The 288,358-nt window shown below is 37.2% G+C and overlaps 2 protein-coding genes across 3 annotated transcripts; both read right to left on the minus strand.

Annotated features, from left to right (window-relative positions):
* Nucleotides 1-14,438: 14,438 nt before the first annotated feature.
* RIT2 (Ras like without CAAX 2) lies at nucleotides 14,439-194,974 on the minus strand. Its single transcript, XM_074812364.1, has 5 exons — nucleotides 194,633-194,974; nucleotides 139,459-139,515; nucleotides 117,892-117,965; nucleotides 101,788-101,979; nucleotides 14,439-15,959 (listed from the first exon to the last, which is right to left on the minus strand). The coding sequence occupies exons 1-5, from the start codon at nucleotides 194,733-194,735 to the stop codon at nucleotides 15,732-15,734; spliced, it is 654 nt and encodes a 217-aa protein (XP_074668465.1). The 5' UTR covers nucleotides 194,736-194,974; the 3' UTR covers nucleotides 14,439-15,731.
* A 64,697-nt stretch (nucleotides 194,975-259,671) lies between these two features.
* On the minus strand, nucleotides 259,672-271,903 carry SYT4 (synaptotagmin 4). 2 transcript variants are annotated; one of them, XM_074813145.1, is made up of 4 exons: nucleotides 271,467-271,903; nucleotides 267,863-268,671; nucleotides 266,173-266,293; nucleotides 259,672-263,137 (listed from the first exon to the last, which is right to left on the minus strand). In XM_074813145.1, exons 1-4 carry the CDS (start codon nucleotides 271,498-271,500, stop codon nucleotides 262,830-262,832), a joined length of 1,272 nt encoding a protein of 423 aa, XP_074669246.1. In that variant the 5' UTR covers nucleotides 271,501-271,903; the 3' UTR covers nucleotides 259,672-262,829. The 2 variants fall into 2 exon arrangements, with proteins under 2 accessions (XP_074669246.1, XP_074669245.1); XM_074813144.1 differs by having other exon boundaries at nucleotides 267,857-268,671.
* Nucleotides 271,904-288,358: the final 16,455 nt, after the last annotated feature.

Genomic DNA, 288,358 nt, shown 5'->3' on the forward strand with positions numbered 1-288,358 from the left:
AAACAACAACAACAACAAAAAAACCACAAAGGGAAAAAAAAAAAAAAAGAAAAAGGTAAAAGAAATTTTTTTTTTTTTCAAAACCCTTGAATTCTGGTGTTTTGGGTTTTTTTTAAAAAAGATTTCCATCAAAGTCACCTTGAAGGGAACAAGAAAACAATTTTTCAGTGTTTACTACATAAAACATTAACTGGAAACAAGGAAAACACGCAAAACATGCCTTTCAATAATCAATATTTTCTGTCAAGAAGTTACAGATTTCTAGCTAATGTATTAATTTTTATATACAAATAACCTGACATGTTTGGAATTTGTATATATGATCTGCAAAAATTATTTATGTTCTTAAATTCATGTATATAAGATGGCTGAAATAATGCACTCTAAGGCTATGTTTAAACAGAGGAAAAGCCTCACTGAACATGGTATTGTCATGGGAAGCCTTCAATAAACCAGTTTACTGCTCTTAAAAAGATTTTTTAAATCCTCTTACTTCACAAAGGGTTTCCTAATTGAAATGGTTCTTAAATAATCAAGAGTTGATTAAATCTGAATATTCCAGCTTAATTCTTATTTTGTCAGAATAAAATCTTGCTGTGTTATGATACTGTTGTGCACTTACATTGTGTACGTTTATGGGATTTTTTGGGGTGTGGGAGCGTAATAGGAGAGACCCTCCTTATCAAAATGACTTGGGAGGTAACCTTGTGAGACTATTGCCTTGACCTCTAAGAAAAGTGATTAGTTCAATGAATTTCCTGATAGCTTTATAACTGACTTTGAAAACCCTAGAAAATATGTTTAGAGAGACTTCAGAAATGTCCCTAAAGCTTAGGTTATACAACCCACACAGGTGGTGTTTAATTTTAAATTTCTGTGCTCAGATGAGGAGAGTGGGACTAAGGTAAACTGAACGTAGTGGGAGAAAAGCATGCAGAGTGACCCAGAATTGATGCAGAACAGGACATCCTTCTTAAAAGTTCAAGATCAGTTCAAGTAAATGAGTAACTGCTTTAAATATTTTTCTCCATTGTGGATGGCCTTTTTTTTTTCAAAAAAAATGAACTTTCTCAATGCATCGCTGCTTCTAGACTCCGTAGCACTTGTTTTCCCTGCAAATTCAAAGGTTACTCATATTTCTTCCTGATGGCCCATAGAAACTGAACTTCTATCACATCTCAGAACAGCTGCCACAATTCTCTCAAACTTGTTTTTACATTTACAAGGCAACAGAACACACATAAAGATCTCTGACATAGTCTAGTGACTTGAAAATATTCCAGTAAAAATTTTGTTGGCTGCACTGGTCCTGTGCTACTTTGTTATCCTTCATTCAAAGAGCTACTGTGAGAAACGTGAAATAGCTTGCTCCCCTTATAGTAGGAAATTACAGGTTCTTCTATAGTGATTACTTTAGAGGTCAAATTTGTAATTTTGTGTTGGAGAAGAGTATGTGGCCCAGAGTCACAGAATGAAGCAGACATATATGGACCTATCTGTAAAATATATGTAACTAACATATCTCAGAGTACTGAGGGTGTTACCTGGCTCTATATTCCTTCAGGGCAAACCCAGCTCCTCAGAAGCAATGTCCTGGCACTGTTTGGACATTGGCATGGGTCAGAAATCAACCCACGAAGTAATTCACAATAAAACACCTTCTTATCATGGGGTTGTGTTTGTCTCTGCCCAAGGAGTGCCCGTGCCACTGGGATGTACCACGGTGTCCTGCAGGGCCTTTAGCTGCTGCTATGGAAAGGTTGGGGTATCCTCTTGGTACCATGTCTGCCAGCTCTGTGTGGGTGCTGCAAATGCATTTGAGTTGCTCAATAGGCAAGAAAACCCCACATTTAGCTAATGAAATCAAGCCCTAGCTGTCCAAACACTGTTTTCTACAGATAATAAACAGAGAAAGTCTGTGAATTTTTGACATTCATAAATTACTCTTTCTACCCCTGGAGAAGAAAAGGAAAATCATTCTTGTTTCTCAAGGTTTCTCAGGAAGGTCTCATGCAACTTAACCTGGATGTTGTGGATTCAAAAGTTTACAGGCCCAAAAAAGTTTTCCAGAACAAATTAATGGAAGAGGTTCAACTGAGGATCACTGAATTCACAGAAATAACTTCAGGCTCAGGAAGTTTCTCATGAATGGTGTCTGAGAGACCATACACAACATATCTAATATGTTTTAATCCTCTTTCCTGGGATTCTGATTTGGCCTCAGCAGGAAGCAGGTATTTGGTTGTCTGCAGTACAAAACATACATTCTTCTGTATTGTAAATGTTAAATTAAGATAAAACAACAGGAAGTACACTGAAAAAGGAATCTACTGACAACATTTCCTCCTATAAGATGATAGATGTTAGTCATGTTACCTAAGTCATTGCAAGTGTTTAAACTCTGAAACCTAACCAAATAATATCCCACAAATATACTATGAATTGATCTGCATGAAGTAGATCCCTATCCCTTTCAACTTAATATTTTCTAAAGATAAATGCATTTTATTTCTAGGTAAATAATGCTCATACTTCTTCCAAATCCAGGCATTGTTTTGTAGTCAGCAGCATAGCAACCCCCTGTAGGAATGTGAAAGCTAGAGAGAGAAATGATCTATTAAGCTGGGACAGTTCTTAGTAGGACAAGACATAGTGCTTTATCTTGTCTAAATATAGGTGACCTAAATGTAAAGGCCTTTAACAGTTCCCTTGGAAGCTTTGCCTACCATCAGATGTATCTCACAAGTTGGAAGTTAGCCAAATATTGAACTTCTATTTACTTCTTTCTATTACTACTGATTAATGTACATACCCAAAGTTGTCCCAGTAGACTCCTCTCTCTCTCTGGCCCACTTTTATTATATAGACTAAAAATCTCTGAGATAAGTCATATGCAAGTACTCCACCAAGTGCCCACTCATCCTCACCATGAATTATTATAAACCAAATATGATGCACTTGCACAAGTATAGTACTTCTTTTAGGTAAATTTAACCACATAAAAGTTATGCACTGAATTTAACTTACTTTTCCTGGCTTTCTCCACAGTGAAAGTAAGAGTATTCTGGTTTGTATGGTTAGGAAAACAGTAACTGAAAGATATCAGATGAGGCACGTAGAAAATACATGCTGTGGGTATTATCAGTAATACTATCAAGAGCACGGTCTATTTTATTTTCCTCTGGTGGCACAAAAATGTGGAGAAAAAAACCTGTGGTTTTTTTTCACCCCAGCTTTACTTCAGATGCAGTTTGCAAGATAGATGGGGACAGATTAAATTCTGGGGTTTGAACACAGTGTGTGTTTGTATGATTATACATGTGTGTGTCTCTGATATTATTGAGGATGTATAGAGTATATATTTTCTAGTGAGAGAGCAGTCATATTGTGTCTGCCCTGCTTTACAAGATGAAAAGAATACATATAGCTCCAAAATGGTAAAAAAGCATTTTATTTAACTCTAAGACTTTGACATTTTTTGCAGGAAAAAAATGTGTCAAGAAGAGCTGTCATTCCCCTGCTGTTTGATCAGCACAGCTGAGGGATGGTGGGGAAAGCACATCTGCCTTCAGATGCCTTCCCACAGGTGACAGTGCTCCTGCTCCTGCTCACACCCACCCCAGGGGAAAGGACCAGCTGCAGCCCAGAGGGTTGTGATGGATGAAACAAGGGGAATTCTTCCTCCAGGTTCCAGCTCTCTTAGTCTCTACCCCCTAAGTGAGCCCACAATTGACCTTAGGCCCAACAGCAGGTTTGTAAGGCAGAGCCAGAGGTTTAGCCCTCAACATCAATGCAACATTACTGGTGCACCATATGGCAATAATAAAATATCTGGGGCTGCAATTTCTATATAGTATCTGGAAGGTGTTGTCCAAGGACAGCAGTCTGCTTCAGTATCAAGGTGAAGATCAGCACAGATGCTTGTGTATGAGTGAAATTATTGTCCCAGATTTACATCCATAGTATACTGAGGGTTTTTAACAGTGGTCTTCAAACCTGATTTAATTTACAAAATCTGACACAAGGTGGGCGGTCTGCAAACCAGTCAGACCTCCTTATCCATTAAAAGTGAAGGTCCTTTTGTGCCACAGTATGTTTTTTCCCCTCCTGTCTGTTTGAATCACCGTGATTCCCTATAAGGATTTTTATCACTCAGTGGCAAGTGGATTGAAAAGTCTCTGTCAGGTGAAAGAACTGATATGGTACTGACTGTTCTCAAATTTCTCGGCAGTCCCTGGAGGTCTATCCTGGCTCAGAAGTTTTATCACAGCAATATTTTACAGCTTCTATAACTTAAGTCTTTCTGAAGTTTATTGTTGGCAGGTATAGCATATTCTCCTAGGCTTTGTGGTTTCATCTATTTTTCTTCACATCTTTCATCCACATCATGGTAATCAACTCTGCACAGGTCGAAGAACTCTTCAAAGTACTCCTTTGAACATCTGCCTCCTTAAAGACATCCCTGCTGTATTCTCTGATAACTTGGATCTCATCCAGTTTTGCTAGATAAAGACTTAGGAGTATTTGGTGTACACCTTATTAACTAAACAGGGGAGCAGAAACAGGTTCCTACATTTTTCACTAACATCTGGTCTGAGAACAGTGGGAGGGAAAAAGCCAGCAGCAAATGATCTGCATGCACTGGTTGCAAACTGGTAGCTGCTCTCCCAGATGAAATCACATATTTGAAGTACCATTTAAAATCTTCAGCAGGGAGCTATCATATCATCTTTTATGTTAGTTATGAGGCATATAAATGAAGGTTTTGCTACTATCATTCCAAAATTACATAGCTGAGTATCCTACTTTTTCCCTAACTGTTCAGTTGAAACCAGCTGCTTTCAATTTCTGAAGCATACACAGTACTGGGAACCAGCAGACACCACAGAGAGATTGGTTCTCATAAGTATCCAAAGAAGCTTCAGTGAATAGGCAACTTATTCCATAGTCACCTGTATTCAGAGTCTCATTAGAAACCTGATGCATACTGCAGGGAAGGAAATCTAAATGTCCCATTCACTTAACTGAGTTTGGTATTGTTTCTTCCTGTTTAATTTTCCATTCTGTGCTGTGTTTTGGGGTTTTTTGGGGTTTTTTTATTAAAATGTGTTCCCAAATTGTCTTGCATATTCACAGCAGTAGTAATTTTTCTGACACCTTCATTTTCTAGGCCAACCAAGTTGCATCATCCACAGGATGAAGCAATTCATCATCAATTTTTATTACTTTTAGTATCACGCATCTCATCTTAGTATCCTCCTCCTATGGTGTGTGCACTTGAATCAAATCTCTAGAGACTGTCTATTTTTGCCATTATATCTGCTCTTATTCCCTTTCTAGAAGGCATGAAGACACATCCAGAGTAGGGAATGGTGTAAGGTATTCCAAGTTCACTTGATTTTCGTATATTTACTCATAATGTATTCTCCACTACACTTCTGCCTGACCTTCCCATTGCTAATAATCTCTTTATTCTGTCTTCCTTAAATTGTCTTTTGCTTTGGGTTATGGCTTTTGTAAGTTTCCAGGGACAGAAACCTCATCTTCCTCTCTGTGATTGAACTGTATTCATCATCATGCAATAATGTGTAATTCTTTTCTAAAGACGAATGTGAATCAACTATAAGATTTTTCCATTGCCTTCAGAAGAGCTGCCCACTTCCACTGACTGAATACCTTAAGTGTTGAAGCTTATTCATTCAGTGTCCTAGATAAAGAGGCATGTGTGATTAGTCAGGAGTGTCTAGCAGTGTAGCTTGCAGGAGATGTCAGCTTCTCATTCAGAAAGCTGAGTGACTTTGCAAAACTTTATCATTAAAAATATTACTTATTCTTTTCGGTATGGACATTGAATTAATAGGAAATTTATGAAGAAGACAGAAGATGCAGTGCCTTTAGTTTGTTAAAAGCACCCAAGACCATCTTTTACATTGCTGGGAGTGATGCAAAAGAACAAGGGAAATAAAAATGAAGAAGAGTGAGTTTATCTGGATGGAGCTCAAGACGGAGAGGCTAGCCTTGATGTTTTGGGGTTGCAGATTGAAAATATAATAAGCTGCATAAGAATCTGTCAGTCTGCAATGTTGGAATGGGCTGAATGAAGTCACAACCATCACTTATGAAACAAATGTTGAATATATTACTTCTATCCTGATTTATTGTTTCCAGGACCAGGAATTCAGAACTAATTCATTTGCAGAATACAGTAAAAGCAGACAAATATAAAAGTTTTGTCCACTGAATTTCATAGATGTGAAATAGACTGCCTTCCTCTTCTATTAATTATGCTTAAACTATAAGGTTAAAATGATATTTTGTTCTTTTATACAAATAAAGGCAATGTAATGTTAATATAAAAGACTTGCTTTACTTTATCCTCCTAACATTGTTCGTCAACTGCAATTCTGTTCCAGCTGCAGCCATGAAAAATAGAGCTTGGTCATGTAGTTGTTGAAACAGTTCTAAGTCTAAAAGCACTGTAAAAAAATGATGCATGACAAAGTGCTAGAATGGGAAAATCTCATTGCCACATTAATTATCTATTGACAGAAGATATACAGTAGGTGATGCAATGGCTTTAGATGTTCTTGTCTTTATTACCTCTTGGGGGAAAAGTTCAGATCACAAAATGAGTTTGGTGCTCTTGAGTGGACATTTGTCCTCATCACAAAACAACCTCATAATTCAGCACGATGTAACAAAATTGGAGAGCTCAAATTGAGGAGGCTTAGAACCAAGAGCATCAGGGAGTGATAAATCAGACTGGAGGTGCAGGGCAATGCCTCTTGGGGTGACTTTCACAGCATCTGTGAGACAATGCCATCCCTATTACAAATCATTTCGCCAGGAGGACAGCCTAAGGAGCTCCACATACTTGAAGGGACAGATCAAGTTAGAAACAGTGTTAAAAAGGAAGCTGATCAGAACTGGTCTAAAACATTATTCTGTTCAACTGCCATTCAATTTTATGAGAACAGACATTTTAATACAGTATTAAAGTCCCATTCTGTCTAGCTTCTGCTACTTTTCAGGGATTTTTTTCAGAGTCATAAACAATGAGCAATGGGCATGATGCACACTTGTATAAATAAGAGTCATAGAATCACAGAATCATAGAATGGTTTGGGGTGGAAGGGGCCTTAAAGATCATCTGATTTCAACCTCCCTGTCACAGGCAGGGACACCTTCCACTAGACAAGGTTGCCCAAAGCCCCGTCCAACCTGGCCTTGAACCCTTCCAGGGAGGGGGCAGCCACGGCTTCTCTGGGCAACCGGTGCCAGAGCCTCACCACCCTCACAGGGAAGAATTTTTTCCTAATGTCTAATCTAAATCTGCCTTCTCTCAATTTAAAACCATTACCCCCCATCCTATCCCTACACCACCTGATAAAGAGTCCCTCCCCACCTTTCTTGTAGGCCTCTTTAAGTACTGGAAGGCTGCTCTAAGGTCTCCCCAGAGCCTTCTTTTCTCCAGGCTGAACATCCCCAAGTCTCTCAGCCTGTCCTAACAGGGAAGGTGCTCCAGCCCCCCGAGCATCTTTATGGCCTCCTCTGCATCCATTTGAGCAGGTCCATGTCCTTCTGATGTTGGTGCCCCCAGAGCTGGACACAGCACTGCAGGGGAAGTTCTTACAAGAGCTGAGTAGAGGGGGAGAATCTCCTCCCTCAACCTGCTGGCCACACTTCTCCTGATGTAGTGCAGGATATGGTTGGCTTTCTGGGCTGTGAGAGCACATTGCTAGGTCATGTTGAAGTTCTTGACAACCAACATCCCCAAGTCCTTCTCCTCAGGGCTGTTCTCAATCCACTCTTCACCCAGCCTGTATTTGTGCTTGGGGTTGCCCCAACCCATGTGCAGGACCTTGCACTTGACCTTGTTGATCTTCATGAGGTTTGCACGGGCCCGCCTCTGAAGCCTATCCAGGTCCCTCTAGATGACACATCCCCTCCCTCCAGCATGTCAACCACAGCACACAGTTTAGTGTCGTTGGCAAACTTACTGAGGGTGCACTCAACCTCATGCACTGTCCATGTCACCAACAAAGGTGTTAAACAATGCCAGTCCCAATACTGACCCCTGAGGAACGTCACCCATCACTGTTCTCCACTTGGACATTGAGCTGTTGACTACACCTCTTTGGCTGTGATCATCCAGCCAATTCCTTATCCCTCGAGTGGTCCATCCATCAAAGCCATGTGTCTCCAATTCAGAGAGAAGGATGTCATGTGGTACAGCGTCAAATGTTTTGTACAAGTCCAGGTAGATTATGTCAGTTGCTCTTTCCTTATTCACCAACACTGTGACCCTGTAGTAGAAGGCTATTAAATTTTCAGGCACAATTTGTTCTTAGTGAAGCTATGCTGGCTGTCACCAATCACCTCCTTATTTTCCATGTGCCCTAGTATAGTTTCCAGGAGGATCTGTCCCATGATCTTCCTGGGCGTAGAGGTGAGACTGACTGGCCTGTAGTTCCCCAGGTCTTCATTTTTTCCCTTTTTAAAAATGGGGCTTATGTTTCTCCTTTTCCAGTCAGTGGGAACTTCACCAGACTGTCACCGATTAGCCGCTTGTGCACCTTCAGGTTCTTTAGGTGTTCTCGAACCTGATCTTCTCCTACAGTGGGAGGTTCTTCATTCTCCCAACTCCTGCCTTTGCCTTCTGTGACTTGGGCGGTGTGGCTGGAGCACTTGCCAACGAAGGGAAACGGAGGGAAAAATGTCATTGAGTAACTCAGTGTCCCAATCCAGTATCGGGGAGGGTTCTTAAACGATCCCAAGAGCAAGATTAAGACACAAATGAGGTCAGATGCCGTACAACCTTGTGAACTTTATTTCCCGCAACAACTGATAATAGCAATAGGACAGAGAAAAGAAGAAAAGGAAAATTCAGAATACCTAAGCAATCAAATGGTAGAGATGCAGCAAGATTAATTACCACCACCACGAATCCAGCAATGTCCTGTTGGCTCAATCTCGGTGCAGGTGATGGTGCTCCAAGCTCCAAGCTCCGCCAAAGTCCCAACTCCAAGTGGATGAAGGATCAAGAAGATCAAGATCATCAAGATTCCCGAGAGAGGGGTACACAGCCCTTTTATTGCCCCAGTCCCTATGATTTCTTCAAAAAGTCCACCCATTTCCATGGAGCTCATTGTCATAAGTGCCACCCCGTGGTCCTCCATGTGCGCATGCCTAGGTGATCATGGTGGTCATGCCGGGGGAGAAGGAGGGTTGACCTGAGGTTTCTTCAGCCTCCACACATCTTCCTCACCCTGATTTCCTCTCCACCCGGCTTGTGCTCAAGTGCAGCTTAGTAGGCACTGCCAAGGATGTTGTTGTTCGAGCTTCAGGCGGATGTCATGGATTCTTCAGGGACAATTTGTCTTCAGAGCGTACTCCTCCATGGCAACAGGATGCTAGGGTCAGGAAGTGGTAGTAGTACAGCAGCAATGTTGAGACAAACACAGTCCAACACAGTCCCTTACACTCAGTCTCCTCCATGTCCCACATAACCAGGTATTCTGTTTCTTTCCAGAGAGGGCCACATTTTCCCTAGTCTTCTTTTTATCACTGACATACTATAGAATGTTTTCTTGTTACCCTTGCCAGATTTATTTCTATCAGGGTTTTAGATTTCTTAACCTGATCACTGGCTGCTCGAACAGTTTCTTTGTATTCCTCCCAGGTTACCTGTCCTTGTTCCACCCTCTGTAGGCTTCCCTTTTATGTGTGATCTTGTCCAGGATCTCCTTGTTCATCCATGCAGGCCTCCTAGTGTTCTTACCTGACTTCCTCTTTGTTGGGATGCATCACTCCTGAGCATGGAGGCCGTGATCCTTGAATATTAATCAACTTTCTTGGGCTCTGCTTCCCTCTAGGGCTTTATGCCATGGTACTCTAGCAAGAAGATACCTGAAGAAGCTGAAGTCTGCTCTCCTGAAGTCCAGGGCACTGCGCTTGCTGCACACCCTTCTTACTGCCTTAAGAATCTTGAACTCCACTAGTTCATGGTCACTGCAGCCAGGGCTGCCCTAGAGCTTCATATTCCCCACCAGCCCTCCTTGTTTGTGAGAACAAGGTCAAGCATTGCACCTCTCGTCTGTGGCTCCTCTATCACTTGGAGAAGGAAGTTTTCATCAATGCATTCCAGGAACCTCCTGGATTGTCTATGCCCTGCTGTGTTGTCCATCCAACAGATATTGGGGTGGTTGAATTCCCCCATGAGGACTGGGACTTGTGAACGTGAGGCTGCTCCTGTCTGTCTATCGAGGGTCTCATCCACTTAATCTTCCTGGTTATGTGGTCCATAGCAGACCCCCACTATAACGTCACCTGTCCCTGCCCTCACTTCAATCCTGACCCATAAGCTCTTTCTCAGCTCCACATGCATCCTCAGGTGGATCTCCATGCACTCCAGCTGGTCACTGACATAGAAGGTGACACCACCCCCCCATCTCCCCTACCTCTCCTTCCTAAAGAGCCTGTGTCCTTCCATTCTAACACTCTATTCATAGGAGCTATCCCACCACATCACTGTGATGTCAATAAGATCATAGCCCTGCAGGCATGTGCACATCTCTAACTCTTCTTGTTTGTTCTCCATGCTACATGTGTTTGCATAAAGGCATTTCAGTTGGGTCCCTGATGAAGCTGACTTACTCCTAGAATTCCTTTGTGCTGCTCTTCAGGTGCTCTCCTGCTGACCTGTGATCCCTCTCCAGGCTCTGGACACCTGTTGCTAACACTGGCATCAAACTGGTAGGAGTGGGATGGATTGAGGTTCCGCTACCCCGGCAGCTTTAGTTTAAAGCCCTCTTTGCCAGCTTGGCAAGCCTGTGACCAAAGATGCTCTTCCCCTCCTCTGACAGATGGACCCCTCAGCCCCCACCAGCCCAGGTTTCTCAAAGCGAGTCCCATGGTCTTAGTAGCCAAACTCCCGGCTGTGACACCAGTCTAGTAACCAATTGTTGATTTGCCAGATTTAACTCTTCTTCTCAAACCCCTTCCCTTTGACCAGGAGGGTTGATGAAAAAACTACCTGCACTCCAGAGTCCCTTACCACCATTCCCAGGGCTCTGTAATCCTTCTTGATACTCTTCGAACTGCTCCTGGCTGTGTCACTAGTGTCCATGTTAAACAACAGCAGCAGCTAATTGTCAGTGGACTGCACAATGTTTTGTGTCTTGGTGACATCCCTGATATGAGCCCCCGGTAAGCAGCACACCTTTCTAGAGAGTGTGTCAGGTCAGCAAATGAATGCCTCTGTACCTCTCAGAAAAGAGTCACCTACTACCTCTCAGAAGATAATTCGTGAGGAGGTTGTCTACATGTGGCTAACTACTGTAAGTATATTTACTTGAATTGTATTAGCACAATAGTCTATGTTAGACATCCATCTTTCAATCGATAGTACGAATTCAGGCAAACACTGGTGTGTTCCTATAACTAACTATAAAATTTTTGTGATTTATATGAAATGAGTTGATGGTCTTCTCTTTAACTTTTAACAGTTGACACCATCACCTCAGTGTCACTTCTGAGGTGCCTGAAGCAGGTAACTTTGTTTACTGTCTCTACAGGAAGGCCCACTGGCACCTATTTTCTTACTGCAGGTACTGCAATCTGGCCTACAGGGAGTAACATTCAACTTGAGAGAAGATGTTGACACAGTTCGAGAGTGTAAATCATCGCTAGAAGACACTAAAATCTGCTGAGGCCCATCTTTTGATTGTTGCATATTTTTTTTTTTCTGTCATGATACAGAGAGGGCTCAAACACCTAAGAAAGGCTAATAATGAGAGACATATACAAACTATATATAATATAGTTTATATATATTATATAGTGGACAAAATGAGGATAATTCCTTGTTTTCTATCTAGCTATGCATTCTTACAAGTCAGTCGCAAAATATACGGTTTTTGGTGTGTAAAGAAATTGTTTTAAATCATTTGTGAAAACATCAGACCATTAACATAGTTCATGAACTTATAATATGAGGGAACACAGAAGGTTTCTGTGCTTAAGTCCTAAGGCCTCTATGCAAAATCCATGAAAAAGGAAAACTTAAATACTGCAATATTCCACCTTGATTTACAGCCTTCCTCAAATTACTTCTCAACTAGATACAACATGTGATCTGCCATAACTGGGAAGAAGGGTAATTAACTGCCATATAGTTTGTATTTGCAAGAGACACCATGGATACATTTGCAAAATGTTATTATTTTACTTTATTTATTAGTTGGCTTTAATTATAATCCTGGAGGAAACTGAATTATGGTCCAACTGCAACACAGTCTGACAGCGGAGTAAGTTATAGCTGCCACCTTCATGGGACTATAGGCAACATAGCAAAATAAAGTGATCGGTTTCCTTCCTCAAATCTTCCAGGCATGATTAGGTGAGAGACTAGTCAGAGATGGAAAAGTCTTTAGACACAGAGCTGCTGGTTTTTAATTCTGTCTGCTAGGTGTGACAGCAAAATACAATCTTCTGTGATGGAATCATAATGATTAATTAGGTAAAGCACCTTCACCCATCTTCTTGTGCAGTTATGACTTATGTTATCCTCACTGACTATAACCTCACTCAGCTCTGCTCAATTAACTGAGGTTAAGCATTATAGATTATTGAGGAATTGGGTGATGGTAAATCAGAATGACTTTCCCAGTTTAAAAATAGAAGATGATCAGGTGTTTCAGAGACAAGATTCAATGCCAAGAATTTACAGCACCACACTCTACCATAGGTAGGTGGAGAAATTGTTAGAGATGGGGTTTATCATATCTGAATTTAGCCATCTAAAGGTTAGACTTGGAGATGAAGCTGCTCTTTATGGAGCAACAGATAGTCACTGGAAAGAGGCAGCCATTTCAGGGGGTCATTCATCCTGTGCTAATTATCCAAGCCAGATGGGACATATCACCAACCAGAGGAACCTGCCTCTCCTTATTAACCTAAGAGAGACTCTGAATGACTAGATATCATGCTGAAGTTTTATAAGATCAAAGTGGAGTGAGATAACACAGGGATTTCTGCCCAATACATATTCAGATGCCTGAAATTGTTAATGGAAGATGTAGCGGAGTATCGTCAGAGGGTATGATGCCTCGTTCTTGTAGAGACTAACCTAGTACCAAATACTTTTCAAAATGTGAAAAGGGGACTGGTTGTGGAGAGACTTGAAACCTGAAGATTTCATGGGCTTGGTACACTTAAAAATATGACTATGTAAGCTGTGTCTGTACTAGTAGTTTGAACACACCCCAGGAGGCACCTGAGCACATCTATACTGTTAAATTGTTAAAATGATCTCTAGCTTGGTTTCAGACCATGCAAGCCAGCACTTTTGTAACCAGTTGCTGAGCATGGTGTAGAACCTAGTATAGTCCAGGGACTGCTTCCAACAGCAGCTTGTGTGTGGTAACCCTGCTCTGAAGACTAAGAGTGCTCATGCCAGATGACCTTCATGTCAGAGAAGGGGCATGTTTATTATATAAATCAATTTAAAATTTAATTTTAGATTATATCTATGTCCTCTTCTGCAAACTTTACTGTATTGCAAACTGGCTTGAACTAAGGTACCCCTAAAGCTACGGAGCCAAGCCAATGTTGCTATACTCTATCCCTCAGTAGGGTGGGTGTAATGACATGATAACCAATACTAAATGGTTTTCAGTTGACTCAAAGCTTAGGCATCTGCCTGAAAAAGACCAATGAGCATCCCTCAAGGTTTCTCAGGATAGCAATTTCTATGGTCTCTTATGCGTGGAATGACTGCTTTGTTCCCCTCTATGCAGTGTGCAGTGTTGGAACAGTCACAGATGTTTCCCCTTGTTATTTATTGTCTCATAGCTGCCATCTGTTCAGTGCAGCCTCCTGTTGTCTCTCCCCCAACACTTAGCTCATAAACTCTTTGGACAAGCACATCTTTTTTTCTCTAGGATGCTTGACCTAAAATCTCTGTGGCAATAAAGGTAAAATAATAATAGTAATTACAATAGTATAAATGCAGACTTCTGCTGTTGGAGGCAGGAAAACAAAAATTCAGCTTAAATACATGTGTGTGTTTGTATTCCTCTGAAACAATATTTCCAAAATAGAAATATATCCATATATTATGTAACTATATAAAGTAATACTTCTGATGGAGAATTATTGACAAGTCAAAAAATATCATTGAATTTTCTTGAAAAGAAAGTGGAGGACAAGACATCAGATTTTAACGAATTAAAATTCTTCATGAAACCATAGCCTTTCCAAGTTTAGCAGAGCAAAACAAATAAACCGTCCCCCAGATCATCCAAAACATAATTATTTGAAACCCTGAAAAACTGTCAAAGATGAAGAATGAAAACATGAACATTTACTAACAAACATACATATTTTTCTAATGATATCAATCACTTCAGGACAGACACAAAGACACTGACTATTAGTATGGTTTCATGGAAATCACAATCTTTATTTTTGACAAAATGTATGCATATTTTAATTGTAAATAAAGTCAATAATAAAAGAAGTTTGGGAAAAAAAGGTCAATGATACTATACTCTAAACTTCATGCCAGCTTTAAAAAGGAGTATTTAAAAGACCTGTCCAACTGATCGATCAAATGATTCACTTGGATGGTCAAGGACTGCAAAAGATGGTGACTGACCTGATTCTCTCTAGTAAGTCAAGGGCTGAATGCTACATCACAGATGTTACGTTCTGGGACAGAGCTGCACTGCTCTAGGGAGGGCTCTGGGAAGCATCACACAGACAGTGTTTTTGTGCACTCCTTGGTGGTATGCAGGAGTGTGGCTAATGGTGAAACATTGGAACAAATTGTCCAGAGATGTGATAGATGCTTCATACCTGGAAACGTTCAAGGTCAGGTTGAACAAGCCTCTGAGCAACCTGATCTAGTTGAAGATGTTCTTGCTTATTGCAGGAAGGTTGGACTAGATGGCCTTTAAAGGTCCTTTCCAACCCAATTCTATGATTTTAATGTACTGCATGTCTGTAGGACACGGCACCTCTGCTAGTCAGTCCTGATGAGCAATAAGCAGAGGAGACAGAGCAGTGACCCTGTAGCCTCCAGACGGCTGGTGTTATGCTTGCTAACCCTTCTGGCTAAATGGAAAGGACACGATGATGTTAGGGCTCTACAAGGTCAAAATCAGGAGCCCCAGCATTCCCTTTGGGCCTGGTTCACACACACATATTCACACACAGACATGTGCGTGTGGGCTGAGCATAGTCTAACCCTAAACCTACATGTGAATACAAAGCTGAAGGTCAAATCCCAAAGTCCTTAAATAGTCAAAATGTTCATTTAAATCAGTGTTATTCATTCCTGGGATGGTGAAATGATCCATGCATGTAGAGAGGAAGCAATAAGTGCATCCCTTGTTCTAGAGCTGGTGGAAATTATTTCTGCCTTGGGTGCTGGCTTAACTCCTGGCATTTGAAGACCAACCAGGGACCACAGGTGAAAAAACCACAGTATTTTCTCCACTCAGATTTGCAGAGAAGAGATGAGAGGGTATGTTAAGTGAATTTATTTATAATACAGCGGAGCCACAGGGCAACCATGAATTGGGCCTTCAAGGAGCTACTTCTGCAGGAGGGCTGAAGGGAAGGAACTCCAGGACATAGTCTGGAAGATGCTGTGTCAATGCTGCCTTTTTGAAATGTTACAGGTTGTTGTGGTCAGCTCCTGCTGGGTGGCTCATGGGGAACTGCCATCAGGTTGTACTTTCCTTTTTTTTCTTCAGGGATCCTTTCAGTTTCCGCCACAGACTATCCTTCCTCTTCATCTTCTTCTCTACCATAGGCAGTGAGGTTTCTTTCCTTCGGATTTCCCTCACTAGTCCATGAAAGACATCATCAATGTAGAAGCGGAGGGCAGCTGAAGTCTCAAAAAAGGAGCAGGAGTATTCTCTGGCTAAGCTCATTCCTTCTTCAGTTGAAACCTACAGGGAAAAAAAAGTCCATAAATATTGTCTAATGCACAGAGCATGAATCAACACAAGAACAATACAGTATATGTAGTCTGACTTTCTGGATACTGCAAATCACTGACCTTTAATTTTACAGGAAAATATTCTAACAGTACCTGACAGAGAAGATTCAAGAATGAAAGGATCAGATTGAATCCATGAGAGATTTGAATAGAGCATACTAACAATATTCATGTGCTCAGGTACATTATTTCCCTGATTCTGATTTTTGTTTTGTTTTGTTTTGTTTTTGTTTTTGTTTTTTTTTCCCCATGTATTTCCTCTTTTAGTGCAGTAATCCTGTAGTTTGATAGTGCTGGTATCTTTATTCAGTAGACTGGAATGGATGTCCAGAAAGACTTACACAGAATTAAGGTGCTAGAAAATCTCTGTTCAGCATTAACCTAACCGTGGAGGCAACTTGACTCTTTAAGCACACCAGTTTTCATACCTTAAGATTTTTCAGTCACATTAATTTCTAAGCATGCCTTTAAGTGTTTTGGTCTTGGCAGGCCTGTAATCCTATCACTTAGCTCATGCCTGAGCCGTATGAAGATCCAAAATCTATTTGTTTTTCAGCTCATCTTCCCTAAGTGGCCTCATGTACTTACTGTTCTCAGAGAATACGGAGGAAGCGCATCTTTGTATTTTGAGGAACTGTAAAAGGAGGAATCACCATGACTCTAGATGTAGCCAAGACAGATTTTTTTTTTAATTTGCCTGAATTTTGAAACAAGGATGTTACTCCTAAAATTTCCATATTGGCTACCTCTTGACATGTGACCTGCCAGTCTGCTAAATGGAGGGGTGCTCAGCATGCTGATTAACGTGTGTTTTAAACAGAGTTTAAATGCTTATCATAAGGAGTACTGCTGCCTACCACTTAAGGTACTTTTTGCACTTGGGAGCTCATCCAGTAACATGTAGCAAGTCTGCAGCAAAACAAGGAGAAAACTCTATGAGCTTCTAAATATTAAGCTAGCTTTCCAGCTGATAAAGTATCTTTTCTTTTCAGTATTTGAACATAAAACTGAATGAATGAACTGTGTGAACGATATGTATGTTCTATATTCAAATTCTAGTTCAGAAATTCCAGCCTTTGTTTTTATTTGTATTTGGATATCATGATTTATTCAAGTAGCTTTCCAGCCATCTGGATAAAAAGGCAAAAAAGTACTTTGAGACAGTCTTGTGAAAGGCTACATAATAGGCTATGAAAAGTCTCAATTGTTACTGTCTACCACAAAACTAATCGTGTGGGATTTTTTAAATTTTATTTCTACCTTCATGCACCCAATGTGTCATTCATATTTATTAGGAAAATAAACCATGTTTCAAGATACAAACAAACTCTCTTATACCTACCACAAGGATGTTTTTGCATCTGTCTGTAAAGATGGGCACAGTGAGAAACAGGATTTGGGATGAAACTGAAAATCAGTTCACTCCAACCTGGAGGTAAATCTGCACTGAGCATGTACCTGAATAACACAGACCACAGAAATCCTTCCCATCACCTTTGCATTGAGTTACATTTCAGTTTGTAACATTAGTAGGATCATTCCTCTATGTTACAGGTATAATCTTAATTTAATTAAGAATATTGTAAGGATAAGCAGGAAGGTTGTATGCCAACCTGAACAATACTCACTGACACAATGAAAGATTGTTACCGCTTTCCAACTGCTATAATTGCCAACCTTTAGCAAAAGGAGATGGGTAGCAATATGGTCCTTGTTTTTCTCTGGGCAGCTGTGTAAGCAAAATGTGTGATTCAATATGTCTATTGGGCACCATTGAGAAATTGATTGTCTGGATAGAAGAGTATTTTGGTCTATTTTGGAGTTTATAATCATTTTTTTCCTTGCTATGCATTGTTTGAGCTGAAAGGGGGTTTTTATTTTATTTTGTTAAAGAGACTGCAGTTCTGAGCAAATGATTACACAGAGCTGCAGTTTCAGTAAAGACATTATACATTCATTACCCAAAAAGAAAAAAAAAATACACATAAATTGAACCTTCCTCATGTTAAAGAATGGTGAGGTCGTAAATATAATTAGGGTGCAAGCACAACAATACTCAAATATAAAGCATTGTCTTCTTTTTGCTCTGTGATTGTCTAGTCTTTGCCCATGTAATTCCTCTTTTGTTCCACTCTTTTTTTTTTTTTTTTTTTTTTGTCTTTTCTAGGATCAAAACTATGTTTTCTCCCACCTGCAAGGAAGAACAACTGCAGGGAAGGCATGCTATGCTCTCTAATGAAACAAGACTGCTAAGAGCTGTGAGAACTGGAGAATACTCAAGGGAAATAAATTGTGCAGAAAAACTTCCTCCCAGTGTCTATGTGGCTGGAGGCTTGTAACTTGGCCAAATTTGGCTGGATTTCTATATAAAGCAGCAAAAGTTTGATTTTGGACTCCAGTTTCCTGTCAAATTACAGAGAAAACATTAAAGTTATTAATGACAATAGCTCATTTCAAAGCCTGCTACTTTTCTTAAATCTTGCCCTCGGGAACAGATTAACTGCTTTGGTGAAGTTTAATGAACTAATTCAGCATGAGAAGGACACCTGGCACAAACAAAGTCAGGACGTTTAGCTGAAGCTTTTCAGCTTCAAGGCTGAAAAGAGGTTTCTCTGAAATCTAATGTTGTCATAATTATCATTACTGCTTCCAGCAACAATGAAAATATAGCTATAGTAATTTAATTAATCTGTTTGCTGAAGAAAACATAAATATAGAGAGATGTCTACAGGAAAAATACACATTTTTCTTTCTGTTCATAATTTGGTCAAGAGGCTAGACATCTATGGAATGAGAAACAAGGGATAAAGCCCTTGATGAGGTCACTGACACCCTCATAATTCCAGGGATTTACCTTGTTCCCATTTTATTGCTAGAAGAGAAACTATCATAGAAATCCATCCCAGGTCTGCACAGCTCAGGGACTTGTTGACAAAGTGCAGCTTCCGCGGGTGTGTAGCAGCGGAAGATATGATCTGTCAGTGTGACATGGACAGACAGGTCAGAGAGCGAGGTCACTCTATTGAATATATATCTGGGAGGCAGAGCTTTATATCTCAACTTTAGAGTAACCCTCCGTGATTGAATCTGCCATTGTTTCCCAGAGTATAATTCTGGTTATATTGATTCCAATTTAGCTCATTCCTTTGCTGGTAAACCTTAAGAAGGGAATGAAATGAAAGAATGATGTAGTTAAGATAATGCAAAATGAAAATTTAAAAGCTGGCAGAAATTTTCTGAGTTTGATCCAAACTTTAAAAATTGTGATTATCTGGGAAGGGTTTGAATCAGGACTTCCAGAAGCAAGGCATGAAGCTTGCAGTATAAACAAAGAGTAAGATCTCTCAGGATAAATCCATAAAATGGGCAATAAAGCCTCATGGACATGATGTGTGACCCCCCAGGAAAACAGTCATTTCACATCTTCCTTGAAAAGTGCGTGGTTCTGAGTGCCCTTTTGGGCATGTGTGTGTTGAGAGGGAAGATATGCCGGTTACAACAGCATGTGGACCGTGGATAACATATGGGACTGTAGACTGAATTTCATAGTTTTCATCTCTGGACAGTTCAGGGCAGCTGGAACACAGCACAACTTCATACTGACAAGAAGTATTCACTGGCTACAAACCACATTTTATAACATTAAAATTCTGTTTGTGGCTTTTGCAAACCTCCCTCAGAAAATTACAAGTGAGATTAAATGCAATGCTGACAGCCTGAGAAAGCCGTGATGGATGAGCTGCCATCTTTAAGACAGTCAGTTCCCCACTAAGGTCAGCTTCTGCACAACCAGAAAGAGAGCACAAAGCCACCTGGGCTGGGCGGTGGGTGGGGAGGCACTGGTAATCATTGGTCCCCACAGGCAGAACATAAAAATATCTGTATCTGAGAAGGGAAGTGCAAAGAAACTAAACAGATCAATAGTCTACATCTGCCCTTGGACTGTCATTATCTGGAAAATCTCCATCAGGATCAGACTATTTTATGTTGAGTTTTGTCTCTCCTTTGGTCAAGGCAGCAACAGAAACATCCCAAAGTAGATTTCATTGACAGAGATTGTATTAGCAGAGTCAACAGTAACACCTTGGCTAAACTAGTGGTGGTCTTCATGCAGGAAAGCAGTGCATTTCCATTTGTGCATCTCATCCCTTCAACAGCATAGTCTACTTGAGACGGTTTTGCAGCTTCCCCCTGTCATTGGGATCTCCAGGTTGCCATGGAGGGGTCTGGAAACTGCAGGTGGAGTGGTAAGGGTTGCAAGGTTTCTCCTAGATTTTTGTTACAGACTTAATTTTGCAGTCTCATTAATTTTGCAATGGGAAATAGGGTGATAATTATAAATCCAAAAGCTTCATTCTGTGATTTTTCTTTGATGAAGACATGTCATTTTAATGATGACTCAGAGACAGAAGGAGACACATGTTTCTCAACAGAGTGCTCACCTAAATCCCACTGAGGTTAATAGGAGGAATTCCAGTGGTTTTTGATCAAGCTCTGTATTTTTGACAGGCAATAACTTATGTGAGCTGTAAACAAAAGATAACTGTTTAAGAACATACAGAGTGAAGCAGCATCTTGAACAGCCTTCTTTGCACCACAGTGAGCAATAAAATCAGTAGGAAGAGTCACAAGTACTCTGAATGATGTCTAGGAAAGATCCATGTCCTTTCCCTTCATCTCTGGAGGATTTTTTCTGTTTCCCAAAATGCCCCATTCCAGAAAGAAAGAACCAGATGTTAGGTTGTTTATTAGCACCTGGATATCAGTTTAGAGACAGGCAGGCAATCCTGAATAATCCATACAAATGTTGAGGTCCCTTCCCATCACAGTCCATTCCCTCAACATATGAGAACAAGCATAATAAACTTTTGGTACAGGTACAAATCTATAATATGCCATAGGAAAAAGCTGAAGAGATCAAAGGTATTGCCCAGGAAGCTGCTGGAGCAGGTCATCCTGAGTACCATCACACAAGACATGTGGGACAACCAGATGATCATGCCCAGTCAGCATGGGTTTATGAAAGGCAGGTCCTGCTTGACAAATCTGATCTTCTTCTACAACAGGGCAACCTGTTTAATGGATGAGGGAAAGGCTGGGGATGTTGTTTACCTTGACTTCAGTAAGGCCTTTGACACCATTTCCCACAGCATTCTCCTGGCAAAACTGGCTGCTCGTGGCTTGGATGGGCACACGCTTCGATGGGTAAAAAACTGGTTGAATGGCCAGGCCCAAAGAGTGGTGGTGAACGGAGTTAAATCTGGTTGGTGGCCGGTCACGAGTGGTGTCCCCCAGGGCTCGGTTTTGGGGCCACTCCTGTTTAACATCTTTATTGATGATTTAGATGAGGGGATCGAGTGCACCCTCAGTAAGTTTGCAGATGACACCAAGTTGGGTGGGAGTGTTGATGTGGTCGAGGGTAGGGAGGCTCTGCAGAGAGACCTGGACAGGCTGGAGCGATGGGCTGAGGCCAACTGGAGGAGTTTCAATAAGGCCAAATGCCGGGTGCTGCACTTGGGACACAACAACCCCCAGCAGCGCTACAGGCTTGGGGAGGAGTGGCTGGAGAGCTGACAGTCAGAGAGGGACCTGGGGGTGTGGATTGACAGCCAGCTGAACAGGAGCCAGCAGTGTGCCCAGGTGGCCAAGAAGGCCAATGGTATCCTGGCTTGCATCAAAAATAGTGTGACCAGCAGGGACAGGGAAGTGATCTTGCCCCTGTACTCGGCACTGGTGAGGCCGCACCTCGATGACTGTGTTCAGTTTTGGGCCCCTCACTACAAAAAGGACATTGAATTACTCGAGCGTGTCCAGAGAAGGGCAACGAAGCTGATGCAGGGTCTGGAGCACATGTCGTACGAGGAGCGGCTGAGGGAACTGGGGTTGTTTAGTCTGGAGAAGAGGAGGCTGAGGGGAGACCTCATCGCCCTCTACAACTACCTGAAAGGAGGTTGCAGAGAGGGGGGATGAGTCTCTTTAACCAAGTAACATGTGACAGGACAAGAGGAAATGGCCTCAAGTTGTGCCAGGGAAGGGTCAGGTTGGCTATTAGGAAGTATTTCTGTCCAGAAGGTGTTGTTGGGTGTTGGAATGGGCTGCCCAGGGCAGTGGTGGAGTCCCCATCCCTGGAGGGGTTTAAGGGTTGAGTTGACACAGCACTGAGGGATCTGGTGGAGCTGAGAACAGTCAGTGTGAGGTTAACAGTTGGACTAGATGATCTTCAAGGTCTTTTCCAACCTAGATGATTCTGTGTTTCTGTGAGGGTATTCACAATTTCCTCAGTCTCTAATAAGAAAATTTGCCAAGAGAAAAAGGAAAGTAATCTCATGGGTCTAGAAGGTGAATACCATCCTGGACAACAAAAAGCAAAAAAAATGGGTATTGCCTATCTGACACGAATGATAATAGTTTTAATCCCAGCCCTAACCACTGAGTTTATGCTGAAGGCACTCCTGCACAGGACCTGTGAGTTTTCTCATTAATGATGAACAAGGACTGACCAATTTTCACTAGTCTTAGTTCATCATTCTATGTCTAAAGTACCAGAAAGAAATTAGGTGGTCCTCGGTCACCCAGCACTGACAAGCATCAGGGACCTACCCAGTAATCTGGATGGCGACAGGTTCTATATTTTGATAGATGGGATTGTATCTGGAGAGGGTTGAGCTGAATGTTTCTACATTGGTACCTGCCTTTACCAGAGCCAAAGGCTTTCATCATAAGCATTTGATTCCTGTTTTGAGAAACACGCAGCCCAATCCACTAACCCAAAAGCAGATCTATTATACCTATGTCATTTTTGACAGTTATTTATTATTTCCTTGGCCAAGTGTCGTATCAACAGGCATGGTGGCAGAGACTTTCTACAGGCTGGTATAAGGAACTTTCCAAGTGTGAAATGCTATTGTTCAGGTCAAAGCTCAAATACTTGGATATTACAACAGTGGCTGAGGTTGAAAACCTGAGCAGAACCAGAGAAAACAGAAAAATCAATCTTTTTGTCTTTTTAAGACAAGCAGCACTGTTGTTATTTGTTCACATAATATTTGTCATGGAATATTTTTTATAAAGAAGAAAAAATTGTTCCAAGCCCTTTTACCCTTCTTCTCTTTCTTCAGATATTTACATTTATAAACTGCCTATCATATTCTTGCCACTGAGCAATAACACCCCTGAAAGGAGTGGAAAAAACAAGATCAAGTGGAAATCAATTCAGGCTGAAAGAAATGTTGAAGACTAGGCTTTTCTGAATAACCATTGTTTCCTCTCTGTGGTGAGACATTCAACATGACTATGTTTCAGGTCTAAACAAATGTACAGCAAATACAAAAGTAAAACAAATATCCTTGGTGTTAAAATCTCCAGTTTCCATCTCTCTCAACATAAACATTCTGTTTTGTTTCAGAATTTTAAATAAACTAAGGTTAATTGCTCTTTAAAAATGTAATGTTGAAACTTTTCTTTCAACAACCGTAAACAGTTTAACCTTTATTTAAGATCACATTTACAAATGTGTACACTGCAGTTACCAATATGATTTGGCCAAGATTCCACTAGAATTCACAACTAGTTTCTGCTGATGCAAACCAGCATTTGTCATTCAACCACACATGTGCACCTTATTTTTTTCCTCAGTCTATGCAGAAGCAGACACCTCTTTTCAGCAGCCTGAGCAGTAAATGAGTAACACTGCAGATACGTGAGAGGAGAATTTCATGTCAACACCATTACTCTTAAATCCATTTGGAAGTCTTCAGAAGTAATTAGCTGAACAAACCTCACTCTAACTTCATGGCAGGCAATTCTGCAGGCTCAGCTTTGCTAGCTTTCTAGATTACAAGGGTAGATGAGATAAAAGCTGCCATACAATTAATCATTATTGTAAGGGAATTGCAATTAGTTCTGTTCCTCTTTCTCCTTCCCCAGACTTACATGAAAGCTCGTGTCTTGTAAGAGTTTTCCATGTTTTCCTTCTTGCCTTGCCACTCTGTGATGCTTTTTACTGGTTTCACACTTAAGAATTACTGGTGATCAGAATGGGGTTTAGTGTGAATGGTTGTGGACAGGATTAACAGACTGGACCAAGGAGAAGATGTGGTCTTGCTGTGTGAACTTTTGCCCTGACAGACTGGATGGTATGGAAATAGCACATGGAACAGCACTACATATCTCACATCCTCAGCTGTTCCAGCCTCTGAAGGCACTTGAATTACAGAGGCTCAGATACTCTTTCCCTTCCCCTCATAACCTGGCTTTTGTATTTGAACAGGAAGGAAAATGAGGTTTTTGCCATGTGGAAAATGATAGGATTCTCTGGAGCTTCTGTGATGAGCTTTGTGTCTTATTTTTAGGGGATGGAGGATGGAGAGTGTGGGACTGTAAAAGTAATTTGCTCATTTTTTAAAGGAAAACTGTATAATAGTTTTGAGAAAAATTAAATTTCTTGACAAAACCAGAGAGATTCATCTATCCCAAATTATGTATTTCTGGCCTGGTTAGTCACGAAGGTGGGACATGAAACACAGCTTAAACTCTGTGTTCTGAGCTAGGAAGAATCATACCCTCATTAGATGCAAGGGAACTGCGAATTGGAGGCTGGGAAAGTAATCAGATGAAACATCACCAAACTCTCCTGCTCTTCACTAGTGACCGCTGTTAGATGAGACTGACATTTCCTCTGAACTGCTATGGTCATTGCTACACTCTTCTATGAAAACTCTAAGTTATTACTACTTATTTCTTTAAATACATCTGTCTTACGCTTTTTCATATGAAAAAAAATCTAGATCCAATGCTAATGCACATTTGAATAATTCCTGGAGTTTTTTAGCATCTTTTGTGATAGAGATTATTGCCCAGCACCCATTTCTGTCTAGTCTTTCTTTCCCTTTTGGATCTATTTTTTCCACACTTTGGATCTACAGTATCCCTGCAACACAGGAGCTATGACTTCAGATAATTTCATTCCTGCTTTGGGCAAATGTTTTCAATAAAGAGAAACATTGTCCATGCAGTTGTCTAATTGCAAAGCAAGCAAAACACATGAGGGTCCTAGGTCTATTGCTTCCAACTTGTGATAATGTTACTTCATTATTTCACAGATGTAATGCTAAATAATTAAATCAACATCTAATTTCATGTAAAAATCACTATGGAATCAGGGTGCTGTCTGCAGGTTAGACTGAAGTTGTTCTCTACTACAGACCATACTCTTTTGACTTCATCTTGTCAAAAGTAAGACTGATGAGTGGGTTAAAGCATCTTTATACCAGGAAATGTTTCTAGAGACATAGCCTCAGGATCTGACTGAATTGGATACTCAAAGCCACACATGATCTTGCATCAGTCAGCAATAGCTCTGGGTCTAATTTGAAGAGAATGTGGAAGTGTTAAATTTTTAGCATCAATCTTCAAGATGAACAAGTACGGGTCAATTGCTCAAAGCATTTTTCAGAGATCTGACAATTTTCTAAATTGTCCATCATCTTTAAAGGTACTTTGATTGCAACACTCAGCTGAAGACATAGATGGCCATAAGATGGTTACAAAAAGCAGACATTTCTACATCAGTTCAGCTTGGAACATCCACAAGAGGGGACCAGGTTTTTGTAGGGAAAAAATTTAGGAATTGTAGTTTTAAGTTTACAAGAAAGGAAAATATTTTCAATTTTTTGTAAGCAACAATAAAATCAATTATCATCTGTTAACAATAGACGTTTATTAAAAATTTACATGTAAAAGAAGTTAAAACTGCACATTTTAGACTTTTTTTAAGCAAATAAAGCATTAATAGTAGTATTTTAACACAGCAAGTGATTTCTATTGCTCTGTAAGCACAAGTTAACTATCAGTCCAGTACAACCAGCCCCCATATCTTTTATCTATCTTTATGCTGGTGTAAGCTATTTTCACTTATTTGTTAGACATTAAAATTCCACTAGTCACATGAATTCAGTTCTTCATTAGGACTCAGGCACTAAGCAGACTGGGTAGTGAGTAAATCTACTTAATACCTCATAACCTATGCAAATCTCTCTGTCATTATATTACTTTGAAGATGGGAGTAACACAGCCTCTAACAGCAATATTTTGTCCTGCAATCACTTCACTGACATGAGAAGATAAGAAAACAGAGCAGGAGTCAGTGAGGAGAGCAGAGCAGGACACTGCTTTCAGTGTATTATTTTCCACCATTGTCTGCTGAAGACTGGGAAACGTGATACAAGAAATTTGAAGGAGATCACAAGGAAATTTTGACAACTAAATAGAAGACAAGGAAGAAGTAGAAAGAGTTTTATATTTATTTGTGTGTGTTTGTATATATAGTCACAAAGAAGAATGGTAAATGAAGTAAAAAGCCCTACACAACTAAACAAAAATATTGGTGATTTGCAAAACTGAAATAATCTTTCCAGCCAAAGTATCCAAAGCTTGTGTTCAGTTAAATGTGTCATTTTTAGACATCTGAACAGACTACTGGAATTAAGCTCTGAAAGTTCCCTTTGTGCTTAAGCTGAATATCAGTTTCCAACACTGGAATAAAAAGGTCATAAAAAATACCAGTTCCAAATATAGTAAATAGTGTTGTGTGTCCTGACACCACATATTGCTTCACTCTACGTGGAGTGCAATACACATATATTCTGGTGTATTGTTTTCACATCTAAACATACTCCCAGATGCAGTTTGCAGGCAGACAGAGAACACCATGATAAGTTCCTGGCAGTGAAAATAAAATTGCAACAGATCTCTCCCTGTCCCTTCATCTCCACGCAATTGTCATCTGCTGAGATTCAGGGATTCTGTCTTGGCTGCTGAACTGGGTATCTGACAGAAGGGAGGCAGAGGAGGAATTTATAATGGATTTATAGAGATTTGGACTGCAATGGAATTTTTTTTTTTTTTTTTTTTCAGAAATTGTCTGTTGAAGCAAGTGTTGATATGTATGAGATTTCAAAGTGCCTTGTGCGCAATTTACAGGACAATGTTTCACCTTTCCACCTATTACTTCAGTTGCTTTTCAAAGAAAAAGTTAATTGATCCAATGTGAGGGGGATGTTATATCAGAAAATGGGAGTGGTGAGCTGTTTTTTTTTTCCTGGAACATGTAATTAATTTTGAGTGTTTAGTAATTTTGAAGTTGATTGGAAAGGTTTGTCAAACAATCTCTTTATGGGAAATACTTGCACAGTATCTTTATTAAACTAATGACATTGATCTTCCCCATGTCAATATTAGTTCAAGCAAAATATTACACTTTTGCAGAATATGAATTGACTGAAAAAATTCATGAGATCTTCACTGAAGACTTCCTTATCAGCTCCTTTCTAATGTGGTGAAAGGAGAGCTCATGGATGAGCAAAGGGTCTCTTCTTGGTCACAGGAACATTGGGAGAGGTTTGTGACATAAGAAGCTTAAAATGCGAATGACAGCTGCATAAGGAACATCCACTTAGCTCCATCATGTGATGTGATCCACCATCACGGACAATGCATAATAAAATATTGAGTCTGAAGAACTGCATATGAAGGGGATAGCAATGAGAAATGAGTGCGCTGAGGGAGAAAAATTAAAAATCTTAAATGGCCAGTGGGTAAGAAGAGCTGTAAGAATGCATTTAGCTAATTAGACATAACAAGCTCTCTTATTGCCTTCTAACCTCACTCAAATTGCCTCACTTTTGCTGCAGGCTAACTTTCACTCAGATAGTTTCCGTGGTAACTTGTTAGTACATCTGTGGTTAGCTTGTCCTGTTGGCAAGCTCCCCATTCAGCAAGACGTTTCTTTGGATAACCCTTCTGTATTTGCTGCCTGTGGGCTTTGATTTTTACTCAGAAGACTGAGCACCTTAAAGCAAGCAAAGTAACAGCTAACAGCTGGCAGAACCTTAACTTTGTTGAATATAGCCCCAAACATTCTTGTATATATGCCCAAGGCATCTTGGATACTTTACCATCAGAAACTTAAGCAATGATGATGCTTGAGGATTAATCAGTAGGGTTTTTTTCTAGAATCTTAATTTTTGACTGAAACCAAACAAGTCGACTGCGATGATAGTTCTTGTTTGTTGTCACAAAGGAAAAGATATAGTGAAGAGAGAAGGAGAGATAAGCAGAAGAGTGAAGGTGGAAGGATGGTGGAGGGAAGGAAGACAAATTATATCTTTATTATGCTAGCTCAGGGGTAGAATGAGAAAACAGAATTTTAACAAACAGAATGTTGGAAACTCCTTGCTAGAAGCATCTGCTTAACCTCCTCTATCCATGATGTATCCATGCAATTATGCAGACAGTATTTTGATGTGTAAAAGATGCTGTATTAACACACCCTGGGAGCCCAAATCATGATTACAGCTGAAAAACTCATATTCTTATCCAGATAATAGACTTTTCAGTCCACCACTGATAGTGCTGTAGCTCAGTTTACCTAGCAGCATGTGCGAATGTGCATCTACACACACCAAATGCTGCTGGGATCAGATCAAGTGTCTCCAATACACCTGACAGAAAAGGTTGACCTTGCAGCAAAACTTGGAGCTGGGTGCTGTCAAAACACTGCTCTAAAGAGTCACTTCAGTACCAGAAGGCTTTCAGCATCAGCTTCTCTGCAGATTAGAGCTGGTTTCTGACATTTATTTACTTCCAGTGTTTCAGCCAGCTAACTAGTTCAAACCTGCAGTCTGGCTGGGCTCTGGAAACAGCACTGAAAAGGAGAAAAGACAGCGTGTGTAGTGTAGATGCCAGAAACCAGGTTGCCCTTCTGTCCTTTCTTAAGTTTTTCCAGAAATTTGTAGACGAAAAATAGTGGGTTGTAACCTGGAATACGAGCAGGCAGGTGAACTGCTGCTTCTGCATCTTCCCAGACAGAAAAGAAAATGAAGGACAGGAAATAGATAACACATAAGTTATGATAAATAAATAAATAATACTATGTGGGAAATAAACAATACCTTAAAACACAGAGTATTAAGGGCTGGTGGGAAGAAAGTTACAGTTTCTCAGGAGTAGCCTAATCTGGCCAATGAAATATTCACAGCATTTTATCACTGGTAATCACTGTGGCTGGTAGGTAAAACTGTAACTGGTGCAGATTGCCGTGCATGCCTGGATGCATCATGGTTCAGACTACAGAGGGGAAATGTAACATCTGTACCCAGCCACACAGGTATAACAATGACAAAGACAGACAATAAGCCATTTGATTTCTCTCAGGAAGCTTGCTCACAATTTCCTAATGGCTGTTTTTTTCTTCTTAAATACATAAATAAGCCTAGGTTTGGAGGAATAAAATTGCTCGTACTAAAAGAAACAGCTGATGAAAACCAGTAAGTGCTTGAAGCCTTAACAGTTACTGTCACTAGCAATTCAGGACATGTTATCACCCCATTATTTTTTTTACCCTTAGAAATAAAATGAGTGTTATTAAATGGTTTAGAAAATGACAACTGCCTGTGGTAAAGTTTTGTTGTACTCGACGGAAGGAATATTAATAAGAGGATAGGCATGATATCTTTGAGAAAAATGTGTGAGAAAAAGAGATGTAGATCCCATTTCAGAGAGAAAAGGCAGTTGCTATGGCTGACACAAATTTTTCAAGCTGGAATTAAATATATTCTGCTAAAGTATGTATAGAAATCAGAGAATCATAATATGGTTTAGGATGGAAGAGTTCTTTGTAGGTTATCTAGTCCAAACTCCTGCTCATAGTGGGTTCACTCAGATCAGATTACTCATGTCATATTCAATCAAGTTTTGATACCTCTAAAGAAGGAAATCTCACAGCCTCTCTGGGCACTTGTTCCACTGTTTAACCACTCTCATGGTGGAAAAAACTCCTCATAATTAATTAGATTTTATTGTGCTGTAAACCTTTTTTCATTTCTTCTCCTTTCACTGTGCACCTCCAAGAATAATCTGGTTTTGTCTTCACTCTGTCAGCTATTAGGTGGCTGAAGTCAGCAAAATTATTCCCTTTGATTCATCAGACAAATCCACAAGCTCAGATCTCTCAACCTCTCCTGTTACTTTTTGTGCTCTATCCCCAAGACCATCTTGGGGATTTCTGCTGAACTCACTCCAGTACATCAAGTTATTTCTTGCACTGTGAAGCCCAAAACAGACAGCATATTCCAGATCCATTCCCACAAGGGTCAAATAAAGGTCTAAGGATCACTTCCTTGGACCTGCTGGCTACATTTTTACTAATACAATCCAGGAGGCACCTGGTCACCTTCACTGTAAGGGCTCATGGTCAGCTCAGCCACCATGACTTTCATGTCCTTTTCAACAAAGCTGTTTTCTTTCCAGTGGTGCCCAGGTCGTACTGCTGCATGATGTTGTCCATCCCAGATGCAGGCTCAGTATGTTTCTGCTGAACTTCATGCAGCTCCTGTCAGAACATTTCTCTAGTCTAGCAATGTCCCCTCTATGTATATACCCTACTTGCCTATCAACCACATCAGTCAGTTAGGTGCCGCTCATGAAGACACCTTCTGTCCCAGCATTCAGCAGTTAGTAAAGATATTCAAAATACTGTCTTGCAATTGACCTCTGAGGAAAGCTACTAGTAATTTGTTCTTAGCTGGACTTTGTACTGCTCGTCATATCCCTTTGAACTTGGCAGTCCAGTTGATTCCCATCCACTTTATAGTCTAACTATCCAAACCATATCTCACTTGTTTGGCTAAAAGGACACTATGAGAGACTGAGTTAAAGATTTTGTTAGATTTAAGGTAAACATAATCCGCTTCTCTCATCCACAGAGTCACTCATCTGATGAACATTCAGTCAGCTTGTCAGGCATGATTTGCTCTTGGTAAACCCATGCTAGCTGTTCCCAGGTACTTTCTTATCCTTCATGTGCCTGGATGTTGTTTTTTGGGAGGATTCGCTTTATAAATGAATCATCCATTTCTTTTAAGGCAACTTAGATTGAAAAAATTTATGGACATAATTGTTTTAGCTTTAGATGACTTAGCTCAGGTATTGATAAAAATACAGACATCAGCACAGGCTGTACAGTCCTATCGAGGAACCTGAGTGTACACTCACCAGCTGACCCCCCTGTCACTTCAGCCTCACTGAAGCTTCTTTCAAGGCTGCTCAAAGAATGTTACAGACAAATGTAACTGCTGAGTTCAGATAAACATAACAAGAAATAACCCTGTCCCATGTAACTAAAGACAGGTGGAAGTTTTTGATAATTAAAGATTTTGGGTCACAACTTGAATTTCTCTACCTGCTAGATGTCTCTTTTTGGTTTTGCCTTTGTTTTTCTAACCCCTTTTCATGTTTTAAAAGCTTAGTTAAATGCTTCTGATCCTTTTTCTTTTTCTTACTAGTAATTTGTTGAAAAAAATTGTAAAGCTAAAGTAGACCACAGATTATCAAGAAGGGCAGAATACAGCCTCACAGCCTGAGACAATGAAAAAAGAGAGTAGAAGTACTCAATTCCCATGCCATATGGGCAAGATCATTGAGCAAATAAAGCAAAATTACTGAAGTAAATGGAAAAATTCCTATTACATCTTGGTACAGGCCCTAAAGAAACAGTCTGGTAACAAGCAGTCATCCATCTCTGAACAGGTGGTATACCTTAGTACACAAAATAAAAAGCAAACCACCCATGAAGAAAGTGGTTTGCTGTTGCTTTCCTATGTAGATTTGACATTTATGGCAATGGATACTTTTCTCTGATGTCTTTAGTGAAAGATGAACTGGTTTGATCTATATCTGCTATTCAATACTGCTTTCATTTTTGAACATGTGCTGAACTTTGCACTCCATAATCTGATGGTGGAGCACATTGCAGACTGCAGAAAAGCCGTATCTATGGGATGAGTAAATAGCTTAAATGAAAATTAAACTACAGCACATCCGCAATAGGATTTAACAGTTTTCAATTTCTTTGGTCTTCTACGGATTAAATGTCTGATGTTGACTCACTTTCTTTTCTGTTACTAGTGTTCTGTGTGGTTGTAAATCATGTAGTCCTGTGAAATCAATAAGGTTACTCACAGAAAATATGTATATTTAACTCTGCCTGTCAGTTGTAATAGTTCTCTTGTCTTGAGCAAGGATCTCTGTCCTTTCAACTTTCTTGGGTACAACTAAAACAAAAGTTTGCTGAGCTAGGTGTCAGCATCCTGAGTGCCCTGCTGACAGGAGACCATGAGATGTATCTTAGTGGTATTTCACTTGCCTAAGTGTACCTGGCTCACATATAAGCAAATGGATGGGCTGGAAAGGTTAGAGTTGGAGCAGCACATAGTCTCAGGTAAAACATTAACACTCCAGAATACATAGTTATTTTTGATGTCAAATTAAAGGATTCAAGTGAAATATGCCAAATATGTCATCTCTTGTTACCTTTTTCTTCCTCTTTGTTAAGTTTGTAACTTAATAGTTCTAGAGCAACATTTTCAGATGTTATAGAAGTTTGTCTGAAAGCCCCCCAAAAATTAGAACACTAAACAAAGAACAAAATAAATAAAGAATAAAGAATAATTATTGAAGGGAAACCTTTCGAAGGTAATCTTGCTAGGACTGGTGGCCATGAGTATATGAATAGCTATATTTAGAATGCTATTTTAACACTCATTGATACAGACCAGAAAGCAATGGAGATGCAGTATTTTATCTGTCAAATCAACTGATATAACTGGAAAAAAAAAAAAAACATAGAAAAACTAAACTATGTAATCTGTTTTTCAGGTCTAAATCAGAAGCTGCAAACTTAAAGTTGATTAGAGACAATTGCTCTGGTTTTAGTTTAATGAAATGCAATTATCCATACACTAGAGAAATAGGTACTGTAGCACCTGTGAAGGATGCTCAGAAGAATGGCATCGTCTTTTAAGAGCTCCTTGTCATTATTTCAGTCTTTCAATGTTTCTGTCAATGACACTATATACTCCATTCAAAAACAGAAGAGAAGACAATAGAAGCTTGTGCCCCATTTCATTACCACTGAACAGCTGTCCTGGAGCCTCTGTACTGTCATGAGATGGTCAGTAACCATCACCCAACTTCTAGGCAGAAGTTGTTCCTTGACACTTAATACCCCTTAGATGTTTTCCCATCATTTTATTTCATTTAAAATGGGTTTTCTTCACAATTCTTTATGTCTTTTCACCTCTTATCAACATATGCACTGTATTTTTATCATCTCTCTACTTTCATTTACCTAGGCTAAAGAAATTAAGCTGTCTTTAATTTCCTGATAGGAACAACCTGACACATATTGTCTGCACCAATTTGAATTTTCCATCATTGTCCACAAGCAAAGCAGCTACAGCTAATCTTAACTGAGATTTCACTTATAGCTTCTATAATACCTTTGATGTTTCCATGCCACTGATAAGCATATCACTCCCAACACCTCATGAAGTGACATTTATTTTATGCACAATTGCATGACGTTTCTGGTTTATAATCATCCTCTAAGTCGCTGATATATCCAAGACTTTCTCTCCTACCTTCCAGCTGATGCGTTATAGCAAACACTCTCGCTATTAGTCCTTAAGGGCATGGCCTTGTACTTTTTGCAATTACATTTAATTCCACTTCTATAACTCCTCTGGGTCACACAGCTTTTCCTCTACAATAATCCTGTCTCTTCTATATAGAAAATCGTCCCACTTCGTGTTATCAGCAAATTGTGTCAGTACACTTATGCATTTTTATGCCTAGGTCATTAATGAAAATGTTAAAGATCAGCAAATTGAAGGGTAATACCTAATATTCTTAGGGGGTTGATCCGGTTTTAACTAGTGAGGTCAGAACCAAACTGTGCCTTTTTAAAATATCACTTAAATTTAAGAATGTGTGCGGTTGTATATGTGTACAATCCAGCTGTCATAAGTTTTTTGCCAGTAAATCACCCATCTCTGTTGGCCCATCTCAACTAACCCATCTGTTATGTTTATACAGAACATAGTGGAGTGAAGGCTGATTTATGAAACGTTGGATGATTCTCCCTATTTTTATTAATGTATGATTATGATTTCCCAGCTACTTTGGACAAAAATAGACTAATGCCATCGTTTTCCATGTGAAAATGCTGAGTTGACAGACACTAAATGCTCCATGGCAAGGAGCCAGAAGCTGTCCTGCTCCAGACACCCCAACCTGTGAATAGCCCTTTGCACGGCCCCTAGCACAACGGTGGCCCTGGTTCGCGACCCACGCTGGTCAGTGGCGCAGTTTTAATTCCAATAATCCAGTGCCTCGAGGCCTCTATATGAATTAACTGCACGAGCTTGCTTCTAAGTGCCATTTTTTGGAGACGGGGATGGAGCAGATGGGGATTTGTACAGGCCAAACTGTTGGAAGCCAGTGATAAGCTGGGGGGGGAGGAGGGGGAAAGAAAAAAGAAAAAAACAACTGTGAAAGACAACCCTTTAGTTCGTGTGCTTTGCATTGCCACCTGCCAACCTCAGGCCTTCTGATCTCCTCTCAGTGAACCATAGAGGCATCAGCTGGAAAGATCAGATATAAGCTCAGGGCAATCTGTCAGAAACTACTTTGTCACATTCCCCAACACTAAAACCCATGGAAATAACATCTATGTATTTAAAACTCTAACTGTCCCATATATGGGAGAACTACACATTTAGCACAGAAAAAAGCACTGAGCACAGCTCCTGTCCTGACATTTTTTTTTTTTTTTTTAACATCACTAAAATATTGGCATTTATGGTTTTTTATCTCCCTTTAGCATCTGTACCTTGTTTGTTTGCCTCTGGCAACACAGTTGTAATGTCATTCTCAAGAGAGTGTACTGAATTCCATTATACAAAAAATGAAATAAAAAAATGGCAGAAGAAACTAACAGATAAATCCAACAATTATTAAGTCATTTAAAGGTATTATTTGTCTATGTTTTGTCACAGTATCAACACTATTTGGGCCTTTATTTGGGTATATTTGGTTTTTCTGAGACATAAGACATATAAATGGTGTGTATTTTCTATTTTTCAATTAAGTGATGAAGTTTTTTTAAAAAAGGTATATTTAAATATGCATAACCTGTCCTTGAAGAGACAAGAATTTGTGAGCAAATTTCTAACTTTCTTCTTCTGTAATACTTTCATATACCACATAGAATATGCTATATAGCATATCTCCTTTCAAGTTCAAAGCACTCTGCAGATAATGACTTAAGTTTTATATCTACCTGTTATATGATATAATTTTATAATATCCATCAAATCCAATGATAAATATCCAAAGCATATTTGGAAAACAAGGAATATATAGAAGAAAATTAAATAATTTTTAATCTATACTATCATCCTTAAAGTAAGGATTTATTTAATAAATTGTATTAAATTGAATATTCTAGCTGCAATTGTAACCACCACGCTAAAGCACAGTTTAATGTCATACCTGTTTACCCGTAGAGTTAACAGATTACTCATTTTTTTTTATTTAGCCTATGGGGTGGATAGTCTATCCACCCTACCACGTACTAAGGGGGCTCTTGGAGTATTTTCTATTCATTTAAACCTTGTTTCACATGGGTCACATACAGGAATAAGCTTGGCATCTTGTCTGAGTCTGTACAATGAAACCATGTGCTGCAGAATTTGGCAGACTGGGTCAGTTTTTGCTGGAATTAAGCTCAGCATTATAATGAGGTCAGGACTGAGTTGTACTGGCAAAGGTCTGTGTTGGGATGTTCGTGCAGTATTTCTCCAAACTGCTCTCCAGTACAGATGTTTCGGTGAGTTTCAGTACTTCCATGATGCCTAAATGTACTCATATCTTTTGAAAGATAAGTTTAAAAATGTTTAAATAATTACCCAGGCAGTATAATCTCTTTGGCACTCCTCACTCTACGATGCTTTTCCACTGTGCTCAGAGACTCATAAATGTACTGACTGACCAGTCTGCCTAATATAGTCTCAGTAATATAACTTCTTTAATTTTGTGCTAGAAAGTAGCAGGTTGTTAAAATAATTATCAAGTCTAGCCATCCTGCAGAATACCATGGTGTCTGAATAATGTAGTTTCATTCAAATTTATGCAAGGTGAATTCAACTCTGTGAGCATATCACTGCAGTTCCTTCTCATTACTGAAGTAAAATTTATCATACATTTTGAGCATGTTACCTTCCTTTTTCTTTCATGTCCATGTCTTGCTGATACTTTCAAAATTGACTAATTTGGGTATCTCCATTGTTTCTCTTATGACTGAGAGCTGCTGACTGGTCTTAATTTTCAAAGGTCAGTTTCTACAGTCTTTTGTAAATAAGAGATGCTTTCTAAATATTCCCTGAAAAAAGATCCAAAAATCTATCATACATGGATATTTTTCTTTCATTTACTCATCAGTGACTTAACTTTACTCTCACTACAATTGTATTACTGGCCTGTAATACTTAGAGAGAGACCAAGAAGAAGCGCTTTTGAAAATCAAGCCACATATCACACATACATCATCATCAGAGTCACTTTAAAATCAATGACAGTCATCGGTCACCCAAAGAAAACCTAATCAACCAAACAAAGGTCGAAAAGACACTCACTCGAATCTGGCCAGTTCCATTTGGTGCCATGCATATTTTTTAAAAAAAGTAATAAAATTATAGAGGCAATTAAGTAGCAATATTAAGTCATTTATCAGAAAAGATTTAATCTTTACTATATTTTCTTTTTATTTTGTGCTGTCTTTGTGATGCATTCTGCAGAAGAGTGTTTTCACTTGCCTATTCCCCCTCCTCTTATCTTTTCAGATATTTAGAGGCATGGAGCACAAAACGAGAAAAAAAAGTAGGCTATTTTAGAGGTAACGTAGATCATCTCTGCATGCGGAGAGTTCTCTTAACTAAGCAACATGTCGCCCTCCATTTCCCATTGTAAATAATTGTGGTTATCAGATAAAGCAGTCATCAAAAGGTGTTTTATGAACTATTGTCCTTATATAAAGCAGGGTGCTGCTTTGTCACTGAAAGAAATACGCAATCACCCATTTTATATTACTAATCAGAATAAGTTCCTTCACAGTCCGTAGATCTGTTTTCTAAGACTTGCACATATCTCCCTCAAAGCAAAAGCTTCTGTCCCACAAAGGAAAATGTCATGAATTTTGGCCTCTAGGACTGTGCTTGTAGCAATACCAATAATGATACCAATAAGGAGCTCTTTTCACTGCTACACTGCACAGTTTTGGACTCATTAAGCCTCAGACTGCACCTATTTATTTATTATGAGTGCCTCTATTCAAAGATTATGAAATAGAGGTGCCAGCAGACCTATAATACTCAGTATTTTTCTCATTACCTCAGTCTCAAATGTACATAATATATAGATGTAATATATAATATTTATAGACTTTAAGGTATAATTAACTAATCAGACCTCCTCCAGAGTAACATAGCTACAGAGCTCATTTGTCTCAGTACCTTGTGTTAAAAATTATCTGCAAAGGAAAAGATCCAACCTTGTCAGGGTAGAAACAAGAGAAGGAAAGCTTCTGTGGTGGCATGCTGCAGTGGTCAAGCACTGCTGATAATGCTGAGCCTCCTTTCAAATGCGAATGGGTTTTAACCGTAATTGAATTTAGCTCACAACCATTGTTGCTTGTTTCAATGCTGGCTACACTAAACATTAGTGTGGATTTTGCCCCCATCTCTATTCCCCCTAGGGTATTTAAACTCTGCAATCAAGTCACCTCTCAACCTTCTATTTCATAAGGCAAACAGATTGAGCTCTTAAAATCTCTCCTAGTAATGTGCTTTCTATAGGCCTCATTCCTGGGATGATATACATTTTATGAAATGAAAAAATAATATTATTTTTATCCATTCTGGTTCAATAACAGTGAGATACAGAAGCTATTCTAACAGTCAGAAAAGTAGGGACATAGTAGTACTGAAGACAACTTGATTCTAAAGTAAAGCACAATGTGAAAATGGGTAGATCTTTTATTACAGCAGTATCTAGAGACTGCAGCCAGTGTTGAGCTAGATTTTTTACTCCATAATAAAATACAACCTAGACATCAGTGGATTTAGTCTACAGAGACCAAAGAAAAGAGGGGTGAGCTAGAAAAAGATACAAAGAGATAAAATGTCTTGCTTAGCTCACAGAAAAGGTCTAAAAGGAGGTTGAGAATGAAAAGTAGCTCTCCTGCGTCATTGTACATTCTCCCTCCTGCTTCCCTTTTGCTTTAAATTAATTTATGAATGTATTCTATAAACTGATGCCTCTGGTCAAGATCTCTTTTGCTCAGTCACTGCACTGTCACAGAGTTCTTTGGGTTTTGCTGGTGGATATGTCTGAGTTGGCTCTGAGAGCTGCATGGTTTGACTGGTCTTGGACATATTCCCTATATGTCTCTGAAGCACAAATAAAAACAGCACAGAAAGAGCAGTGGTGATTGACTCTCCTTCATCACCAAGGCCAGCAACTTCTCTGCAATAGTAGCTATCTGCTATCAGAAAATGACTTGGAACCCCACATTAAATAGGCTGGGTGCATTAAATCACACATTGTTGGGTGGGGGTTTTTGGTCTTTTTTCTATAGAATATGTAATATACAGATTTCTCCTGGTGCCGATACTGGGGCTTTACTACCTTTAGTCTCCTCCCCAAACTGTGCCCTACTATATGGGTATGGATAAACATCTGGAAGATAAGAGACTAATTCATTTTTTCACAACAAATAAAGTAATACTTGTTTTTTTAAACTACTTGTCAACACATTCTCTCTAAGGCTGATTAGCGAGTGGGTGGAGAGGACTTTCTAACAGGTCGAGGGATATGGTTCTCCCCCTCTGCTCAGCTCTTGTGAGATGCCCCCTGCAGTGTTGTGTCCAGCTCTGGGGCCCTCAACATCAGAAGGAGACGGACCTGCTTGAGCGGGTCCAGAGAAGGCCATGAAGATAATCAGGGGGCTGGAGCCCTCCCCTGTGAGGACAGGCTGAGAGAGTTGGGGGTGTTCAGCTGGAGAAGAGAAGGCTCTGGGAAGACCTTAGAGCGGCCTCCCAGGACTGAAAGGGGCTACAGGAAAGATGGGGAGGGACTCTTGATCAGGGGTTGCAGTGATAAAATGAGGGGTAATCATTTTAAACTGAAAGAAGATAGATTTAGACAAGATATAAGGAAGAAATTCTTCCCTGTGAGGGTGGTGAGGCACTGGAACAGGTTGCCAGGAGATGTTTGGATGCTTCCTCCCTGAAGGTTTTCAAGGCCAGGTTGGACAGAGCTTTGAGCAACCTGGTCTAGTGGAAGGTGTCCCTGTCCATGACAGGGGGTCTGGAACCAGATGATCTTTAAGGTCCCTTCCAGCCCAAACCATTCTATAATTCTATCACTTCACGAAATGGCTTGTACTGGAGTGTCTTCCTATTATCAAAAACTTTCAAATTACAAGAATGTCAAACTTTTTATTGTTAATGTATAACCACAAAAGCTACATCCAGAGACTATGTCAGGCAGCCCCTGAATCAGGGAACAAACTCTGTTGACCATTTATTGACTTATGTACACTGTCTTTTTGGTAAGGTTTTTTTTTAGAGACTTTACTTTCCCAGTCTAAGTCTATCCCCATAAATAAAATGGACTGGACACAATTCTCTAATCCTAAATTTATATAGCTAAACTTTCTCTGTACTCCAGAGAAGGACCCCCTTGCCTATACTGCCTAACAGAAATAACCTGCGGCTTTACCTCCCTCCAAATCACCTGTGGACATCATGCTGGGAACTGCTACTTCCCATGCATCAGTACTCCCAGGCAAGCATGCTAACTACTAAACAGCACAAATAGCTATAGGTCAGTGCTTTAGCCCGGTCCTTGGCCATAACCACAGATTTCAGAAGAGATCTTGGACCAATCTCTGTGTCATTATGCTTTTCTGAGATAAGCTGTTTTGTAAAAAAGTGGGATCACACAAATTTGACTCCAGAGATACCTATGGTATAGATCTGCTCACCCTAATATTTTACTATATTTAATAGACAAAATGCTAAACCACCCTCTGAAGAGGCCTTTCCCAGTTGTGAAGAAGCTGAGAGACAGGCTTCCTCCCAGCCTCCATTGTCTTATTACAAATAGGGTGAATTGCTGTCCAAGTGTGATATGTGCCATGGAATGCCTGGAATTGTTATGGCAGATATTTGGATGCGTTTTCTTTAGTCTGTTACTATACTTGCTGCTCAGGACTGTCAGGGGAGAGAGGACAAAGGAGAGCTGAAGACACAGGGATGGTACATGGTGATCTGCAGACTCACTCGTTAGTCCAGGCAGAGGTCTCTGAGCAGTTTCCAAGAGTGTCTTCCACTCAGGAGACCTAGTACTAGTATGATGGTTGCTATTATTGTTACTAATACTGTCATTATTATTGCTCATTTACTCTAGTTAAAAGCAGAGGGACAGTCACGTTTGTGACTTAGCTGTAGATACTACTGTGGACTTTTTTCTGCCAAGGAAGGTTTTGTTCCTGATGTTTGCAATTATAAAACACATCCTTGCGTCAAGTCTACAGCATTTTTCCTCACTCTTCCAGTTATCTGTATCAGTTATTTCCCCTGCTTGATATAGCCTTCTTACAATGTATTTCTGTCTTAACTTTACTTTCTCATATAAAAGCAGGTGCTGAATGCTTAGGGATGTGTGTTTTACAGCTGTAATAGATTTGATGGGTGCTCTAAGAAATCCATTTAACGTATGAGTCTGAGAAACTCTAAAAGCAGCCCATATCCAATAAAGCTGATAGAATTATTATTTGTTGCACTTTTACTACAGGAAAATGTTTCACAATGTGCAACATACTCTGATTCATATCCTGTAATTTATCAAGAGACATCTTCTTATTAGACCTTGTTAACCAGAAAATAAACCTTTTTTCCACTTTATGAGGAGTAAAACATGATAAATAATAATGGGAGAAATAACTGTCAAGCAATTTACAAATGATATGCTGTGAAAATATGGCACCTTGATGGTTTCTCCTAGGAAGACATATGCTGCAGTAATACCATGATTCAGAAGGTGCTTTGATTATTAGGGATAAAACGAATGTGCATGGACATATATCAGCTTATAGCTTAAGTTTGAGTTGAATGAGTCTAATGTCAAACATGGTGTTAATGTCTTGTGCTACATAGCCAAGAAAAGTTACGCAGAGACAAGTCAGGAGACGGCTGATGCCACATTGAGCTGGATGAAGAAGGTACCTTTGTAGCATAAAGATTTCTGAATGCATCAATATGCAGAAGCCACCCCTGACTCCTCCGTGTGTCACCAAACTGCCTCTCTTCTCAGTGCATTTCCACTGGGAAGTGATGCTTGCCCAGCCCCTTGGGGTTTGCATAGTGCTTGGGAAGCAGTATTAAAACTTTTTCTCAGCATCAGAAAAAAAAAGGATTTGCTTCACCCAAGATTACAGGAATTTTAACATGTTTATCTCTACGTTTATCTCTAAGAGATATAGTGAGCCAGAGTGAGAACCCTGCTCTGGACACCTGATCAAATTATACAAGATTTTTATTAGCTGAATAATAAGAAATAGTGAAGAAAATAATTAAAATAAATGAAACATATGAAGAATGTTAAAAAAGATGTACATTTAGGTTTTGTTTCATGTTATCTGAACAATCATTCAGTAATTGGAAGCCTTAAACAGGTAATTCGAGTATAACCTGTGACATTCTCTAAGAATTCTTCAAACCTTTTTAGTACAAAAATAAAATCTTATAGAATTTTTCAAATGTTTACGCGCACATGCGCGCACACACACACACACACACACACACACTTTCATAAGGTTTTCCCTTCTGTTTTGGAGAGAAGGATAGAGAGAAGGAGAGAAAAATTCTGCAAAGCAAGGCAATGAAAAAGAAAATTAGTGAAAAAGTAACCAAACAGAAAGCAACTCGGAGCTTGCTGAAATGTTGCAGGTTGTGCTTTGTATCTGTTGATTGGTTTCATAGTATCCAAGTAGAATATAAAAAATAGCTTTTCTGCTATCTTGTTTAGTGGCAATTTTCAAATCACACTGAAGATAACTCGAGTTCCCCAAAGCACAAGATGATCCTGACAATCTACCTTTACAAGAAAGCTCTATGACCTGAAAGAACAACAACAAAATTAGAATCTTATTACAGACCTGGGACCAGTTTGGGGTTTAATGCTATTATACCAATTCTCTTCTCTGCAGGATAACAGTGAACTAAGAAAATATTATCTATTGTCTTCAAGACTGCAGTTCAGCAGAAAGGAAAAAAAGATCAGCAAAAATGTGACTATAGCTTTGCTAGAAAGAGTTCATGAAGCTTTCATTACCTGTAATTTAATATATTGAGTAAAAAACACTTAGATAATAAAGTAAAAAACAATTTCAATTTCTAAATCCTCAGCTTGATATTTATGTGTTTTAATTTTAATTGGTGACATTACTTTTTTTTTTTTTTTCCCTCTATATTTCTGAAGATTCCATTTTCATTTTACATTACAACTTACATATTTCTGTCTTATATATGAGAGGATTTTTCTGTGCTTTAGAGTTGACCACAAATTGAAACCCAGAGATCTTTTGAGATACAGAATATTTAGATTAAATCTCAGCTAGGAGATCAAAATTGAGAATATCCATGATTCAGAATACATACTGAATACAAAGATCTGTTCTCATCCTATGAACTTTAAGCACTTAACTAAGTTAATGGCATAATCATGTCTTGCTGCCTACAGTTAACAGGTAACAGTCAGTTCACCTAACATCTGAATTGCTTTTTGAAGGACCTAGACTTCTCCTCTAGTGGTGAGGAAGCCACGATGACATAATCCTTAATTACATACAATATTTTAATTATCTAAAAAATAGCCTAATCTAGGCTGTAGCTCATCCTTATTTATACCTTTATGAACATTCATGAAAATATCTACTGTCATGAGGTTATATTATGAAACTTGGACCTACAACTTATTTATCCTTTGAACTGCTATCATAAATCCTGAATATGAAATGGTATACACTGATGGTTTTCTATGGACTTTGGGAAATGAATGATGATGGATTTAAAGAGGTTTAAGTTGAATTTATTTACTTTCATGTGTGTGTAAACATCACCTTCTGAAGTATGCCTCTAATTATTTTATAAAATTGCTGGAAACTTTGTAAGTAGCTATTTACATTTCTTTTGCAAGTGACATATTCAGTAGAGAGAAATAGAAAGTTTGAGTCATAAGCCAAAATCAAATGTCTTCATCTAGATAATAAATAAGTGCCTATATATTTTTCAGATCATTATCTGAAAAGGGGAATTCCACTCTGATTTCTGGACCATATCTAATTAGATTAATGGGAAGGGAAGGGAAGGGAAGGGAAGGGAAGGGAAGGGAAGGGAAGGGAAGGGAAGGGAAGGGAAGGGAAGGGAAGGGAAGGGAAGGGAAGGGAAGGGAAGGGAAGGGAAGGGAAGGGAAGGGAAGGGAAGGGAAGGGAAGGGAAGGGAAGGGAAGGGAAGGGAAGGGAAGGGAAGGGAAGGGAAGGGAAGGGAAGGGAAGGGAAGGGAAGGGAAGGGAAGGGAAGGGAAGGGAAGGGAAGGGAAGGGAAGGGAAGGGAAAAAGAAAATATAGAAACACTTTTTTAAATTATATTTTTGGGGATTCTGTATTTTTAACATCTTTATGTCTGCTCAGTCTAGAAATTCATATTGCAACCTAAGCATATGATTTTCTTTGACTTCACAGTTCCAATTCTCCCTTTTCATTTATTACTATCACTCATTATGCCTCATCTGACATCTAGCCTCTAAGAAAAAGGGAATAGATCTTGTCATATTTGTGTAAAATATCTAATACACTTCTGGGGTTACTTAAATAATGGAAGAAGTTAAAATAATATATGCAACAATCCTGACCTGGCTCAGAATATACTAGACTAGCAGTTTATTACAAACCTTGTTGGCAGTTTTTCTGGAGATTCTTTTTCCAAATGAAACAGGTTTTAAATTTGTTTCCAGCTTCCAGATCTGTTCTAATGATCTTGTGGGATAAACTGTTATGGTGACACTGTTCTACATCCATAAAATAGGACAGATATGCTTTTCTCACTCCTTTGAAGTTAGATTCCTATTGATCTGCTCATGTTTATACTTGTGCCACGCACATTCATAGTTTCCACACGTACCAGAACAGATACTAACTTTCAAGTTCTTTATGACATGGGTTGTCTTATAGCAAAACCAAGAACCTAAACTTGATTGAGTTTCCACTTAGTTGTTACAGTAAGGATTTGGCATGGGGTTTATATCTAGGAGTAATATTTTTTTATCCTATCACCTTTGCAATATCATTCTAAAATAGACTGGAATTACAGCATCATCTAGAGTGATGGAGGAAAGTTACCAAGGATGTTCCCTCAAAAAAAAATCACCAAGCATTGAAAAAGTAGCCTTCTCCCATCTTTATCTGCATCTGAAATTATTTATTTATGTGAATCTACATCAACTCCAGTTAAGGATAGGATGAAACTTCTTTACTGTGAGGGTGGTCAGAGACTGGAACAAGTTGCCCATAGAAGCTGTGGATGCTATCCTTGGAGATATTCAAAACTGGACACAACCCTGAGCAACCTGCTCTAGTTGACTCTGATTTGAACAGTGATATTGTACTTGATGATCTCCAGAGGTCCCTCCAAGCCTCAAGTAGTCTTTGTCTGTGATTCTATGATTTTACAAGTAAATTTTAATTTATTTATAAAATAAAATTAACAAAATAAATTTTCTCTTTATTAAATTAGTTGCCTGTTTGGAAAGGAATATATTTTATAGTAGATCATTGTACTGCTCTGTTTAGAACAATAAATTCCACATACATAAAATAGTAAGTCATTGCAAGGATAATTTGCCAAAGGTCAAAAATCTGCATAATGTTATCTTTACTCCAGCTGAGAACAACTTGCTTCATTTGTATGTGGATACAGAGAAGTCAAATAGGTTTTCTACACTGGCAACAAGATTCAAGCCTCCTGGACTACAGTCACTCCCATGATCTGAGTTTTATTTGTGTGGGGATTTTTTGCACCATGTAAATCTGCTCTGAATCTGAAGACAAAGGATAGGTATATGCAGAACCAGAGACCAGTACATATTTGGATGAAGATAGCTCTTCAAGTCTCAAGATAAACTTGAAAATAAAATCCCAGAGAACATTCCATTGAAGAGCTGCATTGGAAATTTACAGTCTGGTATTATTCATAATCTTTGAAGAATGTAAAATTAGGAACGGGCCACTTGCAAAGTGTAAAATTAATCTAGTGTGAACAAAGAGATGGATTTTTTGGGTTCACAAGGTAAAAAGAAATCTCCCATTAATCTAGTTAATTTACTGCAGTAGTAAGTGTCATGCATCTCAGTTCACTTTACAGACATTGTGGGGATGTATGGCTTTGACATATCCAGTTTAATTCACCTGTATAAAACAAAACAGTGGTTCAGATATAAACTGTGAGTTGAACATGGCAGTCACACAAATACACAAATTACAGAAGGTAGTAAAAGCCAAAGAGCTATATCCTGGTTTTCAACAACCTATGTGGAACATCATAGAGAAAATTCTAAGGACCTCAACTCAAATAATAGGACAGGAATATCTAAAAAATGTATCTGAAATTAAAAGGTTTCTGTTTCAAAGCTTTTGCATGGCTTTGATTATTGACAATGTATAACACAACAGCTAACAGTGATATCCAGATGCACAATTTGCCTGAGTTTTCTACCCTGTGCAGGTCATTGTACACACAAAGTAAATGAATGGTCCCTTCCATGAGAATTTACACAAAGTGGTAGCCCATGGAATGAGAGAAAGTGAAGAAGTGAGATTAAGAAAATGCTGTACTAAGTGTACACAAGACACTGACATTTTCAAAGTTCTACTGCATAAGCTTCCCTGTTCTTTTTATTGTCATCATTGAGTGGAAAAATACTGAGATGAACACAGAAAGTTTATTCAATAAGAATATCCTTGTTATTGCTTTTCTCTTAGATAATCCATTTCCCTGTGTGCATTCTGTGAGTAATGCCACAATTTATCTTGCTTAGGTCAATTCTGAAACCTGTTTTCTCTTATGTATGACTTTTGAGTTCATTCACTAAATCTCTCTTCACCCTTTATTTTACATAAATGAGGGATTTACATTAGCTCAGCACTCTGCAGCACTGTTCACTAGCAGCATCCCTTTTCTTGTCATTTGTTTTTCATGGAGCAAAGCAAAACTGTCAGGGTATTACAAGATCTGTTTCAAGTCTCATTTTATAAAATTACCATTGTTTATTTTTTTTTAAGTACTTATAATGTACCTGCTACTATATAAGCTAGATATAGAAGAACAAGATAACTAAAAGTCTGTCAACTATTTTTAGAACTCTCTGAAAAATATATTGTCAAATAGAATAAATCAAAATAGAATAATGTTCCCCTTTTATAAAAAAAATAGTCAAAATATATTTTGTTCAAGAAAGCATGTATCCAAAGATATAAAGATATAGCTGTTAAAACTATATTTTTTCTTATGATTTCCCTTCTTCTATATTTTTTGTTCACTTGAGTTTTAAATTGCTGATATCACTGGTCAGTCTGGCACTACGGTGGTGTTTGAGTTTGTACATTCATAGGTGGAGATGGTTGGTGATGGAGCGCACTTACATAAGTTATCTAGTTCCAAGAGTGCATTTCAAGTTCAAACATGAGCTTTTGTTGCAAGATTTAATTTGCTGGCACTACATCTTTGCTAATAAGCCCCATTTACTGAACTAAGAGGTTTGGCCTATGCTGTTTCAATGACCACTGCTTTCATGCTGTGAAGATAACTATCCAAGTAAGTTCTCATTAAAATTAATAGTTGTTACCATCCTTCCACCTCTTATGTTGTATCTTTCCTGCTGTTTCTTTATTCTTCTGCAAACACTTCAAACTTTTTTCTCAGCACATACGCTCCCAAACCTTACAGATCTTCTTTCCTTTATATTATGCCATTCTTTTCACTCTGTAAACCACTGCTGCCTTTTTCTGTTTTCTACTTACTATTGACTACAACTGGTCACATTATTCAACGCAATTTAAGTGTTTGATGCATGTAGACCGTCCTCTATTTCTCCACTTGCAAACATATCCCGAGCAGTCATCATTTGTCATTGTACACCAACAATCTCCAGACATCAATTTGCAAAGAAAGATTTGTTCCTGAATTGTATATCTCAGCAATTACATACTTCGAATACAAAGAGTGTAATTTCTAAATCACAGGAAAGAAACTGAGTTCCAGGAAAAAAGTTTTGGAGCCCTTGGGCTAGGACTCTGTTTCCCACGTCTCATTCTGGGATAAAAGGAGGTTTTGCTGTTGCTATTCATATTTCTCCTTAGTCAAAGCAGCTTGACTGAATTAACTATTTTTACCCTGAATCTTGTTTGAGACAAGTTATCGGGGATTTTTATTTGAGCAGTGACAGGAAAAATACCAGTATCTGGTTTTCTACATTTGTACTCATTACCTGTAGGAAAACACAACCAAAAATTCCTGGCTTTTGAACATTATTTTTTTCTTTCTGGCATTAAAAGCATAGCCACCGTTAACAGTCAACACTTTAAAAGCTTTTAAAACCTAAAACTGGAATTTAAATACCCAAACCAGGAATGCACCTGCTTGGAGTTCAGATCATCATTTAATATGAGTGGCTGACATGACTGAAGCAATGTTAAATTCTGATCACGTTGCTATGAAGTAATTTGTTGTAAAGGAAATATTTTTGGGAAACGCATAGATACGATAAAGAAAAGATCTATTTCTAACTAATGGTATCAACTCTATTCTGCTTTCTCCCCCTTTTCTTTTTGCACATTGTGAGAGGAAAAAATATTCCAAAATAAATGAACAAATCATTAAATTAATAAATTACTTGGCAAAAAATAAAACTTTATCAAAATTATTTAAATTGTTTTTAAATTTTTTTCCTGTAAAGCAATTCACAGTATTGTTTTGTTGCCTGACTAAAGGTCAACCTTGAGCAGTTGAAATCATGAGGTTGTTGCATACCCAAAGCATACATTAATTACCCTATAAAAGAAGCTTTTGTCTCATAGCTTAAATTAAGACTTCTGACCATGAAAATTTTTGAGTCACATCATTCATGAGCTACAGTTTGTGGTGGGATTCTTCTGATCAAATGTTAGTCTCTTTAATGGGGACCTCAACATCAGAATTAATCTTACAAGACTCCTGGTCTATTAAGAGAGAGAAATAAGCCTTTCTAGAATGGGTTTCAACCCATCATAAAATAAATGCCTAAAACATTTTAAAAAAAGATGTGTAGTACTCTACTTTTTTGCCAGTATGCTATTTTAAAAATTCACCCTAACCTTTTATCCCTCTAAGTTATTTGGTATGTGATCTGCAACACTTGATTGTACAGAAATCTTGATATGTAGTCCAATGAGTCAGGTTTATTGCTCATACCTATTGCAAGCAGAGGTAAATCACCCTACTTTTCCTTTGTTCATCATATAATGTCATCCTTTATTGCACTGCATTGAACTGAAGTTCATAGGCTTGTTTAGGTCCTCTAATTTTATGTTTTTTCAGAAATACTAAATACCTAAAATTTCAGAAATACTGAATACTGAAAAACTCCCCCCTGTACGCAAGGAGATTCACTTTGACATGAAATCTGTGGTGAAAACAAATATTGACGCACAGATTTGGATCAGACTGTATGCAGAAACAAATTAATTTTTTTGTTCTATACCATTCTAGAATAAAAAAAATGGTAAATAAAAATAATATATATTTCATGTTCACGCACATACACACCTATATATATATCCTTTTTTTAATCTCTCAATTACTTATGTAGAAAGTACTTAGTAGAACAATCAGATGTGTTGTGACAGGAAAAAAGAGCAGATTTTAGTTTTACAATGCTATCAAGCTTCTCTGATGAACTTCTAAAGTAATCTAGGAAAGACATGTTCATTAGAGTCTCATTACTTGGCTGGGTAATTGCTGTTCCTATCAGAAACACAAATCACAAGAAAGGCTTATTAAAACAACCTATTAAAAATCTCAGACAGACAGACTGCTCTGCAGTATCTGCCACTAAGTCATGTAAACAGTATCAAGGAAATTACAAAATTGGGAAGCCTTGTTAAGGTTATTTTGTTGTCTTTCTGCTTGTAAGAACAGGATTTTTTTCCCATACTATTGTCTGTTTATGAATACCTTAACCCATCTAGTGTGCAGTGAGTCAAAATATAGAGTATCTATCATTTCCTACAGCAGAAAGTTTCATATACTAATAGACTTTAGCACTAGGAACTTTATTCTTGCTGTTGAGTCTTTCTTTTTCTTCGTTTCATCCTCTCACTTATTAATTCCATTTATTCTAATTGACCTGCCTGCTTTAAATTGATCATCCATTGCCACAGTTGATCACTGCCCATCACCTGGGCATTGTCCTTCTTTATCTTCCTAATAGGTGTACAGATGCAACTATAGCTCTGATTCAGCAAAGCAGATAAAGGGTGTTTAATATTAAGGATAGTCCTTATATTCCTTAATATTAAGGAGATATTAAGTATTGTGATATTTGAGTTAATATTAAGGAGATATTTTTGTCTGCTTCTTATCGTTAAAGTTCTAAAACAAGTGCCCGTAATCAATGCTAACCCTCTTATCCAGTATTTCCTAGCACCACCCCAGTACTTCAGTGGGTGAAGAAGAAACCTGGCAATTGTGAAATCAAACTTTTAACTCAGCAACCCAGAATACCTGTCCAGAAAATACCAGAGGGACCTTCTCTCCTTTCTTTCCTGCATAGGAATAGTTTAGTGCATGATGGCGACATTTATAGGCAATGTAATGATTTTGCAGTCAAACTTATAAATATACCACTGTTGACAGCTTTTAAATGTTTCATCAGTTACATGCTAAGATGATGTGGAAGGACACATTTGGTAAATATTTAATGAATGTCATCAAGACAAGGACAGAGCTACATTTCTAAGAACTTTAAAATTAATAAAAGAAAGTTGTAGGATTTTTTTTCTGAGCACCAATCTTCTATTTCCTAAAAGGTCCTAAGGGGTAGCCTAGGGGATGTTTACAAAGACACACAGAACTAAATTCATGCTTTTACTTTAGGAATGAAAATGCTGCTATTTTAATCTCATTGAACTCTTTACTGTAATTTAAAATGACTGAGAAAAGATATCCTTTTCATAATGTCAGGATAAAAGGTTTGCATGGCATTATGTTTATCATAAGACTAGAGGCAGAATTTTACTAATACACTGTTACTGTCCTGATGAATATTAGTAAAAGCCAAAAATTTAGAATTTTCTTTTTCCTTTAAAATGAGCATTTTTGCTCTAGAGCAAGCAACGTACTCTCTGATATTTAAGTAATAGACCTTTTCAGTTGCTAAAAATAGTCATTATTTGTAGATAAAAATAATTTTTAAAATATATAACATAATCGCATCAGTAAAACTAAAACATAAGATTGGATGCTGTTAGTGCAGAATAAGGTTAAGGATCTCAACATGAGATCAATGTTAAAATTAAAACTTATAAATTGTTATCCTTAAGTTATAGCTCATATTCAAGTATCCCACTAGGTTTACAGTCCCCTTTCCAACAGTCTCTGACCATCAATTATGTTTAATTTTATGTATATAATACAAGGAATCTTACAAAGAACATTCTTGTGTAAAAAATTACCACTAAAAATATGGTTATTCTCATATGTTCACTTTTATATATAAATATATATATCATATTATCCATGCAGTCTTAATTCTGCCCATCTACCTGTGCAATCTTGTTATAGAAATCAGTAACACTTTGTTAGCTAGATTTTCTAAATTTTTGTTAGGCATACGTGACTCCATTTTAATAATGCCTGTACTGGTGTACAATCAGTCTTCTTGTAGCATTACAACCCTACCACTTGTGGGGTTGCACAGAATGGGGTTTCCAATTAACAGCCAAGAAAGATAATCTGCTCTGTTACCCTTACTTGTCTGATCCACTCTTCCATCACCCATAAAAAACAGAAAGTCTGGCTATGGACAATGATCCTGATTTTGTATGAAGAAAGCAAACCTGCCCAGGAAAATGCCATTTCATTCATTTTGACTTCTCCGTTTGTCCTTCAACAGTGAGCAAGCTAGGAAACGGAATGTGCCCCACAGATTCACCACTGCCATTGACAGACGTATGATTTCTGCTTTTGAGGACAGGCAGGTTGGTCTCCAGGACCAGGTTAGTCCCCAGGACAGGCCCAGGCTCTAGGATGTTAGGTTGTTGGAGGGAAACATATATCTCCTGAAGAATCATCTCCATCACTGAGGAGATACAACGACAGCTCCAAAATTTTCTTCCTTAATCCCAAACTCAGACTAGGATCTAAAGATATTTGCATTGCCTGTTGGGCCCATGACTAATATGGAAAGGCATTTGAAAGTTATCACAGCAAAGAGATACCAAATGTTAAGAAGGGCAAACACTCTATGACACTGCATGGATCTGACTTGTATAGCTTATGAAGAAAGTTCATTCAGATTGTCTGTATCTGGCTGCAGAAAAAAAAAATGTATCTGCAAGTTGTTGTTCAGTAGGTAGACATTAAACTTCACCACAAATGCTATTTTGCAATAATTATTTGACTAACTTGAGCAGTTACTGTATATAGTGCCCATGGTTGAAATTAAAAAGAGACAAATTGAAATGAAAAGCTGACTCTTAGCCAAAGCTGAAGGGATGCTGCTGATACCATCTGCTAGTACAGCCCACAGGAACCAGGAAACCACAGAATTAGCTCTATGTGAGGAATTATGTTTCATCTGCTTTTTAGGAAAGATTAACAGGAGCCTGTTGTCCAACTGCAATATTAGTACCCATTTAATATTTTTTTCTGATTTTGCTAGCAGTGATTTTAAATCTCTGTTGAGAAGTGTAAATGATTTATCTAAATGACACAACTTTTGCTGCACTGAAAAACTAGGCAAAATCATAGTCATAACTCGTTTTCTTGTGCATTTTCCAGATGTGTTACTAATGTTCCAGTCCTAGGTTACCAAGAATAATTTTTCAAAAATTCTTCTTTTGAAGTTCTAAATGTTGCTCTTTCTCTAGTAAGGTGGGAAGAAGTCTGAGTATTTTGAAGACTGTTACATGTGAGAACGAAGGAATGAAAGTTTTGAGATTTTTTTTGTCCTAGTCCAAATTATGCTTCAGATATGAGACTCATTATTACATTACTACATTCAAAAGATTAATTTAAATATTTTTTTGATAGACTGTGGTGAAGTAAGCTAAAAACACAGAATCACAGAATAATCTGGGTTGGAAAACACCTTGAAGATCATCTAGTCCAACCATTAACCTCACACTGACAGTTCTCAGCGTTATGTTAACCAAATTCTTAAACCCCTCCAGGGGTGAGGACTCCACCACTGCCCTGGGCAGCCCATTCCAACACCCAACAACACCTTCTGGACAGAAATACTTCCTAATAGCCAACCTGACCCTTCCCTGGCACAACTTGAGGCCATTCCCTCTTGTCCTGTCACTTGTTACTTGGGTCAAGAGACTCATCCCCCCTCTCTGCAACCTCCTTTCAGGGAGTTGTAGAGGGCGATGAGGTCTCCCCTCAGCCTCCACTTCTCCAGACTAAACCCCCCCAGTTCCCTCGGCCACTCCCCATCAGACCTGTGCTCCAGACCCTGCACCAGCTTCGTTGCCCTTCTCTGGACACGCTCCAGCACCTCGATATCTTTCTTGTAGTGAAGGGCCCAAAACTGAACACACTATTTGAGGTGTGACCTCACCAGTGCCGAGTACAGGGGCAAGTTCCCTTCCCTGTCCCTGCTGGCAACGCTAGTGCTGATACAAACCAGGATACCATTGGCCTTCTTGGCCACCTGGGCACACTGCTGGCTCCTGTTCAGCCAGCTGTCAGTCAACACCCCCAGGTCCCTCTCTGACTGGCAGCTCTCCAGCCACTCCTCCCCAAGCCTGTAGTGCTGCTGGGGGTTGTTGTGGCCCAAGTGCAGCACCCGGCATTTGGCCTTATTGAAGCTCATATAGTTGACCTTGGCCCATCGCTCCAGCCTGTCCAGATCTCTCTGCAGAGCCTCCCTACCCTCGACCACATCAACACTCCCACCCAACTTGGTGTTGTCTGCAAACTGACTAAAGGTGCACTCGATCCCCTCATCTAGATCATCAATAAAGATGTTAAACAGGAGTGGCCCCAAAACCGAGCCCTGGGGGACACCACTCATGACCGGCCACCAACCGGATTTAATTCCATTCACCACAACTCTTTGGAACCAGCCACACAATAATTTTTTTACCCAGCGAAGTGTATGCTCATCCAAGCCACGAGCAGCCAGTTTTGGCAGGACAATGCTGTGGGAAATGGTGTCAAAGGCCTTACTGAAGTCAAGATAGACAACATCCACAACCTTTCCCTCATCCAATAAGCAGGTCACCCTGTCGTAGAAGGAGATCATGTTTGTCAAGCAGGACCTGCTTTTCATAAACCCATGCTGACTGGGCCTGATCATCTGGCTGTCCCGCATTTGTTGTATGATGGTACTCAGGATGAGCTGCTCCATCAGCTTCCTGGGCACTGACGTCAAGCTGACAGTCGTGTAATTTCCCAGATCATCCTTCCAACCCTTCTTATATATGGTCATCACATTGGCCAGTTTCCAATCTGTCAGGACCTCCCCGGTCAGCCAGGACTGCTGGTAAATGATGGAAAGTGGCTTGGCGAGCACCCCAGCCAGCTCCTTCAGCACCCATAGAGTGTATCCCACCCAGTCCCATAGACTTGTGTGTGTCTATGTGATGCAGTAGGTCACTGACTATATTCTCCTGGATTGTGGGGGAGTCGTTCTGCCGGTCTCTGTCTTCTGGCTGAGGAGGCTGGATTCCCTCAGTACAACTAGTCTTGTTATTCAAGACTGAGGCAAAGAAGACATTAAGCACCTCAACCTTTTCCTCATCATTCATTGCCATGTTTTCTCCTGCGTCTAGCAGGAGATGGAGGCTCTCCCTCGTCTTTCTTTTGTTGTTGAAGTAATTATAGAAACATTTCTTGTTATCTTTGACTGCTGAAGCCAGATTAATTTCTAGCTGGGTTTTAGACCTCCTGATTTCGACCCTGCATAACCTCACAGCATCTTTGTAATCATCATGAGTAGCTAGCCCCTTCTTCCAAAAGCCATAAACTCTCTTCTCCCTGAGTTGCAACGAAAGCTCCCTGTTCAGCCAGGGAAAAACCAAAAGAGTTCCAGTATATAAGAAAATCATAGAATCATGGAATCTTATACTGGAAAAGACCTTTAAGATATTCAAGACCAACTGTAAACCTAACACTGACAAGTCCAGCACTAAACTATGGCCCTAAGTACAACATCTACACATCTTTTAAATACTTACAGGGATGGTGACTCAACCTCTCTGTGGGAAGTCTGTTCCAATGCTTGACAACCCTTTCAGTGAAGAAAGTTTTCCTCATATCCAATCTAAACCTCCCCTGGTGCAACTTGATGCCATTTCCTCTTGTTCTGTCACTTGTTACTTGGGAGAAGACACTGACCCCCACCTCACTAAAGTTTCCTTTCAGGTAGTTGTAGAGAGCGATCAGGTATCCCCTGAGTCTCCTTTCCTCCAGGCTAAACAACCCCAGTTCGCTCAGTCACTCCTCACAGGACTTGCTCTCAAGATCCTTCATCAGCTTCAATGACCTTCTTTGGATACACTCTGGCACCTCAATGTCTTTCTTGTAGTGAGAAGCCCTAAACAACACAGTATTTGCGGTGCAACCTCACCAGTGCCGAGTACAATCACTTCCCTAGTCCTGCTAGCCACAGTATTTCTGACACAAGCCAAGATGCCATTGGCCTTCTTGACCACTTGGGCAGACTGCTGGCTCATGTTCAGCTGGCTGTCGACCAAGACCTCCCAGACCATTTTCCGCTGGGCAGCTCTCCAGCCACTCTTCCCCAAGCCTGTAGCATTACATGGGGGTTGTTGTGATCCAAGTGCAGGACCCGACACTGAGCTTTGTTGAATCTCATACAGTTGGCCTCAGCCCATCAATCCAGCCTGTCCAGATCCCCATGTAGAGCCTTCCTACCCTCAAACAGATCAATACTCATGCCCAGCTTGGTGTTATCTGGAACCTGTCTGGGGATGCACTCAATCCCTTCATCCAAACTTTTCATAAAGATATTAAACAGGCATGGCCCCAGTACTGAGTCCTGGGAAACACCACTTGTGACCAGACACCAACTGGATTTTACTCCATTCACCAGCACTTTTCAGGCTTGACCATCCAGCCAGTCTTTTATGAGACAACTCAGACTTAGGAGTTCAGTTGTGGCACCCTATGCTTGCTCCAAACAGACTAACGGTATTCTGGGAGGGAATAGGAAACATCTTCCAGTGATCTTGGAGCCCAGCAGAACATTAATATAAAAAAGATGTGATATAAATAGAACAAAATTAGCTCTAGCCTTACTGGTGAAACAAGTAGGAGAAATGATTGGAAAAGAGTTTGTCACTAGTGTAAACTAGTGTTTACTAGTACTGTAGTAAAGTACAGTAGATGTAAAATGTAAGATGTAAAATGAACTGTGCATGGGCAGAAGGTTTCCAACTAAATACCTGATGTTGAGCATGAACCCCAAACAGGTGGATTCTCTGTTTGTTGGCTCAGTGATCTAAAATGGATCTTGAATTAGAAGCAAAGTCAGCATTGTCCCTGGCATTAACACCTACAGAAAAGCTTCTATGTTGTTTGACTCTAGAGAAGTGCAGGAAGTGAGGGAGGTTTATAACATTCAACACTGAGATTTATGTTTTCCTAATTGTGCTAGTATCATGCGGTTACCAAAAAAAAGCAACTAACACAAGGTAAAGTGAAAGAGATATTTTTTTATATCAGTCATTGACAGATGCCGTCTTCTCAGCTAAATGTGAGTTCCTGCTAGCTACACAGCTGATTTTGCTAACTACAATAACTGTACAGATGCACTTTTCTTCCAGTAATAAGCCCTAGGGTTCATTTTATTATTCCCTGTGTTGTGCTTTTTCTTGAAAATTAAAATCCTTACTTAAAAGTAACTTTATTTCTTTGTGTGTATGTGGGTTGGGATAGATTTTAAAAATCACATTCCAGGGCATTTTCCATCAGGGAATGCCCTGAGTCTTTATGGACTAGGGAATGAAGAAGCGACATACTCTCTGTGTTACTTGTCTTGAACTGGATGCAGAAACTTCAGTGGTGTTGGTATGAGAGAAAATAATTTTCAGCAAAAAACACAGTCTTGGTTTATAGAATCACTTCCTGCTTATCTAATAAATTTTCACATAGAAATCCCACGAGGAATTAATTAATTTTCTACACAAGGGCTGTATTCTCAATGCATTATATTTTAGAGCAAAATAGGACAGGTACTGAATGAGAATATTTTCATTAAAGGAAATGAGGTCTAAAAGAAAGGGTTATGTCAAGAATAGGAGAAATTCAGGACTTCAGCGAAATCAGTTGCCAAATTTTGTAAATTGTGAATTAACCAGCACAGCAGATCTTTTTCTGTTCTTTCTTAGTGTCAAACGATTTCTAGCAATAAGAGGCATGCTCCTGATTTTCATGCTGTATGAAGAGAACTCCATCTACAGTAATTACTAACCTTATGATCCATCATCAATAAAAGAATACACTGCTAGTGATTTTGTTCTCACTGCCCAACATCAGGTCAAGATTTTGTCATTATCCACGAAACATTTTTACTTAATGTACAACCTTTGAGATTAGTATCTGTGTGTTTTTTTATGGACAATAGGTTGTTTTGGTTTATTTATTAACAGAATATGCATCACAATGACTAAGGCTCCAGCTGAAACAAAGTCTTTGTATTGTAAATTATTTTCAATGTACCCTGTTCCTGGATTTCCATTAAACAAGAAATTACTCTTGTAAATGAAACTATTTACCATGCCAATTACTAACACTATGATATCTTATTTCAGATTATGTTAATCAGAGAAAATGTAACCTTGAGTGTTATTCTCTTGTCTGGAAATCTAATTGAAATGGTAGCCAGAAAATTCTTGCTTCTCTTCCTTTTGAACCTATTCTAGAAGCTGCATAAAATTATATAACTATCTAAGCATTAAGCAGGGAGATAATAACTGACTTTTCAGATCTATTAATACATAGTTATAAATCAGATAATTTTATATCTCAGCAGATTTATTAATCTGAAAAAATAATTTGAAGCTGTGGGATTTTAATAATGATATTCATATTAAATTACTTTCTGAGGTTAACCTCTTGCTAACACTATTCTAAGTATTTTTTATTTTTTTAATAAGTGAGAAAGCTACACATGAAAAAATTTAAAAAAAAAAATCTAAGAACATTGCATAACTATAATTTTGCCATTTTTATGAATAAGGTACACCCTTGTTTTGCTAGGCTGTCTGTGCTACTTTAAACCTATGAAATATTTGGAACAGATACTTCCTATCACATTGTGCAAATGCTAGGTGTGAAATATAGGTTCAATTTAAGCCAGTGGGACTCCTTTCACTGACTTCAGTGGGGCTATGATTTCTCCTCATGAATTCAGCTTTCAGTATCTTGTTTTGACTTCATATACAGCCAAAAGCAAGGGTTGATGTACGAGCAGCATTTAGCCAGTAATAGCCCTAGGAAGTACCGTAACACATCTAAATCATAACTTCTTTCCTATTTCTTCTTTCCTTTCAGGAGTTGTAGTTTTCTGGTCATCTACAACAATATTAAACTGTTTTACCCTTCCTACATATGCACTTAGCAACTCAAGTTCTCTAAATTAAATAGCGGAGTCATAGACTAGTTTGAAACTTATTTCCAGCCTACTCCTCATATGAGTCTTTTTTCTATCTAGGAAAGGAACAAGTAAGCTGTACTTGCTTTATGCTATAGAGACATAAAAGAAATTCCTACTGTTTCTCAGTGAATATCATGATGGGAAATGTAGCCCGATCAGTCTCTTCCAACAAGGTTAGAAGTGTGAAGTATCCTTTATCATCAAACAAGTATTTTGTATGACTTAAAGTGAAAATATTTTGCTTTTTATTTTCTGCCAGAACTTTTCAGTGTTTCACCCAAGCTCTTTTCCCCCTCCATTTTTTTTTTTTTTTTTTTTTTTTTCCCCAGATATGTTTTACAGGAATAGGAAAAGAATGGGAGATAATAGTATTTCTAATCATACTTTGGACTTGAGGGATCATACAAAATTTCTTGGTTTGTATTTTCTTTAAATATTCTTGCTGAAAGCAGCCAGACTAACATCTCTAGAACTGAAACTATAGGAGCAGTAAAATAGTCTGACTGGTTTTCAAGCTTTGCTGTGTTCCTCTTTTACATGTTTGTTGGCCAAATATTCAGTCTATAGGTTTTGGTTTTAAATACCTTTCTGACTAAATAACGGTCTTCTGGAACTTCATAAAAAATGCAGTTTTCAAAGCCAAATAAAGTTTTCAAAGCCAAATGAAGAATTGGGACAAAATATTCAAGGAACATTCTCCCTTTCTCATACCCTCAAACAATTTTTGAAATTTAAGAAAACAACGTTTTCCTAACAGTTTAGCTACCTTGATGCCATTTCTGAAAGGAAATCAGACAAGACTAACCTTTCATTGGATTCAGAAAAATTGACCTAGAGAGAAAGAAAAGTACATGGAAATTTTTTACTACTCTTATTTTTGTGGATCTGGTAGTGACTCTTGCTTCTATGGCAAATTACTGAAAATACTTAATATGATATAGAAACTGCTTCAATAAGAGTTTAAAAGACTTCTCATTCCCTGATACACTGTCTAAGATGAAAAATTACCAGTTTCTAATTTAGTGTCTGAATCTAAGTTAGGTAATTAAGATCAATAATGGCTTACAAACACATGATAATGTCTGTCTCAAATAAATCTTTTTGCATCTGAAACCTTTCCAACCTTGAGGAGTCATCATGGCATGTAATACATAATATACATTCATGTTTTCTGTTCAATACTGTAACAGTCAAAGCCACACTGAAGAGAAATATTTTATTTGATTTTGAAGAGAGGTAGCTTATTCTAATGTTATATTTACTGAATACAATGACCTTAAAATAAAAATAGCAAAGGTATAATTTAAAACCATTGTTGAAGTTATCCAATCTTTGTTCAACAGAGAAGTAGCTAGAAGAGCAGATGATTTGGGAGAATGATGTGGTACTTCAGACATCAGGGAAGTCTCAGAGGCATTGCACTACAAACTGACCTAGTGTTCCTCAGGCTGTTTCCATTGGCATGGTTTTATTACATGTTTTTGTACCTAGGACTACAATGACGATAAAGTCCTCCAGTGTTTTATGAAGGCATCGGAGTAGCTAAAAAGGAATGAAGTTCTTCCTTTTTGTCCCCTGTATCTGCTCTCTGGGTGTTGTGGAAATGACCCTTCCATTGTGGATGAGGGGGAGATAGGCATCTCAGTGTGAATTAAACACCTAAAATGATCACATGTTTTTAAAAATATCTTCAAGCTTGCATATGCATTTTTAGATACTTTTAAATACCTATTACCCTTTGAAAAAACTTCTCAGGTGGGAGCCTGAATCTTGTATAATAGTTTTTTACAAATGGTGCTGAAGCATTTAGGTCACTTCGGTGTTCTTGCAAGTACTAACTATGGCTAAAAAACTTGCCATGGTCCAAATAAAATAATTCACAGGAGAGTCGTAACACCTACTAGGATACATCACTGGACTTCATGACAATGATCACAATATTATAAATGTCATATGACAGTTATCTTATAAATTGGCAGTTGTTCTTTCCATAGTACATTACAAATTCTCACTAGGTTTTGACTTCTCCCTAACTGAATGGGACAAAAATTATATGTTATTGTACCATAAAATAAAATTGCAATAAGGGATGCTGACATGCATGAAATTACAGCAAGTTCTCAAGAAACTTCGTACATTGGGTTGCTGCTGTGTCTTTGCTTCTAGTGAATTCTCTTAGTAAGAATGCCTCAAGCCTGATAGGTATGTTTAATACTCTGCTCACTTAGGTATGCAGCTGTGTACTGAACCGCAGCTAGGTGATGCCATAGTGGATGTAGTACATCTGAAAAAACACTCTTGACATGTTTGACATAAATTAGTTATATAAAAGGCATCATTGCTAAACTGTCTGAACATAAAACAAAGTTCACTTAATATTGCTGAATGAGCTGATCAGGTAAGAGTCCTCTAGCTGTCCTTATTCCATCAGTAAACATAACTAGAAGAAGAATTATAGGGAGAGACCAGACAGAATGCGATATGCCTTTCAGCTGAGCAGAACTTAGTGGACCCAATATATGGTCTGATGCATCAATTTTGAAGGTGCTTGAAATCAGTGGCAGATTTGGCTAAATAAGAGTTATCAGACTCTAGCAGTTAACTGTATGAAACTCACAGCTAAGGCTGAATATATATTTACTAAGCAAAATCTAGATTTTTGGAAATGTGATTATGATAGTCTGATGGAAAATCCTAAAAGAAACAAGGCTCCATGTCACACCTGCAATAAGAGACAATGTGAAAGGGTGGCTGAATCAGTTCAGCTGGGAAAAAAAAAAAAAAAAAAAAAGGTGGAAAGAGGGTGAATATTTTAAAAATACATCATGAGTTGAATAATGTCTCTCAAGCCTAGCCACCTGCAAGTTAGGAACCAATTCTCAACTCATTCTCTAGCTTCCTTTTATACTCAAGAGTGCCATGTGAATGACTTACCTTGAATTTCTACTTTTGGAGTGGTTGAATTGCTCTCTGAATGTTTTTATCTCTATTGATTACAGAAAGGGTCTGTAAACAACAAATTTGTTTAGACACTTATTTTTAACCTTAAGTGTAGTGGGATGAATCTCACCTCAAGTGTCTTAGAATTGCTTTCTCGATATGACAGAAGTGTAAGATAATTTAACTCATGAAGGACAATTCAGTGAAACTGTATTTTGCAGATGTGTAAAGCTGGCCACCATCGTAGGCTGTTTTTTTCAAAATCACTTAGAAAGCTAAGCCACATTCCACTTTGTAGCTCAGTCCTAATCCTAAGAGAATAACTAACTGCTGACCTCAGGCACACTGGCTGATTCTCAGTTCCTTTCAAAAATTGTTACAGCCAGGATGTCAGCTGACATTGTATATAAGCACAATAACTGGAAGATATTTTCAGTGTAACAAAATCTGGTTTCTTTTATAGAAGACATTTTCTTCTCTTGAATAGCTGTTAGCATTGCACTTATTCATCTATGCCTTTTTTCTACCTTTTTTACCTAAACTTCCAAAGTTTCTGCTTTTCTTTTTTCTTTTGAGGACTAATATTATCACTTTCATTGGAGCTCATCAAGTCCTGAAACTAAACTTAAGTAGCAGCATCTGATTATTGGGCAAAATGGAAAACCCTGATTCTACCACACCACACTGAACATTCTGTTACCTCTGGCCCATGTATTTAACACCAGAAATATTTTTGTTTTTTGCAAAATATCCCATAGGCATGTTTGGTTTGTTTTCACAGGAGACTGTTACGTAACAGCAGGCAAGGCATATTCAGATAGCTAATGAAAAGAGTCATACACTAATTCTGTGCTTTCTTTCCATAGCAAGGCTAACATCAGTTCTGGGCTGGAAAACATGTAGCTGTGGGCAGAATTTCAAGTTAATGTGCTTTTTCAAAAGGAGTTTAGCTGTTCTTTACCAGCTAAAATCATCTGTCTGTGTCTGGCTCTATAGGAAGGTGACTCCTCATGCATAGCTATTTCATGGTAAAACTATCTTAAGACAGGAAAATCATAGGGTAAATCAAATGGCACAGTTTAATCTTAGGGCTAGAATAACTGAGCTATATGAACCTCTAATGCATCATGATACGTTTTGCTTTGTTTTGTACATAGTAGCAGCGGCAAATACCTGAAGTGATTTTCACAGCTTTTGTAGGAAAATACAACATTTTGGACTTCCTTGAAAAACATATTCTCATATGATTTGTCATGTCCAAAAGATTCACAAAAGGCATGACATGGCCTTAAAGGACAAATTAGAAAGAACAAAGTTGGACTGACAAGAGGAAAGCAGCTTCTGTCTGCCTGACCCATGTCAAGTATGGACAACAAGCCAATGTAAAGGGTCAGCGTGAACAACAGCCATGGGGAATTTCAGACTTCCAAAGATGAAGCAGTATGGCCAGTCCTGAAATGAATGAAACACTGTCTGAAACTCATTTTACACTTAACAAAGACACAAGTATCTAACACATTTCAATATATTTTCTGCAAACTTTTTAACTTTACAACACTAATAGCATTTTAAGTCAAAGTATGCTTACTAACAAAATTATGCTTTGTTTTCCCCTATGTGACAGGCAGATATCTTTTATAATGGATAATTTCAGAAGTGTGTTTCCTAATTTGTAGAGATTGATTTAGTTTTCCAACAAACATGTCCTAACTGCTTAGTCACTCATTAAGCCACCAATATTGCTGCTATAATCAGCCTGGAGAAGGAGACATTTGCTTCAGAAGTTATGTGAACATATTCATAGCACAGAGTTAGACAAAGAAACAATCCATACAAGAAAAAAGTATGTATTTTAAGCCAAAAAAAAAAAAAAAAAAAAAACCAACGGTTTTGCTGGATTCAGTTTTGGGTGATGTTTCAGATATGTATGTGCATACAAATGTCCTTTGTATGTGTGGGCATGAAAATTAACTTAAACTCAGCAGTCTATAAAAAAGCAAAATACTAGCTGATTAGCTTTACTGCCTCCAAAATTGTCTGCTTGAATGTCACCCACATTTGTTGCAATTTGATGACTGAATAAACTCTATTACTGCTTATCATAACTTCTGTGGTTGTGTCATCTCAAAGACAAACTCAGTGAGGATCACATCCCTGGTGTGTTAGATTCTGTGAAAGTGAATCAGAAGATATGACCTCTCCCTGGAACAACTCAAGATTCAATTTCAGACATAGCAGACAAGTGTAACAAAAAATAGCCCCATCTCACAGTTCCATCTCTAATAATTTGCCTTCAGAACACAATAATTCATTGTGGACCCTCACTTCAGTAGTAAATTAATACTCCCACTCCCTGTGCTGGCTCAGCTATTGTGACTATAAGACCAGAATTAAAGTTCTCACCCATGTTTTCAGATGTACTTCCACCCTACCTACTCACACTCCAGTAGCTTCTATGAGAAGGTAAATTCATTACACATTCTGAAAAGGAGATTCAATCTGAGTTGCAGTCTACCAGTGTCCCAAAGGGTAACAAATAAAAACAATCTTTCTGAATATGTTGCATTTTTTACACTAATTATTTCCACTTTAGATTTTACCAGAAAAATATATATTGTTATAGACTATCTTGCCAAAATGATGCAAGTTAGGACAAATTAAATTTCAACTATTTATTTTAGCAAGCGGCAATAAGCAAAACAGCGCTGGGCGGCCGGGGAGTCCCTGCTCCACCAACGGCACGCACCCACTTCCCGAGGGTCCGTCTTTTTTTATATCCTCCGCCTTCCGTTATCGGGTCTCTCTGAGAGGTGTATCCTGCGTCTGCGCACTTTGCAGCTAGGGGATCGCTCCATCCGGGTCTTCCTCACGTCACCAGCTTCTCGTATTTCCTACTTTCCTGAGAGTGGCTCACAAAGTCTTTGTTTATATCTTACAGAATATAGACACTACCCCCTTTTTTTTTTTCTTTTTTTTTTTTTTTTTTTTCTTCTTCTTCCCTTTGTCTTTCTCCCCTTTCTCCCTCTTTTCAGTCTTTTGCCTAGTAGGAGTCCTTGCTTCAGCATTTCAACTTAGATAAGCACTTACAGTCAGTTAGTCGTTACACAGTGTAATAGTTAAGATTAAGCTTAGGCCAACATAGTTTGTGGAATAACATGTCACGAGCTCCCAGTATCTTCAATGGAATTTGATGAACAAACAGTTTACTGTCTATCACATATATCATCTTCTTGAAAACTGTCATATAGTAACTGGAAATAAATCCTCCTCAAACTAATAAAGTGGAAGGTTCTTCACAGCTTGTAAACAACTTAAATATTGCATGGCATGTAAAAAGGTGCAAAAAAAGGAAATCAATTCCAAAACTGAAAATGAGAAAAACAAAATCCCAATAAACTAAATTAACAAAAATCAAGAAGGGCAAGTTTGTACTGGTGACCTTAGATGACCTATATTAGAGGGTAATTACTACCCAATCAATAGCCCTTATGCATAACTACGGACACAAATGGTCAAGGGAAAGTGATAAAAGAATGGTGATCAATAAACATTAGAGTCTGGCATACGATTGTCCAAGAAGTGGGGGAAAATATATTACTTTCTGACTTTGGAAAGAACATAGAAGCCAGGATTCATCAATGTTTGGGATTTGAGCAGTTTTCACAATAAACTACATCACCATTCTTTTTCAAATTCTTCCTATACGACTGAGGTAAATGACCTGGTTACAGTGTGGCTGCTTAATGATCAGCTTCAGTGCAATTTCATACTGTTGGTACACGGACTGCCAACACTCCTGAAGGACGCCTCCAAACCTTGCATGGTGTTTGTGAAAATAAACATGCTCCACTTAGCTGTTTGAGATCAGAATCAAATCAAAATATTGCTTCTTTGCCAGGACAACATAAAAAAGAGAAGGAAGACCCTAAGTTTGAGGGCATTTGTTGAGATGCTAAACCCCTGGTTGATGGCAGATATAAAATTTCGGGGGCCTAAACCAAAGTGCAACGAAATATCTGATGAAGGAGTAGAAGATGTTCTTTTATTGAATCCAAGCAATTTTGAATCTGGCCCTTGATGAAGACCCAACTGCAAAAAATAATTTAGTATTATTCCCTGATCACTGCTAGTAAATCAGTTCTAAGCAGTTCTTCGGAGCTGTACTTTATATTTCAGAAAATGTTCCTGATTTATAATTTTTGCAGTCTAATTTACATTCAATGAGAGACAGCAGTCAGTCAGCTATGTAATATGAAACACATTTACTGCAGCTTCACGCATATACACTCCTCCTCCTGCAGTCAAAGAACATTGATGAAAATTATCCCTGGGACATGGTTTCTACAGACAGCATATGAATTTTTATACAGGCAATGTTTAACTATTCCTGCTGATCCTGGCCAGGATTCACTCCCTAAGTGTGTCATGGGTCAAAATCAAAAATAAAATCCAAAAGCATTCACATAAAAGGACTACAATTTTGGTAATTAAAAATTGGATTATGAAACCCTTCCCTACAAAAAGAAAGACAACAGATTACTATTGTAGAAATATGACAATCTGTCTGACAGATCTTCCTAAAACCAGTTCATGTACACTGTCTTGAAAGGTGCTTAGATGATTACAAAATAGATACATTGCTTTAAGAATGTGTAACTTCTTGATTCCCTCAAAAAATCATCTTTAGAAGAATTTTACCAATTCTAATATTAAACACAAATAGCAACATAAATCAAATTACAATTATATTGCTATTAGTGCTTTTAGATCTCATCACACCAGATGTCTGAGCATGTGACCCTGATTCTTCAGTTATATCAATAACATAACTCACCTCCTTCAAGATGATGAGTGCTGACCCATGAGTGTAATTCCAAGAACTTCATCAAATTTAGCTGCCTGAATAAGTGCTATGGAATAAAAATTGCAACGTTCTAACATCAAACAAAGCAAAAGAAAGTTATTTTGCTCCTCTCATCTTTTTCTACACATTTTTCACTAAGCAGTAGGATTGTTTAAGATTGTTTGGTCAGAATGGATGAGTTTGGATTTCAGAATATGACAACACCTTTCATTGACATCCCCCATCCTTTGGCTTTCCCATGATTAATTGCTATTATGAATAGTCAGTTTACATCTGGACATGAAGCTCAGAGTGACACAAGTCTCTGAATCATTTTACCCTGAGGTAGTGATATCGTCTGTTCCACCATTACCCACATTATCTAAATTGCTTGAACATGTTTATGCACAGCTAATGGATTGTTATGTAAGGAATAATGTTTTGGCTAGACATAAATCTGGTTTTAGACCTCATTCTTTGATAAATATGTTAATAGTGTTTACGCATGATTTGTTTGTACCTCCATGCAGTGCGAAATTGGCAGGCAGTATTGTTGGTGACTGATAGTATCTTTATAACATTAGATTTAGATGATTGTGGCCTTTGATTAAAACACACTAAACTTTCTCCTGTGCTATTCCCTTGTTCGGCATTGATTAAAGAGATTATGATGTGCTTTCTTGGGTAAGGCTGCATGACTAATTACTGGTGGTTCTCCTTGGAACAATCATATTCATGAAACTGATTGACCACACTTTGTGGACCTTAGTTCTGCGACTTTTACTCAGTAAAACAGAGCTTAGTCCTGCAAAGCCAATGGGTCTGTTCCACTGAGAAGCTTCAGATAGCTTATCATTCAATTTACTCTCTCCAGTTAAAAACTGATAAAAGTTTGTGTGAGAGCAAAATGCACATTTGATGTCCTTTAGGTCGCTCATCAAAGGAACTGTAATTCTTTAAGGAAATATTCCTCCTTTTTCTACTCATCCAAAGGTAAAGAGTCCTTAAACAGTCCTAGTGCCTGCAGGATTTCTCCAGCACATTAGCTCAGTTCTGCTGATGGAGAGGACCTGTCAATTTTTCAGATAAAGTCCTACTTGATTAAAAGACCCAGATTTTCATGAGCCATAGCAGTGGTCCTCAGAGCCAGGGAACAGACCACGGGGCCTGTTCTTTCCTGTGTTCTTCATCCCTCATTGTAGTTCATGCTTCCAGCACTGAAGTCCCCTGTTCATTCCCTGGTATTAGATTAGATCAAGGTCTCCACTATATTTATTAATTAAAATTATATTATATGTGCATATATGTATGTATCTATATATCTTTTATATATATATTAGACTATATATTTACTTCAGCCTGTACTTCACGTGTATGTGTTATATTTGAGTAGCAGCTGAAACTGCTTTGCAGTTCCTCAGACAGACAAGGAGGTTATGCATGTCTTTCATGTGGACTTGCAAAGCTGGGTTAAGATAATGCTACCTACCATCTTGCAAGTATTGGTAGATTCTATGTAAGTAACATAGTTCCGGTTGTGGGCTTACTGAGGAATCAACATGGCTTTGATCTCCTCTGTCAGTGCTGACTGGTGTGGTGTGCTTCCATTCCATTTCTGTGACTCTGCAACTTCAGTGTCTTCAGTTATATTGGGACTGCATTCCTCATGGCTGTCCTGTAACTTGATTATTAGCAACATGTAATAGATATTTATGACTTACATGCATATTAAGTTGAGAACATTAACATAATGGCCATTATTGTTATTAGTAGTAGTTTTCTAGAGAAGGGATTATCTGTAATACGGCAATATTTGTAATGTATGACATAAGGAAATGTGTATTCCTTGAACATCTATAAAGTAAAATCAATCCTTCCTTCCCCACTCCCTGTGTATTAAATATAGTAAGACTAGCTGCAGATGAGTGAGAGGGGAAAAACAAAATATACAGCCTGCCAAAACATTTTATCTACTGTCTGCTGTCTCTTTCCTAGTTATTATAATTGGATAATGTTCTGGGAAGTATCCTGGTAATAACAGAAAAGTAGAAGGTGATGGTCCTCTCGACATATGACCTTATCAGAAAAACAGAAAATGACAATGTTTCTTGTGAGGAATAGTGCCCTCTGTGCTTGTTAACATTTTCAACACAGAGACAAAGGACCAAATGTATCTTAAAGAAACACATCCTGGAGGTCAGAACTCAGGCATGGTAAAAGTGAATGCTTTTACAGGCCAATTGTTTTAATTATGCTAAGCAGTTCTGCATCCAGAGGTGGCAACACTAGGTTTTCTTTCCTTTGCAAGATTGATGCACAGGGATAACATTGCCTGACCATGATGTACACTTAAATGTGATCTAACTTTATTTCTTGGTCTGTTGAAAAGAGTCAACTTTGACTTTGTATGCAAAGAAATAATGCACTGAATTCCCATGTACCACCTTCCATGCCCAGGAACAGTCAATCAGTCAAGCCACACAATATTGAAAGAGGTTAAATGTCCTCTGCACACTGTCATAATTCACCAAATATATCAGGCAATAAAATCCCGTGATAACTCACTTTTCATGACAAACCTTGTAATGAGAAGTGAAAATGGGACAAATTCATCTATTCACTTGACATAGATTGTAACTAGAAGAAGAAAAACTAGCCCAGAATTAACCCATTCTTGTAATGATCACACAACTGAAAACAGGTGTTTCTCCTTGGTTATATTCTTGAGTGGTGGTTCTTGATTTTATTTACCTTCTTTTCTCTCAAGTACCTCTCTAGCAGCATGACTAGAGAGCAGTAACAACAAATGCATAAAAAGAAACATTTGAAAGTGTCTACCCAACTCATTCCTATTTCCATGGAACAGAAGAGCAATCAAGATTTCCATTGAATTTAGATGCATAATTGAACCACTACCTAATATCTATTCTTCCTTTAAAGAAACCTGACTTTTTCTTTTAGAACTTTTAATTTATTAAATTCAGATATGCTCAGTTGTCACAAAAAGATAACTTCTTCCCATTTTATGGAAACACTATAGGTGATACATTTAATGATGAACTGCAGAGTAATAAGAAAATGAAGAAAATTAATTAGCCGCATCTTCAAAAAGGCAGTGACATGATCAAAATGCCTATAACCAGATCCTAAGGTTAGTGCAGTTTTAATTCTTGGATAGATGATGGGGCTAAAAAGGCTAGAAATCAACAGATATGAGTAATGCAAATTACTCCGTATATTTGCAAGAAATGATACAAGATACAATGATACAATGATACAAGATACAAGGCCAATTCTGAAAACTCTGCTGTATCCAGTATTTAAAGATTCTCATGAAGAGTCTCAAATGACTAGAGGGACTTTTGCACCTTGAACCTTATAAATGAGAAGTCTAAATATTTTGGACATCTCATAAGAATACAGCAAAATGGTACACAGCATATCACTAAATATGGGGGTGAAGAGGTAGCTGAACTACATAAAATTATATGAAAGCATAAAGCTTAAAAATGTCAAGACTATGACATCGCTGACACATTCTGGAAAACTACATCATGTAGTATCAAAGTGACCTCTGCCCATCTTGTCACACCACATGAGCTCGTCTTTTGTTACTATGTCTGTTGACAGCACATTATGTGATGAAGCATGACATAATAAGGAGGACAATACGAAATGAAAAGATAAGCTTTTGTGACATGTATTGCATTAAAACACCAATAATACAAGTAACTGATAAATTTTCAGTCTCCTCAGAGGATTAGGATGAATGCCTCCCATTGTTATATAGGAACATGTGTTTACAAATTTGAGTTAAAGTGAGTTTTCAAGTAAATGGACTGGTATCCTGTTATTTTGAATGAATGTGAGATCCTCTTACATTGAGGTTCATTTTCTCTCACAATAGATGTTATTCTGTTCTCTTGTGTGGTGTTAGTAGAGGTTTATTGCCCATCTAGACCCTTTTCAGGAGAGAATGGAAGTGATTTGGTATCTACTGTGATATGTGCAAGAAACTTCTGAAGGAAAACTATGGGAAAAAGACTTCCACTCTCCAGAGAGTTGGAGTTCTCAGAGGAGCAGAGCAACCCCTTCTGCCTTTCACATCAAGTTTAGTGGGAGTGTCCTTAGCTGGGAAGAAGTATGGACATAAGAAAATATAAGAAAAGAAGATAGTAGAGGGAGCAATACAGAAGAATTGTCAGGAAAAGACTGATGACAAAGCAGCAGTAATATGTGCTTGGAAGCAGACAGTTCAAAAAAAGGCACATGAGGAATTAGTGAGACTGTAATATTCAGAAGAGAAAAAGGCCTCTAGTGATGTGCAGCCCAGAGGGAAACCCTCTATTAGTATTTCAATTATTACTTACACTTCATCATATCTCTGTAACAACAAGTAATACATTATTTTTAATTCCTGTTTCTTGACTTGAAACAGTGCTTTGGGACAGAGTATTCTGTCATGAAATATATATGTTATTAGAAATTTTTCTGGGTTTTTCCTGACACAGTCTACCACAAACTTTTTTTTTCTTCATATAACATCTCTTGCAGATATGGCTAACTAGTTTTTATTCCTAACCTTACACTACATATATTATTATTTAATGTACCACCTATATTTTTTCATATTATCTGTTTCTGAGAATCTTGGAGCCTACATTTTTTCAAACTTCTTAACTGGCCCTAAAAAGACATTTCTGAAGAGTCTGATACTTTTCTAAAGCAATGATACAACTTCTGGAATCCAAACTATCTTTGTATTTTTTGTTTGCACAGTTAAACCTATTTCATGCCAGTGTTGTGAGTGCTTTGAAACTGTTAGTTGCAGATATTTATAAAAATATGACTGGTAGGAACAAGGAGAATGGAGATCAATTTTTCACCTTCAAAAAACAAACAGAAAACAACAAGATAAATCAAGATATTTATTACGTGGCAGAACTGAACCTCAAATGTTAAAAATTTTACATTACTCTAAAAAGAGACTGATGAAACTCCTAGGAGAAAAATTCACTGAGGACTAGTACATACACAAATTTGTGACTTTTCCTTAGATGAAGGCTCCTTTATTTTGCGTTTCAAAACAAGGTGATGTGGAGTATTATAACTTCTCACTTTGAAGAAAAAAGAGTAGTTCCAGTAGTTCCAAGCAGGAGAAGAGAAAACAATATATTTATTCTGTGTGAGTTGTGCTCCTCTACTGCCATCATTTCTTAAAAGGTATTCTGAGCTCTGTGGTAGATCTCCGTTCCTTCTTTCCCTCAGAAGTTGAACTTTTCTTGCAGCTGTGGTTTTCAAACTAAAGAATTGTTAGCTCTTACTTAGTGTGCACAAATTCACTCTGATGACTGAGAATTATGTTTTTACAAAAAGCATTGAGTTAAAAGCATCCAGAAAGAAATAAACCTACAGTGAATAAAAGAACTGGAGAACAGCCAATCTATCCAACTTTTAATAATGAAATAGTGCTGCAATACCATCTGCTGGCCCCAACCCAAGCCCAGAATTTTTATTACCCTAGGCCCTTTGAGCACATGTAGTATGCCAAGCTCTGTGTGTTATTTCAATCCTTATTAAGTTGTTTACATGTGTAAGGAACTAAAGGAAGTAATGCCTCAAACATTCATTGACACAGAAAACCTCAAGGACAAATTGTGGCCTTTGTGATTAGTCTAAGGAATGAATTATCTGCCTAGGGAAGCACAGGGTGTATCGAAGGGTGCATGGCTCTGCTTCCTTGCAGTTGTATAACCAAATTCCTTAGATAAGCCTTGAAGGGAGGAGATGTAGACTGAGTAAAACCATATGTTCAGGTTAAGGTTTACACTTTAATTTATGACTATAGCCGCAAAGAAGAGCTAAAAGATTGATAAGAAAGATAAGCAACAGACACCAGATGGAGCTAATGACTGGATAATTGCCCAAGAAACAAAAACTGAAGAAAAGGTAAAGGTGGTAGGGGGAGATTGCGACCACTGACTCAGTTGGACAAAAGGGTTAATGTATCCCATTCCTCCCCAATGCATGCGCAGAACCCTTGCTCCACCTTTTGCCCATCTCTCATGGAAATGAGTTCATAGAATACCTGCCTCTCTTTGTCTAGTATGCTAATCAGCTGATAAGATGAATTTGAAAAGCCACAGAAAACTTTCTGTGTGCCCACTACCCAAGATTGCCAGACCTGAGACAACGCTGGATCCTTGGGTGGTGATCTGGATATCCTTGACTCTCTTTATCTCCTTTCTTTTTATTTTATTTTCTTTCTTTTCTTTCTTATAGATTTACAAGAGATCACATTGCTGATTATCCTTAAGTTAAGTTATTTCTACCACAAGTAGAAACTTAAGTTATCCTTAAGTTATTTCTGCCACAAGTAAAACATTTTAACTAGTCATTTGGTGTCATTGCACCTTAATTTAACCCAAGGGGATCACAGAACCGTTTGACTCTCTGGGCTTCCAGTCCGAGTCGTGACGACATGCAATGAAATAAAGAGTTATTATACATTCTTTTGAAGATTTGAGAGAAGGATGGGGAAAGAATAAATTGCTTATGTCTGCTGAGCCGGTGAGGTGGTAGAAATTAAAGTATAATGTTCCTAAACATTTGATCAAAAGATCACAAGTTGTCTGAACAATTTTTTTTTGCATCAATACTTTTCTCTATTGCTTTTCTTCACCAAAGTCCCTCTACAGTGTCTTCCTCTAAATACAGCCTAATAGTTCCCTCTGTTTTTCTCTCTCTTCTTTCCTCCATATTACAATAACAAAGAAACATTATTGCTGTCCTCAAGCTGCAAAAGATGGGACTGGCAAGGTAATCTTATACAGGTCCTGTGAGCACAGTGATTTTTGAAAACACAATTTTGTTCTGAGGCTCCCGCTTTGCATCATTAAGAACTGGTGCTTGGGTGGCGTTATCTAATCAATGATGTCGGTCGCCAAATTGTAATTAGTGTTATAACTGAAAGAAGCAAACTCAAATCATCATAAAACTCAATCATCCAAGCTCTGATTCCTGTAAAGCTACAAAATAGATGGTTGTTTTTCTTCTGTATGAAGGTTTCAGATGAAACTGTGGTAAGAGACTTCAGGCACTTTCATCAGCTCATTTCATTCTTTCTAGAAGAGCCATTTGCTTTTGTACTTTTTAAAAATTAAGTGATGATGAAAGTTTTCAAGTAGTCAAGCCTCAAATCTAGTTTTCCTCTTTCCTTAATTGTCCCCCACCAGCAGTATCTTGCTGAAGTCAGTGGAAGTGTTTCCAAGACTTTCTAAGGGAAGAATTAAGCCCTTAATTTTTTTGTACCAGTATAGCATATCCAGTGAAATTTCCTCCTGCTGCCTTATGTCACTGTGTTTCAATGGTATAATGGCTGCTGTAACTTTGTTGTTTACCAATCTCTTTGTTTACAAGTCTCTGGCCCTTTAGATTCTCTGAAGACAAGTGTATTTGCAAGGATGATTTCTATGCAACAAAGGACTCTCCCTTAAAATTTTAATGGTACCATCATAACATTTCATATTGGTTAATAAAGGATTGTTAAATTCTTTCCAGTAGGATTATAGATTCCAGTGATCTCTAAGTGTCCTATTTTAATTATTTTAATTATTTTTGTTAATCTGGTATATAATTTAGTTTTTTAACCCCTCTTTTTCTTTTGTTACAGTTCCACACAGACACAGGTGTTATACCTATTGCATTATATACATCTATTGTCATAACAAAATGTGTGAGATCACATCTGATATCTACTGTATGCAGAGGAAATATTCCCTGTTACTGTAACAGTTGATGAGCAAAAATGTGTTGATTACAAAAACCTACATATGTGAAAGTCCTTTGGAAGGACATTATAGATTTCAGTCTAAACCTGGGATAGTGGAAAATGTATCTAATCAAAATAGGTTTTATAGATCAGCCAGACATGGAAACAGCAAACATGATCACATGATTAACTGATTGTTGTAACATATTTGAGCTTGACTGTGAAGGTCTTTACTACCAGACACAGGTTATGATGAAAGTCAGTGGAATTCCCATTATTTACTTTGATGAGTTTTCTGTCAAGTTTATAATATTTAGAGTGTTTGAAATTACAAGATTCAGTCATAACTAGGCAGCAAACTATCATGTAATAGGCAGCAAACTATCAAATAAACATTTTGGCAGCACATGGCCCCAAGTGAACTCTTAGCAGCCAAGGGAAGGTTTATTATAGGGTCAGATATTTTTTAAAATGTTCTCTGAGATTTTCATTAATTCCCTGGCTTATACCACAGGAATAGACAATGCTTCTTCCCAACCCAACTGTGTTTTTCTGGCAGTCATTCTTTACAGATGTCCTTTGTCTTAAAACATCTGCAGTTGCAAAGGGATCCAGCCACATGCCTGTGTAGGTGCAGGGCTAGCAGGAACAATTAATGGGATTTTCAATTTGCTTTTCAAGTTTTGCTTATTCCACCTTAGGAATCTAAATAATTTTAAAAGTTTTGTGAATTACAAATCCCATCGAAACCCCTGTATACAATAATCATTTAATTACTCAAGTCTTTCTAATGTTATTGTTGATGCATAATTGGAATTTCTTTTGCACTGTGTATGCTGATTATATTCCTAAGAGAAGGGAAATCTCTTTATTTCACATTTTTTCTGTTCTTTCCCATTATTCGTTTTTCAAATGGAATAGCTGAAGTCTTTCTGAAGATTTCAAAACAGCTAACCCTATCTTTATCCAGAAAACTGAATCTCCAGCCTATTCATCCGAAGAACATTTATTCAGAAGTGTGGCTGTAGGAATGCTGTTTCTGCCTGCTTTCTGAGGATCAGGGAATGCAGCGTCACAGGGTGGGGTTTTTGCACTGATATGTCTTCTTTAGTTGCCAAAGGTTGTCCACATATGGTAAAGAGTGAAAAAGAATGAGATGGTATCCCCTGGGTCAAAGGACAGAAGACTGACAGTAAATGTTGGTGCTTCTTAGGAGGGTGTTCTTTCACATCTTTCCAAAGATGCATTTCCCCTTACACTTGACTCCACAGGAGGTCTGGAAGATGTAAATAACTACAGACAAAAAAGGAACTCAAAAAACATGTTTGCAATGTGCAGTGGGTTATTCTATAAAACACTGGATGCATATCGCACTACTGAGCTCCCTGAATTGGCATCTTAATTAGCTGTTTGCATTTATGCATAGTCATCTTTCACTAATATGGGAGTAATACAGTGATCAGTGAAGCAAAAGTTGATTGTAAAATGAACAAGACATGGAAAAGGGTGTATACAAGAGAGATAGTAATGTGTTAATTTGATTAGTTACACAGTAATACTGTAAATGGTATGGCATGGAAACATCTGCCCCGTGTAATGGACGCAGAATGTATTACCATTTTATTATAAACCCAAGAAACAGTGCAGTTGCATCCTCGTGGTCGCTGCCTGATTTAGTCATCTAATGTATTGTTAACCCAGCAACAGGCCTTGCAAAATCCAGGTGACTATCTTGTCCAAGTGTTGCACTGAGTCCCTGGTTGTGCCAGCTAGACTTCCTGAACTCTTAGAGACCTCTGTCTGATCTTTCAGCATACAGCGGACATAGCCAGTGTGTTCAAGAAGCATCATTCTATAATTAGAGCAGACATTATTCACAGTTATCATGTGAAGCAGATAATCTTATTAAGACTAGCTAATGGAACATGAGGGTTTTTTTTTTTTTTTTAAATTAGTTATTCTGAAAAAAATATTAACTTCATGAGCTGATTGAGGGGGAAAAAAAAGCTTTAAAATGAAATCCTATCTATAGGTTTGATTGATAAAATATGAAATCATACCTGACATTTAAAAATAGAAAAAATATCCACAGGAGGGCTGAATATATTAAAAATTCTTAAAGCATCATAAGATTATATTAATCTGTGAAAATTAAAACCTTAATGAAAGACTAAGGAAATCGCTTTGCCAGAACTATATGACATGGTCTTGATCTCCCAGTGGTCCTGGAGGAAGGCCCTTCTTGTGCAAATTATGGGTACATAAACAAAACCCCCCTAGAGATTTATATCATTAAATGTGGCATGGAAGTAATAAGAATAATAAGATAACATGGCCTAGATACTGACACAGACCCTTTTCCAGTTGAAGATGTAATCATGACTCTACACTGCTTCTGCAGGTTTTCTGAATTTGCAAATCTTATATCTTTGACCACAGTGGATTCAGGTTTATCAGAGTCTCTTAAAATTTGGGAACTGTTCGTAAAAACTTATGAGATTAAAGTGAACCTTAAATACACATTTTCTATTTCCCACATCTGGGTCTTCCCAACAATGTTTTATACAAAAAAGTAATACCAAACTATTCTGTTAAAAATTAAATTTAAAATCCCCAAACAATAACAAAAATTAAAATTAAAAAATAGTTGCTCATTGTGGAATGAAAACAGTTACAGATGTCTGCAAAATTAAGATCCTGAAACAATTGAGGAAAAAAACCCTCTTTTAATTTCTCAGGTGATTTGAGCAGAAATTTCAGCTGTGCTTGGAGCAGGGTCAGTTTTGGAGATGAGTTATTATTTTTCTTTCAGGTTCAAGTGTGAAGAACACGACATGAAAGCAAACATAAAATAAGGCCAGATACTGTACTATAGCATTCTCTGTCTGGGAAAAACTGATGGTAACAAATTATAAATCAACATAACCCCACTCTCATCTCTGAATTATTGAGCACAAAACTAAAACCTTTGAGAGGCTTAAACAATCTATCACTTGCTAAGCTTTCGCTAGAAAATTAGCTCATGATATGTAATGATCTTTCCTATACATTTTAATGCCTTTTAACTGTTTAAACAGAATTTGAGTAATAACTTCTTAATGTTCACCACAGAAGGTAACTAAATCTTTAATAGACTCCTGATGCAACCAGTTTAATGTTGTAAGTTAATTGACGTTTATGCAAAAAAGAAAAAAAGGAAAACTGAAGACACCTTCCTTCTTTAGTATGTAAAATAGTTACTGTATTTTGCTTTACAAAACAGAAAAAAATTAGTGTCAGCTGTGTTTTCTAGATAATCAGTGTAGCTTTATTCAATTCATTTTGAGAATTTCTCTTTCAAAAAATTTTACTTTCTTATATATACCAATTGAAGTCAGACTATTATTCTTCAAGCGTACAGAACCTTTTCTCTTCTTCTTAAGCACAGACACCATGTTTGTTATCCTTTTTAAGACATTTACTAAAACCCTCTTTGAACCAAACCTGCAATTTCATCTTCCATTTAATTTGGAACTCTAGGATGCACATTGTCCAAGTCTTCTTATTTAAGGATATTTTACTTTTAAGATTTAATTTTAACCATGACATGGCAACCTTCACTTCCACTCCATCACCTCCCCCACACATCTTGCCATTGTTCATTTTCAACACAATCTCCTTTAAAACATAAAAAAGGTATTAGTTTAACAATTCAACAGTATATTGTGTCAGCCAGAGGCTCTCTGAATGATTGATCCCACTTTGTTCTTTTACATTCTCTTGTCATTTATCTTGGAGTAGTATTTTTTTATTGTTTACTTTGATTTCCTTTTTTTTTTTTAAGATTTAAGAAAATATGGGGTTTGCAGTTCTCCCTCTATTTATTTGTTTCTTGGCTTCTTCTCACTGATTCCAGAATAGGTTCTCATTTCTGAATTAGTTTTTAAATAAGAATGTCTCCCCTTCCTTCCCAGCCCCACACCTCCATCAGTCCTTTTTGAACCTGAAGAAATCCCAAGCTTTCCCCATGTCTTTTAGACAGGTAGGTTTGTTGTTTAACTCTCTCAGTACTGAGGTACTTCTGAGAAACCTAATAAATCCATATGGCAGATGACAAAGACTTGCAGAGACAGTATAGATGCAACAGCATTATGCTTGTTTAGCTTCTCACTGATGAAGCCATGCATCTCATTTCTTAACACTCACCTAACTAGATTTTCAAGAATAACTCTAGCTATAGCTAAATCCTAAGGGTTTTGTCTATTCAAGACTTAAGTGATGACCCATTGAGTGTACAATCATCTGTAAAAGCTGCCTTTCAAAGGCTTCACGGCCCATCTCATACACTAAATGTAAAAGATCATGCTACTTTTTAAACAAACCTGTATGATTTCTGATGGGCCATGCACAGTGTTCATTGGGGAAATCAGGGACGGGTTTTTATAGCTGAAACTCATGTTTCACTTCATGTCGATGATGCAGCAAACTTTGTCACAAAGTCATCAAACATGCTCTGATAGGTATGCATCTTTCTTGTACAAGGATTACACTAGACCTGGTTCCTAGCACGTGACATCACCTCGTCAGAGATATTCACAGCCTCTGATATTATACCCAAGGTTTTTAATGACCTAGGTTTATAATCTCTGAAACATTATCTGAAGTGCCTGAATAAAGACTACAGTTGATAATTTTACTTCTCAGATGTAAAAAGGATTTCTAAACCACCATTATGCTACTGTCCAGCAACAACAAAGCTTTATCCAAAGCTTTCTTAAAACCAACTCTAGGAATTACTATTTTTAAGGATCTAAACCGGAAATGTCATGTTTCATTCCAAGACCAAGATTACTCTTCTTTAAACTACTTTTCCTAAGATAAATATACAGCAGAATGTATTTAAAAAATCAAAAAACCCAAAACATTGCCAACACAAAACAGTTACGATCATAGATCACTCCTCCTATGCTGAGAATGAGCCACATGTGACAGATGGCGAACATTTTGCTTATTGTATTACAGGAAACAACTCAGACAATACATCAGTGAGAGTCATATAAATATGTACTTGGAAAGGAGTGAAATTAAATAACTTAACAAATTATATAAATAAATAATTATAGAACAGCAATTTTCCTATGATTATTGAAGAGTGTGTATAGCTTCAGATTCCTAAAATAGTTATTCTGAGGGTCATCACATGGCTTAGAATATATCCTGGTAATAGATCAAACACTGTAACCACCATGTCCTTGTGAAAACTGTGAGATTTTGAGGTCTTCTTTTGAATTAAGAAAAAAAAAAACCCTGCGTACAGATCATCCATATTTCATATAGTGATCCTTCGAGGACTACCAGCAAAAAAAGGAATAAGCAGGAGGTTGATACAACACTGACATCCCCATAACTTTAATTTCTTTGGAAGTGCTGTAAAGCAGTTTTCAGTTTGGTCAGAATGTCTCATTTGATATACTCTGTTGATTGGCTATAATCTTTAAAAAATACATTAATTTGAGGTCATTCTAAATAGTTTATTCACCTTCAGTTTGGACACTGAATAAAAAACCGTAATCGTTACTTGTCAAACACCACAAACAATTCCGAGAAGAACAAACTCTGTTCCTTGGAATGGAGGTTTTCACTGGCTAAAACCTTCTAATTAGAAGTCCATGTAAATCTCAGACAGTTCAAGGGTTACTTTAAATTTAACAGAGAAATATAATGTTTTTTCTGCTTGACCCACAAGACTTCTTAGGTCTATCATAAAACTTCTTTACTGTGGTTTTGAAAGTTTTCACTGTATTTATGAAGTGCTTGTGATTCCCAAAAGTTAGACTCAGTATAAGTATGCACTGTTATTATTACTATTATTCATATCTGTGGAACTTTTCCAAAAAACTAATTGTGTCTCCAGATGGTGATTGACTCTGCAAGAAAGTTCTGTAGGAAACAATTAATGAATAGCATTTTCATCACTGTCCCTCTTAAACCATAGGTGCACCTGGTAGGAAATTAGCCACAAAGGATTTCCATTTTATCATTTTATTATTTCTGATCCTATTTCACAGGTTGTTTCTGTATACTATTCAGTCTCCCTAATTTATCTCCATTATGGATGCTCCTAATTAAACACCTATTGTGCTGTGTTCTTACAATTGTTTTCTTTAAACACACCACGCATACCATCCAAAAATAAAAACGCAAAACTCCATGAAGAATAATACAGCAGTTTCTACCCGTAGATTATGACAGATGGGCTGCTGTGAATTTCATTTTCAATGGGATTTTATATGGACATATCCTAGCTTTTAAGAATAGTTAAGATAGATTAGATTTTCAGCTGCCATAAACTGTAATAATCTTACATCTGAGCTAGTCACCTTGACTCCATTTTCTCTTTATCACTGAAAAGAAATCAACATTCTCACATATGGTTCATTCAGAGATCCTCTTTAGGATGTCACTCATCCTGCTGTAGACGTCTACATTTTAGGTTTCCAAAGCTAGGAGAGAATAGTCCCAACCAAAATGATATTAATGGATGTGAATTTAAGATCTGACCCTGTGAGTGAAATATAGGAGATATGTCTACTTGGGCAGACATCAGCTTCCTTCTGTATGCTGCCAGATGCATCTAGTCAGAGAAGAATAAAGATTCGGCTGGAGTCTAAATACAGATGTAACAGAGAAGGATATGATGTCATATAGATGAAACTATACAATTGTCAGACAAGAGCTTTTGTCTGGCTACCTGCAACTGGGCAAAGTTGTCTGTGTTTCTTTGAAATCACAGAGTTAGACATGTTCTGTCAATCTGCTGGCATTCAAAAGAAGAGAGGGAAAATCCTTGTTAATAATATTTTAGTAAATGGTAGAAACTTCATTGCTTAATGCATGTGTACATAAGGTTGATTACAGCCTTACAGATTATCACTACTCTAGAACATATATAAAAGAGAGGCTGGGGGGAGAGAGAAGATGACTATATAGCAGACCCAGACTAAACCTCCCTTGTTGAAAAAGTGAAGGTCTTCTGCATCTGTAATAAAACCAAGTAGCTCTTTATTAACCAGTTTTCTGATGGAAGCTCTATAATATTAATTTCACTAACCTGAACTGAATTTTATGTGACAAACTACTAGTTTTACTGGGGTGAAAAGCCCTTAATCTTCAGTATAGACTGCAGAATGTTCATTATACTTTTCTTCCTTTGTTTTCTTTCTTAAATTATATGAAATATGACTCTTCTTCTTCTGGAGGAAAGTTATATTCCTCTGAGCCTATGTTAAACAGGATGTACCTACCAGTCTAATGGACTCTCTCTTCTAAGGTAATTGCAAAGTAATGGAATTGTGTAGCCAGTGTTATTAGTTATTAATCCAGATCTGTTTCTAAATTCCATTTCTACTGCCTTAAAAAAACCCACAATCCACATATTATTGAGCCAGAGACACATAGATCACAATGGTTGTCTTTAAAATATAAATATTAATGATGTCTATATTATGTTAATTGAAAAAACAGAACTGTGAAGGAAACTTGGAAAGAAAAAGAGGAAGAAATCTCTTCTGAATGTTTTCTCACAGTTCCAGTGAAGATATACTATCACTCTCACAATATATGATACAGAATGAAAATAAAATCATCACTGTATACAATAGAAGCTACAGTTTCTTTGCAAAGATTTTGAATCAGACATAGGTATTAATTGCCATTAAAAAAATAAAACAATAAAAACCGCTACAAAAGTGCAAAGTGTAACCATAGAACAAATGTCTGTCTTCCACAGACCTGTTCACTCTTCAACCCAGTGTCCCAACACACACAATCTAGATGACTGCTTATTATAGTTGTAATGTAACAACATGGATCATTCACATTGTAGTGTATTAAATAAGTTTGAAAACAGAGGACAGAAAGATGATTTGACTTCGGATATCTACAAATGCTTTCCCAGCTTTACTAACCTTTATGAAAACCAACTATAATCCTGCTGGTTACAAAGAGCTCTGAGAAGTTTCCTCACCCACACTATCTGCACTTTGGAAATCTTCATTAGTTGAATGCAGATATGCTAAGGTGTTATGAAGATCTACTATTAATTTTAGACTCTTTAAAGAGCTAGAGAACTTAAAAAACTGATCAGAACTTTGGGGTCTGCATATTCCTATTTGGAATATGGTTTTACATGTAACTTATCCATAACTTTTTGATACAAGATTTGTTAGATAATTTCACATATGAAATGACCTCCTCTCTATGGACTTGCATGATGATCCCTGAACTGAGGCTGGTGTTGCTTGCAGTCACCAGACCTGATCCTGACCCTGACTTTGCAGCTCCTATTCCTGTTTTCTAATCCTTGGAATTGCCTCTTCATTACAGAGTCATCTGAGGATCTGGACCCAGCCAGCCCTGGTTCCCATAGCTGGATATGCTCTGCTCACCTCATTTGAGTGCTGTGGGACTGCCTTGTGTTGGCAAAGCCACTGCCCTGTTACTACGTACGGTTCCTGGCTCCCGGCTCTTGGCTCCTCTGCCCTTACAGAGCAGTCAGCCCATGCTGCTCTCTACAGTTACACCACTAACTAGCCCAGTGCTGGTTTTTATATTGAAGTCGCTGATGTATGTAATGATCTTTCATTTACTTCAATAACAAGAATTTGTTCATGGGTGAATACTTCCCTTGCTCATAGAAAATTTATTACCTGGGTCCACATCAGCTTAGAAAATGAGGGGAATTGGCTGGTAATCTCCACTGTGAAGTTTCTCAAAATGAGACAGGAGCCTAGTAGGACAGTATCTCCCTAGGTCTCAGCAGTGGGGAAATGCATGTCTGCTTCTGCTTCAGCTCCTGCTTATAAGTCTCTTAATGGGGAAATAAACAAGAAGCAGAACCAGAAACTTGTGAGTGATGCGATCCATTAAGCAGCATGAATTGCAAATTATGGTGAGCCAGTATTCTTTGTAATAGTCTTGGAGCAAAATTGATGAACAATCTCTAAAATAAACTGCATTCTTATCTTTATAGAGATTTTGAATAATAAAGAGATTCATGTAAGGAAAAGCATGTTCAGTGATAAATTACAGTGAGAAAGAGGGATAAATTTGCTGAAAATTCCACTGTTGATAAAAACCGAGAATGTTATTAGTTGTGAAAGTTATATATGAAATAAATTCACATACTCAATCAAAGCAACAAGTAAATGACAAAACCAGGCTCTGTTAGTTGCTTCTAGGGATGGGGCAGAGACCTCTGTGGAATGGTCCCTTTAGGAACCATTTTCTTTGGACAAAATTTCCACCTAGTCAGACCATTTTCTTTACTAAACCTGTACAATTTGCAGAACATACAATGCTTTCAAATATCAGACCCCCTCCACAGCTAATATCCCTCAGGATAAACTTGTGATTCATACATATTTTTAATTTTATTTTATTTCCCCTGCATTGAGTATGTTTGTTTTATTCCCAAAATCATAAGCCAGAAAGAGAACCACAGTCCAGTATACTTTGCCGACCTGGTTCTCTATATCTGAATGCCAAGTGTAGGGAAGTTACAGCCTGGTGTAATTCAGATATTCTCTTTTAAAGAGCCATATGAAGGAGACTTCCTACTAATTCCTTTGAATCCTCTAACCCTCGATTTCGGCATATGTCAGTGATGAACCAAGTGGTTGACCTTTCTGTCTCCTCTTAAACATGATATTCCTTACAGGCAGATGTATTATATAATGCGTCTAAAAGTCTCTAATACTGAACCAGTCACAGATGTTTTATAATCATCAGAATGAAACAGTGTCAGATATGTATTTACCACAAGACTCTTAAACAGGATGAATGATTATCTGATTGCACAGAACATTTATTTGTCTTCTTGAACAACAAGGGAATAGGTGACCAGATCAAATTTGAACCAGCAAATTGTAGCTTTCTCAGGTTAAGCAGATGAGGGGAATCCTACTCAATGAGGGTATATTTCTAACAGTACCTTTTATGTTGGTGTTGACGTGCTAATGTAACGAACTCCAACTCTTCCCTTTTTTTTTTTAATGCCTGGAAATTTTCCTAAAGTTTCCATCTGAAAATAAATTGCATTAAAATATCTTGTGCATGAAGTTTGAACTCAGAACTGGTGTCCAATTTGTGTTGAGAACATAACTATATCCATCCACTACTTCCCTCTGCTAATTATTATTTTCATGGGGATCATTTTTTCAGTCATGATCCTGCATTATGAGATATATGGAATAAAAATTTGCTTAACATTACTTACACCATAAAACTTAGAATAAATGCAGGGACTTTGTGTCATTGCTTCTCACAACATAACAACATTTTTAATTTCAATTTAGAAGAAAACCTAACTGCTTCTTTGAGGAATATGGGTTTTTACAGAAAAATAAATGACCATATTGTTTCATGGAAGCACAAAGACAAAGTAACAGCTAATATTCATCTATACTAAAACTACTCCAGCCCAAATAATTTTTGTTTCAGCCAATTGTCTCTGTACTACTAGCCATAGGATAATTAGAATACAACCAATCTTAGTATTACAATTACTTGAAGCTTAATTCTCACATTGACCTGATATTGCACACCACTATGGCTCATTAGACTTGTTTTATTAACGCAGTGTACCAAAAATTATGTTAACATTCTTGCTAGCTACAACATAATCTTCTGGTTCACCCACACACAAAATAGCTTTCATTAAAGGTGAAATAATAATAATAAAAATATCACAGTAAAACTTAAACGCTTAGTTACTCTGCTTTCCAAGAATCACAACAATTTACATAATTGTTCAGACATTTTTCACTGTGTATTCCTAACGATTCTATTTTGCGTAGAAAATTATATTTATATATGCTTCTGCAACATTCAAGGATACTGTATTCTCTGACAGCAGGAATTGAATAAAATGAGTTCATAAAATCAGTGATGCTAGTGTATTAGCAGTATGCCGTCTATATTTTGTTATAATGGTTATCAAAACTACATTAATCTTTCTTATTGAAAACTATTTATATACCTCTAATTATCATTAAAATGTTATTTTGTCTTCAGCACAACAAATTAATCTTCTTTTCTGTTAAAAAGAAATAATCTGATTTTTTTCCAGGCTTTGCCTGTTAATGATGTTTCTGTGAAGCAAACACAAGAAAAAGCTCAAAGAAGAAGAATTAAAAGAAAAAAATGAAGAACTAGAAACTTGTTAACAGAAATTACAAAGAAGGTTTATCAGTTTCCACATCAACGTTCTATTGTTGCCGAAGGCTTTTTTAAGTGTATCTTTTTCAATTAAACATCCACAGTTATTTACTGATTCTTAATAAAATTAATTAAAATGCAGGCCACAAAACGAAAATCTGTGGATCAGTCATGGAAAAAGTCATACTACCCACATGTCTTAGCAAAACAGGACTCAGGCAACACAACCAATCTAAAAGAACATGTTTTAGTTATTACTGACATCTTCAGATAGTTTCCAGTTCACCATTTAGGCAAGAATTAAGAGACCAAAATAAAGGAAACTCTCCAGAAAAGCCTTGCCAAACCTGGAGTGACACCTAATACTTGGGGGAAACACTTCCTTAAAAAATAAGACTTTCTGGAGTTGTATGAATGGCACATCTAATGATTTTTTGTTGAACTAAGTTGTATAGATTCCTGAGTTCATCAAGAATGTATGGGAATTAGAAAATGGGATTATTAGGTGCAATTCTCACATGGGATCCAACATATTAGCACATTTGAAGGAAGTCAGTTCATTCCTTGAGATGTCTAGAGGACAAGGCAACATTATAAACAGTTACATGGCTGCTGTCAGTTCATAGGTACGTCATTTACACTGACCAGAAGACATTCTGCTATAGATACCACAGAAACACTGCATGAAAGACAGACTGATCTCAGAGTACGCAGTCTCAGAAACAGTATTAAATTCATAGGTCATTAAATTCAAGGGTACTAGATTAGACTTATTTTTAGGTCTGAGTCATCAATCTTGTTTCACATTTCCAACCTTTATTTCGAGAGGCTAAAGCAAGGAATAGTGAGATATAGTGCATTATAGTACATGACAGTACACCTTGTGAATACCTATAATTATCTAGTATGACTAGCAACTTCAGAAATTCATATTGGATTTCAATAACAAAAGAGATGCTGTAATATTTATCTGGAGTTTATCTGATAAAAAAGTTTACAGGATGGTAAATATTAGGAAAAGAAACTGCATAAAGAAATAGGTAGTTAGAGTAGAACGAGTATCTCAACTCTCCTGAAATATTAACATTTATTCAGTAGAAGTAGTCTGTGTTTAAAAACGTAGCATTTCACACCGGGATAATCATACAGACTCTTCCTGAACAACTGAATGCAGTGGTGTTGTTTGCAGCTTTGGGAAATGAGAATGAAACAGCAATTGTCAACCATCTCTGATATGTCTCTGTAGTCAAAGTTGCAGCTCAAAGACAAATGAAACATGTTATCTTTTAATTTGGTAACTATATACAACCCACTATGCACTTATGATACTGAAGATTCAGTTATACTGACTTTATTCATTATTCCTCCTGATGGAAGGATCAATAGTTCTGTAGCAAACAACTTGAATCACTTCTGACTTGCTGAAGGTCCATCTTGAAGTATACTGAAGCTAAAGGAAAGCCCTACATGAATTTCATTGTCTTTGGAGAAAGACCTCTAGAAAGTAGCAATATTGAAAATATAGACTATAGATTTTATTGAAGGAAAAGACAAAGCATAGCAGGACATTGTTCGTCATTTATTTCTAGCTGTTCGTGATGATCAATTACTGCAAATTATGGGGAGTGTAAACTTGAACTTTCAACATTTCTGATTCAATAACGTTGACTCTCAAAGTTCAGGTAACTTCATGATATGTAAAAGAAATCAAGGATTTTTCCTCAAAGTAAACACAAATTTAACATTTTAAGAATGCCCCATCACTAAACATCCAGCTTCAAAGGCACTCTTTTCCAGGCTCCTCTTCTTGGGAGAAAAGTGAATGCATTTCTGAGAGGACAGGAAACATGCTTGATTTTTCCTTCCTGGCACATCATATAGTTGGGATAATAGCTCTGTCTATGCACCCATTGTTTTCCCCACATTGCTATAAGCATCTCAGCTCTGTGCTACAGAAAACAAACACTTTTTATGTTTCCCTATATTAGCCCTTAGATTCCAATTTGTCCCTTACTATCTTAGAGAAATGAGGTCACATAGATCCTTTGCCTTCTATTTGACTAGTCTTAATTATTTATTTTCTGTCATTTGGGTTTATGACTATGCAATAAAAGACAGGTTTAATGGGCCAGTAGTCCAGTATGGGAAATCCTCCAGCTAGTGAAGCATTGAGGACATCAAATTAGTGGCAGTACTGATCAGTTTTTTCCCCAGCTTGACATCTGTTTGCCAGCACTCATAGCCAAAATTGTTTTGAAAGGCAATGTCAGCCTTAGGCTTTGGAGCTTGCCTCCTCAGATGCATCTGTGAATCTCTCCACCCCTTACTACTTGTTATTTTCTGCTGTGAAATGACACAAAGCATATAATCATGCACAAGGGAGACAACATTATCTGGTGTTTGATCTGATGAGTAGAAGTTAGGATTCCTGGGCTCTATCTCTGACACCATTCCTAATGCTCTTGTGATTCCTGTCTTATGTGCATATTTAATATGTACATTAAATTAGAGAACACAACCACACACGTAAGAAAAGTTTCTGGAAACCTTTAGTTTGAATTGATTTAGCTGTCACCATGTGATGATTCTTTGTTTTTCCTTTTCATAAACTATTCTAGTAAATGTGACTATTGTTAAGAATCTCCCTGCACTTAAAGAGAAAATAGTAGATTATTAAAAGGTGAACAGACTTTTGAAAAGAAAAGCCTCTTGGGACCATTTTTCTGGACTGCTTTATAGTGCAGACTGAACATCTTTATCCAGTGATTTCTGCTTCAAGTGAACATTTGCTTGGAAAATAGAGTACCTTAGAAAAAGAAACAAAGAAGAAAAAATAAGAGACCCAATGGAAACCAGTACCAACCACAATTAGCAGTAATTATTATATAAAATAAACGATTATTTTTCAGGATGAGGTTGGTGAGGCCCTGGTACAGGTTGCCCAGAGAAGCTGTGGCTGCCCCCTCCCTGGAAGGGTTCAAGGCCAGGTTGGACGGGGCTTTGGGCAACCTGGGCTAGTGGAAGGTGTCCCTGCCCGTGGCAGGGGCGTTGGGACTGGATGGGCTTTAAGGTCTCTTCCAAGTCAAACCATTCTATGATTCTATGATTCTATGATTAAATAATAATCATATGATCATAAAGTAAGTACAGTGATTATATTAACACATGAGTGTATGGAAATAAATATGAGTGTATGTAAATGTAAATATTTATGTAAATTATATTTTTTATGAAACCTCTGTGTATTTGTCTTATCAAAATTAGCTGTCATGGTTCAGTTTTTATACACATTATAGCAGAAGAGCAGTGACACAAAATAAATCAGCCCACAGTTCTGTCTTATCCCTCATGTTACCATCAACAGCAGCAACTTGCTTAGGGACAGGACATGAAAATAGACCAAGAATAGAGAATACTTCTGCTATATCCTTGCAGCTTTTGGGAATTTCTCAGGCATGCATTTCCTGAGTTAGAAACTTTATCCAAGGATGGCTGGTTGAATTACTTTTCTAATCCATTAAAAAAAACTTTCACGTTTACAATTCCTGCAGCAATGAGTTCCATGGCTTAGTTATGCACTGTGTAGGAAAGCATTTTCATTTGTTTATCATGTAATCTGATTAATCTAGTTTAATTTAATTCTTTTCAATCCTTTTATTGTTAGGAAAAATGAATATTCTTTATTTATTCATGTTTTCCACAACTTTTTCTCACCATGTCAAAATTCTCCCAGTTTCCTGACAAAAACATCAACATTTATTTGATGTGGCCACATATGGAAGCTGTTTAGTACCCCCTGGTTATCTCTGTCTACCTATTTTTCATTTTCAAATTGTACTATCACTTCTGAGAAGAGTGGAAGACACTACCACTTCTCATGGTATTTAAGCAATACATAATGATATGTAACATTTGCTTTGTTCTGCTCTATTCTTTATTCCCTTGCTAACATTCAGGTTTACTTTTTTGCTCCTACAGGGCACTGAGCTGACAGAAATCAGTCAACATTAATTCCAAAGTGTCTTTTTTCAGTTGTGGTACCTTGTTTACAGACGTTTGTCCATGTATTTATTGTCATGACTCTTCCTTTACTACTTTCTAATCTTCAGAACTGAATTTCGTTTTATCATACAGGCTTTAAATATATTAAGAATCAATCTTAAACCTCATCATGATCAACTGTCATTTTTAATATCCAAAATAGTTAAACAACATTGAAAATATTTCATCTTATTGTCAGATACTGATGGATGTATTTAAAACAGGAATAGCTATATCTACACAGAATTACAGTGGTAATGTCTGTTCATTGTTGACCATTTATCCCTGCCTTTGTTTCTTCTCCTTTTGATAGCTATTAACATGTGTCACGTCTTCCTTCAATTTTATTTTTGTTATTCATGTAAACCTCTTTGGAAATTTAATTGGAAAATATAACTGTAACCCTTGTCCCTTTATGTTTGTTGACTTAATCAAAGAACTCTAAAACACTTGTTAGGTATGTGTAACCTCTATGAAAACCATGATGACTTTTTCCTGTAAAACATATTTATTCATATACTTGTTATTTCTGATCTTTCTTATAGCAGCTATCAATTTGCTCAGAAAAACTCAGATTTACTGGTCTGTAGCTCCCTGGACTGTTCTGAACTTGCCATCTTCCATTTCCCTGGTGCTGATTCCATTTTAAGCACAGTTAGTAGTTCAGCAATTTTATACTTGAATTCTTTCAGAACTCTTGGGTGAATACCATCTGTTCCTGATCATTTGTTACCATTCATATTATCAGTTAGTTCTAAAACCTCCCATTTCTAGCATTTTTATAAGCTTCCCAAGTACTGAATTTAGACAGCTTCCTAGAGAAACCTTCAGACCTGAAGTCCTACTTCTAAAATTTGGGAAGCTATGATCAGACTGCAGATCTTCTATAACTATCACTCTTATTCTGACATAAATAATGAACTAAACTTAATGTCCTAGTCCCATTTTTCAGTTTTAGGTACTCACATTTCTATCATTCAAAGTCACCTCAGCATTCTCCCTCTTTCCTGTGATTGTTCAGAATACAAATATCACAAAATCCTTTCATTTAGGTACATTATTCATCAAGATAAAGCCACAGATACAGAGGCAGGTAAAGGCAGAACATTACTGACTTTGTTCAGACGTTAAATAGAATTTAAATGAGAATCACAAACAGGGGAAAAAAGATATGATATAGGCACTGTTGATACTCTCATCAATATAGAAAAATTGAGATGTCCTAAATTATCTATTTTCAATCACTACAGAGACAAATAAAATGATACATGTAAGGAGCAGAAGTCTTAATACATTATAATGGATAATGGTATTATGGAGTTTCTGAGTAACAACTTATTACTTAATTTCAGGTATCATAGGATTTTTTTTTATTACTGTGTTGTGTTCATTTTCTCTTTAAATATCACAGCTTTCTTACACAACTATTTTCTGACAGAGACTTCAATACTATGAAGCTTATTACTTCTTCTTTCTGTTTTTACTTTTTGAAGGAAAATAGACATTCCAATCCTATTTTGCTTTAATGAAACACACCTCCAAAAACCAACAGACTTTCTAGTCACAAGGCTAAGGAACTTGCTAATTACAAAAATAAAGATTTCTATGCTACTGTGTAAGTTTGGCATAACAAAAGCTTTTAAGTGCACAAGGGGAATACAAATATTCCTATCAGAACTACTCTATAGTTTTTTATTATTTTTTATTAATTATCTTCTCTTTCCATTATGACCTTTTTACCTGTGCTCCATAAAAACCAATTTCTCTTTTACGGGTGTTCCATATTGAAAATGTCAGGCAATCAGGACAAATATAAAATTATTTTTATGTGCTATAGTTCCAAAATTAGTAAACGCAGTATTTTTTATATTTTATGTTCAATTTAAATGACATAAATGGTGTTAGGTTGACAGCCCTGGAGAATGAAGCACTCTTTCTGTGCACAGAACAGTGGTACAAACAGTGGGAGTTTCTCCAGCATGTTCTAAAATACTAGCTGCACCTCAGATGGACAGAGCATTGGCATAGAGGAAAACTCAGTTCTTATTACCTTTAAATTTTTCACCTCTGTTACTAAGAATGCCAAGAAAGATTTTCAGAAGAGAACACAAGGGCACTTTTGTCATTGTTCCATCGAGCTATGGCTTCATACCCCAGATTCCACAGTTTGGAAAACAAAATGCAACTTTTTTCCCCATATTTTTAATAAGTTATATGGACATTTTTCATCTAGGAATTATCCTTATGCACACTTTTCTGGTACTGGTTCCCTGCCAATAAAATGGAAAGGACTGAATCATATGTTTTCAGTCCTTTGTAATTTTTGAACTGAGACCTATGAGCCCCCCCACATTTCGATTTTCCTCCTCACAGGCTCAAATGTTTATCAAATGAGGTATAAAACCCTAGGAAGAGCAAAGACATCAGATGTATCAGTGAAATACTCTTTGTCTCAAAATTCAGAAGTATGGTAACATTAAATACTTTTAAAGTCTTATATAGCAATTTTTCAGGATCTCAGGAATTATTTTCTTGCAACCACCACTATGTCTGAAGTCCTGCCTGGTGTTTTCCAAAGGACTTTCAGGCTTCAGTCTCACTAATCACAAAGTATTGCTGACCCACCTATGATCTCTATAAGTCTCTCATTCCTCCTTTGTGCTGACAGATCCTAGGGATTCTCACAATTGTAGATCCTTACAATCTAATCAAACCATTCTCAAGTTCTAACCCCCTCCTGGTTTTGAGAGCATTATAATCCTGAAAAGGTTAACTGGCATCACCAATCATTTTGTAGTCACAGGCAATCACAAACGAAACGATCCCATTCACTGCAGATGGGAAAGAAAACGGGATTAAAAGTGAGTACAAATTCTCCATAAGCAACAGTTTTTCAGTGGAGTGCACTGGGAAATAGCTACACAAATCTGTAGCCCAAATCAAGTCAGATGCCACTAGGTCTGATAAATGCTCAATGCACAGGTTCATGGTTGGACTAGATGATCTTCAAGGTCTTTTCCAACCCAGATGATTCTGTGATTCATATTTCACTCCAAGGAACATATGTGTCATCTCTACTCCCTCTTCCAACCTCCTGCTCTTCCACCTTCTCCTCTGATTCTATCAAACAAACAACCACCTGCATTTCCTTCCCAACCTATAGCAAATAACCTATTAAAAAGCTATTTTAAAAAAATCTCTATTTTTAATTAAATGGAGAAAATCCACAAAATTTTCTTCATATGATATGTTAAGAAAGAGAGCAAAAGAGATCAGGAATGCCACCTGAAGCCCACATTCCTGCACCAGTTCAGAATTCATTAAGTGAAAATTCCCAGGTAATTCTGAGAACCTGACATTACCTCCCAGCCTGATAACCTGCAGCCAGCATAAATCTTGTGTTTGACTTCAGTGGAAAATAGACGGGGAATTTTGTGGTAATAGTTTTTATGTGGTTTGAAGCAATTGTTAGGAAGGTTTGACACAATGACAGAAAGCTGACCAGGTTTGGTCTGTAGTTTCAGTGGGCTAAGACTAAGCATGTCTGGGATAATGTCACTCAGATTTCAGAGAGGGAAAAACAACAAAACTTATTATCTCATACATTCTTCAGGTTTAAAAAGCCAAGAAATCCAAGAAATCTAAGCTGTAGAAATGAATGAGTCTCAGAAACAAAGGCAAAGTTTACTTTTTTAATAATAATGAAAGGAGATCCTGTATGAATCACAGCTAGGAAAAATAATGGAAGAATTGTCCCATGGTTTTGCTAATGATAAACATTACCTGTAAAGACACTGTTTTCCCCACTATCTCAGAGGAGAGGTAAAGCGAATTCAAAGTTCCAATGACTAATTATATATGACAGGAATACCCAAAGAGTGGCCTGTGGTGCTGATGAATATCCTGTACTAAGTACAATGTTGGTGTTAGATTACAATGTTAAAACATGTGGACATACACAAGCACACACAAAACCCCACACATTTCTGTCAATGCCTGTACCAGACAATTTAAAAGAATTAACAAGTCATATTATTTTCCTCCTTCTTAATTTTTTGGATTGTAGTAGGTGCTAAAAATGACATAGATGGAAACAGAGGGAAAGAACATTCCCTGAGCAACAGAGAAAATAAATGCAGCAATGACAAAAAGAAAGCTCATCCTTTTTTTCTTTTTGAATTAACACCCATCAAGACAGGGTGGATGAAGATATTAAACTGTAAACAACATACCATACCTTTATTCCCAGACTGGGTCTGGGGTTCCTATTTAAAAAACTATGGGATTAGTACTGTAAATGACTAAAGCTGAAACCTGAATTGTGACATTTAATAGACATTTAACATCTTGAGTTTCAACTGTAGTAATGTGCTTTAATGTCAATTTATCATAGGTACTTTCCTGGAACTTCTTGAATTAACTATGCTATATCAAACAATTTACTCAGAGATTTAGAAGCTGCCATTATACATAGACTTTATATTGTAAAATTTGGACATTATGAATGAGAGATTGGAAGTTTCCAGAATGGGTATAACACAGAGACTTTTTTTCCTTTTATTTTCTTTTTCAGATTGGTTTGTTTGGGTGAGGTTTTTTTGGTTGTTTTTTTGGTTGTGGGGTTTGGTTGTTTTTTTTTTTTTGCTTGTCATGTCTGCAGAGCTTAAACAATATCACACCATGTGAAGTTAACATGCTGCTATTCTTAGCCAAGTTGCTAGATCTGGATAAAAACAAATCTCTCTAACTTTCTAATTCATCTGGGGGGGGGGGGGGGGGGAAGTGATTAAGACAAGAATACAAGCAATCTTCAAAAAACAAAGATGATTAAACTGGTTAATCTTCTTTTCTTTAAATGCCACGTCATGCTCTTATTATTTGTGACACCATGATGAGCTATAATTAAATTCTGGCAAAATTTCTTCTTTCAAGTAATTTGAGATACTGCTGCAAAAACACACAGGAAATTATCCTTGCTACCAAGTATTCACATTTTTGTATAAACAATGAACTCAGTAAATGCTGCCTCCTATATTAATCTGTTACTTTGCCAAGGGACTTACATTTTTACAAAGTTGTTCATTACTGTCTCACTTTCAGGACAGCATCTTCACTCAACTGCAGATTAACATGAAGAACATGCATTAGTTCCACTCTAATTAAGCATATGTTTAAATAGTTTCCTGAACTGGAACTGTAGTAAATAATATATAAGTGTTAGGCTGAAACTTCAACTTTGCTGATGTAAAAATAGCAGCAAGTATATAAAAAGATACCTTCCCATTGCATGCCATTCTCTCTCCACGTCCCTGTGGAGAAAATGAGAGGATAAATCTTGAGAGATGGGAGGTCATATTGCTTCAGGCACAGATGATGGAGAGGCAAAACGGTGCCCCAATTAGTACTGCCTGATGTGGCATGTTCATGTCTCTCCTCTTTCTGCACTAAGAACAGGTTGATACCTGGCTTATACACAGTGTGCAAGAAGAAGATTCACAGGCAAGACAATGAAGATTTCAGCAAACAAACTGAAAATTAATAAAATGGAATTTTACAACCAGACCTGGAGTAGGTCAGGAACCGGAGTGAGTCACACACAGCTCCCTCCTTACGCCTTTCTCTGCTGGCAAAAAAGTGAACTATGGAAGTCCTTCAAGGATAATTAACTTCCTTGCAAATTTTCCCTTCCAGCAGAGGAATTTGCACAGACTCACAACTAAGCCCTAGCCAGCCAGCAAATGATACCACTGTAGATTTCCTTGCAAAGCTGCACCTCTTTGTATGGTCACTGTGTAAGCAATGGGTTTCCCTCTGGGAGGCTCTGAGGGAAGCAGGAGCATCCTGAACTTATTCACAGAGGCCCTACACAAGGCTGTTCTGCAGAGGGCTTGTGTGGGAGTTTTCCAACAGCACTTGCTTTAGTTAAGATAATAGATCCTGCTGTCATGGCTGCCACATGAAAAAAGTATTGAAGTCTTCACAACTGCTAATCTCCCAAATTACAGACCAAGCAGGCAAATTTCATAGCCCAAGATCACCTCGAGGAGCAATCTAGATCAAGAAGACAAAAGGTGAGAGAGCAGCTCTCACACCTCTCCTCCAAGGTGTTCTCTCACTGAAGTCAAATATGGCCTCACCAAGTCAGGACCTGGTGCATGGAGAGGACAAAATCTCTGAGGTGAAGAGGTTGACAGTGAAGGTAAAGCAGGTAGAGGTAAGAAGTACTGGGGGCCTTTTAAAACAATATCAAGTGTGTTGCTGTTTAAAATCCATAGCTGTGAAGTGACCTTGCAGCACCCTCCCCAGTGTATACACATTGCTACATGTCCTCTGTTGTCCTGCTTTGGCTACAAGCAATTAGTTGCCTCTGTATTTATCTCTGAATATCTAGGCATTGTTATAAACGTTTTTTTATCTGAAGTTCAGCTATCGCTTTTCTGTTGTTTCTTCTCTTATAAAGCAGCTTGTTATCTGCATGTTAGGCCCCTTCAAGTGTCTTCTGCTCTGTGTTGAAGGGATTACAAGGTTTACTGGATGGTTCACTAGAGGTTAACAAAATTGTGAATTGAGAAATGAGCCAACAGTTTTATTACAATTGTCTGTGTGTCTGATTGCATTAACTGCAGCCTGGGTAATATGAAACTGTGGTTTGGGGGTTTTGTGGAAATATAAAAGCGTTGTAATGACAAAGAGGTAAACTATGTATAAATGAACATTTACTAGAGACAGTTAAGTTGATAATAATAGAATTTCCTTCCAAGAGACTACAATAATAAAATTGACTTTTACAGTTGAATTGGCATAGGAAAGCACACACTTTTTTTAGGGGGTGGGGCAAACACTAAAAACATTTTTTTTAAACAATATAAGGAAGTCTTCTTAGGAAAGTGAACAGTGTGAAAGAAACGTTGAAAAAACAAAATCAATAAAACTAAATAGAAATTAGATATGTAGAGGAACATGACAGAATCCAGATACATATTTTGGTAATGTAAAAAAGTGATTATCAAAGGTTTGACAGTTTTCTAAGATAAAAAAACATCATGACAATTTCGATGGTTTTAGTGCCAAATATTCAGGCAACTGTCATAGCATTATCAAAACAGAAAAAATGGCTTATATTATTCAGAATTTGAAGACCAAACAAAGACCATGATATGATGTCATGTGGGAAAGGTAATATGTAGGCAAGCTAATGGAAGTGATGAGGGCAGCTCCTCACAAATGTAATTCATTTTCAGCAGGTATTCATGCTAGCAAAATGTAACTGCATTGGCACCATGGAAAATGAACAGCCAACATGACATCAAGATGGATGAATTAATTAATCTAAAAATTTGTTTCAATATTCAAATAAAAAATTTTGAAGAATTTGCTCTTCTGTGCCGTATTCTCCTCTAGCTGTTCTCCACTGAGGATACCACTATGGTTTTTGTAGTTGTTATTCAGGGTAAGCCTGCCTGAATACATCTGAGATATTTTAATATCACAGCTCACAGTGATCTTTAGAAGGGAATAGCACCTAAGAATGACTAGTTGTTAGATTTCATTAATTCAAAAACCAAAGGCATGTGCTGAGCATGTTTCAAAAGTCTAGTCTGTAGTTAGCAGCCACAATAACAACAGAATGAAGCAGTAAGCTTAGATTCTCAACTGAAAGGATGTCATAAACAATTTTGTTAGTCTTCCTCTGACCCAAGTATTGCTGTATAAAAGCTAGGAAGTTGGTTGTCCATGCCTCCCTCTACAGTCAAGAGAAAGACAGACATCTTCATGGGCATATACATCTCATTTTATGATACACTTCTATGATATGTGATAAATCCTGGGTTTTTTTGCATGGACTTTAGAGAATCTGGACAATTCATTTGGTTTAATCACTTTATCATGTCTATAGTTAACTCAAATATATACTATTTTTCGTCAGTAAATAGCAGAAAACGTATTTCCCTTCACTTGCAGTTAGAAGGTTCAGAAGAAGCAATTAAACCTTTCATTCTTTGTGTAGGGTACTGGCCTGATAAATGGGAAACAAGAGCTTTCAGCAGACAGACTCTTCCGCCCAAATATCTTTAAGAGAAAATGGAACTGGTGATAGTAAAGAACATTTAAAAATTTGAGAGCAGTTTTAATCACAAAAGCAAAGGAATTCAGCCTAATGTTAAGGTAAGAAGTTCAGAATACTGCAATTTCATAACTAATATGGATAAGAGAGCATCTAAGAAATTGTAGTTCATAGTCATGTACTGGAAAATGAAAATAAAATATAATATCATATTCTTTAAGTATTTTAGGTGTCTCACTGAGGCACCAGAAGGTATAGACTAGCAATGTTTGAAATATACTGAACAGTTATTCACAGAAAATAAACCAAAACAAAAGAAGTTAAAAAAATAAATTAGCTGTGTCAGACTCTACAGATACTTCAAGGTTTTTGAAGCCAACATGAAAATAGAACAACTGCCAAAATAAAAAATCTAAAAGTTGGTGCTCAGAGTATCTGATAACCAGTCAGCTCCTCTTGAACAAATTCCAGAGTAAAATCTCATCAAAGTGAGAATGTTCTGTGGGCAGCTGATTGAGATCATGTGAATGTATTGAGTCACTGCAATCCTGGTTTGAGAACTATTTTATGATATAATAAAACCTTAGAAAGAAAATCTAATGAAGCCCCTGTAATTAATTTGCATTTCAAGTAAGATATTGTTCCATGCTAAAGACAGATTTCATATTGATTTCATATTTACTACTGAAGGACAGAGACTGTAGAAGGAGAGAGAAAGAAGGAAATGTTTTCAAAAGCACTGCTGCTGCTCAGATTTGTGCTTGAAACCAATAAGAAAACTCATGCATGGAAGGGTAAACAGCTACATAATTCTTTTCAAGACAAAGACTGTACTATCAAAACTAACAGCTTTGATGACAAGCTTCCCAGAGAGGCCAAGAACTGAACGAAGCATGACCTGCCCTCATAACCTTGGACTCAGTGGACATCAACATGTTATCCATGGGCTTGACTGAGTCCACAGCTTATTCCTCTGGGGTCAGACAAAAGCATATAGGAAAAACTGCTTCATGAAGGCTGTGCAATTTCTGCATAGGTAAAATTTCCAGAATGGTTCTCACATATACCATAAAAGTTTGAAAAAGCTTCTAGAAAGTATTTCTTCTTTCCAGCTCAGAGCTACAGCAAGCTGTACATTGTTCAAAGGAGCTTATGTAGTTAGTTCCCCTCTGAATTGCTGAATGTAATATATTGCAATGATCAGTAGACAAAGCCTTATGGATTTTTTTTTTCAAAAAATATTTCAGCAGTACCACATGTCTTTATTATAAAATATTTTAGTTAAAAGCTAAAATTTTGCTTTAGCGTGGCATGAGCTTAAATAGGATCAGTTGCTTATTGTATTTTTAAAGATGCATATGTCTTAATTAGATATTTATCTATTATACAGATTTAAAATTTCAGTAAGAACCGATGTTTATCTGGGGTAAAGCAACAAAGCTTATCTGAAGTTAAAATGTCTATTGTACTTCATATCAGCTGGTCCTAAATATTTCTGAAACTCTAATGACATTAAAAGATGTATAGCTTATCTTTATTAATCTAATTACTTTAATGTTAGAAAACACTGAAATTAAAATGGTATCTAATCAAGCACTTACCACTCTGTTTTTTACATCTAACATCTATGGGATAAAATACGTATAATACTTAAATATTTCTTAGAGCAATGGCTAAAAATCAAGGAATGGACACAGGTCTTAACCTTAATCACTCATGCCCATTCACTTTTCCAGTGAATCTCTGAACACAAAACAGAACAAAGTCAGAAAGGCGCGGATGCAGCTGCAGTACAAATGAATGGAAAGGAATGGAGGGTGGAGGGAGGCTTGACACCAGATATGCACATCAGGGTAATGAGTTATTGTATTTTTCCCTATAGTTTTTACAGACTTGTTCCCCCACATTGTTTCAGAGAGAATGGAAAGTCTTTATTCTTTAGGTTAATGAATGTAATTAAAACTTAAGGACTACAGACAAACCCATTTCTTAAGACATTAAAAATTACAAGCATACTTAAACACAACAATAATTTCACTGAAGCCATCAGAAAAGAAAAACATTTTTTTAAAATAATAAGCTTCTTGGTTTTCTTTTTTAGTAGTGTTTCCCTAACACAAAATTTTACTTGCAGATTAGTTTTATTCTTGTAGTCCTGTTGATAGATTTGAGGCAAGCGACATACATCATTAATTGTATTGTGCAGGGGATCGCATTTCAAACAAGAGCTTTGTCTGACTGAGCTACTACAGCCTGTCTGATTGTTGTGGAATTGCCATTAAATGGAAATGATGCCCAGGAATGTTGAACTTAATGTTATGTTTCCAAATACCATGAATAATATTACAGTAGCTTTAATGAATTTCATAGTAGAAAAATGTCAAACAAAGCAACAACATTAGCCCTGGTGACCTGGCCGAATTCCAATCTGGCTAATTGCATTCTGACACCTACTATTTCTCAGCTGTTTGAATTTGGTATGTTTGTGTACTTCACTGCTTGTTCATTGATATGTTAATGCTATTGTCTGCTCATTGCTGTCTGTCACTCCAGAGTGAGCTGACTACCACTCTTGAACATCCGAGTGTTTTTAATGAAGCTGTAACTTGACCTTGAAAAGATTCCTTTCAATCCACCTTCCCACAGTTCATCAAGTTACTTAGATATTGCTTAACCTAACAAGAAAGCATAGATAACTTATTTCAGTGTTTGTTAAACATACAGCACAACCTACATCCCAGTTCTGAAATAATAAGTTGCTGAAGTCCATTAACATGCACTTAAAGCTGGACACAGAGATGACCTCCCACACAGTGGTGTTTTAATTAAGGTCAGCGAGGCAGTGAGCAGTATCTCTTAATCACTACCACTTAACCATGCTTTGCTTTGAATTGTGGAGTGGTCTCTGAGAACATGACTTGAACTATGGATGAAATTTAAGTGAAGATATGCTCCAGGAGCACAATTTATACACCTCAGCACCAACTAATCATAGAGACAATGGCCTTGGAGTAGAGCTAGTCCAAAGTTAAAATCAAATTCCCAAAATGTGGACTTCAGAATAAACTGTTTTGTTCTACAGCTCTGTTCCTGTTGGTTCATACTACTTGCTTATGTAGACATAGTCATATTCAAGTGCTTTGTTTAAAGGAGCAGATCTTTATTGTATTGTCTTACTCGTCTATGATATAAGGGTGTCCCATGGCTCAAAATCTGGATTGCTGAATATTCAAGAAAACCCTTCTAACATTGTTGTACTTGTTGACAGTTGTGGAGGGCTTATGGAGGAAAAATTCCTGAAGACCTAAATCCTGGCTCACTGAAAGCTTTTAAGAAACATAGGACCATGGTTTGAAATTGCCTTCTTACAAATTCAGGCAGAATCTTCAGTGACAACCTTGTGTAACAGTTTTCTGTGTGTCTGTCACATCTCAAAGACATAATTTCTAATACAATTCCCAAGAGCCTCCCCACACCCTTTAATCTTGAGTGCTGTTTGTGATACTCAATTCATGAGCACTAATATTCCTGTTTGGGAGACCAGAGAAGACCATCAAGGAGTATGTAAAACATCTAAATAAAGCATATATTTTTATATGCATTGACAGTGATTAAAATATGAAAGCCCAACATAACATAGGATCAAAAAGAGGTAGTGCCAAATATCACTGGAAGAGAGTCTTCACATCACTTAGTGACTAGACTATTCCTGGCAACCTTATCTATAGGTAACTGTAGGTAATTGGTCTTATCCTATTTCTGTTGGGATCAGGTGCAATGTCCTGTTTCTCACAGCAGAACTGGGTCCACACCCCTCCCCATCTGGTATATAAGTAGCCCAGAAACTGCATGGATTGTACTGCGTGTTGCACATGGCACTGTTATTTGAAGCGTCAAGCTGCATGTTAAACTGCAGCTGGATTGTCACCATTAAGGTTTTTTCACAGTCTTATATAGGGAGAAAGTCAATGATTTGGAAACAGATGTGAAGCTTTAAGTACATCATCAGATCTTCAGGACTAATTTCAGATTTAACATTGTCTTGGGTTTTCTTCAGGTAGAAGAAAGACAAAGAAATAGGGAGAAGAGTGACAATAAGTGGAAAAATTAGGCAGGATCATGTGAGCACAGATGCTAATGAACTGAAAACCACCATTTTATTTAACTGTTACACACATCTGCACCGAAATCAGTCATTTGGAAGCAATCACAGTGTGTATAAAGAGCCTCTTAAGATTTCTGTATAGGAAAATATTTTTTGTCTTATTTTTGAAGTTTCTGTTAAAGATTAAGGGTATTTACCATTCAGTACCAGGTCACAACCAAGCCATTTCTAAGATGGTCTCTCACTCCCGTGCACACACACGCACACATCAATACAAACAACAAGGAGGAAGCAGAAAGGAAGCAAACCAGTGAACTAAGATTACTAACAACTTTGAGAGAGCCACAGCCAATGCCCTCATAGTCAGAGAAGTCTATTGTTCTGTGGGTGGTGGTGGCTTAAATCTTGTATACAAATCAAAGTGAGTTCAAGTCTTGAATGTTCCCATCCCATCTGAACACTCTAATAACAGCTGCTGGCTTTTCAGGCGAAGATAATCTCATATGTATTTCTCTGGTTTATCTATATGTTTTTTCAGTCTGAGTTTGAGAAACTTTTGACGAAAACTAGTATGTTTATGAAAAAAAAGTTTCTGGATTTAATGGCCTGTAAAATCCAAAGCAAACAGGTTTTTTGCTGTAAAGATCCTGAGTGAATCTTTTTCCATGTTGAACATATATATAACTTCCAACAAAAATAATGGAATTCCTTTTCAAGTAAAAACAAAGAACATTTTAAGATCCATAACATATGAATGAAAAGTACTGTCAAGTCCTTAATTTATTACCAATCCTAGTGTGTTGCTCTTCGATTAAACCTCATCTTGTACTAATAATTGTCAGTAGTACTCTACAACATATGCTACAGAAATCCCTGAGGTAGTCAAGGAAAACCAAGCCAAAACCAACAAAGTTGCTTACCTGTCTGAACTCTTCCAGATCTATTTTGTTTCCTACCAGCACCAAGGGGATGTCATAGGTATGCCGGACGCGATAAATGAGTTCCTTAAACTCAGCAGCTTCTTGAAAGGATTGACGGTCTGTGATGGAATAGCAGATAATGAAACCTTCTCCACCTCGCATGTATTGGTCCCTCATGGCTGTGAATTCTGCCTGTGGAATGGGAAGAACACGCTCAGTAATTTGGCAAACAAAATTATCCATCTGTAAATAACAAAATTCCTGAAAACTTCCCCCATTCCCTATATATTTTTTCATTGCTTGTTTTACTGTTTTGATTACTGCTTGCTGAAACTTGTGCATCCTTCTGGGGTTGTCATCATGAATAATACACCACCAGGATGTCTTTAAGGACCTTTTGTTTTTTTCTCTGCCCATGAAGGGAACTCTGTCCTCTAAGACTGTGAACTTATTATGCCAGCGCTTGTATACAGAAAATACTGTCTCTTGTATTTCTAGAACCATCTGCAGCGTTTTCAGTGTGCATAGATGACTTGCAATTAGATGAATATTAACAGGTGTAAAAGAAGAGCTATATTACTATCTAGGGATTGGAGACAGGTAGAAACTCCTTATTATGCACTCAATTCAAAAGCTCAGTAATATCAAAAAGACATTCACTGACTCCCACCAGCTTTGGAATAGTGCCTAGTAAAACAGGAATAATATCTGCAAAAAGTTCTGCTCTTTCAAATGTTCTCAGAGAAGCTGGGGGTTTCAGTTTAGTGTGGGATAATACCATTAAATGAAAATGAACAATTTCAAATAGTGTGAGAATTGGCCCAATTTTCTCCTCCTGCATTTTTTCCTATTTATGTATGTATTTAGTGTCACAGAAACTCTTCTGGTTATCGGTATGGGTTTTCAGAACTATTTAAGAACTGCCAGATTGTACAAAAATAAAGATTTAGTTTTCAAAAACTAGTCTCAGGCACTGTGGCTTGAGAATATATTTTAAAGCCTGTTCCTTTTTCAAGTTTGTTTGCTCTTCTTGATCACAGCCCAGAATAATCCAATACCATGGCAACAGCCGGTCAGGATCAGAATCCTCCTGACAGAATCAGTTCTCCAGAGATATTAAGATGCAGGAAGGTCTGATAAAGCAAGGAATACACATATCAACATCGGACCATTTCTATGAGCAGCAGGATGCAATATCTAGTCCTGTATTTTTTATTCTGTTGTGAATTTAGGCTAGGATTTTTAAAACAGTTTAAGTTATATATATATCTAGTTCTTGCTAAAAATTGAAGGGAAGTGGATTGCTTATGCTGTTTTAAAAGTCTCAGCCTTAAATCTTTCTCAATAGTCACTCATGTTGATTGATAATACTTCCTGTGAATAGACTTTCATGTTGACCGTTATCATTTATTCATGATGTATCTTTTACCCAAGAGCTTTCATATATATCATTCAAAATATTTCACCTAGTACAGGAAAAAGTTCATAGACTAAGCTCCAAAATAGGAGACTAATAGGCAATTTAAGGGTAGGATTCTGCTTTGAGACTTACTCAGAATTTCAAAATCTCTAAACTATCACCACTGATATCCCAGGAGAGTTTATTAGCTACCAAGCTACAGCACAGAGTAGATCAGGCCATATTCTATCTCATCCTCTTGAATCTGGATGTGTAAGCAGGGCAGCAGTGGGGAGAAACACAGAAGATATCAGACAGAAAGGATTCTACACTCTGCTGGTTCAGGCGAGACAGTGAATGAAGATCTGTCTCTGTTCCCAGGTCTTTGCCTGCTATCTACGTTAGATAGCCACTGGATTAATAAACAGTGCAAGATCAAACTGGAGACCTTACCCAAGGTCTCAGAGTTATGGGCAGGGAGTGTTAATGACTAGACACAGAGACATTCACCCTCTCCCTTACTCACCCACAGATTCCAGGCTTTTGTGCCAGAACAAGGGTCTCTTTTCAGTCCCCCAATTCCCCAGGCCCCAGCTTTTCTTGTCTTTGCATTAATCACTTAGAACTCTTCTGTACCATGATTAGTAGGGTAGTCTCCTTTGTAGGAGAAGCTGAACAAGGCCAGGATCCCCTCAGGCTTAGCAGACAATGGAAAGTTTAGATAGAAATAAATTTGTGGATTAAGGCTCCTGAATTTAGTTGTCTGTGTAGCTGCAGGCCACTCTCTAAGCCCCTCTTATAAATAATGGTAAGCTAGTCAGTGTAATTTATGGAGTACAGATTGCTTCTGCTGACAAAAAATAGTTATCTCTTTAGTTATCTAATTACCTATTTTTTGTTTATCTGTTGTAGAATGAGCTGAACATTTATACAACTGAACAGAGACACTAGCTCCCATGTAGGCACCTAAAAGTAGATGTCTTGGTATGGAACTGAAATCCCAGCCCAGATGACCTGTCTTCCTGGGTTAGAGATTTGATAAATCATCTACTGTAACACCATATGATTATTCTTCACACTTTTACAAAGAATGAGCTCTGCTTAAGTGAGATGGTCCACCTCTGGGAAGTGCTCAGAACTTTGTACACTCACTTATAGCCATTTATGGCAAACTAAGAAGGAATTAGGTCACATATCCCTGTTCAAGTTCCTCACAGTAAGTGACTTTCTGTAGCATGGGGACTCTCAGGATCACTCCCAGGAATGTTTAACAGCTTTCCTTGACTGCCAGGAAACTTTGGGTTCCCCATTTTAAACACTGAATCATTCCAAAGGGACAAAGTCCTCAGCTTTCAGGCACTGCCATTCTTGAGTTGGAGTCATTTACCTACGCCTTCTTGTTCACGACTGGGCATAGTTATAATTTTAAGGATATGAATTAATTTACTTCTGCAATTTTTTGTTATGACATGTTACTGCTGTTTATGTATTAAACAGCCAAAATACTTTAGCATCATGTTTGCAATGATCCATTTTTGGACGTATTAGTTATTCTATGCATACTGGACTGGGGACATCCACTTGGTTTTCTATTGTTAACATAATTAGTCATTTCCATTCCATTTTTTGATGTTGACTTTCACTTCTCAGCTTTTTCCCTTTGGCATGATTGATCATTACAGAGTCAAGGACTCCAAGTTCAAACATAAATAAGGTTTTTTTTGGATTCCCTCTGTTCACCAAGAACCCCAACATAATAATATATACTAAGAAAAAGAATAAATATTATTTCCAATAAACATACTTTGCAATAATGTATGCATATTATATATACAAGAAAAAGGACTAAGCTATAATTAAATCTTTGTTTATTTTTTAGTTCAAGTCTTACTCCAAATTTCCCACTTTAAATGTATCTTTACAGTAAGCAGAACCAAAATCCAAGTTCACCTCAGTTTCATGGATGTTCAGAGGTAGACCCAAAGTTTTACAGATTTTTCAGTGGTTTTATTTTTATATTTTGCCTGGTTGTCTTATAAAATAAACAACAGTGTATCTGTGCAGCTGGCACACTCATATCTTTAATTTTTTCTGGTGTAGAAGTGGCTTTTAAAAAAATTATTCAAGAATAGCACTACATGCCATTTGCTACTCAACAAGGGGAAAATATGAAACATTCCCAAGTCAGTAAATGTGAAAGGGAAGAGGCAGAAGGAAATCACACCTCCTGAAAAGAAAATCAATTCTGAGAATTAAAGTGAAGATTTGTCATGCTTATAGCACTTTGCAGCTTGACATCAGTCTCTAATACTCTCTTGTGTATTATGACTAAGACTTAACTTAAAAGTGTGGTAAGAAATCTTTTGAAACAAAATCACCATTCTTCTTGGGAGAAATATTATACTTAAGAACAAGCATGAAGTCTGAAGAGAAACAAAAATAAAACTTTTCTAAAAGTTGAAAGAAGGCAGCATAACTTTTTCCTTTTCTTTTCCATTATAATTGAATGCAGAAAAAACCTGATACTAATCCTCAAATGATTTTATATGTCTACCTGTTGTTGAAGAAAGTTAACAAGAAAACCTCTCAATGATTATGTTGCTCCTAAATAGCGATCACATTTGTCTCTTATCAGTTATCAGGCATCTCACATGATTTTTGAAAGATGACAGAATGACCTCACAATGACATAGAGCAGCTCCTTCAACATGCCTAGATGTATCCCATTCTGTTGTATCATACTGCATACATCCAGCTTAACTAACTTGTCCCTTGTTGATCCCTCTCTACTGGGGGTAGTGTATCCCTTTCTCAAACATTCCTGAGAGGCATAAAGAGCTGGGAGGGATAAGAACACAGCTTGTCTGTAAAGGCTAGGATAGAGAAAGCCTTAAGAGAGTTAGTTCTTTCCATGTTCCTCATCATTAGGTTACTCACTCATTTCAGCATCAGCTACATATTTTCCCTGGTTTTTATATAGTTGCCCGTGTGCCTGTAGAAAACTATCTCATTGCCTCTTACATCTCTCAAAAGTTCCACTTCTAGCAACATTTTGGCTTTCATAACCCAATCCATTCATGCCCAAGACATACTTCCATACTGACCCTTGGGATACTGTCCCCGTTTCCACATTTCATCCTTCTGTATATGCTTGCTTTTTCTATTCACTTTTAGGAGAACAACTTAGCAAAGAAGAAAATACTTAACCTCTGTTTTCTCTCTGTTGTCTTGGTTTATTCTCTTTTGCCCCACTTTTCAAAATAAACAAGAGAAAGCTTTTCATAAAGAGCAATATTTCCAATTAGTTTTAAAATTCATATTGTTTTCATAGAAATAGAAATAGAATTCGTGTATTTTATTTTTTTCATTAGAGATTAGAATCCTTTTCAAATAAGATCAGTATCTTAATGTCTCCAGAAGAGGAAATAAAGACATTGAACAACAAAGTTAGACAGACTATATTTACATACCTAGATACTTACGAAGGTTTAGTTTATGGTTGTTATGAAATATAACAGTCTGGATCTAACATTCAGCTCAGGACAACCCTACCTTGCTGACTGAAAGAATCTAGGAAAGTGTATCACAATGTTCACTGAAACTAAGCTTGGTTCTTTACTGTCTCTTAAGTATTTTGTCCTGAAAAATATTGGAGAAAAAACACTGGGCTAGAAAAGCTTTTATCCAACTCAGAATAGAAATTGTTAAGAAGCAACCTCCTCCACATTACTAATTTACACCAGCAGAACTCAGAACTGAAGCCAGTTTTCCTGGATCCCTCTGTTACGCATTGCTAACAGATAGCCTTGTCAACCCTGAAAGGATAAGAGAAAAGCAGGGGGAAGAGAAAAACTAACAAAAAAGAGGACACAGGCAATGAGCATAGGGTCAACATATCTCTCCTTTTTCATTTTGTGGTGATGTGTTTGAGAAGTAAACACGGTGCAAGGCTTAGAAGTGCAGTCCTTCTCCCCACCCCTCAGAAGTGTAGTGCTTAGAAATTTAAAGATGCAGCACCTCAGAAACAAAGGTGTCATGTTTTCCGAACTACACACACACTCCACATATTTTGATGTCTGTTCTTTTTTTCTGATCTTGGCTTGTATCTCTGGAAGAGGTCAGAGTCTCCCCAGGGAGGCCAGCCTCACAGTTTGAGAAATGCCACTTTCTATATCTTCTTGTCTTATGTTCTGCTTGACTTTAGAACCGGGAATCTGCTAACAGATGTTCTTAATCAAAGCTGTCTCCCTGATTACCACAGGGGTCATTCTTATTATGAAGGGTTTTTTTACATTTCTAGTGAACACTAAGAGGGGGGGATATATACTTGGAAACAGGCAGGATATTGTTTATCTATGACAATGAACAAACAAGGGTAAAATGAAAAAAAAGGACACGGGAAACTCAGTGGGGAAAAAAAGTCTTTCCAATAGTGAGTGAGAGAATCAGAGGTAAAGACTATACAACATAAAAGAAATATGTGAAAAAAAAATTGTTCACTTAAAAAAAAAAAAAAGTCAGAATTTTTGGTTATAAACAAATTGAGAATTTCTTCTATCTCAGGAAAGGTTTTTGCAAATAGGATCAATGATTTTTTTTAACATCAAATAACTTTTTTAATCCAAAGTGCAACCCTCCCATATCTCTTTGTTAATAAATTCTCTTAGATACATAAACATTACAGTGGACTTCACTTGGATTACATACCATTCACTTGGCACTGCTTCTCATAAAGTGTGCTTTTCTTTTGTTTTACCTCCTGAAATAGATTTACCTAAGGAAAGTTCACTGGTGAATAAGTGCTGTGATAATTATTTGATTTTCACTAATTTCTTTTAGCCTTTTTTTTGAAGGGTGAGGTGTAAAAGCAAATAATCTTTTAAAAGCTTCTTTGTAAAAGCAAGCAGCAAGAAGCCTGCAGCAGTTACATTTCAAATGTGAAAGCATCCAGATAGGAAGTTAGGTGGATATTATATCTTATAATCACTATAATACTGCTACTAATCCAGATGCAAAGGATGGGACTTGTTTCCTCTGGTTTCTGTCACTCAAGAGATAGTCACCTCTTCTACATTAGTCTTCAAGTATCTCTCTAGTCAGGAGAGAGAGATGATTGACTCTAGAGAGTAATTCAACCTATCCTCAAAGAAGTGTTTAAGACATCAGGGGTGACTTTCCTTCGTACCTCTCTCACTACCTCAACAGAGACTAAATACCAGCCCCAGCCTCTGAGGTCCACAATATCAGCCACAGCCCCTGTCCATTCATATCCTTCATGTATTTGGATGATAAGGCTTATCCTACTCTTCATTTTAAACTCTTCATTTAGTTTCTACAAGGCTGGTTTATTTCCAACAGGGTTCAAACGGTCAAGAGGATGTAACATCTAGTGTCTAAAGCCAATAGAGGATTTTTCCCTTCGCAGCACTCAGCAGTGGGAAATACTATCCCTCAGCATGGGTTAAGTTACACTAGCAAATAATAAACAGATACACTTTTTGCATCACAGAAGTCAAAGTTCCAAATCTGCTGCATTTCCTTGCAAGATCCCAGCATGTACTAGTTATAGGTTCCCAGCAACAACATTAAAAAAAAAATACAGGAAAGCACTGAACAGTATCAGTATCACTTAACACTCTCTTCTTGCTTCCCTCCTACTTCTAGTCATCCTTTGCAAACAGCAACAACAAAAGGAATTATATAGCAAAAGATACAGAAGAATTGGCAGCAGGTGGTACTCAGCCACCTGTGCCAGCTTAAACCATCTGCCACATCACTGGGAGGAAGGAAGGGAGCTTAATAACAGCTCAGACACAGACCAAAGAAAATGCAGGGGCTCTGGCTTAAATACTAGAGGACAGGGACTGATCCTTCTCTGTGACAGGTCTCTACACTGTTCTGGTTGTACATCAAACCCCTCTCTCACGACCCTTTTTGCCTGCTCTAGTAATGATCCAGGAGCAGTTCAAAATGGGATTAGTATAAATGAGAATCAGCCCATAAGCCTGCAGTGGAAGTGGATTATTATTATAATCAGTCCCTTGATTAATGATCAGTCAGTGTCTCACGCCTTATAATTACAGGAAGGAATCCTTGCTTCTGTTATAAAACAGCGATATCCCTTTCCTTCTGTGAATTTGTACTGGGGACAAAATGCACATCACTGATGATGGGAACATAGATAGAAAACGTAAAAGATGTAGTCCATGTGCCTAGCAGACTAATGTCTTTTTGAACTTAATCTGACAGCCTTCCAAGGCAGTATTATGAACTCTGCATTGTACAAAATCAGTAGCCTTTTCTTAACTCTGAGAATGTGTAAATAGAAAGCTGAGACAGATACAGAAATTAATCCGTAATTTAGAAGAAACCAGCAGCAACTATATCAACCCTGTTGAAATCAGTGCCTATTTATCTGTCTACTCCTCCCCATGTTTAAGCTAATTTATTTACCTGGAAAGGGAAACAGGCAGGAAGAAGGAGAATACTCATGACAGGTGATCTTTTCTGGAAGACACAGTTATGATTTTAATTCTGTGACAAATAGCAGCATTTCTTCTTAGCTGCTAATTTCCTGAGTTTTCTGGGGGTCAGTGTACGCTCTGGAAATGGACAAGTTAGGCTCATCTAGGGAGAATGAATGACAGGGAGCACCTCAAGACCTTGCCTATGGGCAAGAAGATGTTCTAAACTGAGTGAGTCAACTGAATGTATGGTTGGCAATTTAAGAAACACAATTAGACTAGCACTGCACATGAAATGCAAGTATAGTCTTATATCCCTAATTTTCATAAAATTTTGACAAAAAGCTTTCTAAAATAGTTTCCCTCTCTTACCCTTCCCTCACACCTGTTCTTCAGCATCAACTTGCTCCCTCTAGGTCTTCCATCCCAGACAGGAGCTGGTATTACACTAGACCTCAGTTCAGGATTCTTTCTGAAGACTAATGTATTTGCATGGAAAGAGATGGATTCCTTCACACTGGTTAATACATCTTTAATCTCTGACTACTGGAGAGACTTTATGAACCTCTAAAGTCCTGAAAGTAAAGAATGAAATAATTAAAAGTAAAGACTTTTGTTTCTTAATCTGAGTTACTCTATCAGGTGAATTCATGATGACATTAATCTCATCTTCGTTCAGATGAGTCTGAGACTTTGAACTGGTATGTCTAAATTTTCACCCTTTCTGAAAATCACTAGTTCATGAGTTTGATTACTGACTTCTTTAAACCATTGTGGGACACAATCTATTTTCATCATTTGTGAATTCATGTCATTTCCCATATGTGGGCTTAAAGATTCAAGTTCCTCTTCTCTTTTCAGCTATGATACTTCTTCCCATTATATCTGGTATTGTTCATAGTCACAGACTGCAGAATTAAGTTTCATGAAAGGAAGGTGTAGATATTCCTCCAAACCCTTTACATTGATGGATCACTGTTGCACTGCCCCATTCACTAACTGCAGAACATTTTGTGTGCACTTGTTATTCTGTATTCACGTACTCTTCTGCATCATGGCTAGTTTATGAAGTAGGATTGAACCACGTCAGCCTGGTAGAAAACAATAAGTAAAGAAAAATAAATAAGGAAAAAAAACCCAAACAAACAAATGAGAACAACTTCCAATAAAATAACGCAGGACTTCAAAAAATAGAATTGCACAGTGACCTTTCTTTCTCACTAAGGAACTACTAAATAACCTGCCCTGGCACTCAGACCCTCCCTCCTGTAGCTTCTCTGCACTGATGTTCCCAATGTTCCCACTCTAATTGCCCTCCTATCTTCAGGTGATAATACATTTGCCAGTTTGCTGCAACTGTGCTTTTGTTAACTTTATTAATCCTGCTCTTCCAAATACGGCTTGTCCTATGCGGTAATGAAAATATGCGGTCCATCACCTGGGAGATGATATCTACTTTTCATTCACCCCAAAATATGGATGAAATCACCACATCAATTCTCCACAATGCCAGTAAAAACGTTTTGATGCTACACTCCCTAACTCAGAGAACTGTCTTTTTCTTTCATATTAATGTTAATGGTGTCTCTCTTAGGGATAAACACCTTGGTAATTTTCTCCTAAATGCAGGCACTGAAGCAATCTTCACTGTTAACTACCTCTAAAACCCCCAACTGCATTTGGTTTATCGTGCACCATATAACACTTTTCCCCCCTCCTTATTTGTATGCAAGAAAGAATAAAGCCAAATTTCACCTTTTATCACAAATGCATCATAAATGGTAAAGGGAAAAAATTAAAAGCTCAGTAATTACATTTTAGTAAACAGCACACACACGAAAAAATTGCAATAACCCACTAGTGAACAGGTAATGACTGCAGCTGCAAGCAAGAGCTCACCGGGGATTCAAACAAGCTCTTGTCAGCTTACATGGGCATTGCAGACTTTCCATCTTCCCCGGTGAGACTTGTACAGCCATACAGAAGTGAAGCAGGAAGCTACGAAGTCAGACACCTCATTGCTCTGATAAATGACTGCAAATGATATTTTGGCTTGCATATATAGTCTCTCATGATGACTTCCATAACAAGTGTGCTTACCTTAAAAATTCCACAACATAGGTATTTATCTCCCCTCCCCTGTGCCCTGCTGACCACCAGAGATATAATTTGAACTAAGAATCTGAGGAGGGGGGAAAAAATAAGCTAACAACCTGCAGGGTGGCTTTTTTAGACTTTTGTAGCATTTAATCATTTGTGTGCTCATTTCTGCCACTGAAATTTAGCTTGATGTTTATTTCAGGGATGTGCTCCCTGAAGACTACATAAATCATCACCAATACAAATGCAAAATAGTTATGTTATAGCTGCACTGATTTTGTACTGCTTACAGTATTAAAATACCACAAAGAAAGATCTGGAAAGAAGAAAAAAGGTTTTGTTACTTGTATAAGAATTTGTAATAAAGTGTTTTCTTCTTTTAAATGTTCTTATTTTATTTAAAGAAGTCATAAATCATTCAACAGTATCACTGTATATCTAATTTTGGAATTATTAGTTAAAGAAAGACAAAAAACAGCAAGAGAGAAAATATTTCAGGAGAAAAAAGAAGAATCTTCTGGAAAAGAACAGACAACAGTGGAAAGTATTTTTCCACTTGCAATATGGAACCACTAGCATTGACTCTACTGAAGTGGAATGGTAATGAGGGACAGGAAATCAGTATTGCTAGGCTCAATCAACTCTGATGCTCACCCTAGATGTCTGCACCGTGCAAAGTCTTACTTCACTTGTTTGTCAGAAAGATAAATGCAGACCTAGAAATACAAACTGATTCATCCTTTATTGCACCATGATTCATTCATTGACAGAGAAGGGAAAGGAAGTTGGGAATCTTAGTTGCTAGTTGCCTATTCTTGCTACGCTAATATACTCTTTTTTTGACAGTATATTCCTAGATCTTTTCCCACTGAGGCCAAATAAAATTTTGCCCATAATTTAAAGGAAATTGGAGTCAGGTCTGTAATTTCTTCTATGATTTAATGGAACTGCATTTTCACTCAATATCTGCGCCAAATAAATGTTTTTTCAAAACTCTGTCTATTCCCAAATTAGATGACTTGGTCATGGGAGAGATTTTAGTTGTCCCTAGAAAGTACAGAACAGCTTGTCTTGAGAATCCACCAAATAATCAGTGCTATGGTTAGACTTCCTAAGTATGTTATCATCAGCCTATGAAACAGCAACATATAAAGAAAATAATGTTCTTCACCTAATACACAGTGTTAATGTTTGCTACTTAGTTCACTACCACTATGCTTTAAAAATAAAATGGATTTCATTTACTTACTACAGTACCTAGCAGAAAGTGCACTAAAAATATTTTCCCCTTAAAAGAACATACTGTAAAGGCCCATTAAAATATAATTACTGCCAAAAAGGGAATTTACATTTCCTTGAGATAAACTGCAATATTATACTTTGAAATTCAACTTCCATTGATTCAGGATTAGAGCAGCATGTTTAGATAATAAGCAGAAGTATCTCAGATAACACCCTGAGTGAGTCATCAGACTATAGCGTTTAGTCTGAGAAAGTGTGTTTATCTGAAGGGCTCTTGGGACTAATATGGTTCCTCTTCAAAGCTTGAAGCAGGGGGCAAAAATCATAGTCCTGGAGGTTGGCAGGATAAACATGTCCTGTGATTTGCTAGCAATTTGAGAGATGGATTTCACTACAGAGCGCACTGTTGTTGTCAGGTTGAAAAGTGTCTGCCTGGAAATGAATTCATGTGCACACAGCTCCAGACAAAGGAAAATCTCCCTGAAATGGCATGCCATCACATTTTAAGGCCAATTTTTCAAGTCTCTGACTCACACCTGGGAAATATACTAGTACACTAAGTTTATCATAAAAAGCTCACGTTTTAACAAGCAAAAATTGGTGCAATAATCTTGAAACATAGTGTCTCACTGACAGGTACAGAAATCCATTTTTTTTTCATATTTGACTGCTTCATGTCTGAAAACAAGTGTGCCTTTTCTACATATGGTCATCTCAAATTGGTTTTCGGTGAAGGGAATGCTATCTGATGCTCTTTCAACATTTGATGTGAGGTCTAAACAGGGAGGCTGGGTAATGTGTCATCAGGAGGAAAGCTGTGGCAGGAATAAAAGCTCCTGTGTCAGTCAACAGTTTATAAATACAGCAGGAGAGATAACTGCTGTGTATACTCCACAAGAAGGGTTTCAAACTGGGCTCTAGAAGTAGAAACATATTTTTAAGTTAGGAGAGTGAGAAAGTGTAAATGAGTGAACAGAAGGTTTCTATAACTGTGTGGAGGCTTTTTGTGCACAGTTGGAGCAGTTGGGGGTTGTCACTCTCTGAAAATAATTGTGAAGGGAACTAAACACAGAATAAAGGACTTAAGGTCTGAATGTCCTTTCATTTGCACCCTCAAGTTTCCTGGAAATCAAAGAGTTTACACCAGTTTAAATCAAATGTATGGAAAAGCAGGTGAGGTTTATGATGCATTGGATAAGAAAAGGGAAGTACCAGAACTACATCCCCCCAACACATCTCCCAGCCTTAAGTGATAGAGAGAGACACATGGGTGAATTTCAAGGGAGAGTCACTCAAAAATGTCCTATGAACATAGTTGAACAAGGAAGATCAAGCTATCTTTAAAGATAATAATTTGCACTTACAGATTTCCATTAAGGTTTTATTATTTACTCCACATGCCAAACTGTACCTAAACTAAGGGGGTTAAAAGCAAGCTAAATAAATTTTCTCCTGAAATTCAATCTTACATTTATGCTGTGTTTGCTATTTGTTTTTTGGTTTTGTTTTAATGGAAATATAGATGCAAAAAGAAAACTCTTGGATTAAAAAGAAGACTTCTAGTTAAAGAAGAGCCAAAGGCGTCACTGATAGTTTCTTCTGCCACCAAATACGAGCCTAAGGATACATATCTTCTAGATTCAGCTGTGCCGTTGGAAAAGGAAACCAACATCAATTTTTTGTTCCTTTTCTTCTTCCTGTATGCCATGTTTTCAAGCCTTATGGTAAGAACTGCTCAAGTAGGTGCTGTTTATGACAATTCAGCTACGAGCAGCTGCATCAGCAATACCTGCTCTTGAAACTCTCTGAGGTAAATGTAACCTTATTCTGTCTGAAGTTGACTGCAGTGAGTAAAGACAGGCTACCCTGTTGGCAGATGTAGCAGGGGGTGAAAAGCAGCAGTGAGTTCAGTGAAGCATAACTACTTACACTAGCCCTACATATATTAAGAATGTGCCTTGTGTTGTATCTTCAGTGGAAAAATGATATTGAAGAACACTAGAGCACAACTGATGATGTAGAAAATGCATATCCAGAGTTCATGGAACATCAGTCTGTTTCCTGAGAGGAGAAATCTGTCGTATTTAATGATGTCTGTGTATGTGCATAAAGAGAGGAAGACCAGTGACTAGATGAGCAATACTAATAGTTTATTCATGTTTCTGGTTTTCACTTTGTTTGAATATTTTTTAACTTCAGGTAGTTGAGAACCAGAAATGTATATCTGAAACACCATCTATGTTTTTCGTGTTCCAAACTGTATCTATTAAAATATCAAAGATTTTTATCCAGTTTCAGGAACGGAATCAGATATGGATTTTTAACTCTGGACTTGAAAATAAAGAACTATATTAATTATTAATAAATCACAATATTTAGTCAGTATTGAAGTGTTCAATTAGTGCATAGGTACAGCAGGCAAAAGAGAAACGTATTTGGTGAAACATTCTCTAGAACAACACAAAATATATTAACTTTAGTCACTGTTGATATCTTGTGTTTCCCAAATAGGGAAGAATTATAATTTTAGCTCCTTGATCTTCTGAAGTAATTAAAGTCATTATTCAAAGTTGATGATGAAGTATTTATGGCTGTGAGGACATCAAGAGAGATATGAGATTTCCACTACACAATTCAGAAGCTGCAACACCATCTCTGCTTAACATGAATCCCAGCAAGGTACAGTCAGAGCACACCAACCTCAGCATAACTGGGCACTTCGGGTTTTTACCCTGAGTCACCAAAGTAACAGTAGGATTTCAGTTTGAACTTCAGTGAGAGCAACTTTAAGTCCTCTGTGAGGAACAAGTCTATTTTAGCTGCTGACTTCAATGGGAGATGGATTAGGTCTTGATTTATTCTGGAGCTGTGTAATGCAGATAGAGAGGCAACAAATTCAAACACATCTGCAAAGACAAGCAGCTAAATCTAGGATACTTCGAATGGACAGTCTCTAAAAAATAGAGGTGTAGGAAAGTAGGAAGAGCTTCCTTGCACAGATATACTGAGACATGTTTCAGTGATGACAGTCTGCACTGGAAGAACGGGGAAATTTAAAACAGAGATTTTTTGGTATCAATTTAACTTGTATCTTGAGGTAGAATAACTATGCCCAGGCTGTACAATGTCCTGGATTGATGTATCTTGCAGAGTGTGGTGCTACTGTCACAAGTCTCTGCTTGCTACAAAATCTCTGCACCACATTTAATTACATGGTCACTACATGCCATTGGCCTCTAATATTGTGGGTATTTTTGTCTCTTCTTGAAACAAAACTTAAAATTCTCCAGCCTTTCTCTACTATCGTTCTTACCAGCTTCCACTGTTTGCATTTGATTTATCATATCTCTTCAGCTCTGGGTAAGAAAATATTTTACTTTTTAGCATTTTAACTCTACAAAATAGGATTACATTGAATGTAGGAACAGAATTAAGTAAATGTAGACAGTGAACTATATTGAAGGATAACACAGGAAGTCCCTAACACATAAAGCCTTACAAGACTGAACAGCTGGAGATGTAACTCCCCTGGTGATTGTGTACTAATGACAACATAGGACTGAAGTTACTATAGGCTCTGACTTCCTGAATGAACAAAGATGTTCCTTCCCCTTCTCCAATCGAAGTACAAATGTTTTCAGACATATTGAGTGGCAACTATGATGTTCCTTCTTTCCCTCAGCCTAAGAGTTGCTGAAGCTATTCTAGGACTACTATGCATAAGAAACTTATTGGGCCTGTTATAATAATAAATTCTAGGTCACTTATATTCACAGCTTTGGAGACATTCTTTGAAATTTAGGTTAAATTTTCTGAGGAATAAAACACTTTCACAGGAGACTCAGCAGCAAGTCACCGGTTAACTGCTGAGACTGTATAATTTTGGGTCAGGAAGAATAATTCAGGGCATCTTTTGATTGCTGAAACTGGGTTGAGTTCACTTTGAAATTGACCTATATTTCATTCACATGTAAAATGTCACATTCCACTTGAACTACATTCAATTTATATAACTTTATGCCATTCTAATTCCTAGCAGCAGATTGCATTTCCCACCATTTGCAATGCCCAGCTCAGGTGCATTCAGATGTTTGGTAAGCTGAGATCAAGGTTTCCAGGCTTATACTTCCTAAATCTTTTTTCATTTGTTTGTTTTAAGGATCTACTGTCCTTGTTGACTGACTCATTCCTGTGCAAGGTGCACATAGACTATGGAAGCTCATGAAACTATCAAAACCTTCAAACAGAACCTGACACATACTTCAGGAAAAGATCAACCAGTTGCAACATTTTAGTTAAACAATAAAAATGTTTTGAGATGGAAAGGGGGTGAACTGAGTCAGGCAGAAGAAATTCTTGTATTGAACTCCTTCTTTCGCCTTGCTGTATGTGAAACTTAATTCCCTGACTGATTCTCACACATGCATATACACATTATATGTACATTGTGTGTTACTTTTGACATTAGGATCTTTTCCTTATGGATGAGCATTTGATGTTTAAATATAATGCAGGGAGGAGAAGAATGGTAACAAAATACTTGACCTACAAGTAGACCAGAAGATTCCTCTAATGTATAGAAAAACAGGAGGATAAACACATAGGACAAGCCAACAACAGCATTTATTCATTCCGTGTTTGTGATAGATGTTTTTGCATACAAGAGAAAAAGAAACAAGCTGGTTTTTTTATTTTCTAGTGGATTAAATTTGTCTGTCTCTTGTGGTCAGATTCTGAAGTTTTACTATACCACTGTAACACTCTTCTCTTTTGTTAATTCCTCAGTGTTATTCTGCCAGTGTTCCCTTTATGTTTAAATAACTCTATGACCCATATAGCTGAGGTTAAAATCTTTTGGTTTGTTTCTGATTGAATAATTCACATTGGGAAATTACTTACCTGTCCAGCAGTGTCTAGAATGTCCAAATAGGCTGGCTCATCATCAATTCGGACTTGAGTTTTATAGGCATCCTCTGAAAAACATAGTGCAGTATGGCTAAGCATAAGAGTGACTCAGAGAATGGAAAATGAAATAGTTTTGTTAGTTTGGAGTAGGCTTTTCAAAAGCTCTCCAGTCAGACCTAACTTTTCTTTCTTTCAAATCAAAAAGACACTTTTTGAAATCCTACAATCGCTGAAAAGTATTAGCAAAAGGGAGTGATCTATTACACTCAAAATATTGAAGAAATAAATTTACCTCCCTTTAAATGGGTAGCATAGACCATAGGTGGTGTTTAAGTCACAAAGATTCAGAGGTGGTGTGCTGGTGCTATGCAGCAAAGTATTTTTACCTTACCACAATGACGCTTCCACAGAGCTTTTCCAGCAAATATTTTCAAGCTAAAGATTGTCTAAATTGCTGGGATAGTCTCCCTGTGGTTGAAGGAGGTTTCTGACTCAGATATGTCAGAGCAATTAATTAGACCTCTGTATTTCTCTGGAGAGGATGCAAATGGATTTTTTTTTTTAAAAAATCTGTAATCAGTGTTCTCACAATCATCATGGCTGGGGGTGGAGGAGAAAAAACTGTGCTGGGTGGACTGTTCCCTTAGCTTATGATTTTGTCAACTTAAATTTGGAAAGAGAAAAAAAAAAAGTGAAATAGTATTTGCATAAGTAGTCTTCCTCACATTTCAATTTCTTTCCCCTCTCAACATTTGCACTTTCTTCCTAAGATTATACAGATCTTAGATACCAGGCTATGTTTATAGTCAAAATAGTCTTGGAAATTATCCGTGTTGTTTAATTAAATAATACATAGCAGCCTGAGTGGTTTTGGTGCTGATATTATGCTTTGGTAGCTGGAATTCTCAGGACATTCCAATTTGTGCCATAATATATATAACATCTTACGAAACTATAAAACAATGTAAAACTTTGGCCACAACAACCCCCAGCAGCGCTACAGGCTTGGGGAGGAGTGGCTGGAGAGCTGCCAGTCAGAGAGGGACCTGGGGGTGTTGATTGACAGCCGGCTGAACAGGAGCCAGCAGTGTGCCCAGGTGGCCAAGAAGGCCAATGGCATCCTGGCTTGTATCAGCAATAGCGTGGCCAGCAGGGACAGGGAAGGGATCTTACCCCTGTACTCGGCACTAGCGAGGCCACACCTCGATTCCTGTGTTCAGTTTTGGGCCCCTCACTACAAAAAGGACATTGAATTACTCAAGCATGTCCAAAGAAGAACAACGGAGCTGGTGTAGGGTCTGGAGCACATGTCGTACGAGGAGTGGCTGAGGGAACTGGGGGGGTTTAGTCTGGAGAAGAGGAGGCTGAGGGGAGACCTCATCGCCCTCTATAACTCCCTGAAAGGAGGGTGCAGAGAGCTGGGGATGAGTCTCTTTAACCAAGTAACAAGTGATAGGAGAAGAGGGAATGGCTTCAAGTTGCACCAGGGAAGGTTTAGACGAGATATTAGGAAGTATTTCTTTATGGAACGGGCTGTTAGGTGTTGGAATGGGCTGCCCAGGGAGGTGGTGGAATCCCCATCCCTGGAGGTGTTTAAGAGTCGGGTCGACATAGCGCTGAGGCATATGGTGTAGTTGGGAACTGTCAATGTTAGGTTAATGGTTGGACTGGATGATCTTCAAGGTCTTTTCCAACCTAGACAATTCTGTGATTCTGTGATTTCTACTTACACAAAACAAACAAACAAACAAACAAAAAAAAAAAAAAAAAAAAACCAAAACCAAAACCAAAAACAAAAACAAAAAAACCAAAAACAAAACAAAACAAAAACAACAAACCCTAAAGCATTTGGATATGAACGATTCTGGATGGCCTTAACTCAGCCCACTTCTGCACAGTCAGTGGTAAGCTATCTTTAATGACATAATCACATACAGTAAATTCCATTACTCTCCTTCTTTCATGCCTCAGGTTAATGAATTATTTAGGCACATTCCTTGTTTTAAACAAATATCTAATTTCATTCATATTAGGATAACCCAGAGACTTAATTAATTTTATGATACATTGCCTTGCTGAGAAAGCCAGAACAGTCCAACCAGTCAATAGATCTCTTGTTAGGGATTGTGGAATAAAAAACTCTGTGTCAAAGAGGGACCATATAGAGTGAATTAGGCTCTTTACAGTTTAAGTAATCTATTATGGCACAACAATTATATAAGCAGTAGAATTTTTTTCTTTTTATTTTTTATCTTTTTTTAAACTAAAAATGAAAAACAAAATAGGAAAATGTGTAAAATCAAATCTGGTATTTCCTTCATATGAATTCTACCAATACTATGAAGTATTATTAATATATTTCCATACAGGTGGGTGCCCATTTGCATTACATTCATGCATATATAACTAATGTATGACTTGCATAAATCTAGCTTGCACTTTTGTGTCTGCAGCTGGATACTCTAAATATGCTGTGGTCTTATTTCTCTCTTCACTTAGACCAAAGTGAGTTTTAATGCAGTAGTTTTACAACACTTAATGTAGAGAGACATTTGCATACTTAAATTCAAGTTGGATAAAAATGAAGCTGGGACCTAGATAAGTTCTGCTAAGGAAATCAGTTAGGAATTCAGAGTTAGCTATAACTCGAAGACCCACTAGCCTCTGAATATACGTGAGTCATAGCTTTCAACAAGTAAATGTAAAATTTCTACATCAAATAGCTACTCCAGGTGTACCCCGATATCATGCCGCTGTAATCAGTAAAGCTTCAACTGTTAACAGCTGGAGCAAGGCTGTTTATAATCCTTTTACTTTGCACAGATAACACTGAATGTACAAACTCTTTGTGTTACTGTCATTTATTTTGTTTTCTCAAACTACTGAACTTAAAATATTTCACAAACATGTGCCAGAATCACTGTCCCATTTTAATTCTTAATATATGCTAACGTCTTCTGTTGGTGGTAGTGAAACATATTCTGTTGATCATTGACCAAGCAAATGATTCTAAATGGTTTTCTAGGCAATTTTATTCGGAAGATGTTTTTTACTTATAAAATTTGCCTTTGCTCCAAGGAATATAGAGATGAAACAGGAAGGAGATATGACTTCCCTTTGTAATATTCTCTCTCTGCATATGTGCAAAAACCAGGATACTACAGATAATTTAGAAAAGCTTAAAAATAACCTCAATTGTGGTGTGATAAGCAAGGTTATTCTCAACCCATATTTGAATGGAAAATAAATGGGAGATTTACACCTAATTTTCTTATGGCACTCATTTAAGAGGAAGTCCTAAAACCCACACTTAGCAAGGGAATTGCTGACTTGAGCCAACACCCTCATACCAGAGATCAGATCGTAGCGCCCACTTATCCTATCAACTTCTTAATGTTCAAACACAACCAGCCTTTTGAGAGGCACTATCTTTCCATTTACCCTGTGTATTCAGTGATCGCCTGGGCTACCCAGACAATGAATTTTTCCAGCACAGGAAGTAGAAGGAAGATGAATGAATTGAAAACTATGTTTCCCACCTCATGTCATATGGACCAAGAAAACAAGCTCAGAGTGGAAAACCTATCCCATTTAGTTCTGGCCTGTGATTAATAGTTTTAAAGTGCGATTTCATCTCAGCAAGTAATAGAAATAGAGCTGAGTGAGGGATTACATAGGTAAACATCTTTATTTTACTCAACTGGACTACGGGGCACAGCCGGAAATAAACAACCTCCTAGAGATCAAGAGCTGGATGTGACTGTATGTTAGAAACACTGGTGTCTTCAGATGCTTCCTAAAGGATGTCAGAAGTGACTACTATGTGGCTAGGCGTTTTAGTCCAGGGGACATAGTACACATTACAGTCACAGAAACCCTGAGATCTGAGAGGAACGTGCTGTTTACATGTGGACGGAGAAGAACAGAAGTGAAGATGTTCCACTGAAAAAACATCTGAGTGCATATAAAACAAAGCAAGAAAGTCTTCATCAGGAGCACTAGCAAACTCACTGTCTGATCTCCTCTCTTTAAAAATTATTCACATTATTACAAATGCTGTCTAGTATATTTACACTTTCTACAATATTTGAGTACATTACATTTTCTTTTACCTAATTAATTTATAATACTAATATAATGTTTCTTTTAAAGTTAATTGGGGGTTGTTAAGCCTTTACATCCTACAGCTCTAAAGGGTGATATTTATTAAGAGACCAAACTCCAGCTGCCATTTCAGTAAAAAATTAAGATAACATATGAAAAAAAAGAGACAAGAATAATGATGAGACATCAGACAATTACTATATTTCTTATACTAAGTTCAATATTAGTCTTTTTCTGTAAGGGTCACTGTAAGATCCCACTTTAGGTTTAGATAAAACATATCAGAATGATAAGGTATTATAAGAAAAATCTGTGGATGGAGTTTATCGATATTGTGAGGTATAACCATGACTCAAACACAGTCTGCAAGAATGATCATTTTGTAGGGTAGCAAAGAGAAAAATGAAATAAAAACTCCTACATCCTTACAATCTGTATAATATGTGAATATATGAATATTTAAACTGCATAATTAAAGTATTTGGTAAGACTTATTTTTAAAGATAATTATTCACATTTTTTCCCATATAGAATATAGACTTTAAAAATTTTATTTCCTACGAACATTAAAAATAAAAATGAAAATAGATAGAAATTCCAGCTTTAAAAGTTATACTACTTGAATTATTATTGACCGTTTACTGTTTCCCAGGGTGAGAAAAAAACAAATAGATCTCCAATTGCTTTCTGCAAAGCACCTATTATTTTTTGTTATTAATTCTTTCCCCTACTGAATATCTCATTTAAACCAAGAAAAAAAAAAAATTTAAAAGTCATTTTTTAACTTGTTTTTCTTATTTTTTTGATTGTCCTTTGCTGTACTATAAAAGAAAACAAAACAATTCCTCCTTAAGCCTTTTGTTATATAGCTTCTTTGGTAAAATTAATACATCTTTTTTCAGCTTTCTTTTTTTATAGGACATCATTCTGGAGACGGAAGTACAATAATTAATGCAAGGTTTTGTTGCAATCAGTTACCTTAACACTTGAGAGGCTACATTCATAAAAAATATATCAAAGCACTTTTTCAGCTATGAGCAGGTAACTGCTTCACGAGAAATAGATTTGGATAGTGAACAATTTAAAGGGGAGTTGGAACGGGTTTTTCATCTGTGTTACAGATATATTCCAGTCCCTGAAATATAGGTCACCTGCTTCTTCCTTCCATTTGTTAATTCTGCTTATATTCCTTCTAAATAAATAGTATCTCTTCTCTGTCCTATACACTATCAATTGCACTTAAAACTGGTCAGATTCTCACATATACAGATGGGCCAAAAATACTATATTTGACTGAGGAGGTGCCAAACCAGCAGAAGGAAATCCAAGCTCAGTCAGCCACACCTGGATTTCTGCTTCTTGTTGTTTTTCCTGTGTGCCAGACAGCAGGAGACCTGGCTCTTGGTGTGCTTAGATTATCTGCTTCATATGCATTTTAATTCAGAGGTGTTCCTGAATGTAGGATGATCATGAGTCTTTGGCTGGATGGGTGCTGTTTCTATTTACAAGGAATTTTTAAATAAAAAGAAAGAGGATGAACAGAGACTTAAACCACTGTACCAACTACTACACGTAAACTGCTTCTATTTAAAATATAAAAATGCATGTGGGAGGAATTGCCCATCAAAATACATTGGTCTTATAATTTCCCTTAGCATATAATTATTTTCCTGGAATATGAGTGCTTTATAATTTGGTTGAGCATTGCTATCAGCATTTTACAGACAAGGACACCAGGTCACAGAGGTTGCCTTCCTATGAGCTATGCAGACATGATAAGCAATGAATGGTTTAGAAAAGTAGAACTGACAGATTTGATTGCCTTGTATTCTGCAAATGCGCACGTAGATATCAGTATCCTTTAAAATAAGGCAAGTAGGAAAATTAGTACTAGACTAGTAACTAGGGTACTTAAATATCCCATTTCCAGTTCTGTCTAGTGTTTCATAATTCTACATTATACCAGCAATTAAGAATACTTCAGATTATTCTTTCCAGTGCTGCTGCTTTTCATTTCTCAGCATTGAACTCTGCCATTATGTTGTCATTTGTTTAGCTTTGTCAGGTCTTTGTCAGATCTTTCAGATTTTTCTCAGTTTTACGTTAACAGCACGAGTTGTCTACTCCAGCCTATACAAGAGACAGTAACAGACAATATCATTCCAGGCAGAAGGATCTTGATAATGGTTTGCAGAACAGAGGAAAAATGACCACTCCTTTCCTAACTCATAGATAGAAAGTTTTCCTTCAGTAACCACACACCTTGAATATCTCTACTGTTTCTATGAAAGAGAAGAAGGTAAGTGATGCAGCATCTAATGCAGATAGTACCTCTCTGCTAGCCTTATTCTTATAAAGACTATAGTGTATGTCTTGAGAAAGTTAAAATAGTCTCGGAAAAAACAAAGCATTAGTCATGCTAAGTGTTCATCGTAAAAGGAATTCATACATTTATTCATTATACATTCAGTTGCATGATGAGAAGCACAGCACTTTTTATCTTTCAGTTTTCATTTTAGCATTCAAATTACCATAAACATATTTTCAGATAAAATATTAAACCAAGATCTTGGCCAAATATACCTTCAGAAGCCATTCTGTAATGTCGACTTCAAATCGCCTTGCTAAATTCAAATGCATATTACTGTTGTACATTCCAACTCTCCTTATTAATTTCAATTGAAGATTCAATTCTTTGATTCCTTTATTTAGCCTTTGTTCAGGGTTATGACATGGTCTTAGCTAACTACTGTGTTCTGTTTCAGAGATTCCTGTGTCTTCGGTGGCACATACAAATCCTCGAGTGTTCATAAAATGATTCATGAGTAAAGATGAAAACAGAAATATAACAAGGTACTTCTCTAAGTCTGAAAGCAAAAGAGCAGAACAACTCACAACTTTTAGTTGATTTTGTCCTCCTGAAATAAGCACTGTTAATATCTTCAGTGAAAGCAGAAGCATAACTAGACTACGCCCAGACCCTCGAATAAACCTCTGCACTTAATCTTGCTACCATCAATGAAAATGCCTAAATACCTGGAGGGGGACAGGGCATAAATTACCTGTTGAGCACCCAGAATCATTGCAGCACAACAAAGATTTAAGTTTAGGTCGAGTAAGTCCCATGAAGTCTGACTATTTGTTATTAGTAGTTTTTAACTGAGCCATTTTCATTGTCACACTCCTCTCCTTTAACTTAAGCTCTGGCTGCCATTGACCATGCTCTGTCTGGGTCTGGTTACAGTAATAAAGCTAAAAGCTTCCTCAGCCTAATGGGCATTCTGTTTGGTTCTCACCTCACAGCAGTGTTCTTTTTTTAATGCTATTATACCTAATGTTTCAGATCTGTTCTCTGCAGGGCAAGACTGATAACACACAGCTGCTGAAGGAGTCTGATTGATTTTCAGCTTTGGGTACTTACATGGCAGCTTTCTTGGTGACCTGAAATGCACTGAGTGCCTTCCAAATTGGGAAATGGGTTATCCATTGCACTTTATGCCTTCTTTTTCTTTTTCTTTTTTTTTTTTTTTTTTTTTAGTTGTACCTATAGATAAGTACAAGCACCTCTTCTTCAATGTCAGCTTGCAGTTTCATTACTATGGTACCCTTTCATTCTCTGATGAAAAGCAGAGGAAGCAAAAACAACTTAATCTCACTTAGTCTGTGGTAGGCACACAAAAAAAGAAGCATTATCTGTGCTCTAAAACATTTTATGTGAACAGAAATTTGAGCGAGTTGAACTTTAAGTCAGGTAATGCTGGTTTGTCTTCTCCCTTTGGGTCCTCATTATCATGATGTTTACTAATAAAATGGTTGGAAAATGAAACAATGGCCTGGGTGGCTTTCAAGAAGAACCAAAATTAAGAGTGATTTTGTACAAAATGTTGGATGGGAGAGTTTTTCATTTACATGTATTCATCAAGAAGGAGACAAAGCAGAATATACAACAGAAAATTCAGGGTAAGATATCCACTTTCAGGCAAAGAAGGTCAAAAATGTAAGACCTAAGTGGCCAGCAAGGCAAACTCATTGCTGCATTCTCCAGTCATACAGCACCTTGGACACAGTCAGATCTCTGCAATGACAGCTCAGAGTTTTTATATGGTGAAAATAAATTATAACCATACATGTGAACGTAATACTTTCAGTCTGCATTCATGGTAGCAAATGCTCCACAGAAGTCAACCAAAGTCACCCACTATTTCTAACAATACTGACGACTAGAACCACCTTCTCCACTACTAATTCCCCTCCATACACTGAATGTTTTGATACTGTTGATTTGAATGCATCATAATTCTTTTACTTCAGTACTTCTGACTCGGTATTCTGATGCAACAAGTCAACAGATCCTTCTAAACTGAGTATTGATATTTTTCCATTCCCGTGAGGTGCTTCGTTACAAGGAGATTAGACATATACACATATATATGTTATCTGTGTGTGGCTTTAATGTTTGTGCATTGGTATGTATGTACCTGTGTGTACAAACACAGAGAGGCATTTAAGACTGAGAGTATCTGGATGTGCCAGAAGAGAGTTTAATAAATTAATCCCTATGTGGAGTGCCTCCCATGTGAAAACTATTTACCTAGTCTTGAAAAAATTCAGGACCAGAAGCAGATTGAAATTTAAACACAAAATTCCAATGCAAAGGTCTTCTGCTATAGAAATTTAAGCTATTTTTATATTATTACACTATATGTTGATTTTTTTACTATCTGAAACATTTTCTAGTTGCAGATATACATTTTCCCTCATAAAATGTAATTATTAATAAAAGCAAAATGCATGTTCACAAGAGCTGATGAAAAAATCATTAGAGTTCTGATCAAGTTCTAACTACAATTCATATAACCAAGACGAAGTCTAGAAAGCAATGTACCCCTCTTCCTTCTTTCCCACAGACCTATGGATAGAGAAGCTGATTGTATTCTTACATAACAACATATTGTTAAATGCGGGATTCCCCTGGAGGTAGCGTATAACCTCCTATACCTCCAGGGGTATAGCCTATAACCTCCTATAAATGACAGGCTTCTGCAGAGAAGCTGGGATACAGCGGAGATTTGGATAAACGACTGACACAGTCTATCTGAATAATTTGTCCCAGTGCAGTAACTACCATTCATGGTGCAAATGCTGTTATCAACAAAGCCACCATTTATTATTTTCATCTGCACAAGATGTGACTAAATTTGCATAAATATTTATACAGGGTATGACTAGCTGCCCAGACAACACTCAATTCTTCTTCAGACCTTGTACTGCAGTCCTTCAAACAGGCTAAATCTTCTTTATGAAGTGTTCTACTCACGTGAATAAGACTGAATAACAAACATTTTTGTCAGAACCAGCTCTCAAAGAGAAAATACGATTTCTTACAAATGTTAACATTTTTGAAAATTGAGGCTAAAGATAACTCAGGCAAACCTCTGCTGTAGCACTTGCTTTTCTTTTAGAAACCATTTGCAATATAGATAATGCTGCTAATATTTAATAAAGGCATATCATTACTTTCTCTGCTTCCAGAAAAATGTCGTTTACTTCAAAGATGTACATGAACAAAGTGAACAAAGTACTCCTGTTTAATCAAAACACGATAATTAACAGGAGTCCAAGTACACTTATCCTGGGGAACAAGAATAGCAGGTAGCAATTTCACTACTCTTTCAAGTCCATGATTTTGCTACTGAGTAGGAGGATCTGACAGCTACGAACTCACTTCTTGTCATTTCAGGGGGAGTAATTAACAAGTTGACTACATCTGCGTGGCTATTAGCATGGCTTGGATTTAGTAAGGTGTAGATGACTGCCGGCTTCCATGAAAGAAAGGTTAATGGAGACATTTGTCCTGTGATGAAGAATTTTGAATAGAGCATAATAAATCAGCCACCTCTAGGAAACCATAGCATGAGAGTCTCTTCAAATTTCAAAAATTGTTTAAGTAATATTTTTATGAATCACAATACATAGCAAATAGGTAAGAAAATTTTCCACTGATTACTCTATTTTTGGGTTACAAGTCTCTCTTAGCTCCTTCTCAGTTCATGATCCTAACCATAATTATCATCACTGTATGTGGGTTGTGATACCTATAACAGAACCACTGGACTAAAGCCACAGAATGACTTAGGTGTTCACTCCAACTTCAGTCATTTAATTCCCACGATCTTTGAATCTCCTCAGCTACCATATAACATGACATTCAATCCTGCTTTAGCCCTAAGAACCTAGGCTTTCTTTATAGCATTTTATGTTTGAGATCATTATTCATCTAACTAACTAGAGATGCAGATGCTAGGATGAGATGAATCATGCTCTAGAGCTTTAGTATATTTATGTTATGAATTCAAAACCACAACCCGCATGTGACTTCACTGTGGTTTATAGTTCTGGATAAACATAAAATCTCCTGGCGTAATGGCACCAGCCAGATGGACACTTTGTTCACACTTAAACCCAGTCAGGATCTGTAGACTAGAAGCTGAATTCTGCAGATTATGAGAATGCCTCAATCCAATGAAAGCATGTATATGAAACTCTACTAAAAACCTATAGTAGCAATGAATACAAGAAGAAGATGTCCCAATTTTCTATGATAGGTCAGTGTTTGAAGTATCGCTGTTGGCTGAAGGGACACCTGAAGAGCTCAGCTTTGAGAATAAACTCATCTGTGATGAGAAGAAACACCTTTCAATGCCTTTTATAAAATGGATCTATCAGTTTATAAAATGGATCCATTAGAGACTTGGTGAATCAAAGCATGGGCAAGTGAGGATTGTTGGATTGAGTCAAATCAAAAACACCAGTTGCTGAGATAGAGGTTTTCTGCCTGTATGAACCTGCTATGGAAAAAAAATAGACTATTTTGTGTAGAACAGTCAAAAACAATGTTTTCTATTCTTGGCTGACTCTTTCTAAATTCTTAACTGGTAGATACCATTATGAAAGTATTCTAATAAAATAGTTTAATTATTATCTTTATTACTAATATTACTATAATTAACAAATATACCACAGAAATATTGTCATGGTTATGAGAAAACCTTTTTTTTTTCTTCCTAAATTTTAATCTGGCTAATCAGTGTTTAAGAATAGCAACCACAAGGTCACACTTCTATAGAGTATTTGTTTATTATTCTTCTATGTTTAGGAGATATACAGTTAAACTCAGAGGTTTTCAGGAGGAATAGAAGGGTTATATACTGTACTTTGATCCTTCATTGACACTTTATCCAGTGGAGAAGAGAAGATGGCCAAGGCAGGAATATATCTTACTTCTAACACAGAGTTAATGGAAGATAGAAAATAATAAGTATGAACCATTAACAGTTAAGGAGTATTGGTGTTTTTTTGCATGTAAACATCCAGCATAGGTCTCTCATGGCAACACATGGGAGAAACACTTTTATATCCTGTTCCAGCCATGGTAAGTAGATGTTGGGCAGAGATGTTTGACAAATAGAGTAGTTCATCTGTTTCCTGACGGGGTCACCATTAGGTGGAGTCCTTATTTCTCCGTGCAGGAACAGAAACGACGCAACACCGATGTGATGATCAGGTCGTCCATCTTTTTTATCTTTTTTTTTTTATTCCTTTTCTGGTTAAATTTATATTCTACTAAGTTCCGTACACGCACTCATTTATCTTCTAATAGGCTACAGGTCATCTACACGCGCTGTTCCCGCGCCTCTACAAGCATTTGCATTGGTTAATTGCAATTAGCACGTAAAGCCCAAAACTTGCCAAAACTCCCTTATCTCATACCCTGTTTTGCTCAGACTTGTGCGCTTTTGCTGACCACAGGTGTTTCTCACTTATCTGCTATCTTGTGTGTTTTTGCCAGCTTTATTTTGCTGGCCTTGTCTTCGTCCTTGCATTCTTCTGTCTGCCCTAACTTTCTCCCAGCGCGGCCCAGACTCCTACAGTTTCCTTTCTGAAACGAGGGAGAAAGGGAAGTCACATCACTGGCCAGATTATCAATTAAAGTCATTCAGATTAGGCAAATGCTCCAGATAAGAATATAAAGAGTAGAGCCATAGAAGATCAACAGTCCATCTAATACATTTTCCTCTTTTGGAGAGTAACTAATAACTCAAGGAATCCCACACAACAATTTTTGCTTGGCATATCTTCTCATCTTCCAGTTATTTGCATCTCAAAGGCCCTTCTGAGCCAGAAGCAGAATCTTTGTTTTTAACAGCCCTTGATGGATATTTTTCCCTCCAGTAGCTTACCCAAAAGGTTTTTGAATCTATCTACATTTCTGGCACAGGTAATTATTGTTGTTCTTTTTAATAACAGAGATCAATTTGGAAAGGTATTTTAGCTCACGGGCTGGTGACTGAGAATGACTCTGCATGAGATGGTTGACTCAGTTTTCACATCTTGCCTGTCCCAGAAATAAAAGGATCTCTTTTCTCCTCTTTCATTCCCACTTGTTCTCCCATTTCCCCATATGTGGTTCTACACTATCTTTTTGCTGCTTTTTGCGCTTGCAGAATTGTTTTTGCTGAAGTAATTAAACTCACTAACCTGATAGACAACTATTCTGTGTTGGAATGGCTTAGTTTTGTTCTGGAGTACTGCTGAATCTGCCTGAAAAATTATCCAATGAATGCCAGAGAGACAGTAAAGCTGAGAGAAGGGCAGAGTTGAAGAGTGGGACTTCCTCCTTTTCCACACAAATGAGTTGTTAGATTTGGCTCATCTCACAAAACTACAGTCTGTTGCAGAGCCTCCAAAGTCTGCTCCTAGCAGGTGAGAGTTCATGCATCAGTTCTTGTTCATGATTTAGGGTAAGGAAATTAAATAGTTCTACACCTGGTCTCCCTATACACTATTTCCTTCCCTGACACCTCACAGTGTGCTGCAGAGACTCATAACCGCAGCTACTGTCTGGCACCACTGTGAATGAAGTGAATCTGCTGGCATAGCTGCTGAGTTAAGGTTTTCTGATGACATGAGTGATAGACATAGACAGACAACTGCATTTCCAAGACTAAACTGCAGAATAAATTCTCTTCAAGGTGTTCTGATCAACCTCCAACTTTTGAGCAGGTGTTTGGTGAAATGGTAAGGGAGAAAATAACAACTGTAAAAGCATGTCTCTGGGTCACTTACTCCCTAGAAAGACACAGACTGTATTTGCTTGTCTGCTGTTGTTTATATCAGAAATATAAGCAAAGGAAAATTAGTAGATTAAGCACTGTTTCCAGAGTCTTTGAAAATTGTAACTGACAGTGAGCTGTCACCTGATGTAAACAGCCCTCAAATGATGAGTTACATTTGTAAAAAAACATGAATGGGACAAAGCAGTAGCAGACATTAAGTGTCTGTCCAGGATTGTAGAGGTGATTTATCTTGAGTATGGACAGGGAAAAATAGTTGGTTGATTTGGTTATTTCTTATAAGAAGTCTGCAAAACCTTTAGGACTAATTGGTTTATCAAAGCAAAGTCCCAAGAAAGTTTAACAACAGAGCTAGAGATCATGTATCTGAGTAGCACAGCATATTTAGAATGCGCCCAGACTCGTTCATTAATGAGGAAAATACCAAAGTTCTCAACAGAGGAAGGGGTAAAGGATCAAAGCTCATCTTCAGCTGAGAATGCATCTAAGTTAGAGGATATAGCTAAGATTGAAATGTTGAGAGATGATCCAACTGTCACTAATCTGCTCTTTAGAGGGAAACTATCACCTTTAAAAAAAAAAAAAATTATTTCCCAGAGAAATAGGATTTTTTTTTTTTTAATCAAATTAGTTCCATCACAGAGAGAAAAATCTGCTATGATTTTCTAGTCTCTATTTTACATGGCTTAAAATAATTTCTATTTCCCTTCATGGCAGACAACTAACAACACTAAGCAGAAGGCATTTTGTTGCTTCATTGAAATCTAAGCTAACTGAGCAGTTTAGACACTTTTTTCATTCTTCATTTCTTAATATTACTCCCTCCTTTTCTATTCATGGGGTGTTTTCAGTTTTACAGTGGGAACACCTACGCTGCCAGACACATGCCAATGTTGTCCTTTCCTTTGCCACCTTAACAAGGATTCTGCATGAGAAGTCTTACTCTGCATTTTCCTCCCTTCACCACAGGACATCTATCCAGACACTGAGAAAAAAATACGTGTCTACATGCAAGGTAGGTATCTAAAATCCCCTTACTCTTAAGGAAAACATACATTGCCCATACACAACTCTTGCCATTTGATATGGTCTCAGGAATCTTGTCTGGCTTTCATTTACTCAAGTAGAAAGGCTCTGATGTTCCATAAATTCTATGTCACAGTCACAGGGATCGGATAATGATGACACAAGACCCATGGGAGGTCAGCCTTCTGGATCAGGATGCTAAACCAAAGCAGGGTACTGTAGGACTTCTCAAATGGCTCTTGAAGCCTGTGATAAAGGAAGTGAGAAAAGACCTAAACCTCCACTCTTAAGTTTCCCTGAATCCCACATAACTGGAATCTAGCTTATGTGTAGACATTTAATTTATGTGTCCTCAACATGAAGCTTAGTCCTAACATAGTAGGCATAATCTGTTTGCTCTTCTTTGTGTATGTAAGTCAAAATGTTTTATAGTGAAGGTATTAACCTCTTAATGTGACGTATGATGCAGATAATACCAACAGATAGAAAAATGAAAACAAATAATGAAACACACGTTTAAGAGTATGGTTCTAATGTATGCTCTGGCATTCTTAGATATTCCTCATTTCTCATTTTAAATTATGACAAATATGGAACATAAACATAGGCAGTTTAGCTACATGTACACAATCAGTCTAAATACCCTTGGAGACAATCTTTGGAGACAAATTGTGCTGATTCCAGATTATTTTATACTACTTGTTTATCCAGTCTCAGATAAGTCTGATAAATATATGGAGAATGACAGACAGCTGTGAACTCAGTTGTGAGCTATCGATCATATGAATTTGTTTAAAAAATAATAATTTTGGAGTTCAAATCCAGTTGTGGCTTGTTCAGTCCAAATATTTTATCTTCTATGGAAAAATGAGAATTGGAATTAAATTAGGGATGGAGTATACACATAGATATGTTTTAGATAAGAGTAGAAATTATCTAGAAACTTTTTGTACCCTAAAATGAATTTGAATAGTACTTTTGTGGCAAGATGCCCCTCTCCTAATCTAGTAGATGTGTCCCATCTTTTTCTTCTTTCACACTGTCATTACTAATGAGTTTGTATTTCCCTTGCTTTATCCTTCTCATTATTGTACCCTGAAAACTGATATAACATTCTTTATAACACAGACATTTTTTGGCATTCATTATATAACCTTAGAATATTTTCAGTTGCATTTTATCTTTTTCCTCAAATTCAGCCACACATTTCCACCACCTTATTAAAGATGAGTTTCAGTGTGTTTTATTTGATGCATTGGTGAATGCATTGCTTCGTTAGGAAACCTCATGGAAATTCATGTGCTTAATGCTAAAGTGCCTCCCATCCCACACCCATTTCAATTAAAATTTGACATTGACACAGCCTTAATGCCCTCAGCTGCTCATTTGACACAATCTCCTGCAGTGATATCTCACCAAAACAGGAAGCTGCTTTCACATCTCGTTTGCATTATGTATTCATTCTAAGATTAGTCACATGGTTAATGAGCATCTTGGAGGCTGTCCAGTTTGCTACACTATGTCATGCTTCCTTTCCTGCCACTCTACTTACATTAACTCTCTGTGATATTGCCAAAGACAGTACAGAGTGTAAATTGCTCTTATCTATTTGTTCCAGAAAATGATCACATCCACTGTCACTTGGAAATTGTTCCCATTGTTGACTACAATTAAATATTAAATGTGCGCTGAAATAATTTCATTTTCATGAAGTGCTAACCTCTGAAATTTTGCCCACATCCAGTCTAATACTAAAACAATTTTGTCCTTCCCCTCCCCATTTACTTACAGAAATAATATATTTCTGTCTCAAAATTCTGAAGTGTTTGTAAAAAGCCCAAAATACAGTCAATATTCCCCCTTTATCCTGAAGTGGCATTAAACTCAAAGTGACAACATTAAAATTAGCACACCTTTTAATTGATGTTTATATTTTAAACAAATAGTGACATATCTGCGTGTTTATGTGTATGCACATTTATTTATATCTTTATATAAAGTCTGCAGCTTAAGTTTCTTGAGATCTTATCAGCTTTTCCAAACTAAGACGACAAAAAAAATTTTAAAAATTAATAAAAACAAAAATAATAATAATTTTAAAAAGACATTTTCATACATCAGAAGGGACCACTGTTTATTTTGGCACCATATGTCTGATGCACACTGCACAGAGGACTTCTCTGAATAAATACCTAGTGGAAAAAAAATACACCACTTACTGATGAAAAAAACCCCAACAGAACAAAAAGCAGCCTCTTCTCTCAAATAAATTCATACTACTCTTTAAAAAAGTCTTGGTCTTAAAAAAGTGTTGGACTATCCATCCAAACATCCAGTAAATTCTTCAAAAGTAGAGGTAATCCTTCAATAAATTACAAACACAGAAAGAAGAAACATGTAAATAATTCTAAATTTATTTGCATAGTTCTTTTAGGATCAAAATTAACACATTTGAAATATATGTATGTATGACATACAAACGTATGAGAACACGTATCACATAATGTAGCAACTGAAATAATCTTTTAAGAAAATCTCTGCATCATCTCACAGTGGCGACAGCTTCCTGTGATCAAGATCCCCTGTAATATTTCAAAAATGTCAGTGGATAACAGAGAAAAAGTTGTAAGTACAAAGCACCATTATATTCAAATTGTATATTTCTACTATATTGCTAGAGATATGAGCTGTTGTAGAAAAAGAAAACTCTAATGCATTGGTAACATAATGTTGAACCACAGTGAAAAAGAATGGTAGGGAAAATCCATGTTCCTAGGGACTGCCACAAAAAAGAGAAAAATAATGCCTCTGGATTTTTAAAGCTACATGATTATTACTGTAAAACGTTTAGGATAAATTCCTAACTGTGTGTTTGTAGGGAAGCAGAAGTGGGAAGGGGAAGAACATTTGGCAGCATATTAAAATGAAAGGACTCCTCTATATTCTCCGGTCAGTTGCAGTAAATAATTTTCACCATAGCTTCATGTTGGTCTGGACAAAAGTGAGATATATTCTCATTTTTAGGCTCTCTTTAAAGCTCACTGTTTTATCAGTTTACGGATGAAGCATAAAATAAAAATAAAGCAGGAAGAAAAAAATTCTCCTAAAATCTTCAAAAGTCAATTGCCTATGGGTATACTTCCATGGAGCAAGGAATAGGTCAGGACATAAAATATGTTCTTTACATCAAAAAAATCAAACTTCAGAACATTGCTCAGGGTTGAAAGGATTTGGGCTTTTATGAAATAAAACATGACAACCAGTTGGCAGCCATTTATTTTTAAGTTAAAGCAAAAACTATTGTAGATTTCTTGTTTCAGGTTTTCCATATGTTTCTAACTGATTGTACAAGATGGTTTTGTTGATCTTTTGTAAGGACTGAATGTGGTTTGGTTCTGTCTTTCAACTAGAATATCAATCAGATTACATCAGTCTTACGCTCAAGTGTTTTGGGAATGGTTTATTGTCCCCTGTCTTTTTTACCTAAATGCAAATATATTTCACAAGAATACAGAAATGAAAACCAGCTGAAATTATTATTCCACTTCTATGTCAATGTTTAAGGTGGACAATGAAAAGTTAAAACAGACAAAGTGATTATAAACATTTAGTACCCCCAGGGGTCACTGAAGTCTTAGGCATAAAATTGAAAGTGCTAGAATTTTGGGATTTCAAAGACAATTATATTATTTACAAAGGCCCCTCTATTTCACAAGTCCCTGCCCATCTATTTCTATGAGGACAGCTCTTAGAAAAAGCCCCATCAAAGACAAGGAGGTATAGTATCAATTTTGTCACCACTACCTACTTAAATCATGACTGAATTTGCACAGTTCAGTATTGTGGTCACTGCTGTCACAATTTCACATCATAGAAAGCATAAAGAATGGAGTAGCTAGTCCAAGAACATCAGGAAAAACACATAGGTATTTATTAGATTCTTATGTCCATGTAAAACAATAGAAACTATAGACCTTATCTTAAAGCTCAACTGGAGAACAGTAGACTCAGCAGGTTGGTTAATACTGGAAATCTGTAGATTATCATTTAAACACATCATAGAACTTTTTTTTTGCTGTTTCCAGAGAATATCACCCTCTAAGTGACACCTACAGAAACTGTTGTTTTTCTAAATGCCCAAAGACAAATAAAACCATAGGTAGGCAGAACAAGGTATTTCAAAAAAAGTACACTAAAGTCTCAGGTCAGTGTGCCCAGAGAAGTTCAGGACAGCTGATGAGTCCCCTAAACAGGACACAAATTGCTGAGAAATGAAAGTGGCCTAAAATGTATTACACAAAGGAAAGGCAATATAATGATATCCGGAGAGATCAGTGATCTCAGACATAGCTGCTTTGCATTTTCTGCTTTGCCACTCTACTGGAAAGAAGGTACATTTCTTATGTGGCCTGTTTTATTCTTTCCTAATCACCTGCTGGTGGGTTACCGTGAGAAACAAAACTCGAACAAGATAGATCACTATTCTGTCCTGGCGTGGTAACTTCCCCATGACACAAAATCATCTCTTAGTGGCTAACACCTTATGACCCTCGAGGAATAACCTCTCCTCTGGCAACTCCTGATATCAACATAGTCTTGTCCCTGGATATGCTCACTCTGGATCATCTGATTTTTTTTTAGATAGATGGAAAATAGGTAAAATATGCCTACCAGTGTATGTATAAAAACACATGAGAGAAATTCTGTGATTTGAGACCAGGGGCTCAAAAGTAGTAAAAGCAATCTCAACAGTATAATTTTTTTCAGTGTACTGAGACTTTTAAGTATATTTGTTATTGCAGGTCAGATAAAAAATCATTCCTTTGATTCACTTTTTGAGTTTATGTCCAATTTTGAGGCGTCATACCACAAATTTACCCAAGAGGAAATGTATGTACTTAACCCAAGATTATGCTCAGTTGTTTAGTACACGTTTTAGAGCATGAATAGAAATAAGCCTTTCTCAGGATGTCCTCAGTATGTTCTGAAGGACAGAAGTGCTGAACAGATAAAACTCAGCATTGTACTTCCAGTTCTGCCTCTAGCCAGCTACGTGAGTTTGAATTCACAGTATTTCATTTATCTGTTCTCTATCTCACTCTCTCTCCTCCTATTTAGGGTGTTGGTGTTACTGAGCAGAAGCTGGCTCTTATTCAAGGAGACCTTCATCCTGATTAGGTCCTCTAGGCATTTCTACAGTATGTACTTATAATGCATCATAAGATTTCCTTCTCTTTATGATTATCTATTATTCATATTGTGGTAGTGTCTAGAGACCAATAAGTTAAGATTATGACAAGATACAATATATAGATAAATACAGATGGCAGGTGGATAGTTAATAATAAAGATGGGTGTATGTACATAACTTAATGGTGTCAGTAACTAGTAATGTTCCTTTTTTCCAATTACATCTAATGACTTTTTTTTTTTTTCCTGAGTGCAACAAATGAATTTGTTGCAATTCTGTAGTAGTTTTTGCCTTCTTTAGAGTTGACACATCTCATTTTTCATTTTGTAATATTTTTAATGGTTATAAAATTACAAGTGGCATGAAGAGTTTATGCATTTTTTTTCTTCATTAAAATGTCACAATTTACGAGGAGTTAGTATCAAGGAAATGTGGAATACTGTAGAAATAACAACTTATAAGAAATGCTACCATTAGTTGTTCTACTTAACAATGAAGCAATTTTATAGAGGTTAAACCAGAGTTTGCAATATTTGAAAATTTCAAAGATAACAAAAATTTTGGCTGAGGGAGTTGGAAAAACCTTTTTTTTCTTTCCAAAGCAATCTTTGTAAATGTTAATATTGTAGTGCCTCCCACTTACCAGGCCCAGATTCTACCATACTTTTCTTGGTATAACAAAATATTACACATGGATAGTCCCTATAAATGCAACGACTTTTTAGTATAAATAAAACTAATAAGCCACTCTTCAATGAATAAACATTCAGTTCTGTTGATTCCTACCTTGATGTCATGCACGTTTTTTACTACATTCATGTATATTAATAATTATAGTAGTTCCCAAAAGATGCTCAACAGCAAGAAAAGAAGTCTTCTGACAACCATTTTTGATGTTATAGAGTCACAGAATTATTGAGGTTGTCAGGGACCTCTGGAGGTCATCTGCTCCAAACCCTTGCTCAAGCAGGGCCACCTAGAGCAGACTGCCCAAGACTGTGTCTATACACAGGTTTTGAGTATCTTCAAGGATGGAGACTCTGACCAAACTATACCAATGTTCTCCTGTACTGGGGAGCCCATAACCAGGCACAGTACTCCTGGTATGGGCTCAACAGTGCTGTGTAGAGAGGGGAAGGATCACCTCTCTCAACCGGATGTCAACCCTCCTTTTAATTCAGTCCAGGATACCATGAGCCTTCTCTGCTGCAAGGGCATGTTGCTGGCTCATGCTCAACTTGGTGTTCACCAAGTGTCTGGCAAATGTGTATAGATGATACCCAACACAACAGGAATCCAGGGCTGTTCAAAGCATTAAATTAGTTGGGTTTATACCTGGTAAATAATTTATGAATTTGTGCACAACTTAGAAAGGGGAAAAATACTTGAAAAGTTTTAATGGGACACAATTTTTGCCACAGCCTTTTTGGGTTACCTGTTTTAGAAATAGAAATTAAGTCAACCAGAATTCATCCCAGATCTCTCTTCCAGCTCAGACTGTCCCTTTGTACTCCAACCATATAGTCATGTAATGGTCAGCATCTAAAGTGGATTTCAAAGTATTGCAGATACATGTGAATATTTACCATTACTTAAGTTTATAATGCAGGTGAACTCAATGGACTTAGCAGAGTACGTGATCCCAGAGCACAACTCCAGTATATTAAATTCAGTAATTACTTGATTTTTCTAGAGAAGGTCAACTAAGATTTTAATAGTGGAAAACAGTACTAAAATAACAAAACTTTAGAAAGCACACTTCAGACTGGAGTTTTTACATTATTTTAGAATTTTGAAAGACTGCTCTCTATCTTGTAGCACTTTTTGGTTTGTATTCTGTGATTATAATTGCAGACATTAATAGTTATAGAGCATGAAGCCACGAATCTGTTGTTGAAAGAGATTTTGTACAAAGCATTCCAAGAAGAGGTAACTATGGTATGACCATGACACAATTTAATTGTCATCACAAAATTAAGGTTTAATCTAAAGTTTACAAATCTGGCTTTTATCTAAGTGCTATTTAGGAACAATTTCTCACTGTATGGTAATGTCAAATAGGCAGAGAGATTAAAAAGTATGAAGAAGAGAATAATCTCTACTCACCTATAGTTGGATCATGATAGTCAGGGAACCGATGGCTTATGAACTGCATTGTCATTGCTGGAGAGGACAAAGACAGGGGGAATTAAAAAGAATGATATTACTGTCTTTAAATGACAACAGTGAAAAGAACAAGCAGAGAATTCACTCATCCAAGTTTCAACTTAGAAAGTGAGTCAAAAGTCTGTTCTATGTCCACAGCTACAAGAATACATTAACATTACAGTGATGACTAAAAACTGATAAATGGAAAAAGTATTAAACTTCTTTATTTGTTTTAATTTCTTCTTTTTTAAACTGCATTTTATCAATTGCTGTATTAAATCTTTACATCTTTTTAAAACTTGGTAAATATGGTTAACCTGATATTCTATACAGTTGAAAATTGTCATGAAGAAAACGTTAAGTATTATTTATAAGGCTGATTCATAAAAGTTTCCATAGTGTTACAAAATACCACTAACTGCAGTACCTGATTTGATTTTTGATGTATTTTAGGAATACCTAACTCATTAAAATTGATGCAACAGACAAATATTTCTGTTAACCACCTATAGGTTAGTTTCTTTGGAACAGGCTGTTTTACAGTTGAGTATTATCTGCTTTCAGAAATTTTAGGAAAGTTACACGAGTCTTCAGGAAAATTACTTTTCATCATTTAAGCATGTGGTACCATGGATATGAAATTCCAATTTATTTAGAAAGCCGAAAGTATTCATATCCTGTCCACCCATAAGTTTTCAACATGACATCTAAAGTACATGGATTTTGAATATTTCATGGACTCTTCCATCGACCATGGAAGTGGGCCTAAGTATTCAGTGGTCATAGTAATGCCATCAGTTGTCAGAACACATGGGAAGTTATGTTTTCTTTGTTGTTTTTCCTGAGGAGTTTGAATCTCAGCTTATTTGGAAAGTAAAGATATCTATCTAACACTGAGAGCTGTGAAGAAAAGACCTTCAAAAGTGAAATAGGTGAATTTCAATTGAAGGGGAAAAAAAAACAAAAACAAAAACAAAAAAAAACCCTTACAATTTTTTTTAAAATATTGTTTGCTTTTTAAACCAACGTCACTGTTTTATTTTTTTCATGGTTTTTTAATGCCTGTATTAGAATTCCTCCATAGATGTTATGTGGACATTTGTTTAAAAAAAGGTACCCCACCTGAATGATAAATATCAGTCACAATACAGTAAATCAAATACCTGATTCTGCCTTATGTCTTGAACATCTCAGTTACCTTCAACAACAGGTTTTGAACAAGAAATGTGACATTTAAAAATTTCTGCATATAAATACACCCATTTTTTAAACAATATTGTTTTAGTTTAGTGTTTGTCCTCCTTATATTTTCAAGAATCAGGGGGTTAAGGAGATAGTTTTACAAAATGATACAGACAAGGAGTATTAAACATTTATTACCATGTTAATAAATTATTGCATCTTTAGTGTAGACAAATATAAATGTTAAGAAGCACCATTATAAATTCATAGTAACTCAGAGAGGGTAACTGTAAGAAAAGCTCATTCAGTCTATACGTATTATAGGGAAATAAATCTACATTCAGTGACACTCATATCTTCTATATTATCTGTTGTCAGATATATTACTTTTAAGTGCCATTTATGTTTAGACACTTTCATTTCCAGGACACCTGTTTTTTGAATCACAATAGATTTTTAGGCACCTCCATCTGATAACTGTTAGTGGTCTATGAAGAGTAAATGGATGCTTAATGTAATCTACCTAGTTTGCTCTGAGAAGAGGCAGCTATCAGAGATGTTGTTCATATGGTTTATGCCTACACATTTTGAGCTTCCTGAGGGCCTGTACCACAAATTAATTCAATTTGCTTCACTACCTGCTGCTTTTTCATGTCAAGCATTTTTTTTTTTTTTTTTTTTTTTTTTTTTTAAAGCAAACTACTCTGTATCTGATCTCATTCTGTTTCCTTTTGGAGATATGCCTGCATCACAAAATCTGTTGTTACAGCTGAAATGGAAATTCTCAGAGGACACCCAGAACTCATGGTAAACATTTTCCCTCTCTCCTGAAACAGCCCCAAATCAATACATCATTTATATCCTCATCAAATCCACAGGATCTAAGAGGACTGAAATAATTTGGAAGCTACATACTAACTTTCTACTGCAACGTGAAAAATGTCAGCCACTGGGACATGCAAAATTTATATTGCTTACACCACTCCTTGTGTGTGAATATGCATGATCAAAACTTTCACAGGAACCTAGGCTGCACACAATGCTTTAGAGGCAGATCAGGAGAGGAACTTATATCTTGCAATGTCAAGTGTAACAATACTGACTTGTATATGCCTGATCCTAGTCTCAGTCCAGAGCTCTACATGAGCTATGGTTATATATGAAATGAATCTGGAGAGGTCCAAAATTTGAGAAAAGTGTCAGAGAAGCACTCTATCTAATTAAATTAAACCATCTTACAGTCAGCTGGCTAAGGAAATGGTGAATAAAAACTTTGTTTTACATGTATTTTGTCCCACAACTGCTTCAATGACAGCCCTTTGCCAAGGGCTCCTCCTAATAACCAGGGTGAGGAACCTCTTTGGCCTCTTTAGTGCTTGTCACTTCTTGCATGGGGATTAGCACCCTCTCCCTGAAACAGGTTACATGGTTTTGTTTTCCAGACAGAAGGAATTGAGGTACACTGATCTTTTTAATCAATGAATTAACAATGTAAAACAAGGAAACTGGTGTATAAGGGGTGGGAATTGCAACCCACCTTCCTCCGTGTGTTCTTTAAAATATGAATTTGCATTTTATGTCTAACCCTATTGAATATTAGTGCAGTAAGCATTTTCAGAACAAGCATAACAGGCTATTTCTTCCTCTAAAGGAAAGGAAAAACTAGTTTTTGGCTTTGAAAAACAAACCCCTTACTCAATGAGGATGGAGGGCAAGGAAGTCTCAAAACATCAGGTTTGATGTACAACAACAGTGGTGCCCAGATTTACCAGATATTCCACAGTCTTGGCTGCTGGACATGCAGACATTAGTTCTGAATGATGGTCAGAAGTTGGTGGGATGCTTCCCAAAGCAAAACAAGGCTCAATCACCACTGGCATGAAACCACACAACTCAGCTGGATCTTCGGGAATTAGACTTGCTTATAATCAACTCTGTCTGGGCTCCCCAGCAGGACAGCTGCCTCAGCTGGTATACGCTGGCTTCTTCACTAATACTAACATCAGCTCCAAAGTAATTTTCCAGAGCAAATTAATTTGGAAAACTAATACAAAAATGGTACGGGTATTTCATGCTGCTTTATTAAAATATTCTCCTTGTTCCCTCCTTTTTTCCTTATCCATTATCCTTTTTCCATATAAATTAACACTCATATTTAACAAATCCAAACCATCATCAGATATTGTTGTGACCATTTTCCTTTGGAAATCCAAATAATACCATTTCAAAGTTTTACAGATATATAAATGAGGGAGTTTTAACTTTAATTTATGCCACACATAAAGCACTGTATAAAAACATGGCTTTAAAGCAGGATATTAAAACAGAATAAATGGATAAGACCAATATTTGAATAAATACATATACATATAAAAGCAGAGTCAGTTAAAAAATGGTAAAAACCAAAACAGAACCTTTTAATCCATAGCAGATATTATGAAACATTTGATTTTCAAGTTGCCTGAAAATTTTTACTGAATATTTTATAGTACTGTAGAGATCACTCCATTTAAATGGGATATGTACATCACATGGAGACTACAATAAGTGAAAAGATCATTGGTTCAGATGAATAGTATCTTTTTTATACCCTTCTGTGGCTAAGAAAGTACAGTTTGTCTCAGCTGAATAAATGTAAGCCTGATATGCATGAGCAAGTATGTAAATTTAAAGTTCTCTTGTGTTTTTTAAAATAAAAAAATGTGTTCAGATCCTGCATTTAATTTCTAGTTGTTTCCAATTATGCTTATCAATGTTCATTAACAACCTAGAAAAGTATGCATAATACTTATGTTTTTTCTATGAAAAACTTAGTCCTGTCTGCTACTTTCAACATAATTCCTACTCTCTTCCTAATAATATTTTATTTATCTCCCAGTAAGAAATGCCATGCTTAGAAAAAGGCTGAGGTTATATTAGTTATTCTAAAGCATCCTTTTCATCAGTGCAGCAATATTAAATTTCCTGTAAAGAAGGTATCAACTTCTTAACATATATGTGTTTGTGTGGACCCACAGGATAATAGAAAAAAATGCTTCAATACCCATGCAGTTGTGAGAGCAGATAAGGTAGAATCTCACTGTCCTTCTATTTTGTTCTAAATTGAATTATGCTGCCAACTTTGAAAGTAGTCCTATACCTATTCTTCAAGGCTGTAGAGTACATTGCTAACTTACACAATATTCTTTATGGTAATAGTAACCCTCATGTGAATATCTTATTCTGAGCTTCCTACCCAAGAACTTCATCATATTCATATTCTCCTGGTCTTTAACTTGTGTTTGTATAAACATTTGGGTTTTGAAGATACCATCATAGAAGTTGGACTTAAAATAATATCATATGGTAAAGACAGTGGATTTATAGATTAGTTCATGAAGTTCATGAGAAAAGAAGAAAGCATATAGGTATTACTAGTATAGAGAAGGCAGCAAAGAAGCTACAGTGTCTAAAAATGGAACAGTAAATCATATTAACAAAGTATGCACCATAGGAATAATCTTTGTCACAGAAAAGAAAAAGCGATAAAAATGGTGAAAGTTTAAGAGATATCGTGACCTCTATCGATCTGTAAAATTAAAGAACTTTCTAAAAACATGACCAGGGCAAGTTGAAAGTACCTGATTTTATTATTTTGATAAGGTGTTTGTATATAACTAAATGTGTAAAAATGTTACAATATCAAAGTTACACTATCTCAGCAACCAGACAAGCATTTTATTGCTTCTATTATATCTCTAAATTACTGGACAGTTTCAACAGTTCTGGTCTTTCTGATGGTTTCAAACCCACAAGACCCTAGGTATCATCTTCTAAAATGTATGAGCTTTTCAAATGTCCATACCTGAAAATTAGAATGTTGACTTCTGTTCCATCGGCTTGGGAAAATGACAAACATCCTTATAACTAACTCTTTTGGAGCTCATTCCTGAATTTTTGGATTGACTTGTCAAGTAAAAAGTCATTTGCAATCATTCTTCTGCCCACTGAATCTTATCAAATACACTTTGCAATAATAGTGTGCAAACATATACATGATGAACAGCAAGAGGTGAAGAGAGTAGTTTTTGCCAAAATCTTATCTGCTCTCTGAAGTGCATTAACAATCACAGCAACTTTGAATGCCTGGAGACAAAAATAATGCTAAAATATATTAGGAAAAAGAGAAGAGAGGAGAAGAGAGGAGAAGAGAGGAGAAGAGAGGAGAAGAGAGGAGAAGAGAGAAGAGAGGAGAAGAGAGGAGAAGAGAGGAGAAGAGAGGAGAAGAGAGGAGAAGAGAGGAGAAGAGAGGAGAAGAGAGGAGAAGAGAGGAGAAGAGAGGAGAAGAGAGGAGAAGAGAAGAGAAGAGAAGAGAAGAGAAGAGAAGAGAAGAGAAGAGAAGAGAAGAGAAGAGAAGAGAAGAGAAGAGAAGAGAAGAGAAGAGAAGAGAAGAGAAGAGAAGAGAAGAGAAGAGAAGAGAAGAGAAGAGAAGAGAAGAGAAGAGAAGAGAAGAGAAGAGAAGAGAAGAGAAGAGAAGAGAAGAGAAGAGAAGAGAGGAGAGGAGAGAAAAGAAAAGAAAAGAAAAGAAAAGAAAAGAAAAGAAAAGAAAAGAAAAGAAAAGAAAAGAAAAGAAAAGAAAAGAAAAGAAAAGAAAAGAAAGAAAAGAAAAGAAAAGAAAAGAAAAGAAAAGAAAAGAAAAGAAAAGAAAAGAAAAGAAAAGAAAAGAAAAGAAAAGAAAAGAAAAGAAAAGAAAAGAAAAGAAAAGAAAAGAAAAGAAAAGAAAAGAAAAGAAAAGAAAAGAAAAGAAAAGAAAAGAAAAGAAAAGAAAAGAAAAAAGAAAAGAAAAGAAAAACTCAATATAGTCTGAGGAAGTTGTCTGTGTGTTCAGTTTCTGTAAGTTTAATAAGTCAAGGTAAAAGACCCAAGAAAAAAAAAGCTACTAAAGCTAAAGGGAGATTTTGGTATGAAACAGATGGGAGATGCTAGCTATAGACAAATCTAGGTTACAAATTACAAAATATTTCTAGCCACCAGATAAGGGCTTTTCTGAATCAGAGTTCAAACATGGATGGAAGATGCAAGAAACCTCTTTGATTTTAAGGTGCTTCCTAAGTTAAAGGATTGCCTTGCATCGGTGACACAGAAAGTTCTTTTGGAGAATTTTCCCTTGTATCCTCAATTTCAGGTGGGGAAAACATTAATTTAATGTATGATAACATTAATTTTATATATGATATTTTAATGTAGATAACATCTATAGTCAGGTCTTCAACTAATATCAGTGATGGAAATTAATGTTTGCTTTCCTAAAATACTACATGCTTTTGATCACAAAAATTTTATAAAGATTCTCTTGCTTTCCAGGGAGAAGTTTCCATATGGAAAACATAACTTTGTAATAACCAGGGATAAGTTAAATGATCCTATAGTCATGATATACTGGGGGGTGCAGGGGGGCTGCGGGAAAGGAGAGAGAGAGCTTCGTATACAATTCATGCGGTCAAAGCCAGCCCAATCTGAAGCCTTTGCTGTTTTGAACTTTTAAAATATGTTGCACTTCTAAGGTTGCTCTGTTATCTTTTTTTTCCTACCCCTTATTAACAAATCTTACAAGATAGCAGACATGCTATCAGATGACAGTTTTCCAGGTCACAAAGGACTATGTGATTTGAGAATAAAGTGTATTTCCTCTATTTTATTTGTATTTGTTTTATCTATGCATGCTGCATGTAGATCACAGTACGTTTTAGAATAAATAACTGACAGCAGAAGTCACCTGAACCAAAACAAAAGGCATCAGAATGATGAAGTAATGTTGTTACATTCAAGTGCTTCACATCAGTGTGAAATAACATCACCAAACAACGGCTACAATATCAAAGGTGAGAAAGGTTTGTTTATGTCAGTGGAGAGAAGTTCATCCAAACCAGCAGTTTTCCATGACGACATGTAGCTGGATTAGATGGAGATAAAAACCCTTATCTGGAAGAGCACGTGAATGTCCTGCCTCACCCTGAAATCAGTGGGATTACACATTTTATCACTGTTGAGGTATGTGTTGCATTAGATCTGAGCACTGAACATCCATAGTGGCTGAAGGTTTTGTCCACCAGAAACTATATATATGACGAGTGTCTTAAGGAGTATCTATTTGAGTCAAAAAGGTAAATAATAAAAGTGATGTTTAATGCAGGGTATTACAGAGTTTTAAGAAATTTTAAGAGTACAGGGAAGATAAATAGAGAACAATTACCTTTTTTTCTCTCACCACAGAAGCCAATATTATCTAGCAAGAAAATATTTTTGCACATAGATTATAGTTAACTGCATGTTTGTCCCATGACATGGTAAATGACAAAAGTGTGTTGCTGGTTTAAAAAATTGGACCTTTTTAAAACTGATTCTAATAAACTCAGAGATCTCATACCACTATAATACACTCTTATCTTCATACTGCTGGAAGATGTGAAGATTTTCAAGAAGTTTTAATACATTTTATTTTGTTCATATATTCTTTTCAAAACAACCACTACAGGCTAGATTCACTGATAGGCTACCAGCTTAAAGGCACCTTTGTTCTGACCCAGTACAGCCTTTTTTACTTTGTTATACCCTGTAAAAAACAGGATAAGAGCTCTACTACATCATTTCAGAAAGGAATGCTGCAAAGTCTGTGAGCTGCAATTATTAATTTTTTAGGTATAACGATGTATTATTTATTGAGTGTTGGCTGTGAAATGAAGGCAAGCTAAGTTTTATTTCTCTGTGTTAAATTCATCCTGGTATACTAGAAAAATACAGAAGCTTGATGTGCAGCAATCTATTGCATATGCTAGGCTGCTGATACACCATCACTTTTTGCACTGCTTTTTTTGCTAAAGTGGTGTTTTGTTCACCTACTGGAGTTGAAGTCCACAGCAAAGAGTAATAAGCATCAGAAGGGCTAGTCTTAAAAGCCAAAAGTCTTTTAAATTATATCTGTCTTTTTAGAAAGAAAATCAAGCACACAAAATCCCAGAACACATAAATTTTAAACAGAGAATAGTTAAGTTACTAGGACAGCCAGAACGGAAACAGGGAACTCCTCCTCTTCTGTTGAATTATTACAGATCAATCCCTCTGATAACTTGTGTTGACTTGGTCTTGGCTAAAGGCTGAGTTGCTGAAAGCACTGCACAGGCTGCAGTGGTCCCCTGGAAGATTATTTCCATGACCTCTGAGGCCTGTCCATCTTCTATTTGCTCCTGTCAGTTCTGACTCTCACTGTCTTGCATCCCATTTCCTCTCTGGAACTCCACATTTTCTTTCCAGGAAGGTCATGGTCCCAGCTAGATCACTCATTTCCTTGTTAAAAAAGTGTAACACACAATACTAGGGAAAAATGTTAAAATATGTCTCAAAAGAAAAACAAAATCAAACAAAAAGTTAACATTTTTAGTGACTGAAAAAGGAGAGCTAGTTTTGTTTTTTGGGCTGCAGAACAAGTGAAAGGCTTGTTCATATAGTTTTGTACCCTCTATCCTCATAGAGGATACTATAATCAAAATATGTTTAAGTGGAGTTGGTGGTGACAGAGAAGGCAGAAAACCACTTTCTTTGGAGAATAGTCACAGTGTTATAATTTCTCCTCTCGTATGAGAAGGAAAAAAAGGACTTGATGCAGAAACCTACACATCATGGCAATACATGCCCCCAGGGTAAAAGCAAACAATTAAGAAGCAGCAGAAAAGCCTAGCTCCCTCAGAAAGAAAAGATAGAAAAAAGTCTTCGCTTTCTTTTGGGACCCACCTTGAATGAATAAATAAAAAAATCACTTCTCTCAGAGTATTGCTCAAGCTGTTCTTTCTCACAAACGTTAGATGTAAAGACATGACTTCTCACTATTTCTCCTCAAAGTGGGATCAGTGGAACAAAGATATGTACTAGGTACTGGTTACAGCTTTCCAGCAGGGACTGAAGGACAAAAGAGAAATTGCTCAAAAATTCATCCTGGACTTGAGAAACTTTCAGGAAACCTTCATCAAAAACGCTCTCACTGCAGAAAAGTTCCATGTGTACTGAATCAGCACATTCTAGTGAAAAATGGTTGTACTAAAAACTTCTGACTAACATAAATATCTACACCCAGACTCAGTTCTCAGTGCAATATAGGAACACAGAATGCACTACATTGTAAAACTCAGGTTAGAAATTTTGTTCAGTATTTAAGGAAACAGGGAAGCAGGTGAGAGTTGTATTTATTCCCCATATAATAGACATCATCTTAACGTGATACAAATTAACAATAATGACAAGGTAGATTGCCACCACTTATGCACCATTTCCACTATAATATATCCCTGACCCCTACTAGAAAGTTCTCCCACAAAAATACTGAACATTCCCTACCCTGCTTGGCTTATGTGACTTGACAAGATGCATTAATAAACAGAAATTACTTCTGGTAAATGCTGCTATTAGCACATTTTCCCACTGTGTTTCTTCCATCAAGTTAAAATTGGTGAGAAAACTTAATGTGTCTTTTACTGTACTTCAGCTAGAAAATCCAATGGTAACTTAAGCCTTCCATTAGTGAGCAATCCAAAATGTAATGACATAAAAGGGTTTTAAACCAGACTCCAGTATAATGTGATTTTAAAAACAGAATAAATTAAATAAAGCTAGAAAGACTCAGTTTTCGCGTATTATTTCAGAGAATAATAGAGATGACCTTGAACCATGACAAATAGACACATTTCTGTTAAAGTCAATGGATAAATCTCCTAATTTTACAAAAGAAGTACAGCAAACAAGAAAAATATAAGATAGTTCTTTATACAAGAGGGCTGTGACTTGCAGATATGGGTCTCAAGTATGATTATCTCACTGGAAAAGACTTTCACAAAAGGATAAAGTCATTTCATTCCATGGAAAGAAACCTCTCAGCAGCCACCTTTATTTCTCTCCCTTTTTTTTTAACTGCTGACATGTTTCTATGTAATGATAACTTGAGATGCTCTGACTTGGTTTACTGCTGTTTCAGGTAGTGGTAAATTGACATTGTTTGCAGGTTTCCTAACATAAACTAGTGGTTAGCTCCTGTGATACCCTCCATGTGAAATTATACCCCATGTGTCAAGCAGTGATGAATTGGCAGTGACAGCAGCTGTATTTTCTTGCAAGTGGGAGAATAGTTGCTGTTCTGTAATGTACCAACTTTTCTGTACTTCAAATATATGGTCTGGAAAATTGATGACACATCAAAGAGGAAGATATAACTCTTCCACTTAACCCCTCAGAGAAGTCTTGTTCAGGGTTAAAACACAGCCTGTTTTTTATTTATTTTTTCCTTACCAATCCTAGGGTTTCTCAATATATCAGTTACAGTGAAGTAGAGGATAACATTCAGATTTGCAGATATTATTGGCATCCAATTGCCTTTAACTTAATAGGGTTTAGGTGATTATCTGTGCTTGCTGATCTGAACACTAACCTTCTGTGTCTCTCTCAAAAAATCAGATCTGTTTTTTAAGGTGTTGATGATTAAAATGGGGAACTTGATTCCTGCTGCTGAATGAACTTTCATTGAAACGAAAATACTTCATGGAAATAAAAATTATTTGGATGAAATTCAAGAGAGGAAACTAAACCTAATAATGGTTCGGACTGACAGTATCAAAATTATTCAAAGTACAGAACTGATTTAATATTTTTACTGTTAAATATTTTATAGCATATTACTTATATTTACACATCTATAATAAATTATATGATTTATAGATAATTTTTCATCACTTTCATGATTTTTTTCAAAATTTCTACTTATTAGGGTAATTTTTTAATATTAGGGTAATTAATATGCTGGTTTTCCCTTCAATGTAAAATGCAAACAAAATCTAAAATATTTTATTTTGTTCAGAAATTCTCTCATCTATTCTTTTAACATCTGACACAAATTTTCCAGTGATCAGTGATAACAATGTTTTTTAAATCATATTTAAAGGAAGACCAAGAAAGAAGGAAGCGTTTCTGAAGATAGACCTAAAACCAGAAAACTGACACCAGAACACTACTAAAATCCCAATAAAATTTGAATTCATCAAAGATATTTGATTATTACCAGAATGCTGTCCTCAACAATTTGTTTCCTACTCATATATATAAATCTATATTTATCTTCGTGGAGTTATTTATCTCAGTAGAGGTAAATATCACATATTTTGCATTATATGAATCGAAAAGTGTTCTTCACTACCAACATGACTTTGAACTGAACATGTTTTCCTTGTCAGATCTCAGAGATGTTTTTCTGTCAGCTAATTAGGCAACACTTCACAATGAAGTCTGACACATTATCATTTATACCGACATGACTTCTTAATGTCTTTTCTCCTGTATTAGAAACATTTCCGTAAGATTAGGGAAGGGTGAGGCTCTTCGGTTGTTTACTCCCCTCCACATACACACATACACATAGACAAATCAAAAAGCCTGATAATTATGAACTGTTACCCAAAGTACAAATCAAAGAGTGGAGGAAGCCTAGAATTAAGGTTAACAAGGTGTTCTGGATGGGGAAGAAGTAGTTCTGTTTTGCTACCAGCACCACTTAGAACATGGTTATGCAGGGAAAATGAAAATCACAAAGGTAACAATATTGAAAATAAATTGTTGAAATAAGACTCAAGTTCTGAGGCAATGCTTTCCCATTGTAAATCAACTCCTAGATTTATCACTTATTCAATATTCTTACAGTGTTAAAATACTCATTTCAGTTGCAATATTATAAACGTATACAAAAAGAAATGCTGTCGCTTTGCACTAACAGATCTAAAGGGCTGTAGGTTTTGTGTGCTGACTTTAGGTGGCTCCCAGCCTCGAGTGCTGCCTTTCCAATCCCTGGGTGAGACACCAGACTCTTCCTGGTGACAGCTGATGTATGTGTTTCACATCTTGATATTGCTCGGAAGCAAGACACATGAGAGGCCTTAAACATTTAGCTGTTAGGATCTGACCTCTACAAATTTTAGACACCCTGGAACAGACATCCTACAGTTCTAAATATCAGCTTTAACATTTTAAGGACATGGAAAAGAATGCAGTAACTAACCATTGAAAGGTTTCTGATGCTCGAGCTGATTGGGAAGAGGAGAGCTTCTAGATCTAGAAAACAGCATGTAATTTGGACACAAAACAGTGGGAAACAATGAGCTATCTTAGAGGACAATACTAGCCCTAGGGTTTCTGTTATTTTTACTTTACAAAGTCCTAATAATCACTGTAAAACTACTCAAGGCTTATGTTATCATGTGAATCTGGGGAGAGGTGTTTCTAGATTTTGGCTCTACTATCAGCTCTTTATCCTTTGATTATCACCAACATTTTTTTTGCATCAGTTTCCACATCTGGAAAAAAAAATCAAGGCAACAACAATACAGACAGAGAACTCTCAGATTTACAGGACTGCTGCATAAGATCTGTCTGTGAATGCATTCCTTAACTGTTTATCTAAAATGAAGTTAGTAAAACTATGAAGGTTTTAAGAACAGACTTAACCAGTCCCTTCAACATGAAGTTATCTGGATGAAAGGAGACAGGAGGTATGGACTCGAGGCTTGGATGATCACACGCTTTGCTGGGTAAAAAACTGTCTGGATGGCCGGGCCCAAAGAGTTGTGGTGAATGGAGTTAAATCCAGTTGGTGGCTGGTCACGAGTGGTGTCTCCCAGGGCTCGGTTTTGGGGCCACTCCTATTTAACATCTTTATTGATGATCTAGATGAGGGGATCGAGTGCACCTTCAGTCAGTTTGCAGACGACACCAAGTTGGGTGGGAGTGTTGATCGGCTTGAGGGTAGGGAGGCTCCACAGAGAGACCTGGACAGGCTGGAGCGATGGGTTGAGGCCAAATGTAGGAGTTTCAATAAGGCCAAATGCCGGGTGCTGCACTTGGGTCACAACAACCTCCAGCAGCGCTACAGGCTTGGAGAGGAGTGGCTGGAGAGCTGCCAATCAGAGAAGGACCTGGGGGTGTTGATTGACAGCCGGCTGAACATGAGCCGGCAGTGTGCCCAGGTGGCCAAGAAGGCCAATGGTATCCTGGCTTGTATCAGCAATAGCGTGGCCAGCAGGGACAGGGAAGGGATCTTACCCCTGTACTCGGCACTAGCGAGGCCGCACCTCAATTACTGTGTTCAGTTTTGGGCCCCTCACTACAAAAAGGACATTGAATTACTCAAGCATGTCCAAAGAAGAACAACGGAGCTGGTGCAGGGTCTGGAGCACAGGTCTGATGGGGAGCGGCTGAGAGAACTGGGGGGGTTTAGTCTGGAGAAGAGGAGGCTGAGGGGAGACCTCATCACCCTCTATAACTCCCTGAAAGGAGGTTGCAGAGAGCTGGGGATGAGTCTCTTTAACAAAGTAACAAGTGATAGGAGAAGAAGGAATGGCCTCAAGTTGCACCAGGGAAGGTTTAGGTTAGATATTAGGAAGCATTTCTTTACAGAACGGGTTATTAGGCATTGGAATGGGCTGCCCAGGGAGGTGGTGGAATCCCCATCCCTGGAAGTGTTTAAGAGTAGGGTCAACATAGCGCTGAGGGATATGGTGTAGTTGGGAACTGTTAATGTTGGGCTGATGGTTGGACTGGATGATCTTCAAGGTCCTTTCCAACCTAGATGATTCTGTGATTCTGATTCTACGTATGAGATCAAGGACCTTACACAACAAGTATGAGTTACTAATACAATGGAGATGAAGAGACAACACAGTACAGAACAATAAAGTAAAATAACTGCATATCCTCTCATCTTCTTCCCCCTTTCACAGTACAAACCCGTCTGGAAGTTTATATCTACCAAAAGCACATTCATATTGCTTGACACATGTACATGCTACATTATGATGATATACTGACAGCAGCACAGTTGCCAGACGTGTTTGGGGGTGAAAGGTAGCACTTCAGGCAATAAAAGAGGTGATTTATTATAGCATTAGTGTGATTCTGAAAAGGTCAGAAAGCTACCAAACACATACAAAAGTTCTAGAGGGCTGATTGTACTTTTACAGAGAAAATCTACATTAGCCTATTCAGGTTTGTACCCTCAGTGTGAATAAGAAATGTTAAAGCTATCAATACTAGCAACAGGGAAAGAGTTTACAATTTTTTTTCCTACAGCTGGAAGGGGATCACTCATGACCCAGGAATAAGCTTCAGAATACTTAAGCCCCTAGAGCAGGCTGAGTTTTGGTCTTTCATCCTTCTGGGGTAAACTTACTTTCATGTATTTCATAATACACTTTCTGCCCTTGGTGCACTTGTCATTTATTCGGGTATGAACCTAGCTGTCTCAGGAGTTTATGGTGCTATGTGTCACCTTAGCTTGATGGGTGACAGAAGCCATATTTGGTGACCCTAGACCATTCCATGCAAAACCAGCAGCAGGTAAAATAAAGCAAAACAAAACCCCAAAACTCCCCCACCGCAAACAGGCAAACAAGCACCGAAGTGGATTTATAGGAGTCTCAAAAACTTCCCTCGTATTAGACACAAAATTGGTCTCAGGATTTCTGAAGAGTCTGGATATTTGGAACATAATATATTGAGATGGGACTGATGTGTAGAAATAGTTCTTTGAACTGTGAAAAAAATGCTTAGATTAAAATTATCTTCTTACTTGTAAAAGACCATAAAAGACATGGAGACACTTCACCGTTTCTGAATTTTTCCTAATTAATCTAGAAAGTTGTTTCATAATCAGATCTCCTTAACAAGAATAATTTTGCCCCAGAGTTAGGAGCTGTACTTCATCTGCTCCATCATAGGAATGAGACTCATGTTTTCCCAATCCCTGCAGTAATATATAACACTGAAATTTTATCTTGGTGGTGCACTGGCATAATAACTCAGTTCTCTGAAGATAAAGATTTGGGAGTTGATTGGGAAACAGTAGAGGAACATTTTCAGGACCCTCATAAGATTACGACTACCCAAAACACAAAACAACACACAGGTTATAACTGGGAATGTTTCCTCATGCATGCTAAACAGGATTTGGAAGGACTTTTAGGGGCTCAGTGAAGAAGATAGTATTGAAGTATTCCATATCCCAACAGTGTGATGACACTGTGCTATGCTGATTCAGAAATGAGACAGTTCAGTTAGCAGGAAAGAGGAGAATCAGGTCTTTTTTGAAGGTATTTGAAGTGATATAGATGTGACAGAATGACTCATCTGCCATCAGTGTTTTAGTCAGCAAAGTCTTTGGCTCAATGGCAAATATTTATAACTGGAAAATAAAAGGAGGCAATCAAAATGAAGTAAGCAAAAATGATCTGGATGTTAAGTCCGTTATATAACATCCAGCTATGGGGTTATTACATCCCTAACCCTAAACACCATTTTAATTCTAGTATCTGTCCAAGTCTAATCCACTGTACAATGGGCTTTATGCATTTCTGTCTGTTCCTGATTTAGAGGATGTAAGTTTGCTGCAACACTCACCTAAGTACAGAGTGATAAATCTCTGTCCATTTTCTCATGAAAATAATTTTTTTATTTATACTATTTCCTTCAATACAGGTTTTAGTTCAGTTTTAGATGGTATGCGTGACAGTGCTTGGAATCTTTTCCTTTGAGAGATCCTTCCATAAAGCTTTTGAAGGACATGAACCAAGATACACAGAAATCAATGGGAGATTTTCCATTGATATTAGTAGGTGTTTCATTAACTTTTTTACTTCCACAATGCTCTTTTCACAATTTTCTTGAGTAAGAGTAATTAAATATCTTTCAAAAGAAATTATAATGGGTGAAATTGTAACCCCTCTGAAATGAGTGGCAAACCATTTTTTGTCATTAATGGGGTTGAAATTTCTCTGATATCAATGTATGACTATGGCTATTTGCCTTTACATTGTATAAGTGAGTATATTCACTACTTGTAATTTTGGTTTGGTGCAAATATATTTTCACACCTCAAAATTCTAATGATTCTCTAAATGGAAAAAAATAGAAGAAATACCTACAAAGCACAACCTGCTTTTCATAGTTTTTAGTTAAAAAAAAAAAAAAAATAGAAACATCTAATAATATTCATTATTATTTTTAACTGAGAAATGTCTTTTCTTTCAAAGAAAAAAAAAATTATGAACACTCTGGTCTAGAACACAGCTGTGTATTGAAAGGATTCAAAATCTGGATGAACTGTGGAAAGACAGTGCAAAGTCTAAATATAAAGACATCTTTTGTTATAGGTTTTTTAATTCTTTTTGAATATTGTCATCCACCTTCATCTCAAACATGTTCATAAAAACTTCTCTGTAGGTTCTGGCCAAAGGTGTCTAGTGCAGCACCTTATCTCCAGCAGTAGGAAGGCAGAAAAGTACAAGAAACTCAGCAGGTCTAAAGTGATCTTTCCTGGTATATAGTTTTCTACTGCTAGTATTCAGTGGTTTATGCATTTCCTTAGCTAGCGATCACATCTGACCCGATGTGTTGCACTCAAATTTCACTTCTGAATTGCATATGGAAATTTCTTTGGCCCAACTGTCTATCCTCCATGAGGATAGTTATAAATTAGACTGTAATAGATACATTCAGCTAAGACAAAAAAAAAATAGTTACCATTATACAGGATATTCAAATCCCTGTATAGGTGAAACACAAGCAAATATAGAGTATGTATGTCATGTTAAAATTATTTGCTGGCAACTACGAATTGACTGATTTCACTTAATGACCAAACCAAAACAAGGGCATTGAGAAAGCCTTGGTTCTCAGCTAAGTTTCTTCACACAATAGATCACATTTTTTCTCAGAAGTTTTCTAACAATAGAAGAATATTTTTTAATAGAAATAAAGGCTAATATTTGCTGGGGAAGGGGAAAAAGTGACAAATACCTACAAAATTACTTCACCTTCCAGTTTCTCATCAGAGTGATCTAATCTGTTAGATGCTTCATCACATAAGAGCTGAGGAGACTACTGGTCTTATGAGTGACTCTAGGTTTATCACTTCCACATTGTAAGCTGTATTTTTCTCAAGTGTAAAATGGACACAGTGATACTGTTCTTCTTTGCAGTTTTATGTTGTACTATAGAAAGAGCTGTACGTATACAAAAAAAGTGATATTGTATTTTTTATTTCATACAGCTGGTCTGCATCTGTGTTTATGGAAATTATGATGGATGAAATCCTGAGTTCAGTAAGGCCAGTGGGCGTGCATGTGAATTTATCTTATTTTCTGTGTGAGAGTCTTCCCTTTTCAGAAGCATTTGGTAACAGATTTCTCTTTACTCTGATACAACATTTGAAAAATAAGTTCATTTAAGGTATTAGTACTTTTAAAGTTGACAAAGATGTCTGGAAAACAGACAGAAAAATTCGAGAAAGAAGAAATAAAGCAAAAATAAGACATAGTAGAAGTGAATAAAACAAAATTCTAGTTATTTTTTGCATATGTACATCAAAATGTATATAATTTATAATGCGTCTTCATTGCTACCTTTACTATATGCTTTTGAAGTCAAAACTGGAGGACATGCTTTATTTTAAAGGCAATGAGGCTATTTGTATGTCTAAAGATAAAATTATGCTCTTGTAAATTGCTAAAATTAGTATAATCTGCTAATTTGGAAAATTCAGCAATCATCAGTGAGTTCTGTTATTATAATTTTGAATTATCAAAAATATACACTGTTGAAAATCAAATCAAATCAAACCAGAAACTATTCTTGATAAAGATATTTAGAGAAACTGTTATAAAAACTGTATATTTAGAAACTAAAGAGTAAAATGTATTTAATATACTTCTGTGTTTTTAAATATATATTCAATAAATTTCTATTTAGAGAAACTAAACTTTTAAAGAATTTTGATATTGAAACATACTACCAGCCTTGTGGATCATCATGATAAATGGTTAATATGGTGGCACAACTAAAACTGTCGGCTTTTTTACTTATTTTATTGTAGCTGAATCAAAACAGAAAAAGATATCATGAAACAAAACAGAATTTTGTAAAATCCCCAATCAAGACAAGAATTTACATCTCAGGAAGAGCATTACATGGTAGTCTCTGAATTGGCGCATGGAGGCCAGTGGTCCTTCAGGCCATTAGTCGAACAGTTAATTTCAGTATGGCATAAGGAAAAGACAAATATACGTCCCCACATACAGGGTTCCTTTTACCTATGTCAAAACCAAACACCTGAACAGCTGCATGGAGGATAGTTTTGCCTTCTTGGCAGTTTGAACACTCTGAACAAAACAACTTTTTTTTTTTTTTGTCACTGTAACAGAGGTCAGACAAACAAAAAGTCTGACTAACCAAAGAGAGATAAATAACCTGGGAATGGGATGAGGAGGAAAGCTTTATTATTAGTTTAAAGACTTCTGGAGCAGAGTTTATAGGGAAGCCAAGTAACAAGTAGCAAACAACTTGAAATGTTTATGCATGTCTATGGAACCCAGTTATTCTCCTCTGTCTTTATGTCTTCCCCTAATTTACTGTTCTAATCAACAGACCTATTTTCTGCCCTCTTGGATACTACCAACCCCCTTATGGGTTGACGTAAATAACAAACAGCTCTAGCCTTTGGCTTCACCAATATGAAACACTATATACAAAATGAGTTACTGCAAATAAGGCAGGGGCTAGTGCCGTAAAGCTGTCACCTTTACCTCCAGGATTTTCCTTCCTAATAGACCTACACACTTTCTTGTTATCATCCACAGTAATTTTTTCTAAAATGCTGAAGCTGCTATTAGTTAGATACAAAATCATTTAGGGGCAGCAAGCAAAGGCATGTTTCCTTAATAAACGGCAGAGGAGACAATAACTGTCAGGAATTTTGGAGTTATTTCTGCCAAAGAGAGAGTCTGACTCTGCACTTCTTGGTGTTAATGATAAAACTCCTGAATTCTGGGGAGCTGGGGAGGGTCTGACTAAATTCTTTCCTAAATACTCTTAGGTCATTGGGATGCTGAAACAATTGTATTCCAAGCTACAGCTGGGGATTTATCTAGATTGGTGTATCTCTGCTGCCACCCTACCTGTTTTCTAAATTACAGCTTGAGTCCAATTTGCCAGCTGTAAATAACAGTAAAATTAACTAAACCACGTACGTGGTACAGTCTAATATGTACAACAACATAGCAGTTTGAAGTTGACATTTGATTTAGTAAGGGGGAAATCTCAGATGATTTTTGAGGTCTGGTTGCATAAAACAATCAAAAGTTCAAAGACATTATGATGAAATACGGCATTAAGAATCTATTACATACAAATGCAAACATTCAGGCCTTATTTCAGTGGATGAGTTGGTTCAGCTCTATGAGGTCTTTATGGTTGTTTTCTCTGACTTTTTAATATTTATGGTCACAATGAAATTCATATTTATACTAGGGAGAGACTCTGCAATTCTAGCCTTTGTCTTTGTACAGACAGCTGTGTTCAGTCCTAGAGCTCAATCACTTTTAACTTTGCTTTCTATATTCTGGTCTATTGTTCACTGAAGTCAACAGATCAGTTTAAAGGGATCATTGAATTATACCCACATTCCTGAAGAGAACATTCATTTCAACAGCTTGGGTGCACATGCTTGAGAAGGCACAGGTTTGTTCCCAAGTTAAGCAGAATGAATATCCTGGATGTCATAGTTGCTTGCAACGGCCAAATTTTGACTGAAGAATCTGCAACAGATAACTTCACTTTTAGAATAGATGCAGCGGTTTACACCAAATATTTAAAATTGAGTTGCATGAGCCCTCTGAGCACAGCAAATATTACAGCAATGCCTTGAAGCTTAGAACACTGCCAATAACCGAGAATCACCATCTGGCCCAGCACCAATGACTGGACTGTTTCTGGGAAGAGATAATTTACAGACTGAGTTCAACTAATAAACTTCATGTCTGTCATTATAAGAGACCTGTGCTGAAGGTACACCAACTCACGGGTTACAAAAACACTGAAAAAATGCTAAAGTTTTGTGTCTCTTGCACTAATCCCCATTTTAACCTAAGCTAATTGCTCAGAATTCTGTTCAAGATTCTTCTATGGACCAAATTAGTTCAAAATTTTATAACTCAATTTATTCAACAATCTCAGCACAATTCCCTTTCAGTTCAACAACATTTCCTTTTGTGAGCATTAGTTACATCTTCTTTAATGCCTCAAAGAGATCACAAATGATCTGTGTCCTGGACACCTGCAAGGAGCTGAATTTTAATCACTTACCTGGGAATGATAACTATCTCACAACTCTTCAGAAGAGTTACTGTTATTCCAATTTTACCAATGTAACGCTCAAGGAATAGGAATTAAATGTGTAGACAGAGGAAGAATATTAGCAGCAGACAGCTCTGATTTTTACCCGTTACCACAATTCCTTGATTCCTAGAAGCTGTCATGGAACTTTATGGTAATGAGGGTCTGAGTTTTTCTTGATATCCAATGAAGAAATGTCATTTATTTTATACGTTAATGTTTATATGTTTATATGTTAAAATAACTATGTGAATGGAACATTTTATATTAGTAACTCATAGAGAAGTAGTACTGTTTATCTTGGGTCTATCTTTTATATATATTTGAGAAATGCAGACAAAACTAAACATCCTATTTGTTATCTGAAGTTCTTCTTTAACATTAACCATACATTGAATTTGAACTGCATGCTGCAAAAACCTAAAATTATTAATAGTGAGTAAATACCTAGTGGCATCATTCAACAATAAATCATACTTCTACCTGTTCAGTTTTACACTGAATGCAGAAATGTTAGTCAGAATGAAAAACGGTGGTTATCATAAATGACAGTTTAATTCAATGCTCTGGTCACTTTATAAAAGTAACACTGAAAAGATCATATGGTCTAAATGATAACTGGACACACAAATACATATACATTTATTTATATGTATGAATGTACATGTATGTATGTATGTAGTTCTGCTTGCACATGTCCTTGCACACTTCTTTTTGCTCTGGAATTGACAACACTATGGCATGTCAACCTTTGCATATGAACTACATGGTGCATTTAATATATTTAACATGGTCATGTGCTGTCCTTTAATTCTTCAGATTTTCAGTCTTTCACATGTTTGCATTATATCCAAGAACACTTTTGTATGTAGAGTCAGACATGTATAAATTTATATTCCAGAGCCTCAGACAGTTTATTTCTGTGTTGTCATAATGCCCCATATGAACAACTAGCTATTGAAAAGCTAGCGTAATCTGTGGTATTCTGGTTAGCTAAGGGGGACAGAATGAGAGTCCATTAGTGTACAACTGAAAAAAGCAGAACTTGTCTTTCTTCAACTCCAGTACTACTATAAAAATCCATTTTGTGTGCCTAAAGGAATATTGAAATATTCTTTATGAGACACTGTAGGTAAACAAAAATGTCTTCTTTTAGGATTCTATAGAACATTCACAAAGCAACAACAGTAAGTGCATTGTAGTTTACATAACCAAACTTTTTCCTCTTAAAAATGCAGCATGTATCTCACATGCAATCAGTTTAATCTACTTATAACATTTCCTGATAAAGAAAGACATGATTTTAGGAAAAATATTAGGAAAAATGAGAAATTATGAAGTTGCATGTTATGATAAATGAAATTGAAACATGTGACTTTATCTGATCAACTGGGAAAGTGTAAAATTTACATTTTAATTTATGGCAGTATTTATATGTGAAATATGATGACTATTAAGTAGATTATAAAGTAGATTATATAACTTGCAGGATAATGAACATATGGTGAACTACATCTACATCAAGCTTCTTGTGCTTGAAATATTTTCAGAGAATTGTGCAATTTTGAGTAGAATATATGGCTTAAAACCAAAATTTCACACAATATATGAGAAAGGAATTCTGGAGTTAAAATATCATCTACTGACATGAAATACCCTCTGCATAGTCCAGAGGCTGACATTTGTTCATTTAAGAGATGCTTTGAAGTCATACTTCATGCATTTATGAAACAAATTACAAAATACCTCAACATAGCTACATTTTGTATTTTAATTAGACATATTTTTAGCACTTTTTTAGCCTTGATACAGTGGTGTACCTATATTTCAGCCCCAGCCACTGTGCCGGTAGGTTGTCTCTAATTCTGTCTTGTTTTAATGGTCATTACAGTCATATCAACATAGATATATACATCAGGAACTAAGGAATAAGACACATTTTTGCACTCTGAAATTACAGAACTTGCCAGAGTAGCTTGTTACTAGTTAATAATACAGGCCTTCTAAGTCAACATGATTTATTTTCTTGGAGTGATGTGTCAAGGTAGTAACTGCTATAAAGAATGATGGATGTGCAGTGATTTCATAGTTTGTGTACCATTAAGTTTCATACAATCATAGCATCACAGAATGGCTTGAGTTGGAAGGGACGTTTACAGATCACCTAGTCCAATCCCTCTGCCATGGGCAGGAACATCTTTTTTTAGGTCAAGTTGCTCAAAGCCCCGTTCAACCTGACCCTGAACACTTCCAGGGATGGGGCATCTGTGACTTCTCTAGGCAACCTGTTCAGTGTTTCATTACCCTTTTCATAACCAATTTCTAGATCTACTCTAAATCTACCCTCATTCAGTTAAAAACCATTGTCCCTTGTCCTATTGCTACAGGTTCAACTAAAATGTCTCTATCTTGCTTATAAGTCCCCTTTAAGTACTGGGAAGCCACTCTAAGGTCTCCCTGGAGCCTTCTCTTCTCCAGCTGAACTCCCCCAACTCTCTCAGCCTGTCCTCACAGGGGAGGTGCTCCAGCCCCATGATCATCTTTGTGGCCTTTCTCAGCCTTTCTTCATAGGAAAGGCGTTTCAGCTCTCTGATCATTTTCATGGTTTATTCATCAACAACTGTTTTGGGTTTGTTTTTTTTTAGGAAACATTCTGACAATCTCTGGTGAGTTTATAATACAAGACTGGTGGGCAGAAGAGATTTTTCTCAGAAGACACAGAGAAAACTTTCTGATTTTTCATATACAGCAGCTTATCAAAACATTACCTGGAAAAACATATACTAGCTGTAAATTTTGTTGTATGCTTTTTTAGAATACAATATCCAGTTTGGTTCCTGTCCACTTTTTCGTACTGCTCGCTTGACAAATCTGCTTTAATGCTGAAGATGATAACTACAAACTGCTTGTTGCTAAATATACTTACTTTCTACTTTTAATTAATCCAGAATAAGTGTGAATGTCTGTGAAATACTGTTGCAGAGACATATAAAGAAAATATCATAAAATATAATCTTTGTATATGTCACAAAGTAAAAGATTCCATAGATTCCCATGTAAAAGAAAGGTTGAAGACATATTTCGACAGTGGGATGATGCCAATCTGCAACAAAACAGCACAAAGTAAAAGCACCACCTTTCTTTTTAAAGGAGGAGTAGCTTATAGACATTGGACAGTTTCCTCCTCTTAAGGAAAACTGTAAAAGGAAACTTATTACTAAAGAATTCTTGTATGGGAATTTACTGTTCAGAAGCTGTAATTGTCCCTTTATGTTTTCAATATCTGTTGGACATTTTTCTGTAGTTGGCAAAGATTTAGTGTGTTTCCCTCACCTCTGTGTTTCAGTTTCCTAAGCATGACTTTTATCTGAGTTCAGTAGAACTTCTCAGGCTGAGTCTTAGCACAATTAAGTCATGTGTGATTATTGAGACAATGTACACAAGACTAAAAATATTGCTGCATAAGGAGATGTTGCATTTCTGACCACTGCTTTCTGGCCTTCTCCCAGTTGTGATACAAGAGGGAAGGGGTTTAGTTGACTAATCCTGGACAGCACCCAAGGTTTGCCACATGGACTCCACATATAGTCAAGTAAAACAAGCAATTCTTATATATGATGAAACTTGGTTTCACTGAACAGGTGATAAAATAGGTCTGCTGGATCATATGCAGGAATTCCTACTCTCTCCTTTGGGTGTAAAAGCTATTAGATTAGGCTAGTTTTAAACAACTACATTTTACGTACTTAAAGTTAAGTGAATAGCACATGGGTAAAATCCTGTGCAAAAAGCCACATATCCTGTTCCTTTCAATTCTTAACAATTTAAATATTCCCATAACATCAGCCTAAGAAATTACCTGAGAGCAACAGCTAAACAGCTGCTGGAGTATCACCACTGCCTTTTATGCTTAGCCTTAGAGTTTCCTTGTTCACTTTTTACCTCCTTCATCTGCTTGTCATACCTTGTCTATTATTTAGGTAATATATATTTGATTTTTTTTCAGACAGAATTCCTTGCACAACACAGCCCTAATCCTTCCTAGGAATTACACCAGTGCAAAATAATCAGCAACAGCTATGATAAAAACACTGATATTAAGTTGAGGAGAGAACAGATAAATTCCTGGGACTAAAGGTTCAGATGAACCTGCAAGAACTAGAATGATTAATTTCCACACTGTAGGCTGATTACAGAAGGCCTGTCCTGGCTACAATTTCTTATAAACATAATGTAGCTATTTAGCTTTAGAGAGGCTTTTTCTTGTCAGAGGAAATTGGAAAAGGAGAAACAAAATCTATATATATACAACCACGGATATGAATTTAGAAGAATTATCAGGTTCATATACTATGAACCTAGTAGATATATCCTGTTAATGCTGTAGTGTTAACAGGAGTTTAATGAGGCGACAAATAGTTCCTTTTATTTCTATCACATTATTTGCTACAAAATAGAGATACAACTATTGCCAGTACTGATGGAGTTGTTTAACCTGGAAGGGACAAAAGTTAAAACTGAAAAGAACATTGGCGGAGCAAATGAGTTGAAAACTGCTAACACAAAACAGAAAATTAAAAAAAAATATATATTTTAGGTGATTTTCTGCCACATTTTCCCTGAAATAATTAAATGATTTGTCCACCAGATATCAGGCTTAAGCAACACTGGCATAAACCTGTGGTATATACTTAATATTGGCTGAATTATGGTCCAATTCTGGATCTTGGCAACACCTAATTCTGCAAAGTCTTTGCTATGAAAATTATTCAGCAAAACTGCTAAAGAATTTAATTATGCAAGTATTCAAGCATGTATTTAAGCAATTGTTTTCAGTAGAATTTAGACATACACTTATAGCTGACTGTGTGTTTAAATGTTTTAGAGAGTTTGCTTTGAGGCACAGAGAATTCATCCCATAATAACGTTTCTAAGACAGTTTTAAATCACTGAAAACAGGATCATAACATTTTCTATAGAATCATAGAATGATTTGGGTTGGAAGGGTCCTTAAAGATCATCTAGTTCCAACACCCCTGCCACGGGCAGGGACACCTTCCACTAGTCCAGGTTGCCCAAAGCCCCGTCCAACCTGGCCTTGAACCCTTCCAGGGAGGGGGCAGCCACAGCTTCTCTGGGCAACCTGTGCCAGGGCCTCACCAACCTCACAGGGAAGAATTTCTTCCTAATACATAATCTAAATCTACTTTCTTTCAATTTAAAACCATTACCCCTCATCCTATCCCTACCCCCCTGATCAAGAGTCCCTCCCCCCCTTTCCTGTAGCCCCTTTCAGTCCTGGGAGGCCGCTCTAAGGTCTCCCCGGAGCCTTCTCTTCTCCAGCTGAACCCCCCCAACTCTCTCAGCTTGTCCTCACAGGGGAGCTTCTCCAGCCCCCCGAGTATCTTCGTGGCCTCCTCTGGATCCATTTGAGAAGGTCCATGTCCTTCTGATGTTGGTGCCCCCAGAGCTGGACACAACACTGCATGTGGGGTCTCATGAGAGCTGTATAGAGGGGGAGAATCCCCTCCCTCGACCTGCTGGCCACACTGCTCTTGATGCAGCCCAGGGTACAGTTGGTTTTCTGGGCTGCGAGTGCACATTATTGGGTCATGCTGAGACAACCCCAACTCCTTTCATTTTAAAGTCATTATTTTCAAGCATTAAATACTGGACTAGACAAAGTTTGAAGACGCATACATTGAAAACTAGAATCCAGTCTTTTCAGTGTCAATTCAGTATTCTAAAAGGTCTTTCTGGTAAACATGATTTTTCCTATTGCTGCAGCATTTCCAGCTGACGTGCACTTGTTTTGTAGATAAAAAATCTTTTCATAGCTCCCATTACTAACGATGCTATTTTACTCAGCATAACATATGAATTAAATAACAAGATATAATTTCAGAAAGAATACTTGGCAGATCTGATAACATGCTGAAACACATTTCAAAATAAAGAACTCACTGAATTAAGACAATTATATTTCTGCATGTTATTTTGTTTTTATTTCTAACATAATCACATCTTGGGTATTTATAAGACTAATATTTCACATGTATATAACAATTTCCATACTGAAACATCCTCAGAAATATTAGAGACCATAATCTACAAACTCATAGATAAAGAAATCCCAAGCATGTTTTTGGTTTGTTGGCCACTTGATCAGACAGTAAACTTGGAGGCTTAGCCTAGTATTAGTAGGAAATACCTTCCAGAGTACACAGATCTCTGCAAATCTGATGATTTAGCTATTGATTACCATTCAGCAGCTTAGCATTTCAATGGAATGGCTGGACTGGTGTTTGCTGACAATTAAAGAAACATATGGGGATCTTCTAATGTTGTGAGGTAGATGAATCAGGTCATATGCAGAACAGACCTACATAAGATGGTGTTCATACAGATGCCAGTGATAGCTTTCCAGTGGGCTCTATGAACAGTATAGTGAAATAAGGATTTTTCTCTGACTGTTACTGTGAATATGTGTGTGTTTGTTATATTCTCTTCCTTTATTAATAATCTTTTCTTTTTCAGGAAAGAAATAAAATAGCTCCTAATCTGTAAAATGACTATTTTTGATTCAAGTTTAAAAAACAAATAACAAAAATCCTGCTTTCTTCTTCAAGAAACCTACTACCGAAAAATAGGATAACACAGAGTGCATAGTAAGAAATAAGTTGGTGGAAACACTAAGGAAATAACAGATTTTTAATGCCAACAATATTATATCATACATCAGGAACCAGGTATGTCTCCATTTTATATATCAGAGTTCATGCAAGATCTTGTGGCCCTAAGCCTCATTGTGAAAATTGTGTTCCAGTCTCAACTGTCTTTAAGAACATCAGTGATAAATAAATGACAAAATATATGACAACATGGCAAGTCTTTTGATGAATATCCTCAATATTTAAAATAGCTATACAAGATGACATATGCCAATGCTGATTCATTTTACCCTCCATCATTATTCTGTCAGGATGTAGCACATCAGTCAATGCAGAAAAGATATATAGGAGCATTTTACAGGTGATCATATTGATCCGATTGATTGGCATATATAGAATCATTGACCATGTTATGTTTGATGGGTCAGCATTTGTCTGACTGTCAGTTTTATTGTGTAGGTTATAGATGTGATTGAATCCTGTGGTATCTGAATTATAGTGAACATTGTGTGCTATACTTTGAGAAGACAAAACTGTAAAACAAAGTAGTGAAAAGTCAAACTAAGGAAATATTTCCCCTGTGTATTAGCAGCTCGGCATTTGCAAAGATAGATGGCATGTGTCTTGGATAAGTGCCCAAGCTGAAAACATGCCACTCTCAAGTTCTTGCAGTATAAACAGTGAAGTGCAAGAAGTAAATTAAGAAATAAGAGTTATGCAGTCCAAATGCACACCAGCATATACAATGGTTACTGTTCCTAATGATCAGCTATCTGTTTGGAAAAGGCTACAAGACAAAAAGATGTTAGCTGTTAGACTGGGAATGCAGCATCTGCACTGTGCTTAGGAATAGCTGAGCCGATCTCTGTGCAGCAAATAGCTGGAATTTCTTCCCTCCCTCTCCCCCAAGAATGGATGAATTTCTCCTTTCTGAGTGAACAAAGCAAACTCATTCTTTCTGTGTTCAGAGAGGAACTCTATTCTCTGTAAGCTGATCTACGTTGCATTTTCTGCTCAGGTATGCCTCACAGTTTGTCCCTGTTTTAGCACATTATGGGTCTGAGTTAGCGATGCTCCTTCAGAATATCTCAGAAAGAAGAAAATAGTGTCAAAGATTCATGAGCCTATAGAATAACAATTTCACAAAATTATTCCTGCCTGATCCTTCTAGGTTTTAATCTTATTATTAAAACTTACATGACTAGTTTAATTACCAGTCAAGCTATGCAACATCAAAGACATAAAATCTTCAGGCCCACAGAGCTACACAAGCTGAGAATAACTGCAGAGTTGCAGATGGCCAAGACGCGAAAATGCGAGATAGATACCTCCATTTTAGGTCACACATCATAAGACAGCTAAAAACATCATAAGATAACTAAGAGACCAGTTTCTGGAGTATAAAGAAATTGCTGATTATAAAGGTGACAGGTTAAATGATTGGAAACAGAGAAGTTTTGACTCATCTACAACATCAGGAAATTTTAATCATGTACATATCTTCCAAAAGTGAATCAGCTAAGACAATTTATATAAGTTACATTTTATTTAAAAAATATATGTTTAATGTTTAATGCACATGTGGCTTTTAAAAGATCATTTAAAGTGCATTGTAAGAGATTTCCCAATTCCTCCCCAGAAGTCTACTATGAATATACACAGTACATTTCTCTTGAGAACTGTAAAATCCACAGACATACATTCATTTTACTTTCTCTTCCAAAAGGTGACTGAGTAGCTTTTTTTTAGTGTAAGTGAAGAATCCTCACTGTAAGAGGTATATCCAAAGAGAAAAAATAGATGATCATCTAGCAACAAAACATATTGTCTAGGATAAACTAGATTCCTGAAGTTTCATTATCAATCTTTGGACATGGTATATTAGACATGTGTTGCTGTTTTCCCCACCTGGGGTATATTTAGAATTATAAAGTTATATAATCATTCTGTTTGGAAAATGTCTCAGGAAGAAGTCTGGATCAACATCTTGCTTAAAACAGTAACATTGTATAATCATATTCATTCTATAGACAACTGATTAAAAATCATGCAGTCTAGTTCCCAAGTATTATTTACGAGTCTTATAGATGTCTTAGAGATGTATCCATTTAACACTTATTATGATAATTCCTGTTATAATTAATTTATAGTCACACAGAATTTAGTTGAAAACAAAGTTCGAGAAATAATGAGTCTGGAAAAGTAAAAAACAACACTTAAGCATTGCCAGTTAAAGATACTGCTGTATATCTTCACCCCAATATACAAAGTTAAGACATTTTAAAATAAAAGTGTAATTAAAAAGATATATAAATAATGTAGATGCCTGAAGACAACAGAAGATGCTCAGGCACTGTTTCAATAGATCTGTATTCGGAGAGCACATCACTGAAGTCTTCAGAACCAAACACACACTGTAAAGCTGTTTTCAAACACCAGATCTTACAGTTGTCCACAGTTATGCTCTGGGCCAAAAGGTCCCAGATACTAGTCACAAGGCTAATGAGCTCTGTGCTGGTTATCCATGCCAGAAGCTAATACATTTCTGTCAGCAAGCTAAAATATCAATGAGGAGATAAAATAACATGTAGAAAGTGCAGTATCCCCCTCTTGCCTCCTAAAAAACTAAAAAAAGTTTTCATTTCCATACTGAAAAATATAAATTTAAAAGTGTGCCTGATCAAAAGATAGCCTAGAACTTCTGCCACACTATTAAAATGTTTGTCAGAATGGCACTGTTTTGTGGAAAAGCAATTAGCAAATCCTTAATTTTTGCAGGCATCATTTTCATCTCATAAACCTGAATCAAAAGAAGAGAAAGTGACCAAGGCATATCTGACTAGGAAGAAAGGCATGAGTAAGTCATAAGAAAATAAACTATTGTTTTTCCTTGTTTTCAAGGGTCGGTCACTGTCAATTACTGTACTTTCAGTTTAGCTGTAGGTATGCTTGTTAAAGCTTTTTCTTCTGCTGAGTCTCTAAGGAGTGTTAAAGGGACTTTGTCTCCAACAGAGGCTTCAGATCAGCTGAAAATAATGATTATTTCTAGCTCACACAAAGCAGATTTATTTTTAAGAAAGATGAGCTGGTCCTGAAAGAACAATAATAGCTATCACTGACCATTTTATTTATAGAAACATGATTCAAATTTTTAATGATTACTTATTCAATATATCAGTGATTAGCTAAAGTGTCCCTTACCTTACCATGTCAAAATCAGCTGTCAAATACTTCTTCATACAATGCTTTAAAAAACAGAGCTAATCAACTAACAAATCAAAAGTTAATTTGACTTGATTTTATTTCCCTTTACTGTGTTGAGTACCATACAGTAGGTACCTTTTTGCTTTCTGTCATAAGTACTTCGACAACTATCACTGTCTTGAAACGCAGAGTTGCATTTTTTCTCAGTTTAGATGCTGCACTGGTATATCAGAGAAGGTTTCAGCCATCCCATTATTTTAACTGACAGTTTCCCTGTCCAAAGCCCTTCCCTAATTTAGGATCTGCTCCATACTCTTTAAAGTCTATGGAATCACCTCTTATTTACTCCATTGAGCAGCAGATCAAAAGAACTATAAATAATTTCTCATTTTTAGTTGTTGGATTTTTTGAGTTTTTAGTCTGATGACTAGTTCTCGGTAGATGCACATGTATTCATATGCAGAGCATGCAGATTAGGTCTAAAAGACCATGAAGACTTATATGTTTATTCCCATAAAGCACTCTGAGTATAAAATTAAGCAGGAGTCATCACCTTGTTTTTCAGAGAGTTCAGGCCTGAATGCCACTTTAAATGGTTGTGCCTAAAATTTCAACTTTTCAAACCCTATCTCAGTTGCCTGGAGAAACATCCATTCCAAAATTAAGTTTTTTCATTCAGCTTCCCTTTTAATATATCTGTTCAGACATATCTGTTTCTGGACCTTCTCAGAAGTAACTGGATCTGAAATTTGTCCCCTACACTGTACACGTAAGATTCAGCTGTACAGGGTGCTGGATCATCTTGTCTAGATCATGCTTTTGCTAAGAAAGGTGGCACCAGATGATCCTTGAAGTCCCTTCCAACCTGGTATTCTACTATTCTATGATCTAAGTCCTTTGGTGATTCACTTCAGCAAGGGACATTTTCAGAAAGGCTTTTAGAAGTCATACTTTACCAACTCTGAACATTCGTAAGAAGAACGTAGCAGTGCTATTTTAATCACTTAGTTACAAAGTCCCTTGAAATCAAAGAAACTTTCAGCTGATTTCAAATTCCTTGAATCAGACCTCTTAAATGGAAGAGTCAACAGTAGGTGATGTTTCTGCCTGAGAAAATTGTGTCTTGAGATTCTTCATTTGGGAGTATCTCCATTACTTCAAAATAGTACGGAGGCACAATTTACACTTAGTGTACACTGAAGAACTATTCAAGAAACATTCAGGGAATGAAATGCGCAAAATCTGGTTAACTTAATTCTTTTTGGCTAGGACAGTCTTTATATTCCCTGTTACTCTTCAAATATTCACATTGCAACTTCAGAACCTAGTCATTTGAAACTCTCTCCTGAAAGATGGTGCCATACAGGGAAGAGTAGACTTGGACTCAGGAGATCTATGTTAAGTTACTTCTTTTCACCAGAAACCTTAGGTAAATCAATTAGTCCCTTTCTTCCTCACTCCTTACTGGGTTTAGCTACATATGAAGAGTATAGGGATCAATTATTAAATATTGCAAATAAATAAATGTAAATGTACCTTAAAAAAAAAAAAAAAAAAAAAGAAAGTGAATCCTCTATAAGCTATTCCTTATCGCTGCCATTTTTGTTCCTCTCCTCTTTTATTAGAATAGTTCATACAAAAGTACTGAACTTTCAGGAAAATGGTCTGTTTTGTTTCTTTTAAGTAATCTATACATTTTATTAAGCTTTTTCTTTCTAATACTCACTCTGATTTAACTTTTTAGTTTTATATGATAATAGCAGAATGCCAAAATCAGAATTACCATGGATGATATCTTATATGATCTGTTAGATTTATACGCTGCTAAGGTGAAACATTTTACTAAGACATTGGTAAATATCTGTACTCCCTATTAAACAAATCTATGTGTAAACACAAAGGAGAAAAAATACTTAATATTAAATAACCTTTTCAGGGAAATGTAGTAGTTCATCAAACTATTCTGCAGCTGAACTCTTTAAATGCTGTGATTGTGAGAGACTGAAATGTCCTATGAGTGTCTCAAAGCTTGCTTGTGTCTGTGCAAACCTCCAAGAGAAGCTGCTGCGGCCTGTGAATTGGTCTGGGGGATGTCGCCCAGAGAAGCAGGAGTGTATTGAAGGATGCACCCCCCGACTTCCTTGCGGTTGCACTGTCCAGACTCTTTAGACAAGCCTCAAAGGGGCAGACCTGTACTGAGTTGGCCCCATCCTGCAGCCATTTGTGGCTCTATTGTGTAGGCCAGACACCATGCATGCATTGCTAATGAACTGACAAGAGGCAAACGTTCCTGCCCTGAAGTCAGATGCAACAAAACTTGTTGGACCAGAGAAAAAAAACTAAAGGTGAGCAGATATGCTAATCTGCGGATGTGATGAACTTAAAAAAGCAGCAGAAAATTTTGCTCAGCGTGCATCCACCACCGAAGCCAGATCCGTGTGCACCCACCACCGAAGACCTGAAGACTGAGGACCAACAGGACGTCGCTGGATCCATGGTGGTGACTATTCCTGCAGCCCTATCCTGCATCCTTGCTTTATTTCTGTCTTTTCCTTCCATTCTGTCCTATCGCTACCCCTCTTCACTTTTTTAATAATAAAAACCTGGCTTGGGTATACGGCATTTGACCTCATTTGTGTCTTAATCTCGCTCTTGGGATCATATAGAAACCTCCCCCAACATTGGATCGGGACAGTGATGAACACATGACACTAGCTAGTCTTTAGAAAGATTAAAAAAGAGCAAATATTTAATTCAATTTGTCCATTGAAATCTTCCTTAAATCCCTATTTAATATTTTTTTTCTCCATGTAATTGGTGTTTTTTCTTTGTTATGTTAAGAATAGAGATGGCTCTCTGGGGCTTTATTCAGATACAAGGATAATTGATTTAAATATTGAACATGGGTCATCTCTTCCCCCAAAGGCAGTACCTGCACAGAAGTCTCTTAAGTGTTTAATATAAGTGGACTGTATATTGCGCCTAAAGCCAAAAGCAGGATCTTTTGATTCTAATGGACACATGGGAGGAAGTGTTCCCTCTTCTTAGCTGCTGGTATTACAGGTGAGATATTTGTTTGCTGTGTGAATACTAAAGAAACACTAGCTTTGTTTTTTCAATCTATTCTTATGTCCAAATTTCTATTCTTATGTTTTTATGTTCAACAGTCCTACCCTGATATCTCAATTTTCTACTCCTCTTTCTCCTACCATTATTTTCCTTGGAAAAAGAAGGGAAAAGCAATTCAGTTTTTCATAAAGTCTAAGACCACAGTTGACCATCTCTTCTAAACTGCAGAGAACTGACAGTGGACTCCTCAGTATAGAAACTACACATTAAATTGGTGGCAGGTGATTTAAAACATTCACAGTCATTTCATGACCGAAAGCTGTTTTCTTGTATGACATCCATTCTAATAGAAGATAACATTTCACAGTAACACTTTATCCAAAACCTGTTGGAATCTACAGGAATTTTTCCACTGATTCATTAGATTTTGAATAAGGACACAACAGTCCAGTTCAAGAAATACCAAAACACCATCTTTAGACAACGTAAAATATGTCTAAATAAAGATCAGTACTTTTCTAAGTAGGGAAAGACTTCTGAAACTGAACCTAAAACCTTTGAAAATATTAAGTGGACTTCCATCATGTTAATCTTCAAAATGAATTCTCAGTGACTGAATTGTCATTTTCTTGTGTTGCTTTATGCTCCAACCAGACAAATTTTACTATTCTTACTTCCAAGTACTTATACCAAACTGAGATTCTTCAACATTTTTGTACAACTAATAAAGAAAGAAAAGAGAAATTAGTCTTTTGAAGGTCACTGAATTTCACATAAACCTGAAACTTGTTTCCTATATGGTGTCAGTGTACAAAGGACAATAAAAAAATCCTGTAATATATCTGTTGTATACTTACCACTGCATGGGAAAAACTCTTGAGAACTGAGGAAAGATTAAGAGTAATTTTATTAGTAAAATTTCTTGTGCAGTTAAATACGGAGAACATGACCATTACTTCTTTGTTCTCAACGCAGGGAAGTTGACATAAACCTCCTTACTATCTTCAGCTGGCTTTGAAGTCCAACATGTTAACTACAAATTTATGTAACAGAAAGAAAAATCAACCACATAACTTCTCAGACATTCAGTCAGACTGATCCAGCCATTCACATCATATTCAGAAGAGCATACTCACCTTTTCAATTTATTTTTTAACACAGAGTGACATATTATTGATTCTTGAGATTATTGCTTTAAAAGAATTACTCTCAGAGTTTGGGTTTTTTTGCCTTCCTTTGAAAGTCTGATATTCTCAAGTGGATAATGATAAGACAAGTGCACAGTGTATTTTTATGCATTTTGCAATTACTTAATTGATTTTTGTAAAGAACTGATTTTAGAGCAAATGTGCATCAGTTTTGAAATGTACATTTATCAGAGATTGGGTTTTAGTTTATTTTTATATATTTCCAGAGACTTGACAGTAGTAATCTCTATCTCATAAAGGGACCTTCCTGACACCAATGTTCTCCACATGTTTTGTGGCTGTATCAATGTCCTATGAAATGGGATTTGGAGCAGGCTTCTTCTGCTTTGAGTCAGGGGCTTGCAAAGGCCAGGTGGTTTGCATGTCTTTTTGCAGCCTTCTGGAAACCCACGTAGTCACTCTGTTTAACAGCACACACACCTGAATCTCATTCGGTTATCTTTTTGCTAAGTAGCTTTATCTGGTGAAAAGGGTCAGAAAGAAATGCTGATACCTTTCTCAATACTAGTCCCATTTTAAAGGGCCTCAGCTTTTCCATGTTTTTTCAATATTTCTTCCTGAACCCTGGCTATACAATGAATGTCAAAGTCTGATAAGGTTGGCCAGGAATAAATATAGAAAATGAGTCAGGGAAGTCCTTATGATTGGTCAAATAGCTGCTGTAGAGCAAGAAATTCAACACTTAAATCCATTGAATTTATACTTATATCCATTTAATTTATATTATTTATTTTTAAGATTGGGCCTAGTGAAGGAATAGAGACTGAATTCTTGACACTATAAGAAGATCCTTCTTGTCTGACTCTCTCAAGGGATGAGAGGCCTTGCAGAGGGATCTAGAGAGACTGGAGCACTGAGCAATCATCTATGGCATGAAATTTAACAAGAACAAATGCCAGATTCTACACCTGGAACAGAGTAATGTTGGACACAAGTATAAACTGGGAGAGGAGTGACTTGAGAGCAGTCCTACAGAAAGGGATCTAGGGGTGCCAGTTGACAGCACGCTCCATGTGAGTCAGCAGTGTGCCCTGGCAGCCAAGAGGGCAAACAGCACCCTGGAGTGCATCAAAGACAGTCAAGAGATTCATTGACAGTATTGATCTACCTTTGAGAACTCAAATAGAGAAAACGTATCTTCAGATACAGGCAGACCTTCAAATATAGGTCATCATATAGAAACCTGAATCTGTATTACCCACCTTACTGGCATGGCTGAGGATATTCCTTTTTAGAGGCTATCATATGTAAAGAAAGTGACAGGCACGACATCATATCATTCTACTTTCGATAATCTAGTCACCTGGTGGAGTATCCATTTACATCTGACTAAATATGGCTTCCTGCACAAGTCTGTCCAAGTCTGTGAAATTTTAGTGGGATATTGCTCATGCTAACCACAGCATTGGTCAGGGAAGACTGGAATTGATCTGTAATGTCACTCCTGGAACTGCATAAATTCATGCCAACCCCTGAGCTGACACATAAAGAGCATTGCTTCCTCCTCCCTGAATGCATGCAAAGCACATGTAAAGGTCAATTACTTTCCAATAAATGACTCTCATAAGACTTATAGAAATCTTGGTGTTTGTGAATAAAAAACATGTGCAGAAACACATACGTGAAGAAAAGAAGCAGATTATGTTAATTCTTAGAAAGCGTTAGAGATGTAGCATGAGGCAAAAAAACATGACAGGAACTGTCCTAAATTGCAGTGACACAAGCATCGTATTATCACACAGCTTTTGAAATGTAAAGAGAAATGCGTCTTCTCTGCACAGTAGAAAGAATCTGACAATATTTATCTGTTTAACCTGAATATATTAAGACAGAGAAGCATGGACAAAGAGGTGAAATAATGAGAGTCTAGGAATAAGGAGGTGTGTGATTTCTGCTCCCTTACCTCTGTTATGCACCACATGTTCAGCTCTGACACATGTGCACTAGCTATTTATTCATATTGCACCAGATGACTCAACCACTTGTTTTCAGGAAAGTAATTTGTTCAACTCAATTACTGTAGTCAGCCACTAGATAGTTTAAATTACGTATCATCTGTCTCTTATGCAAAGTTCTCACTTCATTTGTCTCTTTGATTGTTTCAGATGCCACTTTGCCATACAGGAGATAACATAAAAGGCATCAGACATAATTTATCAAATATCACAATTTCTAGGTCTGATGATGTGCAAATTGGACTCCCATTCTGAGAGAGAAAAGGCACTCTTGGGGATGAGACTCTGTCCTTCAACTTAGGAGCTCTGTATTCTCTTCTTGGACTTAATAATGGCTGATTGTATAGTTTTCATTTCAGATTCTCCAAAGTATCTACAGTCATACACTACCCCAGTTCTTGTAGTTGAAAACTCTGGTGAAAAAAATGGATCTCAACTGCAAGTTTAGAGAGAAGCACACATTACAGAGCCATTCAGCTTGTGGAAGATCAAATTTTAGTGTAGATGAGTAGGTATGATAATAAATAAAGGTATAGCGACACCAAGACAGGATGGTATTTATTTATCCAAGTAAGATAAGTAGTTTAAAATGGGAATTTTCTTTAAAAAGAAATTTGTTGTTGATATAGGTGTATATATATATTTCTGGAAATTTAGTACGTAGTATTAAGTGGTACTTACCGTCAGGGCAGAAATAAATTCCTTTCCACAACACACTCCCTTAGACGACTTACTTTTTGTCATTACTTAGATAATTCAACTTTGTAACACATTATCTTTGCTTTTGCGTGAGAAAATGGAGATACGCAGATGTACTTGCTCTCTCCACAGAAATGCCAGAATTGCTATACCCCATAAGTTTTCTGCTCTCTAGAGGAATTAATTGGCCTGAATCCAAAGGGAAAGAAATATCATAAACTACAAAGTATTTGTTGTCTTGGGATGAATTTTTCATGCCCTTGGATCACTGACCGTGATGAATCAAGTGGCACAGAACAAGAGATCAATCAAGAACAAGTGCCAGCGAAAGTGAGAAGCACAGCAGACAAAGTGATATCGATGTCAGAAGATATGTCTGCTCCATGAAACACTGACTCATCTTTCACCAAAATCTCTAAATATGGTGATACCATTTTGAGACTGTTGACTTAACATGCTTCAGTGAAGCTGTGAATATCAAGTACCTATCTGGTAAGATCTGCCTGAATGCAAGCAAAGCAAAGCCTTGCACGCTGTCAGCTACCTTCAATCTTATATTTCTGGAAAACTTAGCTATCCTGTGATTAAAAATAGTCCTTACAGAGATGTAGTCTGTGATGATGCTTCTACCTTATGAGATTCTTAAAAGAATTTGCAGTAACATACATTTTATAAAGTATTCTACAAAAATCTAAGATACCTACTGCAGACAAAATTAACACTTTCTAAACAGTAAGTGATTCACAGGTTGGTCATGTGTAGAAGCTAAATTTTTTCAGTTGGAAAATGGATGAAAAGAAGATTGCAGGGGGACAGCTTACTGTCCAGTAATTGCTTACTGTTTACTTCACTGAAAATAAAGAAGTCATAAATCTGACTTGCTTTAATAAAAGCAAAGCATAATTGGAAACTTCACCTCTGCGCATATTAAAGGCTACTGTATTAGAACAGGGAACTTTAAAGTTAAATTTATCAGTCTGCATGAGCTAAAAGAAACAAGCTTTTTAGACGGGGGACTGAAAAATTCTCACATATCCAGTGGATTAAGGTCTGAGGAAGATGCACACCATGTTGACCACCACATTATGCATTTTCAGTTTAAAGGGGAGCATTATTATCACTGAAATTATAGATGGTTTTAATAGAGGAAAACTACCTTCAGAACAAATTTAAGTGAAGCAATCATATACAACTTATATAAAAAAAGAATAAACATTGATAAATTCTGCAATAATAGGAACTGGTACTAAATCCTACAATTTATTATATTCAGGAACTCTCCACATCGATCACAGCCACCCCTGCCAACATTCAGGCTATTCCCACCTATCCTTTGACAACTAGTCATCCTAGTTGCCTAGTCATCCAGGCTTCTCTCAAAAAATAGAAAGCATTAAGTATCTAGGATTGTGCACCAACCATAGAGAGTACCTACATATCTAGACTCAGATAACATTTCCAGAAGCTGAAATTAGGCAAGACAAATTTCAGCACTAGTACTTAAATTTTTTTCCCACAGAGTTTCCTGGATGCTTCTTTCTGGCATATCCCAGAGTTACCTGAATCTTGAACACCTAACTAGGTGTTTCATATTTAAGTCTATCAAGGTGTAAAATAAACTATTATTTGTCTTTTTGAGTTTTGGTTTAGGAGAAATTCTCAGAGTAGAGGAATACTGGGCCCTGTCCAAAACACGGCCAAGAAGCAGCTGGCTATTTCTCCCCATCTGCTCAACAATTCAATAGCTCTAGCAAGTAGACATTCACAGTTCCTTTTCTGTTTGAGGACATATACACTAATTTTGCTGATTGCTTAGTTTACAAAACATATTATAGACTCTCTTTCCTTTAATTGTTATGTTTAGTTATAACATCTTTAGAGAATTTCTCTTAGTGCTTATCACATTTATCTTAATTTGCTTATTCAGATGACATGGACTGTGAAGAAATTGTTGGATAAAGTTCAAAGAACTTGTCACCTGGTACCACTCACAGACTGCTGCACATGATGACCACAAGGTGGCTTAAGTATCTACGGAGATGTATCATTTAATAACTTTTAAAAAGTATTCTGCATTTGAAAGTCAGAAAGCTTCTTACATACAAAGGAAGGCAAATATCTCTGGTCTCATTTTACAGATAGGAAACAAGCAGAGAAATAGGGTTTACACTAGACCACAAAACAGTATAAAATATGGAAATTGGATAAAAGGCTAAGATTCTGTGTTCCAATGCACGTTTTTACAATTAGGTAATCAGGAGCAACATGACCCCGTGTTCCAGTGTCAGGGGATTAGGAAGCTTAGATCAGATTTATGTTTACATTAACTCATGTATTATGCTTGCAATATCTTTCTGATTTCCACCAACATATGCATCAGCTGCCACAATAACAATACCAGTGATTTGATTGCTATCCATCATGAAGCTTAAATTTCTTTCTATTTAAAAGTAAATGATAAGATCATTAATCATACAGATTTATGTATTTAAAAAACAAAAATTAAAAGCCACAGATTTATGGCTGTCTGGGGACTACTAAATCACTCAAAGATTTTGTGTCTTTTGAACGCCCAAAACCTAACAAATAGATGTGACGTTTAAGCCAAGATGGTCAAAGGGGAAACAACACAGAAATACACAGGCTTAAGCTACAGTCATTAGATGAAATTATGAAGAAAGTAATGTTATTTTTTATTTTTTATTTTTTATTGCATTTATGTCTATGGAATCAAACACAAGAAAGAGGGACAATACCTCATCTGCCTTTAATAACGGTCACTTCAGTCAGTCTTGTCCACTGCGTAGTTCAATATTAACTACTGTGATTGGTAAGAACATGCTAACAATCTTTGAGCATCACCGCTCAGAACTGGCCATTCCCTGCCACAGAGCAGATCTCAAGATTTGCCAAGAATCCTGACAAGGCCAAGAAACTACTATGCTTTCAAAAATAGCACCTGGGCATTGAGAACTGCAGCCAGTACTACAGAGATGCCGAGAGTTGCGGTGTGAAGGCAGCACTGTTGTCCTGCTCCAGCGTGTTTCCTGCATGGCACCAACACTGCCTGGGAGACTGCTGCTGACTCACGACACTGTCTCAGCTACACTGCACCATGTCTACATTCTGCAAGTGGTTGATATTGGCTCAGAGTTACTGAGCTGTAATAGAAGAGCTTCAAAAGCAGTTTGGCTTCCCAGAGTTGATTTCCAAATACTGTGCTGTATGGAGAAATCTGAGACTGAGAATTGAAGACCTGGTGTGGAGAATGACTTCAATACTGGCCAGTGCTGACCTGCAACATGGGCTTCAATAGATTCCTTCCAGGAAAGACAGTTCAAAGTGATTTAATTCTCCTTGGAAGTGTAGGTACTTTAGCAGTAGCACCAAACGTTAAGGATACTGACCCACCTTTTGCCAATGATGATTTAATGATGTTATAAATATGGCATTCCTCGTTTCATGTGCAAAAAATGTAGCATGCCATGAACCTCCTCCTGTGTGAAAAAACTGCAAGAACTCTGTAAGTACCTTAGCACCTGACTGTAAGATTCATCTGGATTCAGCGCTGGGGTTCCCCAGGAGCATGTGAGACAGCTGGACAGCAAATATTTCTAAACCACTGTGTGTTCACTGCAGAGATGACCTACAAGTCTGTGACTAAACCAGTGTTGGTAACACACCAATGTTTTGGCTTTTGCTGAACAGTGCTTGCACAGCATCAAGGCTTTTTCTTTTTCCCACTCTGCCCCCAGTAAGTAGGCTAGGGGTAGGCAAGAAACTGGGAGGATACACAGCTGATCCAAACTGAGCACAGAGATATTCCATATCATAGGATGTCATGCTCAGAAATAAACGGTCAAGGAAAGTAGGAGGAAACAGGAACATTAATGGTTATGGTACTTTTATTCCTGAATAACCCTTACGTGTGCTGAGGCCCTGCTTTTCAGGAAGTGGCTAAAAATCTGTCTGCCAATGGGAAGGAGAGAATAAATTATTTTTCTTTGCTTCTGTGTACAGCTTTTGCTTCAGCTATTAAACTGTTATCTCGATCCACAACTCTTTCTGTCTTCTCCTTTCTCTCTTTCCTGTAGAAGAGGTGAGCGAACAAGGGGCTGGGTGGGTGTTTGGTTGTTGCCTGGGGTCAAGCCACCACAATTGCTCACCCAGAGACTTATGTCTTAAACTTTAGAAACTTCTTTGTAGCCCAGGAACATTTATCCTGTTAGCTATTTTCTTCCATAATGTATCAAACTCAAAATGCATTTGAGGTTCTTTGTCCTTCAATTCTGTTATAAATTCTATTATAATATTTGCTGGACACAAGACTATTTGATACTTCTCCCCAAAACTACAGAAATTACTAGAGTAATTCCTAGATTTCCCCCCTCTCTCTGCTCCATCTCATTTAACGATGCACTGTTTTAACCATTTTAATGTAGATATTTGAGCAGGTAGGGGAGAAAATAGAGGTCAAGGCATCCTATGGTAATCTCAAAGAGGCAGTCAGGAACAAATGCAGATTTCTTTCAGCTGCATAATTTTTCCTCTTTCCCTCCCCTCCCCACCTAATCCAGTGTGAGTGGCTTCCCCATTAAGATGCATTCATTTGGATGGAACTCAGTATAAGAAAAAAAAAAGCTGTATTCTTTCTGCTCTACTGCTAAGGTCAAGCAAAGAGTCTGCGTTCAGCTGCCAGTTTTCTTTGTGATACGTGAGGCAGCACAGAAAACAAATTGCATTTCCACTCTTTCTTCGTCTCCTCTTTTAAATGCCACAATACTGACAGTAATCACTGAGCTGAACAGATATGACACAGAAGGCACTGATGGAACAAATAAGGCGCATCCTATCTTTGCTTTCCAGTGTTAAAGTAAACAAATATGTATTTGGTTATCAGTTTAGCTAGAGATGGTTCTGAAGATAGGTAAGTTTTTAACACTGTGCCATTGTGGGAAACTCATCATATGTTAAACATCCTGAAATTAACATAAATATAGAAATAAATTAGAGATATAAGAAATTCAAAATGGGAACAGAAAACCTGTTTGATAATAGGTTATCAGTCTAAGCCCTTCAACACTGCCATATTCCTGGTAAAATATTTTATTAACACTTAAAATAAGTTTATAGAAAGATAAAATGAATTTTGAAAGATAGCATGGGCTCCACACACTGTACTAACATAAACAGGTGATATTTTGCATTTCCCACATCCCTCATAAATTCCACCATATGCTTGAAGGGAGAGCCTGCAAGAAAAAGGAGGGAAAAGTGGGAGGAAGGAATTAGAACTCAGAAGCAAGTAATTCTATCACCAACCTCTTAACGATTTTTTAGCAACATGTTATGCACTGAACCTGAAAATAATTATTCATGGTATTTGTCTATTGCATTGAACTTGAACTGCGAGCCAGGGGAGCTTTTGATTCCCTCAAGAACTTTCATCACAGTGCAAGCTGGTATTGTCTATCTAGTTTATTTCCTGAGCAATCATGTCAACTACAGTCTAACTAATCTGTTCCCAGTCCACATCCTACTATTTGTTGTGACTAAATTAACATCGATGGTGCTAAAGATACTCCCATGAGTTCCAACCCTGTAAAGTATTCACTGCCTACAATTTTTATCAACTTCATCTGAGATACTGAGAGCCAGGAAAGGAAGAGTTAAAAATTTCTTGGCACAAAAATTTTAATTTCTAAATTTTTCCTGCTAAATAGACAAGAAGAAATATGCTTCATTAACAAGCTTATTAATGTATTTGAATGACACTACCTTAAAGTATCCCAACATATAAACTGGTTTAACCAATACTTGAAACTTAATATACTAATATTCATCCAACAGGTACAGTGATGCTTTAGAAACATACGATACAGCTTCGCAAACTAGTTTGATCCATAATTCTTTTTATGTAAATGACATAGAGGAATAAAGGCTTTCAATCACCAAATAATTCTATTCTTTAAACGTACTGTCACTGTCAATCAATAGAAGTGGTTATCTCACTGGGTTTAGCAGAGCTTAGTGTAATTCCTTGAATAACACATTGGCACCAACAACTATTTTCCTTAAAGAGTGAAAATATGTGTTACTTTACACTTATAAATATATCTCACATGAGTATATTTCAATGATATATGTATTCAAATCTGTTTATAGTCACTGGCATTTTGTTTTGATTTGTCTTCATAATGCCATTTGTCCATATTTGATTATAGGGAGGTAGGTGTTCGTTTATAGGCAAGTGTGATGAGCAGTAAAAGCTAGGGAATAGGAGTGAAGGCAACAGCTGAGTCGCAAAGAATAAGAGAGTACTTTACATATATTTTTGCTTTGTATCTTGATATTTTTCCTAGATTGGGGAAAAACAGAACTTGATTTTATTTCCTAGTACTGGGTGAAATATATCTCTAGTACCACTGTGATTCATTACTTTATTTGAGATTTTGGTGTGTGGATGGATGTAATACTTCAAGGACCAGAGAATAGTCTGACAATGCTGGGCATCCCACTGAGGTATTGCTAAGGCCGGGGCTCACAAACTCCCCACAGTTTTGGATGATTGTAAGAACACTACACAGGAGAAACATGACTTTGCCTAGCACCCCATAAATTTATGTTAATGTTTTAATTTACACAGCCTTGTTCATGGCTGAGGAAAGCCTCTAGAGCACCTGAAGAGTTGGGAAAAAAAGGGCTGTGCCTAGAAAATCTATGCTGTTACCTCTCCAGCTTCATACTCTAAAAAGCCAGTGGGTGAGAAACATGGGATAAGAAGCTACAGAGACCTGAGAAAGATGCACTAATGTGACACCTGTATACATTTTGGCCACCAGTACCTACAGAAGGTGTTGGGTAAGACCATAGGCCAGTAGTAACTAGATGGATAAGCACAATCAAAAGACATCATCTGAAACCAATGCTTTTTGAAGTATGAACTACTGCCCTTTCCTTCTATTCCTTTACTCCCTTACTATTGCTTTTACTCATCTTTGTCTAATTTTCTGTTCTCAATCTTTTTGCTATGCCTCTGTTTTTTTCTAATTTTTTATTCTCTGTCTTCAGTTGTTCACCTCTGTTACATTTCCCCTTCCCACTGCTGTTTGCTTCTTTTGTATCTTTTGTTTTGCTTTTTTTCCTAACCACTTCCCCACCCTCAAATATCACAGCCAATTGTCATTTTGAGCATTTTATCTGAAAAACAGTGGAAGCTTCTATGATTTCGCAATTGTTGTTATGTCAGACATTTAATAACTTGTATCTTGGTCAATTTTCATGGAGGAAAGATTTAAAAAATGGGCCTTTTGACTTCCACTTTTATAAAGACAAATCAATAAACAAAGTACCCTCTGAGAGACTACGATGCAAATTCACAGATATTACTAGACACTGGAAAATCCACTGAAACTCTTACAAGTGAAAGGAAGGCGTAGGAAACAAGGTTTGTGGAGCTCTTGGGGGGGCTACTTGATTACTGTGATAGATTGCTCTTTCTTCTCCTCTATTCCCAGCAGCGAAATAAAGTGTCTCTAGAGCATATCTACAAGCATAAGGAGACCTCATGAGGCCCAGGAATACTTTCTGGCTGTATGCAGTGGCAGATACTGTACAAAGCAGACCTCTTGGATACAGGGTGTGATGTGAACAGATGACCCTGTCACCAGGCAACTCAGGTAAGATTATTCACTGTGTAGAAAATGTCTAACATTACTTTTTATTCAAACTGAGAAAGAAACATTATTTCTATTCAAGAAAGTCCCCCCAAAAATTTTAGAGAATAGGAAACTTTCCAGCCTGCCTGGCATTCTGCACGATTTAATAAACTAGAGTTCTGCTGGTTTGAAGCAATCAAGAATTTGCCAATCATTGGTTTTGGTTTTGAACATTCTGAGTAAAAAACTGAAACAATGGTACATATTTTGCAAACTGATAAAATGACATTTCTGTAAAGACACTGCAGATCCTGTTCAGCAGGTAAGGGTTCAGTATAACACAAGAAGTTGTCATGCAGTTGTGGGCTAGTGAATTTACTAAGGAGTCACAGGATCTGACAGAGAATATGAATTTCATCTAGGATTCCTTTATTTTGTGCATGTGAAAATGGACAACAACTGCAGAAGTACAAAACTGCATAGCACTTCAATAAGATTGAAAGGAATAAAATTAAACAACAGCTCTTTTTGTAACTGTAATCAGTGTAAGCTAAAGAAGAGCTACATGCAACAGTCAGCTGATTACAGCTTTTACTTTGCAAAAGCTTATAAAATTATTTTTTAAAATTTATAAGCATTTGTGGGCCCACCTTTGGGTCCCCTGAAATAACTAATTTAGTTCTTCATTTTTATCTGAATGAAAAGATAAAACACTGCTTTACAACAGGTAATTGAGTTGAAAACATACCTCTTTTGGAAGCCAGAATAACAATAGCCCAACTTGGCAACTCTTGAGATAGTCTTTTATATATACACACCCCCCCCACACACACTGTCCACTCTCATGGTTTAACCCCAGCTGGCAATTAAGCACCATATAGCTGTGTTTTCACTCTACCCCACCCAGTGGGTTAGGGGAAAGAATTGGAAAAAAAAAAAAAAAAAGTAAAAATCATGGGTTAAGATAAAGACAGTTTAATAAAACAGAAAAGTAAGGGGAAATAATAAGAGAATATACAAAATAGGTGATGCACAATACAATTGCTCACCACATGCTGACCAATGCCCAGCCAATCCCCAAACTGCAGTGTCCCCCGTTGGCCAACTCCCCCCAGTTTATGTAGTGGGCATAACGGTCACATGGTATGGAATATTCTTTTGGCTCATTTGGGTCAGCTGTCCTTGCTGTGTCCTCTCCCAGCTTCACGTACCCCCCAGCCTCTCTTTGGCAGGGCAGCATGAGAAGTTGAAAAGTCCTTGACTTAGTATAAACTCTGCTTAGCAACAACTTAAATATTGGTGAGTTATCATTATTCTCATCTTAAATCCAAAACACAGCACTATGCTAGTTACTAGGAAGAAAATTAACTATATTCCAGCCAAACCCAGGACATCCACACAACTTGAAACAAAGTGGTTTTAACCAGTGTCTCCACTGGGATCTGGTTAGCAGGTGAGTAATGCATTAGCAAATCATTATAGCTTGCAGCAAAGTGTCTTCCCAAGACAGCAAGACCTCTGAAGCTGGGACCCTGCACAATGCTTTGCTAACATTCAATACCTGTCAGTGGAGCTGTGTGAGCATGATGAGGCTTCTAGCCTCCAGGAAAAAAAATTAGAAAGACTTGCAGGCATAAAGGAAGACTAATTAAAGTCAATGAAAAAATTAAAAGTGGAAAAGGATTACCAGAGGAGTGGAAGGAAATAAAATGAAAAGTATGGAAGGAAAAGAGATGAAAGCAGCAACAGAAGGGAAAAAAAAAAATCTTTCCTAATTGTGCAGTGTCCCTATTGGATTTAATGTCATCCAAATTCTAGCAGATACCATGTGCCGAAAATGCTGCAGATGGCTTAGCTCAGCAGCAGGGATGGCTTGGAAGGGAAACAGTTCCTGTGGCTGTCTCAACAGATTGTTTGCAGCAAAGATACTGACAGTGCCCAGTCATTGTCATGAAACAATACTTGTTCCCTATTTGAGACTTCAGTCTGGGTATTTCGAATGTCAGATCTGTGTGTGGTTGAAACCAGGAGGGTCCTTTATAGTTCAGTTCCTGTTGTTGAGGAACAGCCCATAAGGTTTCCTATCTCTTAATAGCAAGTGGTATGAATGGGAAAAGCGGACCAGTATACGTCTCAATGAAATCTTAATTGTGTAAACGAAGACTTTCAATAAATCACACGATGAAAAGCAGATTCATTAATATAACCTTCCATGAGTTCTAATCACTTCACATCATTGTTCATGCAGAAGAGGTTTCGATGAAGGTCCCAAATCAGTAAAACCCATTTCCCTCAGCAGAACGGAGAAAAGGTTTTTTGCAAGTGGTGAGCTAATGGATTGATCTACTTACCTTCCATCTGCACCACCACCCAACATATACATTAGGTGGCCATTACTGTTAGGGTGCCACCTGAGCATGTTCGCAGTAATAGAGGAGTTCATACTCTAAAGGATGTATTTTAGCTCTGTGTGAGGCAACATAAGTTACATTTTTTGTACAAAACAAACAAGTCCAGTCTTGAGACCAGCCTTAGGATCTCTCTCAAGCAGTCTGAACATATAGATGCTGGTTATGCACATTAGTAATGCCACATCAGCCACAATTCCTCACTTGTGGACTTTTAACACATTTCATAATTTTGAGGATGACAGTGTTCCTTCTCCTCTGTGAGGGAGTTTGAAGACTAAATGCTTCTTCTGTTCATTAACATTCAATCTTTATAATGTATTCTTTTATCTTAAACCAAGTAGACTAATACAGCTTTCACCAACCTGTTTTTTCAGACTATTCCACAATCTGCCCCATCTTTCTTTTAACCATGATTAAAGATATATACTGCTCTTGTTGGCCAAAGGAAGTCAGGCCTGAAGATCTCATATATCTCTAATGATACGTGTTTTAATTCTAATTTTACCACTTAGCTGGTTGCTCTACATTAAGAAATTCTTGTCCTTTTCCTCCTCAAATTTTGAAAATTTGTCTTCTTTTCTTGATATTTATTACCTGCAAATATCATAAATTCTCTGTCTCCCATGCCAAAGTGGCACAGTGACCAACTCCCTTGTTAGCCTTATCCATGCGGATATTCATTATCTGGATGTTATACTGGGAGAAGCTGGATAGATCAACCCATTCACATCACAGCTCCATCCAGTCCCATTTACATTAAATCACTGAATACATATGCAAGTTGCACAATAAAGAATCATGGACAACTGGTTGAGAGAGCTATTTGAATATAGCCATTTGTCATCATAAATCATATTGTGTCAGCCCTTTTATCATCTCTTGATCTTCTCTGAACTCTCTCCTATTCATCAGACAGCTTCTGGTACTGAAGAAATCAGAAGTGCAGACAGCTTTCTCAGTAGCCAATAGGTATCTTACTTGCAGAAACCATCTTATTAAATGCAGGAGCCATAATTGAATCCTCCACCCCTCCAACCATTGAATTATGTGAACTGGCAAAATAATGAAAACGTTTTTAACTAATTTCCCCAAGGCAAATAATTCTGGCCACATGGTCTACCCATAGTCAAGAAAATTAATGAATAAGCAATGTGTTTAATCCTTTCAAGTGGATAACAAACACACTAAAGATAAATGAAGAATATTGGAAATGGATCCAGAATTATTTGAATCATCAGCTTCAGTGATCACCACCCAGCAAAGGACTACTGAAATAGCATAACACATACGGAAATGCAGAATTCAGGTCGTCACTAGAGAGGTGATAGCACAGGTGACTGTGTTGGGGGAAAGACCAAGTAACTTAAGGGTTACTGAAGATATTTCTCTGTATGTGATCTCTGTGAACTACACCGGAACAAAAGAATTCATTATTCTCAGAGGAACAAGAAAGGACCATCAAGAAGAAGCAAGCAAACAATCTTGCTTCTAGTAAAACCACTGATAGAATAGCATGTGAATTTTTTGAATTCATATTGAGAAAATGATGTGGAAATACTAGGGCACTCAAAATAAGGATACAAAATGATCTGAGCAGGAAAATAAGCTTCTACAAGTGAGGTTTCAGACTCAGTGTATTGAAGAGAAAGGAGATCAAGGTGTGAACTGATTATTGTCTACAGTTTAACTGACAGGAAAGTAAGAGAATAAGAAGTTTCTTATAGTTGTTAACAAAGAAGTGATAAGATAAAATAGAAGTTGGAATTACACAAAATTGAGCTTGAAATGAATTCAATAACCTGTCTGAAGGTAATTGAAACATAGTAACAGTTTTGCTATCAAAGATCACAAATATATATGAAGTCTGCATTTATAAAGTCTCCAATGTTTAATCTGGTTTATGGAAAAAAATGGAAGCTGCCCATACCCAGGGATGTAGTTACCCAGCATTAATGGGCCTTCCTTACAATGTTTGTTTTTTTTTTTTCATGGTGAAAATACAACATACACCACCATCAATCTGCATATAACATTTGTAATTCTTCATTAGAACTATGACAGTAATTCAGTTTACAGCATCCCAGATATGACAAACTTAGCTGGTGGCTTACAGTGTTCAGTGAGGATTTTTCCTCCATAGATACATATTTGTCAAGAAATATTCTTGTGTCTTTTGGGCTGTATCACTGATGGTATTCTGCTGTGTCTTCTCTTCCTTTCCCACCCTTGCTCTCACACTTCCACATCAGGACACAGCTGATCTCAGGTTACAGTCTATTAAGTGACCAAGGGAATTTATATGTCATTTTGACTGATACCCATATACTTTCAGAACTATTACCAAGCAAGGAAGTTTTTCAGTGGTCAACAAATAGATATTCTTTTTCCCCTCCCCTCCCCCCCCCCCTTTTTTTTTTAAATTAATTTTTCTTCATTTGAATGAGTACAATTAATTATTTTCCTGAAATTCCCAGGGTCTTATATTTGGTCTTGAAAATCAAATTTTTTTTTTTTTTTCAGACAGAGGATGATGAGGAGACAAACATTTATTTTCAGAGGGATGCAGATGTCTGTCTTTATTAATAAAGTATCTCAGTTTCTACTCCAGTTGAAAAAAGATGGGTATCTGTGGAGTGATAGAAGAAGCAGCACTAAACCAGACACCAAAAACTGTATTTATATTGACATTGGGGGAAAAAAGAAATTTGGTTTGCCTTAACTGTAACCCATAGCAGACCCAGACACTTGAAAGGCTACTTTTTTCACCTTGACTCATAGTGAGCAACAACTTAATCCTCCACTTTCACTCTGGTTATTGATTTGACTTAGAAGACAATAGAAGCCCAGACTCTTTCCCTTGATGCCAGACATTAAAGGTAAGCATAGCTGTACCTCAGAGCATATTGGGGGTAACAAAAACCAAACCAAAACTAACCTCCCCCAAAAAACTGAGAAGCTGTTTGAGCAATGCGTGAGGTGTGTTCTACAAAATTGAGTCTTGTGATGGTGTAAGAACAGCATCAGCAGACCAAAATGGTACTTTTCAACCTCAGATCTTTTGATGCCAGTGGAATCTCTACTTTTGATTTTCATCCTTTTCCAGTGTAGTCTGGTTCATAAGAGAATTTATTTCCAAGGGATTAGCAAACAAATGGAGTGGACCAGTTCTCCAGTACACATTCCATAGTACTATCTGTACTTACTGGGGAGTCTTACTATGAGGATGTGCTTGAAATGAATAGGCACATAATATACTTTATCTAGACAGAATAAGAAGCAAAACTAGTAAAGAAAGGGCAGTTGATCACACAAATTAAAAAAAAAAAAAATGAAGATACAATCTAATTCCTAGCACAGAAGTTCCCACATCACAAAAACCATTGCTGTTTTCACACATTTTGGAACTTATTTTGTACACATGATCCTGAAATTAATTAGATGAGTCACATGTATCTGTAGAAATATGGCATTTATGCAACACTGGCAAAAAAATGAGGGAAGTCAACGGGGTAAGCATGTCTCCCTTAATCAGATCAGGCTGAAAATAAATTTCTTCATATTTTTCCTCTAACAACTCTAAGAGAATCTTTTCTTAATTCCTTCTCTTCCCTTCTCTTTTATTATTTTATGATTGAAGCCTGCAAACATATATCTAAATATTTTCCAAACCTCTATATTAGAACTAAAAATATATGTTTTACAAAAATCTTGGGGTAATTAATTGACAATCACTTCATTTTTTTTAAGGTGGCAAGAAATAAACTGGCAATCAGTCTGAGAAATAAATCATGAAAGAAGTACATTTTCTCTAAGATTAAAAAACAACTTACTAGCAACAAATATTTATTAAGTTTTGATTTTTTTTAACATTCTTCTTCTCATCCGAGATGCAACTTTCACAGGATAGGTAACATGAAATTCACTTTGCATCTATGATACATCCCTTATATGGATAAACATGTAATTCCATTTACCAGGAATAACAGTAAATCATCTTCACTCTTAAGTAAAACAACTTTAACCAGCAGTAGGAAAAAAACAAAACAAAAACCAAACTAGAATAACATTTTTATTCAATCAATAAGATGTATGTAAATTTAGATTATGGTGCAATCTGATCAGAATTTGAAGGATGTTGAGAAAATAATTTTTCATTACATAGAGGTTTTCTATTTTATTCACTTGCACAGGTACATCAATTTATTTGTTCTTTCCAGTAGTCACTGTGCAACCCCTCAGTTAATTATTCTTAATGTTTTGTGGAATGTGCTGCAGTTAATTATTGTTATTAGTATAATTAGTTTGCTACATATAAGCCAGAAATGCATGGTCTCAGGATTTAGGGGCTCTTTTGTATATAGTTTTTATAACACTGAAAAATAGAGCTAAATCAGAGGTCTGAGCTGCATCAGACTAGGGACCATGAGAGTACTAGTTTCACTGACCAGGTGCAGAGGTCTGAAGTTCTATATAAGCAAAACCTGTTTCAAAACCACTGGGATTCTTAGGGTTTAAACCCTGTGTCAGGCAACTTGAAGTAGGTTTGAATTGTACTGAGCCGGCCTGAGATTTGTCATCGAACCGGAGAAGACTGATTGAATTTTAACTACAATTAGGAATGTGTAGTTTTGCTATGGACTATAATCAAATGAAAGTCGGGAGAAAATTTACTTTTATTTTATTTCACTGCTGTTTAATTCCTGTTTCAGCCTAATTTTGGTCTGAACTTGCAACAGAGTGTATAGCTGTTCTTGATGTCAGACACAACCTACACAAAATAATAAATTAGCATATTGCTCTGAAAACATAAATAGTTCTATTTTCAGAAGTTATTTCAGATAACTCATTCTAGGGAATCTATAATCTATCATTACAGTACAGAAATCAGTTCCTAGGTAAACTTACATATAACACTGTACATTTTAATTAAATGCCACTCTTACCTATTTGCTATGAACGTGTTTTTTTTTTTTTTTTTTTTTTTCTGGTACTGATTTTGAAATGTGAGGACCCCTAAGCAACAATTCTTAAACAATTTGCAGTTTACACATCATTACTCTGAATGTGGTAGGTATCAGACTTGGATGTGCTAAGTTTATCTTCTGTTACCAATTCTTCTGAAATTTCTACTACACTGAATAGCCCAAATAACAGGAGGTTCGCTCTCCTCCTGGACTGTCTGCCATCTTAGAGCACAGAAATGGAGACAAGCCTGACATCCCAAAACAAATATTGTGTAAACACCACTGCCAAAAGAACATCCCTTGATGGCGTCCTCTTCCTCATTCTTCCCTGTCCACACATTCAGTCACCACCCTCAGACCCTTATAATGAGCATGCAATTTTCAATGCATACAGTATGAAATGGCTCAGTAAGAGAGCAGACGAGGGTGGAAAACTGAAGATCAAAATGCCCAGAAGATGTCTAGAAGTGAACTATGTCCTGGGCAGAAAGAAACCTTTTAACATTTCTGCAGCTTTGCTCCTAAGGAAAATACTTTCCAAACTTGAATTATTTAATACTGAACAGAAGAAGGGGCTTTCATCGAAAGAAGTTTCACACTCAGCAACTTAACCTCAGTTGTTGCTGCTTTTATCATGACAAAAAGTGAAGGAGGATGGAGAAGGAGAAAGAAGCCAGGATATTATCAATACACCATCCCATATATCACTTATCTGTCAAACTCTAAATTGGAAATCGAACCTTTTTTTTAATCTCTCATCCTTATTCTACCCTTATCATTTTTTGCAGTTAAATTCATTATTTCCTGGACAGAGTGAATCTAGGTCATTAGGGAAAAGCAGAGCTCATCTTGGAGAATAAAAGTAGTCATTCAGACACTTTTCTGCTTTTAATCCAGTGTAAATTAATCTTGTTTATACAACGGTCAGAATGAATTAATGATTTATGGAATTACTTCAATTTTTCCTTATCTCTATCAGAATTCTATCAGTTGAACTATCTCTCAGAATTCTACTCAAATATTTCATGCCCATTCCACATTGGAAGATCATAGCCAGTAAATGATGAACTGCCACCTCCTTTCTTCTAGACTCTTAATTCTCAGTTGCTGTTTTTTCTCCCAGAAGTTTCACTTCTGTGAAAACAACAGAAGGTTTTCATTAATTCCATTGAACGTCATAACTATGCACTTTTTTTTTTTTTTTTTTTTTTTTTTTTCTCACTAGACCACACAGACACTAGTTCTTCTTGAATAATTATGTGGTCCTCAGCTTTGGAGATGTATCATTAACTCGTGTAATCCACAGATTTGAAGATTTTATTCTCATGAAACTAACTGATGTTTTCTGAATAATGAGATCTGAATAAACTTCATTTGTGTTTTAAAACTCTTATCTAACAGTAAATGGGAACTCTAAAATTTCCTCAATGTGTATATAAAATTTGGCTGAGATGATTCAGTTATATTATGAATATGTTATAATTTGCAATATCTTTTGTTTTGATGAATGAGTCTTCAAAACAACATTGTTCTTACAATAATATATTTGGGAAAAATTGCTGCCATCTTTTGGATGCACTCAGGAAAAAAAAAAAAAAAAAGAAGTGACATTTTACTGAAAGTTCCAGCTGACATCCTGGATACCTGCTTTACCATGGAAAAGATAATTTGAAATTGCAGAAAGTTACTCTGAGATAACCAATATTTTCTTCTTTCCCATTTTATATAGTGATCATAGCATAACATCTGTGCAAGAATTTTTTGCTTGATTAAGCAATATGGATGGGAAATAGCATCCACTGAAAGATGTGCCACTGAAGTTGAAGCCAAACATAACAAGAAAATGGAGATTATGGATACAGAAAGAAAATTATATCCACTATCAATATTTAATTTTTTGCATCTATACTTTGTCTTGTTGTTTGAATAGGAAATAAAACTTGTTTGATTTACACAATTATTACAGTTTAGTGTCACATCTTATTTATCCTGTTATTTCTTTGAAATCTAGCCTGGATATATTATATTATCATTTTTTTGATGTTTGTTCTCTTCTTCTCTTTTTGTTTTGAATTTTCAGAAGATATAATCAAATGCTTGTTGTGTGGCCAGCTCAATACACTGGCTTCTGATACAAACACTGCACATTCAACAGTCTTTTTAAGAACAGCAAATTCTAGTGTCAGTGAGAATAAATCAAAGTTGATAATATCTGGGAAAAAGAAAACATTGTCCGAAGAAAATAATGACTCCTCTGAAGAGATAGCATTGTCAGACACTAGCATATCTTGCCAGCACTGGACAGTGATATTAAAATATGCTGCAAATCTACCTTATCGCCTGAAGTGAGACTCAGACATTTATTCTGTAACTGTCCGGACAAGAGAGACAACTAACACCAGCTGAGCTACAATGACACTCAACAAAAAAGTCAAAAGGAGATGTGAGGAAGAAAACAGTCACTGCAGGCATCCTCCTCACTTTGCACTGTGCAGCTGACTTTGCAGTTAGTTTCATTTCTGCCCGGGGACAAGGACCAGCAGGCCAAGTTACATCCACACTGTCCAGCAAACCATCACCCCTCACCAAGTGTTAGAAGGACATGACCACTTGCTGTTAAATTAACAGCAGCAAGCTGACCACTCTCTCCTCCTACACAATGGAGCCAAGGTTAGTTTTACAAAAACATCCAATTAAAATGCTTATAACATTTCAGTCTGTAACAAATTAAGCTGACTCATTGCCCCAGTCACGAATTATTTTATCCAAGCCATGTGCAAGAGAAAGAGGAATGAAATCCCTCATTAAACAACGTTCTTGTTCTGTGAACTTTACTCCAAATTCACCCCTTCTCCCCAAAAATTCTGTTGCTGAAACTTACCGCTTTTGCCAACTCCCCCTGCTCCTAGCATCACCACCTTGTACTCTCTGGAGCCTGCTGAAGAATTGCTGGAGGAGCTGATCATTTCATTTTCTAGCTCCATCTTGCACGAGGCAGAAGAACGGAGCAAAAGGGAAGAAAAAGCAACTGGCAGGTGCTTTCTCTGATCTTAAACAACTATAAGAGCTTTGCTAAAAAAAAAAAAAAAGCAGAAAAGAAAGGTATAATGCAAGAGGTACGATTTATCAGCCTCACACTCGCTGCTGTGCCTCTGTTAGCTGGAGAAGGTCTCATAGCAACCACTTTAACAGCTTCCAATAAAAATCTTTCTCTGCCCCCTCCCAGCTCTGTATCATTCTCTGTGTTTCCCTTCCTGGACAGAAGCAGTTTTGTGAGGCTCAAGAGCCCTGGTACCTCTGGGTGTTGCTGTGTCATTGGAATCAAATTGAGCAGAGCCTCCAGAAAAAGAGAATGGATCAAATGTCTTAATTATGATGTTTGCTATTGCATGTAGCACTTGCTTGAATTTTAAACAATAATAAAACAGACCAGACAACCTCCTTGTCACCTTGGAGTTAAAGATTCATCCTATATTCATCAAGTTTGCAAGATTTACATTTAATAGTATTAGAAGTGAAATAAGCAACAACTTTTACAAGCCTTTGTTCTTTATGAAGCTTACTACAAAGCAAAGAAGTTTTCTAAGGTTAGGTTTGCCCCCAGATCAATTATCTTTTGGTTCAGTTTACATCAATTATTTGCAGAAGTAAACCAGGTATTTTGAAAACAGGTTTGTTTGCTGTTTTTCTTTTTTCCCACACAGAATTTCAGAATGATATTGGGGCTGAAGACAGGGGGGAAGATCTATTCATCCAGAAAATATCCATGTAAGCAAAGGAGAAAAACAAATTATTATAAGTATTTCATACTAATATCAAATGATTTATTTAACCAAACTGGTAAGCCCAAATATACAAGAAGAGAATAAAGCAAGAATTTCATGAATGACATCAAGTGTGAAAATTTCCCATTAGAATTATTCAGTGAAAACTTACTACAAACAGCTTCAGGTCTTCATTGATTTCTGATTATATCCTTCACAGATCTAGTATATTTAAAGAATGTGATAAGTAATAAGATACTTGCCTATCTTTAACTGTTATGCAATGTTTTTGAGGACCAAAAAGCATCTATCGCAAAAAGGGTTTAAAACAAAAACTTGCTTTCCTTTGAAAAATGTTTTCATGGCAAGTGGAACAATTAAGGAGACAGGGAAATGGAAGCAGGAAAGGCAAAGAGTAAAGTGTCTTGCAAACCAGACACCTTCATCTATCCAGTCCTTCAATGATTTCACAGAGAATAAACATATAACATTACACAGGAATACAGAATTAAAAGTCGAAAGGGAAAGAAAAAACATAACAAAATAAAAAATTCATAGCCTGATGAAGAACATGATTTAAAGAAAATTAGGAAAGGGAGGAAAATATAGAAGGGCATATGTATGAAAAATAGTTTAATGGACTAAGAAAATACATGATTAAAGTGAAGAGATATATAAGTATGATAATAGTATTATAATGAGAATAGAGAAGGTGAACAGAACATGAATACTCACTTTCCCTAATACAAAAATTAGGAAACATCAGATGAAACAGGCAGTAGCCAGGTTCAAATCCAAAGTACTTATAGGAGTCATAGTTGACTTAAGGAACTTCTTGACACTTGATGTTTTGGGCAGTAGAAATGAGCTTGTAGTGAAAAAGAGTTTAAATACAGAGTAATTAAAAATCCATTGTGGCTTATTAAAGTCACCACCTCTTGCTTAAGACTCACACTCAAGACTCACACTCAAGACTCACACCAAGAGATCCTGGGAAAACACTGAGGAATCAAAGTATGACAGTCTTTTTTCAGTGACAGAGAAAAAGAGAACAGAGGGAAAACCACTGAGAACTCCTCCAGAATCAGGACCTGTTACTGTTGTCCTACAGAATTTTTGTAATAGCCATGCTGCCAGCATCTTTGTACTGTCAGGGCTGGGTGGCTGTATTGATGTCTGGATGGAAACCTCAGAATTCAGAAGGATTCGGTCATCAGAGCATAAAATAGGACTTAAACAGGAAATTCTGAATGTAATAATCTGATGTCTAAACATTGAACTTCAGCAGAAAGAGACAGGTAGGTCAGATAATCCTTGCTGTGATTAGAATTTGATTTTCATTCAAATCATTCTTAAGTGCTCGCTATTGACACATTGGATAAAACTAATAATGATACCAAAACCACTGCTTAGAACAACTGGGTTTTCCTGGTAATCTCCCATCAACACAGCAACCTACTCCTCAGGAGCTTTTAACCCCATAGATGGCAGTAACATTTGGTTGACATTAATACATCAGGAAAGTGTGTGTCTGTGGGGATGACAAAAAAGACAACCTAAGCAAAATATTCCAAAAAATAATAGTGAAAATTATGTATACATAATAGATAAGAATTAGTCAGATTTTTTTTCCAGGTGTTGGTGTTTGCCAGAGAAAAGCAGCAAGTCAGTTTTTTGTTTTGTTTAGAGCTGCAAAATGGGGAAGGAATATGAGAAATGGAAGAGGCTTCAAAAGGGAATTATATTAGAGCACGAAGCAGAATAAGACAGAACTAAATGGAAAGCCACTTCCTCATCTTTTAAGAAAATTTAGAAAAACAAAGACAGCATTTTTATGCCTGAAAGAGTGGAATGTATCTGTTGATTGAGGATTAACCATTTAAAATACCTGCTTTAAAGACAGATTAATGTTTATGAAACATCAACATTTTAATAAGTATTATTACATTATATAAACACTTGGACAAACATATCCTCCTAATTTTCACAGAGCCTAAAAAAGATAATACTGTATTACTATTTATAATGCAGGACTTGTTCTAATTGGTTTTCATCATAACTTCCTATTGACAAACAGCTTACTCTGGCCTAATTTCATTCAATTCAGTAGTGGAGGACAAGTATTTAGCTTCATCCCCATTTATGTTAACATCATTTAGTCTTCCTTCTCCCACCTGAGCAGAAAAGTACAAGGTTTTGCTTTCAGTATGCTGCCAACAAAATTAATACTGAGATGGATTGAAAGTACTCAGCTTGAAATACTTACCTAATAATATAGGAAAAAAATCCACCAGCATAAATGCTTTACTAACAACAGGAAGAAACAATAAAAAAAACCAACTGAACCTCAGATACTAGAGTTTTTACAATGAGTGACTTATTCTACAACAAATTCCAATCCTCTACTTTATCTCTTCATTTCTCTGCTTTAAGGACACATTTATCATGATGCAAATTCATAGGAAGCTGTCCTCAGGCAAACCAGAGCAACTGCAAAGGTGGGAAAAAAGCTTGGGGTACTAGCCTATAGTGAATCATTTATTTAACAAAATCAGACTCTATTATTGTTTACATATTGTTTATGACTCTACAGCAAATCTGCAGATTTTTTTTTTCTATTTTTAAAATTTTTTATTCAAACTGACTGCAAAATATAACAATCAAATGAAACCTTTCAGTATTCAAAATCTAGCAACTGCTTTGCTTGAATTCATATTTTGTTGGTTAATATTGAAATAGCTGTATGCTCAGATCTTTAAGAACACTTAGGTCTTAAGCAAAAGACAACATACAATATAGGTATGTTAGAAGACAAGTAGATAAGCTTTTTCTAGAGAAAATGCCATTAGAAAACACATTCCGTTCATCCTACATCCCCACTTGCTCTGGGGGTGTTGAATAAAATAATGAGATGTTAATACAACATGTAAATGTTCTGAAATTGTTTCCTAGAGCACTTTATGTTGACGAGATTTTATCAATTAACCTGGATAAATATTCTTGTCATTAGACAAGAAGCTTATGAGTTTAAAAACTTGAATAGCAAACAAAATGCAAATCTTGACTGATTTTGCCCCATTAAGTGACGGGTTAAAGCTATGTGAACCATTTAATAATAGGCAAATATGCATGAGCCTACTAGGGTCCCTGCCATTATGGAAACAGCGACCACTCTTTTGTCCCTTATGTTTACATATTAAGCACAGAGATGCAGGAGATGTAAAAAGCATCTTTCATAAAAAGGCACATAAACCCGCCTTGCTGAATTGCTGAAGTGCTGCTATGACAAGAAAGGGTGCTAATGCAGAAATCATTGCACAGCACTGGAGAGCTGATTCAATCTGTTCCTGAGAAGAGATACATTTGGCACACTGGCTTAAATTGATAAATTTTGAGTAAAGCTAGCATAATAAAATAAATGCTAGGGGACGTAAAAAAATTTTAAATTTAAATTTTACATTAACAGGTTTAACTTATTCATTCCTATATATGCTGAGCACCTCTGATTCATATTGCTAAGGGACCTCCAACACATGACAGAAGCAGCTCTGCATTTTTGGAATTCAGATGTCTACTACAAATACCCAGTGGTTCAATCACCCATCTGCCACAGGCACCCTGACTTCCTTAGGTAATCCCGATCCTTTTTGTTCTCCAAATAACTCATCTGTAGGACCACTCAGTGTGTCACACATAATATACTTAATGGGGCACTTGACAACTTCCCACCTTGAAGCTGGCTCTTCAGCTCAAGCTGTTAAGACATATGCCTATCCTGAAGTTCTTATTTCCCTCCCTAGTGTCAGACAACATAGTGTCCCCTTCCTCTGCTGCAACGCATTTTAATCTCAGCCTTATTAGTATGTCAAGAGACAAAAACAAATTAAAGGAAAAAAGGTGTGAGTCTGACTAGTAACAGAAAATGTGAAACAACTTCAGAGTCCATAGAGTAAAGAAGCATTGTGCGTTTGGTCTTATCAAAGAAAGGAAGTTTGTCATGAACAACGTCTTTCTTTTGATTATCCTGGGTCAAAAATTGCAACTAATATTGTACCTGCCATATAGAGGTTTGAGAGATAATGGCAGTTTATCACATTATCACATTCTTGAGAACACTAAAATACTCTTAACTTTTAAATTCTTACAAATGACTGGTCTAACTTCTTATAGAACAGAAACATTGAAGGTCATGTCTTAGACTGTGTCAAAGGGAAAAACTGTTTTCTCTGGGTTTCCAATAAAGTTTCGCAAATTATTTATGATCTTACTGTCAAGAAGTACTAATGATTGCAGGTCATTTATGGATTTATGTTGAATTTTAATTACATTCATAGGTAAGACTTTTATACTTTCAAATGCAACACTGATATTCAGAATGTGAAAATCTTAGAGATCTCAATGCCTTAGATCCAGATAAACATGTTCTCTGTGAGCATGAATATGTTTATTTTAAATTCATTCACCTTCCAGTGCTTTTGCAAGGAAGGAACATTATAAGCATTAATATAATATGAAATTCTATAAAAATAACATTAGAAGAGCTCTGAAGAGGCCATCTTTTTCATCCATGCCCCACTCCACAAATCCATTTAAGTAATTTGAACAATATTTGCTTAACCTCACTTTAAAGTCTTCCAGAGAGAGAAATTACCCAGTGTTTCAAACGTCGAAATAAATTGCCTCACTCCTATTAGAAATGTCTTTGAAAACCCAAATGTCCTTTATTACACAGTAAGATTATCACTTCTCATCCTACCTACAGCTATTATTAAAAGGCATTGTGATCGTACCAAACACATATTTAAATAGTTAGCTAGTGAATCAAATTAACATGGTAAATATAATGTCATTCTTCTCAGCCTTCTTGTCTCTTCTTTTTCTTTTTTTTTCGTGCTTCTTTCTTTTCACCAGAAAGGTAACTCTATCAGTTCTCCTTCATAGGTAATTTATTAACCTTTTATGCTTCTTGTGTTCCCAAAGTCTCTTCACTGTCTGATTTGAAGTGTGCTTCCCAAATCTGACCATATTATTGTTTCAAGACTTCATACAACATGGATTTACACCTACTACCGGTGCATTTCAAGCTTAGTACAGTTACAATTAACACAGGTGATCAACAATAACACATGTAAAATTTTTTGTATTTTCTCATCTGTATTTGAATGCCAGTTTCTGACTTCTAGCTTTTCACTACTCTTTTCCTATTCAAGTCATCCTTGTCATATTGGTTTCTGGAAAAAGAAGATTCTTTCAAATATGATTGATACAAAAAAGATTCTCTCATTTTGACTGTTACCTTGAAGGTGTTTATAGATGATGGTAATGCCTACATCCCAAAAGTCCTTGCACTTGATTATAGTTTCCTGAACTTCACTTCAAGCATGTGCATTTTAACACTGAACCATGTCAAATGGTGTATCAGTAAAAAAAAAAAAAAAAAAAGAAAAAAGTGGTAGACAGACTCTTCAATTTGATCAGCTGTCAGTCACTCAGATGTTTTCCATTTTGCTGTCCATATTGAGTAATCCTACAGAGACTAGCTTCAGCTTCACCAGGGAAACACCAAACAGGATAAATCTGAATTTGTCTGACCTAGACTTGCTTAGTATCATGGATTATTTTCTGTGTTGAGATAATTTTATTCTAGAAATCAAACTGTTTATTGGTATTCTGTTGGTTGAACAGAAGTGAGCACTTTTTCAGTTCTTAAATCTGTTCTGATTAACAGTAATCATCTAAGTGCATAATTAAGCTGAACAACTCTACCAACAATAAGAAAAACACAGTCGGTTCCTTTAAAACCATCAGTGGAAGGTTTCTTCAAGAAAATTCAGACTTCTTATTAGCTAAATCTCCCACTGGTCATATTGTTTCCTATACTAAATAAAGGAAGTCTAGAGTAACAGATGCTTGGACTCAGCTACCTAATGGGCTGAATAGGGGATTAGAGGAAATTGCGCAAAAGTTAATATATATACGCTGCTGTTTTCGGAGGTAGGAAAGCAATCTCTTTGTGACTGAAAGTTTCTGTTGCCATTCCGTTCATATCTGTGCTTGAATTCTGATGAACCTACCTCTTTTGATAGCTTCCAATCTGTTTAAAAGGATGTTTCATATGTAGAAATATCACTAGGAATCCTCGATGAAAGATATCACTGCATTTTACAAATCTGAGATAAACTCTTGCATTTAAACTCTACCAAGCAGTTTATAAGCTAGATAAGTATTTAAATGCATTTATTTGGAAATTTCTTACAGACCTGTGTTGTAAAATATTACAGATATCCCACTTGTGACTTTCACTGCAATTGATTCAAGATCTTCTTCTACCAAAGACATTGGACACTGCAGTCTGCCACCAGGTAGTCTGTTAATCAGTTTTAAGATGCTATTCTTACAAAATATTGTAAGATCAATAGGCTCACGTGTTAGGAAAAGGGATAATCTAACCTCTGTATAGCATGAAAAGCAAAGCACTGTAGTAATTTCATACTGTTGTTAATTAACCATGAGTGAAAAAATCCATCATTGTAAGCTTCATTGTATCACTAACTGTTTGACTTGAAAAAGTTCAGCTTTAGCAAAAAAAAAATTCATTCAGAAAACTGGTGCAAAATCAGAACCCCAGTTCTTTGTATTGGAGATGTTTAATATCCCTTACTGGAGTCATATTTATTAAGGAATCTTCCAAGACAATACTGTGTATTAGATTCATATTTTATTTCCATGTTTTAATGTCAGTTTTTATATCAGATGTGGTCTTCATTGTTCTATAAAGAAAAGAAACATCTTTGGAATATGGAGGAAGAAGGATAAAGACATAAGATGGCTCTGAAAATTAAAATACTGAACCGATTGAGGGGTTAAATTCACCAAGTGGTGACTTTCTTGCACCTATCAGCAGCATACTGAGATCACATAGACTCTTTAGATACCCACAAATAGAGATTCTTCTGTCTGCTCAGCAAAGACAATATTTTGATTAGATGTCCATTGGTTGTCCTGTAAAGTTAGTAAAAATATAGCCTGAATGGAGGAAAAAAAAAAATCCAAATTAGCCCTGCTTCTGTGACATGTCATCGTTACCAAGACTGTGAAATGCCAAAGAAAAGCTTAAATCTGTTATTTGTGACTACATTATTAAAAAAAAAAAAAAAAAAAAAAGAGAGAGATAAAACAGTAAAGAGTGGTTAGCTAGATAAAATCTTTCATATTTCAGTGAAGTGCTTTCAAGAATGACTGCATAATCAAATATTTTCTTCTCTTAGGAGGACAGTTTTCTCTTGACAAGGAAAACATTTTTCAAATTCTGTACTGAGGATCATCTCAAAAGGCCATAGTTAATAAAGCCTGTAGACAGGACTTAGAGGGGTTAAGAAAAGCTGAATCCCCTTATGTTTGTCTTATTTCAACTGAGAAAGCTCATAAATGGGCAAAGTCCTGTGATGTTTAAGAAGTTAGTTAAATTAGTTACTGAAACCATATAATCAATGAGTCTCCAGGTAGACACACTGCTGGCACAAGCTAATTTTATACTCAAATTAAGTCCCACTATTTCTCTGTGTTTTCGAAAGACTCTAAATAGCCTGGAACTTCACAGAAGCTGTTAGTGATTCCAGCTATCACTACCTGGAAATACAATCACTTTAAGAAAGAAAAAAAGGCTTGGTCATAGTGTTTTCCTTGATTCATCTTTAATCAGTGATGGAGAAGGGTCTCATGGTTAGGCCCATACCTAAATTATTTTAAGCAACTGAGCTCAGAGTTTTGAGATTAAGAACCATATGTTACTGTACAAAAGAAATATATCTTGTGTATTAATCTTGATGACAACTGAAATTAAAATTATAACAAATACATCCACCTCCCAAATTCCACCTTATTATGTCCACAAATCTCTGATAGGACATTTTCCTTCTCATGTTTTTTAAATTTGTAATAAAATGTATACATACATATATACACAAACTCATACATAATAACACAAGTATGGACAATATAACTTAGAGCATTTCAGAACAAGACTTAAAAAAACACCCTACATTATTTCCAAGCATGCATTCTGTTGATGTGAAGTTTTACCATTTTCTTACTGTGGTTCCAGGGTTCCAAGAGGTAAGAATGATATTATTGAGAAACCATTTAATTTGTTGCCTGTAAGAACAAAGTAGTAAAAACAAATATCCTGCCTGATTCTCTCATGAAAAATCTTGAATGGGAGCCAAATCTGGTCAGGTCTGAAGCCCCAGATAGCTTTTCCTTCCATAAGATCAGGTTCAGAGTTCTGACATGGAGGCACAGAGGATCAGAACACGTGTTAGACTCAAGTTTGGAGAGAAAGAGAATTTTGTATGTGCCCATGAGACATTTTTTGGTATTTTTTGCTGTCTGTGATTATTAATGTGCCTGGAAGACATACGAACCATTATTCATGAGGAGGGCTAGACTGCAAAATTTATTCTCCTTGGTTTTGCTGTAGCTGCTTGTTGTAGAAGGATGCTGACAAAATAACAAAAGGAAAAAACTGAGACAATAATGGATCTTTAATAGGAAGGAGTACACAAATACCATGTTAGACAGAGGCCAACAAAGAGATCAAAGGAATTTATGTTCCTTCTATTAACTATAGACCATAAAGGATTCTTGAATGCTGGCTACCAGCCAAACCTCTGATACACATCAGATGGAAAACATAGTTCTTCCAGGACCTTGAGTGGATTTTAGGAATCCTTTGTTAGCTGAGTAGCATCTCAGGACAGCTCTTGTAATATCCTCATTTTACAGATATCAAGTAGGATAAGCTGTGTCACATTTCTATTTTGAATACATATCCTTCAATCCTTGGTACAAGAAGTTTACAAAATTTAATTTGAAAATCAAACCCAAAGTTTTACTCAAGCTATTTTTGAAGACATCCTTTACTTCCATGTGATTTTAATTAGAATTTCAGGTCTATTTCAAATCAATTCAAACATCTTTTTTCCTATGGAAAGATATTTCAGCTTCTCAAGTTTGTATTTTCATTCACACTTATATGACTTCAAAGACTTACACTTTCTAATGGTAGTAGAATGAACTGCTTTGTCTCTCCTACCATACCTGGAAAGGTTCTTCTCTTTCTGTGTTGTAACATGCATCTCCATTTTTCCGTAAGTTCCTCAAAAGCATACAAATACTTTATTTTTCCTTGAGCAACAATTATTTTTATAATCACATTGCTTAAGGTTTTAGTAAAGCATATACATCTCAATAACAGTAGAGTAACTCATGCTCTCATCTAAAGGCCCACGTGCCAAAAAATCTCTCTTCAGCATCTTAACCACCAGATGAGAAGCAGACTATGTATTTGAGATACGTGTTGCCTGTCAGCTGTCAATATTTTCTACAGCATTTAAGCTTCTCATGCTCCAGAAAGATTATGAGATACATTGACATTAATAGGAGAATCTTTAAAATTATGTACATTTAAAATGGAAGGTTTATTTCTCTTTCCTTTTTTTCTCTTTTTTTTTTTACTCAGAGAAGATGAAAATGCAACCTCTTTCATGACACATCACTCCATTTGATTATCCCAAAACCAGGTTATCTGCTACCCTGAAGAGAACGTTCTTACATTCTTTATTAAATCAGCTTCTCTTTTAAGATAAAGACCATAGCTATGTCTTACTTTTTTTCACATAAAGGAATAGATGTTCTGTTCTTTTAGAAGGCAGTCTAGTTCCAAGTTTGTCTGAAGTAAATGGTGTCTAAGTTTATCATGCACCTCATTAAATACAGTTATATTCTTCCATGAATTAAGTAATATTTCTTTGTGAGATACTGACTTGGAAAAATGTTAGGAGTTAGAAAGAAGAAATAGAAAGGGAAAGCAACATACCATGATAAGGATTCATTGAGTGTAAAGATGGATTTGAGATACTGTAAATACACTTACAGGTAAGTAAGAAAGATATTATCCCTTTGCAATTATAGTAATTGCTACATAACTAGAGACATAGCTTAGTAATTCCTTAATTACCTTTGACATCTTTTTCATTTGGCTATTAGTAACGTAAATTTATTTGATCATCTAGAAAGTGTCACTGGCAATAGCTGTATTACATAAAACCACTAATGAATCAAAATAAGTTTGATTATGATTTTTATATTGAATGCATCTCCACTTACAGTAATGTTCAAGCATCACTAAAATTTTCTCAACACAAACTTTTTACTTTGCAAAACAGAATCACTACAATTTTGGTCTTATTTTTTAACAATCTTCCCTCTCTTAGCTCTTTTGTGTTTCTCAATGATTTCTAAAAAAAGAGTTCTCTGACCCATTTCTCTAGAATCTGTAACTACCTCCAGTGGAACTTTTTCTAACACTACTACTGCAGCACGTCACTTACGACAGCTGAATGCTAAATGTTCATCTTTCCAGTTATTTTTTTTCTATTTGTGCTCAATGTCAGCATTCATTTCTAGGAAAAAATGACAGGATTATCTCATTTAAATCTTCCTATGAATCCTATTCACACAAACAAGTGCTACACAACTTGTTTCTAATTAAAGGAAGTTTTAATAGCCAAGCTTGCGTATGGACAGAGTCAAGAAAGCCCTCTAGAGAAAGTTTGTTCCCTGAGCCCTCAAAATCCCGAAGAAAACATTCCCAGAGCAAATATGGAATACTGAATTTGCCAGCCTGCATTTCTTTTTCTTCTCATGTATATGTAATAGTGATTCATCTGGCAGGTATGGGCCATGAACCATGCTAAAGAATCTTCCAATTGCAGCAGAAATGCACTATAATGAGTCCCATAAAAATCACTAAGTCTGACATTGGAAGGACATTGGGAATATTAAAATTGAGATTCAGGTGTCTGGAGAGCATGGGTGCACATTACCATACATTTCCCTAAGCCTGTAAACTATTCTTGTCCTGCTGCAATTTGCACAGTATAGCAATTAATTGTGGATTATCTTTATAGGATAACGGTGAGAGTAATCAGTCAAATTTAATTGACAGCCCACTGGAACTTAAGGAGATTTGATTTTCTAGACATCGGAATCTTTGGAAACCTCAAATTAAAGGCAGACAATTAAGACTGATACTGTCAAAGACTGTCCAATTAATCACAATTTGTTTATCAGTGCACTTTGCAAGACGATGATTGCCTCACATCCTGTTGTACTGAAGAAAATAATGTCAAATAAATGTTTTCTTATTACATTTTATTTTTCAGATGGGCTTTCATTTTCTTTCCTAAACCACTGGCAATATGAGTAGTTCCTTATGACTTGCTGTTCTTTTTCATTCATGTGCAAATCTTCAGCTATTTAAGTTTTCTTTTTTAATACAATTTATGTGAATATTGTAAATAATAATTATAAAATTTCTTTCACGATGGTTTCTGATGTTCTATCCACAGAATCTTATCCAGTTCATGACTGAAATTACATCTTCATTACATCTACTACCCTGTTATTTGTTTGCACAGAATTCACTGAAGCATGTAGTAGAAGGGTATCTAATTTGATTGTTGCTTGTTACTTCCCACAATCTTTGGACAGAATTAGTCAATCACTTATATTTCAGTGATAAACATCCGGGTTTTCTTTTTTATTCCTGGACTTTTGTTTTGATTTATGTAAGGTAAGAATAATCACAAGCAGGAAAAACTGGAAGTGGAGTCTGAGTTGTGTAGTTCTGCTAACATTCTGGGCTTCTTCTGTCTACCTACTCTTCTTCAAATTAATGAATAGTAAGTGAGATCTGACAGATGAATTAATATCTTCCAGAACAATCACTGTCATCAAATTACTTCCTCAAAATCATTCATAATCACAGAGGACTTTTACAGTAATGTTGTCTCAATGTACTCTTCAACAAAATTATGTGAGATGTGGGGGGGGGCTTCTGCATGTGTATGATGCACATATGCCTAGTGTGGAAAAAGATGATAGTGGGTCCTCAAGACATTTACTTAGACTAGACAGATGTTTTCTGAGAAGGCATGGTATATCTGACAACAATAATTTATCAGTATGCTTACTTTTATTCAAAGTAAAGTAATTTTTTACCTACAATGGTCAGATTTAGATGAGACCTTATTATAAGAATGTCACTGCTCTGGATTTCTGTTATTTTTCCCTTTGGTGCTCTTATTAGAATGAAGAGAACGGTAAAGGCTCAACCCAAAAAACTCTTTTCAAACTACAAAAACAATTGGTAAGTCTAGGAATCTTCCACTTGAACCCCCACTCTATTTCCCCTTTTTGCTTTCAGTGGGGCACAAACTTTGTTCACTTTGAAGTTTCACATCATTAATCCAAGGCAAAACCATTACTTGATCTAATATTCCAACAAAATTCTTTGTTCTTTCTTTGTTGTTTCTTCAACTTTGCAGGAGTCAAGGAGGAACTATTTTACTTGCCAAGTTGAACTGCGTGGGGAAATGAAGTGCCAGATCTCCAGTTGGTATGATTCTGCATACCTTTGTTAATATAATTCATTTATTAACAGTGAGATTTAATGCTAATTGTTGGTGTCAGTATGTCTAGGATGAAGGCTTTACAAAATTCCTTATTAAAAAATTATCCATTTCATAAGTCATCCTAAATGACAGACAGCAAGAAAGAGAGGCAGGCTGATCCTCTGTAGGGTAGTAAAGTTACAGATCTGGGCAATTTATTGTGCAGAACCAACTACAGCTGAGATCTGCATAAGAGATGTTTTGATGACACCCAGCCACTAATCCAAATACAGATGTTATACTTTCATAAACATCACACCACACAGTTTTGACAATAAACAAACTCTGGCATGCCATGAAGTTGATAGTTTTTCTATTAGTAAATGGTCAAAAAATGGACCCACCATAATTTACCACAAATCACTTACATGATTTTTCTATTTTGGCTTACCTTTTTTAACATTGTGAAGTGTTTGTCTTGTGTTTTTATGCTTGCCTTGCAGTCAGTTTCTCTGTATTTTATAATACCTTTGTCTTCTGCTCTTGTCCTTGTCACCTAATTTAGTTGTTTCTATCTTATTCACCATAATAGAACACAGCAGACAAACTAGTAAGAGACATCTGGGATGTTTATAGTCTTATTTTACTTTGCTTACCATGAAGTTCATGATAAAAAAGGTACTGCATTGATTCTGATCTCACCTGAACTGGATTAGTGTTTTGCTTTGGTTTTTATCATGGATTTAATGGGGCCCAAAAATGAAAGTTGTTGGACCCCAGCATTGGTGCAACCTCACCTTGAATACTGTGTGCAGTTCTGGGCCCCACAATTTAAGAAGGGTGTGAAGGTCCTTGAACTCATCCAGAAGAGGGCAACAAAGCTGGTGAAAGGGCTGCAAGACATGCTTTGTAAGGAGCAGCTAAAGACTTTGGGCTTGACTAGTTTGAAGAAAAGGAGGCTGAGGGGTGACCTTATTGCTCTCTACAGCTTCCTGAGGGGAAGTGGAGAGGGAGGTGCTGAGCTCTTCTCCCTGGTGTCCAGTGATAGGATGCATGGGACTGGTTCAAAGTTGCACCAGGTGTGGTTTAGACTGGACAATAGGAAGCATTTCTTTACCGAGAGGCTGGCCAAACACTGGAATAGGCTTCCTAAAGAGGTGGTCAATGCCCCGAGCCTGTCAGTGTTTGAGAGACATTTGGACAATACCCTTAACAGCATGCTTTAACTTGGTCAGTCCTGAAGTTGTCAGGCAGTTGGACTAGATGATCATTGGAGGTTCATTCCAACTGAAATATTCTATTCTATTCTATTCTATTCTATTCTATTCTATTCTATTCTATTCTATTCTATTCTATTCTATTCTATTCTATTCTATTCTATTCTATTCTATTCTATTCTATTCTATTCTATTCTACTCTACTCTATTCTATTCTATTCTATTCTATTCTATTCTATTCTATTCTATTCTATTCTATTCTATTCTATAGTGTTTAAAGGTGAATCTAGATCAGCATGTTTGTACTAGGAGTGTGTTTTGGAAGAAAATTAGTTCAATGCCCTCAGTAATGTGTTTAGGGAGGATGGTTGCTCCAGAGCACCAGGTGATTCACTCTACAGATTTGCTCTTTTGGGCTACATACTCACTAGTAACATTGCTGTCGAGTCTCACTTCTAAGAGCTAAGAAACAGAGAGCAGGGAAGGATGGGGAAGTGTAATGATTTTTCTCCAGGTAATTAATAAATAATGGCTTCTTTTTTCCTCTCTCCACAACCTTTGGATCATCCAGTTTCATAAACTTCAAAGTACTAGCAGATGTAAAAATTCAACAAAGCTGTAAAAAGTGATAAGATAAAATTGGATCCATGTGTAGGAGTGGCAGTTTGGGATACAACACCTTCACCAGTGTTTTATGAAGTGTTGATAAGGGTATAATTCCATCTCCAGAAAAAGAAGATTTTAATATTCTTCACAAAAAGGAAAAATACAGTGATTGCAACTTTTATGTGATACTGGCTTTAAACAGGGAGTTTTAAGAAAAAAATTCTTATTGAAAGAAGAGGGACAGAGAGTTGCAAGACATCTGATGCTATTAAATGCAAAATAAAAGATATTTTTTTTCACATCTTGTCTAATTAAAGCTGTAGCACCAGGTTTCTCATATTTCTGTTGAATGCTAAGGGAGAGAGCCTTTCCACTTCACAAAAATATTGGCCTGTTTCAGTAACAGACTAAACCTGTTACGCAGCTATTAGATCTGGATAGCTCATCCAAAGCTGCCCAAACACCAATAAATCAACCCAGTGGAAAGACTTTTACAAATGGGAAGAAATTGGTAGAGAGTCTTATAACAATACCTACAGTGTTTTGGTCTCTGGGAGAGGGAAAAATCACATAGGTTGTTCTTAATTCTCTCCTTGATTCATGGCTGCCTGACATTATGGACATTATGTCAGGAGTCTTTGAGAAGTCCTGTATTTTAATAAAATCCTCAGACTGGAGAAATCTACTTCAGGAAGCCAGTCAGAAACGCTCTGAGAAATCTAGATGGCTTTTAAGCTAGCGTGAAACCACTTTTATCCTCATTTTCCTTTAATCTTGTTTTGGGATAAGACGAGCCAAACCAATACAAGCCACTAATTATTACAAGAAGAAAACATTAACACGTCACAATCATGTCCTTCTTAAGAAAATATATCTCACTGTCTACAAACAATTAGTTCCAAATTTACAGCATGTTTACTTCAAGTACTTAAAAACTTCTAATAAAGACAAGAGGCAGACACATCCATAAATCATAAGCCTATATAGTACTTTCAAAGTCTGAAACTGTTTTTAAGGATTTCTAGCAAACAGGTGTCTCTGGAATTACCTGAAGTGCTCAGGGACCCAAAAACATGAGAACATGACAGGTATAGATTTCTAAACTGGAGTTTCATTTTGCATCTGACACTGGAGGCTATGCGCCAGTGCTGAACAGTATCCACAGAGCAGTCAGAACATATGGCCTAACATAATGTATGACAAGCCCTGATTTTAAATAACATCCCTCAAGGGCTGAAAAGAGTGCCCTATAGCAACATTCCTATAATGTTTCAGTGACACTCTGCTTGGGCATACAAGTCTATGTTTATGTCTATTAATCAGCACAACAATAGTAGCAATAATAACTAGAATTTGCAAAAGAATTTAAGATCTGTTTGCAGAAGAAACACTATGGTAAATAATATTAGGATTAGTACTGTGTTTCTTAGCTTGCTGCAGTGTCAATGGCACCAATCCCTCCAAATAATATTTCAGAAATACCACAATTTCAACTTTAGATGAAAGAATAGGTAGTTTGACTTATTAAGGAAAAGACATAGATGGAGACAGAAGAAAGTAAGAGAGAAAGAGTGGGAGCAAAGGAGAAAGGAAGAAAAAGACAAAGAAATACAGGAAGATAGAAAACCAGAGAAAAACGGAGAAGGAGGGAGAGAGGGTTGATTTAGATCCTTTGTAGTTAAAAATCCAGATTGTCTAAATGCCATAGTTACATATATGTCAGAAAATCAGTATCCAACGCTGCCTATTCCCAGGGCAACTGAAAAGTAATTGCTTCTGTGGCCTGTTCAGAAGTTTCCCATGGTGCTTATCATGCCTAGAAACACTGTAGTCTGGACAAAAAGGCAATCTGAAAACTCCACATTTTTGTTTCACTCTCTGTATTTCTCTTCAGTTTCTACATCCAATCAGCATGCTTAAAGTGGGTCTATAACACACCAGAAAAAGCGATTTATTTTTAAAATGTCATTATAGTTACAACTCATTTTGCTCAAAAAACCTTTTTCTATTATAGTTCTGAACCCTTTTGAAATCATATTTCCTATATCATAGAAGGAGCCTTTTACTTTCAGTCCATAAGCAATTTGGGGAAAAGAGAGATATAGGGCACTTCCACTTGTGGTGCCAGCACTCTACACCACCAAAAATGCAAGACAAAAAGAAGTGTCATTCAAGCTCCATAGCTCTCTTTAAAGAATTTAGGAACTTAATCACATAATTCACATCTCACAGAGGAACATATTAAACCACTGAATATTGGTTACTAGGACAGATTCCATTTGCCCTACCACAACTTTGCCACTATGCAGATGAATAAGATTGATAGGACAGTATTGTAAGAACAGAGCTCTGACCTACTTGTTGGGTTGGTCAGCTAAGGATGAGCTCTGGACTCCAGCTGATGGTTTCTGAAGAATTCATGTATTGTTAGTAATATTAGAAATAACAGTATTTTACTGTGAGCTGGCAGAGCCAGAAAGAGAATATGTCTGCTTCCAGAATGGGATAATACTTCAGCCAGCTGCCACTTAACCTTAGCAGCATGTAAATTCATCCTTTTTTCAGCAAACCTCCCAAATTTCACCCAGCAATCACAGTTCATTTACACTGGATATTTCCTTAACTTCTGTAGAAATACTCATCACTGCTGGCCCAGTATTCTGATGAGTTTACATAGCTCTAGGTACAGACTCATGCCTTTCCACCTGCATTGCATCAAAAAGCGCATTTACACTCACTATACCCATTTCAGATAATCATAATGATAATGCACTTCTTAAATGCTCTCTGTACTAGGCTTCTGCTCCTCATTCCCCATTTTCCCGAGAAAACATAGAGTTGTCAGGAAGTCTAGATTTAATATCACTGGTGACATGGATATAAATGATACTGATGTGATAAGCTGGACATCACGTTCAGCATCATTTCCTTGTGTAAAGAACATGCATTAAATAACATGATGATAGAAGGTGCAAAATGTGATGTATACTTGTAGCAAAAATCCTTCAGTGATTGGCATTCAAGCAGAATAAATGGATTGCACTTAACTAGCTGAAAGCAAGAATTTTCCCTATCACAAAGGAAACAGGCATCAAATTACTTGAATCTCTGCAGTCATATGAGAAAATGAGTTCACGGAAAGTTGCATTCCTTCCTTCCTTTCATTAAGCATAACGACAAATATAAAGCAAATATTCAGTGGGTAACTATTCCTCATCTAACAGTTTGTGGCTTTGATACAGAAAGATTTTCAGAAACTCAGGACTCAGATCAGGCTAAAAATATCAAAAATCATGACAACTCAAATTATTAGTAGCCACTGAAGTCTGGGTCAGCGTTCACCATTGTGAATTCCAGTTCTCCCTATGTATAATTTTTAGTAGCATGAAGCAACAACAACATGAAGTCCAGCAGATACTTAGGCAGTAAATTCCTACTACAGCTCTAAACAAATAACAAAACCAGTAACATGATGTGCTCTTTCCCATCTCCTACTCAGATCCAAATTCACTCTGCTAGTAAATTCATATTTCAATATATCAGACTCTTGCCTGAGTGTCCACATAACACAGTCATCACAACTCAAATTAGAACATACAAAAAGGCTTACAGGATGGGTAACTCCCATCTCTGTGTTCCCAGTTCCACTTGCATGTTCTTACCATATACTTTTATGCTTATTCCATGCATGTTCATTTCATTGTGTCTTAAATTAAGATGCAAATAGCCTAAAAAACTCTATTAAGATTGCAGGTATATATATTCCCCCCCCCATCCTTCAAAGCACAAATCTCATTTTACCTGTATTATTATGTTGAAAGAATTGCAAACGGTAAAGAATCCGCATAGGGAAATGATCACTACAAAATACTGAGTTCAGTGCCACACAAGGTATTCTAGCATCTTGAGATTATCCACCCCAAAATCTAAACAAAAGAAAAGGAAGAAAAATGCTTTGAAAAATCTATAAGACGGTATTCACTATTATTGTGACTTGTAATACACACTTGACTAATCTTCTTGGAGAAGTATGTCTACAGAAAATGTGGAATGTATAAAGAATACAAACACTTAAAAGATAAGAATAAAACACTGTTCTTTGTATAGGAGGAAAGAGAGATTTTACTATGGGAATTGTAGAGTGAATTAGATTCTAAATGTACAAACTAAGACAAATGTTATATAACAAAGTAGAACAATATGTACATCAAACAAGGAACGACTGCTATTGCCCAAGAGGGGTGACTGGTACTAAATGTTAGTGGAAACAGATTTTTATTTTCTTCTGTAAATCTGTATCCTTAATTAATACAAACCAAAAGCCTAGCAGAATCTTGAGTCTGAACTTGTAAACCATCATGGCAACATCTTTCACTCCCTGACAAACAAGCTTATTTTTTTTTACAGGAGCTTCCATTATAAACAATAACTGCACAGATTTAGACACCTAATTTCATTTGGACGTGAGACAGTTTCATGGCCTTTCCTTCCAGAAGAAACGAAGCAGATGAAGCAAGGGTGAGAAGTAACAGATGACACCGCAGCTACCGGGAAGCTGCAGTTTGAATCCAGATCCATCAAGCTGTAGAAAAAAGCAAAACAGTTGGGAAGAAGGAGCCCCTTCTGCCATATACAAGAGCAACTCTGGAATATACACAATGGGTGGACAGAGAAAGCAGTTGTTTACCTGTGGTTAAGACACAGTCCCAGAGATGGTTTTAAGGTGGTGTCTCATGTTTTCAGTTGTGGCATGGTTGAATGCCACATGGACGATGGTGTTCTGAAACACAATTTTAGAAGTAGGAACATAAGGTGGGATTCCTCTTACCTCATTTTAGATTATAAAAGGAGATCAGGAGATGAATTCATGTGTAGATATTTACAGCTAATAAAAGAAAACATATCTCTATACCTTATTTTATCTTTCTCAGTTATTTTTGCTTTCCCAGTGACAGTGAATGAAGCTTTTCCAGGTGGAAACCAATACATCTGTAGTGGTTAATTCTTAATCTTGTCTGAGAATTCATCCAATGTTAAGCACAGGCACTCACTGGGAATGTTCCTAACATTCAAATTGCTTTTTGTTATTTTAATTGAGCCTGTAGCCATTTTAGTCAGAGAGAATAAATCTGCAAGGGTTACAAATGCTGGGGGAGAAAACTATAAACTATATAATGATGACGTTACATCCAAACAAACCTGGTGTCATTTAGCATGGCAATAATTGATCAATGGAAAATATATCAGCCAGATGTGTTAAATTACTTGTTCAGGTGCTTAACCAAGGGGGAGGTGATTTTTTTTTTGAACACTGACTTACAGTATACAAAGCTATAGAATTGGGGTTGGATGCAATCATGATATAGATTGAACAAACACAGAACCATAGTACATCTTGCCATGTGAGCTTCTCTGAACAATGTTTACAGAGACATCCTTCCCACTACCTTCTATTAAGTCTCCCAAGGAATCCTCCTAGGAACTGTGAAAGAACTGGCAGACTGTAATAAGAGTCAAAACACATCTACAAGAACAGCGTAGTTTCATGTAAGTTTTGTGGAGTTTTTTTACAAAAAAGTCAAGATTTTTTTTTTTTTTTAATTTTGTTTGTTCGCTTTTTTCTGTGGAATAACAACAATAATAGAAAACAGTGGCAGGATATAAAGTATTAGAACAGAGAACAGAATTTTTTTCTTTCATAAAGGAATTCTGCATCTTCATAAGTGTATAACTTTAGTTCCCCTTCTTGTTGTTTAATGGAAAACAGAAAAGTTTCTTATAATCTAGTAATTAATTTGTATGCTTTAGTTGCCATACCTCCCATACTTGTTACTCATAAATACTCATTACAACTTATGCATTGGCCTAAGAAACATCCTTTCATTAACAAAACCCTTCCTCTCATGTCAAAGAAAAGCACCATCACTTTTGCGTTTAAACTCTCTAATCCATCTTTTCCTATTAAATATCTGTCCTATAATGGATTTTTCAGGGATGCTGCCTGGAAAAGATATGATCTTCATAAGTGGCCTGTTCACTGCACAGTGAAATCAAGAGGAATATTTTTTTTCTCCATCAGCCTCAGACAGCTCTGGATAAGAAGTGCATTTTCAAAGCATGGTTTGGGGATATATGGAAATCCTATTGACTGTTAGGGTTCATATGACTAAAACCCATATACACTGATTTGAACACTTAGGGGTAAGTCATTGATTTTTTTTTTCAGGCTTGGTTTATAAACTGCTGTAGGGTTTCAGCACTCCATGTCAAGCCTTGTGCCTTAGTATTAGCATATTTTTCTGTCCTTTGTTAAATCAAATAGATTTTTCAGGCTACCCAGCTGCTTCTTATTAAAGCTATGATTCCCTCATGGACTTTAGCTTGCTATAGATTTTTCTTAAAAATGTTGACAACCTCCTCTGCTCTGAAGAGATGAGCTTAGGCAAGATAAACTTTGCACAGACAAAGCACCTGTATTTGCCGAACCTTGGTTCAGATTCATTTGCAAACTGCACTTTGGAAATCACAAGGGTTTTTAGATTTTTCTGGACAGCAGACAGAAAACATTCTATTTCTTCTCAACTGTATAAGAATTGTTACAGTTTGAAACAAACAATAGTTTTATTTTTATTTCTTTTTTTATCTGTCCCAATTTCACCTATGTTAAATTCATTAGAAACTCTGAAATGTGGGAGATTTTGGTTTAAGAATGTTTGTCATATTTGACTCTGATATTTTGGGGAAGAATCCTTATTGCACAGGTATGTTCTCCACAGAGATGTTAATAATGTAAACTGACAGGAGAGTAATCCCATACATGAATAACAAAGAAACAACTTAATCTAGCATCACTGAATGCTGCAAACAGTCCATCCATCCCAAACATTACCACACTGAAAACTGTGATACGAAAGGAAAGTTGTGTTCAATCACTGACAAATTTATATTAAATCCAAAGCTACCAGTAACAGAAAAACAAACTTGGAAAAGACTATACAGGATTCCAGTGCTTCCTTAGGTTAATACAACTACCTCTCAGCAATGCCAAAAAATAAGTCTGCATGAATAATTGATTTTTTTACTTCAGTGGCCAAATCTACAAATCATGTGAAAGGTATCACTTAAAAAAAAAAAAAAAAAAAAAAAAAAAAAGTACTGATGTAAGAATAGTTGAATTTTGTTTAAAACTGTAAATATTTTCATACTGGTTGAAACTGTTTTTCTATGATAAATAACACAGCCATGAACATTATTAGCCAGCCGGAAGCAAAATATGTTCCAAAGCCATGTATTCAGCCTTTGTTAACAACTTTGTGATAACAACTTTATGATAACCTTATAAAACTTCATCCCATAATCAGTGCATCTGGTATTATGGATTTGACTTTATTTTTTTAAAACTTTTTATTACAGAGGTCATCACTTGGTTTTGCTTTAAAATACACATTTGGCAAAGCTGAAGTATGGATTGCTTTTGGTATCTGCTGTAGGTGGAAACAAAATCCTTACAAAATGCTGAAGTGCGTAATGGCATAACGTTAACAAACACAATTCACAGGGTGAACAAATCACAGGTTGTTAAGTGTTTTTGGTTTCTTAAAAAAGTATATAAATACCAAAAAAAAGGAAGATTATGAAAAGAATAAGTGCCCAAAGCAGTGATTTCAACCTTCTATTATTTCTCTGTATTCATCCATTTTCCATCAAGCCACTATAATTAATGGGAACTCTAACAAGTATATGTTTATTCCAAACTTCTGTGAGATTTTTTTCAAATTTCACTGAGATTTGTAATAAAAGGACCTAAAGCATCAATTCAAAGTGAATTTGGTATCAAAACCTGAACGATACTACTGGTACCAATTGGGGAAAAAGGGTCCATTTTACTTTAATGGATCACTGATGAAAAACGTAACTGTATTAACTTTTATAAGATTGATTCAGGAATCTAACATTTTTATGCGATACTTCACAATTAGAAAATAATTTATATCGATTGAACACAGATAATCAAGCCCCTTTCCTCTTCCAAAAAAAAAAAAATCTGGTTCAGAAGTCAGCTAGTATTTGCAACATAAAATGATATTATTTTGGTAAGTGGAAGTTCTACAGAACATAATTTCTTAATATCATATATGAAATTAGTACATTAAGAGTTTTCTAAGAACTATATTATTTAAAATTGGAGAGTGAAAGCAATCTCTGGATCTAAATCTTGTAAATACAAGCCCCAGCTATAAAATAACTTTGTCTTAGACTCAAAATCCACTTGGACTAACATGCACAAAAGCCACTGGCATTACTTGAACCCAAAATATAATTATCATAATTCGGATTTTAAAACTAAATAAATAAATTGAATGCTGAATTAATTTGTAACATTTTACACTTCAGTTGGAAAACTGTGTGATGGATTCTGGTGCAGCAGACCTGGAAATAAAGCAAAAGATAAAAGAATTCTGGGAAAAAGAAATCTAACTGTTCCTATAGAGCAGAAAGCTGGAATTTGACAACTTGTGAAAACAGCTGCCTTCCAGTCTTCTAAGCTCTTGACTTTCCATGGATTATGCAAAGTTTACACCCAGAAACAGAGAAAGACAACCACAAGCTTTCACTAACATTTCTTTCAAGATAGTTCATTCAAATGATCTTATAATCTTCCTACCTGGGAAAATAGATGAAGTTAATGAACAATTTTTTACTGACTTCAGTGGTTCATTATCATGCTGCTGTCAAAACCAGATTTAGCTATAACATATAACATAGCTGGCCAATGACAAAAATAGAGACCGTATTGTTACAACAGGTTTAATATAATAACAAGAAGCTAGCCTTGATTTTGTTGGGTGTTTTTTGTTTTCATTTTTCTGTTTAACTTTTGCAACCATTTAAATTTTTTTTATCTGATAAGCATTTTTTTTTCACATTTGTATCTGCCAGTTAGATGAGTCCACTGCTACCATATTAGCAAATTAAGGTTACCTTTGAAAGAACGCCCTGCTCCCAGTCTATTTCTGTAAGTTCAAAGTATGGCCAGTAGATACTGATAGCTATTAATTTGTAATTTTAGGGTAGAATGACCGGTACTTCAAGTAACAGAAGTAGAATTGGCAAATTATTATCTATCATAAATACAGTAACCTTGGAAAGTTGTAGAGCCATAAAATGCACATCACAAAGACAACTCTCTGGATGAAAAAGGACCTGGTATTAACGAGCAGTAGAGCACCATCAGTCTTCCTGATAGATGGACATAGATTAATCTGCTGTTCAGTGGTTCATAGCAAATCATGGAATGTCTACCTTTCTTTACCCTGAAAATGCTACTTCCTTTACTTGTCAGGTTTTTGTCTTAAACACAGATTAATCTCTTTCTTCCTGTGGTGATAAACTCAGTCTATCTTTGCTGGACTTTAATAAGTACCTCCTAATTTTATTCTACTGTATTTTTTGCTAAAAATTTTGACCAAATAGGATACTGGGGGGTTGTTCCGCCATTTATTTTCAACAAATTAAGTTAAGAAAGTGCGTGTCTTACTGTATAAGAAGTAATGACAGTTGCATTTTTTAAATAATTCTCACACTGCCTTTTTAAAAATTATCTTCTCTTTATTTAACTATTCAACTTACACCTTCTATGTATCATATTAATCAGATCTTGAAAGTCCTGGAATACAACTGAAGCTTTCAAACTGCCCTTTATCAGTTTTATCTTGAGTTCTGTACAATAATGCCAATTTGGAATCGAATCTGAATTTGAATTTCTGTAGAGGATTAATTGATTTTCCACTGGTAATTAAGCCTGGAGCCCTGAGATGCTTCCACATTATTTCATTGTCATATAACTTTTCTAAAAATTAAATTTCAATTAGCAAAATTTGATTTGGCTTATTTTATTATTATGTTTCTTTCTACCTACTTAGTCCTCCGTTTTTATTCGCCATTCTAAATTATATACACACACACAAATATTTGAATAGTTTTTTCATAAAAGTGTGTAAATGTTAATGAACTACCCTTGCCAAGATGCAAGATGAAGTTAAACTCACGTTTTATTGAAACAGTTTTCGTTGTCTACTGATACCCAGCTGCTTTTTTTGCATGGTTCGTTCCCTACTGCAAACTTAATTCTGAGAATGTTCCATATATATTAAGCAAGTTTCGTTTTCTAGCTAATGTGACACTGATCTGACTGCATCTTAAAACCAATGTGTGCCTAAGAAATACAATCACTTGGGAAGATATGTATTTTCATACCTAAAAAGGAGTAACACCTTAGCAAACAATGACATTTACTGCAATTTAGCCTGGGTATGAAAACACATGGTCCAAACTGAGGATTATCTTTCCTTTAAAACTTGTAGAGCTGTTGTTTGGGGATTTGTTTGTTTGTTTGTTTGTTTTTGTTTCCCCAAATAAAAATTGGCTTTTAAACAAGTGATTCTTTTTTTTTTTTTAAGGGAAAAGATATCTTTCTCTCAAATAGACTTTAAAGAAAGTAGTTCAAAAACTGAACAGTCCTAAGTCTGAGGTCACAGATCCATTCAAAAAAAAGAAGAAAAAGACGGTGGAGAGGGGAAGTCTTCAAATATTGCAGAAAACACTTTTCTATACTGGCTTCCCAGTTTGTTAGTTGACACACTGAAGGATTTTCATATTTTTCTTATTTTCCATTTACTTTTAAAGATAAACTAGAGTTTCTGTGACAATATGGATGTTCAGTAATCATGTTGTGTCATTACTTTTCCACTATTATATTTTTCTGTCGTGGCCTGCCTTGGGCATTTCTGAAAAAAAGTCATCTTCTCCATATAAAGTTCTACCACATTTGATAATTTTGTCTTTTTTAATAATTTTAACTCTTCCATTTAAATTAATCCCTTAAGGACAACTATGATAACAATACTATCGTATAATTTAAGTGTAAAACAATCAAATTACATTGAAAGGAAATGAAGTGTTTCATAATTTAACAGTCCTTGTGAGTACTTGCAGTCAGAAATTTCCAACTAAAGTTGAGAGACCTGTGAACCTTCAATATCAGCACAACTGAACAGTATTTATGGTACTTAAGAATGTTTGAAGTACTGATCTGGCACCTTGAATATGTGGTTCTGTCACAGACTTCTTGCATAGCATCTTAATATCTCTGTTTCTTCTCTTCAACGGTAAATGTAACACTATTAGATGTCACATACACAAAACAAAAATTACAGTATTTTTCAAATGTTTGTTTGACTTTAGTCAAGCCCAGAATCATTTTATGTTTGTTATATGACTATCTGAGGTTCTATGTTTCAGTATCATGCTTATATATTGACATGATAGTGTAACTATGCTCACTCAAGTCATTTAATGCTGTTGAAGTGTCAAAATAAGGACCTTAAAACCATTTATATAGATTTCTGTTCCTACAGTAGAGTTAATATGGACAAAAGACTCAGAAGAGCACTATAGGTTTTTTGAAGAAAATTTGGGAGAAACAGGGAAAAAGGTGGACTAATAGAAAACCAAATGATAATGTTTACATGTTCTATCTAATAATGGTTAACCTATTTTATTAATTGTACCATTAATAATTTTTATTATTTGAAAGCACATGGTAGAAAACTACAGAGTTTAAAGAGTTATAAACATTAATGTTTTCTGCTTTGCTTTATGCTTACCAAGCCAAAAGAGGTCAGTTGGTTAGTTTTCTTTTTCTTGGCAAATACTAAAAAATAGTAAATGCCACAAGAAGGAAAGGATCTGTTATTTTCCAATTGGTAAATAAAAATAAGATTGAAAATTTAATTTAAAAATGAAAATTTGTTAAAAACATTCTGTATGAAAAGAATCTCCCATGTCCAATTATAATATTAGGATGCATTTAGTTATGTGACGTTATGTTCCCATATAGTTCCCATAAGACCCTTAGAGCCGTATAATGCCTTTCACATTATAATCCTATGCATAAAGTTCTGATAAGTATTTCTTTGCTGAGTAGCTCTATAGCAAGTCAGAGTGAAAAATTGTTTAAAGCTGTTTTACCACCTCTCAGAAAAGTTCTACCAAAATTTTATTGTTTCCTACTCTTGTGATTCAAACCACTATGCATTACATTCAGTTTGATGGACTCCCCGCATGTTCATTTTAAGCATTTCAATGAGTAATTTCTCCAAGCACCACAACAGAAATACCTGTTAAAATATTTATATAACTTTACTGCCTTAGTGATAGAGGCAAGATTCTTAATATAACAGTTAATACAACAGCAGATTTAACAGACCAGCGTTTCACTTCCATGGAGCCTTGTAATGTTTTCTTACAATAGGTCAGAACGACTTTCTGTTTTATTTATAATCTGAAGTTAAATATGCTTCACACTGATAGCACAACTAGAGTTCTAACAGCCAAAGGATCTTGCCAGTAATCCAGACCCTAGAAACAATCCTTTTTTAGGGTTTATTGCCGAAGCTCATGAATGGACTATTCTTTGTTTGCATGGTAACAATCCTGGTAAGGATCACAAAATTCTGACTGTAGTACTAAAGCACTCCTGACATCAACCACCGGAGCAGCAAATAACATCAAATTTGCCAAACCCCCTAGACCTGCAAACTTTTTCAGGAATTGCTTTGTCATTTATATGTGCTTGTGGATGACAAATAATAATTTGGAAACGCATTGTATTTTTGCTTAGAATAGCAATAACTGAGAGTCAAGGATTTCAAAAGTCTTTGTCATCCAATACTTTTTAGCCTTATAGACATTAGTGAACATAAGAGAAATCAGCCCATCTTTTTCTCAAAAAGAAAAAATAGTCTCAAATATTGATCCTCTGTTTTGCTTTTTACTTTTTTTTTTTTTTTTTTTTTTTTTTACAGAAAGATTGGTTGTCTCTTCTTCCTTCCTCCTCATCTCTCTTGACAAGAACCTTTTGTCAAAACCTGCATTGAGATAAGGAGATATGAGGCTACCTTCTAGCCAGTCAGCCCCTAGCATATCTTAAAGCATGGGGCTATTTCTGTCCCCAGCACAGGACTTTACATTTGACAGCTGAAATACCTAACTTTGCTTTCAGCCCCTTCCTCCAGTCTGTTGAACTTCCTCTGACCCACAGCCCTGAGGAACATTACTCACAGCTGACAGCCAGTTAGACTTCCAGTCAGTGACACCTGCCCTTTAAGCCCAACAGTCCTGCCAGTTTTTCACCCACCTCCTAATTCACCAATACAGTCCGTATGTCCTCACTCAGACTGGAAGAGTACCATGACAGACTGTCAGAAGCCTTGTTATTGTCAAGGTAAGCTACTTTCTCTGCCTTCCTCTTGTCCACAGAGCTAGTCACTTCAAAATAAAAAGGCAATCAGGTTGGTCTTAACAAAATTTAACTCTGGTAAATCTATGTTGGCTGTTCTCAGTCATTTTCCTCTCCTTCATGTGCTTGGAAATTTGTTGCCAGGAACAGAGATAAGACTGACTGATATCTAGTTCCCTGTACCATTCATTGCCTTTTGGGGATATGGTTGAAACACTTGTCTTTTTCTATCACCAGGGTTACTTTAGTTTTTTAATTGACACAAAACAGCCTCACAGTGTAGCTCCTTAAACCTACTCTATCTGGTCTCAAGGACTTCTGTATATCCAGCTAATTAAGTCATCCCTTCCTTGATGCCTCTTCACTGTGGGTAGCATGTCTTTCCCAAAAACTTTACAATTATACAGAGAGACTAGGGAGGCCCAGCAGCAGACTTGGTCTAATAATGACTTTGTCAAAGAAGTCACTGAGTACATCAACCATGTCATTTACATGTAGAACCCCTTTTATTTTTATCCTCCATACCCTTTTTCCATGTCAACTCCCACATAGCTTTGATCTTCCTTGATTCCATCCCAACATGTCTGAGTGACACTTCTGTATTCCCCTTTGGTTGTCTTTCTCTACTTCTGCTTCCTGTATGCTTCCTTTTTTGTATTTGACATCAGTCTGGAATTCCCTGTTCAAACAAGCTGGCTTCTTGTCATGCTTGTTTGCCTGCAAATAAAGATAGGTAGTTCTTGGGCTCTGAAGCAGTTGTCCCTGACAATCAGGTCTCTTCTGGGTCCTGCTGTCCTTCAAAACAGCTTCCCTGAGGAAGATGTATACTCATTCATTTAGCAAGTCAAAGTTTACTTCCCTCAATTAGTCAATTACTTGTCTTCCTCATTTCCCTTAAGTTCTTAAACTCTTATCTTCCTTGTTGAATTGGCCCTTATTTAAGAATAGTAAATCCAGCAGAGCACCTTCTTTTGACAGTCCTTCCAGCTTCTGAATTACTGGCAATGCCCTTGACAATTCAGAACTCTCCAGGTCATCCACTCTCCCTGTCATATTTCAGCAGAAGCAGAGGTAGTTCAAGTCACTCATGAGAACCAGGCACTGTAACCAGGAAACTTCTGCCACCTGTAGGAAGTAGCCTTCATCCAACTTCTTGACCAGAGACTCTGTTGCCCTTTGGTTGACCTCATCTCGGATCCAAACTCATAATCTCTCTAACGTGCCTATCATCCCTTTCACAACTGCCTAATTGTGTCCCAGCTGTTTCTTGGCAGAAAAAGTGCATTTCCCTCCGTTCATGTTCTCTGCCTGCCATTCCTAACAGAGCCTATATCCGTCTCTTCAGTAACATTTCCATAATGTAAGCTATCCCATGACATGTCTGTATTTTCACAGCTCAGTGACTTTTTTGTGGGTGTGTGCTTTGCTAGCTGCATTTGTATCAGGCCCATGAGATAGGCTTGTGTCACCCTGCTTCCCAAGGGGAATGTGAAAGGTCCCCGTTGCTTGTCCTGTACATATTTCTACCTTATCTTTCTTTCTCATACTTTTCTGTGTTCTTTGGTCTCCATCTTCCAATTAAATTGGTTTAAAACCTTCCTCAATGGGTTAAGAAGCCTACTAGAAAAGATGGTCATATAATCATAGAATAGTTTGGATTGGAAGGGACCTTTAAAGGCCATCTAGTCCAACCCCCCTGCAATAAACAGGGACATTTCAACTACATCAGGTTGCTCAGAGCCCCATCCAGCCTGACTTTGACTGTTTCCAGGGATGGGGCATCTACCATGTCTCTAGGCAACCTGTTCCAGTGTTTCACCACTTCCATTGTAAAAAATTTCTTCCTAGTCTAAGTCTGCCCTCTTTTAGTATAAAACCATGACTCCTTGTCTTATTGCAACAAGCCCTGATAAAGTGTCCCTCCCCATCTTTCTTATAATCCCCCTTTAAGTACTGGAAGACCACAATAAGGTCCCCCTGTAGCTTTCTCTTCTCCAGGCTGAACAATGTTAACTCTCTCAGCCTTTCTTTATCAGAGATGATAAAGAAAGATGATCTCTGATCATTTTTGTGGCCCTGTTCTGGACCTGCTTCAACAGGTCCATGGGTCTTGTGAGGACTCCAGAGCTACACTCAGTATTCCAGGTGGGGTCTGATGAAAGCAGAGTAGAAGAGGAGAATACCCTCCCTCGACCTGCTGACCATGCTTCTTTTGATGCAGCCCAGAATACAGTTGCTTTTCTGGGCTGTGAGAACACGTTGCCAGCTCATGTTCAGTTTTTCATCCACCAGTACCCCATAGTCCTCTACAGGGCTGCTCTTAACCCTTTTATCTCCTAGCCTGCATTGATAGCAGGTACAGGACCTTGCACTTGGCCTAGCTGAACCTCATGAGGTTCATATTTGCCCACTTTTTGAGCTTGTACAGTTCCCTCTGGATGGTGTCCAGGTCCCTCTGAACTGCATCCAGTCCCTCATACATGTAAACCACACCACTCAGGTTGGCGTTGTCTGCAAGCTTGTTGAAGGTGCACTAGATTCCACTGCCTATGTCACTGATAAAGATATTAAACAGTAACGGTCCCAGTATGGATCTCTGAGGGACACCTCTTGTCACTGATCTCCAACTGGGTATTGAGCCGTTGACACTACCCTCCACATGTGACCTTCCAACCTATTCCTCATCCACACAACAGTCCACCTATCAAATCCATATCTCTCCAATTCAGAGGGAAGGATGTTGTCAGGGACAGTGTTAAAGGCCTTACAGGAGTCTAGATATATGACATCCCCAACTTTCCCTTGTCCACTGTTGTAGTCATTCCATCATAGAAAGCCACTAGGTTGGTCAGGCAAGATTTGCCCTTAGTGAAACGAGCATGGTTCACCTTTTGTCCTGCTTTGTCAGGTCAATGGAAAAGTCCTGACATCTCATCTCTCTTACCTTAAGATTGAATGAATCAGAAGAAATATCCACCTGTCCTCACTGGTCATATGGGAAACAAGATGATCATTATTTAGACATCTAAATTTAGGCAAGCTGAATTCTAGCTGTTACACTGGAACCTCAGCCTCTCAGGCAGATTTTCTACCAGTCATCATTTCCTGATGCTTGACATATCTTATAAACAGGCTAGAACTTGACTTCTGGTGGACTTCCATACTTCTGGAAAAAGATGAGAATTTGGGCAAACATGACTGTAGACTTGGATAGATTGGATCGGTGGGCTAGCGTTAAAAGGATGAGCTTCAACAAGGCCAAGTGCCAGGTCCTGCACTTGGGCCGCAAACCGCGCCACCCACCCCACCCCACCCTCCCCGACATGACTACAGGCTTGGGGAAGTGAGGCTGGAGAGCTGCTGGAAGAAAAGGATCTGGAGGTTCTAATTGACAAGCAGCAGAACATGAGCCAGCAGTGTGCCTGGGTGGCCAAGAAAGCCAACGGCATCCTGGCTTGTATTAGAAATAGTATGACTCGCAGAAGTAAGGAGGTGATAGTCCCTCTGTACTCTGCACTGGTGAGGCCACACCTGGAGTATTGTGTCCAGTTTTGGGCACCTCAATACGAGAGGGATATTGAGGTGCTGGAGTGAGTGCAGAGGAGGCCAATGAAGCTGGTGAAGGGCCTGGAGAACAAATCCTGTGAGGAGCGATTGGAGGTGAGACTGTTTAGTTTGAGGAGGAGAAGGCTGAGGGGAGACCTCATCACTCTCTACAACTACTTGAAAGGACATTGTAGAGAGGTTGGTGCTGGTCTCTTCTCACAGGTAATTAGTGATAAAACAAGAGGAAATGGCTTTAAACTCCAACTGGGGAGGTTCAAACTGGATATTAGGAAAAAGATTTTCCCAGAAAGAGTGGTCATAGAGTGGAATAGGCTGCCCAGGGAGGGGATGGAGTCCCGATCCCTGGATGTGTTTAAGGGTCGTTTAGATGAGATGTTGGGGGATGTGGTGTAGGGGAGAACTTTGTAGAGTAGGGCTGATGGTTGGACTCGATGATCCCAAGGGTCTTTTCCAACCTGAATGAGTCTGTGATTCTGTGATTAAAATTCCTTGTATACCTGTATCCAGTATTTTCATCAGTTCTCTGTCTTTTCTCTGTGTCTACAGAATGATGTTACCACTGTCATCATACAATCCCTATACTTTTTTCCCCACAGTCTATTGGGACTTCTTTTTTATCTGACACAAACCCATCCAAGATGTAATCCAGACATTTTTGGCCTGCAGTTTAAAATGTCTACAAATCCTCTTGGGCATACTTAGTTTTGTAGAAGTTTGAAATACTAAAAGTAGTCACTTATAAGGTAACAGTTCTCATTCATATACTGCCACAATTAACATCTTGGCTAACACTACTCTGGTTCTTTTTTGCTGGCAAACTCAAAGAAATGCCTTCAAAATTCACAAGCTGCTTCAAGCTTTTTTCTTCGGTCATCATTTTTGCTCTGTGTGGTGGTTCTATTCAGGTACAGAAGTTTCCCTAATGAATAGTATTTACTTATTTTATTATCATGCCCTTTGCTGTCATTTAAACTACACCACTGACCTATCAGCACAGAAAATCAATTAATTCAAATCCTTTTAGATTGGTTTGTTCTGTGTTATGTTTAAATTCTGAGTAAAAGAAGCATTTTTTAAATTCTAGCCTTATTGGTAAGATAAATAAAAGCTCAATTTCTTCTCTCATGATGATCTGAATGCTTTACTTTATGCAGCTAATTCTAGTCTTTCCTACCTTGAAGCTGTTACTCACTGGCAGAAGACAAATATGAATCCTGTCAGTGGCACTGCTGTACTAGAAGCCAGATGTCAAAACAGAAAACTATGATATATATTCTTGATTGGAGGACCCTGTGATAATATACAAACTATTCCTTGGAAATTACCTAGAATAACTAATGCAAAACAAAAATTTCTAAAAAGACAGGTTCTATTCTTAATTATGACAAGACAAGGGATGGGTTAAAGATTTTGGGGGATGTATTTTGGAAATGTTTCTTCTGACATGTCATGTTGTGATATTACACATCTTTTGGCATTAGTCACATTATCACTTCTCACATGGAGAAGCATGTTCAACACAACACAATTTGACATGTCCAAAGTAACATATCTGTAAAATAAGACTTAAAGGAGTTTTCCGATCTCAGAAGCATAGCTTCTTCCTTTTAATTTAAAAAATATCTATTTTTCTGGATGTTTTCCTCTCTGACACTCCCCTTTTAAGTGAAATACAGTACCCCATGTGTCTCCCAGACTACTCACAATGGAGCAAGTTAGGATAAAAATATTCACTACATCAATAGCAATAGAGAAGAAAATTTTGTGAGAGGGGAAAAAAGTGGGGTTTACTTTCTTGTTTATTATGTATGTGGGTGGTACTTTTTAGCTTTTGAATGATCTCACCATGAACAGTTCCTCCATCTTCAGATTTTAAGTAACTTTAAATACAGCTGGGAACATTTGGTAACTTTATTTGTTTTCCCCACTGAATAGAAGGGCCTAAAAATGATACTTTCAACCCTCTGACCTTGCATGGCTGAAGTTAGAACTTATCCTGGTGATTAAGTCATGATACTTCTTGAAATGACAGAGGCAGAAATAAAACAATTTTTAGTATATCTCCTGAGTAATGGCTGATGCTCTACTGAAAGTATTTTTTTTTTTTTTTTTGCTATTATTTTTTCAGAAGGGAAATTGAGCTCCACAATCCAGAATAGGAAGTGTCTAGACAATAATAAAATACGTGAAGAATATTTGTTTTTCAGACTGATAGGAATACAATGTACAATGTGAAAACTTGCCTCAGTTGAAGAGATGCCAGGAGTCTGTCCTGTACTCTATGCAATTATTAATAAGTTCTTGCTAAGAAGTACACATATAAAAGTTATAAAAACCAACAAAGAGTTCCTGGTGTGATACCATTTTTGTCAAGATGCAAGAACAAACATATCCTTTGATATTAACACAGAATGAATGCAATTTCCACCTGTAAATTCATATCATCATTACAATAGGTAAGATTCAATTTAACTAGGAAAGAAAAATCTTTAGTTTCAGAATACAATTTAAAAAGTTCTGATCTAGTGCAGTATCTGAGAATATGACTGTTGTTATTATATTCAGAGGTATTTTAAATGGATATCATGAAAGAAAATGCAGAAAGGGCGTTTGCTGTCACAGCCTCCTGCAGGAAAACGCAGCAAGGTACTACTTCCTTAAGTGTCTGATCTTCAAGAGAAAACAATGCTGAATTTAAGAAGGCAGGAAAGACAAAAATATCAGGGAGAAAGAAAGGTGTATGGCTTGGGAGAAAAGCATAGAATTCTAAAAAGAAGAACATCTTCCCATTTTGCACCAGCATTATTCTGGACTTACTCCAGTTTTACAGTAATATGCATGAGAATCATACCCAAGAGCTTGATTTTAAAGTGGAATACTTAAAACAACCTCATCCATGCCTATTTGTGCCCTGAGGCTTGTAGGTTGCTGTGTGGGTATAAGTGGACCTAAGAGGCACAAAGGTTTCAGAAAATATGTTTGTGTATTGCAAAGGGTGATTAATTCTTACTGAGTAGAGACTACTTCACTTAGCCTGACAATATTGCGTTCCTTGGTTGCTAGGAAGAGGGAGGAAAAAAGCTATCATAAACAAACAAACAAGCTTGGTAACTCAAGATATCGCCTCACTTTATGAAATTACACCGACATCCTCTTCTGTAATAAAGAAAAAACAATGTATTTTCCAACTGATGTCATAATACTGTTTTTTTCCTTTTTTACAGGGCGTTGGCTCTTCAAAAATGTATCAACATAGGCCATCACTCATCTCAAACAGCTACAGAGTTTAATCATTTGGAATACACCCAAATCATATGAAACAAATCCAGTTTATTCACTTAAACCAAAAAGCAGTTCTGGTACATCTTGATGAAAAGAAAGATACATAGTCACACCAAATAAAACCTTGAACAATTATCTGCATTATACAATCTGTGTAGTTTCTAGCCTATCCTCCAAACTGTACCACTGGGAGTGTTAGATTTTTTTAATTTTTACGTCTATTTTTAGGAGAGCTGCTCAAAAGCTTCATGCCCCGGCTCACATCCAGGCACTTCTAGCTTAACTACCCTGATATTTAGTCACCTTTTTCTTCCTGTGAAACAAGTTTCCTGCACACAGAAATGTGACTTCCAAGAGCCCCATAGTGTATATATATATATTGTTTTTTATCAAGAAGCACTCATGTAGTGTTTATACTTGGAGCTAATAACAAAAAGTTCAGTTTCTGGAAGGCGTTTGCTAAATCTAGAGTGGCTCTGCAAGCTTTTGCCTCAGGCACATTGATTCCCTCAGATATGCAACATTTTCTCAGCTGCAGAACAAACTTTCAGTTGCAAGACCATGAAAAGTCATTCTTGATTTTTTTTGAAGTACAAGCCAGGATCACATTTTTCTTTCCTAAGGTAATCATATTCTGTTGGTCCCTGACATGCTAACCAGTACTCTAGGCAGTTGATGAGATCACCCCAATGATTCAATGCTGTCTACACGAAGGACGATTTTAACACACCAGTTCAACAATGCAGTCTAACTTCCACCAAATAACTTCTCTGTCCTGCCAGACTGGACCCCCTGTTCCTATGTCTCGGTCAAACATTTAGTAGCCAGGGATCATGACTATCAGAACTGGTATTTCTGCAGTCATATGGCATGGAATAGGACCATACAACACTAACAGGAACGCCTGACTTTTGGATTCTCCACTTGACTGGCAAACTGTATAGAGCAATTCCTGGGAAATATTTAAGATATGAAAGTGCAAAGGAAAAAGCTTGTTTACTGCAGTCAGAAGAGGAAATATGTCTTGGGGAGGAAGGAATACTGTATAACGAGAAGCAGTGATTTGGAGGTCTGCCAGATATTGTACAGAGTACTGAATGGGAAGAAGGCAGAGGAATACTGATGTCAAGAAAAGTTTAAGAGAGAGGAAGATATTAAACAGGGTTCTTTTGACTAATTCTCACATTCTTCCACTGCAGTTATAATATCAGAGCCCTACAACAACATGTGGGTGAGGTATTGATGCATGCCAGATAAACAAGTCACTTCTGATCAGCTGCTTTGCTGTTGCTGTAATGGTTACAGTAGGTTGACTTATCTCTGAGGGATATCTCTGCCTTACACAACTGCATAGGCATCTCAAAATTCAGTGGCAGGCAGGAGCCGGTAACCTACAGAGGTGCAATAGACTGTGACATTTATATAAGATAGTGGCCTCTTCAGGAGTACACTGTGAAGTGTTTCCTTGTTCCAAGGACTGGATGTGCACCTCTGCATCCCTGTGAAGTATGACTCTCCCAGTCCTTTTTCCCCCGCCTCCATCATTTTTCTTGGTCACAAACCACAGAGTGTCATGTCCTGAACAGGAGATTGCCTGGACAGTTAGAGAACAATTCCCCCAGGTGCCCTGCACTTGTCATGGAAAGGCTAAAAGTGCTATCAGGTTTTCAACAGAAACCTCTCCACATGGAAAGAAAATACTTCCATATGGAAAGAAGATACAGAGCAATATTCTGAATTAGTGCTTCAGTATTCCTGGCTCTTGCTGAGTGAGAAGAGAAAGAAAGCTGAAAGCATCAGTGACTCACTCCTTTATGTGACAGACCCACCCCCGATATAGAGAGCAGTCAGTTAACCCTCCCAATAAAGTTTCTGTGTGATAATGGCTGACTGCAAGGGAATGGGCTTCCAATTTTGTAAGGGTTTTTGCCTCAAGGCTTGTTTTCACCAAACAAGCACAAAACCAGCAATTGACAAGAAAGTGACCAATAACTTCTGTTTCTCAGCAGAAAGAAAAAAAAAAAAAAAAGGCAAAAAAAAAAAAAGCAGCACATAAAACTGATCTTTCATGTTCTCTATAACTCATTTTATTTCCCAGGATATTCCTAATAGTTGGGTAGTGAGATCTGTTAACCACCTGTAAGTTGTCTTCTAACTTTTTAGTCTCAGTCTGTGAGGGATGGCTATTTCAAATGAAGAAATCCCACAAGATGGGTTTGCAGCATGCAGAAGTTTCTGATATAATTGCTGCTGCTGAACAGATCACATACTTTTTGCTCACCAAGAGATGTTAGTTATATTAATTTATTTAGCTTCATGGAGAAGCTAAAAAAGGTTATCTGTACTGCTTCAAAGAACATTATAAAAATCTTCTCACTGTGATAATACAATTTAATATGCAAAGCACAACAGGACACTGTCAAACCTTCCTTATAGTCCAGAAGACATCCAGATATTGGTTCTGGTCTTTAAGATATTTATACAGTATTGACAAATGAAGGATGTAGAAGCCTACTTAAAACCTTGAGATCATTTAAAATAAAATAATATTTAAACATAATTTTTTTCTCCTTTGGTTGTTAATCATGACAGAGTGCATTTATGACATCTTTCAAGTTCTTCTCTACAAGCTGAGAGGTTATAAATTTTCCTTGAAAAAATAATACAAAAAAAGAATGTTGTTGTGATCCACAAGAAGACTTTTATCTTCAAGCTGTGGAACTTCAGGAAGAAAATACCAAGTAACACAAGATTATTATATTTTTTTAATCATATCCTAAGGTCTATCATTAGAGATGTTGATGCACATGTTAAATCAGAAGACAGATATACTCATTTCTCATTATTTTTCAACTCTTTCTGGGCTGAACAGATGTATAATAAGCAGATAAATGTAAAAAAAACCAAACCAAACCAAAACAAAACAAAAAAACAACAAAAAAAAACCCCAAAACAAACTAAAACCAAGCTTCAATTGAAGTCCTTCACAGTTAATAGATTTCTCCTCTCTGATTTTGGTAAGCTTTGAGTTGAGCCTCAGAAGACAAAGACAGCTGTAATCTAACAAAGCAGTACAATAAACATGCACCAAAATAATATTAGCTCTTATTCTGGACATGCAAGTAAATTTACGATATAGTCTTTTATTTTTCCCCTCTTTTTTTTTTTTTTTTTTTTTTCAAAAGGGTAAAAAATTTTTTTCACAATTTCATCTTCCTTAGTATATCAGATTTACATTTCCCATTAATATTTTTGAATTTACATGTTATGAAAATCAAATTAATTTTAAGTTTCAGTAGCACTTTTTGTTCCAACATTTATATCAAAATCTTTCACTTAGGTTAACAGAATTATGTTATCAGTGCATAAGGGTGTTATAATTTTTCATCTTAAGGACTCCTTTGAAACTTCGGTGCCAATATTTTGATGGGGATTTGTGTCATAGAGCCGCCAGGCAAAGGAGATACAGGTAATGCAGAGGTGAAGTACAAACTCTAACTGATTTGCCATATATTTTAGTAAGTCATAAAAAACTGTGACAAACACATGAAGAGACAAAATGTATTATTCAGAACCTGTTGTCATTTACAATTTTATTCACTGCTGAGTTTTAAAAAATAAGAGTTTCATGTTTAAATCCTGTCAAGCAAGGGAGGGGAGTTTATACTATTTTTGTTACTTTTAAACAACTTCAAAAATGAATAATTTGCTCTCTGAAGCTAGGAAAAAGAGCAGCTGAGATCTTTAGTAACAATGACTAGCCTTCCTCTTCTCCCCCAATTTCTCGAAATAAGATTCAAAGATAATGGATCAGTTTTCCTACATTTTGAGGAGAGTTCCACTGAGAATATAAAACATTACAATTCAAAGCAATAGATTTAAGGCACACTCTTATCCATTGTTTCCTTAGTAAAGAGCTAAAACAGCCTACACTCAGCATTCACTCTTGTGTGCCCCACTCTGATTCACAGAACTTTCCCCGTAGTGCCTAAAGAGTTTAAATATGACTTCAAGTCTGTAACTCAACTTAAAAAAACATTAATCTAGTTGTACATGAAAACATACCTATGGCCCAAGTAGAAATGGGAAACAGAACTTTCTGATCTTTCAGGGGCCATGAAAACCACATTCTTCTTTTATTCCAGGAAGACTTAACCCCTTACTTTACCCTTGCATTTCATGTTTTCTCTTCCCAAGGGTGATGAAATTTGCAAGCAATAATTTATTTGAAGCACATATATGAATTTGAACATTCAAATCTACCGGCAGTATCAGAACCAAACGTCCAGTGGATCTTTAGCACTTTCTAGTATTCTGACAAATCTCTCTGAGCAAGATGAACAGATGTGAAGCAGTTTTAGCATGAGAGTGCCAGGTACCTGAACCACTAAAAATCTGTGTACAGAAATGAGTTGAAATATGGATATCATCTTGAAATAGGGAAAGCTCTTATCATTGTCTCAGCTCTTTGAGAATCTATTACAATAATTCCCGCTGACTTCAGAGATGCCTACCTGATTAAAGAAGAGCTGATGAATTGAAGGTTTCCCAGATGCTAAGCTCAGCCACAAAGTCACTGATGACTTCAACAGATGGTCCTGCTTTTAGGCCATTGAGAACTTTATGAGCCATTTATCCTCCTTCAGGCAACTCATCATCTGAAATAAGGAACAGAATGATGTAGTAATGTGCATTCTAACCAAATGCTCTGGGACACGTCTTTCCTGAGTGGCATCCAAATAACATCAACTTGAACACAATTACTATAGACAAAAAAACCCAGCAGAGTTCAATTTAAAAAAAAAAAAAAAAAAAAAAGAAAATCATTGAAACTCTTTGAACAATATTGCAGATACAGTAAGAGGAATTGTCTTCTCATCTGAAATAAAACTGTTTGGATAGTTTTTATGAAATGGATTTTATAGGGGTTGTGAGGGAGCCAGCTCTCTTTTTCCGCTCTCTTTTTGTTTAAATTCATAGCCACAACAAGGTTATTCAGTAAACATCATCTTACTTCAAAAGCAGTCCCTGGGTTTGAGCATAACTACAGTTGCCTTCTTGCCTAGAGTCAAGCGATCAGACAGCATCATGACAAAATTTTCCTACGCAGTTTTTCATAACACACTTTTTTTTCTGACATAAGACAAAGTTAATGAGACAAAGAACAAACTCTTAAATAGCTTGTACTGTGATAAATCTCCTTTGGAAGGATTTCCTTTCTGAAAAAATCAATTAAACCAACTGTATGTTTAGTCCAATAATATTTGATTATATATCCATATGTGTGTCTCATGAATATAGTATATGTTCTAGAAGGATCTGTTGGATCACATCTAGTCTCAGTTTTACCAAAGAATTCAATGAGGTTCCCCAGACAGGACCTTTCAAACCATGACTTGTTTTTTTCCAAAATGTATCTTAGTGTTTATGAGTGATAACTCTCTTCAGTGCACAGAAAGGAGGTCTCCATGAGTTCTGGGACCATAACAATTAAGGAGGTGTGTCTACATTAACACTTCTAAAAGGGTCACTAAAAGAGATCTGAAAGAATTTGGGGACAATCTTATTTTTAATTAATTGTTTCGTTATTTGCCACTGTTGTTAACCCAATCACAGTTGAAATAATTTTATCCCTACACATCCACTTTTGTCATGCTAGCTACTGGGCCAAATGGCCAATAAAAGATACTCTAAATGCCATACACTATACTGATTTCATTATGTCTTTTACATCAGGCCTTATTTCATCCTTTCTAGTTGTAAAAAGGTTATTCATCTAAGAAAATGTTGCAAGTTCAGAGAGCAGTACCACTGAATCTAACTTATTTTCTGTGTTTATTCAGGCACTTAAAATGCATTACTATTATGATTTAAATTTAGGATGACTATCCTGTAATTCTATTGCAAAAGCATATGTTGTAAATGTCTGGTTTTATATCATCAGTTGTTGCGCTTATTATTATGGTCTCTGCTGAACTCATTGCATTAGCTAATGGTTGATATAGAAGCATCAACAACTCTCAGCAGCAAAACTCTGTGACTTTCAGTGAAACCACAAGAGCTTGTTAGTTGTGGGTGGTAAAACTGCTGATTTTTAATGTTATATTGAAGTTGCAGGTCAGCATTTCAAGTGTGTATTTTAATAAATAATTCATTTCCTATTATTGAGCATTTATGAAAAAAGAAAGAATAATGAAATCAACAGGGATGGCAACGTGCTCCAGTCTTGGATGAAAATATTCCAAATATTATTCTCTGTCTCCAGAGATGTTTGTAATAGTGTAACCCTAATCAAACTTGCTATGGGGTTTCCGACAAGCTATTTATTGCTTAATTCTTTTTCCTTTCTGCACCAATAAAATTTTTATTCTAAACGTTTGCTATTGAACAATAGAACCCTGCTGTGAGATCATTCCCACTGATTGAAGGCTGATTATTTTCATATAGCAGCTGTCACTAGGTATTCCACATTCTTAAACTCTATCATTAGAGAGGAATCACAGACCCATTTCTGACTGTAGATCATGGCATTCTGGTAACTGTGATCCTGCTGAGCTAATTTTCTACAGAAGGGAAGTGGGAGCTTAGCTTAACAAGTAAAAAATTTGTTCAAGTTCTAACTGTATTTAAGTGACTAGACGAAGGTTATATTACCTATCACTGTAGGAATGTTGCAGGCCAGACTTCCTTGTGGGTTCAGACCCTTGGAAAGAGAAGGATAGACCTATCAAGTCACTATTTCAATGAGAGCCTAGTATAATTTCATTTAATTCATTTGACTGTACAACATTTATTAGGTCTTGCATTCTGTACTTAAATTTTCTTGGCTTAGACTACACTTCCTGTACTTGATTAACCTTGTAAAGATTCTGGTATTAAAATAATCACTAATAATGATCTACTAATGAAATGTAAAAGTTATTTCTGACCACTGTACATGAATGCACTAATATATATCTTAACAGGCTACAAGGTGTGTCAACAGATTACAGGTTGTTATAGCTCCTACAGTAAAGAATTTCTGGTTCAGTAGAAGTACATACCTTACAAATCCTCACGTAGGTGGGAAAAAATGCTTCTGTTAAATTACTCTATTTCAGTTCTGTAGGAAAGTGTCAATATACCTCTTTGAAACGGTAATGACCTCACATAGCTCACTAACAGTGATAAATAGGTGTATACACACTATGGAAAAAAATCTGAGAAGTTACAAAGGTTGATTCTGAACCAGAAGTTTGGTAGGCCATACATTTGTGTTAATTTAACCTTCTCAGTTGCAATTATAGGTTTAAAACTTATGGTACCAAAATCTTTTCAGAGAGAATGCTATCTTCAAGCCTCAAAGGAGGAAATAAAGAAATACATCCTTTTGCAGAGAGATTAGTTCAATTTATTTTGTCAGGGCCACTGATGTTTAGATAATATGGCAGATGCCTCAGATCTGCACAGAAATCTTGACCCTGTGTGGCTCATAACAACAAATTCACCCACAAAGTCACTCCACCTCCTTTTCCCCTTTCACCTCATCCCAGAGCACACTAGATTAAAAACAGGAATGCAAACAATACAAGGAGGTGTCGACCCTCGACAGCTCCTGATAGCATCATGTATCCTCTGATTTGAATCTGTAGTTTCAGATTCATAAACTCAGATTTGGAAATGGATCATCAAGGGAGATGCAGTGGAAGAGTATTAGGTGTTCATGAAAAAATGTTCTATCGATGGGGTGACTTTTGTCTCCAATTCCACTCTGATGAGTTCTGTAGTAGTCCCATGTATTGGTATTCACATGTTGTGAACAATGGTACTAAAACATACAGGAGCACTAAGTTCTTCAAGAAAGACATTAGATAGAAGAAATTATTTAATTCTGTTGACAAATCCACTGTTTGTAGAACAAAAGAATACTTCCTGTTACATGCAGCCATTGTTTGTAGCTATGTAGCTGTATCTGACATGGGATATCTATGTAGAGCTGCAACAATGGGTGCCTATTATTGGAGGACAAGATATGATGCAGATCACTTATGGGATCCATTAACATAACTCCCCATCTAGTGATGAACATGTTCGCAATGTGCTGAGGCTCTGCTTAATGTTGAAATATTGAAAGTAGGAGAAGACTTTGTTTGCTAAGTTTCACATTTGATAAAAAAAAACATCAGTCATGGCAAGACTATAAAATTGTAGCCTGAAGCCTGCACATTTCAGAAAGTTATGAGCAACTGAGTAGACAAAGGTGTAATGGAAATGTCTGCAGACTGTAAGTGTAGCTCTTGCTAGCTCTCTAGCCACAATGTTTATGTAGAAGAATATGATTTGTGTTTCTTCTGTTTAAAAAGTTATTACAGATACTAAGACATAGGAAAGTAACAGAAAACCAAAACAAGTACAGAACCACAACATGAAAATAAGAATAGATTTGAATCATAACTAAAGCTATGTAACTATCAATTATATAATGCACTTTATAATCTATGTAACAATGTTAATAGCAAATTAGCTTTATGTCAGGATACTACTGAATTACTGTTTTTTCAGAAAAAGCTGGAAGGCTGGGTGTAAGGTTTCCTCCCCAATGCCATAAAACCTCTTCTGAAAACTTCTTTGGGAAACCAAGAGCAAAGTGATGGAATTCAGTAAGACTTTCTTCACACATATCCTTCCTTCCTTCCTTCCTTCCTTCCTTCCTTCCTTCCTTCCTTCCTTCCTTCCTTCCTTCCTTCCTTCCTTCCTTCCTTCCTTCCTTCCTTCCTTCCTTCCTTCCTCCTTCCTTCCTTCCTTCCTTCCTTTCTCCTTCCTTCCTTCCTTCCTTCCTTCCTTCCTTCCTTCCTTCCTTCCTTCCTTCCTTCCTTCCTTCCTTCCTTCCTTCCTTCCTTCCTCCTTCCTTCCTTCCTTCCTTCCTTCCTTTCTCCTTCCTTCCTTCCTTCCTTCCTTCCTTCCTTCCTTCCTTCCTTCCTTCCTTCCTTCCTTCCTTCCTTCCTTCCTTCCTTCCTTTCTTCCTTCCTTCCTTTCTTTCTTTCTTTCTTCCTTTCTTCCTTTCTTCCTTTCTTCCTTTCTTCCTTTCTTCCTTTCTTCCTTTCTTCCTTTCTTCCTTCCTTTCTTCCTTCCTTTCTTTCTTTCTTTCTTTCTTTCTTTCTTTCTTTCTTTCTTTCTTTCTTTCTTTCTTTCTTTCTTTCTTTCTTTCTTTCTTTCTCTGGAAAAAAAAAAAAAAAAAGAAGTTATAGTTGGGATTTATCTATTTGAACCTCCCTGTTCGATGTAGTGCCCTTGCTTCCTTTAGAGTCAAAAGTAAGACAGATTTCAAAAGGGACGTATGCTATCTTAAAGTACATTTCTAAGATAAACTTGTTACATTTCTCTATTGTTTTTAAGAATGAAAACTGGCTGACTAATTGCAACTAAAAAGATGAGTCAAAGCCTTCCAAGTGTTAGCTGTGTTGATGGATGCAATCACAGTAAGTGTGAAGGTCAATACAATAACACCAGGCAAACCCAAAGTAAATGAAACTGAAGAATTGTACCTGAAATATCAGTAAGAACTAACAGTACAACTTAGCTTAGGCCCAGACTATCTAGTACCATCAACTCCACAGTCCTCCACAGCTATTTTAGCTCATTCTGAAGCAACTGCTACATCCAGGAATCCCTCTAGCTTCACAGCCTCAATCAATCACTCTCATTAGATTTCATGAGATCTTAACTCACTAGAACAGATGAATACCTCTAAATGGACTCAGGAGGATCCCCTACTTTGTATTGAAATTCAGCACTAGAAGAATCTATCATACTAGGTCTAAACAGCTTAAGATTCTATTGAAAGGGTTTAAAATTAAAAGCTACAACCAAAATATTCACTCTTTTTTGAATTGCAGAGTTTGAAAACTTTCCATGAGAGGTGCAAATGCTGTACAGAAAATTTGAGATTCCAGGAGACAGACTTGCCAGTTACCTGTCTTTCATATCTAAAATTTTTCATTTCTCCCAAACACTTGTAGCTTACATGTTGAAAACCACTGAACTGCTAAATTTGGCACTGTTTTTTTTTTTTTTTTTTTTTTTTTCCCATTTAAAGCCTATAGCCTGGAACTAGTTGGTTTCAGTCATTTCTTTGTGCATTTCTGTCCTTTGACTTCTAAACAAGAAACTTGTCAAAGCACTCTGTTTCTCCTACTTTTTCTGTTTCTCCTACTTTTTCTACAGTCCAGACAATGAAATAATTTGAGGCTGTATGATGTTTCATTATTATTTCACCATCACCACCACTGTCTCTTTTTTGGAATCAAGACTAAAAAACAGATAGAAAGACAGATGTGGACTTGAAATGTTTAAATGGTTTTTCAACACAGTGTATTTCAGAATGTACTGAAAAACTGCACCAAGTGATATAATTAGGTTTGCAGCACAATAACTCTTCTATAGGGAATTTTGTGAATCAATCAGATGACTTCCAAACCATTAAAGACATATTCGTTTATGGCCTATGTATCATTGCGTTTGCTCTGTCTAGGATGCTCTTCCTGAGACTAAAAAAAAACCCCAAAAAACAAACAAACAAAAAACAACTAAAAACACAAAACCAAAAACAAACCCATGAACAAGCCACACACACAAGTAAACAAAAAACCCAAACAGCATTCAGTGAGACAGGTTTCAATATAAATTCTTTAGTAAGAGACTTGAGTTTGGTGAACTGGGTATTTTAGCAAGGTAGGGAACAGCATCAAAGACAAGAGAGTTTAAAACAGTAAAGCCTTATTCTTGCTCACAGCATGGTAATGGAGATGTTTTCTCTGCATGAGTGCTTCTACTAGAGCTGATGTGAGACAAAGAGGAAAAACAAAGACTATGACCTACTTTCTCGTACAGAAGGTGGAAGAATCCCATAGCCATTTTTTCAACACCAATTAGTTTTGTGGTAAAAAAAAAATATTATTGCAATGAGGTAGGCAAAGCTGCAGTGGGAGTCCCTTTAAGAGTACTACACAATGAATACTCATCCTTATTTATTGTCTCAAAATAAAAGCAAGGGGAAAAATATCAGACTACACTTAGCGGAGTGATGAATTAAAGGGAATAGAGGGTCATGAAGAAATAGTCAGATGTACTTTCTAGTGAAAAGTTGTTTGAGTATGACTAAACTAAATGAACTTGGACTATTGATCAATTCCATAGAGAAGACAAGGATTTGACCAGGAAACTGCTGGAAGCTCTAAATCACTGTTTTCTCCAAAGATATATTTATACCATGCAATTCAACTCACAATTAGACAAAACACCAAACACTTCAATGAAGTTGCACTAATGCAGGAAAATAATACTACCTTACTTAGCCAGTATCTGAGCCAGTGCATTGAGAACCTCTATATGACTTTCCTGAGGTCTTTGTTGAGTCAGCAAGCAGTCTAGATGAGAAGAGCGACAAAGAACAAACATTTCAGCCACAATGCTGAGTTTGTGGCTGTTTACTTATTCAGAAAGTTACAGTGGAATTGTTGACCAATCATATGGTGACAACACAGTATCTATCTAGTTACAAGGGACATGTTTGTGTATCCTTTTTCCCAATCAGTTATGTAGGACTATAGCTTTCCGAGTTATTTACAAACATTAAAAGCATTCAAAAACATCCTTTACTGAAACTCTTTTTGTGTTTGTTCATCTATCCAAGTAGAGAGGATGGCGTTAAGCCAAACACATTTTCCATAATGTGTTAGTTTAATGCCAGGCACAATTTAAGCCATTTTACAGTTTGGTTCCATTTGAATTCAACACAAACATAGCTGCTCTTTGCTGTTACAATGATTTGCTTGGCTGTCATGCAGAGGAACATTATAGCTCAGTGAGCGTTAAAACCAAAAATGTTAATGTAGTTAATTAAGAGAGAAAATATTTCTCTTTACAACTTTCATACTCACCTCAGCCCTTAAGATGCAAAATTATAATTTTTGTGTTAGGTCCCAAACCAGAATGGACTTTTTGTTATTGGTAGGGCTTTTTAACATGGAACATAAACTAATGGTACACTAATAAAATCACTAAAAAATTAGGACCAATGCATGGAGTTATGGAAATATTTTCTCTCTGCATGTTCAAAAGGATTTTTGAACAATGCAGATGTTTCTAGTTCTGTATTTTGCTTTTGCACACTGCCAGTTTTTTATTTTTACAAATAATTCTCAGTATTGGCATGGATGAATAAATCAGATCATTACATGAACACCTGCCTGAACATATAAATATGAGTCCCTGATCTTGCAGTAAAGTCTGACAATCAAATTATACAGCTTTCCACATTTTCCTCTAAAGGTCATCCTATTACCAATTTTGTTTCTCTCTAGAGACTACTGAGCTTTTTTTCAGATTACCCTCACGTCTTTTGTTTCAGTCTGATAATTACAAGTAAAGGGATTATTTTTTTGGAGGGGAGGTGGTGGTAAGTTAGGCCTGTAAGTAAAGTCAGGACTTAGAATTCTGATTCAGTTACAGAAACACATCTTGGCTATCAGCTTCTGTAATAAGTTTCTTGCATATCAAATTGCTGCTACAATAAAGCCTCTATGAACCTACTGGTTTTAATGAACCTATATAAGCCCAGTAAATTCAAATTTCATTATTTTATTACTGACATGTCTTTTTAGTGTCAATATATTGGTAAAATTAAGAGAAATTTCAAGCACTAATAACTTTCCTGTGCCATTTTTAAGAATAATTTCTCCAGCCAAATTATGCTTTAATTATGTCTCCTTTGATCTTCTCTGGAACTAAAGGCTGGAAGTCCCTTCTTGGGTTATTGAATGTCACTTCCCATCAAAGGCATCCCCTGCTGGGTATGGATTTTTCTGCTTCTTCAGCCTGTTGCCTTTTGTTTATCACAACTAAATACAGAGTGCCAATTGGAAGCTCAATGGTGGTTCGTAGAAGAAAAGTCTAATGTAATTTTATATTAGGTTATCATATTTACACAACTTACTTTTTCTCTCTGAATCCTCATTGCCTGTCAAACACTGGCAGAACACTTAGGAAAACTTTTTGTCTTGTTGCATAGTTTCTAAATATCCTTCCTTATCAGCTTGTAAACCTTCAAACTCTGTTGAATTCTTCACTGTCATTTCACCTAGCTTGTGCAACATGGCAGGGGAGCAACACAAGGCTAGAGGTAGACACCTGTCCTGTCCAGTGGAAAACATGACAGACACTTATATTAGAAGAAGGTTTAAATGACATCTTCTCCTTTGTGATCCCAATTATACTCAGAGAAAGAGGATCTCCTCATCCTTAGAACAATGCAGACTGTTCTACGCTAACTTTTTAGCTAATAAAAGGTAGACAGCTTCATACCTCTCAACTGTCTTTGCTGCAGTATCCTTTTTCCTTGTGGATACAACTACAGTGCAAACTGAGGCACTTTTTAACTTTGCTTCTCCCACGTCATCCAAGTAATGGCATAAATGTTGGGCACATCTGACCTGAAAAAGTAGTGTCTTGGCTACTCCACAGGAAGTCATAAAAACAGTGAGATACGTGCCTCTCTCATTAAAAAGATTAGTAGCATTCCAACAAAACCTAGTGGCATTCCAATAAAAGTTTATTTTATTAGATTACCCTTTGATATTTTTGTCTTTTAATATTAGATATTCAATTGTTTCACAATACCACTGAAAGAAAAAACCCAAGGAAATCAAAGTTGCTATTTCACTCATGACTGTAACATCACCTCCCAATGAGGTGTTGAGGACTCCCAAGATGTTGACAACTCTGGGTAAGTACGATCGTGTAAATCTCATGAGTCTTCTATAAAAAGCGAATCTAGATAAAGGAGACCCTTAAAGGTGTGATGGTGTGCTACATCCTCCCAACTTAAGCCATCACCACCAGTGGAGGCTGTGATGGCTGCATCCAGCTCACTCTGGGATTTGAGGGATGGATGGCGACATGATAGGCAACGGGCTGTCTGAAGTGGTGAGCCAGGGATCTTGGTGGTATGCAAATATGACTATAAGTCAATCATCTTACTTTATAAATAATGGACAGCCCAGGGTCCTCTGAGCTCTCCTGCATGGCAGTGGGCTGCATGCCAGGATCTTTCTTTGAGTAGGGACACCTCTCAGGGTTACTCCTCGAAGCTGAGATAGTCCTTGCTGCAACAGATTCTTGATAAGTGATTAATAGCATGCTACACTTTGAAATCTTAGCTAAGTGATAGAAAGGATCGAGTGCGCCTTTAGACAAACTATTGGCCAAGTCTGGGACTAGGAGTGGATCCAGCTACACATAGACTCCTCTCTGAGAAGGAGTTTAGAAAACAAAGGGGTCCTTTCTGAACCTCATGACTCAATGGGAGGGTCTTCCTGACAGTTTTGTTTGAACCTGTCCTCTGTGCAGTAAATAATCAAGTGAACCTTGCAATCGAATCTTGTTAAACCACTGCTGCATTTACCATTGAACTTTGTTAACTTACTGGTTTATATCGATAAAGTATATTGTTGCTTCTCTCTTATTAGTGAAGTGAATGACTTCACCCTCAACAAAAGGAGATCAAGATCACATGCTCATTAAAGGGAGTGGAAAAACCTCTAAATAAGGTCCTTCACATTATTTTGCAATAACTTTGATCAAAATGTTTCTGAATGCAGCTGTTACAATGAAATGTTTAACTCTTTTAATACCATTAATCCAACATATTAATTTTAAGATACAAATTCTCACTCCTTAATGTTCTATAATATTCCTATATTCCATAATATGCTTATATTATTGTATCTTTTGCAAACATTACTGCTCGGGTTCCTATCTTTCTACTGAATTAACAATTATGTGTTTTGGTCATCTTTATGAAGGATTCATGTAGCCATGATGACAATAATTTCAAATATCATTTTTATCTTTTTAGCCATCACTTCAGTCAGAATACCTCTCTAAATGGATTATTCATTTATGGGGTGAAAAAAATGGAACTGTTCTTAAAACCAATGATGACTTGTAATATCATCCTTTTATGGCTTTTTAAGTGTCTTTTTTTAATGTTGTCCCTAATTCTCTTTCAGATACATAATTCTGGAAAATAAATGTTATATATTTGTTAAACATTATCAATAACTATTTTGTAATGCAAGAAAAATGTGGGTTTCTATTTGATTAAAATACCAAGTGTTATTTCTCATGCTGAATTGCATTCTGTATATATGTTATCTGTCTAACAAATAAGAAAGAAGGTTCATCCAAGATGCAAAAGCAAAGAAAGTTTTGTCTTACTTTTCTGATGCATTATGTAGACAACTATCCTAACTATTCTGTCTGATGCTGGTGACTGGGTTATAGCTGAATTCCTTCTCTGAGTAGGGGGTAAAGAATGAATGAGCTTGTAAAGAGAACTTCATTTCCAAATTAGCATTGGCTTAGTCTCCTGTGATTACTGGGATCACTTCAAATGTACAGAAACTCCTATAAGTTCAGGCAGAAAGCCAGCAGAGGAAGCTGAGAAGTTTATAAATTCATTTTAATACCATACTTGTGTTTTAGTGATAATGAACTACAGACAGTGAGTAAGTGTATTAGGATCATGAATGCTTTCCTTTTCAAAGTTCATAAGATTGGGAGGTTTCCTACGTTCTTTGTCTCTAACGTCCAATAAATTTCAGGCTCACTATTGCCTAATATATTATTATTTCTAAGGATCTGTTGTTTGTGGAAAACTTCAGTGATGTTGGCTTTTAATAAATAAGGGCTAATAAAGTTTTAAATTGTCAGACAGAAAGACCATGAGAAATGTTATGTTGCTTAGTTTGCTTTACAGTACATTTCCTCTCTTCTATTCAGCTCAAGTTATCAAATCTGTAAGTGCAGCAATCAAGAATGTCTACATTTTTCTCTTTCTGTAAAGTTTTGTACATTGTATTAAAATCAAAAACATTGATGCAGCAGTTTGGGAGTCCAGTGTTTTATCAGATGAAAAAGCATAACCCCATGTAACTAGTGTTTCCTTCTGGCAGAATACACTATATTGTTAAAGTGCAATGCCTGAGAAAACAAACTGTAGTTCTTCGTTTTGAACTCTAAAATGTAGAACACTCCTGACAATCCAAAAGCACCACCTGAAAAGTTTGCAGTTGTGTTTTCAGATACTCATCTTGTATCGTTCTGTTGGCTTCTGTTAATCTATTTCATTATATAGTGCTAGAAATGTATGTACATTACTGCTCTATTATAAGGAGGAAAGTTGTTTAAAATTTTCATGTTAACTCTTATCTTCCATCTGCTGAGGCTATGAGTCCTATTTCATCACCATGTCGCAGGGCTGAACACAAGGACAACAGAACAACTCTTTGTAAAACCACTGGGCTTCAAATAGTGGAGAGCCTATGTTCAGGATTCCCTGAAATTTTTACAGAATACTTCATGTCTCAGTCCCCTTTGTCCTTCAAGAGAAGGTAAGCAACAGATAAGCAAATAGAGGCTCCAGGCAAGGCAGGTGATCCCTCACCCTCATGCTACCAGGCAGAAGGAGGGGACCTAAGAGATGAGGGAGACTGGAAACAGGTCCCTGCTCAGGGAGGCAAGAAAATTCTCTCCCAACCTCCCTCACCCTCCATGGTGCCCCTTCACAATAGATTTGGGGCCCTGGAACTTTTGAATGAAGACATGGAGGAAGAGAATGAGACAAACAATGAGGAAGACCAAGGACCACCAAGGCCAGGTCACTCTAGAAAAGGCATTAAAACCAGCTCTGAAAGGAACCCCAGAAGAGTCATTGTAGTGGGGGACTCCGTTCTGAAGGGTGTCGAAGGACCCATATGCAGACCAAACCCACATCATAGGGAAGTCTGCTGCCTCCCTGGGGCTCACATCAAGGACGTCACAAGAAGACTCCCCTCTCTAGTCAAACCCAAGGACTATTACCCTCTTCTGGTTTTTCAGGTAGTAGCGACGACATTAGCAGGAGAAGTATTAAATCAATGAAGAGAGATTTCAGGGCCTTGGGGAAACTGATCAAGGGGTCGGGGGCACAGGTTGTGTTCTCCTCCATCCCTCCAGTTGCGGGGATGGATGAGGATGAACACCGAAGAACATAGCAGATGAATTTGTGGCTTCAAGACTGGTGTCACAGTCAGGGCTTTGGTTTTTTTGATCATGGATTGGTGTAGGAGTCTGGGCCGCGCTGGGAGAAAGTTAGTGCAGACAGAAGAATGCAAGGACGAAGACAAGGCCAGCAAAATAAGGCTGGCAAAAACACACAAGATAGCAGATAAGTGAGAAACACCTGTGGTCAGCAAAAGCACACAAGTCTGAGCAAAACAGGTATGAAATAAGGGAGTTTTGGCAAGTTTTGGGCTTTACGTGCTAATTGCAATTAACCAATGTAAATGTTTGTAGAGGCGCGTGAACAGCGCTTGTAGATGACCTGTAGCCTATTAGAAGATAGATGAGTGCGTGTACGGAACTTAGTAGAATATAAATTTAACCACAAAAGGAATAATAAAAAAAAATAATAAAGATGGACGACCTGATCATCACATTGGTGTGGCGTCGTTTCTGTTCCCACATGGAGAAATAAGGACACCGGCTAATGGTGACCCCGACAGGATGGTATACAGGGCACCAGACCTCTGGGCGTTAGATGGGATGCACTTGTCCCAGAAGGGGAAGAGGATCTTGGGGCAGGAGTTAGATGGGTTCATTGACAGAGCTTTAAACTAGATTTGAAGGGGGAAGGGGGCAAAACACCAGCCCATCTGAAGTGCGTGTATACCAATGCACACAGCATGGGTAACAAACAGGAGGAGCTTGAAGCCGTGATGGAACAGGAAAATTATGATGTTGTGGCTATCACAGAAACATGGTGGGATGTCTCCCATGACTGGAGTGTGCCTGTTGATGGCTACAAGCTCTTTAGAAGGGATAGACAAGGTAGGAGAGGCGGTGGGGTAGCACTGTATGTTAGGGACTGTTATGATTGCCTTAAATACAAGTGCAGTGAAGACAGGGTGGAGTGTCTTTGTGTTAGAATCAGGGGGAAGGCCAACAAGAAAGATGTTGTAGTAGGAGTCTACTATAGGCCACCCAACCAGGACAGAGAGGTGGATGAAATATTCTATAAGCACTTGGGTGAAATCTCACGATTGCTTGCCCTTGTTCTTGTGGGGGACTTCAACTTCCCAGACATCTACTGGAAATACAACACAGCAGAGCGTGACCAGTCCTGAAGATTCTTGGAATGTGGGGGGGACAACTTCCTAACACAGCTGGTGAGAGAACCAACCAGAGAAGGTGCCCTGCTGGATCTCCTCCTTGTGAACAGAGAAGGACTGGTGGATGATGTGGTGGTTGGAAGACGACTAGGGCACAGCGATCATGAAATAGTAGAGGTCTCTATTCTTAGAGAGGCCAGGAAAGGGCTAAGCAGGACTGCCATCCTGGACTTCCAAAGGGCTGACTTTGTCTTGTTTAAGCACCAGCTTGACAGGATCCCTTGGGAGATGGTCCTGAAGGGTATAGGGGTCCAGGAAGGCTGGGCACTCTTTAAGAAGGAAGTGTTTATGGCTCAGGAGCAGGCAGTCCCCAGGTGATCTAAGAGGAGCAGGCAGCAGAGAAGACCACCCTGGCTGAACAGGGAGCTTTGGCTGCAACTCAAGGAGAAAAGGAGAGTTTACAGCCTTTGGAGGAAGGGGCTAGCCACTCACAGTGATTACAAAGAGGTTGTGAGGCTATGCAGGGCAGAAATCAGGAGGTCTAAAGCCCAGCTGGAAATTAATCTGGCTTCAGCAATCAAAGATAACAAGAAATGTTTCTATAAGTATGTCAATAACAAAAGAAATACCAGGGAGAGGCTCCATCCCCTGCTAGATGCTGAAGGAAACTTGGTAGCAAGTGATGAGGGGAAGGCTGAGGTACTTAATGCCTTCTTTGCCTCAGTCTTTAATAACAAAACTAGTTGTATTGAGGGAATCCAGCCACCTCGGCCAGATGATAGAGACTGGGAGAATGACCCCTCCACAATCCAGGAGAGAGTCAGTGACCTGCTACATCACATAGACACACACAAGTCTATGGGACCAGATGGGATACACCCAAGAGTGCTGAAGGAGCTCGCTGGGGTCCTCGCCAAGCCGCTTTCCGTCATTTACCAGCAGTCCTGGCTGACCAGGGAGGTCCCGACAGATTGGAAATTGGCCAATGTGACGCCCATCCATAAGAAGGGTTGGAAGGATGATCCGGGAAATTACAGGCCTGTCAGCTTGACTTCGGTACCCAGGAAGCTGATGGAGCAGCTCATCCAGAGTACCATCTTATAACCCATGTAGGACAACCAGGCGATCAGGCCCAGTCAGCATGGGTTTATGAAAGGCAGGTCCTGCTTGACAAACCTGATCTCCTTCTACGACAGAGTGACCTGCTTATTGGATGAGGGAAAGGCTGTGGATGTTGTTTACCTACAGCATTCTCCTGGTGAAACTGGCTGCTCGAGGCTTACGTGATTGCACGCTTTGGCCGGGCCCAAAGAGTTGTGGTGAACGGAGTTAAATCCAGTTGGCGGCCAGTCACAAGTGGTGTCCCCCAGGGCTCGGTTTTGGGGCCACTCTTGTTTAACATCTTTATTGATGATCTGGACGAGGGGATCGAGTGCATCCTCAGTAAGTTTGCAGACGACACCAAGCTGGGTGGGAGTATTGATCTGCTTGAGGATAGGGAGGTTCTGCAGAGAGACCTGGCCAGGCTGGAGCGATGGGTTAAGGCCGACTGTATGAAGTTCAATAAGGCCAAATGCCGGGTGCTGCACTTGGGTCACAACAACGTCCAGCAGCACTACAGGCTTGGGGAGGAGTGAGTGGAGAGCTGCCAGTCAGAGAGGGACCTGGGGGTGTTGATTGACAGCGGGCTGAACAGGAGCCAGCAGTGTGCCCAGGTGGCCAAGAAGGCCAATGGCATCCTGGCCTGTATCAGCAATAGCGTGGCCAGCAGGGACAGGGAAGTGATCTTACCCCTGTACTTGGCACTGGTGAGGCTGCACCTCCATGACTGTGTTCAGTTTTGGGCCCCTCACTACAAAAAGACATTGAATTACTCGAGCGTGTCCAGAAAAGGGCAACGAAGCTGGTGCAGGGTCTGGAGCACATGTCCTACGAGGAGCGGCTGAGGGAACTGGGGTTGTTTACTCTGGAGAAGAGGAGGCTGAGGGGAGACCTCATCGCCCTCTACAGCTGTCTGAAAGGAGGTTGCAGAGAGCTGGAGATGAGCCTCCTTAACCAAGTAACAAGCGATAGGACAAGAGGGAATGGCCTCAAGTTGCACCAGGGAAGGTTTAGAATAGATGTCAGGAAGTATTTCTTTACAGAACGGGTTATTAGGCAGTGGAATGGATTGCCCAGGGAGGTGGTGGAGTCCCCATCCCTGGAGGTGTTTAAGAGTAGGGTCAACATAACGCTGAGAGATATGGTGTAGATGGGAACTGGTAGTGTTAGGTTAATGTTTGGACTAGATGATCTTCAAGGTCCTTTCCAACCTAGTTGATTCTGTGATTCTGTGATTCTGTAAGTTTCTAAGCCACAATAGCAAAACAATCCTGAGTTCAAAGACACAAATAAACATCAGTGTTCCAGCCCTGAACTCTGCAAGAGATCTCTGTGTTGATCCTAAGAAGTGCACCCATCAAAAAAGTGGTTTATAAAGGATGGGGCTGTAATCACCTTAAAAACTTGAGTTTACCCAAAAATTCTCTATTCCTACTTTTACTACATACAGGAGAATGGATAAGAAGATTTTTAATTTGGATGCTTTTCCCTTCTAAACCACAGTGCACTAATAGGGAAAAATGCTCTTGGAAAAGTCCTGGAAACTAAGAAGTTCCTTCAGGCTCGTTGACATCTTTAGGATGGGGTTAACCTGTCTCTCTTTAAGCATGCTAAAGGTGCAATACTGAATTCCTAGCCACAAAGATGTTCAGAAAATATAAATTCTGTTAAAGAGAAAAGAGCATTCCAAAACTGTTATCTTGACAAATCAAATAGTTTTATTATTATTTTAAAAAGGAAAAAAAAAAAAAAAAAAAGAAATCAGCTTCTGATAATGTCAGTAGAACAAATTATGTTTCCTAAAAAACATTTCTGTTTTTGTTTTTGGTGTTTGTTTTGTTTTGTTTTGTTTTCTGACAGAATTTTATCACTATTTGTTTTGACTAGCTCTGTATATGGATTCAGCTTTCCAAGCAAAACTCTTTTAGGGGGTTCCTGCTTCCCACTCCTCTCATACAACACAATGCTAAGTAGAAAACTTTTCCCTTCTCTGGCCTTATTCTGAGATGTTCAGCAAATCTCTGAATACAAATCACCTCCAAAGCACTGTAGAAAGTATGAACTATGCATCACAGGATCTCCTCTGGCAAGTGTGCTGGACATGTTCCCTGTTACTTGTACTACTGCATTATCCCATTTATCAGAAAAGATACTTAATCTTCATGATCATAACAACACCCTGGTTTGTGCCTTCTAGTTCTTACTTGTGAAGTCATATAGTTGACTGATACCTAGGCAAGTAAGAACCATGTGTAATACATTTTCTTGAAGAAAATTTCCTGGTAGCAGGAAGTACATCCACTTCATCAATAGCACCTGTGTCTTTATATAGTTGAAAGTGTTTGCTCTCAAAATCTGTCTCTTTGTTTTCCAAATATCCACTTCCTTAGAATCATAGAATCATTTAGGTTGGAAAAGACCTTTAGCATACTCAAGTCCAATAGCTAACCTCACACTGCCAAGTCCACCATCAAGTCCCTAAGTGCTGCATCTACACATCTTTTAAACCCCTCCAGTGACGGTGACTCCACCACTTCCTGAGCAGCCTGTTCCAATGCTTGATAACCCTCTCAGTGAAGAAATGATTCCTAAAATCCGATCTAAACCTCCCCTGGTGCAACTTGAGGCCATTTCCTCTTATCTTATCCCTTGTTACTTGGGAGAAGAGATCAATCCCCACCTTTCTCCAACCTCCTTTCAGGTAGTTGTAGAGGGTGATGAGGTCTCCCCTCAGTCTCCTTTTCTCCAGACTAAACCACCCCAGTTCCCTCAAGCACTCCTGATATGACTTTTGCTTCCTTCACTTTCTGACATTGTGTGGTCTGACTGAGCATGACTCTCGATATTTATGTTCAGGAAATGAAGACAGGTAGCAGCATATCTGCCCAGCCAGGCAAAATGCCCGATCAGATGCTGTAGCAGGCTGGTTGCATAGGGCAGAAGATAACTGCCCCATTCACAGTCTGACATCTACATTGCTGCTTTAGAGGGAATTACCTTCCACCAAGTTTTCTTGGGTTTAGAACAATTCCTGTAGCCTGATGTCATCAGGAATTAAGAATTCAGGCTGATCAGTGTGGTTCCAGAAGAAGCTGTGCAAGATACCATTTTCAGATGCTTTTAATCACAAGGGAGGAAAAAATGACAAGTATGAAGCACATGAAGATTACAGGAGAACATGTTTGTTTTCAGTTCAGATAGCAGATACCAATTCAGATAATGTGGATTTCATTTAAATTTATTGCACAGAATAAAAATGACATGAATGCTATAAAACATATCATAATTCTTTCATTTGTTCATACTAAAGGACAGTTTTGGCATTTAACACAAAAGTACAAGGAAAAAATAACAGGAAATTGGTATTATAAGCCTAAATCACTTATTGTAAATATTTTAGTTGCATTGACTTTGTTCCTGGTTTGTATCAATTTTATGGACCATATTTCAGAGAGGATTCATATCAAGCATTGTCTGGTTTATATAGGTACTATATATTGTAGATTTAGGAAAAGGGCAAATGCAGTTAAGTGCCTGTGGATGAATGATATTTTGCAGTGCCATGTATATATAACAAAGATATCAGCATGGGGATTCTAGGACAGGCATTATTTTTGCATCAGGTTTTAATCGCAATAATTGATGCTGGCTGAGAGTATAATCTTTTTGCAGATACTTCTTAGCTCTGGATATCATAAATCTCTTATATTTCTATGTTACAAATTACCATTCAGAGGGCAAGAAATGCTAAGCAAGCACAAGTTCCAACCTGATCACTTCCATAGCAATTCTTAGCAATACTCATCTACATATGGTTTGCAAGTGTTGTTTTATTGAGCTTTACAATCACTCTAAGAAGTATATAGTATTGACACTTCTCACTGAGAGCAGATTGACCCATCATCCTTTATGAAAACAGTCAGTTATTGTCAGAATAAAGCAGAGTTCATCAGATGCATGCATAATGCACATGTATGAATGCTGGGGATAAGTCCCCACCATTATTTTTTTGCTCTTTTCCCTAAAGATTCTGCACATACCCAGATCTAACCAAGAACAAAATACTGGGATATTTGGGGTAAACACTGTTCTTGAGCCTGGAGGAGTATCACCTGTTTGCACTTAGACATTTATAACAACCCCTTTATGCCACCTCTAACTTTAGAAGACCAGGCATTCACAGAATCACAGAATTGTCTAGGTTGGAAAAGACCTTGAAGATCATCCAGTCCAACCACCAACTCAACATTAACAGTTCCCAATTACACCATATCCCTCAGCGCCGTGTCAACCTGACTCTTAAACACCCCCAGAGATGGGAACTCCACCACCTCCCTGGGCAGCCCATTCCAATGCATAACAACCTGTTCTGTAAAGAAATGCTTCCTAATATCTAGTCTAAAACTTCCCTGGTGCAACATCAGGCCATTACCTCTTCTTCTGTCTCTTATTATTTGGTTCAAGAGACTCATCCCCAGCTCTCTGCAACTTCCTTTCAGGTAGTTGTAGAGGGCAATGAAGTCTCCCCTCAGCCTCCTCTTCTCCAGACTAAACAGCCCCAGTTCCCTCAGCCTCTCCTCGTACGACATGTTCTCCAGACCCTTCACCAGCTTTGATGCCCTTCTTTGGACACGGTCAAGTAATTCAATGTCCTTCTTGTAGTGAGTGGCCCAAAACTGAACCCAGTCATCGAGGTGCAGCCTCACCAGTGCCTTTTCAGAAACAAGAATAACAAAAGCAACAATAAAACCTTGAAGTTTCTAATTTATAAAACTGAAGTTTATGAAAGGCAGGTCCTGTTTGACAAACCTGATCTCCTTCTACAACAGGGCGACCTGCTTATTGGATGAGGGAAAGGCTGTGGATGTTGTTTACCTTGATTTAGTAAGGCCTTTGACACCGTCTCCCACAGCATTCTCCTGGCGAAACTGGCTGCTCGTGGCTTGGATGGGTACATGCTTTGCTGGGTAAAAAACTGGCTGGATGGCCGGGCCCAAAGAGTGGTGGTGAACGGAGTTAAATCCAGTTGGCGGCCGGTCACAAGTGGTGTCCCCCAGGGCTCGGTTTTGGGGTCACTCTTGTTTAACATTTTTATTGGTGACTTAGACGAGGGGATCGAGTGCACCCTCAGTCAGTTTGCAGACAACACCAAGTTGGGTGGGAGTGTTGATTTAATCGAGGGTAGGGAGGCTCTGCAGAGAGATCTGGACAGGCTGGAACAATGGGCTGAGGCCAACTGTAGGAGTTTCAATAAGGCCAAATGCCGGGTGCTGCACTTGGGCCACAACAACCCCCAGCAGCGCTACAGGCTTGGAGAGGAGTGGCTGGAGAGCTGCCAGTCAGAGAGGGACCTGGGGGTGTTGATTGACAGCCATCTGAGCATAAGCCAACAGTGTGCAGAGATGACCAAGAAGGCCAATGGCATCCTGGCCTGTATCAGCAATAGCGTGGCCAGCAGGGACAGGGAAGGGATCCTACCCCTGTACTCGGCACTGGTGAGGCTGCACCTCAATGACTGTGTTCAGTTTTGGGCCCCTCACTACAAGAAGGACATTGAATTACTCGAGTGTGTCCAAAGAAGGTCAACGAAGCTGGTGAAGGGTCTGGAGCACATGTCATATGAGAAGCGGCTGAGGGAACTGGGGTTGTTTAGTCTGGAGAAGAGGAGGCTGAGGGGAGACTTCATTGCCCTCTACAACTACCTGAAAGGAAGTTGCAGAGAGCTGGGGATGAGTCTCTTGAACCAAATAATAAGAGACAGAAGAAGAGGTAATGGCCTGATGTTGCACCAGGGAAGTTTTAGACTAGATATTAGGAAGCATTTCTTTACAGAACAGGTTGTTATGCATTGGAATGGGCTGCCCAGGGAGGTGGTGGAGTCCCCATCCTTGGAGGTGTTTAAGAGTAGGGTTGACTTACCACTGAGGGATATGGTGTAGTTGGGAACTGTTAATGTTGAGTCGATGGTTGGACTGGATGATCTTCAAGGTCTTTTCCAACCTAGACAATTCTGTGATTCTGTGGTTCTGTATCAGTCCAGAGCTGGTAGGAACAGCCTTGTCCAAAACAATTCTTAAGAGCAAGACCTTGTCAGTTCTTCAATTTTTGTACTTATGAAGAAATGCAATACTCAATCCCTGAAGCCCTTGTTCAAATCAAATTTGACACCAATCACACATAGTAAACTTAAAGGTAGAACAAAAGCCCATTAACTGATGTGAATCAAAGTAGGCTAAAATAAGGGTATATTGCTTTAATTGAGCAAATAAGGGGGAAAATAACCAACATAAATGTGTATCAGAGGCTAACTACACCTGGTGTTCACTTGTTCTGAAGAAGTATCAGCCTCCTTTTTTCTGCTGACAACATTTTACTCATGTGCACTTTCTTCACACTGATTTATTTATCTATAACTTTTACTGCTGCTTAATATCATTTCTGATTTTAGCCTGGGATAATTCTCTATTGTTATATGCCTATTTGTGATTCACAACTATTTTCTTCTCCATATATATCCATTGCGGCATACAGCTCTGAGGGATTTATCTCAAGCAAATGCAGTCCCCAGAGCAGCATTACAACCCTAGAGAACAGTGACAATAGTAATTCATAACAAAAGTTAGTAGCTACTATTGATGTTGTTAAGCTTTATCCCATGCTACTGAAAGGAATATTGAAGCTAGAATACTGTTTATTTGCCCCACAAATCAATGTGCGTAGGCACCTCAGATTCAGACATACAAAGGTTTCCCTGTTCATCTGTTAGTGTCCAACCAAAAACTTTCATTCACACAATCCTAAAGGCAATCTCGTTTGGTGGGTGTTACTGAAATGTAATCAATATTGTTAGTGATACCATGAAATACTTCTTACTTCTTTCCATAAAACCAGTTGTGTTTTCAGAGCCATGGAAAATATTTACAGCATCTGTCAGAGAAAATTCATGGTTATCCCTGTGATTGTCTTTAAGACTAAATTAAATCTTGCAGTCACCATACAGCACCCTTGGCTGGTTAGAAAAAAGAACTGTAACAGCAATGATATTACTTCAAAATGGTGCTTCTTTAGCAATTTCAAAAGAAAATAGTCTTAAAATGTTTCTTTGTGCATTCTGACCTTCTGTATCTTGGATTTTGTGCTTTTTTTTCTGTATTCTATTTTTTGTCAGAACTAGAGTCTTTCACAATGCAGTGTTTCTTAGGGGGAGGAAAGACAGCGATCTTTTTGCAACATTAACTTATATTGCAAATGCTCTATTCTAATTTATATTTGCCGATTAACTCATAATCCAGAACACCATGACTCAGAACTGCTACACTGCTACACACTTACCTGTCACCCAGTGGGACCTTAAATTCCTGCATGTTTCACTTAAACACAAACTCCATGCTGCATTGACCACTTACAAAAACGCAAAACCACATCTTCCTGCAGCTCAGTCACCTAAAAAAACCCCTTGAGAGACTTCCCAGAGAGGAAGAATAAGATCCAATTATGAATAAAACCTTCATCAACACAAGAGGAAGCTGAGCATTTTCCAGTTAGGCCCAACGTGTTCTTTAATGGCCTAAGAGCATCTTACTGTCAGAAAGATTCAAAATGAGAGATCCCACTGGATCTGCAGGGTGAATGACATCCTGCTCTCTAAAGAGAAGCAGGTTAACAGTTCCAGAAACATGACAATACCTGGGAGTTCCATGGCTGGGGCTGCTGCAGCTCCAGCAGCAGCAAGGGCGGATGGTGGAGCAAGCCAGAGCCTGGTCAGGTTTGCAGACACCCAAGAGGGGACATGGCTGGGGCCATAGTGGGGCTGAAAGACTCACCCCAGAGCAACAGCACTTGGGGATGGCAGTGGAGGGGCTCTTCATCATGCCCCTCATTGCAGAGACTGCAAACAAAGACACTGACATTAGTGGTGAGGTTCCAATGTGCTATACTCCCAGTGCTGGAAGTTCCCTTTGGGTTTGGGCTGCTGCTGGGGAAGTTTGGTACTTTATGGAGTAGGGTCAAGCACAAAACAGCAGAAGGGTACACAGGAGTCACAGCAGCAGTTAGCATAGGATGTTGTGTCAAGGCCAAGCCATTCTCCATAGGACAAGGTAGGGTTGCTGGGAGGTTGTGGAGCAATGGTCTCACTACATCAAAGAGCATACTTTGCAACACTAAGTGGTGTTAATTATCTTGGTCTAGATCCAGACAGAGCTGGGGAGGGGTCTGGCCTTTGTTGGAGTCTGGCTTTCAAAATGGAGAAAGCTGGAAGCTTGTGACTTCTGCCAACAGCCACAAGAGCAGGTGGCCCCACCTGCAACTTCAGAACAAGTACCTTACCCTGGTCAGTGAGAAGAGCAAACAGGAATTTATCAGAGCCAGTTGAGTTCAAACCTTGTGTCTTCACAGAGGACAAAAGGAGTGTGACAGTTACTGGAGATACCCTCCACCTACAAGTGGAGGCCCAATCTGCTGGCCCATCCCTATGATACCTTGATAGTTGCCAAGAGGCTAGGATCCAGGATGCTACCAAGGTTTGTCCAACCCTTGGGCTATTACAGCTTTTCCATCTAGGCACCAACAGTACTACCAGGGGTAATTCAGAGTATATCAAGAGTGACTGCAGAGTTCTAGGGGCAGAGGTAAGGCATGGTGACCTAAGTGGTTTCTCCTCAGTTCTTTTACCAAGGCTAGAGGGCTCAATCAAAATTCAACTCATCTGTCAGGACAACACTGGATTGTGTTGCTGGTGGTGTAATCATAACATTCACATCAGTGACTGCAGGACACTCTCTGGTCCTGCACAAAGTACTTCAGATGCACAATAGCAAAGCTGGCATAATAGTACAGACTTAACAAAAATGTAGTAAAGAATTTAACTTCTATTTCTCTTATTGACTATGATTCTTTCTTCTGAATTAGGAAGTTCTGCCATGCTGCAACTGTAATCAATGCTCCAAAGCTGTCTCCAAACCCAAAGTCATGTTACAAGAGCTGTTTAGTGATGGAAGGTAAAAGATATTATGGAAATGCCTGTGACAACTAGATAGAACTTTCTGAATGAAGGTAGTTTCTCAGGAGTCATCTGCAGAGCAAAGCTAATAAGCGCCAGTGCCAGTTACAGCAGTTGTAAGAGTGCCATGAGTTGTTCAGCAGCTTCGTGAGACCTCATGGAGCAGAGAGCACAGATAAGAAGGTAGCAGTTTACATAGAATATATTTGAATCCTGTTTGAGAAAAAGAAATGTTATTCATGGTCACCTGTGGCTGTGTATTATTACTGTGTGTGCAGCATGTTGCTATCTATGACGCTGTATAAATATAGGGGCTTACAGAATAGTGTTACACCTCAGGAATTGCATCTCCTGCAAAGAGCAGGGCATCTGTAAGAGCTCTCTTGAGAAGGACTTGTTTGTTGCAGCAATTTGAGATACAAATAACAATCAGGACAGTAGCCTTGAAACTTTCCCCGAGGCTCAGCTGCATTATTGTTGGAAAACCTAAAGATATTCTTGATTTCTGTCCTGAAGTAGAGAGTCTGAAACGTGACCCCTTTGAATCACCATTGTTTGAGGAAAGCTGTATAATGCAAGGAATTAAAAAGCAGTGACTGCATAGGATGGAAAAGACCAGTCTCACACTTGAAACCTGTTTCTTGGGACAGGAGATTTGCCAGAGGGAATATACCGCCTTATGCCCACGAAGATGTTCGATTTCATGCATTTGGTTAGTGGATCCTGTCATTGATTTCAGTGACAAGGATCAGGGATCCCTTCCAGGTAATCGGTTGTAGGTTCACAATGGGATTCATTAAATGGCACGTGTATCCCAACTGCAACTGCCTTCTTCCTTCCTTAGCTTTGGTTCTGTGCTGGTAAAATACTCTAATAATCTTAGAGACAACAGCAGCAAAGCTTGTGTTTGTGTATAGCATTTGAAGGAACACTTTCTCTACCTTAACTTCCAGACTCACCTGACAAGCTGGAGCCTAACATGACTTCCTTACATCAAAGAAAATAAGAATGGTACGGTGTGACTGTCCAAGGGATATTTTTTGCTTCTGGAAAACAAATGAAATGTCACCAGGATTCCAATATTAATGTGACTTCCATTTTAATTCTTCCATCTAATATGGTAGAATTCATTCTTGTTTACCTCTGTATATCTGTGCCTGTAGGGCTCATATAGGGCTCAGATATTCTATCATGGGCCATGTCTCAGGTTCTAGCCTGAGTGTGCAGTACAATTGAAGACAAAGGTAACTATGCAACAAGAAGCTAGAAATAAAGAACATGTTATATGCCTGGGTAGTATTTGGCAGAAGAAGTCTAATCCACCTCCATGAGAAGCAGAAGACTTTGCAAGGCAAATGTTTTTTGATAGAAACATGAGAGAGTAGACCATGAATACAAACAATAGCAGAAATCTCTGGAAAAGATACATTGTGGGATAATTGTTTTGGGATGGGATGAACAAAAGCAGCAGTTTATTCTTGTCTTACACACATGGCACAACATACAGAACCAGCACAAATAACTTACAAAATCTCATACACCATGCTTCCTCTCATATAGCTTCTATTAAGTTACAACACCATAACAAATCAGGTATTTAGTTACGACAGATCTCCAGACATGGATAGTCTCCCATTCAAGGAGTTATTATTTTTGTAAGCTACTTAGACAAACATCATTTTTTTACATGTTTAATACAGTACAGTATCCTTAACAGAGTTCAAGATATTCACAATGAGAATTGAATACTCTATAAAACAACAGAATTTCTCATCTTGGTACAGGTCTACATTCACTCCTGCATTGTATGGTTTACAGATGTGTTACGTCATCTTTACTCAACTTTCCAAGCTAAACATTGCTTTAAATGGAAAACAAAATTCTATTTACAGGGTTTTTTTAGGTTTAATAAAAACATCTTTGCTTCCCTTTCCTATTCCTACCCCATATCCCCAACAGCAACTGCCATTTAGCAGGTAGAAATATTAACCCTCAAGCTGCTATAGAAACTTGAAAAAAAAAATTGATGACGACTTGTTGGATGCAAAATGAAAGATGATTACAGCCCATCATTAATTCGAAAAGGTGTTTTTTTTCTCTGAATGTCAGAATTTGTGTCCATTGGAGAGAGATGCCTCCTGTCATCTGATTTTTAAAGACAATGTACTTCTTATGGGCCAACATACAAAACTTTTTTTTTTTTTTTTCTTTTTTAATCACAAGTTGTCCCACTCTCTTTCACACAATCACTTTCAGTATAAAGTTCTTTCCTTACTAGGAATTATAACAACTCTGGTTGTGCAGTACTGACTTAAACTCTCCCAGTCTCCATTAGATTAGATTAGATGGTGCCATTGACATTGCTGAGTTGACTCACAAGAAGAGTTTTGTTCTGTCATTGCACTTCAATCCCCACTGAAGCCTGCAGGTATCTTTCCTTTGACTTGGTGACTTTGGATTAGCTCTGCTTGAATGTGGCTGGCAAACTCTAGCCCTTAAGCAGTTAATCAGCTTTCTAAAGAAATAAGCAAAAAAGGTTCCTCTCCTTTATACACAAAATACGCAGGTTTTTTACATTGAGCATTATCATAAAAAGCATGTTTATGTTATTTTGAAAATGTATTTTTACAGAAATTTATAAACACTGTTATATCAAACACATTCTCAAAAACTGGAGAAAATACCAACACAAAACCTGGAAGAGCCTAAATAGAGTTCTTCCAGTGCTATTTGTCTACTTGCATATTTCATATTTCAGTGTCCTTTACTGCAAACATAATTTGGCCACATGAGAACAGGTAAAGTCAACAACAAATCTTCAACAGTTTTGAAAAGGACCTGGATCTGTTGTTTAATGAAAGTAATTTGACATCCAATGTATGTTTTTTTTAACTGGCATGCCCATTCTGTTACCTTTATTTGCATTGAGCAATACCTTAATTCCCAAATAGTCTTTCACTTCACTGGTATTACACATGACAAAATGACATATGCAAAAATACTGAAAACAGTTTCCCACTTTTTAAATCCTTCTTATGGTAACAATTAACATCATTATATTCTTCTTTATATATATTGTAATTGAAAATGATGTAGGAATAATATTTGCAGACAATTCTGTATCAGAAATCAGTGTACAAACTTCAGGAAATCTGCTTATAGTTGTGCTATAGTTCTGACAGCCTAAAAATCTATCTATCTGGTGTGACCAAGAGTAAATTTCACAGATCTAAATGATTTATTTATATATATTTTTTATGTTACATCTGATAATCCCCCAGTCTGAAACAATTTAAGTTTAAACATACATATGTCACACTAACATGAAATCATGATGTTATATTCCCCTACCACCACTGATTTTCAGTACAATCAGTAATGGACTTTAACATATATAATGTAAGTGAAATGCACTTTTCAGGTAGTTTGTCTAACATAATACTGGATAAATTATAATGTGAGCTTGGTTTCCTATCTTGCAAAAGTTTAAAAATACATTAAACTTTTTACACTGGGCGTAGTCTTACTGACTGTAATGGCATTAGTCACAGTTCAGGAAGTTAAACAGCAAGATAAGGTTTTGATCTCTGTCTCACTGTTTTGTTTGTTCCTTAATAAAACAAACAAAAAAAAGAAATAACATTTCTTTAAATATTACTGAATGGCTTAAAGCATAATTGGTGAAAGGTCATTAACTGTAATATCCTGTATGTTATGTCACCTCAATAAAAATGTTTTTCTATGGCTTGAAATGCTTAAAGTGTAATCCTTGCCAGAGAAAAAAAATGCAAGCCATATATTATCCCAAATTCTAACTATACTGTAACATGTACAGTCACCCGTAAAGGAGCCCTTTTAACAAAACAATGTATGCTAACTTGCTCAATGATTTGTAGAATGTATCTATTTCAGCCACTGTAATAAAACAAGTTATATATATACATATTGAAAAAAAAATCCAAGTGTAAATAATTCTAAGTATTTCCACAGATAAAACAACTAGTTGCACATGATGTGATACGTAAAGAAAATTGCTGAAAATCTCTTCAGTCTTTGGGATGAACTAAGTATAAGTAACCAAAACTTACAAATAATGATTGAATTTTCATAAAAGAAGGTTTTCAATGGAGGGGCAGAAGGAATTCCCCTCCTACTCACCCTCATTCCCCATGGCTTTTACAGACTCAGCCCCTTCCCCAATAAGCCACAGGTGGTATTTTTAGATCTAGCAATATATTTTAATGAGGTTATTTTTTTTCTGTATAACAGTACTAGGTTTTCAGTGACTTTTTTCATAAAGCATAGTCTGCACTTATTGAAGTTTATAATGCTTCAGAAGTTTCAGGCTATTTAAACTCCAGAAGAATATGAATCCAATCCAATTATGTTAAAGTCTAATGAAAGATAAATTCCTTTGTTTACTGTGAAAATTTAGTTACCTTTTGTTCTGATAATTCAATTCAGTTTTTATTCCCCCCACCCCCCAAAAAAAGTTTTGTAGTTACAAGCCTGTAATTATACATAGCAAAGAAAGAAAACTGCTCCTTGCCTGTGGAAATATATATAGTTTTTCAAGTTTTGACCCCTTTCTAAGCTACTAACCATCACACAACATATGCCATTTGGCAATTTGTCTCCTAGGATATTCACAAATTTCCTTCCAGTGCTCTCCACCTGTTCCTTCTGCCAAAGATCCCAAGGTTAACCGGCCAATGACCTCATTCCTTGACCCCCTATCTGAATCTAAAACCAAAAATTCAATGCTGATATCATCAAGACCCTCACAAGGAATGTCAAAGACAAACAATTCATTGAACACTGCATTGGGGGTGCATTTCTTCACATGGGTTTTCTTTTTGGAAATTCTCTTCTTAGCATGGTACAGGTTCACTTTGACATAAGGGTCTGCAATGAAAAGAAAGAGCACAGGTCAGCTGTTTAACAGTGTTGTTTAGAAATTCCTTGATCTAGTTAATGGTAAATTTCATAACTTGCCAACATAATTACATCACAATTGAGGAGATGATTCAAGACATTAAAGATTATTCATCTCATGCAATTTTTTGTGTTTACATCTGAGTTAGTCCCTTTAAGTTCCCTTTATGGTCACTAAAGATGTAATCAGGACAGTCAGTGAAATTTAGGGCTTGATATATGTGATCAAATACAGGTGTCTCTTTCATGAGATAAATCCTGCCCTGTAGTTCATTTAACTCAATATCATCTCTACTACATGCAAAGGTGGTCTGAAAGTACACAAAATTCTAATAGACTCTGACAAATATGTATCATTACATATTTATGTGTAACAGAAATTTGCTTTTCACACGTTCTACCAGTAGGGGATAATCATTAATGTTAATAAGACTCATACAAAGAAAAGCTTCAGAAAGGAGAGAATAAACTCATACTGAGAGAATGGATGGATCGATGTAAATCATTTCTATTACAGTTTTACTAAAGCCAATTTTCTTGATTGAATTGATCCCACCAATTTTTATTGAGCAAATTTAGCACTAAACTTTAAATGTAAGGGTAAGTTTGTTGTTAGGATATGTACTTGAATTTATGTCTGTGCTGTATTACTATTGAAGAAGGAAGGGGAAATGTTCATATTTTTAGCTGTCAACCAACTTTGAGTGTTTGTAATCTTCATTCAACTGTTGCAAGATTCCTTTACTATTGACTTCAACAATGGCTATATTTCTTCCTTCAGAAGACTTCTAGAGAATGCTTTAAAAATTGTCCCTTTCAAGTACCTTGCCATTTATTTCAGAGAAATGTGAGTCTGTTTCCAAATTCTCATAGTGCAAAGATGCAGTACAAAATCCTTTCTACTGAACCCAACCAAACAAGATATTCTATGTAAACAATCAGCTATTAAACATCAAGAATAGCTGAATACTTTTTTAAAAAGTAAAATTAAAACTGAACCCTATTTAGAAATTTTATGCCAAAGTTATGAGACTGAACTGATGAAAAAGTTTTTGCTTCCTTGAACTGACTATAGTTTAAAAGAAGTAACGTATGATAGAATACATCTTCACACTCATACGCTATCACCATAATAAATATTCTAAAAATAGAGTTTAATGTAATTAAAATGTTAATTGCTTTTGGAATGACTATATGTCACACAACCATCAAAAATATAAAAATCAATATCCATCAGTGGATTCATACTGTTGTTCATTTCTGTTTAAAGGACATTTTCTGACTGTTACCCCAGCTACTAGATAAGGCTAAGTTTCTCTTGATTTTATTAGGTCTGTTTGGAGACATCAACACCAGTGATCAAGGAAACAAAGGAAGTTGTGGGAATGGAACAGCTTCTGAGTAAAAAGTTCCCATCTTCCTGAGAAGACTGATTCATGCAATTGTTTAGATTACCCCACAGAAACACCAAGATTTATGTTGGGCTGAGGGGAAAGTCACAGAAGAAATGAGGACTGTTGTGTGTGCAGTGTTACTGATGCCCAACTATCTATTGAACCTGGTCTTGCTGATGAACAGCAAATAATGAAGAACTGTCTAAAAGAACTCGGTCTCCAGGCTTAACAAGGATGCCTGAATTTCTTAGAAATATTACGTTCTTATTATAGTTAGCAAGGTTGTACCAAGCAAAGCAGAAAGAGCAAACAAAATTTATAACTTTACTCATAAGAGGTACAGTAAACAAACGTGTAGTCTGGATGTGCTATAGGGCCCAGGTGGATGCTGAGACTAGGAGGGCTTTTGTTTTCAAGTTATTTTCCCACTTTGGTGAACCTCAGTCAGACTTCGTCTGTTAAGATCTGCTTGCTGTCATGCTGTCTTCATGAAATCTCCACTATCTGCTGTGACTTTGGGGTTGATTATTAAAAATACATATGCTCTCTTAATGTGGAGTAAACTGTTGGGATCCATTTATATCCTTTCTCCTTATGATATGTGAATAAAATTGAGATCAGAAGGAGGATTTCGATGGAAATTCACTATGGAAATGGGAGTTATCTATAGCTTTGCTGTATTGGATCTAGCATGGGTTAACTTTCTAGGTAAATTGCAGTATTTCTTGGTGTGAGTAGAAAGATTGTATTATTGGCTGTAGTAATTATGATTCAGTGGCTCCCAAAACTACTTCTTCTTCTTCTTCTTTAAAAAAAAATCCTGTGAAATGAAAGAGTATCAGTCCTATACAGAATCAACAGTAGATGTGTTATTTGTATAGTCCTTTGTTGTACACTGTTCTTTTTATATGGTTGTCTTATCCTTAGTATGTTGTGTATTAAATATTGTTATTATGTTGTCTAGCAATAATGTGCATCTAAGTGCAATTCTAGTATTGGCTTCAAAGAATGTTCCACTGGGTGTAAAATGGCACAAGACCAGAAGGGAGTACAAAACCTGCTCCTTCTTATTGCACCCCAAGTACAGCTCATGATAAAGCACAACTTATGTTGTAACCTTCTTCCAGAACTGGCATAGTTCACCTTTTCACCTTGCCAAATAAATGTTAGTGCTTACTGGGCCAAATTCAACACAGATGTAACTGGTTTCTTTTCTTGGTGCTAAGATGAAATAAACTATATGAAGTTCTCACTCAATACTGATCTTCTATAAATAAACCAAATTTTTTGTCATAAATAAAAGCTTTTAGTATCTGCAAACAACATCCCATTCTTATGGCAGGTGAGTTCTGTTCAAGACAATCACAAAACTCATTGGTTTTCACTGCTAACAGATGTCGTGTTTTTTAACGTGATTGAAGAACAAATTTGTAAAATACATACCTTGAAAAATAAAGCATTAACCTAGATATAAGTAAAATGAATAGGCTGCAAATAATAAAGACACTATTTCTGCATTTATGGAATACTTTTAGTCTTCAAAATGCCACATTTCAGCTGTCTTCCATCTATTTTGTATTCTTAGGGTACATTCATTAGTAAAACCATTACCTGATAATCCTGACACATCAGATTTAGGTAGATGCCTGGCTTTTAAAACAACCACAGTGAGCGTGTTTGTTGTAGACTGATAACAGAGAGAGATTAGCAATTCTCCACGCCCAGATGATTTCTGAGGAAATGAAAGAAAAAAAAGAAATAAGACTATTTATATACAATTATATTGACCAAGCTTTAAACCAAAATTAAGAAGATTTATGAAATGTCACATAACTGTATGCTCTGAAATGGTATAAAAGGATATAATTTATGGATCTATGCTGCTTTACATAGTAAAAATAATTACCCTCTACTGTAGTTACATAGCTCTTCTTATGATTCATTACTAGAATGATGAAAATAAAAAACAAATAAGTGAAAACATAAGTTAACTTGACATTATTAGCTTCAGAGATTAGAAATTAAATCCTCCATCCTGAGAAAAAAATCTCAGTGAAAGAAAAAGATCTTAAGCAAAACAAAACTCCATATATATTGAAAAAGAAAATCTAATAAAATAAAATTAAAACCATCTTCAGTAAAACGTTTTTAAACAGGAAGGATGCAAAGAGTTAGTGAAAGCCCATCCCTGACACTTTATAAAGTAGTGTAATATACATGAAATAAAGATGAGATCAAAGACTTTTTCTATGATTATTAGATTTGAATTTTCAGGAGTTGTTTCTTTCACAGAAAGGAGGAAGGCAAAGGAAACAAGCAAAAATAATACTTTATATACCAGAAAATCCAATAAGTTATCAACAAAGAAATCAGTGGCATAGTTATAGTTGTTGTAATATAGCAGTACAATTGCAAAATAACAGTATTAGTTATAGGTATGTTGTCTGGTAGACATTTATTTGATTTGGCAGTATGCTTGCTCTTTCAAAACAATTAAATTGAAAGTCAATACACATTCCAATTCCTTAGTAGAGATTAAGAGACGTGTGTGTGATGCATGTGCATTTCTGTGGTTCAGCTGTGATAGTTGTAAATGATCATTGCATTCTGAAATGAGACAACATGGTATGAAATATTTTTATCCCAGTGAAGTCAGAATGTTTTGCCATTGACTACAGTAAGTCTTTGGCTTTCCCCTCATGTCTTACTGTCCTTAGTAGAGCTGCTGCCTGTGTCACAATTCTTGAGAGAGAAGATAGTAAGAGCACTGGATTGCAAGAACATACTACTGCATCAACAATACGGTCCCTAACAGGTTCCAATTCCTTAACCAAAGACTGGCTGCATTGTTTAAGAATCTGCTATAAAACCCAGGTATTTGAATTGAAAGATTTACATTGACTATAATAAGCTTCAATAAAGAATGATTTCAGACAGAAAAGAGGAGGGAGAAGAAGGGGAAAAATATACAAATATTTTTATTCTTTCCTTCTAAAGCAAATTAGTTTGGATTGAGGCCTCTTGACCTAACGTAAACTGGTCCACTCAAACCTGCTGGACCAGCTGAATAAACAAGTAGTGTTTAGGACATTAACAATTTCTTGCAACATGCTCACTGTAATGTTCTTTTATTACATTTGTGTAATTGCTTCCTCATACTGCCATTATGAAAGCATCTCAATGACTTGCATGATGAGCTGGTTCCCTTTTCTTTCCAAGGTGGTAGCAACATTTCACAAGAATAATAGCTAACACTAGCACAACACTTTTAAAATTTAGATAAAAAATATGTTACCCTAACATTTCTTTTGATGATCTCTCTGTCCATTAGCAGTCTTCCTTCTGACAGTTCGATTCCTGCAAGGGGAATGAGGACTTCTCCAATGACATCATCTCTGGAAAACCTGTCAAAGCTCAAGATCACAAAGTGAAGTGTTAAGTCTTGAATTTGGCTATAGGGGATCCCATAAAACGTGAAGGTCTCATCAAAAGCTGGATCTAAGGTTTTTCTCAGCACTCTGGTTTTCACCTTGTGCTTTTTCTCAGGCAGAATTGTCATTTTGATGTAGGGATCAGAAGTCATTGACTGTTCGTCCATTGCTGGCAACCCACGTGCTTCTTTGATGTTCACTACAAATGCCTTTTTCTCAAAGTTGTACTCTAAGGAGAAAAAGAGAGTTCCTAACTTGTCTTGTTTGTCTTCAGATGACAGGGAAGTGATGGATTTTAAACTATCAGGGGATACTGAATCTTTCTTCCTTTCTGCAAAGTGCTTGGGAGACAAATTTTCAGGATCTGGAGAGCTCTGGATTTTAGTGGTTGTTTTGGGGAAGTTGCCATTTAGATCTCTCTTCTCCAGGTCAAGATGGAGAGAATTCTTTGGCATCACTGATTTGTTCTTTGCTTCACTTTTATCATCTGCTCCAAACTTCTTCTTACTGTTGAGATTCTCAGGGTAAATATCGACTCCCTTCAGAACATGGACAAACTTATATGGAGGGGTCTTATTGGATTTGGAAGATTTACGTTGGCAGCAGATCCAAGCAAAAAGGGAGACCGAGAAGACAAGGCCAAATGCACTAAAGATGCCAACCACTGTAGGAATTTCATCTGCAAATCAAATAAATAGCAACAAGCACATAAGCAGCAATGCCTTAGACTCTGTATGATACTTAATAAAGTAAAAATTTAGTAAAACAAACTCATATGAGATGGTAATAGCAGCAGGATCAACAGACTGGAGATGCTTTGCATTGTACATATTGCTCGCCACCTGCAGGCATGCATGTGTACTCCCATACTAAGGCACGCTTGTTATGTTAGTATTTTTCCATACCCAGAGTGTTTGGGAGGAAAATACTATTCCCATCCTAATAGTAAAAACCATTAGTAATGGTTCGACTGTCTCATCCCTCTGTGTGTAGTTTCTGAGATTATATGTCTGTGAGTAATACCAGCTCTCGGAAGGTTTCAGCTTTGAGTTTATGGAGCTTTGTTTGTTAGATAAAGTAGATTCTGAAATATACATTACTTATAGATACATCACCCACTTTTCACATTGTTTCCTAGAATACTTTGTACACTCAATTAACTCATTTTTTATGGTCTTATCCCATAATTGCCTGGAGGTATTTCTTGAAAGAACTGAGTTTAATTGGAGGTTATAACACTCAACAATTTCAATGGGATTTTCAATACTTTACAGTAGGAAGCCTATCTACAAAATTTAGAATAATTATGTACAAAGTGTCTTTTCCAGATGGATGTGACATTGGGCAGTCACATGTGAGTCCAAAGCTGAAAAAACTATTAAGTGTATCATTGATAACCACTGAGCTTTACATTTAAGACACTATGAATCAAAGCTATAGGGAGTTTACAAGAAAGGTCACTACTTTTTAGAAGTATATAAGAAAAACACTAAAACATAATCCTCTTCTATCTTAATATGAATCCTTTACTTAAACTGAATAAAGAGAAACTGAGCAAGTGTTACAACCTCAATTGTCATGTGGATACATTAGTTACATATAGAGTATCATTAGCCCTTCAAAGCATGCATCGAAGGGTAAATGAGCACAACTAATTGGAAATCCAATTTTGCCCATAAGTAACATTACTAAGTGAGTTTAAACCTCCCACAATGTAACAATCAGAGCTTAATCTTTATTCCCTGCAACAGTGAAAGACCAGTAGAATATTAACAGAATTACATTGTTTATGCTTATAGGTAATTGTGTAACAGTTCTAGTTCTCTCAGAAATGATTAGCAGATTGTTCTGGATGAGAAAAGGAAAACTGTCCTCCTCTATGTATTACTAAATCAGTTTCATTCAGCTAAAAGCTGGGCAGATAGATGTGCTGCCACTATACCTTTGCTTTTTAGTGGGATGATTAAAAATAGCCACAATACTATCAGAGCATATTAGGATATAATGTTCCAGCACAGAAAGGATCAGGCCTGGCTATTAATTTTTTCCAACAATATTCATGTCTCTTTCCCTTTGCTGACAAGTTGTATCTGTCTACAAACTTAATTGTAAATAAAATGACTGAAAATTATACACATAACCAAAAAGTATTTTTTCTAAGTTAAGCACGTGACTCTGAGTATCAAGAATTCCCTGGACTGCAGAAATTTCAATATACATGGTATAAAGGTACAAGGCAAAAAATAATTGAAAGCTAATCAGATTACTTTAATAGCTTTTAAGAATGGTTTGCACATTTGTAATACTTTTTCATGAGATGACAGACTTTTTATAGTAATAGATATTATGCTATATTTTAACTCTACAACTACTGAAAGTGGTGGAGGAATCAATTTTGTGTTTAAAATATTAATTATCTTTCTTAAATAAGTAATTAGATAAGCATGATGTCACAAGTGTGGTTAGAAATATCAAGTGGGTGGGGTAGGAAACACGATGAAATGGTATCTAAAATGTTTTTATATTTACAACTACTTATGTTGCAACCTGAATTTCTTGCTGTTGTCATAATGTAAATCAATTGGTTAATGTTCAAGGCAGTGTATTAATAGAAAACATCACCTATTGATTCTGTGAGAACTTATTATTTCAGTTACGTGATATAAATCTGGAGTCACTTCACTTAAGTCAATGCAATGCTCCTTGAATTAAACCACTACTAAAGCAAATATAATCTAGGCTAAAGTCAATATTTGTAAAGCAGAGTTTGGGAACATTTCTAGTTACTGCTTTTCTGAGTATAGCTATTTTTGTATCTATTTTGTAAGCGCACATATATGACTGTTTCTGAAACTTCTGGTAACACAGTTAATCACCCTACATCCAGTGCGTAGAAATGACAAAACTGAAAAGTTCATTGTTATCATTGCTATTCTCAATGAAGCCTGATTGATCAAGATGCAGCTGTTCAGCTAAAAACACTGGGATCCTGTATTTTCATCTTCCTAGCAATGTCCTTTACAAGACTAACTTTCACTTTAACTAATGGTTGAGAAGTCTTTCTCTATAACAAGAAAAAAGGAATGACAATTATTCCGAGAACGTCTTGAACAAAGATTTTTCTCTGTGGCACAGGATGCGTTTACATCATTTAAATCTGAAGCCACGCTACTTTAACCAAGACAGAGGAAACAACCCCAAACCTCTCTCGTTTGAAAACGCACCTACACAAACCTCTCTCCCCGTTTACCGGGGGGGAATGGGTAGGGAAGAAGGAAGAGAGCAAAGGGAAAGAAAGCAAATTCACACAACTTCTGAGACCAAAGAGAAAAGGGGGAAATCAGGTTCCTCCCAACCAGCCGCGTGCTGGGAGGCGCTGGGTGGCTCAGCAGAGGCTGCCTGCCTGCACTTTTCCTGGGGAGGGGAGCAGCCCCCAGCCCGGCGGGCGGGGAGTTGGGGCCGGGACGCGCTTACCGAACTGCTGGCGGCCGGTCGCGATCGGAGCCATGTTGGCGGCGTGCGCTGTCCGCGGTGCTGGAGCCGCTGTCCGCGGTGCTGGAGCCGCTGTCCGCGGTGCCGGAGCCTCCGTCCGGGGAGCGGGAGACACCTCCTCGGGTGCCAAGAGACCTGCCCGGGGCGCCGAAGGGGCTGCCCTGCTCTCCCTCGACTCTCTGCTCTCACAGCGCCCAGGCGACCGGTTTTTTCAGCTTTTTTTTTTTTTTTTTAAAAAAAAAAAAAAAAGAAAATGACAACAACAAAAAAAACAAAACCAGGAGACACGAGTGGTGGGGAAGGTGAAGGAGGAGGCTGCGAGGGGACTGGAGGAGAGGGGGGAGGGGAAGCTTCGGTCCTCCCCTTTGCACACTGATTTGCAACCCCCTTCCTGTTTTGGCTCTTCTGAGTAGCTCCGCTCCGAGACTGAAGACGTGGTTGAAACCCAAATTGACGCAATCCTGACGCTACAGGGCTGAAATCAGCACCTTTCCCACCTCCCATCCCCCCTCCCCAACCACCACACCCTCCTTTCCTCCCTCCCTCTCTCTCTCACTCGCTCCCCCCCCCTCCCCCCCATCTTCTTTCTGGGGATTCAACACGCACTCATCGATTATTTTAACTGCCCTGCTGCAGGATATGAGCTCCCACCCTCCATCGGACACAGACAGTGAAATGCTAATGTGTGTGATTCAGTGTACCTTGTGTAATACACGTCTGTGTCTGTTTTGCAGGGGTAAGATTTATTTATTTGCTTATTTATCTATCAACTGGACAGGCTACAACCACATGAAGGAAATGCCAACTCAAATGGTCCAGACACCTTGGCTCCAGCTGCAAGGCACACATTTTTCCTATGACTGATGTGATACACTTACTAGATTTGAGTCATGAAAACTCCTGATGTGCCTTCTCCCTGTCTCTCCTCCCTGCTTCTTCCTACCAGCCACCCCCACATAAACACTAAACTCCCACTTTGAAAATCCTTGTGACCTTCCTGCAGGTCTAAGAAAGATCTGAATCTACCCAGATATTTCTGAATTTTACCAGATTTAGGTGTCTATCTCCCATTCTGGTCTGAGAATATAGTGGGGAGGTAGGGCGAGGCTGGCAGATAGGAGCAATAGGGGGAAACAGGACAAGAAAGCAGGGTTGCCTGTAACTGGAATTGCTACATCATATAATAAGGCAAGCTAAATCCTTGTGCAACAGAGCTGCAAAAGCCAGCACCTGGCATCTGACTTCTCCTGGACTCAGAAGAAATCATAGCAGCCAAGTTTGGAGCCCAACTGCTAATTCTGCTGCATAAATGAGAAACAGGTGTTGTTGCTCTTCTAAATAACAAAATCCAGATGCAGACATAGTCTGGCATGACCCTGCTCCACAATGGGCTGCTTAGAAGAGAGTATGTCTTGGCCCACTTTAAAGTATGTTTTTGCTTCACAGTGAAGTCAGTGAAATTCCTTGGATTTTAAAAATTGAAAATAGGAAAGCCATGGACTCACAGAAAGTTAGTGTCAACCACAGCTGAATAAAGTGCCTGGCTTATCCTGAGGATTTGGAACCTATTGGTTAAGATTGTTTATGCTTATCTGCTTCTGTTACACCTTCAGTAACTTGGCCTTGTTATACACCTGCTTAACTCTTCCAGGAACAGCCATATCCACTACTCCAAACTTCATTACATCCCATCCTATTTAATAAAACACAGACAATAGCTTACCACTTGCTACTCTTACAAACACCTAGACTACAATGAACTCAGGTAGTAGAAGACTGCAGAAACTGTCATTTAGCTCTTGTTTGTGTTTTGGCAGCACAATTTGATTTGGGATGTTTGGGTTCATGTGCTGACACCAATCCAAGCAAATCTGGCTCAGCTTCTCCCTTCTTTCTGGTAGTTCTCCTTTCCCCAGCCCTGCTATCCACTTCCCTTTCTCTGTCCAAAATCCAGCCTTGCTCAAAATGTGCATCCATTGAAAGTAATTACATTTGATTTTAGACCACATTCCAGATATAAGAGCCTCCAGACATGACTGAAATAAACAAGATCCTTAAACAAATTTAGAGTTAAACATGTTTAACTGGGTGTTAGATTATTGTGTTCTGATACTGTGTCTGGACTTTAAAAACAATGGGCTGAGAATCAATTTATGTTATATCTTGGTAGTGTGTTTATCTTATTTAAGGTGGGATATGGGGAGCTTATGTATTATGTTGACACTTGAATCATTGTCAATAAGTTTTTAAGCTTTTTATTTCTTATTTTTGAATGAAGTCAAAGACAACCTTTGTTAATATATACAAATTTATGGAGCACATGGAAATAAAACAAAGATTGACTCAGGTTTTCTTCCCTTGAGTTCCTCAGATGTCCTAAGGATCTTTAAAAAGGTTTTAAACAATTTATATGTCTTTGTATAGTGGACAGAGGCAATTTCCTTCAGTACTCAGGGTTTCCTTTTTGATTTTCTTTTTCTTTCCTGTGACAGTGCTGATGAAATGGGGAAGATACATGTCCTTCTTTTTTTTTTTTTTTTTTTTTTTTTTTTTTTTTTTGTTTCCCTTTTATTTTTCTCCTATTCCAAAATGCTTGATAGTTCATGCTAGATTTTAGACACTAGTTAAGACATGAATGGTGCTGAGTGCTCTACAAGCATATAGTAAAAAGCCCTTCCTTTCATTGCAGTTCTGTGCATCTATAGCTCTTAAAAGAAATGTAGAAAAGGTTTCACAATACCAGCTCTCTGTCTTTAGAAACTTAGAGCTGCCAAAACTGTGTATACACATAAATATGTGTAAACATATACAGATATACAAATGAATGATTTTATGTCTTTATTGCATTGGTCAGTGAAATAGCAAATAAACATTTATTTTACATCACTCGTGAACCTTCTATATTTAATTATATGACTCCACTTAATGGAACAGAGTGTGCATCACAGAAAACACTCGAGGAGGGGGTGGAGCACTGAGTTGCTGACACATCTTGAGACAGACGCACTTTTTGCTCCCTGTGTTGTGCAAGCACCATCTAGTGTACATCTTACACCCATCAGCACTGGATGACTAGCATACACCCGTGTAGGTAGCACAGACACAAAGATACATAACTAACTCACCGCTGTTTCATTACACTTCTGACAAGTGGCCAGAGGGAAAAACCATCATGTGAACCCTGTGTGTTTCTTAACCTGTTAAGTGACTATCTTTCAGTTCAGTCCAATGCAACAGTAATGACTCTCCATTTTTGTAGCTATATGTTTTTCACATTTCCCTCTGTTCTAAGCAAACATCCTGGATACTTCAGCATAATTTTACACAGTTTGTCACAGACTTGTCAGTAAAAACTTGGACTAGGAACTCACTGCCTAGGTAATATTCCCTTAATTTTCCCAGTAAACAAGATACAATGATCTCAAATAGTTTCAGCTCAGAGATATATCATTAAAAGTAGCTGGTTCAGATTTTGCCTACACTGAGTTGAAATGGATTGATCATCTGCAAAATACCTCTGTATATGATCTGGCTGACTGTATCACAACAAGGCCTTCTGTGGTCTGAAAACTAGATTATTGCTGCACATGCATGCGCAGAGCATTCTCCTGCTACTCCGAGAAGAGGGAGGGTGGTTGCTAAGCAACAGAGCCCATACGCTTCCCATAGACTTCAAACAAGCATATGGGACTGGAAAAGGTGTTCCCCCACCTGCAAATGAACTATCACCATTCTTCAGATCCCGAAGCCTGTATGTGTAGAAAACATAATCCTCTCCCTTTTTTTAAAAAAAAAAAAAAAAAAAAAAAAAAAAAGAAAGTTATTCTAAACAATATCCCCATTTCCCCCCCCCCAAAGCCAACCAACATTTAAAAATAAAACTTGGTGATTTATATGTATGAGGTAAAGCTGGTGAAACAGCCCCTTTCTATCTCTGTAAAATGTTTCCCTGGAGCTTAAAGACAGAGTTTTACATTGTCAAAAATAACATCTAATTTTGGGTTTTGCAGTTGCCAGGTGCCAAACTATAGGCATTAATTAATACTATTTAGCACCTATGAAAATCAAGCCCTTCAGCCATGCTTACAAAAGAAAACCTCAGCGAGAACACAGGTATCAGTCCCTGATTTTGAAATGTGCAGAGCATTCAATGTTTCTGAAAGTCAAACAGTTTCAAAGGGATCTATGCTTGATTTCTGCTTCAGTTACCTCTTCAATTAGACAGTGGAAAGGGACTAGTATCCCTACCTTTCTCTCAGCCTTTGATGCTCTTTAAATGCCACACACCCACAGACCTGGACTTGTCACCTGAAGGCTCAGACTGCTGCCTATTCGGCCTTACAGACTTAATGTTCCTTCCTAGGTTGTGACTGAGTTCAGCTTCACGCATTTTAATGTCCAGTGTTACATGAAATACTTCAGCATTACCTCCAGTTTCTGCTGCAGAATGGTGTACATTTTCTGGACTGTATTTATCAGTCTGATGTGGATACAGCAGGTACCACAGAGGTCCTGAAATGGCAAAAGAGATATGGATTTAGGTAAATGAATCACCCTCTAGCTCATACACCACATCTAGGGATCTAATTTCAGGCCTACAATCTAGAGATGAATCCTTCTCGCCCTGGGGCTTGCTTGAATTGCCTCTGAACATATGTCTAGAGTCACTGGAAAGCCTTAAACTTCCATACAGAACTAATGGATACAAGACAGGATGAACAGGAGACCTGTACAAACCTGGAGCAGCAGCTGAAGGTGAGGTAAACATGTCTGCTGGAGTGGTTGGTCTAGGTAAGCTGCCTCAAACATCATTATACAACGTCATTTAAGCAACTGAATGAATTTCCTAGCTCACCTACAGATGTGTAGACATATAATTTAATGTTTTAAACATGAAATTTAGTCATGCCCCAGGGATCAGTTTTAGGCTGAGCAGAACCTTTCTCTTAACTCCACTGGCTCTATTGACCAGATGCTCATCTTGTATAGTGGGAATTTAAAACACCTATTTCACATACAGACATGAAGTTTGGTATACTAATTTTAGGGCTAACCTCCATTCCTGAGATTCAGTAAGGTGACTAAAGTTACTGTTGCATTTAGTCATTCTAAAAAAAAATATTGAAAACAAGTATTTTTCTTCTCTGTAGTGACACTGTGTAAATCAGTGTCTTGATGAGATTGTAAGATTGGGTGAAGGTTATAATTTCAGTAGTTTAGTGGTGATGTTTATACTAAAAAGCATTATTGGTTGTTTGACTGATGACAAAGTTCTTCCAAGAATAAGAAATATCACTGTCCCTTCGGAATTTGGGGCAGCTTGCACAATGTTTTTCTAAGTACACGATGACATATATTTTCGTTTGTTTTTTTTTGTTTGGTTGGTTTTTTTGTTTTGTTTTGTTTTGGTTTTTTTTTTTTTTGGTTTTTTTTTGTTTTGTTTTGTTTTGTTTTTTTTCTATTGTAAGACTTTCCTGCAATTCCACGTGGTGAGTGAAGAGAGGAAAAAAGAAAAACCCTCACTACTACAATTAAAATTTTTCAGTAAAGGCTCCAGAGTGTTTTCAGCCTGTATGTACCAGCATGCACTTTCCAAAGTGTCTGCAGATCAGCTCTCTGGGGGTTACAGCTGCATTTATGTAATAAGGTATCAAGAAGCAGACTTTAGTTTTGGAGGCAGCAGCTACTAACATTTCCTATGACATTTCTTAGCTTTTTTCTTTATTTTTAAGACAAATTTTTCCAGGCAATATATTGCTTCAGGTGACAGTTTTATTTCAATAACAGCTAGATTTTACTGGTTTTAATGTGCTAAGGTTCATGAATGGTAGTGTGTGGGAGCTGGTAAAATTACTGTGTATATGTCTTACAGGTTCTGTAATCCAGGTGAGTCAGAACAACTCTCACACTTTCATCCAGGGCTATAGATATCTCAGGAGATAGAATAATCTTTCATCTTGGTAGCCTCTGCTTGTTGAGAAAAAGACAATTTTATTTCCTCTTCAAGTATAGGTTTTGATACCAACAATGTTGAAAATAGGAAACAGAAGTGAGACATTATTTACGTCAATCTCCTTTGCCTTTTACTTAACATCAGCAGTTAAAGTACAACTCAAATAAAGAAAAAAGGCACCATTAGAGATTTATGCTGAGATTTTAGAGAAGTAGTATGTTATTAGAAGGCTTGAATTAATTTGAATTTCTTACCTAATACATTCAGACTTCTTCAGAAATCTGAGCCTTATTTAACAGACAAGGAATGAGGACTATGCCAAAACAGGGATTTATGTGCTTAAGCCACACCTAACTCCAGTTTTATGAGCTTTAATCTAAAATTCAAACCTTGAAATCCCTGCTGAACTTATGTTTAAGACTGGGATCATCTTAAGAAACGTTAGAACAATAAGAAGAACTTGCTGTAAAATGCTGTATTTTCTGGCCATACTGAAGAAAACTTGCCCTGGTATGTGAAGAAGTCATATACCTAGTTCATTTCTTCACCTTGCTCACCTGTTTTCTATCCATTTTCCAGACATGCCTGATGGAGCAGGTGCCAGATAAAAACATCTAGAAAGTCTTATTTCCTTCTAGGACATCAAAGATTAGAACTGTTGGAAGTGTGGGAAAAACAAAACAGTGAAAAATCTGCAAAACACATTTTCTTAACACATGGTACCCGGAACAAACACAGGATGGGATGGAGATCCAGTGATTTGTGTTGCCACGGAACCAAGGAGTAATGTGAAGCGAGGTAAAGGCCACGCAGTCCCATTCTTCCACTTTTCTCAAGGGACATTCGACATGACTATGCAGATTGATCTCCTGCTCTTCCCCTTCTCTCAAGGACTGTTTTGCAGTACTCTGTGGACCTTATCTCTCATTCTTCCTCTTTTCCCATAAAACCAGTGCACACCTTGCACCAAGGAATGTGCTGAGTCATTACTCAAGAAACAGTGGATTGACCACAGTCTCACCCATTTACATATATATACTTATATAAATACTACCCTGAGATTTATCTAAATCGGAGGAATGATAATCTGATACCAAATCGGAGGGACAGATTGATGGGTTTGTGCTCCTCGCCCTCCCCCAGAAGAGACGTTTTTTGGTAAGATTTGGGCCCTCAGCTATGCTGAATGATTACCCGGGAATTAAGTGTGTGATTACAATCAATTTTTTTGTGTGTAGTGCTATATAGCCAACCTGCAGTTTGTGCATTTATCATAGGCAATCTCAAAGAATCTGTAGATGTTGCATAAGAATAAACCATACTGTTTGTGAACGTGACTGCTTCTCTTGAATGCAACCAGACCTACAGCATACGTGCTGTTCGTGCATCTGGTGTCAGGCTTATAGTTATGGCCCTAATTGGCATAACTATTAAGAGATAAGTCCATCCGCCCCTAGCCCCTCTAATCTCTGAGGACTGGCTAGGATGCAAGGGGATTCATCTCTTACCAGATTAATTCATTACCTTAAATACAATAAGAACATGCCCCCAAAAAGTTCATAACCAGGTTCAAGTCTTCACTGTGCTTTTATTTCTTGCAGGAATATCCTACACATAATTTTTTAAAGGAAGAAATGAACCTATTGACATTTTTCCAATGTAATGATATACTGAGTCAGAAAATAGGCAACCTGAACGCAGCGCTTAGAGTAATCCATTAAGGATGGAGACCTACTTTCCCATCTTCCTTCAAAGCTGTGTTTTATTATAGTATCTATGGCAGCCTGAATATTACATGTACAAGTGCTTCACTGCAGTGGGAGGTTCAATATTTAGAGGCTCAAGCAGTGGAGAAATTCTCTGAAGCTCAGACTCTGTACTATAGCAGGATTTACCAAAGGCAACTAATGTGTTATATACCACATTCTTTCTTAAGACTGCTCTTTGTCTGGACTTCAAGGATTACATAGTACAATTAAGCAAAAGTATTACTGTTAACATTTGTAGAGTTTAATTGTAGAAATGCTGCAATATTTACTGTTATACATGCACATGCACTGAGATATACATAAGACTTAGCAAACTGGAGTCACAGTAAATGAGATAGAAAGGGAAGGAGAGTGGTTCTGAATGAGGATTTTTTTTTTTAAACAAGAACACTGTAGAAATCCAGATCTAGGGGTAATGACTTGATCCCAAATATTCTGCAATTAGTGAATGTCTTCATCACATGTGAGAGCTCTGACTGAAGTTCTTAAGGCTAACATGCCTTAATTTAAGCATGCAAATTAATATTTCAATGTGTGGAGCTTAGTTTTTAAAGATCAAGTACTCCCAAAATTCATTGAAAATCTGGTATCGTACTGTTACATATTGCACTCTATTCTGAGTGATGTTTCCCCAACACAGCATGTAATCTTTGGGGAAGAGAAACACACCAAGTGAAAAATTGAAATACAGTGTTGGTGAAATCTAAATTTTTTTTAAGGTGAGGTGGAGCTTCTGTAGCCACTAGAGAAGTAAATGGAAATTTTAGATTAAAAACAAGTACTCCGTCCAGATAAAAGCATTTATGAGAAGTGGTTTCATTTAACTAAATATAACATTAGGAATTCTGAGCCAAATTATTTCTAAATCAGTACTATGAAGAGTAAAGTAGGTGCCTTTAATACACCAGTCTGAAGCTCTTTGTTTTTATCCCATATGAATCTGCCAAACACTTTCGTTCTTCAGTGCTGTAAGAAAGTGGGTACTTTCTGCCTTATTTCTGTGACTGTTTCTTCCCACTATACATCCTGTACATTGTTGCATCCAAACAATTCCTGTGCTAACCAGCAATAGGTAGAAATGAAGATTTACTCTTTGTTACATCTGTAAACTTTTCTGAAACATGGTTTACATAAAATCTCAAGCCTGAATTTGGACAAATGTTATTGCAACCTAATTCAAAAGCAGAGCACAAGGTGGGAGAGAGAATGAGAGAAGGGAGGAAAAGAGGTTGCTCAGCTCTGTAGGACAGCAAGGACGAAAATATTAATAATGTAGTGATGCAAGCAATGGCTGACAAGCCAAAAGGGGAAACTACGCTGTTCCACTGAAATGCTGCTTAATATGGTATGCATCACTTCTCAGGAGCTTTGTTAGAGATTCTTCAGCACATGAAGAACGCTTGATACAACATTCACTTCATGCAGATAAGTTTAAAGGAGCCAAATGCTGTAATATATTTTTTAAAGAAGAGAATAACAGTCCAGACCTTTTATGTTGCGTCAAGACAATATCTGAATTTCTGAAAAGGATAAACAAAGGTCTTTTTGTATTGTCTTACAAGATTTTGAAGTAAGAAGGTAATTATCCTAGATACAGAGACATATTGTTAGAAAAGGGGAACAATACATTTTATTTAATTCAATAAGAAATAGCAGAAAATAAGTTCACATGGTTTTTTGTTTGTTTGTTTGTTTTTCCATTTTCATAAGTAGTAGACAGAAAATATCTTCCACTATTATGTTTTCAAATGTTGCCCAATTCTTCAGTGTGCCATCTACAGCACATCTCTGACACTTTTTTACCTCCTGAACAGGGAGATTTTAGTTCCTCTAAACTTTGCAGTGTTAAAGATACCTGCCCAAATAGTCATTTTGAAATTTATCATTATATTGTACAAAGTTGAAATATCCATTAGTTTAGCCAGGTTCACGGAATCATTTTAAACTGTATTCTTAGAAAGAGATCCCATGTTCACGGAAGCTAATGAAGAAAACTCTTAATACTCATCTTGAAATTTAAATAATAGCTACACAAAAGACTCTTAGTAAATCTTGCACGTTTCAGCACTCAATATTCAGACATGTTAAAATCCAGGTTATGCATGTACCTGAATTTACTTGTCTTGTGCATGTTTTCACACCTTACAATATTATATAAAATTACATCAATACACAGGACCTATGGTTCATTCACAATGCGTAGTGCTCATTTAGTGAGTAGTGGTTCTTCATTAATGTTCGTTGTTCTGTATTTAGCCCCAGGTCTGTCTTACCAGATGTTAATCAAACCTTCTTCTAAAAATAAAATTATTCATTTTCTTGGAAATTTTGCCCAGGCATTCATTATTATAGTACCCTGCTATTTCTCTAACATTAACTATTTTCTCAATACTCTTCTAAGATAGACTTCTTCAGATTTTCAAGTGCAAAGGAAAGCACAGATGGACTTAGTTAAAAGACTTACATGTTAAGATGCTCCATGCTATGATAGTCCAGATTTCATTGGATTCATTACAGATGCAATGGTAAAACAAAATCAGTCAATATAAAAAAGGGACAAGGTTTCAGATTATCACCTATTTCTGAAAACAGAATCCAGATCTGAGTTTAAATGTCTAGTTCATTTGATTTTAAACTGTAGTATACTTCCATGGCCTAAAAAGGTAAGAATGCTTTGGCTAACCACGGTTTCCATCACTATCTGATAGATGTTGTAAGTTATCCCAAAAACCTACTCTTAAAGAAAAGAGTAATATTTCAGTAGAATGACTTGCTTGAGAAAGCACAACAGACATTTTAGTTGCACGCAGAACTTATGATGATATATAAGTGTAGGACACATGTATTGAGGATTATGCATCAGTACAGATCTACATTGCCCTTCCAGCCTCATCTTATTGCTTGCCGCTGTCCCGTCTCACTCTGTGGGCTAGGGTGAGGTTGTTTTTAATTCTCTCTGTGGTACGAGAAGTGACAACAATCACCCGAAAGGCTTCGCCAAATAACATATTTACTTGAAACCCAGTAGTGGCACAACAGAGTGTATAATGGCAAGGCAAAACATGAATGACAGCCAAAAATCCACAAATACAATGAAAACAGTGGCTGAGGCAAAGCTTACAACATATACCGAAAAACTGAAAGTGCACCGACACCTTGTCCAACATGCAGCATATACTAACAAACTTTAAATCACACAACATGTCCCAACAAGCCCTATATGTGGAAAATAAAGAATGGGAGAGAAGAAAGGGGAAAAGAGAGTGAGAGAGGAAAGGAGAGGGAAAGAGAAAGATGTCATCAGTCCTGGTTCCAGCATTGGTCCAGCCAGCCTACAGCTCCAGTTTTGGAGGGACACTGCATTGGGGCTTTAATTATGTCTTTATAATCCCTTGCCCCTCCTCTGGACATGTACTTGGATTCATTAGGCCAGTCAGGTGTCACACGCAGTTCATGCTTCCAGAACCTTCCCAGATCTGGTGCATGCATAGTTTGTACCTTCAGAGCCTTCTGGAAATGCATCGGTGGTGTTGGGAGTTGTTGGGGAGCTACTCCCCCCTCTCTGTAGCTATGACCACTGTCTGACCGCTGTTAGCATATGCATCGTGAAAAAGGGCTCCCCACTGGTTCCTCACAGAGTTGCCCAAGGTAGGGAAGTCCAGCCTCAGAGAGGTGTGGTCCCACCTCCTCAGGACGCCCTTCCCCTTGCCAAAACTCCCTGTCATTACATACATGACTCTTGTGTTTTCATAAAGACAGTCTCCTTCGTCAATGTTCCCCACCAGATGTTTGAGGCATAAACTGTGACTTTGTTGGACTGTCACAGCTTCTTTTTCGGAAAGCTTCACTTCCAAATTAAAGAAATATAAGTATGTTCTCTGTCTAATTAGCCATATGTATATGACATCAACTTGTCACAATTTCCTTAAGGAAATCCAATAGAAACGGTATTGTCTCTATTTTTCTGAAAAACAATGTGGCACAGAACATGTATTCCTTGCCGCTAAAAATGAATGTCTTTCCCTTATCTATCTTCTCTCCTTTATCCAATGGTAATTAAGAAAAGTTAAATAAATGAAAAAAGATGACATGAATATAGCAAGATTCTCAGTACATACGATTGTTTAATGTACAATCTGCTTTCAAAGAGGGATGAGACATCAACATGTGCTCTATGAGCATCTACAGGAAACTTGTAAAAAGAAGTAATCTTTGAATAATTTCAGTGTAAGCTTGTGCCCAGGGACTGTTACCTGTAGTCAGTTGATCAATAGTAAGAGGACAGAATGAACTCTATGTAGCTCATGGGAATAAAGAGTATGACAGGAACATGAGGAAGACAGAGGTATGGGACTGTGTTTATAAATTGATTGACTGTAGGCTGTGGTAAGAACTGGGAGGATATAATTATGAGTTCCATACCAGCAGATAACCACGACTTCCTGCTGCTACTGTTGTGACTGACCTTGACACTACTGACCCCAGTTCCAGACCCACCACCAAACTGTGCTGGAGAGCACTTGTTCTAAGCAATAGTTTTCCTCAAGGACTGATCATGCATTTTGCCTTCAGAAATCACTGAAAATTGAAAAGAAAAAAGTATGATCAGAATCCCAAAATTCTTAATATATTACTAAAGACCTCAGATTCACTCAGGTAGCAAATGGTAAAAATCAAGCACAGTTTTTCAAAACTGTCTTCCTAAACTGCAGCTTCTAAATTTCACCAAAACATCACTTCAGGAACCCAAATCTTTTCTTAAATGCCTGCCAGAAAAATTCAGACCATATATCTGCCCTAATTCAGTGTCCCGTACTAGTCCCACAGGACCCATATTTTCAGAGTTCTTAGAATTACATAGTAGTTTATGTGTTTTTAAAGCAAAACCCCTAGTTACTTCAGGTCAATGTGCCATAGCTCAGTTCCTGTATTTCATACCTGAAGTCATACTTAGGTGATTGAAGTGGTGTGCCCACCATCATGTAAGAAAGCTGTGGCAGATTCAGTGAGGAAATTCTCCAGGGCAGCAATCAAATTCTTAATACTGAAAGTGTCCCACATTTTAGTCTGATTTCCTAAGGGGACAAACGTGATGTGATGGCATCAATTCCATCTCTGTGACTGAGTCTGTCAGCCCTCTTTCTCACAATAACTTTTGATCCCTTTGGCTATTGTCAGCCAAATTGGACAGAGGAGTAGAAATCTTAAAGATATTAAAGTACTCACAACTGAGCTGTACAAAAATACAGCTTAAGAGTTACATGTGGCTGTTAAAATGCAACATGCTCTGCCTGGACAATTCAGCTACTGAGAGGCAGATGACCAGTCACCACATTCAGAGCAATACCTGTGGTGCCTCTTGCCTAATAGACAGGCCAAAAAGAAATAGGAACATGGAAAAATATGGGAAGGTTGTTGGCAGGAAGTAGATGCTCTTCGTCAGGTAGGAAGCATGGGGGTAGAAATGAGAAAGGTCTTGCAGGGGAGGAGATGAAAGTTCAACCTTGCCTTGTTAAGAAGTCTTTAATAGCTTGTCACACCTTTTAACTCATAGAAACATAGTTGTAGAATAAGTAACAGAGGTAATAGGACAGGTGGAAGATCTCAGTGAGGGAAAAAGCTGGATGGTAAACTCATCTCCTTTCAGAAATTACAAAGTTAGCCTGTCTACTACCACTATGGATGTCTTAAACAGAGGAGGAGGAAGGGAACAGATTTTGTGCTTCGTTACTCATCAGGGAATTTACACCTCAGACAGGATTTGTCTCCAAGTTGTCCACTAAGAGTGTGTCCAATATGCAGTGAAGAGTTCATGGTATCTCTTCCCTCTGTGATTTTTCTAGAGGTCTACAAAGGGGCAAGTTCACTTTCCAACCTTCAGTTAATTCTGTTTACAAGATTATTAAACACGAATCCACTGCAAACAAGATCTCATTAAGTTCTCAGTTTATATTTTTCCTCTTTCTAGTCTCCAACTTTGTTTACTATTCACATTTCAACTTTTGAGATGGAGTCCTACAAACAGCAGTCTTCATTATTCCATGAGCCTGAGCCATAGGATACATCAGTTTCCTGAAACAGATAATGGACCTACTGTACATAATTCCATCATTAAGTAATTCCCAGGCAGGGGCTGAATTAACGTGACTCAGGCAGTTTGCTAAGGCCACAACCCTGCCAAATGCACAGTCTGTATTAAACCACATATCTGAAAAAAAAAAAATGCTTGCCATTTTGTGGTTTCAATTATAAGGTTTCTGGGCACAAAACAGAGTATCTGTTTCTCTAGTTTGCCTAATATAGGGGGTACTTGAGCTGTTTTTGTCTCGTGGTTTAACCCCAGCTGACAACTAAGCCCCACGCAGCCACTTATTCACTTCACTCAGGTGGGATGGGGAGTCAGAAGAATAAAAGTAAGAAAACTCATGGGTTGAGATAAAGAGAGTTTAATAAGTAAAGCAAAAGCCAAGCACGCAAGTGAAGTAAAACAAAGAATTCACTCACCACTTCCCATCGGCAGGCAGGTGCTCAGCCATCACCAGGAAAACAGGGCTCTGTCACACATAGCAGCTACTTGGAAAGACAAACGCCATAATATCGAATGTCTCCCCTCCTTTCTTCTTCTTCCTCCAGCTTTATCTGCTGAGCATAATGCCATACGGTCTGGCATATCCATTTTGTCAGTTGGGGTCAGCTGTCACAGCTGTGTCCCCTCCCAGCTTCTTGTGCACCCTCATCCCACTCTCTGGTGGTGTGGGGTGAGAGGCAGAAAAGGCCTTGGCTCTGTGTAAGCACTGCTCAGCAGTAACTAAAACATCCCCGTGTTACCAACACTATTTCCAGCACGGATCCAAAACATCACCCCATAGTAGTTAGTAGGGATAAAATTAACTCTATCCTAACCAAAATCAGAACATTTGGCCAGAATGTTTCAACAATACTTTAATGTGGTCTACGTGTACAGTCCACACAAAAAGCACTATACATACACAAAGTTTTTCAGTCCATAGAAATATGGGCTTGTAAAGTTTTGAGCTGCTGTAAACAAGGTCTTAAAATGAGTTAAGTCAGATGAATTTTATAACAGATAACTAAGCTGTTCTGACCAATGATATCAGCTTGTCAGAAAATCTGACAATTTGTTTTTGACAATTTTTTTTTTTTTTTTTTTGTATGAAAGAACTATTGCAAACTAATAAAGTACTACACTGGGTTTGTCATTAGAAAACATTCCAGCATTTAATATATCTTAGCTTTAAGGAAATATATAGTGCTTTATGTTTGACTCTTTAAAGCCATCCAGAAAGGTTATTGTGGTTCTGCTAAGATTTTAGCCATATTTAATAATATTTTGCTTGTTCCTCCTCTTGAAGTGTCTAACAAAAGTGTCTAACTACAATATAAAAATGTACAACAGCTAATTGAAGATTTCTAGTTTTATTCACTGTGCCACGAGGCATGCTACACTTTGGGCACACTATTGTTCCAAATAATTCAAGAATGTTAATGCTTATAGGACTCTATGAGCAACAGATAAACTAGAAGTGACATGTGCCAATGAGTCAGCTTGCTTAAACATAAATGTCATTTATAACATCCTAGAAATCGGAGACATTCAGTTGAGTTTGTCAGTATGACACAGGACCTAGGAGAGACCTATACCCTTCGGAGTGCAGCTGGAGGCATGTACTATGTGCATCTAAAATGACAAATGACATTAGACAATTATGTTTAAGTACCCATATCATATTAAGCAATAAAGTTAAATTATCTCATATGTTGAGCAACAACAGCTCTTTTCAGAAATTTAGTTAACTGTAGCAACAACTGCTGATTTGCATTGGCCATCTTAGAATGTGAACTAATTTTTAGGAAGAAATTTTCCCTTCTGATAACAAAACTTATGGAGGAGAGCCTAAATGACTGGGAATATAAGATAAGGAAGAGAACTTTAAATGTTACAATCTTTATAAAGATTTTTTGCTAATCTCTCAGAATGAAAGTCACCTACTAATCTCCACCCTACAGAGTACAATGGTGAAGCCTCTATAAAATGTCATGACACGTTACACTTTGGGCACACTATTGCTCCAAATAGTTCATGAACATTAACACTTATGGGACTCTACTAGCAACAGATAAACTAGTTTTGCAAACTGTTTTGCAAAAATAATGGGACCTTTCAATGTCTAAATGAACTTAGTGTCTTTCAGTAACCTTTGTCCAACATACTCTCCATTCACCTGATCTGTATCATCTAAGAGTTGTTCAGTGGCAATTTATCAAAGGAAATAAAGGGAGTTGTTAACAAAACTTTGCATAGGACTCACTTTTAGCTACAGATTTCAAATGAGAATTTGTCTTGGATAGTAACCTGTACCTGAAATCCACTCTAGCCAAGGGGTATCTGAGTGGTTTGAACCTTTCTCATATTGAGCAGAAGTCACAGAAAGCAACTCATAGGATTCTGGAAACAGAGGCCAACAGTCCCAATGGTCTGGGACAAGCAGAGAATGTTTGAACAGTGTCATCAGACTCCAGAGAATCTGTACTTTGCAAATCTGATATTAGGGGTCATACTGCACTGACCTCTCTGGCTATAGTGGAAAGAGTGAATCACCAGAGATGGCTCATCATCATACCTCTGTTTGAAAGTCTGCCAAACGTTTGTGCAGGACAATAGTATGACTAATAGCAATCATCATAAGAAAGTATGTCATCAAATTGTACAGCCTGCCAAAGGGTAAATGCGGGCAGTTTCAAAGAGTGCAATTTTTTTTTCTTCAGACATACTGCAGACTGTATTCTATTAAAAAGAGTGTGAATCACCTTGGGGACATAGTTTTGGAAAAGATCATGCCTGTCACAGACTGATTAACAAGTGCAAGCTTCACTTGCATTCAAACTTGACTTTTCAAGTGGCTGTCACACAAACTTGTGTATACCACATTTTCTGCTTTTGTTGTTTTCCAAATGGATGGAAATGATTTTGTATTTTCTGCAAGTCAACTGGGGGATGTCATCTCTTTACACAATATGCAACATAATGTAACATATATAAATAAATATAAGCTGCTTTCTGTTAGTCATCTGAAATTAAAATGTTCCTTCTATTTACCAGGAATCTTATTTGTTCTGGGTATCCATTGATA

This window comes from Strix aluco, chromosome Z, assembly GCF_031877795.1.
Source record: "Strix aluco isolate bStrAlu1 chromosome Z, bStrAlu1.hap1, whole genome shotgun sequence".
Taxonomy (NCBI): Eukaryota; Metazoa; Chordata; class Aves; order Strigiformes; family Strigidae; genus Strix; species Strix aluco.

Excerpts from the sequence above, each read along its gene's own strand:
- RIT2 (XM_074812364.1), bottom strand. The coding sequence starts at position 194,735 with ATGGAGCTAGAAAATGAAATGATCAGCTCCTCCAGCAATTCTTCAGCA. Across the intron at positions 139,516-194,632 it reads AGGGGGAGTTGGCAAAAGCG|CAATGACAATGCAGTTCATA; the intron begins GTAAGTTTCAGC and ends TGTCCTCTCCAG. Across the intron at positions 117,966-139,458 it reads CTATCATGATCCAACTATAG|AGGATGCCTATAAAACTCAA; the intron begins GTGAGTAGAGAT and ends TATGTTTTTCAG.
- SYT4 (XM_074813144.1), bottom strand. The coding sequence starts at position 271,500 with ATGGCTCCGATCGCGACCGGCCGCCAGCAGTTCG. Across the intron at positions 266,294-267,856 it reads TCATCAAAAGAAATGTTAGG|AAATCATCTGGGCGTGGAGA; the intron begins GTAACATATTTT and ends TCATTTCCTCAG. Across the intron at positions 263,138-266,172 it reads TGATGTGTCAGGATTATCAG|ACCCTTATGTCAAAGTGAAC; the intron begins GTAATGGTTTTA and ends TTTTCATTGCAG.